General features: G+C 40.6%; 2 protein-coding genes and 2 long non-coding RNA genes across 11 annotated transcripts; 2 read left to right on the forward strand and 2 right to left on the reverse strand.

Annotated features, from left to right (window-relative positions):
• The first annotated feature begins 15,821 nt into the window (after positions 1–15,821).
• On the forward strand, positions 15,822–20,974 carry LOC308064193. Its single transcript, XR_013928285.1, has 2 exons — positions 15,822–15,944; positions 16,196–20,974. It is a non-coding gene; the product is annotated as an uncharacterized lncRNA (long non-coding RNA).
• Positions 19,840–38,573, reverse strand: AMD1 (adenosylmethionine decarboxylase 1). 2 transcript variants are annotated; one of them, XM_080388215.1, is made up of 9 exons: positions 38,042–38,573; positions 27,666–27,752; positions 26,013–26,139; positions 25,407–25,509; positions 24,539–24,581; positions 24,302–24,446; positions 23,190–23,282; positions 22,951–23,106; positions 19,840–21,997 (listed from the first exon to the last, which is right to left on the reverse strand). In XM_080388215.1, exons 1-9 carry the CDS (start codon positions 38,170–38,172, stop codon positions 21,857–21,859), a joined length of 1,026 nt encoding a protein of 341 aa, XP_080244341.1. In that variant the 5' UTR covers positions 38,173–38,573; the 3' UTR covers positions 19,840–21,856. The 2 variants fall into 2 exon arrangements, with proteins under 2 accessions (XP_080244341.1, XP_080244342.1); XM_080388216.1 differs by lacking the exon at positions 38,042–38,573 and adding an exon at positions 30,098–34,686.
• Positions 38,574–39,733: 1,160 nt separating this feature from the next.
• On the reverse strand, positions 39,734–81,370 carry LOC308064190. Of its 6 annotated transcripts, none has more exons than XR_013928275.1 (5): positions 67,998–81,370; positions 56,039–56,098; positions 54,804–55,026; positions 53,686–53,792; positions 39,734–49,298 (listed from the first exon to the last, which is right to left on the reverse strand). It is a non-coding gene; the product is annotated as an uncharacterized lncRNA (long non-coding RNA). The 6 variants fall into 6 exon arrangements; XR_013928276.1 differs by lacking the exon at positions 67,998–81,370 and adding an exon at positions 59,199–67,070; XR_013928277.1 differs by lacking the exon at positions 67,998–81,370 and adding an exon at positions 57,737–67,070.
• On the forward strand, positions 67,098–200,491 carry CDK19 (cyclin dependent kinase 19). Of its 2 annotated transcripts, XM_080388201.1 has the most exons (13): positions 67,257–67,522; positions 88,103–88,178; positions 118,327–118,437; positions 130,547–130,687; positions 160,955–161,012; positions 162,426–162,557; positions 180,727–180,870; positions 181,097–181,166; positions 182,374–182,446; positions 186,688–186,785; positions 188,312–188,390; positions 192,279–192,545; positions 196,203–200,491. In XM_080388201.1, exons 1-13 carry the CDS (start codon positions 67,395–67,397, stop codon positions 196,332–196,334), a joined length of 1,509 nt encoding a protein of 502 aa, XP_080244327.1. In that variant the 5' UTR covers positions 67,257–67,394; the 3' UTR covers positions 196,335–200,491. The 2 variants fall into 2 exon arrangements, with proteins under 2 accessions (XP_080244328.1, XP_080244327.1); XM_080388202.1 differs by lacking the exon at positions 88,103–88,178 and having other exon boundaries at positions 67,098–67,522.
• The last annotated feature ends 23,695 nt before the right edge of the window (positions 200,492–224,186 follow it).

A 224,186-nucleotide genomic window follows, 5' to 3' on the forward strand; every position in this document is an offset into this window, starting at 1 on the left:
TTCCTTCTGTATGCCTTTTGTACCAAAAGTGTCTTCCTACTCATTGTCAGTCATTACTGAATAACAATTCAGTTAAAATAAAAACTGATCCCAAAGGCGTTCACTGATTTTTTTTTTTTTTTTTCCCCCAGCCTCTGCTTAGCTCCATAAGGTAAACATAAATGTCAGCACAGCAGTATGTCAAGTTTAAACAATGTGCAGATATGTGTGATACAATGTGTTTCTCCTTTTCCTATAAAAATCCCTGACCTTAAATATATCAAGTAAGTTTAGCAGGATTCTTCTTTGGGAAACCAGCATTAAGTTTCATCTCATTTTCTGTTAAGGTTCAAGTTTTTGATTATTATTCTCTAAAAGCTTGTTTTAGAATGTTGCATGCTGCTGTGGTAAGAACAGCCCCGTACAGTTGGATTAGTTCTAAATACAGACAGAGATGCTGGAGCATGTTACCTTCTTGTCAGGCAAATCACAAAGGCTTGAATTTTGGCTGCAGGGGATAATACCTGTGCAACAAATGTTTGGTATATTACAAAAGTGTTAATTATCAGGTATTTTAAAATGATAGTTTGATCATCTGCTTAGTGTTGGCTGCTGTATTTAAGGGGTTTAGGAGATGACAAATAAGGCTTTGAGTATCTGATTTCATGTTCTGCCACTAGAAGGAGATAGATAAATAAAATCATGCCTCGAGAGCTTGTTCAACATTTCTGATGGAGGTTTTTAATAAGCTTCTAAACTTTTAAAGCTGTGTGTAAATGTGGGTAACTTTTTAGCTAGTTGATATTACTCTCTATACATGAGTGCCTGTGAGTAAACGCAGTCTTTTAATAGTTCTTAACTACTGATTTCTATTAATTAAATAGTTATATTTGGCGATTACATTTTTTCACTATGTCTTCCTGCCTTTAGCTGAAGTTTTTGTTGTTTTAAAAAAGTTCTAGCTGAATAAAGCAGAATAAATTCTTTGTTCTGAATATGTATTTCAAAATCAGTTGTCATAACTGCCAGTGCTTCTGCAACGTTACGTTAATACCATCATTCTCTTTTTTATAGGTGGGAGGAAGTTAAGTGACTTAGCTAAAACTACCAAAAGCCTTTACAAGAAGATAAATGTGTGCCAGATCAGCCTGTGTAAATCATAGACTGGCATGAAATGCTGATGAAGGAGCCGGTACATTTGTTTGCTTGAACACCAGCCTAAGTCTTATATAGTACCTGGGGTCACCTTAATCACCTACATTTTTGGTGCCTTAGTGCCAAATGTATTTTAAAAGAGAGTACCCCATTGTCAGGCTAAACTTGCCATAGGCATTAGTGGTTTGCCTTGGTCTTTAATGTCCTGGCAAGAGTATTTCAACAACTTATCTCTTAAAAGAGACTGTCCTCAGAGTCTGCCAGGGAGATTGAACTGCTTGATGAGATAAATATGGAAATAGGTGTTTTGAGAATCCGGGGTTTGTGTTTCTGAGGCCTCAGCTAACAATCCTGTCGGTGCTTGAACAGACTTAGGTGTGTGTGCTGCTAGAGGCAAGCACCTAGGTGTCACTTAAGCCACTTTGAGTCGGTGATGACCAAATGGTAAATTTAAAGTAAATGACCGTGATTGAGATCTATGTATGTAATACGTATGCACTAGTTTCAGTGGGTTCATTTGCAATTTAAGCATGTTAATACTTATTTTATTGTGGGCCCTGTAGTTTGCAGATTTTAGTTGTGGAAGTTCATAGACATTATTGCCATTAAGGTACATTACAGGAAATCAGAGAAAGTTCATGAAACACATAATGAATAAATTCTGGCTTCCTACTTTGTCTTATTTTTCCATTTTCTTCTGATTTTTATCTTCATGCTTGGAATTCCTTCTCAATCCTTTTGCAGAATGCAATTGCCCTTTCTCCATTCCCTCCTGAACACTTTCTTTGTGAGGTCCTGGCACGAGTCTATCACAGTAAAATGTTAAACGTTTTGTAAAAACAGGGTAAGATAGAGTAATCGTTAAAGTTCTTGAGTTTTGTCTGTCTGTTTAGACAGTGAGTGCCTCTGGTTGAAAGCTTTTTGTATTATGTAGTGAAAAACTACAGAATTTAGTATTTAAAGAATTATAACGGAGCATATGTATGCATGTATACACACACTATATAGTCTGTGTATCTGTACTATTTGCTGAATTGACTGCCTCAGGAGAGAGCTCTTACAGTTTCTAGGCTTATTTTAAATTGGAAGTGTAGCTAAAATTGATGATGTGACAAAAGGTGATTGCCTGTGAATGTCAGAAGAGACTCCTCAGTAAAATGTTGCCATGTGAAATGCTAAATGTAATAATACGGTGTTGTAAGGTGTGGAGGGATGCAGAAGAAAGCTTGTAAGAGACTAGTGTGTATTTTTGGCTCTAGTCAAGGTTATAAAAGGTAAATCAGCCCTGGGACAAGGGTAATTTGCTGATAGTATTGCAGAGGATGATTTCCATTTCCCTGCAGCTATATTGCTGAGTCTCTTCGACTCTTCAGTTAGGAATTTGCAAGCCAAGCCAGCTCATAGGTGTCACCAAAAAAAAAAACCAACCACCCCAAAAAACCCGAACCCTGCTGGATTCCTTTGCATCTGTGCCTTTGTCTTTTCAAAAAGCTCCTTAAAGATTGTGTAAGGAAATCCTAGCAACCCTATTATACAAGGCACAGTCAGAGTAGGGTGAAGCGAGGAGTGCTTTATTTCCACAATCCTTACTCTGTTTACTTTGTCTAGTCTAACACTACGGAGTGAAATGCAGTACAGGAGGAGGGAAGCGAAGGAGACCTTTCCACCAGTTCTTCATCTACATGATCTCACTCCAGTTGTCTTGGAATGAGCACAGTGAGAGCACAGTAAGGGGTGGGAGAAGAGGGGCTGGGAGGGAGTCTCATCCTACGGTGGTTTGTGGGGCTTCCGCTTTATTTTTAGCGGCCAGATGCCGGTGTAATAGGAGATAAAAGAAGGGGTTAGATGTTCCCTGGGTTCTGTGTCCAGGAGTCCGGAGGCTTCATGCCAGTCTAGTGTTATACAAGGCATTAGCCCTGCTACCTGGCCTGAGGCAGCAGATGACAGGAGTTAAGAGCAGGAGAAATTTAGGAGAAATTGTTTTACTATTCTTTTTAAAAAATAGATGACAAACCATGCATATCTCGGCCTCCCAAATTGTGCTTCTGGGACAGATTCTATTAACTTGTTCCCTGTGTACTCCCTTTAAAACTTCTTCGAAGTTTCATGCTGTGTACCTGTTCTGCAGCTGAATAGTGGATTTCACCGAGCTGGTCTTTGTGTTACTGGACTAGGTGGCTTTGAGCTAAAGCTGGTGTGCTCAGAAATGGAAAGGGACATCTTTGAGGCCCAGCTGTTTCAGCTGAACATGCTGCTGTCTCCAGCTTCTGCCACTGTCAGACAACAGGAAGGTATCGCTCCTAATCTGGTAGTCCATCTTAAACCACACATTTAGTTTTTTTAAGCCAATAGCCTGTGAGATTACAGAATGGTTGAGGTTGGAAGGGACCTCTGGAGGACATCTGGTACAACCTGCCTGCTCAAACAAGGCCACCTACAGATGGTTGCCCAGGAACCAAATGGCTTTTGAATATCTCCGAGGATGGAGACTCCATAAGCTCCCAAGGCAACCTGTGCCAGTGCTTTGTCACCCTCATGGTGAAAAAGTGTTTCCTGATGTTCAGATGGAACCTCCTGTGTTTCGGTTTGTCCCTATTACCTCTGGGCCTGTCACTGAGCACCACTGAAAAGAGCCTGGCTCCGTCCTCTTTGCATTCTCCCTTCAGGTATTTATGTACATTGGTGAGATCCCTCTTGAGCTTTCTCAACAGCCCCAGCTCTCTAAGGCCTTTCCTCATATGTCAGATGCTCCAGTCCCTTAATCATCTTCATGGCCCTTCACTGGCCTCTCTCCAGCACATCCATACCTCTCTTGTACTGGGGAGCTCTGAAGCAGTCTCAGCACTGGTGTGGCCTCGCCACATCATGGAGCATATAAGGGGAAGAGCAGTGGGAACATCCTGAGGGGACTTGTGCTGTATCCACACACGGGACGGATGCGTCTTTGTGTCTATGAGTGATGGGGGCAGGAGGAGAGTGGCATGGAAGACATGAGAAGTGCTGCAGCGTCCTGCATGGTGTCCTAAAACTGGAATACCTCCCAGAAAAACTTGGCAGGTGACAATCTTCTGAAGCAGGTGATAACAATTAGAGAGTAAATTATGTTACTTGTTATCCAGCTGGATCAGAGGGGGATGTCTATCTGTAGAATTGACTTGCTAATATATGAAATGTTAATGTTCGGAATTTTCTACATGACCTCAGATCTTTTGGCATCGGTTACCTGAGATACAAAGATGCAAATTCTTACCCCTGTTGGGCTGAAAGCAGTTGAATGTCCTTGACTTCAAAGGTCACTGGAACACTCATTATTTTTCAGGACCAAGCTCTTATTTAATCTCAGCTGGCTTGTCTGTATTTGTTTAAAATATGTTTAAAACAAACTGATATAAAAGGCGTTTGGAATTTTCTTTGCATACAGTTATGTAATAGCAGGTTATTTCTGTTTCATATCTATTTACTGATTTTGATCAGTGCTCCTGGGGCTTACTTTTTATTAAAGTGAAGTATTTTTATTGAATTGTGTTTTGTTTTCCTTGTACATGAACACAGCTTTGCTCATTAGTGAAGTGCTGTTAAAAGCATTTTTTTACACGCCTCAAGAACTGCCAAAGTGTTTTGCAGTGCAGGAAGTAAAACCACCTTATTAGTCAATCTGCATCAGAAACATCAGAGTCTTAATTCAGTAGGCTTTTATTGAGGTGCAGCTTGGCAGCAATTCGGAATTTCTGGTAGCTTAGTGCTTTTGTAGGTATGACCGCTGACCTACAGAAAGTGTTTCTCAGCCAGTATGAAAAGAATCATATTGCTGAAGCCTGAGGGTAAATGCTATATGAATTTGTTTTTACTGTGATATTACTACAAAGTGTTAGAATGTTGCTTTTTCAATATTAGTTCATAGTATGTGGGTGAAATCATAAATGCATTCTATATCTTCAAAGAACAGGGCAGAACTGACAAAAGTGACATAGGAAATCATGAAAAGTAGTCGAACAATTAAGTCCAGTTGTACAACCAACAGCAGGATGCAATGACTCAGTTATCTGTGTGTGCATCCCTAGGTACTAAAACTCTGTTGCTCGATGAACACTGAAACCCCCAAATCCAGAACAGGAGAATCAGAATAGCTAGTTTAAATTGGGACAGTACGATACTGTGCATGTTAGACATTTGAGAGAAGGAGGATAACCACTGCAACACCAGGCATGAATTATGAAGGGAAGGTGAAAACAGCCTTTTGCACTGCTAAAGGATGTTGACTCAAATCAGAGTTAAAATATATCTTTAAAACCAAGTAATATACAACTTATATGAGTTCTAAATCAGAAATGCATCTTGTTAGGACTGTAGTGTCTAGATGGTAGCAATCACTTCCTGATAAGGAAAATCAGACACTGTAAAAGCAGAAAACAAAAGAGAAAAGACTAAGTACTCTTGAGTGTTATAGGTAAATATCATATTGATTGGAGCCATGAGACCACAATTCTTGGTGCCATAAATTTTAGGCTTTTTGGAGTGACTAGTGAAGGAACTTACAGGATAGAAACTCTGGACTTGACTCTTGATCACCAGTGGTGCATGATCTGCTTCCAACTTTTTTTGGAAGAGCCATTCAGAAATGTCGATCTTCATGTACTTGCAGTTGATGCTCTTGCACCAAAATGTGCATGTTTGCGTTACAAAGTGCTGCAGACTGTGTCTCCTAAAAGAAAGTAAACTGCCAAGGAGTAAGTAGGTGTTCTTATGGATTGTTAATGGTTAAAAGGTGGGAAACAAAGGGTAGGAGAAAATGGCTTGTTTTCAAAATGAAGTGAGATCATTAGCAGATGTCCACGGGAACTTGTAGTGTTAAACATATGGCTAAATTATTTGTTTGAAAAGAATAAAAAAGCAGTGGAAAGTGAGGTACTGCAATTTGATGATAACATTGTTTTCAGCCTGCTGAAAGCCTGCTGTGAAGATTAGCACATGAATGATTGGATGGTAAAATGGCAGGTGAATTGCAACATTCTTTGGCCAAGGAACTCCTGAGCCAAAGATTGCTGAAGACTGAGGAGACTGACAAGGTGAAACACCTTTGCACGCCGGTCCTGCCTGCTCTTCTGCTCTTTTCCAGGTGTTCACTATGGACTGATTTAGGCGAGGAGAGTACTGGCCAGGTGGATCTTTGATCTAGCTCAGTGCCTGGCTGTTTTGGGTGCTTAGATTTGGTTCAGAATGACAAACCAAACAGGTAGCAAACCTGCTAGATTCCTTCCCAAAGTTTGTAAAGGCAAAAATTTACATGAAATCAATGGGAGACTGGACAAGTACTTGAAGGAGCGATCCACTGGGGATAATAAAATGGCCAAATCATATCAGGCTGAGGATATCAACTGAGCTGACAACAGTCAGGAGTACACCACAGATACCTGTGTTCTTCACCAGGTCACCACTGCTGCAAGCAGCATGCTGAGCGAGCTAGACCCAAAAGATGAATGCTTGTATGAACACTACATTCTGTTTAGTGGCTTCGTTTTCCATTCCAGCTATTCAACTGAACTGTCTCTTGTACAGAAGCAGAGGCACGTAACGCAGTAGATAAATCACAGATGACAGAACAAGAGGTGTAAATCCCTGTGAAGATACCATTGTCAGTAAACGTACCATGATGTCTGGTATGCTTATAATTACTGCTTTTACTCACAAAGGCATCAGAACCTGAAAAAGGCTGTTATTGAGCTCTTTGGGAATTCTGTGTTGGAAGACTGTGGAAAGTACTGCTGTGAATGACTTTTAAGCCTTTAAAGCTATTGGAAAAGTAATTTTAAGTTGTGTTGGCTTGGTCTGATGCAAAACCACTGCACTGACCCACTGACAGCATGTCTTGCCTGTTTTCAAGAGGAAGGGAGGGTAATGAATGGGGGGAAAGGACCTGAATCTATAGCAAAGCACACACACCATTTTGACTGCTTGAGGAATACTGTTCAGAAATGCCAAGCAGAAAGCGGAAAGAAGGGAATTGTGGTTGGCCACATTCATTTAGTAGTTCTTACCTTTCTGATTCACCTCTTTGATAGATGGTATGTTTGGAAAGCAAGACAACCAATGCAACGTGGTAATCTTTCCCATGACAGCTGGTTCTTTTTAAATCTTTTACATGTATTGCTGTTTTAAGAGGAGAGTAATGCTTTAGCTACAACAATGGAAGTGACACGGTCACAAATATTAGACCGCAATGTAGAAGCATTCTATAGACCATCAGTTTGCTTTATTATCCCCAGTGGATCCCTCCTTCAAGTACTTGTCCAGTCTCCCATTGAATCCATGTAAATTTTTGCCTTTACAAACTTTGGGAAGGAATCTAGCAGGTTTGCTACCTGTTTGGTTTGTCATTCTGAACCAAATCTAAGCACCCAAAACAGCCAGGCACTGAGCTAGATCAAAGATCCACCTGGCCAGTACTCTCCTCGCCTAAATCAGTCCATAGTGAACACCTGGAAAAGAGCAGAAGAGCAGGCAGGACCGGCGTGCAAAGGTGTTTCACCTTGTCAGTCTCCTCAGTCTTCAGCAATCTTTGGCTCAGGAGTTCCTTGGCCAAAGCAAACTGCACTCGTCCTGCTACAGGACAAGGTGTAAACTTTTGGATGTATTTTCCATAATAATGACAAAATATAAAATAAAGCAAGTTGACGGATCTGTTCGGTTTTATGCAGTTGATTCATAGACATGCTTGGGTGCCACACTCTTGTGGCTACGTTGACACAAACTCACACCACCATACCCTGTCAGATTTTGCTGCTTCACTTCCAATATGGCTTGTATTACGTAATTAAAGTGCAGTTATTCGGAGAACCCATTCCTAAAGCCAGCTTTTGTTACAGCGCACAATGCCTAGCGTCATTTGAGGGTGTACCTACAGGGACGGGTGTGGGCAGTGGCAAGTTCACGCTGCCTGTGCCCTGAGCCAGCCAGCGGGGAGTCAGCTCCAGCGCAGCAGCTGCATAGCTGTGACTCCCGCGCTGCTGAGCCTGAGCTAATGAGGCTGGCTGTGAGGCAGGGTATGTTAGCTTGGGCTCAGAACTGTGCTAATGTGGCCACATGATTTCTGGAAAGAAGCTGGTCGTATGCCCAGCTGGCTCAAAGCGTGAACAGAGCAAAGACATGACTGTGTCTGTTTGTGAGCTAGTCAGAAATGCAGGTCAGGAGATGAAGTTTGAAAGAATTTGTCTACATTTCTATAGCTGCTGTCAATGAGATTTTTGCATTTATTAAAAAAAAAAAGTCAATGCTGACAATTGCCTCATTTTGTTTACAATAAGCTCATGATGTTTTCAATACCTAGGAATGTACACTTTTGATTTCTAAACAAGACCAGAGCAGATTTTTTTTAAAAAAACCAGTAACTTTAGTGTTTCCCCCCCCTCCAGAAAAGAAGAGTAGCAACATTATTTTTTTTAAAAAAAAAGGTCTATTAGCTTAGAGGCTTAAAGACCTTACCATCCTTTATTAGTTACATTTGCAGAGAAGCATAGCTGGTTTTCCCAGCAAGCAAGTGAAAGATGGAGATACAATTGTCAGCTCAGATTCCAAATTAGACCTAGGCAGCTCTGGAGGGAGTTACTAGCTGTCTGAAAATGCCTCAGCAGTACTTAATGCTAATTTATAAAAATTTTTTCTGTTCTTTTTTTTCCTGTAAAGATCTGCTCTGAAAAGAATTTATACCTTCTCTTGCAGACTTCCAAATGGTGGAAAGACTTGAGCCATTCTGTACAAGTCTATAATGAAAATTGAGAATATTGAAATTTGTTGGCTTTGGCCTTTTTAACTCTCTTTATTTGCCCTCTTGGAGATTCTGAAGGCACGTTGTTTACACTTAAGAACATCTTGTACAGTCAGCAGCAATACATGTATAAAATATCCTCCACACATAATTAATTCAGGATTTTCTTTTCCTGTTGCTGTTCTTACAGGCATGTGTTGTATTTGTACTAGGTCTCTAGTGGGTGAGCTTCTAATACCTTCTTTTGTAACTAATTTAATAACTTTATTGCAGTTCTTGCATTCTGAGTAGTTTATACTGAATAAAACATTATTCACTGAATGGTGACTGATGCTAAAGTACATTCATCTGAACATGTGTTACATGAATTTTAAAGAACAGAATGTTTGCTTTTAACTGCTGCTTTATCTGCCAGGGCCTTCTCATTGTAATTGAGCCACAGAATTAAGAGCGGATGAGAAAAGATGCCTATAAGTTTATACTGTCATATCTGTATTTTCATCTGATACTGTTTTATCCTCCTTAAGGACTGAATATGACATTGCAAATGTCAGACTTGAACATCTTACCCATAAGGTCCATCATTATTTTCTATTGTGGGCTCAGGATTCCCCTGCAAAGAAGTAGATTTCTGTTTTAACAAATCGAAGTTTATGTTGGCATTTAGATATGTATGTTCTTACGAAAAAAACACCAGGTACCGATTTTAAGATACCAAAATACTTCATTTTTGAAAAGGAGTTTTGTGAAAGATGCTATGGTAAACCCCAAGACATTCTGTCTTTAGGTAATCATTATATAACAAAGCACACTTGCACTGTGCATGAAAACATGCCCAGTCACTTGGAAGCAGAGAAGTTTTTCCCCGTTGTAGAAGCTACAGAGTAGCACCTTAAGACTTGCTCTCCCTATGTTCAGCGTTAAAATACATAATGATGTGTAACTGGCACCATCTCAGTTTCTTTAAGCTCACTCGGCCATAGCTGTTCTGGAAACCAGAAAAGTCAAAGCAAAGCATTACAACCATTACAAATACCCTTCTGTCATCAGTTTGGGAGCATCCAGATGGAAAGATTCTGCTGGAAAGACCAGCCTCGCACTGGTCTGGGCAAGGGATTGTGTGTTTGGCAAGAGCTACAGAATGGCCAGATCTGGCATTGCTAGCAAGAACAGTGGTCACTGCCAACATCTCTCTTTTGCTTCAGTTTCCCTAATCAGGTCAGAATTAGCAGGCAACAGCCCTGAATTTGTGACTAGAAGCAACAAGTAATTTTCTCTCTTGCCTTCTTCTGTGCTATCCCAGTTAGCTCTTCCTCCCGTATTAGCAGACACACACAGTGAGCAGCAGTAAATGATCCATTAATTAGCTTTGCTACTTCTCTGGAATTCCCCAACTGCATCCTTTTTTTCAGGAAGTGTTCTCAAGCATTTTAGAAACCATAAAACTAATCCTCGTACAGCACTGAAACAGATATAATGTGTATTTTTACTGCTGGAGAAAGCAAAAAACTTCAACAAACCCCATTTAATCTCTACATCTTTAGGCTGGTGACTTTAATCGATGCCATTTTGGTTACTCAGAAGAGGGTGAGTAGTACAGATCCCTTGACCCAATTTAGGATACATACATTCTTATGTAGCCTTAAGATTGTCTTATCTAAAGAATCCTCATGATATTGGGGAGTCAGGGTAATTACCAATTTCATTCAGCCTCTGCATGTTGCCACCTTTTCTAACATTCTAGCTGCCGCCGGTGCTTCTGCCCAGTGAAGCAGAATATCCTTAATTCCACACCGTATAACTGGTTTACAAGACTGTGAAAAAAAGTAAGGAGTTCCACTCCTGCAGGCAGTCCTACTGACTCACTAGAAGTCCAAGTTTCAAGACGGAGGCCTATAGGTCGTATTTCATTCCCATTTGGTCCTAAGAGAGTTTAAACGGACCGCTGTCTCCCTAGGTGGTTTCCAATGATGTCAGCTGTAACTGTATTCCAGGATGCTTATCGGTACAGTAAAATCCTGCACGTCTCCTTTGGATTGCATGGCAACTTGTACTTACGCGCTGCGCTGTGCTGTTCCTTGGGAGCTTGGCTGCACTCAAGGGTATTCTTTGAGGGGGAGACGCACGTGGTATTTGTATTCTCATCTGCATACAAGCAACCGTTCCTCAGATTACCATAGGGTCCCCTGCGGTGGGGGAAGGAATGATCCAGCATCTGCAAAAAGGCCTAACTTTGGATCTTCCCATTCCATCCGAGGATGCATAAAAATACATCTTTCTGCAAAAGGATAGAGGTCCATTAAGAAACTGTATGGGATGTATGGTTCCTGGAATAACAGAAACTTCACGCTACACTGTGTCAGAGCTCAGACTCTGACATAGTTATAAATCCCCTCTTTTTATATATATATATATATACAAAAACACCTATATATAACTATGTATATTTTTATATAGTTGTAAAAACTCTCATTGGTAGAGTGCAATTTGGTTAATTTGCAGATAGATTGATCAAAATAATCTAAAGTGCCTTCAGAGTCTTGAGCATTCTTGAAAATTAAAGATTCCACAATAAAAATCTCGAGGAACTGTTACAAAAAATGGTATTCTAGAATAATTTATATTTTGTGTGTCTGTTTATAGTTTGAGTATTTATAAATATATAGAGGTGTGTATTTATTTTGTATCTGAAGTATTACATGTAGAATACAGAGATTGTAGTAATTTCTTGAGTCACCATCGCATAAACTGAAAAATTAAACAGTATTTTGAGACATTCAGTATGGACTGTCTGTTTCTGTAACCATCTTTTTTTTTTTGTGATATAATTATCCTTTTCCCCCATATCTTCTGAATTCCCCAGGGATTTGTACACAGTAGTGCAAGAAATAGTATAGAGTCCTGCTGCTCTGAACACAGAAGGAATCAAGTGGGGACTTAACCTTGCTCAGAGCTCCCGCTCTTTTTCAGCTAGCACTCAACCTCATAGTTTTATCAATATACTTTTAAAAGTCATGCTCTTAGCTCTTCTGTGACTGGCTCTGTTCCTTCTGTATATATTCCTGTGTTAGTTCTTCTAACAAACACATGCACACATAAAAAACAGAATCATACCAGGCAGTACCCTCCACTTACACCCTTCTCATTTCTGAACAGATCCATACATGTGTTTATTATTTTAGACAACTACGTATTTTGAGAACTCCTGACCTGGACAAGCAGTGGTTGTAATTACACATAGGTTTCAACAAATTTTAACCAAATATGTACTAATGTGCTTTGCATAAAAATACTAGCATATTTCTCTAGCATATAAAAAAGTGTATTTATGTTATGTAAGATGAACTCTCCTGCCTTTGCTTGAGATCTGTAAGATTAGAAAACAGATGTAATCTATACATCACCTTTTACACTAAAATCCTATAGTGAATCTTTATCACTGTAAGAAACTGAGAAGTGGTTCAATTAGATGGCAGCTGTCCCAATTTAGTAAGAATAGCACGGATTACAATTCTTTAAAAAGGAGTCAGGACAGTTTTATGAAAGCTGGTTTAAACATGTGATTTCTGTGTGTGTCTCTAGTATTTTATGAACAATAAAACCAGCTTTTTCCAGTAGCTGGTTCACTTCTTGCCTACTGCTTGACACAGTAACATGAGGAGTTGAAGAGAAAATTACTGGTTTGTAACTGTCTGCTGAGCCCTTCTGGGTGGTCTGCATAGCTCAAATATTTCAGGAATGAAGTATTTATGAGATTACAATGTTAAGAGAGTAGGTAATCGGAAAATGTATCTTCTTGTTATGTAGCAGCAGAGTAAATGGAAGAGTTGAAAGGCACAAATACAAACTGTTCAGCTTTTCCATGTCCTGGCACTGCACAACAGAGTAGAGCTGCAAATAAAATTTTTACCAAGCTTAAAACTAGAATATTAAAAACTATGCATTTACTGTTGATTATCTGCCTAAAAACAACGAAAGCACAGCTGAACAAGTTATATACTAACATTAAAAGCACAGAGGAGTACAGACAATGGCAATGGCTGCCTGTTTGTTTGCTTTACTGTTTTCATGAGTCCTGTCACAGCTTCATGCTCAGTATTCTTCAGCTGTAGGTACTGTAGCTTCAGCAATTACACCCTGAAGCCTTTGTAGCTTTGTCTTGTTCTTATATATACCAGCTTTCACTACAGCACACTAGGTAAAAATATACCTTCTGTAATGGGAATGAGTAATTATCTTATTTTTCTGGGGGGTGTATGTGTCCATCCCATAGTATTGTATTTCACAACAGTTTGGAGGAATAAATAAATTAGGTCTCAATTTAAGTCAGCAACTCTTATCAACACTGTTTTATATTGGGGTTTCATTCTAGACAGAGTTTGAGCATTAGAAGCTATAAAATGTTAGATCTTCAAATGAGAAAAAAACCCCCAACTTCTGCACTAGCTGAATGTGTAAAAACCGTGTCTGTAAGAACTCTTAAAACTGGCAAGTTTAGGCTATGAGAGATGGTTTGGACAGAGCAGCCGATCTATAACCCAGCTAATAATGTGGTTTTAGGCAATATGCAGCATACAAAGAACACAAATCTCAAAGTCTAAGCGAAGGAACATACAATGAGTACTCCTTACGATACATGCACTGCAGCATACTGTATCAGTACCGGGAATGCTGTAATAATCAAATGACAGCATATTCTTCCCTCTCAGATAATGCAGCAGCACTATCTTCGCTTTAGAACAGCACCATGGAAGAAAAACAGGAGGCAGCCACCTTTAACGAAGAGAGCGCAGCAAGTCTGGAGGGGGTTACTATTGGAGAAGCACAGCTCAAGGGCTTAGGTCCTCTGGTTAGTTTTAAGTTTCATCCTGAAACAGTGTGGAAAATGTGTATTACTGCTGCCTAGGCTGTCAGGGGTCCTGGCTGCAGGATACCAGAGCAGCTAAGAAGCGATCTTGCAGCTGAGTCATTTTATCTACCTTTTTATAGTCTGGATTGTAACTTTGCAATTGCTAATCTGACCTTGTGTTTGGCTAAACATTTTCTAACCCTTAAGATCATCTGCTGTTAAAGGCAAGTCTGGTGAAGCTGACAGATGCACAGTAAGCTCCTCTTTGAAAGAAACGAGTCCGAATTGAGGGACTGGAGATGGCTGCAGACCTACTGTGGCTGGTATGCTGATGGAGCTGTCACACCATCTGTTTGAAGAATAACCTCTGGCAGGCACAGGAGGCCAATGCCTCTTCTGGAAGAAGCAGATGAGGTGGCACCACATTGCTCCAAGTTTATGAGCAAGAAAAATGGACTTGGAACATTTTGTCTTGTTCCATTACAAGGGCTGGAATTTAGCCCTGTAACTGCAAAGAGCAACTCTGTTCAATCCTGTGCTGGTTTCCTAGTCTTTTTATAGCTTTGTTGGTGCAGAATTTTGAACACTGTTAAACAAGTACCAAATCCTTACTTTCGCCCATAAAGTAAGACCATGAAATGTAACAGATGGGAATTAGACCGGTGGAGTCAGAACTTCCCATTTCTATGGCTACTCTGCAAACTCAGACCAGAACTTTGCACCTTTCTAATGCAGAGGCAGGTATCAACATACCTGCAGTTACAAAGCAGCAATCCTACAGTGACTCATTCGCACAATAATTTCCTTTTAATTGTGAAACAAGAACACAATCACATTTTAACCAAATACAAAAAATGCTCTCAGAAAGAGGAGATACAATACACAACTGCTAAAAGCTATGTAGCCTGTAACAGTTGTGTTAGCGGCTCAATAGTTGGGAGTTGGACTTGATGATCCTTACGGGTCCCTCCCAGCTAGACATAGTCCGTTCTATGATTCAATAGACATTTAAGTGGCAAAACAGATACAACAGTTAAGCTATCAGTTTATTCACTCTCAAACTTAAAAAGCTGTTTATTTTTAGGGAAATTTGTTTTAAAGTCCACTTCCATTTCTGAATTATGGCTGCTAAGGATCATCTTACTCAAAATGCACCATTACTTTTGACAGCAATATTAAATTTTAAAGATGTTCTTGAGGACTGCAGCACTTAATTACAATTCCATTATGGAACATGTTCCCATATAAGTCATTCCACTGAGTTCCCTGGGACTGAATTTACAAGAGTAAATACTACAGTTCACTGCTCAGTGCTCCATCCCTTCCATTTTAATCAACAGCAGTATGAGTTAAATGAGTACATGGTTTCATGGAGTACTCAAGCTATCAGAGACTCTTAAATTCAACTTTTCAAAAGAGGTTTTGCAAAATACATGTCTAATTTTTTGCCAGTGTTAATAATCAGAAAGGCATCTGTTTAAAAGAGAGAACAGGGCTTGGCTTCATGAAGTTTACACATAGCTGTCTGCAAGTTCTGATCGTGGAATTAACTAGTATTTAATTATCTATTATAAAAGTGGTTTGGAAGGAGTATTACGTTGTTTTCTACCTCCACGTGCTTGTTCTCAAGAGCACAAGAAACTGAGCAGCAAATTGACAGCAGCAGTATTTTCCTAATGTTTGGGTACAGCTGGAATTCGAATTTTTTTCAGTCTGCTGTGTCTTGTTTTTCTAAGTAGGCACGTTGTATAAGCAGGCTCCCAGCAGCTCAGGTACCTTGCCGTTTTTCACTGGCAATACCCAAATCAAATACTGCAAACCAGATCACTGAGAACAAACACCATATGCATAGCTAAAGCTTTACTCTGGAGCAAACCGTTTAAGAAGCCATAAACGGGAAGTAGCTGCTTTTGTAAATTCACCTTCAAGAACGGACTCATTTTTGGCCAGTGAGGCCTTCAGAAGGTCCAGCACTATGGGGCTCATCGCGAGTAGCCTGTTCAATGAGCTGTTGCTTCTGCTCAAATGGATGCAGAAAATCAGAAAGCATAGTATGTCTGTGGATGTGGTTTGTCTGTTGTGCGTATGCCTTACGGTTTTGCGTCAAAGCAATCTTCTCACTACCCTAGTAAAAACACTACCTTAACTAACCCATGGCGCTGCTTACAAGTTCACAGTAATTGATGCGCCAGCAACCACGTATTTACACAAAATATATTTAACAGGTGATATTTGAGTCTGTTACATTGCATGTGACAGTTAATCAAGCAACATGGGTACTACAGGAATATTTTGAAGATCAGATGGATTTCTAATTTAGGCTTTCTGAGCTCAAATACTTGGCATATCATAGATCAGTGGTTGGGATGGTGGTTTTTTGTGTTTGTTTTCTAAGTATATAAATCTTCAAATGCTGCTAAAGAAATGAAAAACTAAACATCACAAGTCAGCCAATATTAGGTTACATATTGCAGATAATCTTACAGTTGCACTTTAGCTCCCATCTTCTGTGATTAAGTTTCTTTCAAAAGCAAGCAAAATACAATTTAGCTGATAGCATGGTAGGAGGGGAGGAAGAAAGTTGCACTTTTTGCATCTTGGGTTGCATTTCAGATGGCTATCAAGCCTTAGTACATGTTGCTCCCCACTTAGCAAGTCTGGAAAGTCACCAAGGATCCAGTTTGACTTCTCTCAGGGATAACTGGATTTTTTCTGGGTTTGCATCAAGCACCAGAAACCTTGCACTGGCAGTTACTTAAAAAGCTGTAACTCAGGTACATGTCTTCAAATGAGCAGATGCAGTGTATGCTAAAGTCTTAGCATTTTAAGACAAATTTAGAGCAAGGGAGGAAAAGGATCAATATAATCTAGACAAAGCTATGTGGGGAAAATACAAGAATGCTATAAATTACGTAATTTAAAGTTAGGGATTAGGTAAAGCATGCACATTAGGAACTATGCAACTGCAAAAATGTGGTTTCATGTTCTGGATAATCCAGTAATGAAAAATGCTGAGATTATGGTATTTGTATGTCTGAATTTACTCCTAAATGTGACTTCACATGTTGCACTTGTGTGTGTATATGTATAATTTAGAATCAACAGCAGTTGCCAAAGGCTGAACTAAGCATGTTACAGAGAATGTAGAATTTGTATCAAGATATGACTCTCAGGCAGCTGCAAATGCAAGACTCTCTAGGGCCTGCTTCATTTTATTATTGAATACAACAGCAGCTCTGGTATTGTTAGTACAGTATATAACAAGAAATAGAAGAGAAATTCTACAGTTAACTTGAAACTTGGCTAGGTTTCCAACAGTGCTTCCTTGTGGGCATGAAGTCTAAAGAAGCATTTTCTACCCCAATCCAGTCTCCCCCGAACAGTAGAGGCCTGCCTGAACCATAAGCAATGTGCAGAACACCCCATGGAGTACACCACCAGCAATGTCACAGTATGAAATGAAGCAGGACAAAAAAGCACAAGTGTAACTTAACCTGAAGTTAAACACTTAATTGAAAGTAAAATTGAACCCACTGCCAGGAAATGCCTGTCTCTGTAGCATTCCCTTCCAAGTGCTTGTCTGTAGGTACATTCACAGCGTGGCTGTGCAAGCATTTGAAATCGGGAGAATTTTTTGAGTGTATTTAAGAACACTGAGGTGATTCTTTGCATTCCTTTACATGTGAATCCTGTCTGCTTAGCTCCATGTAGCTGAGTCACAGCAGTATTTCAGTTCATTAACTTTTCTACTTAATTGTCACCACTGTGGTCACATGGGGGCTTTTAAGGTCAGCACTGAACTACCCTGTTCTTTCTAGGCTCTGGCCACAGGCTCTGCTTTAACACTTCAACAGGCTTGAAACTACACATTATGTGTTTGGAAGCCATTTCCCTCCACCTCTCATGTAGTTTTGGCTGTACAGCCTGGGAGAACTCCCCACTTCTGGAGCACATCCTCAGCATTGTTTCCAAGCCTTGTGCCTTCAGGTACTGGAGCCATTGCTTGTAGGATTATCGCTAGGGAAATCAGAGTTTATACCAGCCCAGCTGTGAACCTTCAACATTTTCCTGCCAACACATAAACCTGCACTACTAGAGCAGCCAGACTGACAGCCAGTACTGCTCCTAGAGCCATCCTGCACTCTGACCAGGGTACCAGGGCAGATTCATCTCTCTGGCATCAACATACTACAGCAAAGGCCTAGGACTGACACCCAGTGGCTTTTAAGGCCCACTGAAATGGCTCAAAATAGCACTGGTGGCAGCAACGCTATCCCAACCCTGTGTTGGGATTACAGCAGGCAGACACAAAGAACTGCCTTGCCCTCTTTGCCCAGACTGATAAATGCTGTCTGCAGTGTGCCCATACCCCTCCATCCCCACATAGTCTAATACCCTTCAGCTTTGCAACAACCAGTATCATCTTCATTCCTCAGACTTTCAATTGCTTTTCTTAGTTTTGAAGCTCATCCTTTTCATGGGACACTGCGACCCCCAGCACTCATCACTCCGGACTGATCTCAAATGCAGCAAGTCCACAAAACAGACCAGGCTACCAAGGGGAAACAGAAAACCTTTCCTAGGCATACAGGGATAAACCAGAATTCAGTTTTATAACTGCTGAACCAAACAGGTGACCTAGCACCACAGGAAAAAAAAAACAAAAAAAACCCCAAACAACATAACCCTGATACATTCAGTGCATTCTCCTGAAACTCAGTCTTCACCAAGACAGTCTCCTCTCAGTCAGCACAGGTCTTCGTTGATAGCAGTAAAGCTTGTGGAATGAGATATGCTCCCTGTACTACAGGTGGCATCAAAATACAGACTATTAAAGCTGGACCTCAAACACCTAAAAGACCAGATCTACTGTCAGATTAACCCCATCCGGAAAAAGCCCTTCCTACCCCTTTACAGCAGTTACTTCCACTGATTTATTCACAGGAATTAAGTGGACATGTGAACCTGCAGACAGTTACATTTCCTTCACAAGTTTATGAAAAAATATTTAACACAGCTGATGATTACAGCAAGCTTTGCATTTCTCTTGCTATAATTGATAGAATTATGTAGATAGCATCTAATTTCTCATGTCAGTATCAGCACCATTTGCAAGAGAAGGGCTAGTGTAAAGGAGTGTTACTGACGAATACTCCTGAGGTGAAAAGCATGAAGATGACAAGTAATCTTACAAGAAACCTGCTAACTTCAGGCAAACTGGGTTAAAATAGAAGATTAAGATGAATCTTCAGTTTTGTGGAGGTCAGTCTAGAAAGCAGTTCTTCAGAGGCAGGTTACTGCTAACTTGTTATATCCGAGATTGTCAGACAGGATCTCTTGATGCTGTAAGCTGAAATTTCTTCTTTTCATGGAAGACTGGTGTTTTCAGTGTTGAAGTACTTCACGTAACTAAAAGATCCTATTTAATATCCAAAACACAATCAGAAGGGTCTAGCATCACATAATAGGTTCTGGGTGACTAACAAAACCTTTATGTAGACATGTACGATTTAAAGGTATTAGGCCTTCAACACTAAACACAAGTTTTTCCTACTTTGGTGACATCACCATTATTACTAGGGCTTTGGAGGTATGGTGAAACTGCAGCCATTATTCCTGTAGGACTGATCACATGGAATTGTGGAAGTTCCAATTATGTTGGTTACAATTATGTTGGCATCCACTTAGCACTGACATTCCTAGCCACTAACTTTTGGTCTAGTTCACTATCCAGATTAGGTACATGCCTACTTTATCTTAAGAGACAAACTTCACCCTGAAGCCTCAGTCTAAGCTTAAGTAGCATAAATGTATGCTAGGAGCAGAAGAAGTAGGAATTGTTTTACTTCAGGGAAATATTTGAGATATTTAATACTGAAATAAAAATACAGGTTAAGATGACAGCAAATCTCTGATTGTTAGCTGTTAAGAACAGCTAATATTTTCATTTTGCTTCCTTTAACATGCTGTCTCATTTTAAACTAGCAACACATTAACAGTTGAGATGGACCCCCTACAAGGACAAAGTAAATTTCAGAAGTAAACCAGCTGGTACCAAAAGCATGAAGGGTAGAATTGCTGCATCATCACTACAAACAATTTAAGCGAACTTTTATTGAAGCATTAAGTTGTGGTACAGATATTTTTAAATGATCAAAGTCTAACACCACAGAAATTATTATAAACACCATACTCCCCCCCATCCTGATCACCCTAGATAGTTCAGTAATCCATTCAAAACCTTTCATTTTTATAGCCAAGGCTTATGCTTCTGCTTGTAAGATGTGTATTTCAGTACTACTTGAAAAGGGATCTTCAGTCTACTTTAAGGACCTCAAGCCAACAAACATCAGGTCAGCTGGGACAATGTTTAAGCACAAAAAAACCCCACTGGAATATTGGTCCTCAATATTAACACCAAAAAGCATTAGTGCCATTTACAGCATGTAATTGGTAACACTGGTAAAGAACATCAACAATATGCTTAAAAGAAAAAAAAAAACAAATCAAAGTGTTGCAACCACTTGATTTCTAACCAAGCAGACTTTAGTTTAGAAGCACTGAAAAAGTGCTTCATTTATAAATACGGAAGGAACAAAAAAACACTGTGTCAAACCAGTAAGTCAAAACATTGCAAGGACAAAGGAGGGGGGAAGATAATCTCTATTTTATAGTTAACATGCTGGTCTCACAGCTGTTAGAACCCCAGTATTTGCAAACATAGCGGAAAGTGTGCCAGCTCTGTAAAGCCTGCATTTTAGTCAATACCCATTAAAGCGACTTTGATTAACACACTTATTCATGCTCTATGAATAGCATTCTACTTCACTTCTGCCCAGGTGTCCCAGACAGTTCTTGTTCTATGCCTTCACTTAATGCCCTCAAGTCACAGTAAGAGGAACCACCTTAGTAATTAGGAGGAAAAAACAGATGAAGTCACAACACTCAAATACAACATAAGTCACATGCACAACAATGTCACAGGACTGTCACAAGATAGAGGCATTAACTTTGCTTGGAACAACAAAATGAAGCGACACTGGATCAATTTAGAAGCATTCTTTACAGTTAAGAAGTGGTAGGTCATCGGTTTTACTGAGAGTAATCCAAACCAATCACACTCAGACTGGCAAATTCCACTCCTTCACTAGATCTACCTGCCAGTGCTCCAGAGCACCAGCTTCTTAGTCTGACATAATTGGTGATTAGGAAGATGTTTGGTGCCAATATGAACTTGCACTTTGCAAGGCTGTCACATACCTATGCCAAAGCACTTGCATCCTGACTCAGCTTTTCCCTGTCAAGTCTTGGACCTTCTTCAAATTCTGCCATTGTGTAGCAGTGTGACAGCTTAGGGATGCAAACAGATAAATGAGCACTAAGGCAAGATGAAACTTAACCTGTTAGTACCAATACCAAAGTTTCTAGAGGTGAAAGACCAATGCATCAGCCCAGTCCTACAGTATAACTGAGCAAATATCTGTAAGATTTATTAGAGCATGAAACGTCAGTCTGATTTAAAAATAAATCAACCACCACCTGTAGTAGCAAAATAATTTGTAACTGTTGTAAGAACTTTCTCCAAACATGAAAGTGTTAATTAGAAATGTTTTCATTAGAAATCATAAAAGTCTGTCAGAAACTGTTTTAGACTGAAATCACAACATAGATGAAAAAATGAGCAACAATTTAAAAAGAGAACTGTCCCCAGCAAGTAGGTTGAGGGCTCAAGTCTAATGAGGACGAAAGCCCTGTCTGTGGGGAATTTTTGGTGATACCTGGAGAAAAACTATACTGTGTGTAATTCTACCTGAATCATTTTTACAAGTGTTGTAAAGTTTCATACAGTAAGATTTTTCTACATGCACTTCAATTTCACAGCAAGAGTGGCATAGAGTACCTAAACACAGAAGAGAGCATTCATGCAAGATATCTAACTCCTTGATATAATAATGCATACAATTCAAAATGGTTATACTATGATTACACCTAGGGCTTTCCACAACTATAAGGTGGTGGGAGTGGAAAGCATGGCCCCCTGAATCATTAACTAAAAAGCAACCACCACCTTCTATATGGCATTTCTTTTTGCGTTTTTTCTTCATGCTTAATCAACTGTGCTGTTGCTGGCGATTTTTTGTAAAACTGGTAAATACAAAATTATAATCACTGAATTGGGCAATCTGGTGGTCAAGACGTTTAAACCCTTCTATCTTCTGGGCAGAAGAAAACACTGTACGACATTTAGAGCTCTAGAAAACAAAAAAGTGAAAGTTATTTTTAAACTCAGCATTTAGAGATGGAGTAGCACAATACTTATGTGTGGTTCTTGCGATACTGTTACCAACATGCTTCAAACCCATGCCTGACAGTGCTGCAGGAAGTTTCAATCCCAAGCAACAATTCTGCTCCCTATGTACGGTATACTGCTTTTCTATGCAACATTATGGGTGACTGAGCACCTTTCCTATGAGGACAGGCTGGCAAGTTTGAGGGTTGTTCAGCCTGGAGAAGGCTCCCAGGGAGACCTTACTGCAGCCTTTCAATACTTAAAGGGGGCCTATAAGAAAGATGAGGACAAACTTTTTAGCAGGGTCTGTTGCGATAGGAAGAGGTAATTGTTTTAAACTAAAAGAGGGTACATTCAGGCTGGATAGAAGGAAGTTGTTGGTTTTTTCTTACAAGGGTGATCAAACACTAGAACAGGTTCCCCAGAGGTGGTACATGCCCCATCCGTGAAACATTCATGGTCAGGTTGGACAGGGCTCTAAGCAAACTGACCTAAGTGAGGATGTCCCCTGCTCATTGCAGGGGGGCTGGACTAGATGACCTTTTAAAAGGTCCCTTCCAACTTAAACCGTTCTATGATTTGCTGGCAGCACCACCATTAACCGCAGCACTTCAACTAACAGCTGCAGCCAAATCCAGAAAAATGCAAAAGCAAGTTATGCCTACACTGCAGTGCAGAGGAAGCTGGTAGAATACTGAGACTGGGCTGCCTTACCACAGTATTTCCTAAGTTTTCTGGAGATCAAGATTTAGTACAAGCCAAGGTAATACTGAGGAATATTTTACTTCCAAAGCAACTACCATCCAAACAAGAGGCAGTCATGAAACCACTGCTCCAGTAAAAAAATTCTAGCCTTGCTTTTGATTGCATCTACATGCATTTCAGAGGCTAACAAGCTAATGAAAGAAAACTCACCTGATTAACAAAGAGGGTTGTCACAAATTTTCCTGGCTTGAAAACCTCTACAACTTTTCTAATCAGGTCATCATAAGAAGTCTGACTTATGTTTGTTTCAAAACTAACATAAGAAAACTCTGGTTCTGGAGTGATGTGAATAGTCCAGTAAGTTCCCTGAAAAAAAATTAAGTTTATTACTACCACCAAATAATTACTATTTTATTTTAACATTAATTAGTAGCAAGTGTAAAACTTACATCCGATTTCATCCCATTCATTGAATACCCACAAGGATTGAACATTGTAGCATCAATAACAGAACCTGGTATCAGGTCACGAATTCCACTCATCTGAAATTAAAATAGAAAAAGTTAAAATTACACCACTCAGTTTATCATGCATCCTTACACTTGTTTACATTTAACTCTGGCAGAATGAACACCAATTTAGGTGACAACAACAAAATTATCCCTATAATAAGTCAGTTTGATAATCTGTACCACTGTAGATGAGCTTGCTTTTGCAACCTCTCACTTATGCAGTCACTAAGCACTAAGTTGCCATGTAGATACACCGCCGCTTACAGAACCCAGTTGCATACCTCCAAGACAAAGGAACAGCTAAAAATCTAAAACAATTTTTTTCTGCAACCAAAATGTAAAACGGAGCTCCTGTTCAACCAGTATCTACAAAGTGAAGGCTGTTTACATTTACTCAAGTGAGAATACACTTCTTTGTACTCAAGAATGAAGTGCAATCCCAAGCACTCTCATTTCCCACATGGTACTTGAGCTACAGTCAAATCTCAATAGCAAATACAGTATGCTAATCAAGCCAGATGAAGTCACTGTACTTGCCAGAGAAACATGGTCATGTCACAGGACTTCCCCATTTGTAAAAAGGAGGCAAAGCCATCAAGTTATACTTACACATAAAATCTCACCCCCACCCCTCCCAACTATCCAAATGGCTCCGTGATTTAACCTTAATTTTGGTACCTAGATTCCCTTGGCATTCATTATCTTCACTGTAAGTCTTACTCCTCACAATCTCCATCCTTTATTGGAAGTTTCTGAATTGTGGGTTTATTCCTATTCCTCAAATTTTCAGAGGATAAGCTTCCAATCACTCAGAACAATGCAAACTGCTCCTTTCAACAGATTAAAGCAGGAGCACTGAAAATGTGAAGTTACATTCCTGAAAACATTCTGGAGTGAAATCCATTTTACCCCCCAAACATTAACTTGACGTTTTCTATGAGATCTTTCCTACCACAAAATAAACCTTGTTGTATTAAGAGGTAGAGTGAAGAATTTTGTTGCCCAATTTCCACCATTCCCCAGAATGCTTAGTTCTCAAGCAAACATACACGAGTGACATCATTTGCAGTAACACCATCTTTCATGTAGAACTGGTCCATAACTACTGGGTCAAGCTCACTCATCAGAATTTCCAGTGTCTGATCAGGCTGATTGGATATCCGACTCTCTGGGAAATCCAGGGTGTACAGGTACCTATATAAGATACAAATAAGTAATAAATATTAGTAGCACCAAGTTCAGTTCTACTGCAAGCCCCAAAGACTTCTAAGTCTTCACATACATACCAGCAATCAGAATTCATACGCCCCATGCAATAAGCTGCTCCATCTAGACAACACAGAAAGTCTCCAGTTAATGTAAAAAATTAGCTTCATCCTATAATTTTACGATAGCAGAAGTCTTTCAAAGAATACTAAAAGGTTCACTGATGCAAATCAGCATCTGTATCAAATAACCAGACATTTAACTTCAGGAACGTAAAACAAATAATGAGAAAAACCAGCTCCTTCAGACTGTGGACTAGACACTCCAGTTCAGAGCCTACTAACAAGCAATTCAGATTACAGCTTTACCTATGCACGGACAGAAGCCCTGGTACTCTTAAGCATCTACTTAATAAATTAATGATTAGCCTTTATTTTCAAATAACTTGGGTAAGTACTACAGCTTCATGCTCCTTCAAAAAACTTTTCTGCCAGCCATTAAAAGTTCAAGGTTATTCTTGTAAGTTTTAGACTTCGAGATGCTTAAAATAGATCTTTAGTGGAGGGACTTTTCCAAGAACGCTTATGTTCAGTGTGTTAGTTACCTTAATTACTATTCTACCTTTCTAATAAGGCTTTTAGGGTTAAGAGCTGGATTCTGCAGACTGACTTACTACACTCCATTTGTAAGTCTGAAGATGACCACAGTTAAGACAAGGTGCTAAAGTATGATTTAAAATTTAATTTTGGCAAGTCAGTGTTAGAAATCAAGGTAAGTATCTGTAGCTTTTGGTTTTTACACAGTCAAGAGCTTGTGCTGGCTGCAGAACTGCAAAGACTGCTGAATGAATGGCCTGGCAGCCTGTCTGTACTGTACTTCTTGTCTCTTCTCACTTCACATCAATGCTTCACAGAAGCTATGCAACTTTGTTCAAGTTCATGAACTTACTTGGAAAAATTTCATTAAGAAACTCTACTTCTTCCTGGAAATTCCTATGTGGGTACTCCTGGTGGGAAGGCTTCATGAAATTCTTACGTGAATAAAAGAAGCTCTGAAAAAAAAAAAAAAGAAGATGCATCTTAGATATTGGATATATCCATCCATCTTGAATCAAAAAAATCTAGTTAAATGGAAGTATTATTATAGGCTTTCACAGGACCCAAGTTGTCATTGTCAAGTCACTGCTACCTGTACTTCCATTTCAGAGGCATATGGTTATTCTTATCTTAATTTGTAAGCTACAGGATACAGCTCACTTCAAATTTGTTTTCCACAAGAAAACATCAGTGACTTCAGCACTGACAACACAGGCATGAAGGTCTTTCACCCTTCAAGAACCTTAACTCAAGACAAAAGCACTTTCAAGTTGGCATCCTTTAAGAGGCAAATAGAAGGCTAACTCCTACAGCAGAGCAAGGTATCTTGTATTACAGTTTTCCCATTACGGGAAGTTTATGTAAATAGAAAAGATGTTTCAGAATATTTAATAAAATCAGTGAGTTTGAAATATCAGTAAAAAGCTTTTTGTACGTTCTAAGGAAGATATTATCTTACCTGAATTGAGTCAAACCCACTGTACTCCCTAGCAAGCTCCAACAGGGGAACCAGTGCTTGCAGTAAGAGGGTGGTACCACACGTCTTCAAAATGAAACGTCTCTTGGAGACAAACATGCTACTCTCACTGAAAAAAAAAAAAAAAAAGATGTGTTAAAAATATATTAAGTGCTTTATATGAAACAAGCCAGAACAGAACTGTTAGATCTTGGTTCTTATCCCAACCAAACAGCATTACTGTGAGTGAACATCCAGCATATGATACATAAACATGCTTGACAAATGGGTCAAAACCAGTAAGTTTCAGTTAACATTTGAGAGCTGTTATGACCTCCCAAACCAAATATCTGCTGGAAGCATGATATTACACAGCTACCACACTACAGAGAAAGAGGTACTACATGCATTACATATCCTCAGTCTTAGAGAAATACAAACATGCTGTGAAGTGGGTACACAACATAGACATACAATTTCTTAACCCAGACACAGGACAGGGTCAAACTTGAAATCTGACTCTCAGCTGAAATGAAGTCTATGAGGAAGTGAACTCAAAAAAGGCAAAAGCTTTAGCTAAATTGGCTGGGTGTATATTCTAGGAAAACTGGCTACTAGGACGTGGTAAATCAGCACCTGTCCACAGGAACAGGAAGCCTCATGAGGAGAGTACACACACAGCTATACACTATGCCTTACACAAGACGCAGAAATTAACTATACATAAACTGTGAAGTCAGATACTTAACTACAATCCCACTGAACTGGAGAAAAGCATGGATACTACATCCAGAACACTTCAAACATGCATCACAAGTATCTTCTCACCAAGTAACTGAATAATGAGAATAAAAGTCTAACTTAATTCACTCACTCTGTCTGGAATGCTGTTTAAGAATTCAAAGTCAAGGTTAGACTTCATCCAGTATAGTTGTAACTAGTTAAATTCTCTTCAGGATTTTGTTTTACATATACTAAGCTCGTGGAAACAAGACTTCAGCACCATTTGACTAGCTTGCTCTTAGCCCAACCTTGCCCTCAAGGCAGCCTTTAAGAGCACAAATGCTTCAGGTTTTGTAATCTGAAGTAAGGCAGAGAATGTCAATGTGTCTGTAAAGTTCATGTAGAAAAAGCAGGAAACTATTTTGCAAGATGAAAACCATGGCAAAAGTAGCATCCTTATAGCTGCTGTGCAACAAAAATTCCAAGATGTCAGGGAAGCTGCACTTTTGCAGCCAAGCTAAGGACATCTGAAAGAGTTGTTCCACTTGATTGCATTAACTGGAGTTAAAGCCGATCTACTGATAAAGTTTTTACTAATCTAGAAGTGACACCTACATGGACTATTTTGCTGAAGTAATCCTAAACCTCTTAACTGGTGAGACATTTACTGCCGAAAAAATCTGTGATCAGGTGCAGAAACACCACAGCTCCTTTATCATTTTAGTTGAAGAAAAAAGGCAAACACTGATAACTACAAAGACAGACATTGCCACTACTGAAGAGAAACATGGCATTACTGTAATTAGTAAACCTCTGCAAGTTTTAGTCAGATCCACAGCAGGATCCTAAACCAAGATCTCAGCCAAGTGGATCCCTGATAACAGCTTGAACTTTTGACCTCCTGGAGACTGAAATAATAAGCTAGTGGCTTACCTGAGTACATAAGCTTCCTGCTTGTCAGTTTTTGTCACACTTATGATCAAACAATGCACATTCTCCAGAAGTTTGTCCCACTCAATCCTGTGAAGAAATTATAAAAGAGCACAAACAACATGTTAAACTGAAGCTTTCTGGAACCCTGGGTAAAAAGTACAGCCCAAACAAGACCATAGCTCTTGCCTTCAGTTGCTGGATCTGAGCGCACAAAAGGAGAAGACTTTAATATAGGAACCATCTCCCACAATACTGTAATATCCAATTCTTAGCTCTTAATAGCTAAGCATTCCTCAAGATCTGTTTGTGTAATCTTCTGCACGAGGACAATTGTCAAGCAGCAACCCCAAGCTTCTAAAGCTTCTAACTAGGCAGATAAAGATAACCTTAAGTCCTGCATCCCACATGCACCAATATAAAATTTATTATGACTGAAGGTATGATTTAGGTTGACTCTCTATTTGCTTCAGTCACAGTAGTTATTGGCAACTACAAGAGTAATAAACCAGCAAGTTAACATGTTTTATTTGTCCAGATTAGAGTCAAATTCGTAATTTAATTGAAAACCTGTCCTAAAAACTAATACATCTCAATGACCCGAATTCCTCATTTTTCCATCAGGATCGCAGGATTCCTTCTACCTCTAGAAGATACAGAAGACTTGTTACAAGTACTTTGGAATACTACACTTACAAAAGATAAACTAAACTATTTGCATATACACTGCTAGATTTCAGTATAGTGGTAAAGTCTAGCATTTCAATTCTTTACTGTCATTATTCATCCTACAAGGGATTTTATTAAGAAACTAGAAGAGCTTATATTAATCCCCAAAACTTCCAAGCACTCGTAAGAAATGGCAGACTTTACTTTCATTGTCACTTCAGTCTTTTGTCTACATCAGATTAGTAGAACACAGCAGTCAAATTTGTTAGAGCAGGCAGAAACAGACAGCTTCCTCAAGCTGCAAAATCACAAGACTGCCAGCTGCTCTACTTCTCTCACCCCTGCCTTCCCACAACATACCCCACCTGCAGGTTTGTGCTGGCTCTTGTGCTCAGATCTGTCAAACTAAGAAATTTACTAAGCCAGCATAAAACTAACCTGCCCATCAGTAGAGCTGGAACAACCAGTTGCAGCTAGAAGCATGAAAAAAGCCATTTTTTCATCCCCAAGCAAGGAATTAGATTGGCTCAGCTGCCTATGTAACTGTCAGCCTAATCCATCCTCAGGAGTCTGACCTCTCTCCCTTTATTGACACTGCAAAAGCTCTACAGCTCTATGTCAGGGCAGAGCACTCACTGTAACTCTACCGGCAGGGCTACTCCAGCAGCCACCAACCCCTCCCCTTAGAAAACTGGTTGGTTTGCAAAGTTGGAAGTTTTTAGATTCTGCTGTACATCCAACTAGAACACTGAGATGTCCTTTGCCTCCAAACACCCAGCAAATAAATGCCTTCATTTCTCTCACCTGAGAATGCCTCCTTGAAACTCCACTCTATCTTTCCTATTAAACACTGAGTATTTTCCCTTTTAAAGCATGTATTACACTAAAGCAGTGTATTTATACAGGAGTCAACCAGAATATACTTAAGACACATGCCATAGCCTCCTTTTAGATGAGACTAAAGCTATTAAAAACAAGCTTAATAGAATCCTATGTATCTTGAAATCCCTCATAATTAAGTACCCATCTGAACAAGTTTATGAACTCTTTGATATAACTGGAAACTTAAAAATCAAAGTGAGGTTTTCCCTACCGACCATTAGTGAATCTTGATGAAATACATTTCTGCAACTACAGACATGACAGCACAGACGACTCAAATCTGCATGTCAAATTAAAGAAGTTTGGTTTACTGCTCAGATAGAGTCCCACACATTTATTCAGCTCTAAACTTACATCATTGACTAGGTTTAGCTCTGTTCCCAATACTCAGGTTTACATGAAAATGCAAGTGTCTGCTCATCTTTGAAAAACCTGGTAAATGCAGAGAGCATAACCGTGTATCCTGTATTTTAGATAACGTTTTAAACACTCCTAGACAATCACAGTTTTGCTGAGAAGGGGACTGAAGGATTTAGTTTTCTCTGGAAGCTACAGCACACCTGCAAAAATTTGCCAGCCTTACTATCTTCCCTCTAATATCCTATTACACTCTTCCTGTAAATTGAACCAGGTAATGTGTTAACTTGTTCAAATCACTCTGGTACCACTACTGATTTTGTCTGCCATTGAAGAAACAACCAGCATCTGACACAGCACTTATGAAAGCAGAGGTGAAATTCCCTTATGCTGCCTGATGCTGAGCTGCAGTAACCCCATTTGCACATTACTACAAATCTCATTTTGCACTTGTCTAAGTATTAAAGGGTATGTAACTATCTTAGGATTCACAAGAGCATAGGTCTCAGCCTTCACAAGCTTCTTACCTGGTCAGACAGTCAAAACCTCAACTTTACGTAGACAAGTGAGAACTTTCTTTGGTAGTACAGTTCTGTGCAGGCATTTCAGGAAAACTGCTCATTTTCTTTTCAATCACATAGAGGAAGATGTAACAATTTTGGTGTTCAAGCAGTCTAACAATGAAGGTTAAAACTTTGCTCAATTCTTCACTATTCCACTGCAGAAACGTAGCCAAGCATATGCTAAGTGTTCACGCATTCAACCTTTACAGGAACAAAGGGTAAGTTCACCATTTCATCTGAATACAGTAGCACTAAGGAAAAAAACCTACATGTTGAGAAATATGCAAGATGTCAGGCTTGATCCAGAAGCATACGTAAACCAGACTAACATAAGGTTGCAACATCCAGGATCAGACTTTGCCACATTAGGGAGAAGGTTTGGACAGATACTGGCCTGTATCTACATGCATTTTTAAGTAGCACAGAAAACTACAGAAAGGCTGCTAACATGCTGGATTTAGTCTCTATATATTAAGCAAGATGACCTTAGTATTTGACATTTTCCATTGTTTAAAGCACAGCTAAGGAGGAACATCTGGGACTACTTTGTACCAAGCAGACTGAGTTCACTAGAAGTCTAGTTCTTGCATTTCTTCCTTTAATCTGTGTAATCATTTAAGTGTTACTAGTTAAGAGTCAAGCAATGTCCACCCACATTTACTGTGAAAACAAAAATTCACCTTAAAAAAGTATTTCAGTGGTTGTCAGTACATGTTTTGCAGCTAATCCCATTTTGGTTTTGGCAAGTAAAAATCCTCAAAGTCTGTAACCATGAAATACCGGAAAACATTATTTCATAACTGAGTGAAGTTTTAACTGGGAAGTAAAGCCTCCAACTGAAAAGGCAAAATCCAAGACACCAGTTCTCAATAAAACAACTACTTCCTAAATTATTTCCTGTAGCCAGATATCAGGACAATCCCAAACTCTTTGCAAACAGCTTTCCTATACTCAAGCCAAGCATACTAGAATATGATGCATGAGAATCATTGGTAGCCAAGTTAGTTCTGTAGCAGACATGCATCCATTGGAACTCCAGACTGAAAAAGCATGAGACCAACTCCTTGCTGTTACGTAGGCTTATTGCCCGCTTCACTCCAAAGCTGTAAGTTCCTGTTTCTGAAATTTCAAGTAACTGCCACCTAATGAAAAATTACATTTCTCCAATGGGCAAGCACCATGCCCATCTTAAATGGTTACACATGCTCAGAGAACACCAAATGAAAACAGAATAAATCTATGCAAGTGTGAAAAACTGTCCGTGTTTGAATGGTAGAAAGCTACTTGTTCTATACTTGACTAGGAGAACACGCAAAAAGAAAATACCAAGTTTAGCAATCTACTCCTACACTGCAATGTTTAGTGCCTTATGAACTCCGACTTGTTACCAGAGTGCAAGTGACTTCCATTCAAACTGCCACCCAGCTATGTCAGTATGGTAAACCTATCAGAACTGAGAGGCATTTTAATTTATTTTCAGGAAGTACACTTACACTGTGTAATGAAACGAACAGTCAACAGTTCTCAACCAAGTTCCAGACCATCACATTTGCTCCTCTATTTCCTACTTCTGAAAGAGTAAGCAATGAATCAAGTTTTCCTTGCCAATTAAAACTACATTTCTGAATGCAAGTTATTGCTCTGTTCTGAGCCTTTACCTTCAGGGGTAAACCAAGTTCTTAACACAGGAGTCAAGCACCCCGAGCAGTAGCACAACACTGCTGCTTCAGGCCCACTGGGAAGGGGTAATAAGAATTTAGAGACTGGGAACTACATCAACAACTCAGTTCCTACTGGCAATTAACAGCCTCCAGAAGCATCCCATCCCACCATCCCAGTAACTGTACCTTGCTAATACCACCACCACTGGGAGGAAGAGATGTTTTGCAGTGGGGCTGCAACTCTTAAGAAATACACCCTATGGAACTTCTAAAGACAGCTTAAACTGTATACATACTCTTGCACAGCTCTTCATTAAAACAGAAGAGCCGACAAGTCTGTAGTGAAGTAGTAACAATCCTTATCTTGTACTTTCTGTAAGACCTTGTTTTAAAAAATCAAGCATTCAACTGCAGAACACTTATTCCTTCACCTGTTACCTACCAGGTGCTTTTTTTAGGAGCCAATAGATACAACAGTTACCTCATCAGCAAGCTACAGTTAAGTAGGTACATTCCTGCCAATACCATGATCCAGTATGGTCAAACTTATGTCTTGTCTAAACTGCCAACACCAAGACGTAGCCGAGGGGCACCAAAGCTGGTGAAATACCAGTGTCTGCAGCACTGCAACAGTAGTTTCAAGCATCCTGAAACAGGCAGATGCAGTACAGACCAAATACACAGAAATCACAAGCTTTTTAAAGCATCTACTAGCAGTTAGGCTATTTCTCTACAGACAGCTGCATGTGAATTATTTATTAGAGTTCTAACTTGGTTTATAAATTGCTATTTAAGATTGATTATCTTTAACTATGTTCACACCCTGAGTTCAGGTACTGGCAACTCGGTATTTTTACTTCAGCAGTATCTGTGGAGTGCACAAACCCCACACACCCTCTATATGCTCTCAACATAGATATACAGAAAGACTGCCTGCCATCTCCCTTATCTTAAACTTAAGAAACTCTCCAGGGACATGAACTTAATCTTGAATTAAAGACAGGCACCGGAATAGAAAATTGCAGCCACATAAAGTGATCCTGAACAGTACTCCTCACAAAATACTTCTTACCTAGAAAGTGTTTAGCCAGCTACTAAAGAAAAACACACCAAAATATTCCAGCAACAGCACAAAGATAGCCACTGACAGTGCTTTAAAGGTTGCATATTTCTCCCGGGGCAGGCCTTTATCATTATTGCAGTTACAACAGTATACATGCACTGGCAACTCCATCCTTTACATCCAAAGCTATTCAGTGTCTCAAAGGAGAACACATACCTGCCACCCAAGGTGTTTAAGAAAACATGAGCCCCAGATAGGTACATCATGGCTTCAACAAGACTTACAGGCAACATTCAGGGCAAGTCTGAGTGTAACCTTCTCCAAAAGGAACATGCTGTAAGGCAGAAATTATCTACCATAAGCCTCAAATCTTCCTCTTCTCCTGGGTGAGTCAACAGTCACTAATAAAGCCCTTTTTGGAATATACCAGTAGCTAGTTTTTTTTTTTTTTTTAATCGGATGCTCTATCGAGTCTCATGCTAAGTGACCAGATCTTTGACAGGACGTGACTAATCAAATTCTTTAGCAGTTTCAGTGGTAAGGCAGGAAGATATCAAGAAGCTTTCAACACATATTAACTTCCTGCAAGCAGTATCACAACCAGGAACAGTGTGTAGAAGGGCTTGCTTCCTTTGTGTGAAGCCATTCTTTACAGTTCAGAGGTACAAGCAAACATTTTACCTGTCATTTTGAACTTGCTAAAATCTAGTTTATGAATACCACTTCTGAAGAGGGAAGACTGCATTCTTGCATAAAGTTCTCCAGATTACATTTCTTCTCCATGTAACACTCAGCAAGTACCAAGCGACAGAAGCCCCTATCCTGGCACAGTCCTGCCTACCCTGCCTTCTCCCCAGTCTCCACACAGAGTAATGTTTGTGAACTCTACGCTGTTGTTCCAGAGCACTGCAGGAGCAAGAGTAGAATGGGGCTCACTGACCAGCCTCCCTGTACCTTCACTGTTCTGATAAAACAGTCAGGTAACACTGCCACAATCCTAAGGACTGGGGGAAGGGGTAGAGGTGCAACAGTACTGCAGCAGTGAGTTGAGTCAGGCTATAGGGTGCAGCACAACACAAGTATTTACAGGACTCCCATCAGATGCATGACTGTATTGGTGCTTAGAAGTTTTCATGTAGCACAGGATGAGAACCTCAGTTCACCCCGTACTGCTTACTACAGCACTGGTTTTTCTCTAGTTTCTTGCTTGCCCACATGGTTTAGACAAGTAGGAAGCACATTAAAGGTCCATAAACAAGCTTATTTCAGACCTTTCTTCAGGGTTCAATGCTTGAGATAGACTCTTTAATATTTGCATCATTAGCCCGCATTTCAAACTCCTGTACATTCAGCATCATAAGCCTTGAGATGTGAAATGCATAGCTGCACATCTGAAGGAATAACCAGCTTATTTTACTGTGGGGACACCAAATATGCTACTCATCACCACAACCCTAGGGCTGGCAGCATGTTCATCATGTTTGCAGCAAACCTGCCTTTTTTACACATCGTTTAAGGCTATTTTTTATAAAGTTTGCTTTACAAAGCATAGTGAGAACAAGTACTACAGTTAAAGCCAATTATTTCAAGACCACAAAAATGTTCATTCCACTTTAGAATACGAGTAAGGTAGGCACCTTCAGATGCTTGCCACTATGTCAACCACAAGACCTGTTCCCCCCCATATCTTAAAAGCAAAGTAAAGCCCATGTGCAATACTTGAAGCTTTTAGTTGGGACCTTTACTGAATGTCTTAGAACAGTAAGTATAGATACCTTCTGTACTATTTCAGACCTATCTGAATTCTCTAAAAAGCAGGCTTGCCCATAGGAGGAAAAAATGGAAAAAGTTTAATTGCATTAGTTGACTTTTTTTTTGGTCGTGATCTCCAGCAAAGACTTTAAAACATCTAATCCCTAGCAAGCACATGCAACATGCAAATTTTTAGCTCTGAACACCAGCTTAGTCATTCAGTAGATGAATGGCTCACATTTCACTACTAAGCAGGTGTTACAATACAAGAGGCAAGCTCAACTGGTTTGCAACTTGATTCTAATTTAGCTATTGTTCTACAGTTTCAGCTTTGATTTCAAATTCTGTTCAACACAAACTAGTTTATTAGATTACCTTTATAAAATTAGCATAATAGGATATATTCTGTTTCATTTGCATCCATCAACTGTAATAATTTAGTTCCAACAGTTTTCTAAAATGAATGTTCATAATACTTAATTTCATGCTAGCAACACACCAACACTGATAATTACTCCCGGACACAGGTTAACTGCAATTTTCAGTCACATCACAGCTTCCTACTGGAGAAGTACATAGCTTCAACTAGCATCTTGTATTAAGAGCCAATTAACACAAAGGCCTTCAAAGCTTGCTCACAGCTTCAAAACAGTGTTAAAGACCACATGTTCAACAGTTAACAGTTTTATCTACTCTATTAAAACTTTACAGCCATATCTAAACCTTACAAAGGAACTGTCACAGTACCTGCCTTAACTGCATTAAATGCTTTTGAGCAGTTTTAAGAATTAAGTTTGCACTTTTGTAAACACAAATCTGAGCTAACAGAACAATGAAGACCATGAATGTGTCAGTGAGGAAAACATCTGCAGAATGCTTTTTAAAACTAGATCTGTATATTCCAACAGCAGCATATTAGCAGTCAAGTGTTTTTGGAATCTTTCCATTTGAAGACAAACACAACAGGAATCCTGAAGTGGCCTCATAACTCAGATCACGCGCACATATCTCAACTAGGATTTGCAGTAAGTCTTCCAGGATTGCCTGGATATTACCTATACAAATTGATACCTTGTGGTATCTGCTACAGCATTAAACCTCAAAGAAATGTATAACCACATCTGATGATTTCCATGTTAAGCACATTATTCAAAAAGGTCTAAATAGCTTCAAGTCAAACACTTTCATGAGCAAATCACCTCATTACACCAACAGGTCAAAGGTAAACATGCATTCTGTAATACTTCTGGCATGGCAGAAACAAAGCTTCCACTACCCATGAGCTAGTGGTGTATACATATACACACATGCACACAGCACGGGCTACTTGTTACTTCAGGAAAGGCATTTACCGGCCCATTGGCAATTCAGATCTTTGCATAGCTAACTCTTCCAATATATACACACAGGAAACACCAAAAGAAAAGACTAATAGCATATGCTAAGTATGCCTTTGAACAGAAACACTACCGTTATTAACATATTCCAAACACTCAATACATCATGACAACCTCCCTGACCTAAGACCACTGGGTAACAGTGATACAAAAAGTAGATCTGGATACTCTGAAAACACCGGATCCTCCAGCTACCATAAAAGCTACTGAAAAGTTAAAGTTCACCATATTGGTATTTAACTACCAACATAAGTATAACCTTCAGATCTGCACTGTATAGTTGAAAAAAAGGCTTGCCTCAACTATGTCGGCTGATTACACCTACATATCAATCTTGTCATCTTTACCAACCCATATACGGTCCTGGGTCCATAAGCTGATCCTGCTTTGTGCTTCAAGCTCACAGCTACCGTTTCCCGACACTTCCAGGGCACTTGTGCCAGGACATAATTTTCTGGAGATGTACAGTTGGACCCACTATTGCAAATCACAAGTTCGGGCATTCCAGTCTTCCCAGACCACCTCCCTATAAAATACTGCACTGGCAATCGCCAGGAAAGACATTTCACACCCGCCTTGCCCTGCACGGTTTCAGAGACGACCGGCGTGCCGGCAGGTGGCCATCAGCTACCGTGCCGCCTAACAAAGGGCGAGCAGGCACACCTCCGCGGCAGGAGGGGAGCTGCCCTCTCCCAGCGAGGCCCGGGCGCGGAACACGTGTGCGCAGGCGGCCGCGCAGGCCCCGGGCCCGCCCGCCTCCCGCCCCGGGTGGCAGCGAAAGAAGCGCCAGCACATTCCTCACATGCCCATTGGGTGACAGGCGCGGGCCCACCCCTCCGCGGCGCCCGGCGCTCATTGGCCTGAACTTGTCAATGGGGTGGGGGGTGGGGGGGGAGAAAAAAAAAAAAAAAGAAAAAGAAAAGAGGCAGCGCGAGCTGGGAGCCGAGCCAAGAGACTCACGTGTAAATCGTGGCTCCAGCCACACTTGTGGGGGAGGAGGGACACACCCCCCCCCCCCGCCTCGCCACCGGCGGCCACCGGGTGGGTTCCCGCGCACCGCTCGCTGCCGTCCCCGAGCGCCGCTGCGTGAGCCTGCCCAGCCACACGGTACCGGAGGTGGCGGCGAAACCGGCCATGTGAGGGAACCATCAATCCTCGTCGCGACAGCGAGAGGGATCTCCCCTGTCCTTCATGAACCGGGGATGCGATTCCTATAGCCCCACTCCCGGCAGCGCGGCACAGCCGGTCCCAACGGGCAGGTTCTCCGAGCCTTCCCACCCCGAGGCTGCCGGGGTCAGGAAGCCCCGCCGTGAAGGGACTTACCGCGGCTCCCCCCGCGAGCGGGGCCAGCCGCCACCGGCAGCCGCAGCGTGCGCGGAGCCTTGGTGCAGAGGGGTGGGCGCCGCTGCCATGCCCCCGGCCGCCAGCGGCACTGCGACACTCCACCAGCCGCCTCCAGCCGCAGGCACTCCCGGCCGGCGCGGCACACGCCCGGCTCCCCCCGCCGCCACATGTTGCCAGCACGGACCGCACGGGGCTGCACGCGGTGGCGGCACGGAATGGCTTCCGCCCCCCCGGCACCGCCACCCGCCACCCCGCCCGCCCGGGACCAGGGGAAGCTCCCTGCCTCCGCGGGCCGCCGCCGCAGCCTTGCAGGGCGGGGGGTCTCTGGAGGGCGGCGGAAGGTCACCCCCTGCCCTCCCGCGGGTGCGGGGACGCTGCGCCGGCTGACGGGAGAGGCCGGTGCTGTCACCGAGGGAGGGGGGAAGGAGGCCGCCTGCCCGCCGCGCGCGGCCGTTGCCACCAACCGCTCTCCCGAGCCACCCCGGAACCAGCCCCCATCAGCGCTGCCGCCAGCCCGCGCACGGCCATGCCCCCGGCCCCCGCCCCGCCCGCACTCTCGCCCGCCGCCTCCCACCCAGCGCCGCCACCGCCGCCACCACGCCCGGGCCCCGCGCGCGCCGGCCATCCACCGGCCCCTCCCGCCCGCTCAGGGCAGCGCTCCCGCCCGCCGCCTCCCCGGCCGTTAACGGACCTGGGGATGGTGCGAAGATCGCCGGACCCCTTGCTCTGGTGCGGCTCCTGCTGCGCGGGCTGCTGCCGGGCGAACCACACCTCCAGCAGCTTCTCGGTCCCTTCGAAGAAGTGTGCACCGTTCTCCTTCATGGTGAGACAACTCGGCAACCAACAACCACAGAAATTAACGACAACCAAACTACCGCCCCCGGCCGCTACCGTTCGCTGCTGCACGGGCCGCGCTGCCGCCGCCGGGTCCTAGTCCGTCCGGGCGCGTTTCACCTTCTAGGGAATTTGTTTAATATTAATTTACAGAAGAAAAAAAAAAAAAAAAAAGATTTTTTTTTCAAACCAGCGAAAACCACCCGGAGTGCGCGGCGGCAAATACGGCGTGAGCGTGTGTGAGAAGATTACAGTCCGAGCGGGGGTGCGGGCGGGCAGGCGATGCGGTTCAGTTCCTTGTAGTCCGTGTGTTCCCCTGTTACAGAGAAGAGCGTTGAGCGAGCGCTAGCTAATGTCGCCGGCCATACTGTGTAAGCGAGCGGTTAGTGCGCACGCAGCCCCTTTTATACCTCGCAGGTAACCGCATCACGTAGGATTGCGCTCGCCATTGGGTGGCCGCCGCTCGGGCCCGCCCTTCTCTGCTTCCTATAGGACGGCAGTGACGCCTGTCAAGGCATATGCCGGTTCCTCTGGCCTACGCCCGCTGCAGCCCGTCCGCCCGCCCGCCGGGAGCGGGAGTGGGGATCGGGGAGCGCGGGCGGTGGCAGGGCTGGGGCAGCGCCCGGGGTCGGGTCGGGCCGTGCCGTGCCGTGCCGTGCTGTGCCGCCCCGCCCCCGGGGGTCGCGGGGAAGCGCGGCCTGTGGTCGGTAGTGAGCGATTCGGCGGGTGGGGGGGGGCTGGGGGGTGCGAGAGGGAGCTGGGCTGAACATGGCCGAGAGACCACGGGGGAGCGAACTCCGACACAAGTACGCGCGCAGTAAAGAGCAAGCTCGGAGTAAAGCCCCTTCCCAGGCCCGCGCTGCAGCGCTCCCTCTGCCCCTAACGCTGCTTCCCCTCTGCGACTCCTCAAACGTGCATCGCTGCCTGGCAAAGAGGAGGCTTAGCCAGGCGTTCCAACGCAATTCTCGCTCCCCCCTTCCCTTCGAGGATCTGTGTGTGTGTGACCGAGGAGTAAGAAGTTAGTTACACGTGTGTGGCAGGAGAAGAGAGTGCCTGGGGAGGGCGTGTGTCTGCGGGCACCATACAGAAGGGGAGGCGACTGCCTGCTGGGAGGAGGGTGTGTATGTATGTGTGTAAATATGCGACTACCAGCAGTCTTTTTTATCATATTTAGAACAAATTGTTGCAGACTAACCAGCTTTCTGGTCGTTGAAAACATCTTTCATCGATACTATTCTATGTTATGGCCCAGAATTGCTATATTCTTCATAGTAAGGAAACCCTCACTGCAGACCAAATGAAGACCAGAGAATCCTGTCTGCCCCAACGAGCTTACAGTACAAACCAGAGGACAAGCAGCAGCAGATGGCTGAGGACAGATGAATAGGTCCCTACCAGGAGACAGTGAGAGATAGTATCGGCCCGACATAAGAGGCGGTGGGCCTGAGTGACTCATTGAGCAAGTGAGTCATTCCTGAGGCAGCTGGAAGTGAATCATTCTTTAGGTGGCTATTGCCACTGTATGCAGCCTTACTGCAGCCATACAGAGGGAAAAGAGATATAACGCAGCCTTATTGAGGGAACCGGAAACAGTTCTCCAGTGCTGTGGTTTCAATGTGTCTTAACTAAACTTTGTGCAAGTTCTTACTACCATGGAAAGGCAGTCTTCCTTTCTCAACTGCTTATTTCTGCCTACGCGCTGCCTCTTTGTGCCGGTACAAGCACTTGCATGGCTATATAGTGGACTGCATCAGGTTTAATGCTAAGTACTTAGTTTTAATCATGGTTAATAGTTTTTAATTTGTGATCATCAGTTTCCCAAGCTAGTTCACATCTAGCTACATAAATGCTTGTGTTGGTGTAAGTAAGTGGTTGTGCTTGGGCATGCACAAGAAATTACACACAGGGAGTGCAGGACCACATGTTTCAGTAGCCACGATGGATTTTATCAGCTTGAAGTGCTTGTGACTACAGCTGAGTGTTTTTGGACTGTGCCCACCATTTACTTTTAAGACCAGTCCCCCATCCTTTTTTCTGGGTCCATAATACTAGTTCCTAGTCCTGTCTTCTGATGATTTAATTGAGTCTCAGTTAGGTACTAGATCCTACTTTCTGTTTGCAAGTGATCTGTGTGACATGGTCTCAGCCAGATGTGTCTTTTACTTGTCTTGAATCCTGCCTCTTATGGACTCTGACTTCCTGAACTTTGACTGTAGTGTGGTCTCACCACATGTCTCGGACCATGTGCACACAAACTCCAGCATTTCCTGGTCTGCCTGTGCTCATCTGCCCCCTTCAGCTAGTGCTTTCTCTGCCTTTCCCAATTCAGGACTTCAATGTCTTCTCACCTGCTACCAGGCACTAGTACGAGTGGGCCTAATCCACTAGCTGTGACTGTTGTCTCTGGGGTTTAAGGCACACCAATCACCCATAAGAGTGTTTCTAAGACACTTCAGAGGAGGACAAGATTCCAAAAGATGAAGTCAATTATTTTTTATTTTTAGGAAACTTCTCAGTGTGAAGGATAACCTACAAAGCAATGTGAGGTACTTGCTTCAGAGTTTAACAAGGGACAGTACAGCCCAGCATCACCAGCTGGCACGAGGAGGGAAGTGATCTCAGCACTAATACGAAACAGTGGAAGAATTTGAGTACAAAGACAAGTACTTTCCCTGATGTGATAGAAGATTAGCAGGGTGATGTAGTATATTTGAAGCCAGAGAATATGGGTATGAACACATAAAAAGAAATTTATATTAACGCTGAAGGCCTGCCTTCACAAGAGATTGGATCGCTGACAGATACGCATAAAACAGGTGGAGAAGGGAAAGGAAAGAAACACTGAAAGCTCTTTTTTGAACTTGACTGACAGCCAGACATGAACAAAGTATTGTCTGAAAGACAGGCTGAGATTTCAGGAAGGACAGAAGGAGATTGTTGTGGATTAGAGGGAGGTTCTGTGAGTCATCGTGGAAAGATGGTTGCTGAATTCATGTTTACAACTGTGATTACGCAGAGATAAAGGGCAGAACAGGAGCTGAAGGACTAGCAGGTTTGAAAGTGTCCATTCAAAGAGGTTACGCTAATTTATCTAGAGCAGTTTAAATGATTTAATAACGTTAATCAGACATTTGAATCTGGAGGAAGGAAGGCTTGGGAAGACAGGAAGGCTCAGATATCATCATATGATTGTGAGATGCAGGACCAAAAATTGTTTATGATCGGTTCCTTTGTAGTAATTTTCTGGCACAACAGGCTGTAACTGGCCAGGTACATTACCCTGTGCACAGGAGGAAATTCTATTTCGTAAAAAATTCCTGTAACTATATCAACTCTGTTTGCATTTCTTTATGTTAGGTGTGTAACCAAGCCCAAGTCAGAGTGGTTCAGGGTTCCTGCATGCCAAAACAATGTTTTGGGGCAGTCAGAAACGGGATGCAAGCCTGTATGGTGCCAAAGCTGCTCCCTATTTTCATTGCTAAACCAGCTGCAGCTCACAGAGCTTACAGAGTTAGCATGAAGCAATCTTTGCTCTTACCCACGTTCTTGAATAGGACAAGCTTGGTGTCAACAAATAATCAAGTCCAGAAAGAAAGATGAGGAAGTATGAATGTTTTATTGTATGGAAAGGACAATGATGAATTCTGTATTCTTACACAGTCTCTTTACACTTTCCCAGTAGCACAAAGGGGCTGTAGAGTTCTTGAAATGTCTCCCTAGGGAAAATTCCTTGTGTAGAGGTTTCCTCACTTTGAACAGCTATTTCGAGCTGCTGCAATGATCCATAGGGGGCTGTGGCAGCAAAGTAATTTAGGGCTGCCAACTTACATGAGAGGCATTGCCAACACAAATGAAGACTCAAAGATGGGATAAAGCTGCCCTTACCAGCCCTCCACCCAATGGGCAGCAAAGAATCGTGCTTGCTCTGTGTGGAGGAGAACATTCATTGCTAATATTTATGTAAAGGTTATGTTAGGCTAATTCTATGCAAACCTGGTATGTGACTGTGAGAAGCAAAAACTAGTGTGCTGTGAGGAAGAGCACTTTTGCTGTCTTGTTTTGATGGTTATTACAAGAACAGAAAAGCAAGTTGCTACAGAGCCAGTGTAGGCACAGAGAATGCACAACTTTCAAGGCATTTTTTCCCTTCTTTTAAAAACAAAAGCACTCATCTCTAATATTGCCAAGCTGGCTCTGCTCCTCCATTCCCATTCTGATTTGCTTGCCCCACTTCTCAGATTTCTGCTTACAGAGAGGACAGCAACCACAGCCAACTTCACAGTTCAGTGAGTCAAAACTCATGGAACAGAATTTCTCAGCAAATCTGGGCTATTATACATGATAGAAATTCTAAATTGTGTCATTGTAGTAACAAGCAGCAATGATCTTTTAGTAACTTGAGCTATTTTTAGCTGAGAAAACTGATTGCAAGCACCTCATGATTAGTTCCTACTGAATAAATTAATTTCTTGACTACAATGAGCAAATACCCTTCTAAATTGCATGAGGAAAGTAAATACAAAGAACTGTCCTCATGTGAAATCATTTTCAGGAGGCCATTATGGTTTCCTCTGCAGTCAGTTCAGATCTGACTGATAGTTGTAAGTATAGTACTGCCATGCAGTTAATCTCTTGAAAAATGACAACTGCTGACAAAAAAAAAAAAAAAGAAAAAAAAAAGGACATTTTGACAATTAAGTAAGTCTTGTAGAATTCTGTGTATGTTAAATCATAATAGTAGAAGTAGCATACATTTAATACTTGGACAGTGCTTATTATGTCTTATTAAAAACATGAAATTACTGAAGCTTCTTAAAGTTTAGCTTACATACCCAGCAGGAAATACTTGGCAAATAGAAATGTCACTCAGTTACATTTGGAAAAGGTGAATGACATAAAAAGGCTGTGAATTTCAGTTTTGGCCTAAATTGTAATTACTACTAGTTTATGTGTGTTCTACATACCTGGATGTCATGGTGATGGGCTATAAAACCACCACTGCTGGAATTAACCACCTTTTTTTTCAGTGATAGGTGTGAAATTTGCTCCTCTTCATCCACCTGGCAGTGGACCCATGAGCTCACAGTTCTTTTCAGGAACAGGGTAGAGAAGAGTTCTGCTCTAACTTTGTTCTGAACGATGCTTTTCCATACACTCCTGCCATTATCTAAATTGCCTTTGCTCCCATGATCAATCATTGTAGTCATTAAAAACTGAGGAAAAGTATTCATTTCAAATCAATAGCAAAGTGCAATTTATCTTTTGCCAAGATTATCTTCCATCTCTCTCTATTTCATATTCCATAACACTACAGTCCTTTCTTTATTGTCTTTTGTTTATGGGGATGAAGAATCTTTTTTATTGTTTGTTTTTCATATCTTTCTGGAAGTCTAACTCAGCTTGATTTTTGGCAATTCTCACTTTGTCCTTCCTTTTCTTGATCCCTCAGATAAAATTTCCTTTGTGCTTAATCCTCTTTGCCATTTTGTAAATGTTTTGCTTTTTGCTTGTGGTTATTTATTCAACTAGCTCTCTTCAGTAGAACTTTTTCTGCTTTCTTGAGACACAAAGTTCACCTAGTTTTATCCTCTTCACTTAAAATAATTCTATTATCCTCAGTTCCTTTGTTTATCAAAACTTGTCTTTTTGAAATTGAGAATACTGCTTACTTTTGGAGTAGAAGCTCTTACCATCTTTCCCCAAATCAATTTTGACCCAGTGAAATTGTGTTATAACTGTTGTAGCCCTCTGAATACAGTAGCTCACTGAATACAGTAATGAATGTAATTCACAATATAAGGATTACAACATAAATGTTTTCGTTTTATCTGTGAAGATTACTTTTAAATGCTTTTAGCTCAGTTGTAGTTACCTTTAGTTTCTGTTTGTACCTAATTTACTAAACATATGGTATTATTCAATCATATTCTAAACTAGTTACAGGTGACCTTCAAAGGGGGGCTGAAGAAAGACAATTGGGTAATCTTGCTTGTTTCTTATTGTTGTTTTTTTTCCAGTGTTCTAAAAACTTCTGTCAATTCCTGCATTTGGATAATTAAAAAGTACATGGAAACTGCTGCTTGAGATCTTTTGCAGTTGTGTTCCTGAAAATGAAGAGACTCACTTAAACTTCCCTTATTCTGCCCTATGGCATCGGCTGTATCTGTAGTTAAATATTGAGTGAACACAGAAGAGGTCTTTATTAAAGTTTCTGTGTCTCATTTCCTTCGTGTAGATCGTTGAGAGTTCACATCTCCCCATTATCTTCTGATAAGCAACTAAACCAAGAAAGGTGCAGTAGGCAAAACACATTATTTGCTTCAGAAAAAAATGCAAAGTTTTCTTATACTTTAAGGAAAAGCAAAAGCTCCATCTTTTTACATACCCAAACTAGACAGTATAAAAAAAAATAAATTGAAGGAACCTACCTGGGAAGGGTAGGATGTCAACCTCACAGAGGAGTTTTATTTACATGGTTAACAAAGATGCACCCCTTTTTTTATGACCCTATATACAAAGCTTATGATCAAAGCTAAAAGGATTCTCATGGACTCTCTCCCAAGAGTGCATAGGTATAGCCAATGTTCAGTTTGGAGTGATACTCATTTTATTTTCATTTAGTCTGTCGTGGAGGTAGGGCATGTTCATTCCTTATTGACATGATTGAAGAAAGCCAGGCTGTTTCCTCTGTATAATGGTCACTTCTGCAGAGACATCTGATTGTGACTGATTTATAATCAAGCTTCTGCAGGGAAAAATTAATCATATTTATCACAAAAATAATTAAAATATTTATATAGCTTGTAATTGCTTACATTGTTTCTAATTGCTCATTTATATAAAGAAGGGATTTACATTGGTTATATTATTATCGATTTTAATAAGCCTAAGCATAAAAAATCATCAGTTAGGTCTTAAACTAATGAGATTTGTTTAAAAATAATGAGATTTCAGACATTAATAAATTGGGATTTGACCTCTGGGCTATTTGTCAATGTGCACATAAGAAATTTAAAAAGCGCAAAACTGAAGCCAAAAGAAAACATGAGGCTATCACATGAATAGAAACACAAATCTTAAAATGAGACACTAAGCAATACTGATAAAAACAAAATGGCTCTTTATAGCGCTTTATGCACAGTGCTGGATTTCATCCATAGCAGGAAAAAGCTTTCTTGTAACAAAGAGGAGGAGATACCAGATTTAATGTGTAATTAGCTGGTTTACAATTGAAATAATTTATTCTACTCTACGTGACAGCATCATTTAAGTCTCTGTAGTAGCATTCCCTGTTGACAGTGCTACAGCTAAGCTGGTGTCAGCATTTCAAAAATAAAACCTTTAAACAAAGGTTGTGACTCATTTCTGAAAGTTGCTCTAGGATAAACTGTGACAGAGGGCATATTTTTGGATGATGCAAAAAGTAATGTAGCTATTTTGGAGATTGGAAGGCAAAGATTTTACACAGGGTTGTACATAAGTGGAACTGATCATAACATCCAACAAGGTCTGGCAAAAAATATTAGTTCTTCATGACTGCACTCCTTTTTTTTTTTGCTATGGATCGGTAGTCCTCAATTAAACCAGAGTGTACTTTGTGCCCTTACTTTTCATAAATATTTCTTCAGTAGTTTAATTCTACCACTCTCTCCATGTTTTCAAAATACTAAAATCTAAATTGCACAACTGTCTTTGATTGCAGCTTTGAAGTCATGGACCAGCTAGGCCAACTGTTGTCGAAGACACACATTGAACTTTTATTACTAACTGCAAGTGCAGAAGCGTTTTTGTCATTTGATCAACAGAGTATCTCATACTAGTGGTTTCATTCGGTGTGCAATTACAGAATACATGCTGCCTGGTTATGAAAAAAGGCACACATCTTAAGCAATACCATCAGGTTAACCATAATATTGTTTTGGGGTTTTTTAACTTAGTACTTGCAACATATAACTTCTCCCACCTACCTCTTTCTGGCCTATTTAATTCATATTTCAGCAAGGTGTTCAAGGCTTTTCTTGAAGAACTCTTTTGGTCTGGATACTCTATATCCAAACTTGCCTCCAACAAGGAAACGTGTTCCTTGTAGTAAGGGTGACATACATTGGCAATGGTAGGAGATAGTAGCAATTTTCTTGACTCATAGTCACCCAACATAGTTGGGGATACAAGAGGTTAATAACTTCAAATTAGTTCTTCAAATTGTAGAGCATGACATACAAACATTACTTTGGATTTCTTTTCTGTGCTTTAGAGCAAGAAGTTAACTCAGACTATCTCTTCAATCTCTAGTTTTTAAGGGAAATAGCAAGATTTAGACATGTAATTTAAGAATTTATTTATCTGTATCCAGGTCTTTTTATGTCAGGAAAATAATGTAATGCAGCATGCTAACACAATGTCATTTGACATGACTATTAGAGTGATAAAGTTTTACTGTTTTCTCAGTTTAATTTTTTAGTCTAGAATAGGATATATTTCAGTTTGAGAAGCTTTCCATATTTAATTTTACAGAGAAAACTAGAAAATATTCTTTATATAGAACCTCAGTAAGTTCTGTCCAGGTTTTGCCTACTTCCTCTGCTTAAGATTATCTGCTCCAGATCCTGCACCTTTCCCTCTTGGTGTATTCTTCTCAACTGTGTCTGTGTGCATTTGCTTTGTGGACAGTTTTAAGACGTTAATCGCTCTGTGGCAAAAAGATTCATGAAAAGGCTGATCAATATTTTCCTTTGGTCAAAGTTCTTTCTTGGCTTTCAGAAAATATGTATTTGAGCTCTTTGGAAGGTGTCATATGTTTCATTTTTGCTACGAAATGTCTGAAGCCATTACAGACACCACCAGAGAAATGAAACCCATTTAACTTTTACATATACAGTGCAGGTGTTGATAACTAAGATGTGTCAGCCAGGGCTTCCCTTGGTGGTCAATGTAGAAGAACAGGTAGGTTTAGGGCATGAATCACCCGACTTACTTTAGACAAGGATTCATTAAATTTTCTAGGTGCACCAAAGGATCTACTTGTTCTATTGGAAGAGTAAGCATAAGGGTGACAGTGAAACTCTATGGTCAGTCTGGGAAGAGCGAGCAGAGAAACTACTTGCCTGTGCAGCAACGCCAACAATTTTATTATGTAGTTTCAGGAACACTACGAACTATGTTATAATAAATCATAATATATGGAATAATTTATTCTATAAATATAATTTATTTATTTAAACTGCTAAGATTTTTGCATGAACGCTGCATGAAACAGCTGCATAAAAGCATGCCTTTGTTTCAGGGACTGAAAGATTGATGCATCCTTACTGGAGAGAAAATATTTGTAGGTTTCTTAAAGTATTTTTTTAAAGTGGCAACAAAGACCCCTGCTGAACTTTGATCTGAAAGCACTTTCTTCCATCTTTACAGCATTAGCACTGGAATTCATATTATCTAACTTTAGATGCCTGCAATACTGATGTCTGCATCTAGGCTGGTTCTCTAGACCTTGAGTCAAAGCACAGTTAACTGACAAACCCAAGGTTTAAAGATATGACTACACGAGAAAGTATGCTGTCAGCCTACAGCAGCTGACACTGCAACACCAGAGTACATTCACAGCAAGCTGCTCAGCCCGACACAACCCATCTTCACCAAGTGTGGTTGTACTGGTTGGAGCCAAGCCACACCAAAATGTGAGGAGGTCTCCCAGTGCTAACTTGCACTGCACTCCTCTGTGCAGAATTTATCCAGTGTCAAGATATTAGAATCAGTTTCCCACTGTTCTCCTTGCACTGTGTTCTCTAAAATACGGTTTGGGTTTTTTTTTTAAATAAAAGTCCATACTTCACGATTTCCTCTCTGCCATCAGCATGAGATCTGTAAAAGGTAATGTACTGTACATTTATGGTTTGCATATCTTTCACATATATGAAACTTAAGCAAGTCCTTCGAAAATGATGATTAATGATGGGACAAGAATGATGACATTTTGGAGAGGAGGAAAAAATAATGCTATGGAATAATGATTCTGGGCCTAAAAAAGCATATCAGAAGGTAAAATTGTGTGTTGCAGGTTCTGGGTAACTAGCAGTGGATGAAGAAATTCAGAGTGAAGAAAGCCACATAAATGAAATTGTATGCCGAAGAGGAAATGGCCCTGGCCTTCATTAAGAGACACCAGAGTGAGAGCCTCTCTGATGGCAGATAAGCAAATAGCATTCATACTGCAGAAGTTAGCAACACCAGCCTGCTTAGCAGATAGTGGGCAGTCAATTGGGCTGGAAAATCCACGCTGAAAACAGTTGTTGTGCAGGTCTGCAAGATCATCAAGCATCTCTTACTTTCTTGAGATTATGAATCAGGGTGGTGCCTGGGGAACAGAGGAACCTGAAGTGGGGGATGATGAGGTTGTGGTAGGGAAATAGGTTGGACGCATCCCGAGTCTGCATCCTCTGCATACAAATGTGCATATTTGTCCATGATGTAAACCTTGGCTGATCAAGGAAGATAGGCAGCACTTACAGGAAACACTGTTTTTTATTGAAGCATGGATAGTGAAACTTAGCCTGTGCTTTCCAAGTACAGAAACCAAACAGAAGAGATTGAACATTTTTTTTTTTCAGCAAATGCAAGGAGAATTTGGATGATTTACTTAAAAATTCACAAGTAACACATCCTATTAAGCCTATTCTGAGTGAAATAAGCATGCTGTAGTAACTGTTGCATACTTTTAGTGCAGGTTTTGTGAGGCCTGCTTTAAGCAACAGGGAAAGCATGGCAGTAGATTGGCAGGTTGTGTAGGCAAACATCCCGTGAGTTACTATGGCATTGTTTGGTTAAGGGAAACGTATCCCTGCAGAGTTGTGTTCTCAGGAGGGCTGCGTGCTCATAGTTTTCCCATTATTGACCTTAGAAACAATAATCAGTTTCAAATTAACTACATTCATTACTGAATTCTCCTCAGTTTGAGGTCGGAGTCCAGATGCTGAGGGAGGGTTTGGAAATATCCAAGAGTACAAGAACACGCTTTGGAAGTGAAGAGAACATACAGCACCGATGCAGGGTTCTTCTGGGGGGTCTGCCTCTTGCTGCCACACACATGGTGACAACCCACTCCTCTAGGAAAGGACCTGCAGAACAAAAGATCATCCAAACCAACATACTAATGTGGATGCACTCTCGATACAGCCAGAACATGCTCCTTGAGGTTGCCTCCCCCTCTCTCCCTGCCCCCAGGAGTTCATTGCTTCAGGCCCCACTCTCCTTGCAAGAACTGCCAGGGAGCCCAGTGCTGGAGCGGCAAGTGGCAGGAACCGCTTTGCCTGCAATAAGTCAGGAAGGGCAAATAAAGGGCAAGGCAGATCTGGCTGCCTGGAGTTAAAGACGAGGTGCATGGATACCTGGGACAGCTAGGAATGAGGAGGGAGCTGGGAGCCAGAACTGAGGGCCCTAAGGACAAGGGAGTTATACAAGGACATGAGTTCAAGCTTTAAATACCAGTGTTTTTACAGAAACTTTTGCTATTCAGTCAGCATTGTCATTACAAAACAAACTGCTTTTAACATTAGTATATGAGCACTCAGTGTAATGTACTCTGCAGTTTCCACTCAGGGAGAAAAGCTGAATTGGTACTATAGACAACTTCACAGGAAGTTAATTTTGTAATTTAAATATCCTTACTGAAAGCAAACAAATAAAAAATCCGTGATTTAGTACGTATGTGATCAGGTATTGATCAGCACTTTGTTGGATTGTTAATTAATGGCCTAAACCTCTTAATGTACTGCTAAAGCAACCGTGCCTTTTCCCAGCTAGCCGGTATGGTCTCCGGACAGGTAGTCAACATTTTGCTTGTTTCCCCGGCTGGGTGGTCAGGCTGGTAAGGAGGCATGGGGCAGACTGGGAACTACAGCTCTGCAGCCATGGACATCTGAGAAATTCCAAGGAGGAATTTGAGCCCTAGGGAAGGCTTGTTTCTTTTGCTCCACGACTCCTAAACTTGTTGTCTGAAGAGCTGATTGATAACAGATGCACCTATCTGCCTTTCTGTTTTTCTTGAAGCATATTGTTTTTATGCAACAGGATTTTTTCTGTGATCTCCCCAGGATATTTCGCCCTCCACTGTGTATGCTCCTGGTCAGCATTGTCTATGGAATAAAGAGGTTCTGGAAATGTATTAACCCATGTTTTTTCCCCTTAATCTGCATCAGTCCTTCAGCAATTACGGAGACTGTGTTTTTCTAGGAGCCTCTGTCAAAGGAGAGACTGTTAGATTTGCTGGGTAACAGGAAGGAGAAGGAATTTGGAAATTCCTGAGACAAACTTCTCTGCAGGAAGGTCTGTCTCCTTCCAGACAGCATGCTCTGGGAAAAGGCATGACTGTAGGGGTGCAAAATTGCTGGGGGTTGCCTATGAGTCCTATGAAGGGGGGAACTGATATCAGGGATCTTAAAAGTATGAGCACTGGAACAGTGTAGTCAGTACAGGAAGCAGTGGTTATGACCACTACAATGTCCCCAGCAGTGACAATGGCCCTGGTACACAAAGTTGCAGGTTCCCAACCATATGTACTGGGAAGATCCAAGGGCATATCTTCATGGAGTGAAGATAAAAGCATGGAAACCTAAGAAAATTATGCAGAGGGATCAAAAAGGATACAGGAGGATAAAAAAGCCCATTTTTCTATGGGTAAAATATATATTCTGAGGATATTGGAACGTTCCCCTTGTCTGAAAGCCAAAGAAAAGCAAGCTACCATTCAAAAGCTTGTTCCTTTGTTACGCTAAGCCACAAAAAAAAAGAAAAGGCTGTTCCTTTTAAGAGAAAAAAGTCAAGTTCAAGCACTGCCACAAAGGAAAAAGCATACCTTTTAAAGTAAAATGCGGTAGGACATCCTTGAGCTCCTGTCCCCTCTTCTTGCTGTACTCACCTTGACTCCCTGGGAGTCTGTCTCTAATCCCACCCCATCTCAAGGAACCCCCGGCCCTCCACACCAATGCCTGCTCTCTGCTTGCGCTTTGGAGGTGGGGGTTTTGTTCCATTTCAAGTGTGAGTTGTTTGGGGGAATTCTGTTATTCAGGCAACACAAAAGCTGAGTTTTTGCATCGGTTTGGTCGTGGAAATTTGGCTAACTATGACAAAGGTTAACCCTTTAATTGTGGTAGAGTATGCACCTTTTCATTACAGGTTCAAGAGAATAAATAAAGAGTGACTCAGTGCTATGGCATCACTGTGGAGGTCAACCAGCAGAGCGTACTCTCTGCAGTCTCCTCTCATATGCTTTTCCTGATGCTGTATTAATTAAAAGCAAATACATTTATGATCAATAGTCTGTCTGCAGGTCATAGAAAAATAAGTGGTAGGCCCTTCCAAGACCTGCTGTACCAGAGAAATGCGAGGTACAAAACATGCTTAAACAAGAACAGGGCCTTTGGCTTCTAGAATTACATCCAGCTTTAATAGAAACTGCAGCTATTAATGGGCTCTCACATAATACAACAGAGTTACTTAAGCAGGATTGTTTATTCCCACTCCTACCAAAAGCTCTGGTTGAGCCCAGTTCAGTTAGGTGCTAAATATGATTAACTGCAGTGGCTTTGGGTGGCTTAACATTGTATTTCCAACACCTGGTTTCTTACAGTGCTGCAATACATGAGGCAATCTGAAGATAATACAGGTATTGATTTTTTTAAATGACACGAGTGCATTTACTGGAAAACACCAGTATAAAAAAAGCAAGACCATGTATGATTATTATCAGCATGTAAGATAATGTAATCAACATAATACAAAAGCAGCATTCTTAGCATGAGACTAAAGCGGTTAATTTTGCCATGCAATTGCAACTGATAAGGGGACTATACAAAGGCTGAAACCATTCTGAAAACATGCCAGCACGCAGCTTAGGTGCTACATTGTTTCAAAAATCAATAGAGACAACAAATCCATTGTTCTCTGGATTTTATGCTAAATTTCTGGAAGGCACAACTGGCTCTCACACACCTTCAGCCTGTCAATTGAACCAGAGACTGTCTTCCTGTCAAACCCTACCTCCAATGGGACTGTTTGCAAGGAATGGCAAAGCTCGCGCACAAATTTGGCGTGCTGAGCATTGGGTTTCTGTAGCTCTTCTGGGGCAGGTTGCTCCCTGGACTGATTTAACACGGTATGTGAGACTTCATACAGATGGTTACCAGGTATTTCTGTCTGTCAGGGACACACCTTGGACCAGCTGCTGAACTATCCTGAATTTTCTACATAATTGCGGTAGCGGTAGCAGATGGGCATCTCACTGAGGTAACGTGGAGGTGCAGGGTCTGCAGTCCCTGCAGCACAGCCACAGGGGTGAGCTGCTTGAACGCAGGGCAGTGAGAAACACAGGTCAAATGCTCGGTGCCAGGAGTTGAGATCATCTGTTTTGAAAAACAGGGATATGCCACTCCCTTTTATTCTGTCAACAAGGGCGGTGGTGCAAGGTGGCCTCTACTATGCAAGAGAGTGCGGTGACAATGGGACCCACCGTAGCCTGCCCATCCACAGCACCAAATGGCCCAGTCGTTTTGAGCTGCTGAACACTACGGAGCCATGTTTTGTCAAACCCTTCCTGAGACAAGGTGTACGTCAAGTTTTTTTGTGTCTTGACTTTTAACAGGAAGCACTGTTTTTTTGCTTAAGGTGTAGTTCGTCTTCAGGGTCCTTCTCATGGGTTTCTGGTGCCTGAGCTGGGAAGATATGTACATTTTCCACCAAACTCTCTCTGTTATGCAAGGTTATTCTAATGGAAAAACAGGAAAGGGTAGCAGTAATCCCATTAACTCCAGCAGTATTAAATAATTATTATGGCTGTCAGTGTGCAGTCCCAGAATTTACCTCTGCTCTGGGATACCCTTACACAGTATACCATCATTATCAGGATATCAGCTCCTGCCACCTCTTTTTGGTACCTGTCAAAATGTTTTTATTCCAGTAAACTAAGCCTTGGCTAGAAAAAGTAGATAGATTCATGTCTTAATGTATGATCTTTCTTATGTCTCATCTAAATTTTTTTTAATGCTGCCTCTAAATTATTTAAATCAAAAAATTACGCTTCTTGCATGCATATGCTGGGCTTGCTAATTTTTATATTAGCAGGCTCTTTCTTTTTTTCATATTAATTACAGTATAGCTTTCAGAATGACTTAAGCTTCAAATCCTCTGACTAAGAAAGATATCTGAATTTGCTATTTTCATGCAGAAATTGCCCCACAGGATAAAATGATTGGATTTGTTATAAGATTACAAAGAAGGAACCTCCTACCAGGATCAGAGTGCTGTAAAATATTTGCATTCCTAAGGCATGTAGAGTGCCTAGGTGGAGCTTTTACCAAGTATTAAGCCAATACTGAAGTCTCTGATGCTGCTTTTGGCAAGACTGTCATTCAGTTCTTATTATGTTACGGGCTGACAAACACAGTATGGGATTATTTGCCTACCATGTGTCTGCAGGCACCGGCAAGGGCTCAAATCTGCATTACTTGCCTGCAAGTATTGGTTCTCCAGGTCAGTTGTGCATGTATGTATATAGCTTTACAACTCAGTTCAGTCAGCAGGATGGTAAGTTCTGAGGACTTCACGATTCAGTTGAACTGAAAAGAAAGAGCAGACACATACAACAATATGTAAACATGCAGAAAGCATGGTACTAAACTGCACCTGAAGGTTACAATTCAGGAAATAATTCATCGGTTATAAAACTGGTAACATGCAATGCTGCTATAAAGCACACCCACAAAATGAATATGCACATGGAAGAATCAAGGCAGGTAAGCACCTTTACCCATGTTACTGCAATCTTAACGATTAGAAAAATATAATAATTTTATATGTTATAAATTTATGCATTCAATATATATTTACATATAGTAATGACTTCTGGGTAGGTTTTTCAAGGAAGAAATTTTTTAGGTTAGGAGCATAATTTAGAAATATATTGTGTAACACATACAATGTTGGGACTGAAGGATTTTAATATCAGAAGTTATCTGTTTATTCTGCTGTTTCATTTGGTTTCAAGTTGTACCCTTTCGAATGCCACAGAAGGGCATTCAGGAGACCTGGCTACAGTTGGAGACTATTAGCACCCCTCTCATAGCACCGGAACAACATAAAGCACTTTACAGCCTGTCCCTCCCAGCTATGTTGCAGCTTCATTTGGCCCTGCTCAGTAGTTATTTTGGTGTTCCTTTTGCTGCATTAGGCTAATAAAGGCCTCCCAGAACTACTTAAAAATTGCATTATTTTACATTGCAGTATCGTTAGTTAAGATTAAATTAAAATTGTCTTGTGAGATGCCAGATAAAGAAAATATGTAGATAAAGATAAGAGAAGAGAACTCATCTTGTTTAATGCTTATATGTTGGCTCAGGATGCTACACAACTTCCTGCTGTGGATTACGATAAAGTAACTTCCTGTATTAAAGTTAAGTTTATAGGAATATCACATCAGTGAAAAAAAAACCCCACCTTTAGAATGCTATAAATATGTTTGTACAACAGGGTTACCAGGTTAGCAGTGTTGATTTACAAATCAAAATAGCAAGTCTAGTACACAAGGCTGTGTGCAGTCAAGGTTTTAGCATGGTTTAGATCTGTTTTACCGGTTTAGCCATCAGCCAGGCAGTGGACTGCCGTCTCCTTCCCTACATAGGTGGAACAGTTGAAGATACAGCATCTCGTTGCTTGTCACCATCCAGCAGCAGGTTACTGTTCCCACATGTGTTGTGCAGGTGCTCCTTTAGCTCATTCCCTTGGACACTTCACTGGAGGTTGTTCGTCAGCCTTGCTGGCACTGAGGGACCCATTTGGGGGCAGGTGGCAGAACTGTGAGTGGAAAAACAAAAGGGCCTTTGCAAAAGGTCAGTGACCATTTGCAGACTTAATCTGTGATTATGGTCTAAATGCATAGTAATTTAGATATAACAAACAGATAATAGTTTTAAGTCAATATAAGAGAAACTGCACAGAAAATTTGAACTTCTTTAGTTAATATCACTTGAATTAAGACCATATAGCTTCTATATGTAGGAAAGAGCTCCTGAAGAGGATTTTATGGGATCTGGCCTGCTGAAAGCTCTGCAGTGGTCATGGCACAGCACTTTGATGTGCTTTTTATACATGAGCTAGGAAATCAAATTTCTTATATTCTGGGGCTTTCCTCCATCTTTTATCTTTAATTTCAATATTGTTTCTCATAAAGATGTGCAGAACTTCTCTACTGTCTCCTTTCTCTGTGAAAATGTATCACCTGCTGTGCTGCCTGACCAATACAAGCTATAGTCACTGCATATTGTTTGCTCATCAATATTTACGAAGTTTACTCCTTTATTTTCAGTTAATCCAGAATTGGCATAACCACTGGATTGCTTTCAGGCGTTAAGTTCTTCTTAAACATCTTTTTGACACTAGATGGCTTTTTGTACCATTTCAGTGACCTGACATACTTTCAATGTGAAATCTGAATTATTGACAGACAGAAATAAATTCATTTGTAATGCCACTGAGTTCAGCTCATGCCTTTGTCTTCCTTCCATTGAAGTCATATCAAGGTGAATTTGATGTTTGACTTCTCCACACCACCCCACTCCCCACCCCCAACTTTTAATGTGCTCTAGGAGGGATAAAGATGACATGCAATATCAATATTTAAGTGATATCAAGGAAAAGAGATTACACACAAAAGAAAGCATGCAATTTTAGAACGGGTATCATATTACCTGTACTATGTCAAAACCAGTTCTTTTTGTATCTGAATTTAAGTCAGATACAGTCTAGAATGTTGTAAATGTGAAAAAAGAATGCACTTAATAAAGGCAGAAAATACACTCATACATACACAGCATATGATTCTCATCTGTGGATGTTCAAGTAGAAGATCTTTAATATGCAGGAAGTCCTAAAGGTAGTGAAAATCTTTCATTCAGTAGGGTTGTATAGTATGGACCTATGAATACTTTTTTCTTTTTTTCTTTTTTTTTTTTTTTAATATACAAATCACCACCACCACCACCACCCCCCCCCAGGTTCTGATAATGAATTACAATTTTGTATATTTGGGAAATGAGGCCTAACCACAGGAGCAAAGACATTTAATATAGAGTCATGTTCCAGCTCCTGACATGTGATCCCAGTGTCTACTAATTTCTGTATTAATCCTAATAGATCAAAACAACTGTAGTTTTTCTGCTGTGATGCCACTAAGTGGCTTTGGAGATTTCCCTTGAATGTTGTAAATGGTAAGGAAAATCCTGAGATCGGTATTTTGCATATTGTCCAGATGTTCCTTTCTCAAACCTTATTTATAAACTCCTGGGAATTGTATCTATTATATTGTCAAAGGGAATTTCTCTGTGATTGTAAGCCTCAGGAAACAGGGCTTAGGTGATGTGCTCTTTGCCTACCCATCTTGCCAGACTCTCTCCTATAACTGTTGAACCCATAATTTCATTTCAGTTACATGTGATGCAGAAATAGAAAACTTCAGACTATGAGATTCCTCCAAGTTTCATAAAACATAACAGCTTAGTAAAGGAAAGACTACTTCCTTCAAATTGTTACCATGACCGAAAGGCTGCTGCCTGAACTCAAAGTTTATTCATCGTGTTTAGTTTGCTGGCAGCCAGCACACGCCTAACTCAAAAGCAGCCACATCCCCTTGGTTCTCACCCAGCTGGTAGCTGGGAGGCAGGAGGAGGGAGCTGTGGACACTGGGGGAAGGGAAGATTGATGACGGGCAAGGAGCCTGAGCTGTGGACACTGGGAAGGAGGAAGAATGGGATGCGGATCCAAAAAAGCCAGGGCTTCACTTCTGCCACTCCTTAACTGCACAACTTGATCTCTGCCTGGGAATGACTTCAATCAAAAGCAACACATCATAATTAGGCAGACCGAAGTGAGCTCAGCACCTAAAATGGATTCTTAGTCTTATCAGCACAAAGTCACCATTTAAACAAATTTTCTTTATTTTGGTTTATCTTCTTTTCTGGAAGCATCCACTTCACTACATACAGTGTTCAGGGTTTCACTACTGATAACAGTTTGGTAATCTGCTGCTAGTCTACTGCTATTTTTTTGTTACCATTGATATCACAATTATTTCTATTTCAAGCATGCTTACTTCTACAAGCATGCTAAAGTTACAGCTCCTTGTGTTTCATCTTATACCAAATAATCCATTGCAAGTGATGGACTCAATAGGTTATATGAAGCAAGTTTTGTTTACACTAGCAACTATCACTTTGCAATAGTAAAGTAATAACAATAAATAATGGCTAATACTCAGTGTCCAAAGTTACCAATTAGATTTGAGATAGTCCTATTAAGGATGTCTAAATATTACTGTTCCTACTTCACTGACACAAGAACTGAAACACCTATGATGTAGTTTTTCTAATGGTAACAATGAAGTTTAGAACAGACTCCGGGGTAAACATGGTTCCATTAAATTCCTATTGGAGCTCCATTTGATTTAGAGTGAATTTCACTCCCTAAAATTTAAGTCTCCTTACTCTGAGATAAAAAACAAAAAAAACACCTCTCCATGTTTTTTGCCTTCAGACAGTCCTGAAAAGCTCAGGCACCCATAGAATCCAAATTCCTGCAGTTCCTCAGAAGTCACAGGGTTAGTGGAGGAGCCTGCTTTGCCATAGGTTTACCCAATAGTAGGAAAACTTCATTCAGAGGAAGATTGTGGTTTGGCAGTCATGATATCAGACTGTGGCTATGCAGAACAGTTTCAGTCTGAGGAAGATGAGAGATGCAAGCTCAAATTCATGCGACAAACAAAACATGAGGGCAAACTATAAAATGACATTATAGGCTGTTGGTAAGCATTCTGCTGGAGGGTAGAGCTGGGTTCAAGGTGACAAGATAATTCTGGCTTCGGGAGCTTCAGTTTGTTTGTTTTTACTGACAGCTGGACATACAGAATGTGCAGGAACTGTATTTGCACTCCCTGCTATTTGTCATATGCTGTAGCCCTTGCAGAAGCCACACACAAGCTTAATGGAGTTTAAGAGCTATAGGTTGCCTATGCCTGCATTAGAGAAGCAGCAGCACATTTTATTTGGTTGGTTCACGCTGCAGGAACTGCTATTAGTTTGTTAAACTTTCTGAGATCCATAACTGCCTTCTTGCTGACAACAGTAGATGGGAAAGAGAAAACAAACTGTGACTTCTTCCACCCAGTCCTAACAATAGGCATCTGGTAGTTCCCACACAGGGAGTAAAAGACGAGAGCCATGGCAAAACAAGTAGCCCAGTAAGATGCATCCCAACTCCTTCTCATTCTTTCCTCAGAGTTTTCCTATGGGTTGGTGGGCTGACCCTTGCCAGCAGCTGAACGCTCACCCAGCTGCTCACTTACTCCACCCAGAAGTGGGATGGGGGAGAGAACTGAAAGGGCAAAAGGGAGAAAAACGCATGGGTCAAGATAAAGAGTTTCATAAGTCAAGGAAAGAAAAAAAAAAGGGGGGGAAGAAAAAGAAACAAGTGATGGAAAGGCACTCACTCACCACCTCCTGCAAGAAGACTGATGCCCAGCCAGTCTGCAAGCCACAGCAACTTTGCAAAAACTCCCCCCTGCCCCAAATTTTATCACTGAGCATGATGTTATACAGCATGCAGTATCTCTTTGGTCAGCTTGTGTCAGCCTGCTTGCTGCAGAGGCAGAGTGAGAAACAGAGGCAGCCTTGGTGCTATGCAAGCGCTGCTCAGCAACAGCTAAACCACTGGTGTGTTATCAACACTGTTTTGGTCACAAATTTAAAACACAACACAATATGGCCTGTTCTGAAGAAAATGAACCCCAACTAGACACAATATACTATCAGAGGCTACAGAACACTTTATCCTTCAAAGAAACATTAACATGGCAGTTGAAAGTACTTCAGCTTAGGTGCACTGATTTAATACTTTTGATTGCCTTAATTTTGCTGAATGTCTGTGTGTAAAATTGGAGTGAGGGTAAGACAGAAGCTAGTGATAAGAAGTCTTACTCATCAGCAAGGACATTGACGTTCTGTAGTAAGAGCAGTAATTGTCTATGGATGCACCACCCCCATAGTTCCCTTGCATCAACTCTTGTTTCTGCATCTTCTGTGAGGCCAAAGTCACAGTCACCTTCTTGATACTTCGTCCAGCCAGAAGCTCTGTAGAGGTCTGACAGTAAAATTTTTGAGGTCTGGTGGCAAGGGTTTGAAAAGTGTTTTTTTACAACAGTCAGTGTTCTGTGTCTTCTACATATGGTATTAACAGTAGGTGTTAGTCTCAGATTATTCTCTTTTCTGAATTGCACTGTCAAGATCATAGCCTGAAGTATAAAAAAATTTTGGTCAGTCCTTTTTTTCAGGCTGACTGAAATTTGACTGACTGCAAACTGTTTACTGGTTGATGGACGTAGCTAGTAAAGCTAACTGATAGTTTCAGTACTATTTTAATCTGAAAGATTTCCTAAAGATGGGGAAATATTCTGCCTTGCATTACAGATAGAAAATCTGGTCCCCAAAGAAATAAAACCTTGCAGGACAATGGAACTCGTGGCTCCTGCTTGCATTCGACCATCTGGCTTTCCTTTAAAATTCAGAGTTGCTCAACTTCAGTGTTGTGAGCCAGCAGCTGATCCTGTCATTTCCTATTTGGCTGTAAATACAGTTCGGGAATCTAGATAATTTAGGATTTTGCCACTGAGGCATGGATGGAGTTAGGAAATAATAAAATTAGGGTGGAAATAAGAAAAGCAGAACTTCAGTAACATATCGAGGCTCTCAGTGTAGGAGTTCTTAGGTTTTCCTGAATCTAATTCCACTGTAGTTTCACAAAGCTCAAAAACTTTCACAGGTAGGAGGGATCCAGCTCTCGGTTAACTCATTTATTTTGTTAGCACATCTCCTCAGATTCTAACAAATTGTGTTCTAGAGAATTCCCGAGCTGGAATTTTCCTCTGGACCATAGTACACAATGGCCACAAATGACACAGTATTAATTAAATATGCCTTTTGGCTCAATCTATTTTATTAACATCACTCTCCCAATCATTTATTTTCCCAGCTAACAAACCCAAATGTATTTAGTCTCTCCTTATAGCATCACAAGAACGGCTGTAGTAGATGAGACCAGAGGCCCATCTAGCACACAATGAAAGAGTATATGAAAAGGGCAAGCAGATAGCAATAACCCCTTCTGTACGCCAGCTTCCAGTAACCTGAGTCCTGCAGACTTGCTAAAACAGAGGCAGCATTTTGTATTTAAAAGCTGCTAATGTATTCGTATCCCATGATTTTGCCATTTCATATTTCTGAGTTTTAGTTATCCAGGGTTGCATGTTACTGTAATCCTACTATATGGATTTTGAGATGGGGTTACTAGAACTGAAAGCAATACGCAAGTAGTGCATCACAGTTATATGCAGTACTAAAAATGTTTTTATACTATGTTCTGTTTTCTTACCCTTTCCCTAAAAAAGTTTACCTTTCTTGTACTACTAGCTACTTCTGAGCACTGAATCTTTGTTCAGAAAACTGCTCCACACTGACTTCAAGACTTGTCCTGACTGGTACTAGCTTTTAGAGTTCACTGTGATGTCTGTATATTTCTACCACTATTGGCATTACAGTGCACTTTGGAATACTGCTTTTCAATTACCACTACTCACACAGTGTCATGGAAGCCTCTTGCAGTACTTTTCAATCAGCTTTAGATCTTAATTACTAGATACGTTCCTCAAATGTTGTCATATCACCATTCATTCCTTTTCCCAGTTCACTTATGAATTGTGAAAGCTCAGCTTTAAGCACAAACTCTCCTTAAGTAAGAACCCTTCTGTCATGAAAATTCATGGTTTACTTCTGTCTTTTGGGTTCTGTCTTTCAGTGGGTTAGTCCATGAAATGAGGCTCATTCTTATGTCATGTAGAATAAGAGAGTCATAGAAAAATAGGGCTGGAAAGAAAACCAAGAAATCTAATTTTTAGCCACTCTCCTCATCATGTTAACGTTACCTTAACTACAAAATTTCTGACCGAGGTTTACCTAACCTTTTCTTAGAAATATCCAATGACTTTAATTTTAGCCTAACAATCACACATTACCTCCAAACAATTTCATTATATAACTGTCTTTGTTACTCAGAGGTTTTCTTATATATAAATTTTGCTTGGTACAGCTGAAGTTTGTTATATCTCCTATCCAAAGATGACTTATTAAAGCCCTTTTAAACATTTGCTGTTGAAAACACTTGTAATAGGGCATCACAATCTATTTGGCTAGGAGGAACACCAAAGTATGTAGTTATATATATCTAATAAATTACATATGTTCTATAGACTTGTCATGAAATACTGTTCTATAGCCATAGGTTTTCTTCAGGATGGATTCCACCAGTACAGTGGTATAAAACCTATTATATCCAATGGAAAAAGTTGAAAACATAACAGTAGAACTTGATACGGTTCAGGTTATCTGTTTAGTCTGTTTCTACTGTGGGAATGGATTTAACTTCAGAAAGCTATCAGCCAGTGCAGGTTTGCTGTATTCTCTTTTATATGCTTCAAAGATAATTAAAGCAACGTCTTTCCTTTTTCATTACATGCCACTGTCTTTCCCATTTCATGGATAAAGATCAGTGGATTCTACAGGGAAGTTTTCAATATATTTAGATTCTGAAAACTTTAATGACTGGCAAGGAAATAGAGTAGGTGGAATATGGTGGTGCTGGACTGAGGATGCCAACAATGCAGGTAGACTGAAACCATGTATACTGACAAACCCAAGGAAACTCAGTTACACTGAATGTGCAGCTCCAAAATATGAAATTTTGGGCTGCTATATTCAGAATTAAGAGTTTATGCTTTCTCCATAATGGGCAACTTCTACGTTTTTAGGATTCATGGCTTTCCCTAAATCTCTGCCTTGGGGTTATTGGCTGGCCCTCTAAACCAGCTGTCATGCTGATACTCAAATGTGATACACAATGACATTAGTTAATTGTATCCTCTGGCTTTTTGGTTTTTTTTTTATGACAAACTGAAGCAAGCCTGCTATACTGCGTGCTGTACCCCAAATGAAATAAGCACACGCATCTTGCTTCACAATTCACAGGGAACAAGTGGATATGCTAAGAAAGATATAAATGTGGTTACACTAGTTGGCCAGAGATAAGGTTGAGTCATAGTTGTGCAATGATGAACTGTGGCACACTGTGCACTGCAGAATTATTTCACTTTTCCTTTGCTGTCTCCCACTGTTTTTTAGTTGCTGAACATTGAATTCCCTTGCTTCTGTCAGGTAACTGTTCAATCTTGCCCATCTGTAAGGAGAAGGTAAGGAACAGCTTTCATGATTTTGTGAGGGTTTTCTATTTCTCAGGAAAAAAACATGGTGAAAAGCAGTACAGCCTATTTTGAGACCAGGTTTTTGGATTACACTCAAGAAAAGAAGCACAAGGTTTCTATTTTAGTACTATGGGGATTATAGTACTATAAAAATGAATTAAAAAACACCCAGAGCTAGCCAAACAATTATACCATGAGACCAGAAGTCAGGACTCCCATCTTCCATTCCAAGCATGCTCTCTAGATTTACTGTAAAATTTTGATAGAGCCTCTTAGTTATGTACTTTATTTTCTAAACCTATAAAATAATGTTAATAGTTCTATTATAGGTGTTTAGAAGTTAATTGACATAAAAGATTCCCAAAGTCGGAGTTTTACTGGGAATGATAATGTATGAACTTACAGCTAGTTGAAGACTTTCTAATCTATATTTATTAGAAATCCTCTGACATGCTGTCCTACTTTCATTAGGCTCTTCACACTCTCACACTAACATGTCCAAAATTTGCAAGTGTATTTCTACATTTTTTGGAATAGAACTGTTAGTTTATCTCTGCTTCTGTAGAGATGATAATACAGTTCATGTGAGACCTCTGTTCATTCTGAACTTTCTCTGCTCTTACTCTTCAGACTTCTGAGATGCATCCTTGCACTCTTTAAGTGAAACAACATCAGCTTAAATGTGACTGACAAGTAAACATTGTTTGTATATGTTTGTTAATGCCCCGCTCAAGATCTACAGGAAAAATGCTGTCTTGATCCCTGAGAATCCAAAATTTCCCTTTGGATTAACAAGTAAAAGCTTACAAAGACAGTAAGTTAAGAAAAGGTGCAACTACTTCCAGATGTGGCCTAGAAAAATTAAAAATAAACACCACATATTTTTTGGTCTCACTAATACACAAAGAGAGAGCTGTAAGAGATTGCCTACGACAGAAAATGCAACTTTCCAAGCCAGGGAATGAAGTTAAGAAAAGCTGGAAAGAAAATAAACCAGTGTATTTTATGCACAAGGCAATCTGCAAAGGAGAAGAATAGTCTGTATGTGTCACTTCCTTGATGGTGAAGTGTTAAAAGACCAAATTCTTCCTTTTTATGTTAGAAATTAATGTCTTACTTGTCTTGGATAATTGCTTAGGGAACTGGTAAGAATACTCAGTTCCTCAACTTTCAGTCTTTCTTGACACACCTTTCCAACAGTCTGGGCACTTATTTAACCACGTGACTTGAGATTTGGAGGAAATGGTGATTTTAACAAGCAACAACCTGGCATCTTCAGTTAGGCTGGCAGGCTGAAAAAAATAATGCTTGCAATCTGCAAGCCTGCCATTTTCTATTTTCTTTGGTGGGGCTACTCAGACCTTCTGCATCAGCAAAATTAGAGAATGATAAGGCATTACATATTAAAAAAGTTAGTCATCTCTCTTCTGACTAGAAAGGAATAATGCCATGAATAAAAACCTTTCAAAAATGTTAATGTTATTAAATCCATACTACTAGTATCACAACCATTCTACTAACATGCAAGAGCAATGGAAATGTCACAGTACTGTTCTGCCTCTTGGCCTGTTTGCCAGCTCAAAGACTCATCTCTGCTCTGCAATGGCCTCCTGCCGCTGTTCCTCCTTGGGGAACCACCTGCAGAGATGTTCTCCAGCAGGCCTGACAGCATGCCCACATAAACCATTGTCTCCACCTTTATGAACTTGAAGTGGAATTCTGCCATGTGCTCCAATCTCAAGAAGAAACAACCATGCCCATTTCCATCTTTTAACCATGAATCAGTAAAACTTTTGCATCAAATGAGAAGGTAGCTTCATTCTTAACCAGCCTCTGAGCTGGCCTACACTTGGAGCTGCCTAGTTGAATCTGTGCTTTTAATGGCTTTTAAATGGCCAACATAACGATTCAGAAACTAGCAGCAAGGCTGTGTCACCAGAGAAGGAACAAGGGTGCAGATCACGTTCTGCATTTTCCATAACCAGCTTTGTACTAGTCCAGCTTCTACCGGAGGGGCTCGTGAGGGGAATGAGAAGAGCACAGTTTGTTTAGTCCAGCAAAATAAAAGCTGTGTAGGGGTGAGATTGCTGTCTATAAATACTTTTGGCAGTGGATACACACAGGGGAGCAGGAAGGGCTACTTCAGGACAGTATTTGCATGGGAAGAAAAGATGGATATGGACTGGTCACAGGGAAATGTAGGTTTGAAATTTTAAAAAGTCTGCCAGCTGCTTAGAGAGGTTTCTCTCAGACAGCCTCCCAGTAAGCTGCAGCAAGGGCCAAAACATTTCCTAGCAAAGCATGAACAGTTTATGGAAGAAAGGATAAAATGGCTGCTCGCAACACTAGGGAGCTGGGTACAGTAGAAGGGAATTAAGCTGCCTTGGCTTACAAATGCCAACCTAGCCAGGCTTCTGTAATAGGGAATGCCATTAACCCTCTCACCAGCGCTGTGGACATACAATGAATTATAGTAAAAGACAGTCTTGTCATTACATGGTAGAATAAAAACTGTAGAAAACAAAAGCTTTGGTAATGAAAATGAGCAGTAACAGCTTTTTTTTTTTTTTTTTTTTTTTTTTTTTTTTCTCCCCGAAGAAAGCAACGGGAACTACTTGTAGCATTTATTGTTACCAACAGCAAGATAATCCTTATTCCTAGTGTCTTTAAGACTGAATGAATGTATCTGGGTGGCATTATCTCCTACAGCTACAGGCTTCCCTTCTAAGTCTGTGTCCCTTTCTTTCAGCGTTGGCTTTGATTACTAGGTGACCAAAGATGTGAACACTTTGCAACATTTAAACAGCTCTAATTTTAGCAAATGTCTTTAATGTTGACACTGAAAGATCAATGGTCCCCTCTCTCCTGTGTTTAGGAAATTTGCCAGCTCATGATTGGTTCAGAAAGATCTGTATCTGCAACTGCAGAGAAAAGCACTTACAGTTCTCTGGAAAATATTACTTTGGTAAAGGAGTGATGAAGTTTTCTGAGAATTTCGCTTGCTAGCTACCTGGCACAAGAGAAATTCTGAATCATCTATTGCCTTCTGGAAGAAATAATCACTTCAGAATGGTTATGCTCCTTCTGCCGTTGCTTCAGAAGCAAACTTCTGGTTAGGACCTCATAACTTAGCTATGTGCTAATCATATATAGCCCCATACCTTATAGTGCAGTTGACCCTTCACTTTGTCAGCAGTGGCAGCTTCACATCAGCTGATCTGCCCCTCCCATCCAGTGTGTTAGGTTGTGCAAAAACCTTCCATTTTGGTAACTAATGCTGGCTGGGCAGGTGATGAACCGAGATGGTTTCTGTACATGGACATCCTCCATTTTTACACTTCCCTTCTCTAATTTCACTCTGTTTCATTCACTTGCTACTGACTGTTATAAACTAAGCTTCAATATGCAAGGTGGAGTTTATTATCTGCTTGTATGACAGGATATATATATATATATATATATATATGGTTAGCTCTGCTTGGTGCTTCCATAATGCAAGTATGCTTATGGAGAATGTTTCTCACAAAATCGCCGAATGAGATATAGACATCATCTTAAAAGGCCTAAATACTTCTGTGATCTCAAAATACGTAGCATGAAACCTGAACGTGCAAGTAGCACCACTTTTGTCTAAAATCTCTGTGCTTGGGGCTGAAGGGGATTTGCTTTGCTACGATACCATATCAGAAAGCCTCATGGGTTCGTATCTGAATGCAAAGGCTGCAACCTCCCCAGCGGTTCCCACTCCGAACAAGCGGTTTATTCTGCAGCGCCCGGCCACGTCGAGCCACCTGCTGCGGATCCGCGCTCCCCACGCGGGTCGCCCCCCCCCAGCTTCCCACGCCTCCGCCCCTTCCCCGCCCGGCCCAGCGGCCGCGGCCCCGCCGGCCCGGCACACCCGCGGCCCAGAGGCGGCCGAGGCCTCCGCGCTGCTGCCGAGCCCTTCGCGCTGGGCGGGCCCGGGCCCCAGCGCCGCCGGCACGGGACGCGACCCAACGGCCGCTCCTGCGCGCCGCTTGTCACCGGGCCGAGCGAACCGCCGCTCCCGGAACCGCGCTCCCGCTCTTCAGGAGAGCAGCGGCTCCTCTGCAACACCGTAACCCCACCGCGCTCCGGCCGCTGCCTCGAAACAGTCCCCGGGCCCTGCCCCCGCCCCTGTCGGCGTCGGGCGGGGCTGCTGCGACGTCCCCCCCCGCGGCCGCCCGGAGACCGCCGGCGGCGACTCACGGCCGAGCCACCGGGGGGGCGGGGCGAGGCCGGCCAATCAGAGGGCAGAATCCAGCAGGGAGGCGGGGTCGGGCCTTGAGTGGCAGCTCGCGAGATAAACAAGTTGCCGCACTATTCGGCACCCTGCCGTCCGGTGCGCGCTATGAGGCGCGGCGGGCGCCCGCTCTCCCTTCCCACCGCGAGCGGCGCCGAGCCCGGCCGCGCTGGCCGCTCCCGTCTCCGCCCGCAATGTGAAGAGTCAGCAAGTTCCCAGCGGCGGCTGAAACGCTCGGTGTCTCCGGGGAGCGGAGTGCGCCGACGCCGCCTGGCTGGGGCGGCCCGGGGCACGCCGGGAGTTGTAGTTCTGCCGCCAGCGCGTCCCGCCCGCCGCACCGGGGCCGGCGCCCGCAGCCGCACTACGACTCCCGGCATCCCCCGCGCCGCGCCGCGAGGAGCCCAGTTGAAGCGGGTGGCGGCGGAGCGCACCCCCTCCCCCGCCAAAAAGCCCCAAACCAAAACAAAAACAAACCGCCGCCCCGGCCCCCCGCCCGCCCGCCGAGCCCCGGAAATGGCGGCGCCGGGAGGGGGCTCCGCCAGCCGCGGGTGCTGATCCGGCCGCCGCGTCCCCTGCCCGTCCCTCCCCGCCCATGGGCAAGACATGGACTACGAGTTCAAGTCGAAGCTGGCGGCCGAGCGCGAGCGGGTGGAGGACCTGTTCGAGTACGAGGGCTGCAAAGTGGGCAGAGGCACCTACGGGCACGTCTACAAGGCCCGCCGCAAGGACGGGTAAGGGCCGCGCCGCCGGCGGGGCCGCCTCCCCTCCCCCCGCGCCCCCCCCCGCGCCGCCGCCTCCGCTCCGCTCCCCGGAAAGTTTCTGGCAGCGCCCGGGGCCCGGAGCTGGGAGGCCGCACGGGCAGCCCCGGCCCTGCGCCCGGAGCGGGCCCCGGCGCCCCGGCCCCGCGGCGGGGGCGGCCCACGGCCCTGCGGCGCCGTGCCCGTGCGGCCGCGCGTCGGTGCCCGGCCGTCCGCCGAGCCCTGGCGTCGCCTGAGGGGCGGGCGGGCCCGCCTCTGCCCGGCGGCTGCGCCCGCCGCAGCCCCCCGCCCGTGTCCCCCGCCCCGGCGGCCGCGGGACGCGGCAGCACTCCCGCCGGCGGTGGCCGAGGCTGCGGTACCGCGTCCCGCTCTGTCCCCCCGCCGGCGGCCCGGCGGGCCGGGGTGCTGTGTCAGCAGGCAGTGCCGCTGGGATCGCCAGCTCGCATACCGGGTTTCGGGTCATCGCTTTCGTCTGCTCTGCCACCGCGTTCGTGCTGTGACATCCCGCTCTGAGAACTTGCAGGGGGCTGGAAAAGGAGCAAGTTTGATGCGAGGAGCACCTGGCCACTGGCTGCCCCGCCCCGGGCTCTCCCGTTCCGGCCGGCGCGGCCGAGTGGCCCGGGGAGCCCCCGGGGAGCGTGTGGGCCCTGGCCCGGCCCCGGGTACCCTGCAGCGCCCAGCGCCGCGCAGGCTCGGCTCGGCTCGGCGGCCCCTTGCAGGCAGAGCTGGTGGCTTCGGCTGGTACCCGCACACAGGTGTGCCTCCACCGCTGCCTGTTTCCCGTGCGAGAGCACGATACCTGTCCTCGTCTCCAAATACCTGGCTGCTGGCTACACCCAGAGAGGGCATTTAGTTGTTACGTCCGTGTATGTTGGCTAAGCGGGGACTCCTTCTTTTCCCTTGGCAGAAGACAGCAGGCACCACGGGACAGGTGTCCTGTGGATGCCATTTTCACTGTACTGTGGTTAAGAGAGTGATAGGGAGCTCTGACTGCAGGTTGGGATTACTTGGCTGGTGTGTGGTTGGGGAAGAGGAGCAGTCGTGAGGCCTTCAGTAAGGCTTTCATGCAGGTGCAGGTTCTGAATGCAGAATCGCAGAACAGTCAGGGCTGGAAGGGACCTCTGGAGATCATCTCGTCCAGCCCCCTGCTAAAGCAGGTTCTCCCAGAGCAGGTTGTACAGGATCATGTCCAGGCCGGTTTTGCATGTCTCTAGAGAGGGAGACTCCACAGACTCCTGGGCAGCCTGTCCCATAGTCTGTCACCCTCAAAGTAAAGAAGTTCTTCCTCATATTCAGATGGAACTGATACAATCTTTTTCTTTCAGAAGAGCCGTTAAGCACTTTTTCACTGTGGTGTGTGAATAGCGTACAAGTACGGACTGTGTTTACAGAAGTATTCTAAGCATACTGTGAAGTTTGATAAAATATACTTGCAAATTAGAGGTCATGCCTTTCTACAGAAAGCCAAAATGTAATAGCTTTCCATTATGGGCAACTGAAACTTTGAAAAGACTGAATATGGAAAAAAGCAATTTTAAAAATAAAGTTCTGGAGGTGGTTAATGGAATGCTTTAGATTAATAAAGAAGGTCCACGTTTTCTTCTGTAGGAATAAATTGCATTCATGTGTGTCTTGATGATTTAAGCTCCAAGTTAAGAGGATGTAGTATCAAAGTGAATAATAACTGAAAGGTAGCACACTAATTCAGGTGTATGATTAAATGATGGGAAATGAGCTCTGATTCTGACTAGCTTGCTCTGCAATCTTAATACTAGAGCATAGCTAACTTGAAAAGGAAATGTTAAAGCTTTTCTGGGTATTACAGCTGCCACCTAGCTCTTCCAGTATTTGTGGGTTTAGTAGTCATGTAATTTTTTTTAAGTTTTATTTGTATTATATATATGAGAGGATGTGGTAAGAAAACACCCAAAATACTCCTTAAGTATTTTTTGCTGTTCTTTGCTATAGTAATCCTAAAATTACTGCTTGTAAGAACAACATAAAAAAGGCAGTGTTTTGGGTTTACTGTTTTATGAAAAAAAAATAAAAATCGTGTCTGTTTCTAACTTTCCATTGCCAATGACAGAAATGACACAGGTAAGTTGCTGCAATAATTACCCTGATGCTACAAAGCACCATAAAGGACATGTCTTCAAAATCCCTACGATAGAACAGTATTATAAATGCAAATGGGCAGTAAAGCAAAAGTAAACATGATAAAAAGATAGCTAATGTGTCAGGGCTGGGAATAATCAAAGGGAGACCTTGAGCTGTAAGAAGACTAACTGGTAAAAGGAAGTACAAAGTTTCAGTAGGCAGTCAGATTGGTATGTAATATAATATGTCACAAATTCAACTGTGCCATATATACTCAGAGGTTTTACTTAATGAAGCTTGGGAACTGGGTTATTCTCCCTGGTTTTCGTTTTCCCTTTTTATGGCATTGGTGAGTTCACTCTTGGTTGCTTTTGTGTAACTTCAGGACCTTGGGTGAAAGTAAGGTGCAAACAAGTTAGAAAAAAATATTAGAAAACAACCTAAATCATTAAGTTAAGGTGATTTCTTTATGAACATATCTAGCTACAATATCTCTATGGGGTGGAGGATATTTAGCATTGGTTCTTAACTTAAAGGGGTCTTGAATGACAGAAACTTTTTCTAGTGCTGGCAACAGAAACCTTGCAGTGATGCATATTTATAGTGAGCTGATCACTGGAGGATTTTGAGTCTTGTGTAAAGGGATTCTCTTTGGCTGATCATAGAGTCTGTTTCAGTATTTCAAAGACATTGCAAGACATTCCTGTATAAAAAAGAAAGGTTCTGGCTACTTGCTGCCTATAGTGAATTTACATCCTCAGGAGGCTGAGGGCACTAAGAACTTCGTAGCTCTGCATAAATTCCACTGAGAGCCTGTCACTTCATGTTTCAAAAACTTGATGTATAAACTTTATGAAATAGTAAAATGTGTTTATATGGAGCTTGGGAAGCTGTTCAATAAAATACTTGTAAAAAAAGTGGTTGCATTGCTTAGGTCTCCCTGAACGGCTTGGGCATAAAAGCAGTTTTTTGACAAAGTAACAGCTTAGTTCGGCTTTTTCAGCCTAGAGTAGAGTATTGTTTGGGCATGTTTCTAGTGAGCCGATTAATTATTGAAAGTTATTATTTTATTATTTTTTTAAAATAGGCAGTCCGAGTTGAACAATGTTGGTGTGACATTTGCATGCACTGCACGAACATATTTTTAAAAATGCCGGGCACCTGCAGCTTCTGTTTATTCCAGTAGTATTTGTGTAGTCTAATGAGGTCTAGAGGTATTACTTGCATTATGCATTTAGCTAAATTAGGCATCTGGGTTTAACTTTCATTAATATTTTTGTAGTCCAGGAGGGCTAGAAAATAGGTCTTTTCTATAAGCTTTAATGGTTTCAGTGTACACAAAAACTGGACCAGTGACTTTGAGGGGGAGAAATGGAGATTCAAGCCTCATGATTGCAATTCAGTTGTCAGTGTTGAGTTTTTAGTTTTTTATGTAGCTGGAAAATCTATTACAGTTTTTGTGTGTGTGTACTACCTCCAAATGTTGTGTTGACTATTGCTAACATTTTTTGGACGCTTGTTCACATTTGTGTGGTAAAACAAAGGACACAGTTTTTCTGGTCATGATTAGAAAAGTGATATCATTTCATGCTTTACTTCTCCTTGTTATATTCCGTGCTGCTTTGATCACAGTTTAAGCCACTACGTTGTGCTTAGTTGTTTCACTTCCTATATCTCCTTATCATATGGGAAGCAATTTTTAGGGTAAAGCAAGGGTTGGGAATTCTGTTTATTTGTTGCATATGCCTCAACTATTTCCCTTTACTCTTTGGGAAAGATCAGTCTGTCAGCCCAGGCCACTACAAAGTATTTCTGTTCCTTCACCAGGATGTCAGGAGGGTGTTTGGAACGAGTCAGCAAGCTTAAAAATATACTGCTGTTGGTTGGTCAGGAGTATGCAAGGAATAATGGGATGCACGAGTCAAGCAGAAAATAGGCCGCTCTGTTCTCTGTTCTGTAGCAGCGACAGCAGATGTAACACTTCCAAAAGCTGCAATTTTTGTGTGAATAAGACCTTTCTAGTTATTGCTGCTTCTGCTTACATTTAAACAAAAACCTGACCTGCCCGCTTTCTCTCACTCTACAACTATGGTATTTTTCTTTGACTCACTACCTGGGTTTGGGCAACAGAAGTTATTCTAACAAAATAGCTAACATTTTTTTTTCTTTCCAAGTAACTATGTAGGTAATATTTTTAATCTGTATGTTTCAAAGCACCTTTTAAAAAGCAGGTGTGTATCTTGTTATAAAGAGAACAACAGAAATACAGAGTGATCAGCTTCCAAGACAACGGCAACAGAAGGGCCAGGAGTCGTACCCTGGGCAGCTCCTAGGCTTGCTGCTGGCTCAGGAGCTGGCGCTGCCCTGGCAGACCCTCCTGCTGTGTTGTCCTTTGGCAAGTATAAAAGGTTTGGTGCTGCCCTGTGCTGTACAATGTATCAGCTGAATGAAGCTTGTCGATTTATATGCTAATATAGTAATGTCCTTTTTTTTTTTTTTAATAAAAGGAAGTCACCATATGTAATTTATCAGATTGTTGTTAATGTATCTGTAACTTTCTAATGAGAATAGCTATGAAGTGGGCTTCCCCTTGGCTGCCAAATATGGAATTCCCTTTTGGAAGCTGGGCAACAGTGATGCAAGTCCGAAAACATCACTGTAAAGTACAGGCATAGGAAAATGAAATCTTCTCTCCCCCTTCTCTCCACCCCATTTTTGAGTACTGTAAGCCTGTAACTAAAGAGGAGACTCCTTTGGACTGATGCTAGTGTGCAGAAGTATTAATGTAAAGCTTTGGGTGTGAATCTGAAGTACTTGGAGCGTCCAAGTCGATACATGAGTTGCATGAAAGTTAGGGCATGGGAAGAGAAAGGAAGATCAAATACATATCCAAGGCAAATGTATGATCTAACTTAGGAATACTGGATGTGGTCTTAGCCATGTAACCTTTTGTTTGTTTTAGTTTCTTTATTTGATGAATCTTATTTGTTTGAAGCAGAAGTGGAAAAATAGTAAGAGAGAAAAAATAGCGTGCTGTGAGCCATGACTCTATTGGGAAAACAAGTTTTTTTTCCTGGGGGGCGACTTGCTGTGGTTGGAGTTTCTGCTAATACCATTATGTTGTTCAGAGGTTGTATCTAGTCATACTTATGACTAAGACCATTGTGGTGGTAGAAGGCTTAGGTGTAGAAGAGGCAAGGGTAGTCTGCTTATTCTTTTAAATCAGTATTTGTATAGCAATAATTCGTGTACTGTTCTCCCCTTATTGTTGTTCAGCAGAACTTAAATTACTGATGTTGTGTAGTATGAGTATGTCGGGAAATGAAACTTGCACTTCAAGTTGACTAAATGCTACAGATGAACAACGTTGGTGGTAAAATTACAGGGGAATGGGTACATGTGTACTGCAGTTACATTTACTGTTAAGAGAGACAACTCATTGATGTGGCAAGGATTATAGTCTCTTCAATGTGAAACTGGAGTGTTATATACCAATGCAAGTTCATACTTGTAAGATATTTGAGAGTCTATAATAATTTATGTATTTACATCTTATTATTTCCTCTACTTGACATTGTCTTGAATATAAGTAATTTGAATTTTCAGCTGTAGTTGCTCTTTACTAATGTAATCCTGTGACAGGCTAAATCACAGAAATACTGACCCAAGTCAGAAAGCAATGTATTTAATCCTGAGCAATTACCTTTCTCTGCAGCAAAATATCTACAAATGATGGTATCTGAAAAGCTGTGTTTTGCTCCTCACTTCCATAACTTTTTTTTCTTGATGAAATTTATTTTCTTGAGGAAGATAGAATGGCTGAAGGTTTTCATGCCTTGCTATAATAGCTCAATAGCTAAGTAAGTCTAAATACTTTATTTACCTGTGAATCCTGAAAATCCTCATTACCACTGAGTGCTCTTAATATGTGTGAGAAGGAGCAGCAGAACTAAACCAAACCTGTCTAACTAGTTGCCTGCAATGCATTCTAATAAAAAAAACCCAGTCCAGGAAGGTATCGTTGGTATTTCATAACTGTGCCTGGCTGAGAGCTGCTAGTGCAACTATACTGTGGCTTTGCTTCCTGCCCAAGAGGATAGTGCAAGTGGTGATGAGTAACGTTTAGTACTTACCTCAGGCTCTTGCATACAGTCTCTCCCATGGCTGTTTTATCCTTTCTTCTGTTATTCTCCCTGAAAACAAGTGCAGAAATGAGCTGTGCAGCCCATAGCCTTTCAGAAAGCAAACAGCATGCAGCTGGTGTTTCATTTGCTGCTACGGCAAGCACAAAGGTATTGTGGTGGTGGTGGTGGTGGGAGCTTGAGGGAGAAAGGACAGTGCAGGTGTTGAAATGTGGAAGAGGTTGTGTTTACTAGAGAAACAGATGAAGATTTTTGCCAGGCTTGAAGAGGAAGACCTGTGCATGAATTAGTCCATAATGAGCTGTAAAGGAAAACCTATCAAGATTTAGTGGGGTTTTTTTAGAGATGAAGAGGATAAGAAAGTTCCTGTTAGAGTGAGGGGGTTAAGAGTTTTCCAGTAGTGCTGCAGGAAAAGAAAGTGAGAGCTTGAGCAGGAAGAAGAGATGGCTTTCTGCCCCCCACTCGGCAAAAGGGTGTAAAGCACGGTAGAACAGGGGGCTAGGTCAGAAGCTAAATCCTTCTCATGTGAACTACTTGACAGAGAAATTTAATACGTTGATGTATTTCTGGGTCATGCAATGTAATTTGTTGTATTGTGGATAGAACAGTTGTACAGTTTCTTTCGTGAATTTGCTTTCAAGATGAGTATTTTCACATCATGCATGATTTAAAAACAGAACAAAAAAAAAAAAATCAACAAAAACCCCCAAGCCCCATAAATGGCCATGATTCAGAACACTACAGACGTGTTTGCACAAGTAACCAGGGTTTCTGTGGAATGTTCTAAGTAAATTTCCCTAGAGATTTGTTAGCAACATTAAATTTTCCTGTATCTTTTGAAAATATCTCCTGAAAGGGTGTGTTTGCCTCTTCTGTGGTCCTTATCAAGCTCATTATTTGCATAGATGCCTTCTGACCCAAGTCTTCCTCCTCTATTTTTAACTGCTGAGTTCTGCATTGTGAAATGAGGTTCTGTTTGCCTGTGCTCACTGCTGCTTAGCGTACAGTCCAGGAGATGATATAGTGACCTGCTGCTAACAGTCCCTTCCTTGATCATGGAAGGGATTGACAGCTCTTACATTCTGCTTCCAGAGATACATTGATTCTTGAGCTACTTTGCTGGCATTTGAGAACTGGCACAGGCTGTGATTTTTTTTATTCTCTTTTACTGAAACGAAGTATTAAAACTTAAAAAAGATTTGTTTCAATAACAGTGTGTTTGCCTGAAGGAATGCTGAAACTGCTCCAGGACAACTGCTTTTAGAATAAATTGGCGAACTCGGCAAGTGACTTTAGAAATGAACAGTTTCTACTTGTATATCAAATACAAAAACTTTACTGTTTTGACTTGACTTAAGAGTGTCATATGTATAATTAATTTAGATTTATAGAAGGCCTCCCAGCTCTAGGGACTTGGTTTACATGGATCACTTAACTATAGGTTAGATGACTAACAGGTAAAAATGGTAGTTGTGATGAAATTAGAAATTGTTAGACCTCCTGTGAGCTTCATCTATCTTAACAGATTGAACAAGAAAAAAACCAAACAAACCAGAAACCTTTTAAATCAAAATTAGTTGTTACCCAAATCCTGTGAAAGTATTTAAATCGACTGACACTTCTGTATCTGAATTTCTTGTTAATATTTTCTTAGACTTTTTGGTGGGAGTGCAATTCTTTCATTCAGCAGTGTTTTGGGTATTTTTTTTTTTTTGAGAATTTATGAAATATTAGTGTATATAATCAGACTGTCTGAAAGGGAAGGAATGTTGTAGAGATTGTGTTAACTGACCTTCGCAAAATTGGTGTCCCTGAGTGTGGGTTGGGTTTTTTGGTTGGTGCTTTTTATTTTTATTAAGTTTTTCTTTTTTTTTAAGCAGAACTGACTTTTCTGGTTGTGAGGAAGATTGAAGGAGCCGATTTTACTGGAATAGTGGGTCTCATGTTTGCTTCTGTCTTTCCTGGCATTAGCAGTTTTAAAATAAATATTTTCAGATGAGGCTACTGCATAACTGCTTGTTTCTCCCTCAGTTGTCATCTGTTTTCTACAGAGTTCGTGATCTTGAAATATTCTAGGCTTGTTCATGTTGTAGATGAAACCACACTGAGGTCAGGCTATCCAACAGGCAAAACAACAGCTCAACAGCTACAGCTTCCTGTGTGTGTTGGGAGTGTCACATCGCTCACTTTAAGGATAGGGGCTCTGGGCTAAATAAGAGCACAGGTATGAACTGGGGACGGTCTCAGATGGTGTGGCTGTAAACATGTTCCCATAAACTGGGCCTCAGATGTGGCATGATTTTTTGTTTGTTTGTTCTTTTGCTCATTCCCTGCTGACTTAAGTAGACCATGCTATTGATTTCTTTTTACAGTCAAGTGAAAATAAATGTTATAGGCAATTGACTTGGAGGCAGAAGCTAGATCTGCTGGAAAGGAAACTACATCTGGAGGTACACTTCGCTGTTTTGAAGCAATGTATCTGGTTTCCTCTTAGGTTAATTGCAGGGAGAGTGAGTCCTTTTTACATGGCCAGAAGGTTTTCTGCCTCTTCTGTCCCTCCTTTCTTTACCTGTTTTACTAGAGCACTTGGAAGCATTCACGCAGGGTAACGATGGGGACTGCTGCAGCTGCGACTGTCCTTGACTGTCCAACCTCTTTGGTGTGTCAGTGGGATCCTGAAGAGATTTGATGGTACAAAGGCCACTCATGTATGAAATTCTAGCAGCATGAGATTAACTGTTTGACTCCGAAGTAAATTGTTTAGAGAGAGACAGTTCTTATCTTAGACTCATGAATTCTGCAGATTCAAAGGTGCTTAGAGAAAATTCTCACCTGTATTAATACTTCTGTGGATTATCACAGATTCATGCTAAGATTTAACATCTTCCTCATCCAAAAATGCCATGTTCCTTGCTTTGGTTCATTATCATTAGTGAAGCTGACAGTGGGTTACAGCCTGTGTCTTTGAACGTGTCTATCACTGTAACAGAGTTCCTGTATGAGTTGTTGCCATGTTCTCAAGGGCACTATAGATGTCAAAGTTGGCTTTATGTTCATACCTTTTGATTAAAACCAGTCATTGTACAGGATAACCAGTTGTTCCTTTGCCCAGTTCTGTCATGCTCCAAATGACAAATAGGTAGACAAATTACCAAATTTAATTTGACCTTCAGTTCAGGACAACCAAAAGACCATTACAAGATAAATGACATATATTCTGCCTTTAACGTGATTTCAGTGGTGGGGAAAAAAATGTCAGTGTAAAACTGTGTCAAAGTGGTGCTCTTAAGCTGTAGAAAAAACATGGGAGAAACCTGTTCTGACTATGGGACATGCCGTGTTCTGCCTCCTTTGAGCTTCAAAATTGCTTATGTTCCCCAGGAACAGGTATGACAATTGCTGACTAAAGACCTTGTTTGTTGTTGGGAAGTAGTAAGACTGTCTCAGTGGCTCGAATAAAATCACCTGTAACTTTGAAATCCAAATCACCTGACATCAAAGTGAGGGAAAAAATGGAGATGCTCCATAACCAATTAAGATATTTTTCCATTTTATACTGAATTAAATTAAACCTCGTGGTGACTTCATAGAATTTCATTCTGGTCCTTATACTTTCTTGTGAGGGTGTTTTTTCAACTCCACAACTCTCCAGCTGTAGCAAACGTGCTCTGTCTCACTCTGCCCATGCAGAATGTTGGATCTTGCTTCTTAACTTGCAGTTTGGGTGGCAGCTTTTGTACCTAAAGGCTGGTTTACTAAGAATTACATCCATGTTGTGTTAATAAGCTTTCATGGAGGTCTGCTTGTGACAATCAAAGATTTCATACTAGATAATTTGAGTTGGGAAGTCTGAAGGAACAGAAGAACAGAAATTGTGTGACAGGTTTCTGATAAACCTGGGCTTTCTGTATGCTTTAAAGAAAGCATTTGGTTGTGTCATGAGCTGGAAAAGGCAACCCGAGTAACTGTGGGTTTTAGGCCATTGTCCTTCTGATAGGTCTTTACATTGAGTCAGTTTTTTTTTTTTTCTTCTTCTGTAGGTGGACCTAATGCATTCTAGTGATGTAGAAAAAAAAATCTGCATTCAGTGTTTCAAATAGGTTTTCGCCAAAAAGACCCAAAATAAATACAGGCTTCCTCATATTTAGTGGTTTAATAGTAATTTCCCACCTATCAAAGTTGCAGTATTTAGCCACATTTATAACACTACAGAGAAAGAAGTGATGCACGTTAAGCTGGATCGTGTATTTACAATATGTTTTTATACTATGGCTTTAGGACCTACGTTTAAAAAGTTACTGAAGCCTGACAGCTAATGTTAGTGACGTTTATCGTTAGGCACAAACATTCTTCTTATAAATGATTTTATGAAATAAGCGGCAGATTCTCTTTTGGCATAGTCTAAAGGACCCTGTGTCTGTGGCCTTGGTACATAGTTGAGTGATAAATAAAAGCATGTTTCCTCTTTGTTTCTGAGGTGTTTTTCTCTTTGGTGCTGCTGCTTTTCCTTATTTTAAGGTAACAAATCCCCACATGCAGTATCCTTTCTGGAAGGGAGGTATTTCCTAAATCTATTCATTATCTGTAATCAAGCCTGTCTATAAAGTAATAAGATCAGGTACAGCTCTGTCCCCTGCTTTACTATAGCAAATGCTGGAAGAAATTACTTGGAACAGTAGAATAATTTTACAGCTTTTAAGATTTAATGTGAACACTTCAGGTTTTACCTTTGTAAACAGGCTGTTAAGTTTGCTTATGCCAATCTGTTATAAAATAAACCTACTTGTATGAAATTCAGAGTTCTCAGTCAGTCAAGCTATTTTGGAGCCAGTGTAGTTTTAGCAATGGCAACAGCCCTGTAGCTGGTTGAGGTCTGTGTGAACCTTTATCAATAGGTTTGGAGTGAGCATGGCAGTGACCGAAGTTGTGCTCTCTTTCCTTACAAAACCAAAGATTTATTATTATAGCATAAAGGCTAAACTTTAACAAGATTAAGGTTAGAAAGATTCCCAGTGGTCTGTTATTACAGAGGTCTTAAAAATCTGTCTGTGGTTGTGATTGTGAAATAGTCTGAAACTGTTATTAACAGTTAGAAGGTACCTGTGCTACAAAGATTTGCTTTTAATTTGCTGAATTAGAAACTACTGGGAAAAAAGGGAGAGGATGTAGTTATGTGTAGCGGTGCTGAAATAGTTCCAGTCTCCTTATGTTGATATTCAGATACCTCTACGCCACACTCTTAGTCTAGTGAAATTGTAGCTGGGTAAAGGAATTTTATTTTTTATAACAGAAAATCTTATCAGTGCTCAGGTTCACTGTTTAGTCTTTTTAATCAGCTGTCATCTCCTACATAAAGAACACATGACCTATGGTAGGTGAAGATTGGGGGATGGTTAATAAGTATTTAGCATCTTTTGTGAGACTGTATGGAAGCACACAATGTAAGGGTGTTGTATTTAATGGCAAGTAGCTTAACATCCCTTTTCTTAACTTGCCTTGTTCTTTAACATGCACATTTCCTTCTGAGTTCATAGACTGGTTTACAGAGGAATAAACAAACAGAAGGGTAGTCATATCAACAGTGGTTTTTAGAGGTACAGCTAGAGATACTCTGTAGATAATACAACAAAATCTGCATATAGTTCAATTTCTAATAGGGTATGGTGATAACACTATTCATAATCTGATGCCAGTGGTGCTTTTAATATGGTCTTTTTTGTATGGTTGGAACATGCCAGATTTTCCAGCAGGCCATGTTCTGTGTAACTGTTCTGCTGCATGTCTCTCATAATATATGTAATGAAGTCAGGTATTTTTAAAAAAAGGCTAACTGTTGTAATCAGTTGCCTTTGAATGTCTCTGCTAATTTATAAACATTTATAGTAGACTTAATTTTAGAATGCTAATTTCAACAAACAAAATAAAAAATTCTTCTTTTGTGTTGGAAGGTGGTTTATTTGTTCTTTTTTAAAAAAAAACAACCAACCAAAAAAAAAAAAATCACTGGTTTAAAAAACCAGCAGATTGTATTATGAGTCCTGAGTTAGCCTTCTTTTAGGCATGCGTTTATGCAATACCTGACATTGGCAAGTCTTACAAAATCATCGGAAAATGGAGTAGGAAACTGTTTAGTGTACAGAAATCTGGTATTATTTAATTTTGAGAAGAGTAACATTTAAAATGACATGAATTTCTGCCTTTTATTTCTGTTGTGTTCATAGATTCCAGAAAGGCTTCATGTATAGACTTCAAGTCTTGGAGGTAGCAGAAGAGAAAGAAAAGTCCTGCCTTCTGGTGTTACTGTATGTGCATGCGTATATGCTGAGGTACCTGCCATTGTCTGGGGCGTTTGGAGGGAGATCTACCAGAGTTTAGTGGGTACATCATCAGTCAGTGACACCAATGAGTGTGTAGCATTCAGGACCCTTTTTGAAAATTGAGATTATAAGGACCTTGTGAAACAAAAGATTCAGAAATGCAGTGTAAAATGTAGCATATTGTTTCCATTGTGGAAAGCATTTTCCTTGTGTGTCCCTGGATCAGCCTTGGGAGATGCTCTTTTCTTTCTACCTCTTTTTATATGGCATAATAAAGACTGTCCTGTTTGGTGTAGGTTTGTTGCCTTGCTGCCACTCCCCAAGTTTACTTTCAGATACTGTTCCAGATAAGATGCAAGCTCGGCTTTTTAAGATTTTTATAGTAGTTGCCTGCTGGGCGTGGGTGACTTCCCACCTTGCCACTGAGAGGAAGTCCGGGCCCTCAGGTTTGAGCAGATGAGGTGACGTACATGTCTCCTCTTTCTGTATGAGAAGTCCTTTCCTGTACCCTACACACATATGCTCTGCTTGCAACAGCACGAAGGTTCCCACCAAACCTCTGCATCAGCAGGCCAGTTAAGCAGACGTTACTGAAATGGTAAACTTTTCACCGTAGTGGAATGAGGTAAAGGTCTGCTGGTTTCATCTGTTCTCGCAGCCAGAACCAGCCAAATGTAACTCACGTTGTACTGAACTTGTCTGGGGCTGGGCTGTAAGAACAACCTGTGGCTGCTGTGAAGTTTTTTAGCAGAGCAGCAGACAGCTGCCCTTGGAGGTGAAGACAGATAAACCTTTTAAAGGACTTAGATGGTCATAGATTTCTTTTGAATTTCTGCTTACTGTCCTAACTGTTTCACATTTTGAGTTTCTTATGTAGCTCTCAAAGTGAACTAATATATATGCATTGAAATTCAGCATGTATACTGTTCTCTAGAATTAAGATCAACCTGTAGATTCCCAGCTTCTGAAATTTGTAGCTGGTTGCCATGTGAATGAAGAGGAGCTGGCTGAGCTGCTGACTGGATAAGGCTTGATATGGTTTGAGAATAATGATAAAAGAAAATTACTTTCCTAGTCTGTTGAAGAGCATGTACCCTAGTGACACCATGTGTGGATTTTTTTGATCATGTATTTCTCTTGGCTTAGTGGTTATTTTTCTGTGCATAAAAAACACTAAAGTGTAAGAACTTACCATGTTTTGGGAAGAATGAATTTTCCTGTCAATCATAGACACTTCTACTGGTGCTATTACCTTTGTAAAAGGCTGTGGCCATGTGCTATGTATAGAGTTAAATCTGTGAGTAGCTTGCGTAAGGGAACCAGTGCTGAATGTGACTGATTTAGTGGCTTTGCTGCAGTGTTCCAGATACCACAGAGGGTTCTTCAGTTAACTTCTAGGTGGGCTTCAGTGTTACGGTTTTGCCTTACCTCGAGGGGGAGGGGGGGAGTTTGTGACTCTTCTTGGTGATGTCCTACTGAGTGATTAACTTTACACTGTATGGCAGCAATTAAACCAAGTGATTATAGCATAACAAGGTATCTGTATCAATGTTGTGTTCTGGGCAGTACTATGCCTGAAGGACATTGAGGTCTGTAGTGTTCCCAGGCTTTGTCCTACAAATACTTAAATGCGTTAGTGTCACTTACAAGAGTGAGTTGTTGGGTTTTGTTAGGTTTTTCTGGCTAGATCTTTGAATGGTTTTTATGGTGCACTTCATTTGTTTAAGAAAATGTGCACTTCATTTATTTTTACTTATGATATTGTGCACTTAAATTAAGAAAGTTGTTATTATTAGTATATACTGTAATGTTGATTTCTGTATTAACTGATGTGATAGTCACAGTTGTAGCTTCAGCATGACTGCAGTCTTTCAAGCCAGTTCCTTGATGTGGATAATTAATTCTGAAGTTGAGGTGTTTGTTAAATTATCTGTGAATTCAAGAGGGACCATCATTAAAAGTTTTAAAATTTGAATGATAGGGATGAAACAATAGTTTGAGCCACGCACTACTTTCAAATCCTCTTATTTTTCTTACCATCTTGGGCAAGTTGTTTCTAGTTTTCCATTGTCTTGTTTGTAAAGTAGTTTCTTATATGATGGGAGCACTCTGAAGTACAATTGCAACAGTTAAGACAGTTTAACTCCTTTGAAATTTTTTAATTATTCTAAGTCTTCTGAACTTCATCCTTCCAAAGTGAATTTGATACTTTGTTCTTTTTCAAAGCATTTGGAAATGGAAACTGAAAGTGTTACCCAGAAGCAGTGGTAATCATATTTTCATTTTCTTTGTTGAATACTGCAGGTTGAACATAAGCCAGCTGAGTAAAAGTTTTTGGAGCCAGAGGACAGAATTTTCCTTTGCTCTGTACAAATTAAAATGTTAACATTAACTTTAAGGATTGCAGAATGAGATATTTATTGGTGAGGGAGAAAAGCTTGGTCTCGAAGACGAAGTTCCAGCCTTATACTGCTATGGATTTTTGTAAGAGGGATGTTCTCAATTATTGCTGGTAGGTGTGAGGACCCTTGCATTTGGATTGCTGTCTATGGCAGGCAATCTGAAATACAGTCAGGATGTTTTCAGGATGGGGGTACCTCATATCAGCAGTGTCATTTTTGTAAAAAATTAATAACTCTTAAAATAGCATGAATAGTAACACTTCTGGAACTAGAAACAATGTTGATTTTAATCTTTACCCCTAGTTTTGGATATGGGAACTTGAAGCATGGAAAAGCCTGGTGGTGGTGTGATGTGGTACTTGTTTTGTCAGGCAAATTGTTCTGCATCAATTTTGAAAGAGCCTCTTAAGGAATAGAGTTTCCTTTTAGTTCTGTTTCACTGTTTTTCACTCTGATTCAGTGACCACATTAGCACTGTTAGCTTGGGGCAGCTGTCCAATAGAACCTGCTTGATTAAACCTTGATCTGTGCCACTTGCTCCCTGCCCTCTGACAGATTCACACACAGCAGGACCTTCAAGTTAGTTGGCCTGCTCCCAAGCTAATATTTCTGTGGATCAGATGAAAATGATGATGGATAAAGACCTTGCTTCTGCTTGGCTGTTGCTAGCATGGGTGCCTTTTGCCTCATACCAGAGCTGTGTAGTTTGTTGTTATTTGCGTTTGGTTTTTAGACTTAATCATGCTTGCTCCACTCTCCAGTGAAAAATGTACTGATATAGGATCTGTCAGAAAAGGTTTTATGAAAACTTCTCTACTGTATAATTTTGTACAAGTTCTCAAAATGTGTTCAGAGTTCACTAGAGTTTTTCTGTATCTTAAACACGAAATAGAAATACTTCCCCCTGCCTCAAGTGTTTCGTAAGAGCATAGGTCTTCAGGGAGTTGAACATTACAGTTACCTATCACACACACCATTTGACGTTATTTATTGAATTCTTACAAGTGCGGAAATAGCTAATAAAGTACCTTTTTTTTTTTTCTTTGGCCATTGAATACCATTTTATTAAGTAGGTAGAATTGTGTCTTTCATCAGATTGCATTGGCTGACTTGGTATTGAAGTTTTAAATATATGTCTGTCTTTCTCAAATTATCTTGAGATGACTATTAAATGGAAAATATTATTAGTTAAAATAATACTTGATGCAGATCTTTTGGAAAGTGCTTTAAACAGCTATTATGTTTGCATAATTAGAACAGTTAACTTTGGAAAAGTATTCATACAGACTTGCATATCTGCCAAAGCAAGTAAATGGTGTTTATGTATTTAAAGGAGGCTAGGTTTATGATTCCAAAGCTGTTGGTAAAAAAAAAATCTATGTGAGATCTAGAATATGGTATATTTGGACGACTTAATCCTTGATGCCCATTTATTTTAGATAGGCATTTTGTTATCCCCATTTTTGCTCATTGTTCACAAACCCAGTGTCCTAGAAGTATCTTGTTTGCAGCTCAGTAAGTCTGCTGCCTTTTCCTGCAGGACAGATTATCTTAAGTTGTTGGATTGTTTAATTTGTTTTAAATCTTTCATAAGATTTTTCATTTGTATCTTAAAATCCTACGTAGAGTGGCTGGCTGTTAAGTGATGACAGACTCACAGTGGTGTTAAGCAATGCTGTTGAAGGCAGTGTGTGCCAAATGGCTTGCCTGGTCTCTGCAGTGACCTTCAGTCTGTGAAGGTCTGAGTGAATGCAATGCTAGTGGAACTAGTTCAGGGGTAGCTGTATCGGTGGGGTGGGGTGCCTGGTTAAGCAGACGTGCCAAAAGAAGGGTATACTGCAGTGCTATAGTGACTGCATTGTTTTGGGATTCAAGCTGATACGTGTGCGTGGGATTGTTCTGTACCACATAGTTTAACCATGACCACAGTTTAAAGGCCATGACCAATTTTAAATGTCCAGAGTTGGCTTTGGTTCTGAAGACCATATCATTATGTCTTTACAGTCTCAGTAAGTGATCTGAGTTACGGAGTTAATACTCTGCAGTTCAAGTAAATCTTCTACATTTGATAGCAGAACCGTATATGAAAGGGGATGGAATTTATTATTTACTTTTTAAAATTCAGACTAGTTAATGAAATCAAAAACAATTTCTGTGAGACAAGGTGCAAATTTATTACCTGTAAAGTTACATGTTACATGGTTCTGCGTCTGCACCTTGAACCAAGTTGTTGTAAAGTACTAACTCATGAAAATAAAGGGCTTCTCAGTGAGTAGCAAAGAAGGAATCTGAGTTGCCATGTCAGTAGATCCTGGTGAATCCTTCTGCTTAGGAAGCAGTCACGTCCACTTCTGAAGTTACTTCTGAAAGCATACTTGGTGAACAGCTCTTACAAGCTGTTAATGTAGTATTTGGCCTAAATTTAGTAATGGTAACTTCTTTTGCCCTTGAAAAGTTTTGGGTGGTTCCCCTCAAGTACAGATTCAGAAGTTATACGTTAAAATACTGTGATATGAGGCTATTTATATGAGGTCCATCTGTCAGATCCATATTTCTGCAGTTCAGAGACAAGGATGTTGTACGGCACAGTGCAAATGCTTTGCGCAAGTCCAGGTAGATGACATCCTTGTCTCTAAAGTGGAGAGACATGGGTTTGATGGATGGACTGCTTGCTGGATAAGGAGTTGACTGGATAGTCATACTCAAAGAGTTGCAGTCAATAGCTCAATGTCCCAAGCAGAGACCAGTGATGAGTGATGTTCCTGAGGAGTCAATACTGGGACTGGTGCTGTTTAATATCTTTGTATGTAACATGGACAGTGGGATCGAGTGCACCATCAGCAAGTTTGCTGTCAACACCAGGCTGTGTGGTGTGGTCAACACACTGGAGGGAAGGGATGCCATCCAGAGGGACCTTGACAAGCTTAGGAGGTGTGCCTGAGTGAACTTCATGAAGCTCAACAAGGCCAAGTGCAAGGTCCTGCACGTGGGTCAGAGCAATCCCAAGCACAGATACAGGCGGGGTGGAGAATGGATTGAGAGCAGCCCTGGGGAGAAGGACTTTGGGGTGTTGGTTAAAGGGAAGCTCAACATGACCCAGCAATGTGCACTTGCAGCCCAGAAAGCCAACCGTATCCTGGGCTGTGCCAAAAGAAGTGTGGCCACCAGGTCGAGGGAGGTGATTCTTCCCCTCTACTCAGGTCTCCTGAGACCCCACCTGGAGCCCTGCATTCAGCTCTGGGGCCCCCAATGGAAGAAGGACAGGGACCTGTTGGGGCAACTCCAGAAGAGGGCCGTGAAGATGATCAGAGGGCTGGGGCACCTCTCCTGTGAAGACAGGCTGAGGGAGCTGGGGTTGTTCAGCGTGGAGAAGGGAAGGCTCCAGGGAGACCTTACTGCAGCCTCCCAGTATGTAAAGGGGGCCTGTAAGAAAGCTGGAGAATGACTTTTTACAAGGGCAGGTAGCGTTACGACAAGGGGCAATGGCTTTAAACTGAGAGAGGGCAGATTTAGATTAGATATTAGGAAGAAATTCTTTACTGTGAGGGTGGTGAGACACTGGAACAGGTTGCCCAGAGAAGCTGTGGATGCCCCGTCCCTGGAAGTGTTCCAGGCCAGGCTGGATGGGGCTGTGAGCAGCCTGGTCTAGTGGAAGGTGTCCCTGCCCATAGCAGATGATCTTTAAGGTCTCTTGGAACCCAAACCATTCTATGCTTTTATTTAATTTTAATTAGCATAGAGGAATAAAAGTTTGGTTTAGAAGAGGAGGATCCAATCCTGTTAGGTTTGTTTGTCATGTGTGTCGGTTGTTAGGATTTGCATTTAAGTATCTGAATGAGTGAATATTTTGGAGGTAGTTGCAAGGCATGTTGTAAGGTGCTGTCCTTCCCATTTCTTCACAGAAAATCTGTGCAGAGTGAGAATGTATTTCTTTTTGGAAGTTCCAAAATAATTTAGGTGACCTCAAAATAACCCATTCCTTTAGTTTAAGCTGCAGAAGGATCTTCTGTTGCTCCAATCCTATCAGGAGCAAGAGGCCCTTCAAGCCTGTAGCCTTACACGCCTGGTCTTGCTTCCTTAGAAATCAGTGTTGCACAGTTTCCCAAACCCACTGAAACACCCTGATTGAAATAAAGTAGATTGTACTTCTATTACAACTGAATTTCTGTGATTTTTGATTTGGAAGGAATATCTATTCAAAGATTTCCAAAGATTTCATGTTAAGTGCTTGTTTGAGAGAGGAATAACAACTATTTCTGAGTAAGGGGCGGCACCAGAACTGAAGTTTCCCAGTTGGGACAGCTGCTGAGTGACTCGTACTTCAAAGGTGACAAGTCCTACTTTTTGCAGAACTTGCAGCAGACTGTGTTTTCATGTGTAGTCTGAATACGTTCTTGTCATATTTTTACTTCAAAAAAATCTAGTACAAAATGGAATCCAAGCACTATGTTAACTAATATGCATTGTGGATTTAGCTGCTAATGAAAATTACTGAGAATAATGATCACCTAGTTACTTATACGTGTAGGCAGTTACAGTTTCTGGTTGATCTCATCTTCTCCCCACATTCCTTCACTTAGGCACTTCTCCCATGAAATTCAAACATGGGGGTCTGGAGGAGCATGGGGAGGAGGCTGGGGTTGGGCAGGACACAGGCTTGGAGTTAAAAGCCAGAGAAGCTGAAATGAATTTAAGTTGTTTTTTCAAGGTAGCAAAATGCAGTGGTTTGGGACTGGAAGAAGGGGAAACTGACATCTACCAGAATGCCATAAGGGATTTGGATGGGAGCTTGTGGGTTCTTTAATCATAACTGATGAGTCTGCAGAAGTGCATCAGCACTGTGGGTATTGGTGCGTATCAACACCTATTGATGATAGCAGAATCCTGCAAAACCTTACCCTAGGCAGTAAGCTGGTTGTATTAAATTGCAAGGGCTTCAAAATACTACTTAATTTTCTTGTTTTGTTGGTCTTTCCTCTAAATCACTTCAAACTGTGATTATTTAAAAGGATAGCATTGTGTTTGGGCTGAACATTTTCATGTTTTCCGGTTTTGTACTTCAGAGCACCCAGTTTCATATGCTGTGTAGGGGTCTGTCAGTATCCAGCACTTAAATAAGAAGTAGGATTGGTTTAAAATAATAGTATTTCAGAAGTAAAAGTGGATTGACAGTGGCTCATAAGACCAAGTAAAAACTTTACAGTTTGTAGATATTTCTAGGAGAGTTTCCCAGGCACGGAATATGACACTGGCTTTTTCATAGTAGTAGACAGTATCCTGGAATTTCAGGAAAAGTGTCCTCCAAAAGTCTCTGTAGGCATATTTGCAGTTATCTATATGGTTTCAGAGAGAAATGGATATACATTAACAGAGTGTCTTTATGCGGGAGTTTTTGTTTGGAGTTTTTGAAGTCTGTGTTAGAAGAAAACTTGCTTCCAAATGTAATTTATGCATAAAACCAGATTGGCTTTTCAGCTTCTTGATCCAGACCAAATTAAAATAATCATCAAACTTGTTAGTGATTGGTGTAATATAAATCAGAGCTAAAAATATTCCTCTTTTTTTTTTTCCTGTTTGTTTTTTTTGTGTGTACAGAAAAGACGAAAAGGAGTATGCACTGAAGCAAATTGAAGGTACAGGGATATCCATGTCGGCCTGTAGAGAGATTGCAGTAAGTGTACATACATAAAAGTATTTTTACTGACACTATTGTTCAACAGATATTTTAATTTTTCTGAATTAAGTAATGTAAAGATCATCTAAATGTTTTCTTTAATGTATGCAAGCATGAAAGTTATTCAGACATGACCTTTTCTTAAAATGCTTTCTAAATTATTTTTTTTTTAAACTGGAAAGAGTTGTTCTTGCTAGATGATAGTAATGCCTCTTGCTGGTATAAATCTGTTCTATCTGCTTGTATGTGTTGAGAGGGAGATACCTTTTAATGAAGATTTATTTTAAAAAGGGATGACCTGAAGGAAAAAAGTTCTGAAAGATTACAACTGCCATTTCAAGTCCACATGCTAATGATGGATTTTATTTCTAATATGGCAGACTAATGGTACCTTACTCTTTACCTGAGAACAATTTGTTCTCCTCGTTCATTTTGCTAAGTACAGAGAAATTTCATAGCAAAATAAAAACCAGCTTCAACTGTATTTTTTTAACATGTGTCTTAGGAGAAAAAATGGATTCAGAAGTTGCATGCTTTGAGCACAGTAATGCCCATCATTCCTTCAAAGCTTGTAAAAATTAGGTGTTTGTATATGAAGGTAGAATTTGATCTTTAATATTTATTTTATGACTGAAAATGTGCATTACTGTCAAAGTGCTGGATAGTGAGTAAAATTGTAAAAATTTCTTGTAATGCAAGAAATTCTTGCATTGCGGAGAAGAGCACTTGATTAAATATTTACCTTCTTTTAACGCTGTCACTATGCTGAGGGCTGTTGAAACGTATGTTAGGGTTGTGCCTAAAGCTTTTTATGATCTAAGAGTGTTGCATTGAAATACAGCGTTTAAATGTGCAATTCAGTGTGAGACATTAGAAACTCATGAACTGAGCAAACCACTGTACTGTGTTTAGTATAGTGCCCATGGTAATTCTGTACGAAGAGACTTAGCAGATAAAACTACTGTCCCTTTTAAAGTGTTTGTCGCTGTAAGGTCAAGGTCAGCCATGGATTTGAGAGGTGGCTGTGTTGCTGTCAGTCCGCTTACACAGAACTTACCCAGTGACCTTTTTGCTAATATTTCTGCCTTTGGAGGAAATAAGAAATCCTCTTTCAACATCAGTATTAGATTATATTCTTGTTACTATCAAGCTGGTTTTGACAGTGTTGGTTTGGTTTTTTTTTTGTTTTGTTTGTTTCTTGGATTCTTGTCCTTTGTCCGTTTTAAATTGTACTACCGTGGAGATGATGTGTGGAATAGTCTGAAGGGGATGTTCCTGTTGTCATGATAGCACTGTGGTATGGAGCTGGTTCTGTCATACCTGGACACAACAGTGTCCTTACACACCTTGAAAAAAGCAGAGAGTGTAAAATCATTTTTTTTAAACTCTGATGTATCAGCATTTCAGTCTTGATGTTTAAAAAAAAAATTTAAAACTTTTTTATTGACTTAGCTTTGTGCAAAGCTCAGTACAGTCTCCTTTCAATGGTTCTACCTGTAATTCTTCCTTGAATGATATTTTGCTCTTCTTTAGACTGTGTTGTAAAACTCTATAACCTGAGATAATGTAGTAAATCACTGTTTGCATCAGTGAAATTCAGGTTGGTCAAATATTAGAAATATGAAAAAGGTGAAGGTGAAACAGTTGAAAGAGAAATACCAACTTCTTGTCATTCAGAAACAAGCAGAATCAAGCTCATTTTCTATAAAGAGAAGCAGAATTATGATTAATGTAGTTAATCTTGTATTTAAAGGCTTAGAGAGGTAACAAAGAGGGTAAAGTTTACTGCTTAAATAAAGATTATCAGCCTGGAAAGAGGCCATGTTAAAATGTCATTAATAGTTCTTTTGACGTTTAAACTCCACTCTACAACCACCACCCCCATTCCACCCCCCAACACCAAAAAAAAACCCCAAACTCCACTCATATTCTGTGGAAGCTGAGAAAATGAAATAAGTGCCAGTGTATGTAGTTCTGTGTGTTCAGAATATTCTAATAATTCTATAACCTGAAGACGCTTGACAATGAGCTCAAGAAATATATTGCTGAACTAAAAGACACTCAGTTTTGCAGTCCAAGACCATTTTGTGTGCAGTATTGCTGAGACACTTAGAATAAGATACACTGGCTAACTTTCTCTAAGTGGAAAGGCAGATGATGCCTCTCTTCTGACATTACAGATCAAGCTGGTCTGTCTTTGCTTGGGACTTTGGAAAAGATAAAGCCTCTTTTACCATTCTTAATATGAGCTCCTCCTGGAAGAAGGCTTACGTCGGTGAAAATATCATATAGGCGGTGATTCCTGGGGTAGTGACTATTACTTTCTTTCAGCTGTAGGGTGATGCCTGCTGAAGGAATCCATATTTCAGCCGATTCTGTTGTATTGAATACAAAAGTACTAGAGGGGATCCTTATATGTTAAAGACAGGGTGGAGGGAAGAAGGCTGCTGGAGAGAAGAATTTCTTCCCTGTAACTCAAGACTATGCTGAAGATAACACAGAAATAGTTGGCATTTCTTTTCTTGTTAGAAGGCAGATGATTGCTTGGCTTAAGCAACAGCATTTTTGAAGAGTAGAGCTGTAAATTATGAATGAGAGTTATGAAATACAGAGTTTTCATTTTTACATTATTATTTAGTTAACAAACCTTTCAGCTCAAGACTTGTATTACCTTATTTTGGAACCAGTGATGGATGAAATATTTTCCTTACTGCTTGAACATCAGGGTGGATTTTGGAGAAAAACTAATTCAGAGAAAAGAAAAATATAAGCCTTTTCTTAATCGGTGCCATGGACTGGCTAATTCAAAAATATCTGGATATGTTGCCTGTCCCTCAGTGTGGCAGAACTTCAGGGCAATTGTTTGTGATAGGTAAGGTTTGCTAACAGTGTAAGAAAAGTAGTCTTGCTGTATTAATAAAAGGAGAGCAGGAGAAAGCAGTAAAATGTCTCAGCTTGAATTTTATTTTTTTTTTTTTGTTCTGAGAAAGAAATAAATTTGGGGACTGATTTGGACAGTGGATTTTGGGCTTATGCTGCTAGACTGCAAACGGTTTACAGCTATCTCCATTGGAGCTTATTTTAGTGGCTAAGTCACTTCCAAAATTTGTGGTTGTCTGTTGCTTTTTGCATGAGGAATTGCAGAAACCAAAGGCTGAATGGTAGTAGAGGTTAATCTGAATATCCTCAGAAAAACTGCAGTCTTGAACAAATTGGGGAGCTACAATATGATGACTGTTACTGGCTTATTTAGCTGAGATAGTGGAGTCTAGGATCTTGAGTGAAGGGAGCATGTCAGAACTCTGGTCTTTAGGAGAGCATACTTCAACCTCTTCAGATACCTGCTTGGAAGAATTCTATAAGATAAAGCCCTGGGGAGAAGAGGGATCCAGGAGAGCTTGTTGATAGTCAAGGAGCACCTTGTCCAAGGCCAAGGAAGTTCCATCCCAACAAGGAGGAAAGCAAGCAAGGGCACCAGGATACCTGCATGGATGAGCAAGGAGTTCCCTATTGAACCCAGGCATAACAACATGTGAGGTGGAAATAGGAATTGGTAATGCGAGAGAGGCATAGAGTTGCTGTTTGATCTTGCAAGGATGGGCGTTAGGAAAGCCAAGGCTGAGCTGGAGTTGAGTCTGGCAAGGGACCTGAAGGGCAACAAGAAAGGATTCTACAAGTACATAAACAGAAAAAGTAAGACTGAAGAAAATGTGAGCCTGCTGCTGGATGGGAACAAATGATACGGAAAAGGCAGAGGTACTTGGGTAAGACCAGCCTTCAGGAATCTCGTGCTTCGGAGACCAGAGGGAAGGTCAAGCAAGGAAGACTTACCTTTGGTGGAGAAGGACCAAATTAGGGAGCACTCCGACTGGACATATGTAAGTCTGTGACTTCTGATGGGTTGTCCCAGAAATGCTGAGGGAGCCGCTTGTATGTCATTGAGACCACTCTCAATTATCTTTGAAAGATCATGGTGATTGGAAGAGGTTCCTGAGGAACGGAAGAGAGAAAATGCTACTCCTGTTTCCAGGAAGGAGGATCCAGGGGGATTACAGGTTGGTCAGCCACACCTCAGTTGCTTGGAAGGGTGATGAAGAAAATCCTCCTGGAAATATTTCCAAACACTTGAAGGACAGGAAGGTGATTGGGAGTAGTCAGTATGGATTTGTAAAGGAGAAATCATCCTTAACCAACCTGGTAGCCTTCTATGATGAGATGACTGGCTTGAGGAATGAGTAAGCTTTTAATGCTTTCTCCAGTAATATTCTCACAGACAAGCTAAAAAATTGCAGGTTAGTTAAGTGGAAAGTGAGGTGGATTGAAAACCAGCTGAACAGCTGGGCCCAGAGGATTGTGGTCAGTGGTGCGCAGTCCAGTTAGAGACAAGTCACTAGTGGTGTACCCCAGAGGCTGATAGTGGGGCTGATACTGTCCAGCATCTTCACTGATGAACTGGGTGCTGTGGCAGAGCCCATCCTCAACAAGTTTGCAGTCAATACAAAACTGTGAGACATGGCCAATACACCAGATGGTTGTGCTGCCATGGAGAGAGGCCTCAGCAGGCTGGAGAAATGGGCATAGAGGAGTCTTGTGAAGTTCACCAAAGGGAAATGCGAAGTCCTGTATCTGGGATGGAATAACTCCAAGTACCAGTACCTGCTGGGAGCTGACTGGCTGGAAGGAAGCTCTGCAGAGAAGGCCCTGGGGGCCCTTGTGGACAGCAAGTTGACTGAGCCAGCAATGCACCCTCAGAGCAAAGACAGTCAACAGCATCCTGGGCTGTGTTAGGCAGAGCACTGCCAGCGAGTCAAGGGGGATGGTCCTTCCCCTCTAACTTGGTACTGGTGGGGCCATACCTGGAGCGTTGGGTCAAGTCCTGGACTCCTCAGTACTTGAAGGAGAACAGAGCAATTGGAGTGAGCCCAGCGCAGTGCCACAGAGATGATGGACTGGAGCATTTGACATATGAGGAGAGGCTAAGAGAGCTGGGACCGTATAGCCTAGAGAAGAGAAGGCTTGGGGGATCTTTTCAATGTATGTAAATACCTGATGGGAGAGAATGAGGATGTGGGAACCAGACTCTTCTCGGTGGTGCCCAGTGACAAGCAAAAGGCGATGGGCATGTGTTGGAATACATGAAATTCCATCTAAGTATGAAAAGATGCTTCTTCCTGTGAGGGTGACTGAGTGCTGGAACAGATTACCCAGAGCGGTTGTGAAGTCTCCATCTGTGGAGATGCTCAGAGCTTGACTGGATGCAGTCACGGGCAGGTTGCTCTACCTGGACTGTGCTTGAGGAGGGAGGCTGGGCTAGATCTCAAGAGGTCCCTTCCAACTGGAAAGATTCTGTGATTCTGTAAAACAATCTTTTAGTATTTCTGTGCATTTAGTAGGAATAGAACCATGCTCTTCAGGTGTATTTCTAGTAAGAAGATAAACATTTTGTACTAACAAAATAGTATTCTGTACTACTTGGCAGTGAAGTACAATCAAGAAACATTGGCTTGCTACGTTCCAGTAAAAGCTGCAAGTCCCTCTTGTATCCTGAGTTGCTCTTCTGAGGTTCCTGACTGGTTGCTGAAATCAGGTATCTTATGCGAGGTTCTTGGAAAATTTTTGAAGGGTCCGAACTTTATTCCCAAATTCTTTCTTTAGGTCTGTTTTTCACCAAAACACACATTTAATTTAGTACTTATAACAGTTCCCTGGTATGAGTTGCGCATCTTCTCAAAAAGTCCAATAATAAATGAAAAGTGCAGTTTTCCTCTGAAAAAGTGTTTTTGATGTATTCTGGCTTTTCTCTCACTGAGACTGTTCCATGTGAGTAAATTAAGTATAGTGGTAAAAATGTCCTGGAAACCAATGAAGTATTTGTAACAGTCACTTGTACTGCAGAGAATAGTCTTGCTCTGAAATTATTCTTAACCCAGAAGAGGATAGTTTTAAGAAAGTCTTTTTATAAGATCACTTTTTTCTCCTAAAGCATAGATTGCAGGCAAGGATGACTACTACCAAAGGTTTCATGCGAATCAGTAGCTTGTTAGATCTTAGGGGCTCCTCTGTCAACTCCTGGTCCTTTCCAGCTTTTCTCCCCACCCCAAACACTGAGAACTTTCCCTCTTCGAAGGATAAATTACCAACTCTAGCCATCTTCTCTGTAAATGGTGGTCTTAATTCTAAACTTCATAGGATTTTTCTGTCAGGGTTTGTTTTTATAGCTCAGTAGCCTTTTTTCTGTGGGGAAAAATAATTAGACTAGGCTGTTACAGATTATTTAAATGGGAGAAGTAATGCTGCAAACAAACAGCATTTCTGTCCTAGCCTTGCTTAAGAGTGCCCTCAATTGCTGCAGTTTTGCCCTCTGTGAATGTTGGGTCTGGGACGCGTAAGGGTTTTAGTTGCTACACCCTGTGCCTGTGTGTGCTAGTTGTTAGTGAAGCTGCTAGAGGCTGCTCCTTCTGGGAGACCTTGAAACGGTGCCAGCACACTGTGGGACACTAGTGGGAACATTAGTTGTCCTTTGTGTTCATACTTGCATTTATGGGTACAGGCTAAAATAATTCAGACTGTAATGTTAAATGAGTTACTGAAAGCTCGTTCAAACAATTTGGCATGCACAAATTACTTTCAAGCCTTTTGCCTATTGATGCAATGTATGCTACAAAGTGCTAGGGGGTACCAGTATTTTGGCATCCTCAGTTTCTGAGGGTGGGCAAAGTTTTAGAAGCCTTACAGGTTAAACGATAGGGTTTTGTAACCTTTTTGTACTTGTCAGCTCTCTTGAGCAAGGCTCTGCCTTGCTGTATTTCTGTTCTTTTCCACCTCCCTGCTGTCTGTGGCCTTCCTGTGTGGGTAGGCAGCTCTTCTGGGGCTGCCTCTTCCTCCTCTTGGCGTTGGGGGTCTGTGGGGGTGTGGAGCTGTAGCTGAGCCAGGGAGGTCCAGCTAGACTTACTGTTCCCATCTTGAAGCACTTTGTGCCTTTGCTCTGTGTTTCTCAGCAGTGCTGCTGGCAGCATGGCACAGGGACACTCCAGGGGACGTGTCGTGCCTTGCTGGGTTGAGCTAGTAAAGCTTATTTGCTTTCAGTTCTGTCAGGTGCTGCATGTCGCTTACAAGCTGCTCTTACCTCCCTGGTTGGAAACTTAGTCAAATGAACTAAATGTGAAGCTACTTAATTTGAGACTCTGGACTGGGCTGGCCTTGACCTGTTTGATGTGTGTCTGCATCTCTTGGGAATGCAGAAAAGATCAGCTGTACAGGAATAATATCTTTTCAGTATTAATAAAACACTTTGAAGATTTGTAATGCCATTGGCTATCTTCAAATACAGCTACATAGAATTTCATAATAAGTACAAGTCCTCTGCTTTGGCTGTGTTGACCTTTTCTGTGGCTTTGACTATCACAGCAGCTCGCAGTATTTACTGTTATGTAGAAAAATAGGTCTCTAACCTTGGTCCCTGGCTTTGTTTAAGGCAAGGTTAGGTGAAAAAAGGCCTTAAAAAAGCTTGCGTCCCCAAGTACATTTGCTGTAGGAGATTCCTTTTGAATGTCAGAACTTCTTTTTCCTTGCCAAGATAAATATATAGAATATTTGGCAATGTAAAATCTTCCCATAAATTCTCTACTACCTAATTAGAAAAGATTGTTAGATTTGTTTGTGGAAACTTTGAAACTCCACTCCCTCTTTCAATAGCTGGAGGTAGTGAAAGTTTGAAAAAATATTTTGAAAGGATTTTTATTTAAGAGTTAAGGCATGTGTTGGCTAGAAGCGTCTGTGCATTATGATTTTGTAAGTATGAATCAGCTGGAAGGAGGTTTTCGCTTCGTCTGCATGAAAACTCATGTTTTGCATGCCATAGGAAGAATAAGAGTTCTCTCTGTTACATGGCCTAATCTTGTATAATCTCTGTAATGTAAATAGTTCTTGTGTAAGGCAGTACTTAAATTCCTGCTTTGGTTATTCTTCAGAAGGGTTCTGCGGACATTTTTTTGTCTTTTTATTTTATTGCATCTGAAAGAACAATTAACTTCACTAAATAAAAAAGTACACAGGTAGTAAATCTGTAAAATAAAAAAGATTTTTGTTTCAGTCAGTTAAGGTGACTTTTTTATTGGCTCATAAATGCACTGTAACATTTATGAAAATAAGTTTTGCAGCTTGGAGTATAATGTTTTTGTTAAGTAATAGTAACAGAAACAGAGCATCATCTGAAGCAGCTGGTCAGCCCCATTGTCTGACTACATCCACCTCATTCAGCAGTTTAACAACAAAAAAGAGCATGCAGAGGAGAAGGGAAAAGGGAAACTGCTTTTAGTGCACCGTTGGTTTCTAAATACAAAATTTGAAAGTTTTCTCTTTTCATACAGCATTTACTTTGCTGTTCTTGAAGTTGTGTCTCTGCTGAAAGCAGGACAGCAATATCAACAAATCTATGGCAAGTATGTTAAAAAAAAAGCTTTAACCCTATTCTAACACACTGTGAGCCAGAGAAGCTTCTTTACACATTTGGTACTTGACATCACTTAGGATATAATCCAAATTTCCAGTGCAGCTGACTAGGAAAAATGAATGTTCAGTGCTTTTCAGGCTCAGTTGTTTCCACTTTTAATTTGCTGTTCACTTCAGAACCTGAATATTCTCAGAGCACATATGCAAAACCAACGGATTGTGCCTTCAACAGAAATGAACAAAAAAGGAAAGCCAAGCCTCTTCAGGTTGAGCTGTAGGCAGCAATGCACTGAAAGCAAATAGCTACTTTATCACTCAGATAAGGAAGAACAGAATTGCAGATAATACAGGAAAGACATTTTTAAATAATTATTTGCCAAACTTAAATACTCCCTGCAAGACTGCATGTGTGCACACGTGAAGACACATGTTTTAAAGCTTCAGGTGGAATGTTTGGTGAATTTTAGGTTCTTTTCGGAATGCATCATAAACCTTTCTTTTTCTCTTCTGTTTCTCATTCTCTCTTTCCCATTATGTGTTTTCCTTATGTTCCTCCATTTGTACTTTCCCTGTAGTCCAGTGAAATTAGTTTATACATGTTTTCAGTTTATTCTGTGTGGAGGTGTTTGAATGTTTGTTGTTGAAATGTTTGAATGGTATATTGACTTCGTGTAACTCTAGAACATACCCTTCTCTAATTTAACAATATATGTGACTGGTTTTGATGCCTCAGACTGAGGTGATGGCATGGGTTTTCAGATGGATTCTTTTTAAGTTGGGACTTCCACTTTTACTAAATTGGCCACTTCATTCAGCAAGTGTCTCACATTTTCTTGTGCATCCTTTCACAACTAATGTAGTAGCAGAAGCTCTTGTTGTTGCCCTCGACATTCCTTGCAAATGTCAATTCAAGATGAGCTTCAGCCTTCCTGACACCATCCCTACATGCCTGGGCAGTGTTTCTAAACTCCTCCTACATAGCCTGTCCCTGTTTGCACCGCTCTGTATACTACCCATCTTGCATCGGAGCTCTGACAATTTGCTTAACTGAACTGGTCTCCTGATACTTGTATTTTTTAGTAGACCTGCCAGCTTTCTTGAACTCCTTTGCCCTTCAGAGCTGCTTCCCATAGCTGCCTGCCAGTCCTTTCAATAAGCTGAAATCTGTTCTGAAGCTCTGGGTCTGTGCTCTGCTACTTGCCTTCTTCACTCCACTCAGGATCTTGAACTGTACTAGTAGATGGTTGCTACAGCCAAAGCTGCCTTTGGTTGTCACATCTCCTGGTTCTTCGTTGTTGGAAAACAGCTGTGTGCCACCTTTGTTGGCCCATCCAGTATGTGTATCAAGAAATTTTCCCTGATAGCCTCCAAAAATTATCTGGGTTGCTGCTGCCCTGCTGTCTGCCCTTCCAGTATCAGGGAGGTTAAGGTCTCCGGTAAGAACAAGGGTTTGTAGTTCAGGAGTCTTTGAGTTGTAGAGAAGACTTCATCCAATTCCCCATCCTGATCAGGTGGTTCTCTGATGTACTCCCAACACAGTGTCATCCTTACTGGTCTTTGTGCTGATCCAGACCTGCAAGCTGTCTGATGCTTCTCTGTGCCCATGGGGTCTGTGAGGCAGAAATAAAACGTTACTAATAGTGCCTAAACTGGATGAATTAATACAGAACAAAGGTGGCTGGATTGAAAATGGAATAACAGTGGAAAAATCCGTAAGGCTTGATCAAATGCTAATTAAAAAGTTGCTTTTTTTCAATACATTGTATGGCATTGGTTTTAGCCTGTGTATGGCAAAGTGGATAGTGGTTTTAGTCTACAGTCATATTTTACTCTGCAGGCTTTTATATTTAAGTTGTAGTTAGCTTTGTTACTGAAGGCAAAATGTTGTGTTACATTCTACTAAAGCTTTATTCACCTCATTGAGTTTCATTATGTTAAAAACTTCAGTGTGGTGTTTGTTTCCTTGTGAACCTCTGTGTATATTTCTGTGGTAAGCTGAAAAATAGCTTTGTTTAAATACAGCATTCTGCCGAGTTTATGAGATTTGACTTGTGTTTATGATGACTTGGTACATTATTGTATGGGGTTTTTGAGAGACAGGGAGGTTTTCCTGTTTCCAAACTGTAGTTAACAGTACAGTAGTCAATAAATGGATAGCCTGGGTGTCTTGAATTCTGTGATGCATCTTGTCGACAGGCTTACAGTGTGAGGTTGTAAGTGTGTAGAATTTGCCTAGTTTGCATTTTCATAAGAAAGGTGGTTCTCTGGTCTATTTGGCCTTCTGACTGGCAAAATAGTTCTGCCTTGTAGAAAGAGCGTCATACTCATACTTCCTATCTCATTAGTAGTGTCAGGATGCTTACCCAAACCTGCTTGTTGCCTGTATGTAGCACATGTACTAAATTGGGGGTATACATAGATTCTCAATAGACTTGGCCTTGAGCTCTTTCATATGCAGCCACCCAAGGATACTGGAGTTAAGGTAGTCTGGACCGCCTATACTATTGGAAAAAGTAATAACTTTTTTGAAGATGTGAACAGAATACTGAAAGAAGCTATCAGTAGAATAATTTTGATTGTAGACAGTTACGAAATATGAGATCTGCTGCCAGTTCTTGAAGACATTTGTGGAAGCCTCTGCCTTTTTTTTTTTTCTGTGCTAACAAGCTTATCCTATCCCACGGCCCTATGGAGTCTGTTTCTCAACTCTCAGTATCTTTCCGTATTTTCACTTGCTTACCTCAGTTGCCTTTGGTACGATTTACCTTGCTTTCTTCTCTCTTTATTTCTGGATGCCTTTAATACTTACAAGCAATACAATGGTTTCCTGTCCACTAGGTCTGTTTTGGATCCATTTTGGTTTGATTTCTTTAAGCTTCTACTCTAAAAAAGTTATTACTGTTATTTATGTTCTGTTTCTGACCAAACTCCAAGGTTTGTTCAGTACCCTCATCTGCCTTAGTATCTTTATACTTTGGACTAATTCCTTATTCCTTGACATGTTATTTTTGTTATGTATTGGTGATCTTTTTTCTTGCCTAGGTTTTATCTAGTCTGTTTTAGGTTTGTGAGTATGGGTGATTCTTGCAGCTTTACATTCTGTCTCTAAGCATTTATTATACTTGTGGCCTAAAAAATAATTTACCGCTACTAAATTGCCTTTTGTGCTGTTCCACATCTGAAATTCACCAAATTTGCTTGAAGCTTTGAAGTCTAAATAAGGAATTTTATTGTGATTTTAAGTTTTAATCATTTTCAGCTATCTCCATTGTTCAGATTTTAAGTCTGAGCCCAGATGGATTATTTTATTTTTCCTTCTTCTGGGCATCTCAAATCAAGACTATTTTCAAGCTCTTATTTTCTTTCTTCAGTACTTCCAGAACTCACGGGTTTTTTTCAACACAGATGGGCCTGAAAAACACATCTATATTCTTACCCAGCTGGGATTATTTAAAATCTTATCTTTGTCCTATGAAATGCTCTGTATATGGTGCTGCTGTAGAATCCTTCCTTTAAACCATTCCATTTCTGTCTTATCAAATTAAGTGTCCTTGAAGTCCCCTCTAAAAATGCAGAATCTGCAAAACAAATCAAAACCATGTCTGTCTTCTGTGGTTAAACTTAATGCTCCTTGTTACTCTAGCCAATGCTCAAAATGCCATCTACTTGCTTGTCAGATGTTCACGTAATCATTTCTGTGGTGTTCTGCATACTAGTGGAAATAAAACTTGTCAAAGGGTTCCCATCAAGGTACCAGTCATGTTTGCATTAGTGAAGTCTGAAAGTGTTTAGTTCTCCTGTGGTCTGTGGTGAACTGATTGCTTGTATTTTGGTTTAATAGCCTTTTCTTTTTCTCTTGCATGGCATTTTCTGGTGCTATTAACTTGTACTGACTGACTTGAAACTTTACACACCCAGGGCATAATTGCTGTTGCATGTGCAGAATGAAATGCATAAAATCTATAGGGGTTTTCCTACAGATGCTTCCCCCGCAACAGGGACATCTACAGCATATGCTTTTGAGGATAGACAGTACTGCTCCTCTTTTCCCAGCCAAGAAGAGGGTAAGAAGGTAAAGGAGGAGGGAAAGTTAGTTTAGGGTGTTGTCAAAAGGAGACTAAGTGAGATTAATTTAGGGTGATCGTTGAGTGGTAGTGATTGTTTTACAGGTTGTTCTGTCCCAGTGAGCTCTCTTCATTTCTGAGTGCTTAATCTTTAGGTTTCACACATCATTTGAGCTTCTGTGTTCATTGGTCCTCCATCACACACACGCAGGGAAAAAATAAATAAATCCATCTGTGTAAAGCATACTGAGGATTTTGTTAGCTGGTGCACTTCATTATTGTAAATATTTCATCAATATTTATGAAATTGTGGTGAGTTTGCTAAGGCAACAAAAGGCATCTTCCAAAGGTTAATCTACTGCTACTTTCCCGAATTTGGCTGGAGGACAGTAGTGAGTGCTAGTGTGGGATGAGTTCGTGTAGCACTTGAGTATCTCCAGTAATCCAGGGGCATGGCAGTGAAGGTGACCACTTCTGCATCATGTTCAAGGGGACTGAGCGGAGATTTCTAGATTTGATAGGACTTGCTCTCAGAGTACTCATAAGCTGCAGCATTTTCAGCTTGACAATTTGGCAGTCACGGTGGTGGAAGCTGGCTGGATACAAAGCATCAAAGTGACTGTTGCTTGGCCAAAGGACAGTAACACAGCTGTTACTTTTAATGCATGTCAAAGTGGACCTGAGGTTTTGTGATCTGATAAATAATGGGCTTAATATTAAAAAGCCACAGCATTCAGTTGCTTAACGGTGATAAGGGAGCGGTAGGGCAAATGAATATGCAGTGTGACTTAGGTTGGTATCGCCCTTTTATAGTGTGTGATGCTCAGAAGGATTCTGTTGTCTAGGTAACAGGGTCTGTACCTCATTTCTTAAGAAGGTGGAACAGATGTTCTTGCGAGAAGCAACCAATTATCACCAGTGAGAATATTGGCAGTATTTAAACTAATTGCTCTGTTGTTGCATGCAGTCCAATTCATATGCTATGAATAGTAAAGAAAATTTAAAGGAAGGAATCTTCCTGGTATGGCTTTTCTGGAATGAAGTTCTTAAAGTATTTGTGGCTTATAAAACAGCACTCATCGGTGCGTGTTTTCACACTTCCATTTATTGTTGTATTTTCTTCAGTCCCATTCAGTCTTTTTGTTTGGTATTTGTAATGTCTTTTCCATGATTGTTGAGTTCCATTGCTCGATCAAATCTCTGTCATATCACATTAATTTCGTTCATTTGAAATATGTAAAAATCTGAAGGCAGTGGGGTAAAAGGATGCTTAGAGTGGCATAAGACACTGAGGGGCTTTTCTAAGTCATGTAAATCTGTTCTGAGGTTTCAGTTTTGTGCCAAAATTCAGGCACGGCTACTTGAATAGGGACTGTGCCATAAAAAGCTGGAGCAAAGGGAGGAAGCTATATAGACACATATATACATGAAACCCCGCTGTATGCTGCTTAGGTGGGGACATAGGTTGTGTGTGGTGGAATAAGCAGGTGGTAACAGTGTCAAGGAAGAGAGGACAGCTGAAAGGGACAGTATGAAACAAGGAGTGCCTGAGCACTCTCACTGTAGCACTCAGCAGTGTGCCTTGTTTTTATGAAAGATTGTGCTAAAGTAACTTCATGTATGAAATAAAATACTTACGTTGCTTATGAATGTAGTTTTGTCTTCCTGGAAGACTGTTGTAGTCTTTACAGCATAGGATATACTTTTGCCTTTTATAAGAGATTTGGTGGAAGGTGTGCATATAAGTAAGTTTTTATACCTTTGGGATAAACTCTGATGTTGGGTATTAAATAAGAAAAAGAGGCATTGGGACCAGATTTGTGTGGGTCCTCAGCAAAGCTAAGCCACACCGTTATGCTTTTAAACAAAACATCTGGCCTCTTGCCTGAACTTTTCCTGAGCATCTTGCCAAATACAAAAGGTCTATTCTATGTTTGTTAGGTAGGGCATTGCAAAAACATGTTTTCTGTCTTGGCAATAATAGGATGAAGGAAGAATCCTTGACCTACTCTCTTTTTATTGTCTCCGATAAAAGATGTGCTGTTTTGATTTTTATCGAACTGTGGAAAATGTCATAATGAGTGGAAACAAAGTGCATGTGGCACTTCTTAGATTATTTGGCTGAGTTATCCTATTGTATTGTAGTGACATGTTAATTGGGGCAAAATGTCTTATTACATTCAGTTATTTCAATAACCACTGTAAAACATTTGCAGTCTGAGTAGGAAAAAAATAACGTTTTGTAGAGGTTTTTTTAATCCTTTTTACCAGGCTACTTGCATGTAACTTATAATCTTTTGCTTGTTGTCCTTCTGATCTGGCTTCTGGCTCTCATTCTGTGAAGTCTTCTGCGTTCACCCTTTGTGATTTAATGCAGATGATGCATCTGGTCTCTTAGCTGTATGTATTAGCTTGTCTTTGCCTCTTCAGTCAAGAGCAATACTGCTTAAATGTTTGTCTTGATTAGCAGAGATGCTCTCTTCTTGTCCTTTTCAAATGCTGTTGTCTCTAACTCCTATTCTAAACCTCTTCTTTGTTGTATAGGGTTTTTTTTAATAGTATCCTTCATATTTTGTTGCTTAGACTTCCTTATGATATCTGGTGTGTAAGTATTCATGACTTCTCATATCCTCTTGTTCCCGCTTGCTTTTCTTCTGTTGATACACTTTTTGATTCTCCTTGCATTTACCTACTGGTGTGTAAGTATTCATGACTTCTCATATCCTCTTGTTCCCGCTTGCTTTTCTTCTGTTGATACACTTTTTGATTCTCCTTGCATTTACCTAATCTATCACAGGGTCTGTCAGCAGCAATATTTACTACTTTTGCAGCTTCTTCTGTATGGTAGAGTGCTAATAATGAAATCTTACAATCAGCTTCTGCATATCTTTCACCTGTTTTCAGGAGAGTTTTCTTCATTTTTACAGTTCAATTGTATCACATATCGCTAGTCCCACATTCTTTCTACCACCCTTGACATACTCTTTGAGCCCAACTCTTTTTCTGCTTTCCCTTTTCATACAAGAATTTGACAGGTACTATACATTTTCCCGTTTTCTGTCTTTGGAAATAGAAGCTTCTTCCTTATGTGCCTTCTTTTCTCTGCAACGGTTCCATGCTTCGCTTTTTCTTCTTTCCAACCTTCTGCTCCAATGCAGACATTAGCCTGCTGTCTTAAGTAACCTCGCTTTCATGGGAACTAATGCTTAAAAGGGCATTGGTGGGCCTCTGGACTTTGTGCCAAGTTTAGGAGGGGTGTTTGCTGTGCTGGATGCTTTTCTGTGTGTGTCTCACCCCTTGACATTTTCTATACTTGCCCGTTGCTTTCCCCTCCACTAGTCTTTTTGCCTCAGTCTTGATTTTCCTGCCTAGTTCATTCCTTTTTGTACTCTTTGTCCCATTTCCCACTCCTTGCCTCACAAATGCTGTTTTTCCTGCTTCAGCTTTGCTAGTGTCCCTACTTTTTTTTTTTCTCTCTTCACTTTTGTTTCCATGGCCAGTTGTGATCCTCACCATTGTAGCCCATGTATCCTTCCCTTGGTCTGTTGTGTTGTTTGGTTTTTTTTTTTCCCTAGCATCTTTTTCCAAGGTCTCGTGTGTCTCCTTGCTGCTGATCGCATCTCTGCCGTTCCTCCTGCTCCTGGTGTTCCTGAGCGGAGCAGCCAGTAAGCTGCAGCCTGTGTCCCTCTCCTCCTGCTGGCTGTCATGCTGGTTTCCTTCTCCCTGGAGTGGTTTTCTGGACAGAGACTGTCCCTTCACTTTCTTCCTACCTCCCCTCTTTCTGGGGCGAGTTTCATGTCCCTTGCCCCAGAAGAAGTCAGCCGCCTTCTCAGGGACTGAATTAAGCAGCAGAAAAATTGGAGGAACTTTCTCCTTTGTTTTAGTGCCAGAGCTGTATCTGTTGTGTGTCATTTCACAGTTCTAAAGGTCTTAAAAGTCCATTTCTACAGAGTATGCACAAATAACATTTCCCCCTCCAAGGGAAAATGAAGCATCAGATAACAGTTTGGTGATACAAAATTGCTTAGCCTAGTTTGGTTTCTTTGCTAACCTGTGCAAAAGTGTAAAATATCTCATAATACTGAGCAGCTTGTGGGATAAAATTATGTTTGTGTCTATTAGTGTTGATTTTTAATGGGAGAGAAACAGCCCTAGCTATTTACAGGCAGCAGTGACTTACTGAATGATCGTTACTCTGGTACAGGTTGAGGATATGGGGAGAATCTTGGAATCTTCATCACTGTTCTGGAAACAGCTCCCAGGTTTAGGAGTAGTCAAAAAGGCAAATTCAAAGTCACTAGAATGTCTTAAAAATGAATTACAGAAGTCAAGAGCTGAGAGCAAACCAGATGCTGCCAACCTCATAAATCCCTGGTGCATTCAGTTGTTGAGTGTCTGTGTGCCATCCGGATCCCCTTCCGCCTCCGAGAGAGCACCGTAGCTCTAGAGAAGGTAAAGAGAAGGGGAGTCAAGAAAGCAGGTGATACAAAACTGCGTCTGTACAAAACAGACTGGGAATCTGTGAGTTGGAAGTGGGTAAAGTGAAGGAATATGCGTGAGGTCTAAAATCAGGGTTGTATGGAAAACTTAGGGAACTGTTAGTGTTCCTGAGAAGGGAAGAACTAGGGCAACTGCAGGAAGATAGCCAATCTCTCGCCGATACGACTTGATTTTGAAACACAGCTCTCCATCTTGTAGAGACCCGGTGTAGGACTAATTTGTGGAGGAGGAATGTGGCTGGGATCTAATTGAGCAAATGCACAAAACCAGTGAAGGACCTTGGTTTAAACTGGTTCTCAATCCCTGATCTGGTGGCTTGCTGGAAGCTGAGAGCTCATATCACGAAAGAGCTGTACTGCCTGTGTGCTGCTTGCGTTCTTTCCTTTGGCGTTTGCCTCTGCCACATCAGGGGCAGGGTAGTAAGCAGGCTTGAAATGCGTTGAGTCTGGATCAAGTACAGCAGCTCTTACTTCTCTGAGTAGGAACACACATATATTAAACATTTTGACCTCAGTGGTGGTCTTGTAAATGGCTAAATGGTTTATATGAACAATCGGATGTTCACAAGTGCCCAGACTGGAAAATCTCAGCCCAAACAACTAGTTTGGCAAAGTCAGGAGGCGCAAACATGCAGGAGGCTTGCTGTAATCTTTGGAATTCTCCATACTGGGTGACAGCATAATTGTGTAGGAGAGTTTCCTAACTTCTGAAACATGGATTTCTCTTTCTTCAGGCAGTGTGAAATTGTTATTCCAGAAGGAAGATGCACATAAATGAACTCTGACATTTTGGCTGGGATTATTAAAATGTTATTTGCTACTGCTAATTGCATGCTTAATGAGATACACCAGATCTGGAAGAGTTCTGTTGCAGGTCTTGAGAGTGACTTCCAATTACTCATTTCTGCATAATATCAGGGACAGTATCTGCATTCAGTTCTTGGGAAGAAAGTCTAACATGAGTGTTCATGGTGTGTTGTTTTCAGGGCCCCATGGCTTTTGCTGCCTTGGGCAAAAAGTCAGTTCAGTTCCCATTTGCTTGCAGTAAAACTTACTTTAGAGAAAGTTTATATTCAGTAGAAGATTAAATACAGAATGCCACATGCCTAACTTCTCGTGGTGGTAAATATTAACCAGTTACTAGTTTCTACTAGTTAGTTTGTTCTTCTTATTATCTACAGGTTTCAAAACCTCTCTTACAGAACCTTTGTTGTTCTGAGTACTTATGGATTGCCATAAGACCCTATTTACCATATCTTGTTTGTATTTTTATCTCTTTGCTCACCAAATTGTATATTACATTAAGCCACCTTTTGAGCCTTCCTGAACCATATCAGTTCTTATTGGGGGAAATACTGGTTTTGCTGCATTCATTGCCTCATTGAAGAGTTTTTCGTATTTAGTAGAAGAATGAGGAAATAGCAGGCTTTAGGTTTGAAACTGATTTTTATTTTTTTTATCCAGTTGCAGTCTGATCTTGTGAGTATGAGAGGAATTTTGTGGTAGGCGTTTAATGACTTGGGAGACCGCCAATGAACATCTTGTTTTAGCTTGCTTCACACATTAGATTTGTGGCTAAAAAGATTGCAGAAAATTTGGGTAAAAAGTGAAAACCAATGAGCAAAAGCAGAAAAATTTAATAGCTAATTGTATTAATAAACACTGAGAAGATCCTAGCTGTGTACTTCCAGAGTGAAATGCTGGATTTGTTGTAAATAACTGTCAACAGACTAATTATTTCTATAGTTCTCGAGCAGAAGCTCTGAAAGAGTAATACTCTTAAATGAATCTTAAACAGTATAAAAGAAACCTGATCATAAAACTACGTGCAAAACTTTTGCTACTTTAAACAGACCCAAGTTAATGAAAGGAAGTTAATGACCAGAAAAATACTCATTTTCTCTCCTCCAGTCTGCAGGCGCATTTCTCGCTTGGAGCATAGTGTTAGACTCAGTTTATACTTGCAACTATAGGCTTGTCTATTAGCTTGCTTAACTAGAGGTAAGACATAAAAGCAAATCAGTTGAAGTACATCAAACTTTAATGGATGCTGTCATTCAGAACTGAAGCAGCTTTAACTTGATTCCTGTAAGGAACAGAGTTTTAATGTGCTTAATATGTTTTGAATTCATAGCTCTGATTTGATATAATTTTCCATTTAAAGAAGACTTAAACTATAAATTATATATCTAAACTCCTGCTTCCCATTCAGGAGTAAGTAGAATGAGTATATATGAAGACTAATCATTAGTTTCCTTTTTTTTTTTTTTTTCTTTCTGTTCTTCTCTCTTTAACTGTGCAAAGGTAATTCTTTGTTTGCGTCCTGAAATGCTAAAATACATACCATTTATGTCATGAAATACTGCCACTGAAAACATAGTAGATTTTTCAGGAAGGAATAATAAAATATTCTAGATCACACTGTTTCTGTGATCCAGCATTATGGAAACATGACCTAACAGAATTGTATCCTGACTGGAGGCTGCTGTTGCATTGCTGGATCAGCCATCAGTATTTGGTCCAGATTAGGGCATAGGCACTTGATTTTCATTTCTTTAGAGGTTCTCAGAGCATGGACTTAATGCTGGTTTAGGCTGACTGCAGGACAGCTGGTATGTGATCTAGCATACAACCAGTGGCTACAAAGTTAAGCCACCACTGATTCTTTTCAAACAGTTTTGAGTCACAGGGGAGTGTTGGATTAATACTTTGTATTATAGGAAGACTGCCTTTTTAATATGCTATTGGAAATTCTAAATTATTGTTAGACTGTTGCCTAATTATGAGACTTGATTTATATTCCTGTATGTTTTTGTATTGGAGAAATAATTGTATGCAGGCTGAGGACTTAGGTGTGACAGTACTCAGCAGCATACTCTTTGACCTTCAATAATACACCAAGTCCTTTACAAAGCAGGGGCAGAGTTAAAATCTGGAGTTGGATTTGTATCATTCAGCATGCACACTTGAGAAGCTGTGTGGGATTTCAGTTACTTGATGTATGCAACATTTCTTGGTTCCATCCAGGGCTGGGATACCTTCCTTCAGGCTGCAGGGAGTCACGTCTATTTACTCGGTGTGTTGTCCCGAAGTCATACTTGCACTGTGCCCCTTCCATTCAGCGGGTCAGAGCAATGGGGAAGACTGGAGCCAGGTTTGCCACTCGGTGGGAGTGCTTTCATTATTGAGCTGTCAGATTAAGAGGAGATGCTGGCAGTCTCCCAGCCAATTTATTACAGAGCCAAATCTGTTAGCTATTGTCTGGGAGAACCCCACACAGATTGAATTTTACAGGTGGTTTTGGCAGATGTTTTGGGTCTTGGGTATAGGTGTGAGCGGGATTTTAAGCAGCTCAGCATTGTCACGCTTGATGTGCTCTGGGTCTGTATAGAAAAAAATCCAGGAAAATTTTGTATCATGTAATAGCAATAATTCAGGATTTAAAGCAGAGGCACAGAATTGCACTTTTCTCTGAGTCCAAAAGACGTATTCTGGAATTCTGTTTATCACTGGTGGGATACAAGAAGTTATTGGATGGAAGTTTTTGTCAAGATCTAGATTTTATTTTCATGAACCTGTCAAATAACTGATGTTATTTGTTATAAGTTGTGTAGCTTGTGATTTTAAACTGTGGAAAATGGAAGAGTATCACAAAATGAAAATTTCAATTTAATAATAAGAATCAAGAAGTTAAATAGGAGATAATGAACTTTAGGAATCAAGGGGACACATAGGTTGTAAAAATAATTTCTATGGGAATTCTTTTCAGGATAGCGTTGCAATAACTGTCCAGTCCTTTGCATAGGTTAGAAATCCATTACCTCTTGAGAGATGGATTACAATGGTGCCATAAATAATCATCTTGAGGTTGGAAAAATACACTTTTTGGCCATTCTTTGCTAAAACACTATTCCTTTTATTCTGGTTTATATAATATTTCTTTCTGAACTTTTTGAGAGGAAAAATTACTTTGAAAAATGGATGACTGATCAGAACTGATGTCTAGTCTTGTTAGTTGCCTTTCTACAAGGGTTTTGAAAAACCTAAGTTGCTGTTGCTGTTTATTCTCTGTGAGATGCAGTGCAAGAGTAAGATTGTAACTGGTTGTGAGGAAAAGTGCAGAAATGTTAGAATAAGATTGCAAGAGAAAACCATTTGCACTTTTGAACCCCAGACTGAATGTGTAGGTTTGTGGAATTATGTGATGCTGCTTCTGAATTTTAAAGCTATGTTAGTGAAGTGGTGTGTTGTATCCTCCTGCCCCATTGTAAAGACTGTTCTAATATAGCTTTAAGTTTAAAAGTATTTTTTAGTTCCATGGGAAAATTTCTTCTCAGTAGCAGAAAATGTCTTTTTTGTCAACCAAAAAGCAAATTTGGAATATGCTCATAGATGTTTTCGATTTAGTTGTTGGTGTTATCTGTGTGGATTAATGTTCTTTTATTGTAGGCCAAATAAGGAGAAAAAACTCTGTGGAGAGATACAGAGCTTAAACTTCTCTATACCTTCCAATTGGGAGGAAAATGGTTATTGTTAAATCTCTGTCAAACTGACTACATTTGGCTACAGAGCTGCTTTTAATAGAAGAGAAAGCTTAGAATTTGATTGTCTGAAAGGAAACAAGGAAGATGCAGAAATTAATAATTCAGATGTATTTTCTAGAAAATATATGAAAATAAATTATATATTTAATATGGGCACTGGAGCTTAGCTGACATTTTATGATCTTAATCTTGGCATTTCCTTACTTAGTTGTATAAAAAAATAACAATTTTCTTGTTTTGGAAGTAATTTTACAATAGTTCTTTTTTTCCATGTAGAAAGAAGTCTGTGCCATGGTATGCCATGTGGGTAACTAAGAAATGGAAAGAGTTGTCGTACTTGTATTTCTGCCTCTGTTTTCCAAGAAAAGCTAAAGTTACTCAATTTTATTTTGCTGAGAACCTCAAGAAATAAAAATGCAGTTACCCTAGTTTTTGTTCCTTTATTTTAGTTAAAATGTAATACTTATGAAGTCTTTTGCCAAGCTTTTGTTTCAGAATAATAATATTATTTAGCAATGCCAGACCATTTTCAGCTCCTGAAATGAAAATATTTATAGAATAAATACTTTCTTAATCCTTGTCATAGGAGGAGGGTGGAGCACATTTTTGTCCTCTTCCTGTCCTGGCATTTGGCAATTTACTGGCTAATTTCTGTTAAGTGTCTTTTTACTTATTTATTTTTTTAAACATAGTTTATCGTTCTGCTGTGGGAGTTTAGAGCCCTCACAGTTTGGTGTGTGGTTGCATGCTTCAGAGGGATGGAACTGTGAAGAAAGGAGAAGGCTGAAGGACGTGTAGAGCAGGCTTAGAGGGACATTTCAATATGAAGGACTACTTGAGATAAAACTGATGAAAATCGGGTGCTTGTATAGGAGGAGGGTTAGAGGGAAGAAGAGAGTCTGTTTGGACTCATGCTTTAAAATATTTCAGCTTGTTAATTTTAATTTGGAGCGTGCTTTGTAAACTCCTCAGTTTATGTTCATGTAAGTTCATTAGCAGTTCATGCAAGAGTGGCACTTGCTAATTTTTGGCATTTCAGTCTGCCTCCTGCACTTGGTTTTGTGTGCCAAAGACTGTCCAAGGGCAGGGCTTGACCAGACGAGTATGCAAAGAATATGTACTCTCTGAAGCAGAGTTTAAGCTACCATTTCAACTTTTACCTTTCTTCTCAGGTTCCTTCAACAGTGCTGGGGTTTTTTTTTTGTTGGGTTTTTTTATATTTATTTATTTATTTATTTATTATATATTTCCATGTCTTTTTTTGTTGCCCACATCTTTTTGAGACCTCTTACACATGTGCTAGCCACAGTCATCTTACAGCTGAAAGGACTGATAAACAGACCCTTCATACCTGCTCAGCTTGAAGCTATTACAAAGTAAAGACTTTATTACTATTTCTTTTTTTTTTTTACACATCAGTTATGTGGCAACTCTGTAAGTTGCGTTTCTCCAACTAGAAAAGGGAATCCAAACTGGAAAATCTCAAACCTGAGAATCAATTTGGATCACTGAACAAAGCTGATTTTTGAGTACTTTTTTTAATGTGGTACACTTTCAGTTTCCCTCTCTTTTCTTCTTTCTGATAACTTTGAAGCCTGTAGCACAGTTAGAAAAGGATTGTTCTTACAAGTTTAATAAAATTAATAGCTGCCTTTTTTTATTTTGAGAAGCCCATATACCTCCCTGAGGTAAAAGCTGCAGCATGAGCTCAGTATGATATTAGGCATCAGAGGGTCTACATGGAAGGGATGATACTAATAACACGGAGGAGAGGATCTAGTCTTGATTAATAACATCTAAATAAGTTGGAAGTTTTAAAGAGCTTCTGAGAAAGTAAAATGATGATCTTTAGGTTCCTTTGAAAACCCCAGCTTCAATTTAAAACCAACTTCATTGACCCTAGAGGCTTTGAATAGATTTATCACACAAGAGGCAGCTTTAAAATTCTACACTGTACAATTGCTTTTATGAGGAATCAGGCTCGTGCTTTGGTCTTTCCTATGACTTCTTGTGATGCACATCTCCATCTGTTAAATGTTTTGATTCTAGCCTTGAAGATGGTTGGGGTAGCAGAGTGCATTTCTGTCAAAGAAACTACCAAGGGTGTTCCAGATCAGTTTAACTGTGTAGATCAAAAGATTGGAGTAAACTGTGTGAAAGATAGGAATACTTCTTAGATGATATTGACCTCAGAATAAATTTCTGAAGATGATTGCGGGTTTTGTCATTGCTGACACAGAAATACATGTTTACTGCAAGTTTTACTAGTGTCAGTAGTGAGAGTGATGTTTGTCTTCCTGTTTTCCCTAATTTTTCTTAGGTTTCCTTCGCAGTGAGATGAAAGTGTCTTCACCCTGCTTTTGTAGGTTTTAGCTAGAAAGTATTATGAATCCTGTGGTGTAAAAGTATTTCTGTGCAACAGTTAGTTCTTTGAGGAATGTGCTGCCTTGGCTATTTTTAAATGTGCTAAACGCCTTTGTAATTGATCATGATGGTTATACTAGTAACAGCGTAACTCTCCTTCTGTCTCACAGAAGTTGTCTTTTTCTTTGTGGGGAGAGAGGCTGAACTTTCTGTACCGCAAAAGAGCAATTCATAATTGCTGGTCTACTTCATCTAAAAGTTACTTGCATTATATGGTGATAATTTGTAGGCTAAGGTTAAACCAAATTACTGTAGAAGGTGGCTGCCAATCAGTACATGAATTTTTTCATCTGCTGGAAATGATCAGTCCTCACCAAACCCACCTTTCATGAAGGCTTCTATAAAAGCACATACTACACAGACATATTGCATCACTGAATCTAGTGCCTGACTGTTATATCAAATTCAGCTAGTAACTTTTTTTCCCCCCAAATTACGATCAAGCTGCAAATGAGAGATGCTGTTTTCCCTGTTATTGAGGCACATTCTTGAACCTTTCTGTTCATGAGATCATGCTGCAGGGTAAATTTATCTCTTATCAGTTGTATCTGCCTGTTCTTGAACCACGATTGTCATTTAGCGTAATTATGTCTTTCATTTTCGGTGCTCATGCCTTTGTTTTTTAGTGGATATCAATCTAATTTCCTTTCAATATTTTATTGGCTACATAACTGAGTAAGCTTTTTCTTCCCTGTTGAGGGAGAGACTGCTCTTGTGGACACCCTTTGCCTCTTTCAGGGTGAGTTCATCTTCGTGTATGCGTGTGTGTGTGTGTAAGGGGAGATGTTTGAGCATAGGTGAAGAAAACCACATGTAATATTTAAAAGTACATCACAGAAGTCTTTTATGTATTGCTATCAATACACCCCTTTTCTCCTGTAAATACCTCAACTAGTATATCTAGTATCAGACTTAAGCTCTCAGTTTTCTTTGTTCTATAGTAATCCGGTTCTACCTTTTTGTCACTTGTACCTGATGCCTTCTTAGTCTTTAGTAGAAATTCTTGGTTAGTTTCTAAGTGCATGAATTCAGAATTTTGTGCAGTTAATTTCATCTAGTTTCTGTTACCCTTTGAAGAAATTACTGCAATTCTGTATATAGTGTGTAGGTGCCTGGAATCGTACAAGCTATTTCATGCCATTCGGGCTATCCAAATGCAGCATTTTAAGATTTGAGACTGTGGCATCAACTAAGAGAAGTGGCGAGCAAAGACATTTGTACGATTCACTTGACCAGAAGAATAATTAAAAAATCTAATAGGTTTACAAGAAAGCAATTGAAGTTGCACAGATGTTGACAATTCAGAATGATGTCCTTCTGAATGACTTCCTACCTAAACTGCTTTGTATGCTGTTACCAAGACAGATACATACTGTTACTCACCTGAGACAGGTTTTTATTAGCATTTTACTGCAACTTGTGTATGATGGAACTTGAAATTTTAGAGGAACAGTAAGCTACAGTACCATTAAAATAGGATGTTGTGTTCACTTAGTAATAGATTTTAGCAGTTGCAGATCCTTTTTACATTTGGGTTGTTACCTTGTAATAAAATGTTGTCAGGTAGAATGCAATCTTTCAATTACTAGGACAGTTTATTAACAACTTCTTTCTAACTTTAGACTTGAATTAACCAAGTCTCCAAACTGATTTACTTTTGTGAAAGACCTAAGAAAAATAGTATTGGTATTATGTCTCATCTATCCATTTTGTATGTTTAAAGTTTATACAGCAATCTGTGGTGCAGAAAAGCTGTAGACAATTATGTACCGTGTCTCTGAAGTTGTCGTTGGGATTCTAGATATGGCTAAAATGCACATTTGTGAAATGTGTTTGTGGTGATGAACAAAAATACAACCATTTCAGGAAAAGGTGCATGACTTAACTGTTAGATATATGTGGCACGTGACCGCTAATAAAGGGAGTAGTGAAAGGGTGACATGGCAAGGTGAAACATATACCAAGCTAAAGTCTAACTCTAGTCTTAAGACACTCTTCCCCTGCCACCCCCCCACCCCACCCACCCCCAATTTGGGCAATATATTTAACAATTAGGTTTTCTGCTCCCTTATTCAGAGAATTTGAAGTCAGGTTCGTTCTTAGTCTGCACAAAGATGATAGGAACCCACAACCCTTCATAGCAGAAGCTGGCAGAAAATCTAAAGTGGCAAATCTAACATGAGTTAGGTCTTTGTTTCAAGAGTAGAGTTAGCTGGGCAACTGGGGACTACCCTGGCATCCTTTAAAGCAGTACATAATTTTGAAGCTATTTAGACAAATATTAATGACAGTACTGTTAGGTCGTTGGTGTGGAGGTTAAATATTGACAAAATTCTAGTCATGCGTAAAAGTCATTAGGGTACGTAGTTGATACAACCACGATGCAAGTAGCTTTAAATATGACCCCGTGTTTTCACATTATTGGCTTCCCCCTGTCTGCTTTAATGAAAATACTGTTTTTGAAATCTCAGGTTTCTTTTTAGCTAAACGGCAGATCAATAATTATCTTTGAAACATCTCAAATTTGCACTCTCTTGATTTCCATAGCTGTGTATTTAGTTCTGCCCTGTATTCCTTTCTGATCCCACCTTTCCAGTGCTTTTTGAATGACTCCCCTCATCTCCGCTCTTTGTGGACCTGTTCAGTCCTTGTGGGTCACTCTCTTCTGCTTGTCTTTGTCTCTAGATGAGGTTATTTTCAGCTGTAAATCTGACCAACATTTCTGTTGGTGACTCATGCTAGCCAATTGTACCCTGAGCTATAGTTTCTCATGTCATCTAGTTGGTGCCTAGCACCATTGCAAGCCCAGCATGGCTAGAGCAGATCTTCCATTCTTGACGCAGTGCGTTGGACTCTAGAGCCAGCATTTTCTTGGTATGGCTCCCAGCTGCTGTGCAGCATTCACAGTCTTGACAGCCAGAATGTCATAAAGCCTTTAAAACTGTGCTGGTTTGGATGTGTACCACTTCCGTCCACTTGCAGGTTTCTATTGTACGTGAAATTTTTTGTGGCCTCCTGTTATATTAGTGTTAGAAGTGCTATTATATATATTTATCTATATATAGTACTATTATATAGTAGAAGAAGGTGGTATACAGGTCTGTTGTTTGCTGAAACTACAAAAGCACTTCCAAAATTACTAGCTGTGCTAAGTGCTAAAGCATTCACTTAAGACAGGTGACAAGAAAATAAAATTTGAGTTGCCTTCCACCTTATTTATTGACTTAATGAATTAAAAGAAAAATGAATTAACAAATTAATTAATCTGTTGGAGTACAGAATCAATAACACAAAAGCTTATTTTAATATTTTTAGTAATAACTTACCAGTATTTTCTGTTACATGTTCCATCTAACATAGTCTAATAATCTAACAAGATTATTTGACAAGTTTTCAGTCTAGTTTTTAATATTGGTTGGTGTCTAAATAACTACAGAATGAGTTTAAGTCAGAGAATCAAGTCCATATATGTTCTTTATAAATAATGAATATCCCATTAAATATAACTATTAGAGAAGATGTCTTTTGGTAAGCATTCATATCTCTGAAATATTTTGCTGTGTAACTACTTCTCATGAGAGAAAAACATAACATTTTTATTTATAAGGCTGCAGTAGCCCCCATGATTAAGGTGTCAGGAGCATCCCAGCATCTTCTAGATTGCACCTTTAAAAACAATCTTACTGCTTTTAACATGTTCATTGACAGTACAATTTAGAAAAATTGCTAGCTTTTATGGGCAGGCCAGGCTGGAGAAGCAGGCAGGTAGAGACTGTGTCTGTAACCTGCGTAAACAGGCTTTATTAGTTTGGTGGGAGCTCTTACCATCTATGTCTGCAACTGTAACCAGTCATCCAGTAGCTGAAAAATCGTGTCAGAACTTTTTTGCAGACACTGTTGGCCTTAGAGTACTGTATTCTTCACCTTCAGCTCAGATACAGACATTCTCTGTTAGAAACTCAACATGTGTAGTATAAAACTAACTTGATTTCTTCCCACGTTCCCTTACTTGTAATGGTAATCAGTGTTTAAGATCATACCAGTAACTCATGTGAAAAATGCTGGGTGTGGATAGGGATGCTTATTGTGTCATCTAAGTTGAATCAAAAGAGAAGAATGATGCGTTAGAAGTAACTTACTCATTGTAAATGAGTGTATGTTATTGTTCTGGGTAAGAAATTTACACTTTCTTTCATATTTAAGTATCCTTTTTTGTGACTTGCATAAAAAGGAGAGGTTTCAGGTTCATTTATTAATCAGGCTGTTCTAATAGCCCACTGCTATGTACGTTTTCTCTCTGGACTGGTGTGAGCCAGAAGTGTTTGAGAACTTAAATACACACATTCCTGTCTCGTTTTCATATAGTACCTTTCTGTTAATGCACAATGCTTTAGGCAGTCTTCCCATTCTTAATGCTTTACGTAACATTTCTGTTAGTGTTTATTATATGCTAGCATTTGATATGGAAATATATTCTCTATGGCTGTTTCTTACTGCAAAGTTTTACATATTTTGAGATAATGGTTTATTTAATCTCATTTTTTTAAGGAAGAAAAATCTGGAGTTATTTTATACTGCTATTGCAGCCAACACTATCTTTAAGAAAAATCTAATAGCAAATAAAAAAAAAGTGCCTACTATATTTTTTTTTTCTTCTCATAGTGTAAAAATTATCATAAAATAGAAAGAACTCCTTATTGAGAAAGAAAAGAGAAGAGGCAAAGGCATTACATGAAGTCCCTACTGGAAAACAGTTTTTAATATTGCTAAAGACAAAGTATACAGCAACATCTCTTGATGCATGTCGAAGAGACTTATTTTAATCTCTAGAGTATTGTTAGGTTATAATTCTGCAAGTTGTTACTATTTACGTGATAAAATGATATCTGCTGGTATCTTGTAAGTGATACCTGGGTGTGACTATTGATCAGTTCATTAGGGAGGAATTTCTTTTACAGCTAGAAGTTCTTAGTGCTTAGAGAGAGAAAGAAACAAAAAGAAAATGCTTCCTGCTTAGTAGAAAAGGCATTTAAATTATTTCATTTGCTGGAAAACAGGAATAGATCTAAGCAGTTGTAATATTCCTTAGAACATATCTTGTCTTGACAGATATCTGTATAGCCAAAGGATAATATAAATTAAAATTAATAATTTTCCATATTCCCCTATCCCCCCCGCCCCCATATTGCATCTTTCTCTGTAAGGTGAAAAAAGGGACGATTCATTTCTCTCAAATGTGCCTTGGAACCTACTCCATTTACTATTTCGCCATTATAAATTGATTGTTGGCAATTTATATACTAGTGCTGCAGATGAAAGCAATTTTCAGATAAAACAGAAGTGATCAATCATTCTTGTGACTGCAGTATGGAAGAGGGGAAAAAAAAAAAAGTGATTCCATGGAAATGATGTTTTTGGGAGTACTGCTTCCCAACTCCTCCTGAGACTGATTTAATCTGGCAGAAGGATGACTTCAGCAGTGGTGCCTGTTCTAATGTGCTGTCTAATTAGTCATGAGACTTCGTTTTCTTTCTGGCAAGCCATAAATAAGCCTGGGTTTATTTGTGCATTATGGGATAGTAGTTGAAACAATGATTAGAAAAATGGTTTTGGTAAACTTCTTTTTGAAAACAGCCTTATATTCTGAGAAGATCCACCCTGTGGACTTCTAGGCAAGTGAGACAGGGATCCAATGCAAAAGAAATCATTGTACTACCAATAATTTATGTGGTGATCAAGGACTGCGTTGTCCACATAAAGAGCTGGACCAGCAATACAGACTTCATTCTGGCATTCTCAAATCCTGATGTTCACCTTTAACAGAACAGTTGTGTTTGTGTGTAATAACATCTTTTACTTTAGGATAGAGGCTGAGGGTGAGTGGGATGAGTAGGTGGGATGGGCAGCTGTGTGCTGACTGTGGGGCAGAGAAGGGTAGCTGGCGATGGCCAGCTGTGTTGGCAGAACAGTAACCCATGCCACGGAGGCTGTGTATATACTGATTTTGACATTTTGAAGATTATGTGCTGAATCACTGGCATCTTTTCTTCTAGGGCCTCTTCTAGGATTAATTGCTCACTCTTTGTGCTAAGCCCTGTTTTGTTGTCTTGTGTCTTTCTTAAAAAAACACAGAAGTAACAAGAGCTTCTCTGTTTCTTTGCAGCTTTTACGAGAGCTGAAGCACCCTAATGTGATTGCATTGCAGAAGGTTTTCCTTTCTCACAGTGACAGAAAGGTTTGGCTGCTGTTTGATTATGCTGAACATGATTTGTGGGTAAGTACAGATTTCCCCGAGTGTCTGAGGTAGTATAATATGAGTGTGTGCGGTATACCTTCATATAGCACAGAGATGCATAAAATTTGTAATTAAGGGTCTAACTGACATCCTGTTATTTGTACACTTTAAAATCTCCAAAAAGCTATGTAGAATTTTTTGAAGTCATGTTGCATTTTGAAGTGAAAAGATTTTCCTACAAGCTCTAATTGGAGTTAAAGAAAGCTTTCATAAATGGAGGACTTGTAAAACAGTTTGCAACCAACCAACCAAACTCTCTCTCTGCTCTCCCTCTCTTTCTGCTCCCTTTCTCTCTGCACTTCACTGAGTCCTATCACTGAGATATAGTGGAAGTGACCAACATTCAATCATCTAATTCTAAACAGTGAATTTGTGACAGTATGAGCAGAAAGAAAATAAGAAGAAAAAGTAGTGCTGCTGATTGGGCCTACTGGTCGACTATAACTATATGGAAAAGGAGTAGAGGCTTAGATGTCTGTTTTTAAGTTCCCAGCAAAATATGATATGATTTGATTTAATCTATTGTAGAGATGGACATCAATGATGTGATGAGTTGAACTCATACAAATATCCAAGCTCCACACCTGTTCGTAAGGTGTGAGTTGCTTGGGCTTGGATTTGTGTTTAAACCCAAAATATATAAAACACTAAGAGTATTAATGAATATGTTTATAATTTCCTTGAAAATATTGGCAAGGAGAGGAAGCAGTAATATAAATTCCAATATTGCTTTTTAAGGCTCAATAATATAAAAGTTTCTATTACTAATGTTAGTGACAAATTGCTCAATTTCTTTGCACTTAGCTCTCAAGAGCTAATGAATATGTACTTGTAAGTGACACAAATTGTAATCTGGAAGGAACATAAAATTAGACCATGCAAAAAGGTGCTCCTGGCTCGGAACAAGTAAAGTCATAGTATTTCGTTCCCCTTCGTATGCTTAAAAAAATATCTAATTTGATTTCTCTTATGGAGTCACAGATTTGTATTTTAAAAGTTTTCTTCATCGAAGTTAAGTGTATACTTAGAGTTTGTGTATTTCTCATAACTGGTGACAGTGATGATGGATAGGAATACAGCAGCTAAACCCCTGTATGGTACAGAATTTATTTGTGCACCAAATGAGTTTACTCATTTTATAGAACAACCACAACAAACATATTTTACTGCTACATTGAATGGCATGTTTAAAATACCTTTTTTATAACCTTTTCCATTTGAATTTATTTTGGGCAACTGGTTATTACGCTATATGTGATTTTTCACATGGTTTAACAGGTTTAGATGAAGAATAACTGCAGTCTAATCATATTACCACTCTTCACATCTGGCTGGGTATTGGTCATAATCTCAGTGAACTTAATTCTTTTCTATTCCTTGAGACTGAAATGTTTGTTACACTACTTATTTGATGTGAACTGGTCTCCCACTTCCTAACTCTTACTTTTTGTTTCCCCCCCCCCCCTATGGGACATGCTACACGAATCATTTCTCTTTTGCTGTATAATTGCCCATGTTTCCTTGCTTCTTAAGCCTTTGCCAGGAATTTTTTTTCTTCCCTTGCATAAAGTTAGCCATGTTCAAGGCACTCTTGGTTCTGGCTTAACCTTGGTCCTCATTTCCTTTACCGTCAGCACTTCCCAAGCATCGCTCTTAATTCCCCTTTTGTCTCTTTTGCTCACTCCCAACTTTGTGTCTTTTTCCACGCTGCCTCCTACACATGGAACAGCCTCCCAATTAACGTACGTAAAGATCCTTCACTATCCTCCTTCAAAAAACTCCTGAAAATCCACTTATTTTGTAACGCATTTCAGTAATAACAACCACTTGTCATTCTGTCTGTGTTGTGTTGTGTTTTGCATTTCCTGTGCTTTACAGCTTGTGCCCTTTCAGCTCTTTGGGGTAGAAATTGTAGTAGGGGATTGGCACGTTTTGTTATTGCTTAGCACCTTGTGCTCCCCCAGCACTACACAAAAGCAAAAAAAGTCTATTCATTGTGGGTATCACTTTAGAAGGATTTAAATTTTGGAATTGTAGATGTGCTATCACTAGAGAGAGGTAGTTTCAATGGTTTCAAATATAGGTACCTTAGAGTTACTTACCAAAATTTGTCTGAAGTATGGGTATCGTCCTTCTGTTCAAAGCTGCCCAGCTGTATTAACTCCTACTGGCTGCAATGAGAAGAGTAAATGCTCATCACTTCCAAAACATCAGATTAATTAAAATCATTACATTTTTTCAGCTTCTGTACTGGAAACATTTGGCAAGAGATGAATAAACTGTATTAGATGCTATCTTATACTGTTAATTTTGTAATGCTGGAAAAAAAAGATTGTCCTGTTCTAATGAGGAAAAGTGATGGTGCCAATTAAGCTTATTAAAAAGTTCTTTTATGGTGAGCAAGAACTTTTTTTTTAACTTTGCATTTAATTCCCAATGATTAGACTGCTGAAATATGACATGTGAGTATAGATAGCACCATACTTTATAATTTGCTGTAACTTCTGTTGATACCGTTACTAAGGGATGAAGAAAGCTATTCTAATTTGAACTACTTTTGACAGGTAATGCTGATGACTTACTATGTTGTCTTTGCCTACAAACTTAAACAGTCTAGAAAAGATTTTTCCTTCGTTACCTCTCATGTTGCATTATACAAAAAAATGCAAAGCCATTCATGAGGTTACAACAAAGAATATCTAAGAGTATAGGAATTCTTCTGATGAATTGATTTATAACCCTTGTTTGGTTTAATTACCATAACTCTTAATGTAATCCACAGATGATTTCCTTATGATTTTTCTTGGCTGTTAGTGTCTGTCAACTGGTAAAGTTCTTAGACTGTTGGATGTGCCACATATGTTTATAGTGTATTGTCTACACTGTCATCGCATTATATATGCTCATGCTATGAAGTAAATGCAAGATTCATTAGCTTGTAGCTCAGTATAAAAGGAATATCTGATGGAAGGTTAAAAATGTGTCTGTCCAGAGATGGTATTGAGTATCTCATACATTACAAGCCACATCCTTTCTAAATCCCTGGCAACCTGCTTCGGTGTCACACCTTTATATTCTATATGTCTGAGACTTTAAACTTCAGATATTCATAACCACAGAACCAACCTTCTCTTGTTCTGTCTCCTGTGAGGGACTTTTCTTTTTCAATATCTACTCATAAGGTCGTGAGTGCTTTAAATCCAAATTGTATCCAGGTTTTCTGCCTTGATTAATGTATGTTAAGATCAAAAATGTAACTATGTTAACACGTAGCTGAGTTACTCTTAAGTCCATGAGTGGAACTCATACTATTTTAAAGTTACTTTTTCCAGTACACAGTTAAAACTTTAGTCTTATAAAACTATGCATGGATGAAATCTTTCCAAGAAAAAGTGTAATTCCTTCAACTGATATGTGTATTTTTCTGTTAATTTTTGACCTTTTTTTTTTTTTAAAAAAAAGGTTGTTTTAAATCCATAGGTTTTTGCTGTTTTATCACTAAGGAGTAACTTATTTTCCTATTCAACTTCAATGTGTGTTCTTATTTTACCTTAGTCTTAAGTTGTGTACTGCTGTCCAGAACTTCCTATGTAAAACTCATGCACTTGAAGACATTATTCAAATTTATATTAAATGCATGATGGTTACTTCACTGGACTTTTAGAAAAGTTGAAATCTGCTCTGAAGGTGAATTCTATTTGTTGTCAGTGTAGTTACTTTTAGTCATTGAAGAGTTATAATACTTTAGAGCTTTTTTTTGTTCCTAGCTGCTCTCCTATATTTCTATAGCATCTTATTTTTAGTATTGAAAATGCTTTCTAAAGCATGTATTTTTGGTTTTGGTACTGCCGATAAGCACATGTTCAATGTCTTCAATTCCATAGTGTCTATATTGTTAAATAGGAGTTTTGTTCCTAAGCAACGTTTATGTAACTCTTTTTTTGTATGTGCTGAATTGATAGGGTATCCACATTTTTAGCTATGGTACAGAGTTAGTTTCCAGACTCATTTAATATATGCATGTAACTTGAAAGCCTTAAGATCCCCTTTTCTGGAAATCTATGTTGTAACTTAAATCAGAAGCTTCTGATTATTTTTTTTTTTAAAATATCATTCTGAAAAACAGTGGCGTTTTTATCACAGTAAAATGTTTTGAATGTGTTTTATGGCCATAAAAACCATTGTTGATTCTTAATAAATGGGTTCTTAAGTAAATTATTAACTATGATTTGATAATATTGAATGTGATAATACATTCACTGTCCAAGACCAGTTGAACCATGATGGGTATTTTTTAGGTTTGGTTGAATGTTTCTCTCATTATTAAAATCTGGTGACCTCTAACAACTAACTGCTTAGCAGTAAATACTACTGAGAAATATGAAATAAAATGAATCTTGAAAATATTATTGATAATAATGAAAATATATGCATAGAATGGCTTTGTATTATATTAAATACTTGTTACTTATGTATATTGTGCTCTTTAAAAGTGTAGGATAGAGATTATAAGCATGGTCATGTGTACCTAAAAATAATCATCAAATAATGGAAAGGAGAAAAATATTTTTCCTAAAAATAATCATCAAATAATGGAAAGGAGAAAAATATTTTTTCTACTTGTAAATTATGTAACACTAGCTGACTCTCTCAATATACATATAAATATACTTAATTTCAGCAAACAATATTTTGAATAATATTCTTATATGCTAAATGAAATTGTGAGGGTTTTGCAAACTGATTTGTGCAACAAAACTGCACATTTGCATAATCACACGAATGTTTTCTGATATATCTGAGTTTTAAAGTATTCCACAAATATGGTGTAATCGATTATAACTCTTTCTTCCACTAGGCTTCAGTTTAGTTCTAAATCTTGAGGATAATTCAGACAGCAGTTGATCACAAATATTTTTATATAGATGAAAATACTTTTCTCAGTGTAGTGGTTTTATTTTTTTCTCTTTTGATTTGCTGCAGTCATGTATATGTTTTTGTTTTAATTCAGTCCTGCTCCACTGCGTGACTCTTTGTTCTGTCTCCTCTATTGTGTGCGTAGTTACCGATACAGGATTCTGCTAGCTGGCAGAGGCATGTAAGATTTGTTGGGGAAGAAGGGAGTGGGCTGGTATAGGTTTTGATGGCTTTAACATTCCAATTTTTATCATCGGCCATGGTTATGGAAAGTCTTTATGACATGATTTAGCCCTTTGAAATATAATGGATGGGGTGTTTTTGATACCAAAGTGATGCTTGGATATCTTGTGGAGAGCAGCGCCATTTCTTGTTGATATCGATAGTTGTCTGTTCCGAGAACGCGCTTGTCACTCACAAAACTTGCTTTTTCTGCTGGGGTTGTGGGGGTTAGAGGGTACTTTATGTGAGTTCATTTTCCGTACCATGAAGTGTGAGAAATGGGGGAAACAACAGGTAGGAACAGACCCCAAAGACAGAGGCAAGGGTGCAAAAGCATGACGTGTGAGGAATTACTGTGAATGGAATGGCCTGGATACTGAGTGTTTCAGGGGTAGCTGAATTCTGATGTTTTTATTATCATATAGAGTTATTTTGACATATTTAGGTCTGAAAGATGTAGAAGACCTAAAAAGACCCCAGCAAAACCTAAGAAAATTACATTGAATCTGTTGTCTGCTTTGTTTCAAAGCTTAGGTATTTAAAGCGAGTTGGCATTAGCAAATGTTACTGTATCAAAGCTTCTTTCACTGTTACTTAAATTGTTGACCTCTTGTCACTTGGAAATGGATTTTTCATTAGGCAGTTTGGTTAATGACTTTCTGGAGAAAATACTTGATAATGGCCATGTGCTGGCATCATTTAGAAGGGAGCATGTTGAGGTGAAGTTTTACACCACCCCCACCACCCCCTTCTGAAGGACTGTTGCATTGATGGCTGTAATGATTCCAAAATTGGAAACTTAGGTGATTGCTGTAGAAATACTTTTATCCACTTTTGTTTTGATTTTATTTTATTGTGATAACATGCTTGACAACGTTTAATTTTTTTTTAGTGTCTAAAACCTTAGTGTCTGAAATGACTCCTAAGGGTAGGCTTCTGAAGCTGTGATTTATTTTTGGAACAGCAAATATTACTCAGGTTAGTTGGGTCTATGCTTCTTTTAAAAAAAAAATAAATAAATTGTGCAAACAATGCATGGTTGATTGTTTTACCACCTTTGGATTTTGATTTATTCTTCCATAGACTTTTAAGTGCTTTGCAACTAATGCTCAATATTAGTTAACTTTGATTGCTGGGTATTGATTGCTGAGGAGAGAAGATGGAAATATTCTATGTTTAAAATGAGACTTGAAGTCATATAATCTGCATTTTCCTCTTGACCTTGGCACAGATTTAATGTGTATCCAAGCTTCCATGTCTTTAAACTTCCATCTCTTTAATACTAAAACGTAACTTTACTGACACATTGACGTAATTCTGTTTTATTCTCAAAGGCTGTATTAGGGATTGGATAGAGCAAAGGGTTTGTGCTAAATTGTTGGAACAGACAACTTCAGTGGGAAGAAGCATCTGTGTTGACATCATATTTCAGTTTGATGGAGATGCATGTAATTTTGAAATAAGCATTGGCTTAAGCAGTAGAACTCAAACTAGTCAGGTATCTTAGGGGGTTGTGTCTTGAGGTCTGTGGATCATCTCATGTCTGTTGAGGTGGGAGCTCACACTGTAACTTCATTTAGTCAGACGTGCATAAAATCTCTCCTTTAGCTGTCTTCTTTCTTCCATGAAAACTTCCCAGGTCTTGTTTGTTTGTTTGTTTTAACCTCTGTCATACTGAACAACAATTCTTAGAATTGGGAATGAGATGACACAAACACAGAGAGAGTACGTTTGCATCAACTTGGCTTCTTTGGAATCAGGCTAAAATTAGGATCTTTTTAAATGTTCATTTAACTGCTGAGTAAATACCAGGGATTTTCTTAAAACAAGTTAAATGGGTTTGCGGTATGTTGTCATGCATTATGTTTACTTGGTTTATGGTGGAGGATTTAGAAAATGTGTCTAGTTCTTCATCAGCCAATTTTCAAACTAATTTCAACACACTAGTCTGTAGAAGGCAGACGAACTACTAGACTGAACATAGTTCAGTGAGTCACCATTGTATGTTTTGTCCAAATGCTTAGCTCTTTTGCACTTCTTTATCTCTTATCATTTATATAGTCTTGCCTTTGCAAAAGCTAAAATAGTCTTACTGAAATAAGCCAGTTCATCCATTTCTCCTCTCAATTTTATTACATTTTTTGAAGCTGATAATTGGGAATAAGCAGTTAGTAAATAAAACCAGTAGTCCCAGAGATTGCAAACAGCAAATTATAGCAAGCCTCTGGAAGCTTCATTGCTTGTCTAGAATGTTAATAAACATGCACTTTAGTGTTGGTCAGTGAAGTATTAATTTAATTTAGAGTATAGACTTAAAGTCTGCCACAAAGTCAAGGCCTTGTTTAAATTTAAAACAAAATATGTAGAAGTGATAGAAATACTTTCACTTTATCTTTATTTTCAAAAGTGAATACCCAGTTGACTCACAACATTTTTGGAATCCAATCAGTGGAAGCATGTTTTTAAGATTTAGGAATCTGAAAATACAGATGCACAGAAAGGGAAAGTAACTTGGCTACTTATGCTGAATAGATTTAAATGTTGCCTGGAGCTTCATTTACCTCATATGTCATGTGTTCTTTTGTTTTGAAGCATTTTAGATATATCAGTTGGAGGGTTTGCATCTGCAATGTGCTGATGAACTAATTAAAATGAAATTGTGGATGGCTTTCTGTTCTGCAGCATGCAACTGGCAGTGCACACTGACAATTAAGGCTTTCCGAAACTTTTGCTGAATGTGTCTGGGTATTTTCCAGCTTTTGTGGTCTTACCAGAATATGGGAATTAAGTTATCTTTGAGGAGTGACAGTGAAAAAAGATGTGGAAAATGCTGAAGCTGTTTGACCCTCTCTCTGCTTGTTGTCTTGCTGCAAACATGCCTCTGATGTGACCGGATTGCGGAAGTTCTCATGTTTTGTTCTTAGTGATTATCCATTAGGGGTAGGCTTCAGCAAAGAACTTGAGTGTACCTAAAGGTTAGAACCTGTAGTGTCTGAACACACCTTTTGGTTCCTGGTGACAAATGCAGAATGTCCTTTGTACCTGTCAGGATTCAAATCTGTACTCATAGCTCATGGGACAGTCTTGATGCCGTGTTATTCTGCAAAAAGATTTATTGAATGAGAGCAAGGAGGAGTGTGGTTTTGAAGCCTAGTGGTTAGGGCAGTCATCTGGGGAATGTGAAATGCAGGTTACAATTCCTATAATTTCTGTAGATTATTCCATACCTTTGTTAGTTCTAAGATTACAGCTGTTATATGATGTACTTGAGGCTGCACTTTTGGACTGTTGAGGAGGTGAAGCTAGTGGAGAATGCCTCATCCACTTGAATGGTGCAGTTATGTATAAAGAACATCCTGGTTTGTGCTGGTACCTGCACCCGTTTCTACACCTGAGGTCTTGGAAATCAAACTATTAAGTCTTAAACGAAGAGAGCGCATCTCCCTGCCATAGCTGAAGTTTGCAGAATTGCTCAAGTGAAAAAAATCTTTTAGCATCATTATATTGTTATGACATCCTTTGGTTTGGAGCTTACTGTACACCTGATATGCCTGCTGTCCGAAACTTTTGTCAAATTATAGCCATTCATTTAACTCTGTTCTGATGCTCTTATTTATTTATTTTTTTTTTAAATTGAGGGATATTTTCCCACAACGGTGGCTGGGCCATATAGATCTATTTCTGAAAATAGAAAGAAATAAGAAAAAGCTTGGGCTTGCTGCCTCCAGTAGAAGAGATGCAGTTCAGCAATGGCATTTACTTGCCCTTCTGTTTCTTAGATGGACACTGCCATTAAAATTGCTGTTTAGTGTTGGGTTTATGTGTTGGTCTTTCTTCATATGGCTAGTTGCATACAAGAAATTGAATTAACTACTTTTTTTACAAAACTGTTGAGTAGGGCTTGGTCAGAAGCACTGTGGATTCATTTCAGTGGCTTGGGGCAAATTCAGCTTTTCAGTTCCCTGTAATATTTGTCCCTGCAGTATGTTTTGAGTTTAATTTTTGTTCAGTTCTCTAATCTAAACTGTGATGGGGTGATAGTTGCAATTTGATAGTTATAAACTTCTGTAGAGTAAGTTGGCAACAATAATTATTTTTTTTGCTTTTGTAGGAAATTGAATTTTATCTAATCGTGATATTTCTTGCTTAAAGTAAAACTACCAGTTTTTATTCACTTCAGCAATTCAATAACTCTTTCAAGAAAGGAGCTTGCTCTCTTAGCCTTTCTGACTGGGACAAGCAAGCATCAGAGAAAGGTGATTTAGAATGTGTCTAAGTGGTATTTCAGAGGCAGATAAGAGCAAGCTCTGACATCTTTTGGAGTGTGCACCAACTTTGGTAAGTGTGGTGGTGAGCCCTCAGCTGGCAAGTCTGGCTGGGTGACTTAGCTTAGCATTGCACTTAGTTACGCTAGCTCTGGTCTAGAGGTAACTTGCGTACCTAAAGCTCAGTGTGGGGGGAGATTATCTGCCTCAAAAGTTCACCTTAGGGTTCCTGTGGAACAAGAGGAAGGAATAGGGATGCTGCTGCTTTGAATCACCGCAGGAAAAAGCCTTCCTCTCCTCTACCCTTGTGTGGGCTTTGCTTTGCCAGTCTAGTGGATGGCCCGGCCGTACTAGTAGCTGCCTGATTGCTAGTGTCTTGTTCCCAAGTAGATTCTCATGCTGCCTCAAATGTCTGCTTGGATCTGTAGTTTCTCATGGGACAAAACCTTCAGCAGGATTCCCAATCTGTTGGAAGGAACCAGGGAGCCACAAATGAGTGCAGGGGCAGAAATCAGATGGTACGAGCCTGGTGCTGTCGCAGTCCCTTCCTCCAGGGCACCAGAGGGGCTGTGGCAGGGCCGGAGGCAGAGCGTTCCTCCTCAATGCATCCATACTAAGTTGTGTCTCATGCTGTCTCATGGGACCCTATTTTGGTTTCGTTTTCTGTATGCCTTTATTATAAGGAATAATGTTTTGTGTGGATACTGGTCAGTTTTTGAACGGGTATTGAAATCCCCTTTAGTGATTACATGCACCTTGAAAAAGGGCTGGGCTGGGCTTGTATTGTGACCTTGGCCTGTTGGTGCTCCTGTATTTTTTCATACCATGTATTGATAAAGACAATCATTTGGGAGTTTATGGAATCATTACTGTTTTAAAAATCATATCGTAATTACACATGAAGGTCATTATCCAGTGAGCATTGTGTAGTACTGGAAAGTAGGGACTCCCAGTTGAAGTTTTGACACAGAATCTTGCCACATGACAAGAAAAACCTTTGGTAAGGAAATGAACCCTTAAGGCTTTCCATTATAGTTTTCATATCAGGTACTAAGGATCGAAGGATCAGGTACTAAGAGTTTGTTTTGTTTACTGATCCTCATTTGTATATTAAAACCCAATAATCCTGTAGGTTTCTTTTACACTGTTTTTTAATATACAGCCATCACTGTTGTAGTGAAAGGCTCCGTGGGAACATTGCTGTCGGAGTAAGCAAGCAGCTGTTCTGCTTTTTTTGGGATGTTTTCTTTTTTTTTTTTTTTTTAAATTTCTCTTTAAACTATATTGTCTACACTTTTGCTAAGCACAGTTTGACAGTGGCTAAGTATTGGTGACAGCCAGAGGTAGCACTTACCATGAGGAAACATTAATCCATTATCATTTTCACTGGGAGCAGTAGTGACAGACTTGGCAGGGGGTGGTGGTGGAGGGAGAAGAGGTCTAATGAAAGCACAGCCGTTGGCTACCTTTTTAACCTGGGAAGGGAGATGATCTTGAACTAAACAAATCCTATTTAAAGAATTGGGTAATTAGTAGTCTTGTCACCCTATGGATTAGCATTTTGAATTGCTCTCAGTAAAAATGCAAACTGCCTTTATTATTTCTGTCTCTCCAAAGAGCACATAATTGAAAACTATTTAATTTGAGATGCTTCTTTGAATAGCGTTCAAAAAGATTTCTCCCCCCCACCCCCCCCCCCCGCGCGAATAAATGGATTTAGTTGTTTGCTGAATGGCAATATGTTAAGATTGTGTTTGTGTCTTGCAAGGCACCTTGTCTGAGGATTGAAAATGTAGAACAGCCTCACCCCACTTTTTTTCTTGTACAGGGTAGCAAAACCAAACCTAACCCTCATTGATCTTATAATAAATAGTAATTAGTTTATGAATATTTCATGATCTCTCAGCAATCTTTTCATGATCTTTTTTTTCATTCCTTCAATTGACTAATGCTGGGGTCCCTTTCTGCATTCCATGTTTTTATGCGGTATTTGTCCTCTAGTGGGCTGACTGACTTCTGTAATGTAAGAGCCACTAGCTTGTCATCATCAGCGAAGTATGCAGCCAAAACTTGGAAGCGAGAATATAACCATTTTTAGGTGTTTGAACATGATCTCACCCTTATGTGATGATGTGAGGTTTTCAGGAGTTGTGTCTTGCTTGCTCACCTCCAGCCTAGCTCCCGTGGCCCCATTTCTTTATTTAAATATTTATTTAAACTCTCTTTACTGGTATTCTAATTTAGGGGGGAAACACTAAAGTAGTTGCAGGCACTCTGGCCTGGGTGGTTTTGGAGAGGAAGAGTGAAGGTGTGTGAAAGCATAGAGTGCAGTCGTCTTTCTGGTAGATACTGCTGGTTTGGGCTTCTGCTGTAGCAGCTGAGGGTAAGAGGATCTCAGATGGGGAGGAGGGTGGAAGGAGAATGTCTAAGACACCTTACTCAAGGTAAGTAGCCAGTCTTTAAATATTAACAGAAGCTTGACAGTTGTTTTTTAAAGCAACTCAGAGAACAAAAACAATTCAAGGAAATTGTGAGCACATCACTATTACTTTTAATTGCGAAGTTCAATGAACTTTTGTATTTCATTCCATTATTTAGTGTTAATAGTTTAACAAAAAACACCACAACAGAAAAACCTTTCCACTTACCTAACATGCTTATGATTCTACTTGTTTTGTTTCTAGCATATTATCAAGTTTCACCGTGCCTCAAAAGCAAATAAAAAGCCCATGCAGTTGCCAAGATCAATGGTTAAATCCCTACTCTACCAGATCCTTGATGGAATCCATTACCTCCATGCAAACTGGGTGCTCCACAGAGATCTGGTAAGTGTTGCTTCTTACCTGGTTAAGAAAGTTTTACGTGCATGTTGTTGGTAGGAGAAGAAAAACCCCTATTGGTAATCTTGCATATCGATCCGTACAGTTCTTCCTGTTATTGTTGCAGGAGACCAATGGAGGCTTTTTAAACATGAAAACAAGCTATGTTTTCACATTGTTCATGTCTGAGTCATCTGAGCTCAGACAATGATGCTAGATCCGGTAAAAGCATTGTAGATATCAATATCCGAAAACAGTGCATGAGCCAGCTGATACATGTTGGTTGAACATTCTTATGTTTGTGCATGACTCTGAAAAGGCGTTTAAGTTGGAAAGTGATTGATACCCTTGTACATTGTTTGGCTTACGTGCAAGTTACCATAAAAGCTTGTGAAAGAGTAGTTTTTTCATGGAGTATTTCTTTTCCATGTGATATTTTTTCTGACCGTGGGAAGAGAACTATGAAAGAGTTGTCATCTTGAAATTTCTCATGACCTGTAGTGGCTCTTTAAGTTGACTGCAGATTACAAGGGCAGCCAGTTGCTTTGTCTTAGTTATTATCCTTTTCCCCTTAAAGTTTCCCACCACTCCTCATGAAGTGCAGTGCTGTCAAGGGTTGCAAAAAGAATACTGCTAATAGGGATATAATGCTTGCTGCCACTTGCATTGTAACTAGACCTTTTGGCCTGAGATGAACGATGTGCTGGTTAATATGCCAAATCTCTTCTAATAGTTATGCTATTGCAACATCAGTAGTAGGTATGGTAGGAAATGTAGTGTAGCTTCTGCATAAAGCCACTGCTTTTATTTGGTTATATTTCATAGTTGCCCCAGTATGTCAAAATAGGGAGGTATGTCCAGTACCTTACAATCACTGATTAAGTTTTCTGAGACATAGATTGGTTTTGAGTCTGTAATATTAAATAGGGGCTTGAATTAATTGCTGGATGTAGAGCAAATGTTTTCTTAAAAAATATGAATAAACTAAGGTGGGCCTGGAATAGAAATCACAGACATCTCCTAAAATAAATTGTATTTAATTTGTCATAATACTTAATAACAGTGGCCAGAAATGGGGTTTCAGGTTTTGGTATGGATTTTTTTTTTAACCTTGTTCCTTGGTATTTTTTGTCAGTTTTTCTGTTAAATTCCAGATTGGGGGTGGGGGCAGATGAGTGTGGGGCATGTTTGCCTTTGGAATAGTAGCTATGAGAAAAAGCAGGAAGCAAGTACAACTCCGATTTTCATGCTACAGTTACTACTTGCCTAGGGAGACAGCAGTTGCTTTGGCAGAGTGCTGAGATGTCATTAGATACAGCTTGAAAAGGAACACCTGAAAAGTCTATATTCAGCTATGTTTAAGGGAAGCATATGTGTTCATGGAACTATTAAATATATATACGCTCAAATGCCATATGTGAACTTGATGTCTTGATAGGAAATACAAGGTGGTACCTAAGATGATAATAATGAATACCCTAGAGAATTTTCTTGCTGGTTTTGCTATTTCCAGCCTGCAGCACCAGGTGTTTTGTGTGACTAGTGCTGCTATGATCTTATCTATTGTTGATGAGTTGCAGCAAAGCTGGTGCCTAATGTCTCCATTTTTTCTCTTGGAACTTTGGGAGGTGATGGTTGCTGTTAAAAAAAAGACTACTATTTTTCATGGCTCTGGAATAGTAACGCTTGACTGATGTTGGCATAATTGAAAAGGGCGAAGAACAGAAATTTGTGAAGTCTTAATGTGTTCTTGGTATGCGAATAAATTTAAGTTAATGGATTCTGGGATACCTCAGTGAGAGAAAAGCCATGTAAAAAATTGCTTTGGTACACTGCTGATTTAAAGGTCTGTTCAGAATCTTTTGCCTTTTTAAAAATTATTGTGGATTTTGGAAGAATTCAGGTATTTCAAAAAATTTTTTCTTGAACAGACTAAGAACAAACTCATGTAATTCTGGGTGTGTCCTGTCTGCTCTTGAATTTAGGAGTTAATGTAATCATTAAGTAACCAATTTAAATTTTCAGTTAACCAAAAATCTTGTGTATCTCTAATTCTTATTCATATGCGCATACCTGTGATTTTTTGCTTCTAAGAACAGTACCTGGGATCAGTTGCTTGCGTAATACATAAATAACAATCTTCAGTGTCATCTTAAGATAGGGAGTAGTTTGCGTGGTGTTTTTCTCTTAGCTGTTTTAATGTACATCTCTGGAAAAACTTGTGTTCTATGTAAACCAAATTTTGCATCAAGACACCTTGTACTTTCCTGTATTAATATAACTGTTCTTACTATTTTTAGCATGCATTTGGATGTAGACCAAAGATGGTGACATCCATAAAAGTCATGTTATGCTTATTTCGTTCTTTTTTTTCTTAAAAAAAAAAAAAAAAAAGGTTCTCCAGGAATATGTATCATAATATTAGTCACATTCTCCTGAGCCATGGAAATGACCTTTAGGATTTATTTACCAAATGTTGCAATGAAAAAACAGAAACATTGGAGGTTAAGTATTTGAGAGATTACTTGCTTGGAAGTATTTGAAAAATAGTGTTTAAATCTTAATTTGGTACTGTCTTAAAGAGTTTTTAAAGAAGCTAGAATACCAAATGTGCGTTTAGAAAAAAGCCTGGTTCTCAGTGGATCTGTATTTTTAGATACCTTAAAATTGTTACTTTTAAATTATTCTTAAGAACAGCAGTAGCCAGCAAAAGCATGACAGTAATAAAACTGGGGAACAATGTTAACTTGCAGACTTGCAATACACGACGTGTCCTTGGGCTGAGCTAATGGATAGTTTCTACCACAAGGAGACAGTCTCCTTCCCCTCTTCACTGCCACTAGGCATTGCCACCCATTTTAATGGTCTAGCAGATGACACCTGACTCATGGTGAACTCATTCAGGGAGTTAAAATCACAGAAAGTATTCACTTTTCTCCTGTAGAGCTTGTTTTCTGCAGGATTAGCTCCCTGACGGATCTCGCTGGGAGCTTATGTGTGTGCAGGAGCTGGCAGAGAAGTGTGAGGCTGGAGGTGGTGGAACAGAAAGTTCAACAGGTTGTTCCAGCATTGTCTGCTGTTAGATAAAGTTATTTTATTGTTAAGATGCCCTTTTTTAGTTCTTAGATGAAAGTGAAAGTGGTTTTAGAAGATTAAATGAAATTGTGGTTCTAAATCAGTACAACACTTTTGTTTACTGTGTTTACTGTGAGTCTCTTCTGATGTAAGACTTATGTCAGATTAAACTCTCGAAAAAAACCAAGCCCAAATTTAGGAAAGTGCCTTAACTGAGGCAAATTACATATATTACAAAAATACACACTCATACTTCTAGAAATGTGAAAACGATTTAGTGTAGTGTATCTTTCAATTTCTAGTAATATTGGGGTATTTTGTTACTGGCTTCCTTTACCTTGAAGGTAGCTGAAAGGTGCTAAGGACATTTTAGGTATATTTTTTCGGCTAAGCTGTTTATTTCTGTCAGTTAAAAAATATTCAGCAGTAACTTTCTTTATGGCAAGTTGCAAACCAGTACAGAATATGAGACAGGAGCATTAAAGTTTTGATTTCTTTAAGTAGCATTGTGTCAGTTTATACACCTTGGAGTTGATTTAAGTCTATGAAAATCCATACATTTGTTCTCCTACCAAGCAATTTGGAGTGGAATTTTGTTGTTGGATTTCAACATTAAAAAAAAAAAAAAAAGGCAATGATAATTTTGCCTTTCCCACACAGCAGCATTCCTGAAAGCCATGAGTGAGAAGGAAGGAGACTTTGCTGGCTTTACTAGTTGCTGGGGCATTTCATTGTGAACAAGAGGTTAATACAGATAGTTATTAAAGAACCTTTTAGTACTAAGCTTTTGTTTTTCAAAGTGCTCTGTGTAAACTGTGGGCTGTCACTTGAAGGAGATCTAAAATTATGCTCCGTACCTTGAGTCAATAGCGAGTTAGAAGATGCAGCATGTGGAGTGCAGTATTTCTGGGTATTATGTCTTTGTCCCCTCCTCCCCAAATGTGAGTTATTTAGATTTTACAGGAATGTTCAGCAAAGGCCTTACTTTGCAGAGACATCTGAAAATGGAGATCTTCCATACAGTGTGCACAGTGTGTGTTCATGCTAGCAATAGAAAGGATTTGTGCACTTTTTCTTGTGCTAATAACCCTTCTGTAGTTGATGCTAGTTGCTTAAGGACAAAAGCAGGCAGGGACCATTTCCTTTAGAACTTGATAAAAGCAATTTCTATTCGTAATAAGATGTATTTTCCTGGAGGGAGGTATTATCTGTGAGAATGTTTTAAGTGCACAGAAACCATATTGAGGAATTCATTTAAGATTCCACTTATGTCCTTGAGCATTGCTGTAGAATGCTGCTTAATGTTACTAAAGCTACTGGTTGAAAAATGAATGTTGGAAATCAAACTCACCAGAAAAATGTAGATTTCTTTTGGTTTTGTTTTGTTGTTTGGGTTTTTTTTTCCTTCCCCCTAAGATTGTGTTAAATGCTTGCTTTCTGCATTCTGAAATTGGAAACTTGCTCATTGCAATAGTCGTATAAACTAACCTTTTTAGATGAGCCCAGTTCCTAAAGTGGTTTTATTGAAATTTTAAATACTGGTTGAATAAGAATTTCTCAGCTTCTCTTGTATCGCCCCTCTACAGATTTAGAACGTTTAAATTTACTATGTGTGTCATTTTACAAATTAAAGAGATTAGTTTATAGCAGAATTCTTCTAGATGGAGCAACAGTGATATAGGTGAAAATATGCAATGTTTGACGCACCTGAGAACTCAGTTTTGACTTAAATACAGAGGGTAGAGTTAACATGTTCTGATGGAACAAAAGGTGTCCATGAGTCTTAAATTGCAGAGATTTAAATAAATTCCTTTTCACTCTAATAATTAATATGTATTATTCTGTTTAGAAAGAGATTTAGGTGTCTTCATGTGTAAGTGACACAGAGGGTAGGTCTAGATGAGGTGTTTCTCTGGGCAGATTTGGATGTATAACTTACTGTTGTTACAGAAGGAGGGATGCTACTTCTGCTCCTCTCTGCTCCACTGTGTTCCTCCTCCAAGCTGGGGATTGGCAAACTAACATGAGTTAAAATTAGACTCATGAAGAAAAGGTTGATCTGTATGCAAATTCATCTCCCTGATCTGGTTCAGCATGCAATTACACAAATGCTTATGTGACATGGATGTATAGGCAAGATGGATACATGCATGGGAGCCAAGTGGACAAGGATGGGATATAAGGGAAGGGCAGACTTCCATTTTCAGTGACATTGTCCTGTTTGGCTGGCAGTATTAAATATATGATCTGTAGTCCTCCTCCTTAACCATTTTCATACCTGTAAATTTGTTGGTGCCTAGCTTTTGGCCAGTAAAACGAGCACCTGAAATTTCTCAATGTAAGCAATCTAAGATTTGGTGGTTTGAGTTGTTTTTTGAAGAATCTAGTTACAGTTGTTTGAATTAAGGTTTTTGCCAGTGGCAGAAAGCAGAGCGAGCCTGTTTCTTGGGTTCTCCAGTTTACAGTCTATGATGTCAGTATAAATACACCTTTGGCATTTAAAGCAAATGTGAATAGCAGTTGCCAGGAAAGGGTACTTTTCCTGCTTCGGCTGTGGAACGGAATAGGTTGTAGTGTGCCAGACCTCTGCAACCAAGTGACTGAATCCTGAAGCAAATTCTGGATGTAGGGTCCTTGTGTACTGCAGGACAGCTCTTATGGTGGTATTCAGTGAAGGAAGTGGTTACAGTGAAAACTTAAGGATTTTTTTTTTCATGTAGAAAGACAGCAAACACTTAGCATTTTGAAGACAACAGAATGGAGACAGTACTTGAATTTGTGGCTTACATTACTAAGGTACTGGATAGATGATGGGGAAGAAAAACAAGTAAAAGGAATCTCAGTGGGAAACTGAAGCAAAGATGGATTCTTCTTTTTTTTCAGAAGACACAGCTGATGGAGAGAGCAAGAAGAGCCAACAAAAGTCTTCCTGCAGTTCTGTCTTTTAGCCATCTCTGTGTACATGCCCTGCAATACCATGCATCACTTTTCCTCACTGGTAGCCAAGACTTGCTTTTCTCAGGATTTTTGTGATGCCCCTCATGTGACACCTCATCATTCCAGTCAGGCCCAAGTCTTACTTGACCTGGCCTTTCCTTGACGCTTCAGCTGCCGAGTGGGCTAAGCTGGTGATGTTCCATATCCATGTGTGAAGTGTCACCTGTTCTCTCCAAATCAACCTTCTCACGCTAATTTCACTAAGTGGGGGAGGAAGGAAGAATCCACATGTGGTGAAGACTTTGCCACTGGTTTCCCATCTCCAGCTCTTCTATTACCATTGTCTTGTTCCTTAAAGCAGGGGATGATCATGTATGTGTTTCGTAGTTTGCTTTGCTATGTCATCTGTATTAGCAGAAGCTATTTTTATTGTGTGCTTAAGCTAATCAGTTTTTCTTTCTTCCCAGAGTGGATTATGGAGTGTCCATGCACTTCTACCACCCGCAGAATTTATGGAGTGCTAATCTGGGCATTTTTGGTGGAAGGACATAGCAGACGGCTGAGGTCTGATATAATCTGGACCCTGTGTGTCTGTTTATATAGCAAATGTCTATAAGACAGCCTTCAGGGTGATGAGATATGTGAGCTCCCAGAGTCAGGCTTCTTAACAGGTCCCCTGAATATCCAGTGGCTGCAGTAACAGTAAACCCGGTATCTTCCCAAGTGTAAATCTGTAGTAGAGCCAAGAGTTGCCCATGTGGTAATGGCTGTTAGCTCTGACTGGCCGTAATTGCACTCAGGGCAAGCTGTCTTCTCTGGTGCTGCAGCTCTGCATCTCCTGTGGACCAGTATGTAGTGGGCAATGCAGTAGTCCTGTCTGAGGGCTGTCTGGAAACCGCAGCCATCTGAAGACTGGGTTTTCTGCTGTCAGAAGTAAAGCAGAAAGGGAAAGCCCAGAGCGAAGGGGCCAGGCAGATGTCTTTCTGTGGGAATCAGCAACTTCTGTCTCCCTCAAAGGCACAACCTATTCAGAAATGATTAAACTAATTAGTGTTTCATTGTCTAACTCTGATAATTTGTGATTTTTTAAAAAATATTACTGATTTATCTGGGATTGGTATTTTGAATGATCTGTGATGATGTTTCTATAAATACCAACATTTGAATAAATTTTCAGTAATTCAGTTATATTAAATGCAATAAAGTTTCAACAGTTTTCAGATTTTTAGTTGACTGGTTGACTTTTAGTTTAGAGATTAATTAAAAAAAAAAAAATTCTCACAGTCATTCTCCTGTAGCCAGTATGTAAATCTGCAGTCTCTTACCATGGACCTGTACCTGGACTACGCTCTGGAACTTTGCTGCCACATTACACAACTTACTTAACCTGTCTTTGCCTTTGTTTTTCAGTCTGTTAGCTATTTATGGGTCAAATTAGTAGCTTACTGTTCTATGTGCTCTGAAATCTTTGAGTGAAAACATATAATATGTGTGGTTTATGTAGTTAACTGTTATTTTTGTTGTTGGATTCCTTTCTTCTAATGAGCTTGGAAGTATTAACAAAGACTCTGAATTAAAATAAATTGCATGTTGTATGAAGACACCAGAAAACTTCTTAAAATTTTCTTAAGTGGATACTGACTCTTTATTCCAGCTTTCATGTTGAAGCCTTTGAGAAATGAAAAAAGTGTCTTGGTGCTTACTTATTATTACTAGTTTATAGTATCCAACTACTCCCTCCTCTTCCTCCCTGTGCCCCTCCCAAGATGATTTTTCTAGGCCAATAAATAATTTTGAAAGTTACCTAAAAAGCAGCAGAACTGAAGTGCTTTTTAAGTGTCCCACTTGCATTCTGCTAAGGAAGTGAACTGTGGGTTTGAAAGATAAAATGTAAAATGACAAGTGTGGGAAACTCCCCTTTTAACCAGCAATTCTAAAAAAGGATTTTTATGTGCTGATATCGAACGTAAATTTAGACGTAGGTTCATGCATCCCTCTCTTGACAAGCAGCTGCTGTGGAGGAATGAAGAACTGTTGGGTCCTGCCTTCTGTCAGTAATTCTGCACTGGCTTGAAAAGCTTCTTGGCCCTGTTGCACCCATTTGGGCACGCACATGCCTCCTATAAATAAATAATGAGTCAACCTGTCTGCCAGTTTCTTTAAACTTTTTAAAAACACTGTAATTGTAATCCCCACCATTCTCTGTCATTGAGTGTGTGTGTATGAGAAGGGTGCACGAATGTGTACAGACACGCACTCCTGACTCACATTCTTCTCTAGCTGTGTATGGGTCCAGGCCTCTTAATGCTGTATTACTCCATCTGCGTGATCTCTTTGGGGTGAAGGGGGACTTTCCACAGTGTCAAAGAACCTTATGAATGATCATACTCAATTTGCAGGTTTCCCAAAAGAAAGGAAATGCAAGCTAAACCTGTGTATTTTGAGATATTAGACTCCCTGACAACTTCAGAAAGTGATTTGAATTTAAGGTTAACACATTTTTCCTCTTTTATATCTGGTTAGAGAGAAGATATACTTTTTTATTTATGGCTGAGGAACAGCAATATGTGGGTGCTTAGATGTGTATCTATATGGATACATGCTTCTAGATAGGTAAATGAACTGGAAATTTTGCATGCTGAATAGCAAAGGGAATTTTATCAGCATATGCTTTTCTCCCCCCCACCCCTTCCCTGTTTAAATATTAAGCATATATTGAGGGACACCTACTAAAACTGGTGTATTTCTTATTGCTTAGAACTTTGCTTTTCTCTCTGTTGTAAAACCTAATCTTCACGATTTAGAAAGGTGTATGGATATGTGGGCAGAGTATTACCTCTATTGAGTACATGGAAACAGCAATTTTTCCAAGACTGACTAATGCATACCTTTTGGTTTGTGGCAAGAGTGTTGAGAAGATGCTTGTGAATTAATTTTTGCTAATAAAAATAATTATAGTTGAAGAAAAATGTTTTACCTCAGGTTCTGAAACAAACTTATACCCATAAAACCCTGACTGGATATGAATTCAGGTGAGTCAGAAGAAACAAAGGGACTGATTTAATGTTCTGTTGGCTGCATTTTGCTGCTAAAGTCAACAGATGACATGGCTCCTGTAAGCTTCATATCTCTTTTCCTGAGGTGGAAAAAGGGCAAGAAGGAAGCAAAAGTATTAAAATAATTCTAGAGTTTGTTTGGCTTTTCCTGATACAGAAAAAAACAGAAGGAAAATGTAATTTTTCTGATAGCCCCAATTCAGATACCATCTGTTGTATGATGGTTTCTAGTAAGTACATGATGTATCTAGCTTACTGGTGCAACTGACCATTTGGAGTGAGCAAACTGGGTTTTGCGTTCTAAATGAAAAATGCAAAGCTTAGAAGAAGCTTTTAAAAGCTTTTCTTTTGTAAAAAGACTTAGCACTTTTTTCTGTTGGAGAAAGTGCCCTTGGATTATAGGATTGGCAACAAGTGCATCTATCAGATTATTTTTGTTTGGACTCACTGCCCCTTCTAAATAAGGCAGCAAAGGTTGGCACATTGTTGACATGTCCATATTGCAGTAATAGAAATTAATGAAGCTTAAAAGAAGTTAATGAAGACAACTAATATAACATATAATCAAGAAAAAAAAAATACTGCATTTGTTCTTTGTTGCTTGCCATGTTGTACTCTCTCTTGTTTTGCAAGCATACTGTAGTTATTACTGCTCTACTAAAATATTGCAATAACGTTGCAGATTGTCTTGCATTTAAATTAAGCATCTTTGACAGTGATGCAGGAAGCTGCAGTGACTAGCAAAGGATGTTAGTTTATTCCTCAGATTTGTTATGTGTGAACATCGTCAAAGAAAATGACTGTGCTGCAGAAAATGATTATCAGATGATGTTTTACTGATGGCTTATCTCGGGGCCTCTCTGTCTCCTCCAGCCTCCGGCCTTTTTGTGTTGTAGCTCGTGTTTCAGAAACCATTGGCCTTACAGTAGCTGTAAGACCAAATACCACAGTTATGTCAGTTAAAGAAGTCTAAGGATATTCCTTATACAGGCTGTGAAATGACCAAATATGTCAAGTGTTTCTCTCAGAAATGGGGCATTAAGTTTTCAAATTCATCTTTAGGGAGGGTTATAGAATTGTTTAGGTTGGAAAAGACCTTTAAGATCACTGAGTCCAACCGTTAACCTAACCCTGCCAAGTCCACCAGTAAACCATGTCCCTACGCACCGCACCTATGCGTCTTTTAACAACCTTCAGGGATGGTGGCTTAACCAGTTCCCTGGGCAGCCTGTTCCAATGCTTGACAACCCTTTTGGTGAGGAAAATTTCCCTACTACCCTATCTAAACCTCCCCTGGTGTAACTTGAGGCCGTTTCCTCTTGTCCTATCACTTCTTACCTGGGAGGAGAGACCTACCCCCACCTCACAACCACCTTTCAGGTAGTTGTAGAGAGTGACAAGGTCCCCTCATTTTGTCCAACCCCAGTTCCCTCAGCCGCTTCTCTTAAGACTTGTTCACTAGACCCTTCACCAATTTTGTTGCCCTTCTCTGGACATGCTCCAGCACCCCAGTGTCTTCCTTGTAGTGGGGGGCCCAAAACTGAACATGGCAAGTCTTATACTTGTTTTTTCTGAATTTCCTGTAAAACCAGCTCGGAATTAAATTTTCAAGATATTTTAATAAATACAGGAACAAACCTTCAGTATATCTGGACTATTAGTAAAACTATAATGATTTTTCGCCTATTAACAGTGAAGCAGCGAAGATAATGAGACAAGAAAGGCTTGTCATAGTGCAAGTAGTTAGTCTTAAACACATACCGTGCTCTGTGTACCAAACCTCAGTGCTAACAGGATTGTAACTGTTGTTTCTCTTTGTGATTTTCCTGCCCTCTGGAAGCTAAAGTCCATGTGAATATATAACAGGCGTTTTGGTGGACCCCCATTTTGCTCTGTTCAGCACCGCAGTGGTGTTGGAGCACAACTCACTATTGCCTTCTGGTTTCCAGACCGTGCCTTGTAGCAGCAGTTCCCCACCAGTTCAGTAACTTTCCTATGCTACTTTGTAAAGTAGTGAAAAACCAGTGTGGAAGTGCTTTTACTCCATTTCAGAAGCTAATGGCATCTGAAAAATGTTTTTTATATTGGGATTATGGTTTTGCATTCTTAATCAACCCCTCCCTCCCACCCAGCCCCACTAGCCCATTTCTGTGATGCTTTGGTTCCTAGGGGTATAATAAACTTTGAATTTAAGTTTTGGGTGGTTTTGTATTAGTTTATTTCTGTTATTCACTTCTGAGTTGTTTATTTGTTTTTTTCTGAAGAGTTTTGCCTAAAAAAAATAATCAAAAGAGTAATAAAAATGAAATAAGGTAGTGCTAAGAGTTTACACTGGCTTATTCCGCTAGCTTAAATATTGAGCCCAAATCCAAAAAACTTAGCATGGTAATGTTCTATGTAGCTGGTGTTCTCAAATATAACTCAAGTCTAAGAAAATACTTTGGAGGAGAATGTTTTGCATTCCTGAAGTTCCCATTGGAAATGGGGAATTTCAGCTACTTGAGTCATTTTGTCTTATGCTGTAATTGTTGCCAAAGAGTGGGTTTTTCACAAATATCATCTGTTACAAATTTTTCTTTAATCATTGAAACACGCTTGTACATTTTTATTTTGATTTGCCTTTCATATAGTTACTTTTGATGTACAGATGTGGATGATGAGTGTTAGAATTACAAAGTAAGTGCAAACTCCAGTAGGTTACATTTTAATGAGCTGATACTGACTTCTAATACCATGAAAATTGTTTTTGTGGCTCTTAAACTTTATGATTAGCTGTTTTCCAGCTCAGCTGAAACTAAGTCTCTTAAAAGGGATGTTAAAGTTGTTTCTATTTCTTGAAATTCAGGATGTGAATTCCAGTTGCAACCCTAAAACTGATTGCTTATCAAGTAAATATTAATTTGAATTCTTGATAGTTAAAACCAAGAACTGTAGACCTATTTAGGTTTTGGGTAACGTGTGCGCTTGAAATTCTGGATGTCTGGATAGTATAATAATCTTGCAGTAGCCTCTACCTAATTTTACTGTCAGCAAATACGTATGCTATGGCTGGCTGACTCCTGTTGTTTGCTAGGATGCAGGATTTACTTAGAAAGCTATTTCTCTGTGAGTGTCTCTGTGCTCTGGTGGGGAGCTGCTGTTCTTCTTTGGTGCCAGCTTCTGTAGTAGGTTGGGAAGGGCTTGCAGTAGCAGTGAACCTTTTAGAGGACCTAAAAGCCATCTTTTCCTATGTAACATAAAAACACCAGAGTGTATATTGCAAGTGGTGTGTTTAAGTTGGAAAAAATGTTAATTAAGTTGTTTTCTAGTTATCTTATTTTCAAGCTATTTCTCCTCCTACAGTGTGGGAATTTTGATGCTTATTTTATCCCTGTCTATAGGGTTATATATACCTTATAACCTGTAGTTTACTGAGGTGCTGTTCCCCACGGTTCTGCTCACTTAGGACTTCTCTTTTTGCTTCATTGGAAAAATTAACTACATGCTTATCTCTCGCTTTCTGTGGGGTTGTGTACATGGGAACACTCAGGAAAGTCTGTACAAACTGTTGAAATAGATTAGCTAAATTGTGTTAAACTTTTTTGTGGTTATTCTGGGTGATCTGAAAACAGTTGTCCTCAATTCAGCTGTGCCAGTGCGATGAGGTGGTGCTGTCTCAGATTGCCCTGCCCTCTGCCACACTGGAGGTGATGCTGGGTACCATGCAGCCAGTGATGCAGGTGTGCTTCTCCGCTGTGGCTGTCCCAGCTTGCAGTCCCAGTGCTAACTTTTGCCCTCAACAAAGGTATATTTATTCCTGCCGAGATGCTGAAGTGGGCTGGAGGGCCGTGGCAGAGGAGCTCGTTCTCTGGAACAGTCTGCTGTCTGGGTGATTATCTCCAGTGGAGAGGCAGCGTGGACTGCTAGAGGCAGTAACGTTTGAAACTGTACAGCTGTTTTTCTTGGTACACACAACTTGGAACCCTTCTTCAGTATTTAGGTAGTTTTAATTTAATTTAGTTGAAAAACTTAAACTGAAGTGGAGGGTATGGCTTCATGAACAAGTTACAGCAAGGCAGTCTAGGGTGTGGATTTACTGTGCGTTAGTTGCTCTGTAGTAACTGCTCACCTGCATGTTTTTATCCTGCAGAAAATACATAGTCCTTTAATATCTCACTCCTTAATGAGAATGAGATAAAATTGCCTAATGTACCATCATTAAAACTGGACAGCTGCTATGTTAATATGCAAGTGCCTTACATTGTTCCTGAGGATGATTTCATTAAGATGCTGGTAACTACAATGTTGATATAATAATGACTATATGGTTTGTGGGTTTTTTCCCAACTGGTACCCGTAAGTTGAGCTTGTAGAACAGTTCAACTTTTTGGGTACAGTCCTCCTACAGTTCATGTCTAGTTTAGCCTTTAGTATGCAAGAACCACTTCAGTCTTGCAAAAACTTGTGTTGAGAATTGGGGTGGGGTGGGTAGAGTGTAAAGTATCCCTTTTCATCTTGGTAATATCAGATTTCAAGTTGTTAAATGAGTTGATGGCTTTTGGATTTTTAATAGCAGGGACATTACAGCCATTAAATCTATATTAAAGCTATTATTGCCTCTAATAAAGCTCCCCTAGACTTTCATCCTGGTTCTAAGTTTGTAATGTGACTATTTTCAAAAAGAATGTTCCAAGAGAGTTTCAACTGATGAGCATGGCATATACAAAACATGGGACAGAGTAACTGGGAGTAGGAACGCTCTTACAGTATGTTCTGAAGGCTAGGGGTTTTCTCAAAGGCATTTTGTTGCACAGTAGGCTTTTCAAAAGTCATAATCTGGCTTTGAGGAACAGGAGTTGAGCTCCTAGCTTATGTATGAGTTTGAAAAAAGAAAAAAAAAAAATCCCACAGGGAGTTTATTTGCATTTTAAGCACTTGATGTTTTGTGAGACTGTCCAAGGACTTACTGGTAACATCAACAGTGAGGTAAATCATAAACTTTGAGCACTAAGAACATATATATTTTTCCTAGTAAATTTGGGCACATTTGCTGCAGCAAGGACAGTCATGTCTTTCTTTGAAAGTGTAATATGTGTTTGGAGTAGTTTAAAAAAATAAAAGAAAATTAGGACAGCTTGACCTGCCACACGTTAACATGCTCATGTTTTTGGCATAAATCACAGAATGTTTCTCAGGATTTGGCGGTGTCTCACAGCAGTCACTGCATGTCTATGCAGGTTGTTTTTCATTTTTTAAAAAGGGCATAATTGTTGAATGGAAAAATATTATAATTAGTTCTGAACTATTTCAGATTTTGTTTTCGGCACGTAGAGCCTTCTTCACAACTCTTCTTCTCTGTTTTCTTTGTTGACGCAAATCTTTCATTTGCTTCCAACTTCCTGCTCCTCTACCCACATTCCTGTATCTGTTGATCTGCCTTTTGCCACCTCTTTAACATTACTCATATAACCTTGACTCAGCTTTGACTTTCCTGAAATACTCCTCTTTCTTCATCTTCACAACCTTAATTATTGCACCTACTTTTGGCCTTCACAACTTTGAGCTCTGCAGTGGTTGGTACAGGTAGAACACTGTTTCATACTTTGACCAACATGGGGGAAATGCTCACGCAGTCCAGGTGGGGTGACCCTCCTTTATTTTAGGTTATTGTTAACAAGTACCATACTAATTCGAAAACTTCATAGACTCATTAAAACCCAAGGGTCTCTAGACTGAAGTTGGTAGTGGTCCCTACTGTGGTGGTTCTGCCTCAGAAAAAAATGTTGAGACCAGCTTTCTTAAGGCTTTTACCTCCCAAAACAGCTTTTCTGTGTTTCCCCACTCAAAATTATATGTACCCCAAACCTTCTTTCCCTATGCCTTCTAGCTTTTAACCTCCATTAGTAACTTCAAGAATGAGTAGTGCTATCATGGGCATGTATGTTTAAGCTGCTACAGCCTATAGTTCTGAGGTTGCTTTTTTTAGTTTTTATCTAATTCTTGTAAAGCATTTGGAGATTACAGGGAAAATCCTTCGCAAAATAAAAAAGGGAGGTTATCCGTTTGAGGTTTGGCAGGCCTTTTTTTTTTTTTTTTTTAATAGCATATAACTTTTTGTCTTCACACTTTAAAAATAAGAAAACAACCAACAAAAAAAATAAACTTTCCAAAAATGTTTGTGCTATTTATGTTATTGGAAGTGTATGTATTACTGACTACGGGTTTTTTGAGGTTTCAAGTTGATCCTGTATCACAATTAATTAACTTACTGTTATTTTGGACAGCAAGTTTGTAAATTGTGTCTGAAAATCTTCAACCACAGACTTCAGTCCAGAGTTGGTCTCTCAATCAAACCGGCGATTGATTGAAAAACCTTTTAATACTTGGTACTGAAAACTGGCTGCAGATGTTCCAAATCAATAACTAATTAGTTCTTCCACATGGTATTAGATACAGTACAGCAATTTCAATTCAGTGTGTAAGCAGGGCCTTGATGCTTACTACAGAACTATTATTAAAGTGTTGCAAATAACTCCAGAGACACAAACAAGTTAATAAATAAATAAATAATTGACAACATGTTAGGTTAAATTTTTCTAAGATGACTTAACGATTTTTTGGTTTTGTGCTGCATATTTCATTTGGAAAAACCCTAACCTTCAAAAGTGGTTAAAGAACAGACTCCCACACCTTGTCTTGTGTTGGCTGCTTAAAACATTGAAGCACCACCTGTCTGTATCCTGCTGAGAACTGCTTTTTGGTTTGCATTCATGAGGACAAGTAATACTAATACCTAATGTATTTATTCATGAAGACATCTGTTAACATAATTGTCTTTTGATGCATTTTTATTAGGTAGTAAAATAAAACTGAAGATACTAGCAATATACTACAGAAATGAACTTTTAGAATCTGAAATACCATGTTGTAGCAGTACATTACATTGGAATATTGTAAAGTAAACATATTTATAATGTACTTATTTTCCTTCCACAATTCTTGTGTATATTACTCTGGCCTGGTTGCCTTCATTGCTTGTTCCAACATTTTTTTTCTTTTGTTTACATTCACAAATCAAGACAGTTTTAGGACAGAAGGTTCACATTTTACTAGCTACTGTGCAGCTTTTAATAAACTGAAGTAATTTCTATGAACACTTCAACTCACTATATCAAAAATGCTCAATACAAACACTCTTCTTTACCTTGCCTGAATTATTTTAAATTGGGCGGCTGGAAAGCTACTATAGATATTAGGGAAGCCTTAATGGAATAATCATGTGTGACAAAATGTTGTTGCCTTAATCTTACGTTGACTTGTAAACACAGTAAGAAAAAAAGGCAGACTGATAAACTCATCGTTAATCTAGAGAGATTTCCTTACTGCTCTGCTGCAGCTCAGTTATCATACGCGTAGTCTCTAAACTGAGGAACCTCTTCATCTGAGACTTGTAGTTCAGCATATAAGAATGTTTTCTGGATGGAGATAACTTTATTGTGGGTATAAGTGGCAATATGAACTCAAAACCCTTTAGGTACTCAACCTGCCTGTGGGCACGCTTTTACCAGTGGTATCCTGCGGTAAATAAGAGATATCTTTATTCTTTCATGAAAAGGAGCAAGTTGCTTAGTGCTTACTGCAAGATGCCACATGATAAGAGTGTGCCCGTGGCAGTTACCTCCATGTCAGCAGGGTGCTGACAACTCACACTTTCATTTAGCCTGATTAATTTGTTCATCTAGCTGCACAAACTTCTAAGGCTATTCTAAATGTGTTCTTCTGCGTGTGAAAATGCCTGTAGAAAATACTGACTGTAACTATGACTACTGTGTAACAGATGTATATATAAACAATTTTTAAAGTGGGATCTCATACCTCATTTATGCTGTTGAGAAGTACTAAGCCTGCTGCATTTGGTTATTCAAGCAAACGTCTGAGGGGTCCAGGCATTTTCCACTAGCACCAAAGTGCCATGTGAGCTCTTTGTGGGCAGGATTTTTAGCTTCAAGGATAGGATGCCTGAACTCCTGTGAAATATTTACCCTATTCATAGATGGAAAAGAGGGGAGCAGTGTCACAGCTCTAAAGGAATGGCGTTGTGGAGTTACAAATCTTCCTTAGTGGTGTCCAGCACGCTTTCCCTTGGTATCTGCAGAAGCTTTATTTTGAAATTTTGGAGGTATTGGTTTGAAATGAATGACTGCAGAGTTTCTGCAGAAAGACAGACTCTTCTGCGTAAGGAAGTGATATTTTCTGAGTGAGAACCTGGAAATGTAGAAGCAGTTATGGGTAGGGAAAATATACTTCTTGTGTACAGGGTGGCATGGTACGTAACAGCACTTACAACCTTTGCTTCCAGCTTGTCTCGGACTGTAACTGTTGATACTAAAACACAAATTACAAATGCCGTTCTACAAACTGAAACTGTTTCATGTTAAAAAAAAAAAAAAGAAAAAATCAGTATTTATCGATCTCTATAAATACTATGGTGTCTGAGAGGAAAATATTTTTCTTTTCCAAGACAAGAAAACTATTTTGGACTATACTTACAGCAGCTAAGTAACTGGGATAAATGCTTGAGACTCTTAAAAGATAATTTGTGGTCTCCATTAACTTTTTAATTGGCATATTAAATCTTAACTTTAAATAGTTTCTCTTTTCTGGAACCAAATTCAGGCTTTCAATCTCTGTGTTCTGAGCCAATTTTCCCCCTGTTGCTCATATACTTTTCCTAGCCTCCACCAGCTATGCCTGTGGCTGCAGATGCTTTCCTTGGTCTCTGTCCCTTGCTCCTACCAGCTCGGTTGTTTTACAGGTCAGTCTTTGCTTGAAAGAAGCTCTCTGATTACCGTTCTGCAAGTTCTTTCCCTCCCTGACACCAAACCCAAGCAGCAGTTGCCGTTTCTTCCCGAAGCACCATGTGCTGCTCCCTGTTCGCTCCTGTGCCCTGTTGCTGTACTTGGCCTCTCTCATGCTTGAGCTTTCCAAAGCTGGAGCTGTTTGTTCAACATTTTACCCGTTGTGCTCTTTGTGTTCATGAAGGGTTGCATAAATAATGAAATGCTTGAATTCGGTTGTTGTATAGGCAGTGTTCACTCATGTTTGGAATAGCAGTATTCTGCAACTTTCAGTTGTTTATGCTTGTTAACAAAATTACAGTCTGGATTGAAATGGTTTATGCGTGTTCCTGTCTGCCTGTTAAAAAATTCATTTAGATTGGTGGAAAACCTGCTTAAGCACATATGACGTGTAATATATCTGAAGAATTGTCTTAATGAGAAGGTTTCAAAATGTTTTGAGATGCTGGTAATTCTGAATTAGTGTTGATTTAAGCATTAGGTCTTCAATTCTTCTGTCGCGTCCAGACTGTGTAGACCTTTATTGTTAGACTGGGCTTATACTGCAGTAAGGATTGGAGATGATACTGCAGAAGGAATACCATAAAAATTTGAATGCCAGCTGAACATTAGGCTCTTTTCCATAGTGTTTACTGATAAAATGAGCAGAAAGGGAATGCAGTATTCTAGATTTTACAGAGGGTGCATACATTAAAAATACTTTATATTGAGAAACATTGTTAAGTCATCATTAACGTAAACATTTGCAGATGTGCTACTTAGTAGCTTTTAATCTCATTTGGATGTGTGAGTATCTAAAACTGGCAGGTAATGAATAAATCTCTTTCAGGCGACAGAAAACAGGTAGAAAGATTGAGTATCTGTAAACATATCCTTTGTTACCTCTGCCTAACTTTTTTTTTTTTTTTCTACATGAAAATAGCCTAAAAAGACTTAGGCTCATCATATTGTGTTAGTCTTTTACTAACTGCAATATTGAAGTTTGGTACTGAATGCTGGGATGGCAGTAAATGTTTTGCCATGTCTCCTGTTAGGTTCACTGCCTCATCAAGTCTCATTAGTGCCTTTTAATCCAAAGGAACCATTGCAGCCTGGGCCACCGTGGAGCACCTTGAGCAGAGGAGTGGGCTGTTGGTGCAGGGGCAGAGCACGCCAGCCCCCCGGCAGCCCTGCGCTAGTGGCACGGCTGTGGAGCCGCGGGCTGCGCGGTGCAGAGCTGCTCTTAAGCTGGTGTGGGGATTCTGCTCTCCTATAAACTCTGCTTAATGTTGTGAAACAATTACTCTTCTGAAGAACAGTGGAAATAAAATCAAGCGTGTGTAACCATAGTTGTAGCATGCCTTAGGCAGACTGCATTTACTGGTTACTTTAAAAACTCCGTAGCTGCTTGTTCAGATGGAGACAGTTTGAGACAACCTCCATGGGGAAGCTAGGAGAATCAATTTTCTGCAACTTTGTTACCAGACTGGGTCTGAAATACAACTCTTGCTGAAGAATCTGGCCATTGGTGCTCAGCTGCTTAAAAATCAGAGCCCAAATGAGCCTGAGGATCCCCTAAATGTCAGGAAACTGAGAAATGAGGGAAGAGCTTCAGTGTGAACTGACTGAGAGATGGGGAGAGATTTAATTTCGGGCCTGGGATGAACAGAGTGATGGTGATAAACTAGGGAAAGAGCATCTATTAGGGTGTATTTTAAGGGGTATGTTTTGCTCAGCTTTGCAATGAACCTGTCAGCTGAGCAGTGGTACTTTGTCCATCTGCTTGCTTTGCAGTCCATAGTTGTGTTGTTGCACTGCAAGCCACGAGAGGTTGTGCTGCCTCAACTGATACATTAGTAGGTTGTCTAGAACATCATCACTGGATGGTGAGTCTGAGACCTTACGGTCCAGCAGACTGTTAAATCCCAATTAGTATTGCTGTAGGCATCAAGGCTTGTATTAGGGGGATAAAATTTCTTCCTGGAGCCTGAAAACTGATCTGCTGGACAAACCATGATGAGAAAGGGACATATAACTTAGCCCTGCAAATAGTGGAAACTGAGAGCTTGCTTCAAGAAGGTACTCTGAAAAAGGCTATAGAAAGACTGGCATTATGTTGTAAATCACTGATCTAGGCTATTTCCACACAAAGGAGAAGTTGGTGCTCTAATATAACAGGCATTTAAATTGATCATGTGGGCAAGGGTGAGAATTTTTAGTCTTTAGACTTAGCGTGAAAGAAACAAGGGAGAAGAGATGGAATTTCACCTTTTTTTCCTTGAGCATAGAAAAACAGCCTGTATGAAAAGTGGATAAAAAAAAAGTAGCTTGATGCTACAAAATAATGTATGTGATAAACTGACAAGAACTGGTTAGACTATACGAATTATTAGACATAAACCTTTGGATGTTGAAATTCTATAAAATTTAATGTATGCGTTGCTTTTCTAAATCCTGCCAAAATTTTACACCCTAAAATAATAACAAAAGAAATGTATTCCGTAGTTCTGGGTCCCTTCAACTGTATTCCTGTGTCCATGTGCAGACAAAACAGACTCCCAAGACCCACTCAGCGTGGAATTAACCTCTCTAAGTAACCATACTACTTTTTTCTTATTCTTTTCTTCCTTTGAAATTTCCATTAAAGGACATTTAATAGTTCAAGCTAATTCACTCAATCTAAGCTATCCAACAGAAGCTGGTTTGTAATGAAAATGGGTTACGTTTATACCTATATGTTTGGTACTGTATTATTTATTGCAGTCAGAAAAGCTTTGTTAATTCTTTGACTCCACCACGCTCTCGGGGGAGGGGAAGTATTGGAGTTTTACTGCCAGATACTTTGTGAAAGGCAGTTAACAAAATGTTTTATGACAGTGTCAGGAGTCTCACTTTCAGTCATTTGTCTTTTGATTGGGTAGAGGCTTCATCCTTCTGTCTTAATAACCCTACTAAACTGAGAGGAGCAGTCAGAATATTGGATAAAAAAAATACCAGGATTTGGCAATGGTGGAATTTAGTGCTGCAGCTGAAATTACAGATACAGCAATTATGGTATTTGATCTTCATGCTGCTGTAACAGAAAGTAATGCAAGCAAGCACAGAGTTCCAATAGCAGGAACAGATGAGAAACACATATAATCTCATTTCCTCCTCCTCTCAAATTCTTGTCGTAAACTTAGTACAGTTGTAGGCTTTATGTTAGCGTTCTGTCAGACTTACCGTCTTTCAGCTTTTGCCTTTAAAAAGGTGAGGAAAGTAGCAGTGTTTGTAATGTTTCACACGTGCAAATATCTTCTCTATTCATTTGCCTTTGGGTACTTTGAATAAAGATCATGTGTGAAGAATATCTAATAAGGACTTCATGGCAGAGATGTGTAGACTTGGCTTGACTGCAGTATCTTGGGGCATTCAGGATGTCTCTTGAAGCCCCAACAGAGAAAGAGGTTGACTGTGCTTTTAATGGAATGAAAATTATTCCTCTGTTTTTCCTCCTTGTAATATATTAAAAGGCAGAACACTCTTCCAAATTATTTCTGAGGTGAGTCTTTCTTCTGTTCCCGTGCATGATGGACCTGCACATCTGTACTGCCCAGAAATGGGGTAGTGGAGGCTGAGCAGTCTGTCTTGTCCCATGCTATGCTTGATGCTCCCAAAGAGCCCAGACGAGGTCTAAAGACAAGGCCCTAGATGATTGCTGAGTAGCTTCATGGGAATTTTGCTGGACTGTGTACTGTGATGTGTTGAAAATCCCAGGGACAATGTGAATTCAGTGTATTATTTAAACATTTCCTTTATGATATTTTGTTTTTCATTCATAATTTATGATCATATTTTTCTCTTTGTTTCCATCTTCCCCATTCTTTGTCCTTCTCAAGGTTGAATGTAACATTTTAAGTTCAAGTATGCTATTCCAGCACTAGCAACAGCAGAATGCTTTGGATAATGTTGCATAGCAACATAAAATTTAATTTGTGTCAAATGTTTTGGTGTGGTGTGATTTATTTTTTTTTCTTTTTTTTCATTCTTTTCTTTTTCACTTGAACTGCATTGTCACTGATGGGGGTGAAACCACTGGTACACTAGTACATTGTGAAGATTGTAACAAAAGCAATGCCCAACATCCAGAGTTGCCTGGAGTTTTTATTTTTGTTGTGCAGTAATTTAATGCTCTATCAGCTGTAAGGAACCTGAAAGAAATGGCTTGTGAAAGGAAGATTGTTTCATTTCTGAAGTTTCATGTAGCCCAGAATTATACTCTCCTCTTGTGATTACTGTTATTTCATATTCCCCTTGTTTGCAGTCCATTTTCCAGTGCTATAACTGCAACGGTATTATCCATTGATTAACTAGGGAATAGAGTTTGGTGAGTAGTCTTTTCCTGTTTCAACAACAATCAAACACCTCTAATTTATAAATTAAATATATTTTTTAGCAATTGCCTAAGAAACCATTGTTTCAAATTGTTTTTGAAGCAGAGCATTGTTATAAGAAATACGGGGGGTTTGGCCATTTCTGGGGAGTGCCTGGATAGGACTGAGGGGAGTGAATTTAAAGAACTAATGTCAGTTGAGGTGTGTGTTTAATTACCTCTCAAGAGAACATCCAACCTATGAAAAATGAAGTGAAACAGAGAAATGAATACCGTACCTGGCCACTGATTTAATTATCGTTAAGGGTGGCTCTATATGAGTAACTGAAGGTGTAGCAGCTTGAATAGCATGTACTGGATAGTTTGTCTGTATGCGATTGCATGTGATTTGGTTAAAATGAAGAGGGGCGGGGGAAGGTCATCTTTTCCTCATGGTAAAATACATTTGTAGTGTGTGTTGTAGAGTCTGGACTTCCAGGCTGACGCTGTCATCTCAAATACATGTTTCCAATATTAAACATACAGCGATGTTACTGGTCAGCCTGAGGTACAAGGGGGGTATAACAGGGCGATGGAGATAGCTTTGCGTGTGTTGGCTTTACTGCCACGGCACTCGGCAGCGTGCAGTGTTTTCAGAGTGTACTCTTAGCTACCTAATGGGGGCTGTAGAGGAGATGAAGCAGTCTTAAGAGCTATTCAGAGGAAGGAGGGTTTACAGACATGTTTCACCAAGAGACATTTTGATTAGGTGATGGGAAGCAATTTTTTTGTCAGACAGCACCCACCAGAAGGGCTCAGAAACCTCTCCATCCTTGGAAAAATGCAGCTCCCTTGGTTATGGCGGTCAGCAACCTGATGCAGCTTCAAAGTTGGCTATAACTTTGGAGTTGGCTCTGTTTTGAGCAGGGTTGGCATCAGGTGACCTCCAGAGGTCCAGTCCAGCCCAAAGCATTGTATGATTTTGATTGATCCTCCAGATAAGTATCCAGATTTATGGGCTGGTGTACATCAATCTGTAATAAAGCCTATGTAGTCACGTCTTTGCTGTTGTTGTAGGCTAGATAACCTTAAATTTATTTCAGGGACTTTTTTCTTTAAATATGTGCAGATCTATGGTTGCATTATGGGCATTGTCTTGGTATTTCTGCTTTCATTTTCTTTCTGCACAGGGAAAAGTTTTTTAAGAATATATAAACATTAAAAGATTTCTTTGATGGCTAGCTTCAGTATGAAAACAGTACCTTTCCCCTCTCAACACGTAATGGATACAGGCAAGGAATGTGTTTAACCAAAATCTTTATCTAAGACATTCCAAAGAAATATTTCTGATACCTCCTGGACAGTTTGTTCCTATTTCTAGCTAGTAACATATTTTACCATTGATCTCGGAGCTTGAGGTAAATTCTGCACTTCTAGTTGCTATTAGAACTTCTGATATCTGGAATTAATGGCTATTTTGACCCTGTCAGTTCAGCAGCTATGAAATACAGAAGTCCCTGACATAATTGGACATCATGGTTTGTGATTGGTTTCCATTTCTCAGAATTATGCAAAAGGGTTTTTTTCCTTTCCAATTGTGGCACATGCTTCCATGTCTTTATCCGTTCTATATATATTTCATTTAAAAATTATTTTTATAAGAAGCAAGAGTGGAGCTAGAAATAATTGTTACCATATCTATATTACCACCATATTGATAAATAGGTTAATATCTATTCAGTTAGATTCCTGTGTGCTATGAATACATTTTCAATGTTTTTGTTTTCACAAATTTTCCTCCAATGCTAATCAAGCACATTTTTAAAACTTTTTAAAGATAAGTCTGGTGACAGCTGTGAAATTTTATGTGTACACACTTGTTTGTATTTTAATTTTTTATTGCATAGTAACTTTTGGACTTTTTTTTTTAATGGAGCTATAAAAGCCCTCTGTGCTACTCTTTGCTTCCTGTGTTGTCATATATTTACTTAATGTGTTTGCCTCTGATTTTTCCCCTTCTTTTTAGATTTAAATGAGTTTTGAGTTCAGTTGAATGATCTACTCTTTCAAAGCATTTTGCATTCCTTGTGATTTTACTAGCTTTTTAGATTATGTGCTGTAGTGATCATTATATTTGGCCTCGCTCAATTTGATAATATCTGTAGAAACATCATTGATCTAAATGAAATGATGGAATACCTTGATGGGATTTGTTAATGATGTTGCTTTGCAATGTCAGTCATTTCAAGAGAGCAGAGAAACACTGGAAGAAAAATGTATGGATTACAAATCTAGGCAAAAAATATAATGAAATAGGGTGGGGTTTTTTGTAAAGTTAAGGGTAATAGCTGACAAAAACCAAGTCGAAAGTGATACTGTGTCATCAGAGCAGTGATTCTAATATGAGTTAGTAGCCTGTAAGGCTTGTAAAGGGAAGCAGATGGAAGATATTTTACTCTATATGGTATACTTTTGTCTAGTGCTTCAGTATCAGAAAAATGTTGACCCAACAATTTTCTAAAAAAGGAGAGGAAAGTGGCGATAACATTTTTTTCTATATGTATTTCAATATATGGAAGTAATTCAAATAGAAGTGATAATGGGTTTTAGGTTTGCAGTGCATAACAAAATCTTCTAAGAAATTTCTTTTTTAAAATGCTGCATTAATTAGATGAGTTGTTATCAAAAGCGCTAGTACTGGTGTGCCGGTGTGTTGACCTGAAGGCAATGTCTGGGTTTGAACAGCATTGGCTTAAGTCAGGGAAGTACCTACATTTCCTTGCAGATGAGAAGAACAAAAGCTTTGTTTGCAAAATTTCTGTGGGCAGTCTGCAGCTCCCTCTTAATCTTGAACTTAAAGGCTCAGTGGTCTTCTGAGTAGTGCCTGCAGTGTGGAATGCTGTCATCTCACTTAGGACCTTTGTCGTTTGTGGAGCAGCATGCTAAAAGCTAAGATGAAATACAACTGCGGTTGTTTTGGCTTTTGAAATGAAAGTGAATCTGTGTATCAACATTGTGCTGTTTAAAATTTTTTTTTTTTTTTTAAATAATTGAGACCTGAAAAGACCTCGTCACAAGCCAGTTTCTCCCCAAATTGTGGGGAGAGCTTTTATCTGGAAGACATGCAATCTCTTTTACAATAGAAGCCTATCATTTCAGATTATTCTTTGTCCAGTGACACATTCCAAAAGGGAAACACATATTTTGTGGATATAAACAATGAAGAATGGTGTATGGAAAGTGGTATGTCCCTATGGAGCTTTTCTCACAGGACTGTAATTCTGCACCACATCTCTTAAGAGTTGTCACTGCTATACTTTACAACTGAAATATTGCTGTCTATTGTTAAGTTGTTGTTCCTGTTTTGACCCGTTATGCTTTCAGGACCACAGATGGTTTCTTTTCCTTTAACCTTTCTTCTAATCTATTTATTTATTTAGTATTTGTATAGGAAGCATATTGATTAAGATACATGGATGTCCATATGAGTCCCATTCATGACCCTTCTATTATTTATGAAAACATACCTTTTAGTCCAACATCTTTTCTCTCCCACCCAGATCTGTTAATTGCTTTATTCCCACTCTCCTGCTGATGTAGAAAAATAAATACTATGTATTTATGTATATTTATGGATATTTATATATGGATACAAATATATGGGTATTTAATATATTAAAATTCATGCTTATTACTTGCAAAGAGCCAATTAATTTATCATCATCTGCATCCCTGTTTGCAGGTATTTCACATTTTTTTTCTCCAGTTGTTTGTTGCTGTTGACCCTGCTCTTTCTGCAAATGTTCTTTAGACAGTCAAACCTCAACTGCATTTCTCAGCAGGGATTTGTCAGTTCGTTTTTATAGCTGATTTTAAATGCGAGGCTCCTAACTCTTACTGTTTCTGTTGTTTCTATAGCAACTAGATAGGTGGAGACACAGCAGCATCGCTTTGCTTCCCAGCTGGTGTTTTGTGTTCTCAGCAAGGGGAGAGTTTGAGGAAAATGGAGGGGATATTAATTGGGATGTAACTGGTTCAGAAGTATAGTCCTTGTTAAGTTACCTCAGCTTTTACTAAAGAGTTATTTAATGATTTTAAGCAGGGCTTCTCAAACTTTCTTGAGTAAAATTCTGTTCTCTGGGAAAGAGACGTGATTTACTCTAAGTATGTGTCAGGTTTTGGTTTCTTAGCTGCTTGGGCGTTCATGTTTTCTTCTGCCTAAACACAGTTTTCTTCATCACGTGGATAGCAGTAGGATTTGTTTTGAGAATTAGACTGGTGCTTGTAACTTATATTTAGCCTGAACATACGGAGATATGGTGCTTTTTAATTTCTCCACTTCCCACTTTTTAATCTGATTTTTGCAGCTGTCCAGTGGCTGTATTATACTAGACTGTAGTGCCATAGCAGACTGTGAAGTGACCATCTCTGAGTAAAATGTTTTGATACTTAAATTGCTATATACCCACAGATTAGACTAACACATTCTTCCTTCTCTAAGAAGCAGAAGTTGTTTGCATTCCCTTCAGCAGTCCTCTCTCCTACCTCATGATGGAAACATTCATTACCTATTTTCCTGAGGATCTCTGATGCCCAGTTAATTCCTCTGAAATAACACAAAGCCTTTCCTCCATACCTGAGCCCCTGAATTCTGCTACTCTGCCTTGGTGCTGTTTGTTTAGCCGAGCACCCTTGTTCCATGAGGGGTGGGTTGCTCTCAGCATGGCTTGTGTATCGTGAAGACTCTAGGGAGGCGAGGAGTTTTACTTTACGGTGTTTAAGCCATATTTATATATAACTACTGCAAAACACATGACCTATGTTTTAAGCTCCTCTGAGGCTGTTTATTTTCATTAAATAAAAATTCATGGGGACAGGAGATGAGTTTGTCTCATCTCAGAAAGATGTGTCCTCTCAGGTTAGTGTTACTCTTTGACTGGTTCAGCATACATAGAGTTGAAAATGCTTTCCTAACCAGAACAGCTCTAATTAGCATAAGGAACTTGGAAAATTCTTACCTTTTTATTAGTTGATAGCCAAGTGGTTAATTTGCTCATGTGGGAAATAAGAAGTTCAGATGTGTTCTCCTTCTGACTTAAGGCACTGGTTTGAACCAAGACTTCTCACCTCAAGAAGCTGCCACGACACAAGCTGTTACTGAGACAGTGGTCTACAAATCAGTGGGGCTCCTGCAGACATCAGGGTGCCATCCATGAAATGCCTGTCATCTCCGCATTGGTGGTGGTGCCTCAGGAGAAGCACTTGCTCTTTTGGAAATAAGACTACATTTTCAATTGTTTCCCACTTTATTTCTTCTCTGTTTTCCTTCTCCCTCCCTCCTGTGATTCCTACCTGAGAGAGAGAGAGAGAGATTTACAAGAGCTAATGAACATGAAATCTGGTAAGTTTATAAATTGGCATGCTTTGCTTCTCTGCTGGCTACCTAAGCAGGGTTCTGATCCTCAGTGGATTACATATTGACACAGATTTAAATTTTAAATGGAACAACATCTCTTCAAAATGTTCTGGCTTAAAAATCCATAAATGGACAAGCCCCTTGCTTTCATAGAATCTTACCTAGTGTATCCCCTGTATGTACAGGGCCACTGAGTTGCTTAGGGATTTGGGGTGTCTTTCTGAGGCTGAGGGAGCTGGGACCATTCATCCTCAAGAAAGCTCTGGCAGGATCATACCAATGTGTATACATACCTCATAAGTGGGAGTAAAGAAAACTGAGCCAGGCTCCTCTCAGTGCTGTAGAAGCAGTGGGCATAAATTAAATGTACAAAGAAACCTTTTTTTACTGTGAGAGCAGTCAAACACTGGAAGAGGTTTTGCAGAAAGGATGTGGAGTCTGCATCCCTGGAGATGCTGAAAACCCAATTGGACTCAGGCCTGAGCAACCTGCTGTAGCTGACCCTGCTTTGAGCAGGGGGGGTGGACTTGGTCTCCAGAGGTCTTTTCTAACCTGAACTATTCTATGAATATTGTGGTTTATGTCAGCAGATAAAATAGTCCTTTTTCTATGAAGAAATTGTTGCTTGAAGAACCTTATATTATTACAGATAAAATATGATTCTTAGGAGATGTTTTGAGAATCTTCTTGTATCTGCTTAGATTTTAAATTTAATCTTAATACATCTACTGGTGTTACACAGTTTATTTCTTACAACATAATTCTTCTGTAGAAAAAAATAACGTAAAAATGTAGTTACTGCACTGATTTCTATCAGCTCTCTTCACTTGACAAATAAATGCATTTTATAGTACCTAAAATCCAATTCTGAATATAAAGGTCTGTTGAAGTATTTTGGTTCGTACTCAACGATAGCAATCAAGGTTGCTAGGTAGGAGCTTGGGGAAGAATTCCAACCAGGAAACTGGAATATTTCTGTCTTGGTTGGGACAATTTTAGCTATGTGATATCTAGCAGAGGTAAAATGTAGTGTGAACTTGCATGCTTTCCTTGCTCCCTGGTTTCTGAATATGCAGAAAGAGATTGTTCTCCAGAATATTCAGTTCAGTCCAGAGTAATATGCAAATGTAAAAGCAGAGTTTGACCCGTTTCCTTGAGGTGTTGATTTCATTATCACTGAGTATTAGCTAAAAGCAAGCATCATCTTTATCTTTCCTAGATTTGCTGGTGAGTGTTTACTCAAGTACAATTAAAATAGCTATTGTGTTCTCCAAGAAGGGAGTGCATATTCCCTCTTGGAGGGCTCCAGAAATATGTTGGGAAATGAGAAGTCAGGGATGGTGTTGAGAATTATCCTGAGATTATAATAAGAGGAGTAAAAGCGGCAATGGCATCTGGAAAGAGAGACTGTGGCTGGAGCCAAGGAAGAAGCAGTGTCTGGTACTGTGGGTGAGGTGGGAAAGGAGAACAGCTTCCTGGGGGGAAGAAGAAAGAATAGATGAAGTAGTGCTTTTGGGGGGGGTTGGTTTGCTTTTTCAAAAAAGCTAAGAATTTGCAATTTCGAGCCACATTAGTAACCCTAGTTTGAGTGTCTCATTTCAGGTAAACAGCGGCAAGTGTTAGGAACTGAGAAATTGAGATACTGGTGTTGGCTTTCTGGACAGCTCTTTCAGATTCTTGAACAAAGCCTGCTTAAGCAGACCTCTTCAGGCATTATTAGGGATTTTAAATATAATTAATGTTTGGATGAACCTTCCAAAAATCCTGCTTTGAAACTTTGTTATGCATCTCTTAATTGAAATCACTTAATGTTTTCAGTCTTGTTTACTTTTTTACAACTGTTAACACAATAGGGAAAAAGTTTCCAAGGGGTGACTATTGATGTCTCAGGGAACCTAGATCCTAATTGCAAAACAATTGCTGTGATGTCACATGCAGATTTTTATATGGTGTTCACAAGCAGCTGGTTGTGAACAACTGCAGATTGCATAAAATGCCTATAAAGGTTTTGTTCTACTTGTAAAGCTGCTGTCTACGCTGTCAAAAGCTTGTGGATGTAGCAGTCTGTTTTGAGTGAATTCTCATAGCATGAAATCAACTTACTTTTTGGAAAAAAATGCTTTTGCTAATGTGATTTTTATCATTCATACATTAAAACCAAGCACAGCTCTAAAAACAGTTATGTATGATGAGAACAGAAGCAACTCTCATCCATGCATTTGAATACCAAGTTTTGGCATAATTTTCGGTAAGTTATACTAGTAAATGGTAGTTCTTGCCAGATTATTGATATGTAGCATAAACATTAGCCTGCTGTAAAATTTTCCTGTAGAAGAAAATCTCACCAATGAACATGATCATTCTGGTAAAAATGGAAATGCAAATTTAATTGAAGATTATGTTGCTTATTGTGAAATGTCAAAGTACTATTTTTCTAATTGTGAAATTGGTATCTAAGGATAAAAACTAAATGGCAGTGAAACATAAAGGTATGGTAATTTTAGACTTCTAAGGGTATTTATAGAAATGTTTTCATTATAAAATAAAGGTACATAATTTTATTATTCTTGAAGATAATCATCAAAGGTTGTTCAGCTAAAGATTCTGCTTTTTGTTTTCCAGAAACCAGCAAACATTCTGGTAATGGGTGAAGGTCCTGAAAGAGGAAGAGTCAAAATAGGTAAATATCTTGAGAAAGTTTCATTCCACAGCTAAGGAATTACTTTAAAAATTGTATCTTTGTTGTAAGATAGAAACAAATTTCATTATTCTTTTGAGTGTATGTATGCAGAACATCTAGTTTGATTTTAAATCTCATTCACTGAGCTTAAAAGCATAAGAAATTCCAGACGGTAGATATTTATAAAGCTTGCTGAGGATATTTAGTGAGATAAAAGCATCTGTAAGAACCTAGTAAGAACATAGAACAGTGCCCACAGTTCTTTTGACTTCTACTATCATGTTCTAATGTAACATTGTTACTTACAAATTGTGTTTGTTCTTAATTATTTTCATATAAATAACATCAATGCATATGTTTGTAGAGGTCAAAAGGTTTGCTGTGCAAAAGGGTATTATTCAGCATCAAGGTGAGAAATACATCTAACTGTGATAGTCTTTATCCAAAATCTGATTACCTGTGCAGATCGTAAGCCTTAGTCATGTGGATATAATTTTTTTTAATAAAGCATGTGGCAATCATCAAGAAAGAAGTAATACACTGGTACCTCTTTGCTATTCATCAACTTTTGTTCTACTTGCTAATGTTCAGCTAATTTTGATTCATTTGCTTGTATTGGTATGGGTAACTGCAAGAAAATTATACTTGGCATTTCACAACTTTTGAAGCAGAAAGATTTAGGTGAATTTGTGTAAAAGATGACGTTTCAGACTTGGTTTAAAATGTGTGGGTTTGGGTATACACCCAAATTTTGTGCTTTCCCATCTAGCATTTCTTAATGTTACTTACCAGGTTGTTTCTAGAGAGAATTTTTGAGTTCTGTAAAATGAATGCTTACATTTAAAATACACCTCTGTAACAGTGTACACTCACTGGTTTCATTAATTCCTAGTTAAAAACTTTTTCCTGATTCTGGAGTTCATTCCTCCAAATCAAGTAGGAAGCATACCCTGAAAAATAGTGCAAAGCAATCTACACTGCAGTTGTTTTGGTTTTGCTCTTTGGGTAAATACATAGCAGTCACAAGGGCTCACAGTTTTGTAAACATACGCAAAAATAAAAGAGAAAATGTACATTAGAGACCTTAAACCATTGACTTCAGTTAACCAAGTTTCTGTTACAGTTCTATTTAAATAAACAGACATCCGTTATGTAAAGTTTTATAATACTATGATGAAAACATGTAAAGTCAAACATCAAACTTCATAGTCTTATGAATGAAGTAAATAGAATTTAGCCTTAGATAAATTTGGCCCTATATTGTTACAAATAACTTGTTGCTTTCTTAGAAACCTTGATTTCTAAGTTTTAACATTTTTGAGCTTTTGTTGTAATTGCTTTTTGGCAATACTGTTAAATTCTGATTTGTATTAAGATTCTAAATGTTCTTTTCTTCTTCCCCTCCTCCCCCAGCTGATATGGGTTTTGCAAGATTGTTCAACTCACCTTTGAAGCCATTGGCAGACTTGGATCCAGTTGTGGTGACGTTCTGGTATAGAGCTCCAGAGCTGTTGCTTGGAGCCAGACATTATACAAAGGCCATTGGTAAGTTCCTACATAAGAAACAGGTTTACCTTTAAGTTTTGTAAATGAGGGTAGCCTTGCAATAGATACGATGATCGACTGACCAGCTAGGGTTTTTTTCCCTGAAGTAGCAGTAGGTGGAGTGTGGTCCAATCCATGAAAGACTAATTCAGATTGAAGCTTTGAGGACAGTACTTTTATTTTTTTTTGTATGAGTTAAAGTTAATGTTAGACATCTTAAATGTGGGTTTGTTTTGTTCTTAAAACAAAAATATTCTTTGCATCAATTTATATGGTTTTCTGATACGGGCTCAGTAATCTTGTAATCTTGTAAACCTTCAAAAGGGAAAAAGCTATGGCTGTTAAAGTGGCATTCTTTGAGGGTGCTTCATGTCCAGATGCCTGTATCAAGCGTGTGGCTTGATAAGGAGAAGGGCAGTCTCCTGCGCTGTGTGCAATCTGTAGATTGATCACTCCTGACAACTTATGAAGCTCCATGTTCAGGAAATGCTGGTGGCCAGGCTCTTGTCTTCCTTCCCCCTTGGTAAGTTCCATAAGCACAACTAGCCTTGGCTCCTAGCTGTTCACAGGATAACAACACTGAGGTGCACAGGAGAGATCCTGTCTGCCTGATTAGGTTATATATTGAAGAGAACTGCAAAGAAAATGGTGTCCCTCTGCTAACAGAGTTAAACCATTCTTATGTGTACAGAGGTAGCTTGCTTGGCAGTTGCAGGCATTTTCCTGTTACAGAAGTTTTTGGAGATGCTGTGTAGGCCTTTAGAGAATTACAAAACACCGTGTTATACTAGCATCTCAGTTGGGTTCGTGTTCTGTTGGGCGAACCAACACTTTGAATTGTCTCACACTGTAGCTCAGGGGTCCTCAAACATTTTAACCAGGGGGCCAGCGCGGATGCAGTGGCAGGCAGTCATCTGCGGCTGCTTGGTTTCCCCCCAACCCCCGGCGGGGAGGGGGTGTCTGTAAATACCAGGAGGCCAGATTGAGGACCCTGGGGGACTGTATCTGGCCCACGGGCCGTAGTTTGAGGACCTGTGCTCTAGCTTTTTGAAATAACTCCTGTTTATGAAACATATACAGCAAAAGGTTTGAAAAAATTATGAACTGTCAGCTGACTTCTTTGATGTGGACTTGCACTTCACAGTTCTGTATTGCTTTCCTCTCCCATTTGGAATCCTCCAGTGCAGGAAGACCAGAGTTGGGCAAAATGCTGCTTGATTTTTTGATCTTGCCTTGAATGTGCAGGAACTGTTAACAAGGGCAAAAAGACTTCTGCATAGCTCTAGTGAGGATATATACGTTCAGTCTTTCGGGCAGGTAACTTGCATTTCTATCCTTGGACAAAGGTTGTCAACATCAAAAAGCCAAAAAGTTGGGGTTTATGTGCCAGTGTTCCTTTTCATCTGCTGAAATGGAAAAACATAACTCTTCAGATGTCAGTGTCTACATTAGCAAGTAGTGTGACACAATAGAACTGTATCTGTAAAGCACAAAGGTACTGAGTAGCTAGCATCCACATTATCAGTGTTTTGGAGAAAGGGGAGTACTTTGGGCGTACTCTGACCTGGTCCAGTGGACTACTGCTCAGGAGTGGCTGGTGCACACCTTTTGGTTCAATTTCATCCCAAAATAATTTCTAAGCGCACTTTTAATTGTTATAGGTGTGAACAATCAGATTCATTTCAAAAGCAAACTCCTGGTCCAAAGTAAAATACTAATTGATGATAGATTCAACTGGGTTGAAAGGGACCTTAGGAGACCTCTTATCCATCTGCCTGTTCAAAGCATGGTCCACTCTGAATTCAGACGGGGTATGCTGAGGGATGTGTCCGGCCAGGTCTTTGGAAACCTCTAAGAACAAAGATTCCATATCCTCTCTGGATGACCTGCTCCAGTGCTAAATCATCCTCACAGTGAAGAATTTTTTCCTTATACCTAGTCAGAAATCCTTGTTTCAGTTTATACTTTCAATCTATCATTCTCCTGTCACATACCACTGTAAAGAGTCTGGCTCCATCATCTCTTGTCACCTCTCTGTAGTACTGGAAGTGCTGCTTATAGATTCCTCTTCAATCTGAACAAGCATATGTGCCTCAGACAGCTCTCCCAGAGCAGGTTCTCCAGCCTCTGGCCATCTTGGGGGCTCTTGAATGAACTTACTCCAGGTTGTCAAAGTCTGTCTTGTATTTAGGTCCCCAAAGTGGCCCAAATGTGGTCCAACAGGTGCTGAGTAAAGGGGAGTAATCACTTTTTTTTCAGTCTGCGGGCTGTGCTGCTGTTGATAGAACCAATACATCCTGTTGATACTGTTAGTAGTCATCACTACCAGGGTATGCTGGTGGCTTGCGTTTCCCCTGATGTCCAGCAAACCCCCATCTGTTTCTGCAGAGACGTTCTCCAGCTAGTCAGTACCCCACCTGAACTACTGCAGGAGGTTAGTTCATCATGGGTGCCGGACTTCATATTTGTCCTCACGGAATTTCATGGGTTTCCTGTGGCCTGTTCCTTCTGCCTGTCTAGTTCCCTCTGAATGGCAGCTCTACCGTTTCCCCAGTTTTCCCTCATCCACAGCTTGGCAGGGGCATGTTCCATCTCCTTCTCCTTGGCATTGGTAAAGATACCGGAAAGGTCTCATAGGCCTCTGTGGTGCTTCACTTGTACTCAGCTTCCAGTTACCACCGTCCTCGGACCCTGATGATCCAGCCAGTTTTTCCTGAAACCTGAGGCCTGTATTCTGCCGCTTGCCTTCACTACTCCACCTCTTCATGGTTGTTACAGCCAAGGCTGCCGTTGATTATCATATCCCCAGCCAGATCTTCCTTCTTCCTGAGTAGCAGATCCGAGATGACACATGTAGTATCTGCATGAAGAAATTTACCTCAGTGTCCTCCAGAAATCTTTGCAAGGTCCCTGAGGCAACCCCGTTTGTGTCCTGTTTGTGCTCTGGGATGCTACAGAGCCTGTTCACCTCCTGCCACAGCTCCTTTTGCTGGTGGCTCGCTGTTTGGGGCACTGTCTCCCACCATGAGCCAGTGTCACCCTGCAGATTGAGTCCTGGGTGGCAGTCCCCCCTGTGGAGCTCTCTTGGTTGAGGCCTCTGATTTCTTGGGGTGTCCCCTCCGGTGGGTGCTGGGGATGGAGTTTTGTCGTGCCCCCTGCATCGCTGTGGCACAGTCCCACACTGTCTGAAGGAGACTCTTAGAGCCTGCTTTGCAGATCTGTCACCGTGTAAGCTGGGCTGCTGACTCCTGCAGTCTCAGCCTGCTGTAGCCTGTAGTGGGTGAAAAGAGTTACTGGAAGTGTTTCAAGAACATACCAAGAGGATCACCTTAAACGCCTGTAAATTAAATGCTTAGACTGCCCTGACTGTGTTGATTTTGTGAAACACTGATGTGAATGGACCAGCTGAGTGACCTGCATGTGTGGTACTGGGAAGTTACTTTACGTGACAGTTACCTGTTTTTGATAGATAGCATATTGTTTGCAGATGTAGGTGAGTGATAATATACCGTTATCTCAGGATATCTTTTTGAAGAGTGAATTAGTATAATGCTGTTGTTTTTCTTAATTATGTCATAAATTACTTGTTTCTTGCCCTGAGGGATCTGTAGTCTATACTAAAACACAGACAAGGAGTCCCTGTGAAACTTCAGAGGATGATGCTACTTCAGAGAGATCTGGTTTTGCTTGCAGTTTATTATTTCTGAGGCTTTTATTTCTCGTATCAGACCCTTACCAGTGAATCCCCAGGAGGGGCATGAATGGGTCGTGTAGTAAGTACCTGGTGTGCAGCGTGAGTGCTGAGGGCACTCAAAACAGTTTAAGCAACAAAGTAAAAGATATGGAAATGAAAACAAGAAAAGTTGCAAGGTGAGATTTGTAGGCTGACTAAAGGATTAAAGCAGCATGTGACTGAAGGGAAGATAAAAGAATAAAGGTACATGGAGGTGATCTATGTGCAGCTTTAAGGCAAAGGGAAGAAGTGGGTAACAGAATGACAGCAGTGATGTTCATGCAATTTATGAGTCCAGACTTGTGTTTTGCTTCTAGCATTATGTGCACTTAAAAAAAGGCAATCTTAATGAGCGAAGCACGCTAGTGAGACTTTAACTTGAATACTAATGTTTTTGGCAAAGGATGCAACTCTTAAAACTCTCTTGGATGTCTGTGCAAGAAATATAATTTTAACATCTCTTAATATCACATAATTCTCAGGAGCCCTAACATATCACTTTTATTAATAAAACTCTTAAATTATATAAGATTTTCATTTAACTGCTCTTCAGTTGGAAATAATAATTTAGAAAGGTGAATATAGCAATTGTATATATTGCAATATATGCATATAATTGCATATAGCAATTTATGAAAAAGGAAATGACAGGTTATTTGTTGTAACTGCTTATTTTCCATAGTTATTTTCTTATGCCTTTTATGTGATATATAATTTTGTGTAATTAGTAAATAGCAATAAAATCAAGCTAAAAGCATGTCATGCCAGCTTTAGTCTATTTGTTTCCAATTTTTTCATTGTGAGAGAGATTTTTTGTTAGAATTTACTAGGAATGCATTGTCATCAGTTCTCCACTGCAGCATGCTGAATATTGTCCAATAATTGCTACATAATTCAAATGTTTGCTTAGGTTTTTACTGGCTTAGTCTTGACTTTAAGTATTTTTTCTGTATTCAGTATTTCATACTCTCTTCCTTATCTTATCTTCACATACAAGTTTATTAGCTATGTATTCATAATATTCTGGGCACTGTCTAGTATAGTGTCCAATTTGTTTTTGCTCTTGCAGTGAAGCCTTTAGGTATGCTTGCTTAAGTGGAAATAATTCTCATACATGATCAAAGAGTTAAATTAGGATTTTACTTTTGTATCATTCAGGATTTTTGTCTTTGTTTTCTGGACCTGGTTTTAGTTACAGTTGGTGGGATTAAGTTTGGGGAAAAATTGGACTAAATACAGTCTGTTTAGAAAGGACTATGTATTACACAAAGGAATATATAAGCATATTTTATTATTTTAGAGGTAGTTTTTCAGTGACATTTCCCCCTTTCGTTTAATTTGTCCCTTCATACTAATAAAATTTTCTACATTTCATGTATTTTCTTGCAGAACAAGTATATACAAGTTCATCATGTATATAACATCATGTTTTAAGGAAATACAAGAGTCAGAAAAACACTGTTGCTGCAAAACAGAAACAGCTTTTGCTTTCTGCATGTTAAAAGGATAGTAAAAAGCTCATGTTAGGGTTTCCCAAATATTATTGGGAAATAATATTTAGTTTCTTTAACTGTGAAAATTTATAATCTAAGCCCTACTTGTTAATAAAGTTTTCTATACAATCTGCTACCATAGTTACAAGCAACTTAATTACCAGATGAATACACGTTGGGAAGATGGTGTTGTAGAAGCCAAAGGCCACTCTCTATTCTGTTACTACAATATAAACCTGTGCTAAATTCATTGTAGCCTGTGGAAGTTGGTCTGCATTTCCAGCACCATAATTTAAAAACAGAATCTGTTTCCCTGTGTTCATCAGATCCTAAATACTCTAGCAAAGAATTAAAACATACAACTAAAAGTATCCTGAACAAGCTTCAGGTGAAACCAAGTAACTGCAAAAATGTAAAGTGCTTGCAATCATGGAAATGTTAATAAAATTACTGAGTTTGTAGAGTTACTGAACAACAGAAAATGCTGTTTTCTAACAGCAACCTAAAGACCCAACTATCTGACAGGTAGTTTAGGTTGTTTTTCTAACAACCTGAAGAAACAAGGTTGAAGTAAGTGGCAAGGTACAGTGCTGCTTGCATTTGTGGGCAAAGCCTGCTGCACTGTAATTTTAAGGAAAGTAAAGGAAATGACTGCTGTAAAATGAAGGAAAAGGTAAGCAGGCCTTCAGCTTGAAAGGAGACATTAATTAGATTTTATTTTTTTTCCACTCTGGGAACATCAAAATAGAAAATAATATTCTAGTAAGTACATTGTAGGAACTCTTTTTCATCATAGTTTTTTAAGAAAACATGGCAGTCTGCTATGATTCATTCTGGGGCATCTTTTAGCATAGTATCAAGAAAATAGTATGATTAAGGCATTTTTATCAAGTTGCAGCTTGTATAGTTAGCAGTGCTATCAAATAAGAACATGTTATCTTACCTCTCTCTACCACTTGCCTTAATTAAAGAAATAATATATTTGATAAGTACTATCAGATGGCTTATAGTATTTTAGAGGATTTGGATTTTGTTGGCAAGAAAGTTCTGCAGAATGATCATTCAACCACCAGGCTAAAACACTGTCCTGCACTGCAAAAGGATGCGATTATTTATTGTGGAAAAATAAATCCGAGAACCTGAGGAATTGCTATTGCTTAGTTACCTTTCCTCACTTGTCTAGATTATAGTCAGCAGGAATGTCAGAAATGGCCATGTGGCAACTGCATTTACCAGCACGAACAAGTTTTAGGTACAGAGAAACTGTAATTCAAAGCTTGGGCAGTGCGCTGTCTCCTCATTCTATTTCCAGACTAGCATGTGGTTATGGAAGCTGAAAATGTGTGAAAGGTATAAGCAGATATCAAAATGCCTTTGAAAGCAAATGTCACAGGAAAATACTAGGTGTATCAGAGGAAATTAATTTATAATGAATGCTGGGATCCATCAGAGTTCCAACAACTCCATTGGACTTCAGGCATGAAAAAAAGAGAGGGGGAAATATCTGGGGTGTATTAGGTAGGATTTAGGATGGAAATATGTGCATATGTGTTCCATATTGCCTCTGCAGCAAGTCCCACACGTTCCGAGTGCATCAGATGTCATTACTGTGCGCGCACAGATTGTTGGCACACTGGCTGCGCTGTGGGGCCTCTGGAAATCTTGGACCGATGCCTAAAGCTCTTCTTGTCTCTTGTTCTGGGAGTGCTGGGGGGGAAGGAGGCAAAAAATAAGACCTATCTGGAAAATATGGTAAACCAGAAATTACAAATGGGGCCAACCAGAAGACTGAAAAGTCTTCAGCAAAAATGCACAGAGGAGGTTCCCACCTGTGGTTTGTGGAGCCATGGGAGTATGGGGACAGCTTTTAAACATCCATGAGAGAGAATTAGGAGGAGCAAATCTATAGTCAATCAGCTTCTGTTTGCTGCTCAGGGATCCACATTCCTGTTTGTGAGAGGTTATGATTTGGGAGGAAGGGATTGTGGAAAAATTAGAAGAGAAATGTAGAGGAGTTTGAAAAATACTCATTTATGTGCTCCGAAAAGAAAAACTCAGGCTACACCAGGAAAGGAGCCTTGTTCGTGCCCTGGGCAATGTTATATGACATGGGAAGTAATTGGATTCAGATGATATTTTGTGGTAAACTTGTTTTGGCATGCGGTAAACTTTCTTTATGTTGATTATCACAGTTGTTCTCATGCTTTTTCTGAGAGGCAAAATACTTTAATACCAAAGTTTAGTTGTTGCTCTCTTATCTAGTTATTGCAGGTGCTGCATGATTTACTGCTGTTTTTCCTATTGCTTGACAGTGATCTCTAAAATACTATACAAGTGGTGGGTGGTTTATATATTAAAAAAAAAAAAAAAGGCACTTGCTACAGTCCACAATCTTGTATAACTACAGTCAGCTAGGAATTATAAAGTTATAGAAAGGAGTATTAAGTCACTTAAATAGAACATTTTAAAGCTACATTAGTAAGTATTTTGGGAAGTTTGAGATGCTAACAGCAGCTCGAGGCATATTGTCTGCAGGATTGTTACATGCTGACATGTTAACTGTTTTGAGATCTAGCACACTAGTTCCTGCTGCCTTCTAATGGCTGTGTCACTCTTGCTTCTCAAGTATGTTTGATGCCTGGAAATTAGCTAGTATATGTGGAGGCCACTGTAAATTCTGAAGTGCCTAAGAGGTGTGAATGCATACTAGCTTAATAGTCAGGAGAACGAGAACAGGGCAGTGGGTTAGATCTGTCTCTGCTGTTGTAAAACTAATGGAGGCACTCTAATGTGGGGCAGACAGTAAAGTTTCATCTCTTAGGACAGTAAGCTGGGTCTCAGGAGACTCGGATTTAAGTACTGATTCAGTCCCAGGTGTTGTATGTGGCCTACAGCATGTTATTTAATCCATCTCACGTGGTTTCATTATTGATAAAGTAGGGATGCTACTTAATGGTATTGTCCTGAAGATAAAATCAGTCAATGATAACAAGGAGCTCCCATACAAGTGTTTTATCAATTATTTTTAACTCAGTGAGTTGATTATTTGTCTGAAAACCTGGGATGTCATGTAGAATCTGCAGTTAGCTTGAGAAATACAAACATTCTGGACGTTAAAAAAAGTAAAGAAATGGAAAACAAAACCCACTGAATCATCAATCACAACTAGAATCTGCTGATTGTTCTTATTTAGATTGCTCTGTAAATTAACCTGTAAACTTCTGCCTGTGGTCACCCAATACTACTTCATATGTTTATGGTTCTTTCCTCTTGCAAAACATATGAAGGAAAGAACCAGGTGCTTTTACCTTTTTATTCAGTATTTTGGCAGATTTACTATTGCGTGATGTTTACTGTGACTTAACTGTATGTGGATTATTTTAGAGCAGGAAAATATAACATAAAAATACTTAGAAGGCAGAATATCCTCTACAGTAATTTGTGATTAAAAACAACTTTGGAGTGAGAGATGCCTTCAAAAGTCTGTCTATGCTTAGTCCTGTGTACATCAAAAATAATCAGTTATTTGTGGGCCAAAAAAACCCTCCCTGATGGTAATAGTCTCATTTCCATGTCTTCTTCCTTCTAATTATTTTTCCCTCAGAGTATCAGCTTCATGTTCTTCCCAACTGTTAGTAACCATAGGGCCTCTTATATGAGCAAGCTTTTCCTTCCCTAGTATCTCACTGGCTTTGCCCTTTACCAGTCAGATGAGCTTTGCAGGAGCAGGACTGATTCTCTAACCACTCTAAGCAACCTACACTGTGAGCTCAGTTAAAAAAAAGTTAGGGGAGTAGTTCTTGTGATGTCTGTCATAGCCCAGAGCAAATAATGGATTATAATGTGGAAATGGAACATGAGTGATGACATGAGAAAAGCAAGAATCGGCATTTGGAGAAGGTTAGGAGATGCATTTTGCCCACTTACTCTTCATACTCAGTTCCATTCTGTGCATGTCAGTTGGAATATATTGTGATTCTTCAGAACGTACTGCAAATATGTTGTTCCTTTTATATATGAGCAGGTGAATGGGTTGGTGCAGGGTTGAACTTGCATCACAGAGATATTCTATTTTTTAAGGCTTCCTTTACAAAACAATGGACTAAAGGCTTTCTTAAATGAAACATAAGATTGCCATTTAAAGATCCAAAAGGTTGTCTGTTGTAAAATCTGGTTCCACAAGCATTTTACCCTAGCTAATTAGTGCAGTAGTGAAGGCTTTTAATGTGCTCTATTTACTACTGTATATGAAAAGTTCACTCACAGAAGTTGATTTGGCTGGAAACCAAGTACCTAATATCATAACGAGATGCACACTTATGGTGCAGAGGAATTTTTTTATTTTTTTTTTTAGCTAATCTGTCAGTTTGATCTTCAGGCACAATTATTTCAGCAATATCAACTGAAACTTTCAACACTACAGCACTGATTGAGTAGAATGACTTGTTCTCAGGACAGGTGGGATTGCTTCACAAGCAGACTTCTTAGGAATAGCTGTGACTGACATCAGAATTGCATTTCACAGCAGGTTATTTTGTTGCTTATCCAATGGAATCACAATTATATCAGAGTTATTGTCAGTGCCTTATTAGAAAGAGGTGTAAGGCTGAACCCCTTAGTAACAGAAATGTTAAGATATTGTAAAGTAAAGCAATCTGTTTAGAAGAACAAATAAGCTTCTCTGTGCTATCTTAAAGGCAAGATTTCTTCATGTGCATCCCTCGCTGTTGACTGAAATAAGGTAGACATCAAAAGCTTTAATAACTCCCAGAAAAGACTGTCATGGCTTGTGAAGTGGAGCAGACCAGGAAAGTGCTTTTCATATGTTTCATGTTAAAACTCCATCTACCAGATAGCAGGTCTTTTGCTCATGTTACCTTTTGAAGGTGTTTACATGTTGGACCTAGTAAAAAGTTGCAATAGCTAATGACACAAGCCAAGTGAGAGCACACAACAGATTATAAACTCACTGTCCCTGTTCATTTAGCATGGAGCTAACCTCCAAGAGCTCCACTCTTGTTAATATAGTCTGCATTTAATCAGAAAAAAAGTGTATTTTGCTTTCAAAGAATATGTACTACTATTTTCTCATTCGCTACAGCTCAGAAGAGCAGAGAAAATGGCAACAATTTGCTAATTTGCTATGCTATTTGTACAATATAGATATTGGACACTTACCTGCAGTGATGGAATAAAATGGGGAAAAAAATGGAGGAGCAGGGCAGGGAAGTCAATGCTAAAGCACTATAGTTGGGAATCATGAGTTCCTGGCTTTCCAGTCCTATGATCAGATGATACTGTCAGTCTTTTTTTTTTAATTTTATTTTATTTATTTTATTCCATATGATAAATTGCAAATGCAAAGCTATGGATGTTCCTGAAAAGCTTTGTAAATGCTTTTTTACCAAACAGCAGCATATCTTGCCTGTTCTCCGTTCTTTCATCATTACAGGAGGAAAGGATAACAAGTTCAGTATTAGACCTGCTAATACTTTGCTGTATAAAAGAGACTTGTGACCTTTGCGATGAGAAGCTTTCATATTTCCTTTACTTGCTGCAGTTGTTTGATATTTGGTAGGGGAAAGTAGCCCTGAGGCGACAAAGCTGCCTTTTGTGTCACTCATTACATTCCTTGTACTTCTGATGAGTTGTCACTGAATGAACATTTTTTTCTTTCCACTTTTGTTCTGGTGAAAAATACTTTGGCAGCCCATCACAGTATCTCTTGGACCTTCTGAGGCATAAGCACTGCTGTTGCTGGAACAAAAGTAGCGGTACATTCTTTACTACGTCTTGGAGATACTGGCATTGGCATAAAAATATTAGCCCTCTGCAGTCTCTGATGTATCTGAGGGTTTAGGATTAGGGAGAAAACAAGGCTGTAACATGCTTTCCTTGCCAGAACTCAGAAGTTGTCTCAGTGACCTAATTCCCTGCCCTGAAGCTATGTCACCTGAGGCTGGAGTCCACCCCAGCTTCTGGAAGAAGAACTGAGAAGAGAAAAAAGAAGATGCAACCATCAATCTATTCTGCATTCATACAAGCACCACTCTGTGCTGGCTCGCAAGGATGTTAGCTGCTCAACTGCTAGCTAATGTAGTTAGTCTGTAGTTTATACAGTAGTAGTCTTGGTTAGTGAAGAGTTAAAAAATTGCTGATGAAAATGTGGTATCTAGGATTTGGGATGGGGGAGGAGTATTTGGGAGGGCAGGCACTGAAAATCGTTACAAAAGCAGTGTAATTTTGGTAAAAGTTTAATTCTCAAGCTATGGATGTTGGGAACAGTTGAATTCTCATGCTCTATGGTACAGTTCTTAATAGGATGGCATTTTCCCTTCCATGAGGTTCCTGTTTTCTTCAGTACATAGGCTGCATAAGTTAAATACAAGGTTGCATATAGAACTGTAAACCTGGAATTTCCAAATTCTTGCATATGAAGTTCTGTAAATTAAAGATTTAAGTTCTTCAACAGGATTTCTTCATTTGCAGTTGTATTTTTGCTGCATGAGAGGACTACTTAGGGACTCTGGTCCTGTTGCCTCTCCCAGTATTAAATCTATTGTACCTGTGTTGTCAACCTTACCATAGTAATTGAACTGTATTGTTGCAAGCTAGATAATGTGTCTAATGCACAGCAGAAATTTGAAATCATATGATCCAGGATCTTCATTTAATGATGGTATGCTGAGGGATAGGAGTTTAAATAGAAAATAATTATTTTGACAACCTAAAATAACTCTTTAGGGAGAATGGAGAAATCCTGGCCCACTAAAGCCTGTAGAAAATTACAGTTGATTTCAGTGAACTCAGAATTTCAGTCAAGATGCTTCAAAATTTTAAAGGTTGTATTAATTGAAATTAATTTAGTTCTTAGTACAAACATGAGAAGAGGGCAACTTAGTTTAAAAAGCTAGTATGGAGCCATACTGTTAAAAAAAGTGAGGATAATAGATTTCATGACTACTTTGAATTAATACAGTTTTGCCTTTAAAAGTTTTGAATTCTCTCGACTCTGTATCGAGATTACACACTCTTGAAATAAAGCATTGCTCTTAGATACACATTTGGCTGGCTGTGAGTGTATCCTGAGAGGTATTCTGTCTGTCTGCAGAGGAGTCATCTTTGGCTTTACAGCATACACTTGTGTTCTTCAGTCAAGTTCTGTTGAGATGCTGTTTGTTAAAGATCAGTAAACATCACCTAAGTTAGCAATGAGTGATAGCAAATTTCTGACCTTTAGCCTAATGACACCATTTTTTGCTTCCCCTTGAAAAGCCTGTCACATGTAAATGTTTGACCCCATTCTCAGTTCTCCCTAGAAGGTGTCAAATTTAAAAGGCTAGTAACCACTTCTTCCTCAACTTCCTGTTTTACTGATGTCGTGGTTTAACCCTGGCCAGCAGCTAAGCCCCACACAGCTGCTTGCTTGCTCACTCCCCCCTGCTGGGATGGGGGAGAGAATCAGAAGAGTAAAAGTGAGCCAACTTGTGGGTTGAGATAATGACAGTTTAATGCATAAGGCGAATGCTGTGCACGCAAGCAAAGCAAAACAAGGAATTCCTTCATCACTTCCCATGGGCAGGCAGGCGTGCAGCCATCCCCAGGACAGCAGGGCTTCATCACGCATAACGGTTACTGGGGAAGACAAACACCATCGCTCTGAAAGTCTCCCCCTTCTTCCCCCAGCTTTGTGCTGACATGATGTCACATGGCATGGAGTATCCCTTCGGTCAGCTGGGGTCAGCTGTCCTGGCTGTGTCCCCTCCCAGCTTCTTGTGCCCCCCCAGCCCCCTCACTGGTGGGGTGGGGTGAGAGGCAGAAAAGGCCTTGGCTCTGTGTCATGCTCGGCAATAACTAAAATATCCCTGTAACAGCCAGCACTGTTTCCAGCACAAATCCAAAAAACAGCCCCATACTAGCTACTGTGAAGAAAATTTATTCCAGCCAAAAGTAGCAAGGCTGACTAAAGTTTAAATGAAGCATATAAAAATCGAGACCTTAGTGTATGAATGGGAGGATCTTTCCCTTGTGTCTGTGATAGCAACAAGTATGTAACAGGTATGTTCTGTACACCTCATCAGGCCGAATAAATGAGAATTTTCCCTTTAGAGGTATATTTTTCTCTTAAACCTAATCTCTAGGTATTTGAAACAGTGTAAAAATTAATAAACTTTTTTTGACGTTATCTCTGTGCTCCTAGTTGGCTGTGTGTACAGATTCCAGGTAAGTTTAGAACCTGCTGCTGTGCTCAGCGTAACAGATGCAAGATCTTTTTTTAATGTATCACACCTTTTCATTAGACCAGTTAATATTTATTTGAAATAATTAGAAACATTTGCCTGCACAGCCCCCTTTCAGGTTTTCAGTATGTTGATGTATTTGTTGTCCTTGCCTTGATTGGAAAGTTTTGGTGAATCTTAAATGTTTTAGCTCTTACAGGTGTCCTGGATTGCCTTGTTTGGACTAAGGCCTTGCTAACTAGCTTTTGGTCACCCTGGCTGTTGCTTTAGTCCTTGGTGGATGTAGAGAAACTGTATTCTGGTGTCTCCCTCCGCTCTTCACTTTTTACCAGCATTCAGATGTGTCCTAGAATCGACTTTGTGTTCAAAACAAACAAACAAACAAACAAAAAAGGCAGGTTGGTTGAAGTACTGATACTACTAAACCAAACCTCACTAATGGTGAATTTCTCAGATTGATTGCAGCAAAATAGATATTTTCCAATTCTTGACTGAGTTACTTTAACAGAATCTTATTAAAGAATTACATGAGACTAAGCGTTTGTTGATGTATTTCTTTTCTTGGATATAGTTAAGAACCATTTAGTATTCAATCTTGGACTCTGTCCTGTGTTCATGAAACATTTTAGTTAATATGCATAGGAAAAGATGTTTCATTTTGAGAATCAAGTATTGCTCAATACATTGTCTTACTGTCTTAAATGGTGATAATATCCTTAAAGAATGTTTTCAAAATATTGAAAGAAATGCAGAAATTAGTTTATTGTGCTAGAGACAGGAAAGAAGGCATGAGCATTTCTCTGCTTAATCAGCCCTGTCATTAAAATAGCTATGTCAGCATCCTTTTGTACTGGCTCCTTGAGTACAGTGCTGAAGTAGAGTGGGACATGCAGGATTTTCTCAGCTTTAGTAGCTGACCTATAAAGCTATTAGTCACAGGTTGTAAAACTGGGACATGGGCAGCCATTCAGATATTCAAATAATCTGTGCACTCAGGCATACGTGCAGAAAGTCTGTTTAGCGGCCACAAGTGACGTACTTTGAAAGGCTGGCATTTTTTCCTTTTATAAAATCACGTGGAACTTGAGAATATCGTTACAGTGGAAGGATACTTAGTAGAGAATAGATTTGAATGGGACCTGAGCAAGCTGTTTGGTGAGGAGTCTGGGGAAAGGAGTATGCTATGGAGGCCTCACTCCCACCCCTCTTTCCAGAGCCAGAGAGAAAAATTAGCTTGCATTCAGGTTCAGTGTGAACTTGAGGAAAGTGGCAGTCTGGAAGTCTTGGAGAGCAAAGTGTAAAACCAAACAGAAATGTAAAAAAAAACCCCAAACAACCCAACAATAACAACAACAAAAAATCCCAAACAAACAGTAAAAACCTTTTACCAGAGATAATTCCTGAAACCTAATGATAGTAGAAGAGACTGTAGGAAACAGAGCCATCCTTACAGGAATGGTTGTGTTACCCTGATAAATTTATTGGGATTCTTCCAGGACATAAGATGGGAAAACGGTATCTGGTGCAACTTTGTCGGACCTATGTGTCCCAGTTTTCAGTGGGTCTGGGACATAACAGGTTAAAGTGGATACTCTCTGTAGTTTAGCTTTGACTTGGGAGCAATGCGACAACTTGCCCTCTTTGATCACTAGTAGAGGGGGGAGCAGAGAACCAACTGTTGGATAATTTTTGCCACTAATTTTTGGTGGTTGCCTTTAAAAAGGAAATTTATTTATAATGAAATTGTTATAGAGCATTATAAGAAGATTCTCTTGTGCTAGAGGTAAATGATGTTCACTCGACTAATAATGCACTGTACTTGAAAAATACTGCTTATTTGTTTTAAGCTTTGCACCTGTAAATGCCCACTTCTGAGGGGTAGCACATCTTATTTGGAATAGATTTGGAGTACATAACCATTAATCTTTTTTTAATGACCACAAACTGGAGACATATGAAATGGCACTGGATAGGGAAATTGCCAATTATTGATAAATCTTTTCCATAGTTAGAGCTGAAGTTTGTATTTTCTTCACTAATACGGACAATGTAGGAGATAAATACCTTTTCAGACTGCTTGTATTGATGAAGTTTTTAAACTTGCCAGAACTTAATGAGGCGTCCCTGCTAGAAAAAATGCCGCATGTGGTAAATACTTGCTGTAAATTATGAATGTTATTTTAAAGAAAAGGGCCCAGCCAAACCTGGCCAAAAATTATGCACTGAGAATGGTTTCAGTATGTGCCAAGGATGCATTCGAGATCAGGTTCCATACAAGTTTCACAAAGGGAAGACCCTGACTTGCTTGAGCTGTGTGGTTGTGAGGCCTTTTCCAGCTGTTTAATCTTCACTAACAGAAAATTAAGCTTCAATTTTTCTGTACTACGTATTTTGGGTTACTCTGTATTAGTTCTTTGAAGCTGATGAGTATCTGGCAAGAAACCTAAAGGGCTGAACCCCAGCACTGTGAACTATTAGAGAATATAATGACTAATAAGAGTTAAATTATTTTCTTACTTGGCTTGTCCAGTAATGCCACTCCATAGAAAATCAACACCAGCTTGGGAGTTTATTCAGATGTAATATCCAGTTGGTACAATGTCTGTCTTTCTGAATCCTCAAGGGGTTTAAAATGCGCTCTTGGTGTCAGTCACAGAGCCAGGAAGGGGGAGTGTGTTGCCACAGCGGCTCTGTTCTCTCACGCTTCAGCTGATGGAGGAACAGAGTTCTGAAGTTTGCTATGTTACACCAGGGAGATTTCCCAGTTCAGCTTTGTTGTCGACAAGAATACTAGATTTTTTTCTTTAAAAGGAAAAGGTCAGTCTGGATAGAGCAGTGATGAATAGAATAATGAGCAGCAGCCCAGCCTCTCCCTCACTGTGTGATGGGCAGTGAGCACTGCAGAATGCCATGAAAACCAAGAGGGCTGCAACTCCTTTGGCCTCTAGGTAAAGAGTCTCCAAAAAAATTTTCTATCTAGTGAAAACAAGTGAACAGATACTGTTAAATGAAGATCCTCTTCTTCAAATAATCAGTAAGTTCCATTCTGGAGTAGATAATTTATGCCTACTACTCAGGCAGGGATTGTGATTAATATGCTGCATTAGCTGCTTGAGCAGATAAAATCTCAAGAGCTAAAGGTCTTGTTTTCGTGCAGGTAGGCTAATAAGAAAATCAAAGGAAGACAGAACCCTGAGAAAGTGATGTAATGCACAGAGAGCAAGTTATACCCTGTCAAAACAATGAATGAAATGTTATCAGACTTCCCTGTAAGTAGGGAGAAAGGCTTATGAATTGGGACACCCCAAGCTCCGCACCTGCAGCATGATGGAAATGGAACTGACCTGTTTTGGCAAAGAGAGTATGGTCATTCTTTTTTCATTCCCTACATAGAGAGCAGTGTGTTTTTGTTTTCAGGATACCATGTGTCTCACAGGCAGCATGGGCCAAACACCACCGTTGACAGCAGGTGGGGTTTTGAGTCTTAGGTTAGTTGCAACAAACAAGAGACTTCGCTTGGTGTTCTCTTTAGTCTGAATCTAATAAACCGAACTCTAGTTAGGTTTGTTGTTTGGGTGTTTTTATCTAGTAGCCCTATAAATTCAGGCTAAATTGTTTTCTATATTTATGCTATTAAATATGATAAAATCTAAAAGGTTTCCCAGGGTCATCTAGTTTAACCTCAACTACTAAGCAAGTCTCTACGCTCTTGTATTTAGCAATCTACGCTCAGTATTCATATGATCTCAACATCTTTTTGCAGATTTAGATCCCAGATGCGTATGTGTCAATGTAGCAATCCATTTCTTTTCTGCTAGTAACCTTCTTCTCACTGGCAATTTCATACTTTCATTTTAAGGTGCATAATAAAGCGTTGGATCATACAGAACACTAAGATGGGTGGTGATAGTAACTGGAACAAATACATGTAATCTAGACATTTCTTCTCCTGCAAATGAAACTAATGTTCTTGTCCACAATAGATTTAATTTTGAAAAGCATATTAATAAGGAATTTATAAAACAGAGGTTGTTTTCTTTCATTAAAATGTTAGTATATCATGCTGCTGTTTTCTGTATGTACATGAGATGTAGATGAGACAGTTCCAGTATTCTAGTGGGCGTTAGTTGTCAAGTAGGGGGTTTGTTAGTTTTTTTTAAGTTTGGTAATCACTTTCCTACTCTTCATTGAAAATAGGATCTTGTTTCTCTATTTTAACTAGCTTGCACTATTTGGCTAAACATATGAGTCATTAGTCATTTCCTTCTTAGTATTTATTAGGTTATCAATTATTTGTTTGGAATTGTTCTGAAACGTGTGATAGAACCTTTGTTTCAATGTATCTTTATGGGGGGGCGGGGTTTATGGTTTGGTTTGAATGGTCAGTTGAATGCCCTTTAAGCTATGTCATCAGCAAATGCTGTGTAGGTTTCTACCATAACTGTGAATATATTAAGTGCTGGACTGCCAGTGTACAACTTGAAACAGAATGTGGAGATTCTCATTTTGATCAAAAAATCCCTGTATCTCCAGATTTGACCCTTTTTCTGTATTATATGAATGCTTTATTTTTAAAGTACTGTATGTAATTATACTGTGAGATATTTTATCTTACCGTGGTTATACAGGTTGTTGAGAAATTGTACAGAAACAAAAAACAGAGTGATGAAGTACAATTTGCATGCATTATTCTCCTTTTTTAGATATTTGGGCAATTGGCTGCATATTTGCTGAACTGTTGACTTCGGAACCTATATTTCACTGTCGTCAGGAGGACATCAAAACAAGTAATCCTTTTCATCATGATCAGCTAGATCGCATTTTCAGCGTAATGGGATTCCCTGCAGGTAATTTATTTTCATTAAAGCATCGGGCATAATGCTACTGAGTTGTTGTTGGGGTTTTTTTTATATATAAAGGAAATGACGTCGTTTGTATAGGTACAAGCTGTCAATCTGATGGATTTGGAAATGCTGTATATAATAATAACTACTGTAGTTATTTCTTCATGTGTATTACTTTAACCTACGCTTTCAGAATTGTAAATGCTTCTCCTTTTCCCTTCTACCAAAGATAAAGATTGGGAAGACATAAGGAAGATGCCAGAATATCCAACTCTTCAGAAAGATTTTAGGAGAACAACGTAAGTGATGATAACGCAACAATAATTCAGTGAATGTGGCAGATAGGCAGTAACTGGCTCCTATCCTCTGACTTCTTGGGGAGAGGATTTTGGAGTGTTTGGGTTCCAACAGTGCGGCAGCTGTCCTGTTTGACTTAGCTGTTTTGCTTGAATGATGTTCTCTTCCTCAGCTGCTTGTTAAAAGCATCAGCTGAGTAGCCTCCTCATTGCTCTAGAAGGGGTCATCGTAAGTGCCATTTAATCTGTGGGAGGCACAGACAAATGAGCTTGCTTAAACCACTTGTATAAGCTGTTCCAGATAATTCATTTTGTGTGAGAAAGAATAGGGAAGCACTTCCCTGGTCTTTTTGACCAGCAGATATATAGAGACAGTAAAGTTGTGGGAAGAATTTTATATATGGAAGGTAACATGTTTGAGGGTCGTGATACAAAGCCTACCTGGGATCTGAGAATTTTCCACTTTTAGTGTTTCCTGGTGCTTTGGCTAAATTAGTCTAGTGGTGGTGGTAGATCAGAGGGTCTAAGTAGCAACACAGACTCAGTTGTAAGGCAGAGGACATGGATTCGGGAGTTTTGGATGCTGTTACCAGCTCTGCTGTGGATTCTTTACGCTGGCTTTAGACAGGATAGGAAGCTTATCTGTGCACAAAGCTTCTTAATTTTGAAAATAGCTATAGATAACCTCTGGATTTGTAGATTAAAGGCAAGGCACAGGTCATATTTATCTGGGACATTTTTGAGCTTGGGAACTGTAAGGGCTATATGGTTTGCTGCAGGTTGGGGTTGGTAAGACAGAACGCTAAATGAAATGCTCTACTAAATTGCAGCTGGAAACAACTTGATAGCTATTGTGCTGTTACAATCTGCTGTATGCTTTCTGTGGCAGAGTTGCTTCAGAAAGGTAGCCTATAAACCTCAGGTTGAGTTTCTTTCTGTCATATGCCCATGTGAACAGCTTATCTATACACTGCAAAAGTTGCATGTTCCATGGAAATAATCTGTACACAGTTGATACTACTCCTGTTAGTGAAAAACACACTGTATATGTGCAACTGCTAGAGAGATATCTGACATGTTTTCTGATAGCAGGGTTTTTTAGAGTTTGCCTATTAAGGGCTGGTAAATGTTCTTGTGATCACTTGGTATGGTTGCATAGTCTTAATGCTTTATTATTTCAGAAATGTCTTTGTTTAACTGTATTTTTCAGATATGCCAATAGTAGCCTCATAAAATACATGGAGAAACACAAAGTCAAGCCTGACAGCAAAGTTTTTCTTTTGGTAGGTACAACTTGAAAAATCACTGATGATAGGAATGAAATGCATTTATTATGGTAATACATATGTCTGTTCTTCTATCTCATTCTAATGAATGCTGATGTTAAAAGAAAGCTATTTATCACTAACTGGACATTTTTGAGATGTGTTTTCTTCATATACCTTCATGCTGAGGGTGTGCTTAAACTGCTTGTATTGAAGATCTGAAGGTCTTACCTAATTAAGATCAGGAAGGTACTTGGTATACCCAGCCTTACCCTTAGTTCTGCTGTACAAATAGGATAGTGAGTATTGTATATCCCTTGATTCTGTGTTGTTTCAGAGAGCTAAAGGGCTCCCAAGAGCTAAAGAGTTTTGTGAAGAAAGGTTAGAGGAAAGGCGAAATTTAATTACTTCCTTTAGTAATTTTTCCCCCCCTCTTTTTCTTCCCTCTGATAACAGTCACCTCTGTTCTGTGGGTGATGCCAAACAGTATCCCTAAACACGTATTTGCTGGTTACCTAGTTGAGTCGTTCATTGTAGGTGAATAAAGGATTGCTCTGTCTAGTATGGCATCGTTTCTGGATGCCTCTGCGATGACACAGTGCTGTCTGAATTTAGGAATGAAGTTCAGAGTGATTTTGCTACTCCTGTGAACAAGGGGTCTCTGTAATGAGGCTCTTAGTGCAGCTTGAGTTCTAGTGGTCTGTTTTCAGTTATGGATTCAGCATAGCAGTCCTCTCTTTAGGTCCTGGCAAACGCTTGCTCTTTGACTTGTTAGTAGCTGCTGGCTGATGACACAAATAGAGGTGGAAACAGGACAGGCTGGTCCCAAGTGGGTGGAAGGGAAGCATTCACATAGGAAGTGTGAGACCTCAAGAAAAAGTAATTAAAATTTCTTAAACTCAGCTTACTGGGCAGACATCGGAGTCATCTGGAGGAAGAATCTAACTGAAAAGATGACAATTGTAGTAGAGACATTGTTAGTTAGCACCTGAATTTCCCTGTTTTTCTACTAAAGGTGGGGCCCACCAGAAAGCGTGGTGGAATGGCAAAGCAGCACATGGGTTGCTGTCAGTTATGTGGCTAATTCATCAAGGCTATGAACACTTAGGTTGAGAGTCATCTTAGGAGGGTAGGCTACTTTTCAGGGGGGAAATATTAAGCAGATCTCTAAAGAACACAAAACTAACCATATTTTGCCACTCCTATGGCATATTATATATGGGGGTTTATATATATAAACAAAGAAGCTTGTCATGATAGAGTGAGACAAGGTTATTAAAAGGTAACCATACAAATAGATTGGTGTCTGCCTACGTATTCCCCTATGATTTCCAGAAGTCAAAGGGCTCTTTCTGAACATCATGAAGACTTAGCAAGTTGAGTTCTCTTAGTCAAATCTTTCTCACTGTTCATAATCAGGGATGAATAAGGACAGCTTAGTCATCAGCCACAGAGATGGAGGCTGGTCTCAAACAGATCAGTCTCCCAGAACTCTGGATAACAATGCCCAGGAACATGGACAACCTTCTTGATACCTCATTGCTGCACTGAGGAGGTCCATGTACCTAAATTGCCACAGCCATGCTACAGCAAAGAGGTTCGATACCTGCCTGCCTTGTCTTATGAAAGATCCTGAAAAACAGCAGATCTTGAAGGAATGGTGTGCATTGCTCTCCCAAATCAAGAGATTAGAGATGTGTTTGCTAATGAGCTTGGAGATACATGTATTCTGAAGGAGACTCCCTAAAACTCCTTGTTCATATCCAAAGTAGTTATGTTTTATTTTTTGAGGTAACATCTGTCTTGCAAGGTGACCTCTGAAGACATCTACTTTGTAACCTTCATTGGTCAAGAATTTGTGCTGAGTACAGAAAGTGTGGCGGATAGGGAAAATATGGCACCAAGTAGACCGGTGCAAGATAGCAAGTGACTTGTGACAGAGGATAATATTGTGCCACTCTGCTGATTGACATTGCGTGATAATGTCTACATGAAGGGCAGAATGGTTTTCATCCAGGAAAAGGCTTCTGTTCTTGCTGTCCTGGAAAGGTTACAAGAATAGTATTTATAGCTGTTGTGTCAGGCCCGTAGAGCCTGAGAGCAAGCAATCTCGAGAGCTGCTGAGAAGTATGAGACTGGTGATGAAGTCCAGTCTCACAGGCTTTCTAGTTTCTGTTAGCAGCTGCTGCCCTGAAGGCAAATTGTGCCCAGGCATTTTTTATTCACTTTCCTAGAAGCATCAGAAGCTACAGAAAACTAGACTTTGTCAACAAAAGTTGTTTTAGAGTAGTATCAGTGATAGGCAGGATATCTCGTTTGGAGTCATGTCTGTGGTATCACCTGGAATGGGCAAACTGATGATGTCCTCAGCAGTGGAGTGGGATTACTGAGGGAATGAGCAGATCATTAAAAAGTCCAAGGTATCTTTAGATCTGCTGCAGTTCATTAGCTCTATCTTTGAATGACAAAGAATACAGGTCATGTTCGGAGGCAGTTTGTGATGACAGTGCTGTATGGCAGGAAGCTGGAGGAGCTTTCTTTTGAGCAGTACTGCAGCAACCAGTTCAGAGGAAGGAGGCCAGCGGGCAGAGCCTGATGTCCTGTACTCTTCTGTCAATGACGTCATCTGGTGCTGAAGACCAGGAGTGGCTTTATACAGAACATTAGTGTTTGTCCCTGTCCACTGTAGAGGAACTGGGGGGAAGAAATTTGCATCACCTGAAATGGTGTCACAAGCCACTAAAACTGACAAAAATTTTGCATGTAGGAGAAATGGTGACATGAAATAAAGATACTGAATACCAAAACCGTTGTCTATATTTATTGTAGCGTGTGAGGCCACTGTGTAGAGAGCCAACAGCACGTTAGAAGTTGAATTTCTTAAGGTATGCAGGAAACGTAGGGTTAAGGGTTATCTGATAACACAAAACATGGTTAAATTAGTGTGCCATGCAAACTTTCCAGGTGTGTGCAATGCAGGACCATCTTGAGGTGTATTTCTGGACAAGCGGCAGGAATCTGTTCAGGAGCTGGTTACAAATGAACTGATAGATAGAGAGACAGCCCAAATGGCCCTTTGTTGTGTTGTCAGTCTGTTGAGGTCCACAGCCCATAAAGTATTGGAGTAAGGAGAGATGGGAAGGAAGTGGCAGGAGTACAGACAATTTTATGAGACCTCATCTACAAGGTAGGGTTAACTACAACTATTGAGAAAGGAAATACAAGGAATCATCTTTCTTGATGAGGATGAGTGCTTTTCCTGAGGCTTTTTACAGTACCCCATATATATAGAATATAGAGTTGTATATCAGATTTTTTATTTATTGGAAAAAAAAGCCCCAAACACCCACACCAAAATCATACTCTTTTGTTGACTATCCAGGGAATATTTGTTGGAGGCCTGGAAGCTAGTGTTTGAACTAAGATGCCCTTTGTAGAAGAAATTTTATTTTCACTGTTGAATTAAGAGAGGATTTTGTGAGAGCAGGATACTGTATGATGTAATTTGAGCACCCAAATTTCTTACTGTGAGTTTATCAGAATGTGATAAATAACTATTTAAAATGTATGTTATGCCTATAATTCCTGTTTTATACTACTAATGTATTGTAATCCTCTTTTATAGCCTGCTGCAGTCAACAGCATTTTAGCTAATAAATTTATTATTGCTTTCCTCCTGGCAAGGAAGAAAGGTTACTAGGAAGGGTCTTCTCCTCCTCTTTCTCATTTCAATACCAATTAGAGTGGGATTGGGAGTTGCATGAGCGGCTGAGTGCTCTGGCTCTGGAATGCCGCCAGTGTGAGAAATGAAGATTTATTGTTTCCCTCCCTAAAGCGATATGGAGAGTCCTGGTCGTGTTCAGTCTCTTCTGACACCTTTTTCCTGTTGTGTCAGCAGTACAGAACAGTATAAAAGCTATACATGTGCCACAACAAAACACCATTATTTAGAAATGATGCTTTATGAACCTTAATAGCTGGATTTAGTGTTGCTTTAGCACAGTGGTCCAGCCTTAGCAGTTAATATTGCCTGATACACTTTAATGTATTTCTTACATGAGAAGTGCTTCACAGCCATAGTGCTTTGATGGATGTGCATTCTAGTTCTTGGGAACTTCACTGAACAAGCAATGCTAACTTAGGCTTGTCTGGGCAAGGCACAAATAATTTAACAGTCCACAATCCAAGATATTTAACTCATAGTTGGAAAAATGATAGTTTGATAAGCTTTTTGTTATTCTTAATGTTATGCTTTGCAGCTTCAGAAGCTTCTCACTATGGACCCTACAAAGCGAATTACCTCAGAGCAGGCTTTGCAGGACCCCTACTTTCAAGAGGATCCTCTGCCTACATCAGAGTATGTATTCCCTCTTCCGCACTCTTCAGGGGTATCTTCCTTCTGCTAAGTGCTAATCCCTGAAATGAGAGGACAGCTGAAAAATTCACAGCTTTCTGCCTGTATCCATAAGAAGTAGTGGCTCAGGCACGCTCAGCAGAAATTATTAACGTAGTACTGAAATGTCTGTATCTACTGGTGCCAGAACTGAGTGGTCGTGGACAATAACCCAGCACCACACTAGTGCTGTAATTCTGAACGTACTACCAAAGCTAGTGTGATAATATTATTGCAGTATGTGGATAATCAATCTGTGCCCTGTTCTGTTCTGCCTTACACAGCCTCACAGAGCTCTGTTCTCCATTGCCTGGCTTCATTGTGCCTCTTCCTAGGACTAGGACACTTCTCTGGCCTACAGCCCCTTCCTGTGCCTTCTTGCACAGAGCAACAGTATGAGGAGAGATCCATGACTGCCTAAAATCCCACAGGTCCCTTGTTCAGAAGGCTTGAGAGTACAGATTTTATATATATATAAATTATTGTAATGAAAAAATCAAATACTCAGTTCCTAATGGCAGACTTTCCTCTTCCAGTTTCTGATCCCAGTTTCCAGAAGCATGGTCGTTCGTAGCACTATGATTTGTGGGAGCTGGATGCAGAGACACTTCCACCTTTGCTTTCACTGCTTCCTCAGCTAGCAGGCAACACTAAAAGGAGGGAACAGCCACTGGAGTGCGAAAGAGTCTAGTTGAGACTAGTTGGGGTTTTTTTGTTTCTTTTTCTGTTTGGATAGGCCAAACATTACATAGTAGCTAGGTTAGGAACTGTTTACACACTTTAAAAAAAATCACATCACATTGATTGTATTCTGAATGCTGACACAGAAATCTGAAGAAATGGATACTGGTCAAGATCTACCAGTAATCTTCTATTTAGTGTTTATCTGATACTATCCTGTGTATACCTGTAGCTCCCCACGGATTACAGGATAACATTATGGTAAAGTCTCTGCCATAAACGTTAAGGAATGTTCCAGGTCCCATTAACCAGCTGAATTTGAAAGCTATCTTTTTTTCTCTAAACAAGACCTGAGAAGCTAATTGAAAGTAACTGCAGTTGTGATTGGCAAATACGTTGAAGGCTGCTGTAAGCCAACATGGGCTCATAAGACTTTAATACTCTTCGGATCAGGCCCTTTATTCAGTGAGCCACGCATGTTCCAACTAGGCGTTGTGGAACCTCTGACACTGTATTTGTTCATTTTGCCATCTGGATCAACAAGTGGTCGTTCTGGCATTTGGGCATGTTCAACCACGCCATGATTTCTAAATAATGACCTCGTGCCAACAGCAAAGAGGTCTGATGTGATCAGCACCTAGCTGCTGGTATCTGCTGCTGTCTTGGGTGCTCACACTGACACTCACTTATGGAAACGGGGGTCATGAAATACAAGAAATTAAATTGTGTTATATTCCCTTGTTTTTAATATAGCATTAAGTAACTGTATGTCATATGTACATATCTGTGGACTGTTTACTGTGTTTCAGTGTATTTGCTGGCTGTCAGATTCCATATCCTAAAAGAGAATTCCTCAATGAAGATGAACCTGAAGAGAAAGGGGATAAGGTATAACAAACACGTTTTTCTTTCTTTCTTTTAAGTATGCAGTAAGATAGAGTCATGGTGCTACCAAATGAAAACTAATGAAAGGTGAAGAGTTAACTGAAAACATGTTTTCCGGCAACGCTCTCTTAAAACTGCTTCCCAGACAGGTTAGAAGTATCAGATGACTTTGGGGTCTCTCAGGTGGTATCACCAGCAGTTTGCCCTAACCTGTGGGCAATGAGCTGGATGGATTGTTTAGCTTGCTTTCAGCTGCCATCATTCCAAGGGGACCTTGCTACCTCCTCCTGCACCGCATGATGAAAACACATTATGACCACGTGAAAGGAGTGGCATTTCTATTGTGTGGCTGGCATACACCCAGCCATTTGAAAGCAGACGGCTGTCAGGGTCTCAAATAAATAGTGGCAGCTTACTTCTGGCACTACATCAGAACATTTCATCCATCTGCACACAATTTCCTGATCATGTTTTAAGGGCACTCAGAAAAAGGAGTAATAAGGAGCATGAACTTTTCTGGTAGTGACAATCTGCTCTGAGTACGCTCTTTCCCATAGCCCCATACACATGGGCAAGAACTTGTTTGTGTGCACAGTAAGTTTTGGTGTGTTTGTAACATAATCTGACCTGCTTTGTGTGTGTAGCTTAACTTTGCTGTGTGACCACAGTGATTGTCCCATCACGGTGTGAAGTCTGGACAATGGCGCTATAGTGTATGAAACAGCTTGTTATTTTTGCTTGGAAGTGTACAGTGAGACACCAACAGTAATGTATAGCTAGCAAAATGTGAAGAAAACAGATTTTCTGTATAACACGAGAAGCTAGCTGAGTTTAAAAGTATGCCTATCACGACACATTTCAGACCACAAATTTTGGTTTCAGAACAGATACTGTTGATTATTCTGTGCTGAGAACAAGTGGAAACATCCTGGACTTTTGCGTCCAGATATTTTTATCAAAAAGAGGAAACAGACACCTAAGCAAAAATACAATTGAAGTCCTGGTACTGATTTGGTTGTAATTTAGTTACTAGCATTGCTTCAGCTCTCACAGCTTCAAAAACAAGAACAAACCTTATGAATTAAAATGACTTTGGCTTTTGTTAAGTCAGTGCATTTAAAAGTAAATATCTGTCTTTTTCCTGGGAGTGTTGGGGGGGAAACACTGGCATGTTTATATTCAAAATAGCCATTATTTAAATAGTCTTTGAGGTTGTTGGGGACAGTCACGTATTTATGCACGCTCCAAATTATTCTTTTTTTTTTTTTAGCCCATTTAGGTAACATAAGTCACACATTACTCATTGAATGTGTTCCCACAGTGTAGGAAATGTGAAGGTAAAGCACGTCTCTGAAATTTGGATCTGTGCCATGTTTTGTTTCTTTATGATGTTGTTGCAAGTGAAAGGATTTTTTTTTAAAAAAAGTGTTAGTTTCTGGTTTGTTTATAAAACCGTATATATCTGTATAGTCCTTTGGAAACCCAGAGGAGTTCTCAGTGTTTGTTTATTTGGATCTTGCATCTGAGTTGAATAACCTCTAACATAAGCATCCGTTCTTTGAAATTGTTAGTTGTTAGTCAGCAAAGCTAAAATGAGCATTTGTAAAACAAAATAAGAAGATTCTTTTCTCCTTCAGATTTTGTTAGGCAAGTTTCTGCTGGGGATTCATTTCTAGGTAGTACTGGAATTTAATTTTGGTAATTTGTGCCTGAGAGATGACACATGATAATATGTTCCTAACTGTAGACCTTCAACAAGTTTATTCATTTAGGAATCACCATGAACTAGACCTGAGGACAATTTTTTGCTGATGTAAGCTGGTTCTGTGCACTAAGGTGGTACAGCTAGACCCCAGCCACAGTCTGACAGGGGGGATCTCAGTCTCTGCCCAGGCAGTAGCAGTAGTAGCTGCACAGAAGAGCAAGTTCAGAGTAATCAGGTACATTTTGTGCTAATATCCAAAGTGTGAAACACGGGACCTAGGATAAACTGTTGTCTTTATTTGTGAGATTTCCTGCAAGATTTGTTTACACATAACAAAATTTCAGGTTTTCAGCTCTCACAGTAGCAACCACTTCATTGCATCCAAACACCTCTGTAAAAACACAAATTTCAGAATTCTAGCACAAATACCGCCTTAGTTATTGGTGTTTGTTTTCATAAGTGAAGCTCAAACCATTACGAAAAGATAAATTGCTTCTTAACAATTCGTTTTTACAAGCTAGTAACTTCTAAAATTTTTGAAGTTTAAATCTCCTGGGAAAGAGAATCTGACTGAGATGGGATTTGAGGACTACAAGCAGGAGGATACATCGTTGGTTTTGCTAAATGTGAAATGGAAATGCAAGCCACTTCTAAGTCCTTGAAGATGCAACACTTCTTTGTAATCTTAAATGAAGACATCATTGCAGATTTCCTCTGACTTTATCTTAGGAGGCCGTTGTGATGAATAGCATAGATACAGATCTTTCATGTCATTTATCTGAGGTAACTAAATGCCTTTTAGTGATTGGGGGCATCAAGAATTTTCTGCTAGCGGCAACTGGTTGTCATGATTTCTGAGAAACTATTAAAATGTTTTTTATAAAAGGCTACCATACTAAAGCTTTGATAATTATATAAGCAGATATTCTAGAAAAAAAAGACTATCCTGAAATGTTCCCTACAGTATACTGGGGGAGAGGGTAGTAAGGTTTTTTAATTCAAGCCATGACAATTGTAGTTTGGTTTTTTTCATGATGAACAAGGGACATACCTCAGATTTAGAGTGAAATCACTTTTCTTTGCAATTCTTTTATGTGCTTTAGTGCTCTGATGGAGGAGCCATCCCTGGTACTCAAAAGCAGACAAATGAGTGGGCTTTCCATGTGGTTCTCTTAACTAGAGAGGGCAGAGCTGCACTCTGCTGTTTTCTAACGTTCCTTCCAGTTCCCTCATACTCTCTTTAGTCTGTAGCCCGCTGAAGCCATAAGAGTACAATGTCTTTTGCTCTCGTGTTCTCCTTAATTTTTTTCTTCCTTTTGTGGCACTTCTCTCTCTTTGTCTCTCTTCCTGCTGCGTCCCAGTGTCATCTTAATTGTTTGGCTTCTCTTCCTGTGCTGGTTTTCTCCTTCCCTTGCCAGATTCTTCCTTCAGCTGTTCGCTCCTCTTTTGTCTTCAACTGTTTGTCTCTGGTCAATTTCCACTTTTCTGCTATTTCAGTAAGATTTTCTGACCCTATACATAGCACACCGTGCTGGCCCATATTCCCAGTATACTGGTCTTTACAAGGTACTTAAAAGCACAGGAGAGCAAAACAGTAATGAAACCTGTTCCTGGTTCTGCCACAGAATTTCCTCACAACCTGGAAGAAATTACATCATTTCTCTGGTCTTAATTTGCTTACTTTTCTGGTAGTAATGCTGCCAGCCTCCTTCAGGTTACTGTAATGTCACTTGTGAAAGTTTGAAAAGTGGGTTTGATTCTGAGTGAACAAGGTTGTTGAAGCACTTAAAATAATTTACTGTGGTTAACGTCTGCTGCTGAGCACTAGTGAAATTCTGGAGGGTTTGATTCAGTTCATCTGGTGATTACTGTTTTATAAACGGTTCCTTCCATAGCCCTCTTGGAGCGCTTGGCTAGCTGTAGGAGGCACTAGACTGTCCTTCCAGCTTTAGTCTAGCTTGCTTTGTTAAAAAAGCAAAACGACCACAAATGAGATACCCCCACAAAGCATGCAGGCGTGTACTGAGGACACATTTCTCCTGACACACAGCTTTGCTGTGTTTTCCCATCAAGCTGGTGGGCCTGCCCCCTTCTCCACAGGCACCACGGTGCCGGGGCTGACAGCTCCACAAAGCTCACAAACTAGTTCAGAGCAAGTGACCGTGTTGTGTTGCTTCTTCCCCTAGAATCAACAGCAGCAGAACCAACATCAGCAGCAAACAGCACCTCAGCAGCAGCCACAGGCAGCGCCGCCGCAGCCACAGCCGCAGCAGCAGAACAGCGCCCAGACCAACGGGACAGCCGGGGGTGCTGGCGCGGGAGGAGGGGGCGCGGGCGCAGGGCTCCAGCACAGCCAGGACTCCAGCCTCAACCAGGTGCCTCCAAACAAGAAACCACGCATAGGGCCTTCAGGCGCTAACTCAGGCGGGCCTGTCATGCCTTCAGATTATCAGGTATCTCTTGAGTTTTTGCTGCTTCTGATACGCTAGGGCCAAAATATCATTTCCCCCCTTCCCCGCTGCAAGAGCAGATCATGTTTTAATGAATTTCTCATGTAACCTGAGCAGGCATGCTATGGTATATTAGATAAAAATGTGGGGTTAAAGGTTTAAACTAAAAAAGTTTTATTCTGTGATTAGTAGTTTTCAGCAGAGTACCGGTACCTGTTGTATCTGCTGCACCCTGTGAAGTGTTGAGGACTAGTACACTCCAGGAAAGCACATAAATATATGCTTAACTGTGTGTTTGAGAGTAATCTTACTGAAGCCAGTGGAACTATTTCATGCATGTAAATGCTCCATTAGATCAGTTTCAGGATACTTGGCTCTTGACAGTATTAAATCCCATGTGAGAAGCAGAAGTTAGAACAGGCACTCTCATTTGGTTCCTGCTTCATTTTACCCCATGTCATCACATGCACGGAGTGATTCTGTAGTTTATTCTAGTATCTTGCTAAGTCTACTTCTAATGTTAAAGAACAAATGCACGTTAGCACAGGAATGATACTTCAGTTCCATCGGTATGATTCATGCTGAAGTAGGGCACAGAGAGACGCATTGTGTTGTGACCGGAGTTGAATAGATTTCATGTTTTCCAGTACAGTAGCATTCATAAGTAAAAGCAGTATCACTGAATTATTTTTGGATTTGCATACTTGTTTTGCTTACTAGAATTACATTTTCCACTGAAAAACGTGGCTTACACTAAATATAGAAAGCATTGAATTTACCAGGATCTTCAGTACTTGTGAGCTTATACTTGCTGGGACAGTAATAAGTTGAAAGCAGAATAAAAAAAAGGTATCTATTAAAGGTAGATTTTAAAAGATGTTAGAGATTCTGTGTGCTGCTAGCATTTGAGAGGCTCCCACCTTAGCAAATGGTCATTTCAGGCTGCTTTAAACTTAAATTAACTAACTTTTTAAAAACCCAGCTCTGGAGTTGCCTTGACTTATCCCTCCAGACCTTCTCCATAGACAATTGATTTCTCAGTGCCAGACATTTTTCTCCCGTTTCTGTTTTACTCTTAATTACAAATGATCATGAAGGCATTGAGGGCAATTTAAGGGTAAAGACAACTAGGTTTCTTTTTTGAAAAGTTCCAGACAGGCTTGAGGCCTGGACAGATCACTGTAGCTGTCTTGACTACACAGTATTTATGGCTGCCCTGTTTTGGTCTGTATTTTGAGGACTGGTGTGCTGCATTTGATGATATCCACTATAGAATCCATATACAACTCTCCAAATTGTTGGCAAAATTCCTCCTTACAAGTCGCTAGCAGTTTAAATATAAGTTTTTTTCACATTGTTAGATTATTATTTTTTTTTCCGCCCCCTATGGCTCTTTCCTTCTAAATTTTAACAGCACAGGCATCAAAGCGATGATCTGTTTCCCTTATGTCACTCACTAAGTTGTATGGTCTGATTATCCGTTTTTACACTTGCCTTTGGCTATCTGCCCTTAAATTCTAGCTGACTGTCTTCTGTTCCAGAAAGGAATGTCTGCAATTTGTCCAAGTCTGACTTCATTAAAAACAAATTCTCTTCTGTGGAACAAAAATAAGCATGGGCAAGTTAATGCATTCTTGTAGTCTTATGGCATTAATTTTAATCCATTATATCTTATTCAGAAGTAAAAGGAAGATTCCCTTTGCTTTGAGTTTCATTTAGCTTGTGATCTAAAGTCTCAGTTGAAATTTTTTTACAGTTCACCAACCTCAACATACATTGCTTCCACAAATGTCAGCCTGAATTCCTTGTTGAATTTTACTGAGCATTCCTTAAGTGACCTTGGGTGTTTGGCTTAGCATGGTGAGCTGATGGTTTTCATCCAGAACAAGTTCCTGTAAAGTCATGGTATTTATCACAATTCTTGTTCTTTTCTGTTAGAAGTTGCAAAAACTTGCAGAATTTTGAGACAAATTCCAGGTTTCAGATGCTCTGTTAACAATCTAACCATGCAGGCCAAGCATAATCTGGTTACATACCGTAACAGCATACGTACCGCTGGGAGACATCTCTTCCAAAGCCAGCGTGCTGAGCTGTTATCTTCCAAACTGACCCTCACAAACAGGTGAAGTTACTACGTGCAACTATTAGTTATATTGTTATTATACTGATACACAGAGGTCTGCAAGACTGGATCGCTATCTCTCTCTCTCTCTTCAGCCTCACTCTGCTTCACCTTGAAAACAACTTCCATATTCCTACTTTAGACAGAACACAGAAAAAGTAATGGGATAGTTTTAGGGTTTAGTGTTACACAATTTATTTAAAATTGTAAAGCTATGTACAGAAAGAAAGGGCAGAAGTGTTTTATGCTGCCTGAACTTTAGGTTCCTGCTCTTCACCATACCAGTGAAAAGCTGTCAGGAGGTTTTCATAGCTCTCCTGGTTGGGATCCAGTGGCTAGATGAGACCCCTGACTGGGGTATTGCCTCCGCTGAGCAGGTTCTTCATCTGCGGAGGATGTGGTATTCTTACAGACCCACTGTCTCCACGTGATTTCCATTCAGAACTCAAACTTCTTCAGAGTCTTTCTGTACTCATAATCCTGATATTTAATCAGGATGTAGGTTCTTAACACTTTTCCTAGATGATTGCTGTTGGCCACAGTCTTGCTGATGACCCTTTGACGCAGCCAAGTAGAACCATCAACTAGACAGTGAACAGAACTCTATTGAATGGCTGCCTGACCCTGCATTTAACTTGACTGGAAACAAACTGTTTGCTGACTGCAAATAGTTTTGGGGTGGTTTTTTTGTAGACTTTCCTTTCTTGTGGGCTGGGGTGGGGTTTACCTTGCTAGAGAGTCTCCTGTCTGTTGAGCAGTACTTTTCATGCAAAATGATTTTGCAGCTTGCATTATTATGCAGCTTTACATTATTGCAGCTCATTGTTAATTCTGGACAGGGAATGGATATGGTAATAAAAGGGCAAATTCAGCCGGATGGAGGTCACAAGTGATCTGTGAATTTGGCTTGCTGAGCTAACATCCCAGACACTGGAGGGGGAAAGAAAACATTCGGGAAAAGGTGTTAGGTTATTGCGCGCACACACATGCCCATCTTTAAGCAATTGTCCAGTAGTAAGGCAGCAGGTTGAAAGGCTTACCTGAAATTAAATTATTTTATCCTACTGGACATTTTTTCATTTAGATAAATCGAGTAACTCTTAGGTTTTGGTTGGTTTTTTTCTCAGGAACAGAATAATTTGTTTCTCTGTAACGTAGTATTATCTATCTCAAAAAGGGTTTGTGGCCTCAGCCGTTTGGTTTTGCATTAATAGCACCTAGAATAATGATAGCCATAAGTTTAAAGAAACAGTTGAATTTGAAATGGAATTGCTCTTTCTTGTTATTTTCCTTCAAAAAGTGGGTGTGTAAATGCTGTATTTCTAGGTGTCTGCCAGTGACCTTGTGTATTTTGTGTGCTGTGGTAAGTGATTGCATATCAGGTTGATTACTTGGTTTATGGGAGCTTAAACAGTAACACTGTCAGCTTCTCCAGCAGTCAGATTTTAATGAGCTTCAGAGAGATTCGAAGTTTCCTGAGCTGCATAGTACTGACAGGCTGGTTTTCATTCCTCTGATCCCGCTCTCTTTTCCTGCAGCACTCCAGCTCACGCCTGAGTTACCAAAGCAACATTCAGGGATCTTCTCAGTCCCAGAGTACAATGGGCTATTCCACGTCATCTCAGCAGAGCTCCCAGTATCACCAATCTCATCAGTCTCACAGGTACTGAGAGGGCTAACAGGCTGCACTCGGAAAGGAACACACTAAAAGCCAGAAGACTCCAGCAATATGAAGTTCATAATGATGAGAACCAAAAATACAAACTGTGATGCAGAATCAAAGTTCATGATGACAAAAGGAAAACTTCACTCACTGAAGACTTTCCCCTCCTCCCCCGCCCCCCATCCCTTTATCGCCATAAAGGAGATTCTCGTGAAGTTTTCCTTCCTCCCTGCCCTTGCATGTGCTCCATTGTGGTTACTCTAATGACCCTTCTGATCTGAACCCAGCACTTAACTTCTTTAACCTTTGGAATTTTGAAGGATTCCTGGTGCACCTTCCTTATGCTGTAGTGATTGCCATAAATCTGTCTTTTCAATCTCTTTGATGGGATTTTAAAGTTTTAAAATCTTGAACTCCCAGGCTTTCAAGCTTGTATATAGTTAGTTTTATACTAGGCAAACCAGTTTAGCTATACAGGTATATTGCACCTTTTTAAAGCACTATGTTATTTTCACAGGATATTACTGTTTTGCTCATGGATGTCAAGAACAGCAAAATTTTACTGTTCCAGAGTATTTTACTATTCTGTTTTTATTAGTCTAGTTTTCAGGCGAGCTCTTAAAAATAAAAAATTTAAAAAAGAAAGAAAATTTAAAAAAGAAAAAGGAAAAAAAGAAAAAAACCCACCCAAGTCTCTGCAGCAACAAATATGCTTCATGCTACTGGACTGAATGCCAAACAGAAGATTGCTGATATTTCTTAACTCATTCACATTGAATTCTTGAAATCACAGTGATCATGCTCTGACTAGTTTTAAATTAAGCATTATTTTAAATGAAACCAGGACAGTCACATAAAAAAAGAGATGGTTTCAGGATCTGCTGGAACAGAAGAATGGAATGTCTTCCCAGGCTGGACACCAAAATAGTCAGGAAAATGTATTTACTGCCCTCGAGTCTCAGTAGGATTGTGGATGATGGGCTTGTTTTTCTGTTAAGCAGCTGATTAATGTATGTGAGAGTTCTATAAATTTAGCTTTCTTTCACATTCCTGAGTCAGTTTTCTAAATATAAAGGTGACAGAAGTACTACGACTTGCGAAAACAAATGCATTTAATCATTTTTTTATGTTAGAATTAATAATTAAGAGAAATTATTGTGCAGTTTGAAAAGCATGTTGAAGACTTTTCCTTTTTCATGTTTATAATACATATTCTGTGTCCCTCACATTGCTGTGATTAACCCAGATTAGTTACACCAGATGGGCTTGATTGCACTGAAATGTTTCTTTTTCCCTAGAGCAAACATGTTTTGATTGTGCCTAAGGACTGTAAGTGGATGGGTAGCTGGCAGAAAATCCCCAGTAATTAAGCAAGAGTTCAGAAGCATAATCAGAGGATTATTGTCCAACTTCTGCAACCACAGTTATTCAGAGAGACACAACATGTAATTTGGGACAGCTTCGTTTTTCCTTCAGCCTTCAGAAATAAGGCTGGCTCTTGTTGCAGAAAACCTGGAAAAATGCATTTAGAAAACTATTAGCAATGTAACATCAGTGAGCTTCTACAACTGGTGTCCAGAGAAGAGGTGAAGTGAGAAGAGTTTATATGTAAGTGGCTAATGTTACAGGCTTTTAAACTGCAGCGTGTTCTCTTTTGTCCTGTGTCTGTACAGAAAGATTGTATATACCTGTACACATTCATCCTGAAGTTGTGATCAGACCTAGCAAGGCGAGTAAATCTGTTTGCTCTGAGGAGAATGCTTTTCATCACAGCTAGACACATAGGTCTTTCTACTGGATTTGATCTCCCAATCACCTTTAGTGTCCCCTTAGTCCTCAAACATTTGTTTTCATACCTTTGGGGAGCAGTTGGCTTGCTTTGGCCATATCTACCATCATGTGGGTTTGACAACACCCATCTTCTCTGGAAAGGCAACTACAACCTGCTTTTGGCATCAAATGGGTGAGAAGGTGGTGAAAATGAAATGAAGCAATCTGAAGGAGAAAATTATTCCTGGGGAAAAATAATCTCCCAAAGGATGCTTTCAACGTGTAACCCTTGAAATGCTAAATATTATGCATACCCTGGTAGCCTCTTTGAAAGAACATATTTTAATTGTTCCTTTATTTTATTTCATTGAGTCTGGGGTTACTTCTTTCCATAATGTCTCACCTCTTACTGGTTAGGATGAGGTACCTTTGAGCTAATGGATATTTGGCCAATGCCGTAAAGTAACATATTCTGTATTTTGGTGACTTGAATGTCACATTTCTGGAAATTAACCTTTGGTAGAGTAATTTTTGTCCCCTCCTGTTCTTGTCACCCTTCTGTTCACTCAAAATCTTTTTGTCTTTTCCATTATAGTTACCTAACGTTTCTTCTCCCTGCTGTGACCTGCAGCTGATCATCAAAATTCATGTAATGTCGGGAGGTGGCAGAAAGACCTATTACCGTATGGTTAATTAAGGTGGACTCTTGTGCCAATAAGGCAAAATCGTGGTGTAGGTTAATCTGTATTTTGAGTATGAAACTTCACAGCAATGTAGGGTGCTTTAATTGAGTGAGCTTCCAGCTTCTAGCGCAACTGCCATGACCTCTCTCTAAGCTGAACTGGTGTTTCTGCCTTGGTTGGGTCTGCTGGATGACCACGCACTGCTCCTCTCTAGCTTTTGTGTGCACAAGAAGCCAAGCTGACTTACTTGGCTGCCTTCAAACTCACAACTGGGAGGAGAGCAAATGAAAGCAAAAGTGTTTGCTGCAAAATGTAGGCTGTGCACACTCTTCTAGTTCCTTCCTGATGGTGAAATAGTTCACCTTTTCTTGGGAGCGTGACGCACGTTGCTGGGGTGGGTGGCAGTCGTAGTGGAAGAAGCCTTGCTTTCCAGGGCTCATCGCGGGAGGTACAAACGCTCTGCTTTCGGAATTGGATCATGCAGTGTGTCGTGGGAAGCCAGGACCATGTCATTTTTATGTTCTTTTTTGCCTGTACAGTTTCATTCGTACTCATAGCTCTGTCTCTGCCCATAACCTTTACACCCTCACCAAAGTGTTTCACACCCCCACCAAGAGAGGCAGGTGACACCGGCAGAGTTCTCCATCCCACCCGCCTGGTGGGAGAGCGGGCCACCGAGTACAGCTTTTCCTATCGTGGCTCAGAGGAAACAAAACACGTGGGGAGTGAATGGGATGAGCAGCCTGGCCCACATCGGTGAAGTTTATGTAGCACAAACTGCACAATGAAGGAAAAATATAGGGGAAGCTGCGAGTCCTGCACTGTATCTGTGACACTGTATCTGGGGAGGGGGAGGGAAGAGCATTCATAGCGGGGGGGTGGTGGGAAGCTAGAAGTGTTGTTCAAATATGTATAATATTTTATATAAACATAATAAGCTTAGTTCCCCTTCATAATCTTCAGGAATGGTACTTTAACATCATTAAGCAAAGAATTGTTTTAGGATTAAATAAATGTATTGTACATAAGGCCATACGTAATCTTCTAAAAATGTCGCCAGACAGGAGCGATGTGTATTACTATATGAAAAAAAAAGTCCTTAATGCACTGTTATCTCCTAAATATTTAGTAGTAAATTAATACTATTTAATTTTTTTAAAAATTTGTCTTGTGTAGACACTAAAAAGTATTACACAAAATCTGGACAGAACATGTCCTTTTTAACAGCAATTTAAAGAACTTTTTATATATGTAAGGTAGTAACTTTTCAAATTGTTCTAGTTGTATTTTCCCATGTTTACTATTTGTGGAAGTGTGCCTGTCTCTATTCAGTTATTTTTTTTCTAATAATTTCATGCACGCATCTTTCATTTTTGTAGTTTTCATTAGAAGTTACTGTGTATGCGCCTCATGCTGCCACAAAACTTTGCCGCTCTAGATCAGTGGTGGCCACATTTGGCAGTGCCTCTGCCAATGGGCTAGCAAAACCACAAAGCAAAATACTTGTTTTTCATTCTAGAGTTGAGAGTTTACTGCTTTTAAGTTGTCCTGATGTCACCCTTGAAATGACTGTTAAAACTAAACTATGAGTTCATTGCATTTATTTTATATTCTTGGTTGTAATGAAATGGAATTGACTTTGCTTCAGTGTGAATTTTTTTAATAAAATAATATACATTTGTAATAATAATAAAAAGTTCAAATCAAATAAGCGTGCTGAAAAGTTTTTGTAAACATTGGCTTTGGGCTACCAAGAGGGAAAACATAGCCCACAAAATTGCAGTTGTAATTATATTCAGGATGTTTATGATATACACCACACAAAACAAAGCTTGCAAAACCTCAGAGTTGAAATTACAGCTTTTAAAATGCCCACGAGGATATTCATGGGTATGTGTCTATCAAAATAGAATGGAGCCTTATGGAAAACAGAATCAGTGGAGTGGTTCTCTTAGGTTTTGCCCTCTGCTTAAAAGTACTCTGGCATGCCACACTGATGCCCTTCTTGAGATTCATTATTACTTGTGTGACAATCCTATAGATGTGTCTGCTGGGGGGGGGGGGGGGGGGGGGGAAAGCAAGCTGGTTTACTGCATTTTAAAACTAAACATCCTCTTTTTCCTCCTGCTGGACCTTAGCGGATTTCAAGTGTTTTGGGTGGCAACATGGAAAACATGAGCTAGAGCATATCGGTGAGTTTTCAAAGTGGGGTTTTGTGTGCCTTGCTAGTTTGTGTGTTTCTGTTCCATCTAACCGTTGTTTCACAGATGGACGGTTAACTTCTTCCAAAAATGTCACTTGTCTTCTCCGTAACAGTTGCATGGGTAAGAATGGTTGGGATTTGCACTACCAATCACATTAAGAAAGAGGTTTCCATTTCTGTTGTGCCTTTTGCACAAGGGGGAGAACAGAGTAGCCTTTTGCCAAAAAACTTAGTCTGCATCTCGATACCTCATGGATAGAGAGCTGTTGCTTCAGTCTCAGCACAAACAGCATCCCCAGCTCTATAACCCTCATAGTTTCCTTTTTGCTTCTGCTGTCCTGTTTGTTGGTGGGATTCGGCTTAGTCAGCAGCCTTGACTCGGATGTCCTTCTGAAAACGTCCTATGTTGGTTCTGTCCCAGTCTTCATTCTTCTGCAGCATCTCTCACTGTTCTTCTTACCTGGTCCTAAAATTTACAGTCCAATCCATACAGCCTCATCATACTGACCTGAATTATGGTGTCATCTCTCTTTCTGTCCTTGACAGCCAGACAGCTTGCATTTCACAGCCATTCAGAAAGTTGCAGAGTAGGTTGTTTATTAGTCTCTTGCTTTGACTTGTAAAGCTGCTCTCCTCACTCGCACATCACGAGCCTGCTGTTACCCCATCTCTCTTATTCAGGTTATCTAAGTTAACTCCGTCTGATCATCCCACCAGGTCAACCTCTAAACCGCCCATTTTTAGATTTCAAAAAAACCTTTTTTATGCTCTCTTTCCAATTGTTTCAAATTCCTGAAGACCTGTTGCATAAATCTCTGAAAAATTCCCTCCTAGGTGCCTTCTGCATCCTTCATTAAAACCCTTTGGCTTTGATGTCTGCAGAAGTTTAATGTTTTAAGCTACTGGTGTGCTCTAAGTCATACCTACTGCGAAAACTCCCAGTGTTTCCTTACGCCCTGCAGTCTATCTGCATCCATCACCTTCTTGTACGCCCGTTGTAAGCTGCCTGAGAGGGGAACAGTCATTTTGTCCTGATACAGTAGCTTTGTGACTGGCACTTGCAGGCACTCTGTGATGCAGGTAATAATCACTGTAATATCATCGTTTCTTACTCCTGGATGATACGCAGTGGAGGTGTGAGGAGTAATTGCAATTTTCTGTTTGAACACAAAAAGCATCGTATCGGTGCCAAGTACTGATTTAATCTAGCTAAAGATGGAACTTGAGCAAGCATTATTCCAATAGCCAGCAAAGGTTGATGATGGTTTACCTGTAATATTTTTTTAAGAAGTAGGTAATGCTTTTTTACATTCCAGACAACTTCATGCCCTTGTTTAAGATTGCAGAAAAAACAGAAACTTTGGTTTTATTTTGGTATTTTTATAGTAATACAGAAAATATTATTGCATGATAACTACAATGATTTTTTCATTTGCCAGCAACGTTTATTAGAACAGTAGTTGTTCAAGCTAGATTAAAACCACCAGCAAAGTTATGAAAGATGGGTGCACAGTCATAGCTGAGCTGATGAAATTGCTGTGGGAGTACCACAGTTGTTATGTAACAGATATCCAAGATAATCTGGAGTAGGTGTTTAAAAACATAATAATTACTGTTATTTGAAGTCTGAAAGTAATGCCAACCTACCTAATATTTTTTATATAATGTACTTCCCTTGGAATACTGCTATAGGATCAGTTTTTCTAGCTTTTTATTATTGTATGGACTGTAACAGGCCGTTTCTGTGATTATTTTGTAGCATGTTCTTCGAAGTATCTTGAAGAGGACAGCAAACGTGAGAGTATGTAATTTTTATGTGTACATCGCAGACGCTGAACACATGGCTGAATAAAGTATTCAGCAATACATTCCTTTAGCTAAAATGTCTTTTCATGATGCTTAGTAAGAAGTTACGTGAAACTTCCAACCGGTGTTTGAAGTCATTGAAGAAAGGATACCTTTGCCCCAGTCCATCATCAGAATGGAGTTTTGCTTTGCTTGCACTAGCAGTAAATGTTATGAATAAGTTAGTAAAGGAGAATCTGTATTATTTTTTAAACATGGCTTTTTAAAATAAGGAACAAAAAAATCAGGTAGTTGTTACTGAGTCTTGGATGTGATGTGGTAGCCAGCAATAACGCATTTTATGCAATCTCCATTCCACAGACTGATCATGTGGCCTAAGTAATAAGAACCCCAATATGTGAAGCACTGAAGAAAGGAACTCTTCATACCTTTCATCAGCAGATGAATTTTTAATTATGGGCCAGATCCTACCTAATGATGTATGGCTCAGACGTCCTTTCCGTGGCCTGCATTTGAGCCTGCATTGGTAAGATTCTTCCCTACATCCACAAATAGCAAATCCTTGGGATGCTGGGGGGGAGCGGGGGGAGGAGTTGAAATGCACAGCCTTTTGATTTTGTAATTATTTTAGTGCTAGCAAGTTTAGGTGTCTGAAGAACATAAAGAACTTTTAAATACATTTAAACGTGGTTTTCTGAACATTTACATGGTTCAAAATACTTTCTACCCTAATGTGGGCAAGGCAGCGCAGCCCTGCTCGGGGAAGATGACCTCTAACTCTGTGTGCTTGACCTGGTCAGGGGCACCACTGTCAATTTGGAGTCTTGCAGACAATTTACACAAGTGGACACTGAACTTTAAGCTTAGGTCACACAGATCTGTTGAGAAGCAATCAGCTTTTAAAAAGAAACTTTCTTGGCTGAAAGGTGAGCCAGAGAACTGCAAAATTAAGCTTAAAGGTTTACTGCAAAAGGTTTCTGTAGTCCTCCAGTTTGACAGATAGTGCTATGAGATTATTGTAAATAGTCAGATCATACTATTATTGCTAGGCTTCACAGTTCAGAAACATCTGTTGTTGGTCTTGCCATTATCTAATATGGTGTAGAATGAATAGTTTGCGAAATTATGATTTTCTGTTTTCAACCTATTTTAATTGTATGACTTGTTCAGGCAGTGGTACAGAAGAAAGGAGGACGGTTTCCAAGAGCTTGGTTTTGGCAGTAAAACTCAGAATGTTGACTTGCTAACAAAGAGGGACCAGAGGAGCTCAGGCTTCTCCCTTGCTGATGTCCTCCTTTCACTGTAGCAGAGGAGATCCAAGCAGGCAGATCGTATCATGGTTTTGTGTGGTAACTGCAGTTCTTGGGGAAACATTTGAGTTTGAAAGAGAAATGCTCGCGTGGCATCGCACCTGTAGAAGGTACACCTAGTGAGGTTGACAGGAGTGAGTTGCCTTTATAAAATTCCCTGCACGCAGCAAGCAGACTCACTCAATCATATCAAGAAGTTCATAGACTTTGGTCTTACCCACCCATAAACGCATGAAAATGTGCATAGTTTATGGTTTCAAAATACTCCCCCTGGTAATAATGGAGCTTTTGTTTAAACATTTAGAAGTTTCTTGTAGCTTGCAGTATCCCACAAGCATAGAAATAAATCCCTACCCATTTAAGAAACAATGGGGACATCTACTAACACGCCCTGGTGGGTATGTCCCAACGGGGATTATCAAGAGTTGCTTCTACATCATGCTGCTGCTGGATGAAAGCTGGAAGTCCTCTGTGACTTTGAGACAGTCAGTTCTGGGAAACAGGAATGAGTAACTCCTGTTATCATCCAGAGCAATATTAGAGCTGTTTAAGTGTATTTGAGTCGTCTGAGATTGTGGTGTGTATCACATTTGCACAGTAGCCGCATGCTTTCATCTCCAAGAACTCAGTCTCGTACGATAACATTTACATATATTGTCTGTGGAGAAATGCTCAGCTGTGGCTTGTTAATGTAAATCTTATAAAATACTTGTCAGTGGATCGTGTATGCTGGAGGATGTAAGAAACGACCTGCCAGCTAGATCAGAAGCAGGCATGTTCTTTCCCACCTAACGTGCCAGACTCGTATATCAGTCATAATGCGTCATGCTTTTATTAATACGCAGTGGTTGTGCTATTCCAAGGCTGCCTTATCGCTGCAGCTTCTCGTGTATCAGAGCTGAGGTAATCCATTTGTATTCTACCTAGCTCCCTCACGATGCTTTGCGTATGACTGTGGGGAGACCAGCAATTTACTGGTCTGTGATGCTGGGTAGCCTGTATGCTACCTTGAAAATGAAATCAAAAGAGCACCATAGCAGTGTTCAGTCTTGCCTTGGTGTGGACTGAGATCCCAGTGCATGCGACATGGCATACTACTGGAGGGGACGGGGCAAGAGAGCGACGGGGATCCCTGCTTCTGTGGGATCAGGGATGGTCTCTGGATATGCTGTGTGTGGATGTCAAAACAAAACACACTTTTGCTTTTGGATTTCAGGATCTTGCCGGGCAGGTGAACTCTTGCAGTATGCTCATTGAAATTATTAGGATATGTCCTAAGTTTGTTGAGGCCAGCATGGCTAATAAAACCATGGTGACGTTGATAGTTACGTCACCTATTAATTTTTTTTTTAAAAAAAAAGACTAACCAAGTTTCCTGTGTCTTGCTCCTGTCATGCACATATCCAAATGTGGAGCTAAGGAATAATTCATTTCCCAAACATGCAGTGAGAAAACAGGATACCCTGTGTACCCAGAATAGCTACGCATGCTAAACATAGCAGTGCTGAGCATTCATGGAGCAGGTTTCAGGTTCACACCACGTACCGCAGCTTAGGGTGTTCGGGGCCAGACGTCCCCACCATGTAACAGGATCGCTTCCTTCAGCTGGGTACGGGACCAGCTCCCAGCGCCACAGCTGCTGGCGGGGAGCGCGGTGCCCTGACCCAGACCTACCTCCTCCCGCCAGAACCATCCCTGCGATCTGTGCCCGGGGCGGCCCTGCGCGGGCCATGGCACCGGTCTGTTGCGGAGGGCTGCTGCTGTGGGTGTTGGCAAACTGCTGAGTGAGTCGGTCCTCTGAGAGGGTCTGGAAGCAGTGGGGTTAGCGCAGGCGTCCCCTCCTGCGTTGTGGCTGTGCTGATGAATGCAAGGTGGGAGGTGAATGCAACACGCCATCACGGGGCAGCTCCAGCTACGAGGCCCACATGTGGAGATGGGAAGGCAGATTATCCGTTCCCCAGGAGCAATGGGCCCACCTTACACAAGCTGTCAGCACACGTGGCAGGCAGTGGGCGTCTTGGGAAGGTGCCAGAAGTGCCTGGGGTGAGCTAGGAGAGGGCAGCGCTGCTGCTGTGCTGCTGTTCTGTCTGGGACAGAGAGGCTCTTACGGCGGGGTCTGCATTCTCAGGTGCTTTACAAACACTGTGGTGCTTCAGAAAAACTCTCTGGACAACCTCCGTCCGGAGCCTTACCGCAATTCTCACCCTTGCAAATTAGAGCACAAGCAGATGAAAGCGTGAAAAAGAGGAGCCAGAAAGGAGGTGCCAGCCAGTGCAGCGATGGGCATGTTGCACACTGCCTCTCCTCCCCACGCGCTGCTCCTGAAGGCTCCGGGCGGGAGAAGCAGAGGTGGAAGGTGCCACGTGAGGACCAGCTCACTCCTGACTGAAAAGGTGATGCAGTGAGTTGCCACAGCTGCACAGTCGTGGGCCCACGGTACCCGCCTTTCAGCACCTTTTAGGCCCTGATGTTTCTTGGAGGGGCTGATGAGTCCTGTGTGTGGCTGAGGGTAGGACTTTTGCAAGTTTTTTGAAGCTTGTCCTGTTTCTTCGGAGTGCCCTAGATCCAGACCTCATTTTGCTGGGTTTAAGGTCTGTCCTGCAGGAGGGTCACACAGTAGCTGACAGTTCAGTAGGTTTGGATGGATCTGGGGGAGGTCTGATTCCCTCTGATCTTTTCTTCCCCACTCTGTTCTCACCTGCTGGGGCTGCTGTAAGCTTTGGCTAAAATGCGTCTTCGTACCAAGGCTCTCACACACACGCTCTTCCCCAGATGCCTGGCAGCCTGTACCTAAGGATGCCATTTTATGGCTAATGGTAGATGCATTCAAAAAAAAGGAGGGTATTCAGAGAGCCCCCGGGTGGTTTGTTTCACTTTGCTTTTACTGCCAGGGAGGACATTCTGCTGCCAGTGCTGCCTGGGAGCTGTCTGGCAGCTCTGGTGTCTGTCCATCAGGACATCTAATGTTACAGCACATATTTGGGACCGCGGCCTGAGCCCTCTTGGGATTATTGTCTTCAAATTTTCTTACGTATTATACCATTGTGGATGGAAGCATTGTGTATCTCATGGGAGGGTACTGAAGAATCTAGAAAGAAAAGAAAAATCCTACATGGGAGCGAGCCAGCCAGTTCAGCAGTATGGCAGACGTCTCTGACGTGAAGCTGGATCTTCTGCTTGGAGGACGTGAGTCTTGCTGAGGAAATGTATCTCACTGACCTGCAAGTCAAATACAAATGGCTGAAAGAAACTCGGATTCCTTGGCCGTGACAAGCAAAAGAGAGTCTGCAAATGCTGTGCTCATGTGGGGCTCCTGCTGACCCCTCCAGATAAGGCGAGGCGTGGTCCGTGCGAGCCCCCTGCCAGCAGGAAGCCGCTGCCTCCGTAAATCATCCGCTGGGCCGGCAGCTTCATCCTGCTGGGGGCGGGAGGGGAGGCAGCAGAGGGGCTGAAGCAAGAAGGGTCTCCAGTATTGCATTGCAGGGCTGCAGGTTGACTCGCTGCCTCAAATGGCAAGGAGAGGCCTGGCTGCCCCTCGTGCGCTGCAGAGAGGGACCCTTGGCACCCCACTGGCATCATCATCCTGGCCTCCTCCCTCTGCAGCCCTGCCTGCCTGCCCCAGAGTCCCAGGTGGCAGCTGCTTTGGGGAAAGACTACCAGCAAAAGACCTACACTGACTCAAGTGACTTTCCTACTCTGGAAGTAGAGGACAAGAGCTGGACTTTTCTGGGAAAGCCCTTGAAAATGAACATTTTCGCTTCCCTGTGCAGATGCTGGCAGGCAATGAGCACAAGATCATTTAGGGAGGGTGTGAACAAACCCTGCCAGAGCCCATTGGAAGGACTGATGTCCTGGGAGGGGGAGAGAGGTGGAGGAGGCTGCCAGCCTCAGGGGCTGCTCTTTAATATTTCATTTATGATCTGTTGATTTGCATCTGGCTGGGGTTTGAGCCCACATGATTCACATTCACACGGGTAGGTGGGAGCGGTTCCATTATTTTCTTTTGAATCACCCTACATTTCTCTGTCACCAGAACATGCTTCAACAGCCACGTGTGCGTGTGCCTGTGCGTATGTGCGTGTGAGAGAACCAGAGAGCCTGGTGGGAACGGGCTAGGCTGGCTTTGTCTCAGCTTGGTGGACTTGGCAGTGTTAGGTTTACAGTTGGACTCAATGATCTTAAAGGTCTTTTCCAACCTAAATGATTCTGTGATTCTATCATAGAGCCATGAGCAAGTGCCATCTTGCAGCAGTGTCTCCCGACTCTACATTTTTTACATGAGGTTCTCCAGTGAGGTGTCAGGAACCACTCTGTGACTCCTCCACTGGGCTTTTGGAGCACCACCGTGCTTATTCTGCTTGCTGTGTAGCTGGGCAGTGTGGGCCTGCAGCAGTCACTGCTGTTGGACCTCAGTGGTGGTGGCGTCATCACAGGCCTGTGGTTCCCACCCACTGTCCAGAGACACGTAGACTACAGTATTCTCGCCTGTTGTATTATGAAGTGTAAAGGGTTAAGTCAGTTCTGACCTGTTTAATATAAAGAGTCTATCTAAATCTAGCTGTATGTGAGCAGGGCTGTGGTGGGCAGCAGCATCCTGGGAGGAGGATTTGGAGTCAGAAGGCAGGATTATCATCTCACATCACTGTGCTTAGGGGAGCGCAACTCCGAGGCAGCTGGGAGCACACCCGGGCCAAGAGACACATTCGTGGTGTGGCCCACAGCAGCAATATGACCGCATTCACCAGAAGCTGCTCTGTGAAGCTGCTTGTCATGAAGTGCAACCCTCCCTCTCGGGAGGGTTGTTGAAAGCTCCAGAAGCCACCTGAGCCTGGCAGCAAAGAGCCTGAAACCCCTCTGGGGCACTGCTAGCCTGAAGGTGTGGGACCATCCCGTGGAGACAAGGTGTAGGGCTGCCCAGGGCTGGGCTAGGCTGCAGCAAGCTCAGGCGTCAGGACAGTAGAGCTGCCACCGTCCTGACCCCCAGCTCTGCTTGGAGGAGTGCCCAGCAGGCCCCGCTGCAGGGGTGGTGGTTGTCCTGGCTCGTGGCCAGCGTGTAGGAGATGAGACGCGTGGGGTAGCACGCACCCCGCACGGACGGAGCTGGGCTCTCGAGGGCTGTGCCACAGCTCCCGTCACGGCTGGGGAGGCGAGCAGCACTACAGCTGCGCCGGGAGCGCACCAGCCTGCGTGATGGGGATGTGTGGGCAAGGCGGAGACAGCCAGGCTGGCGGATGCTGTGGTCGGCAGTGCCCCACGCACCAGCCAGCCCCTAGCAGTGCCGATGGGGGGGTGAAACCCCGCTGGTTGTGCTGGTTAACCGAAGCCTGGGCGAGATGTTTTAACTCCTCTGAGCTGCTACGCACGCATCTGCAAGAGGTGAGCCGCGGTGAGAAGCACCTGGGCTGCGAGCACCCAGGCCCTGTGGATCCAGGTGCCAGAGCATGAGTAACGTACAAGCTACGTACGCCGCCCTTTGGCAACTGGCGAGAGTATGTGCGAGCTGGAGGAAGGTGAAGAGCCGTGAAGCCCTGCTGCCCAGCACGCAGCCTGCAGAGCTGGGGCTGCTCCCTTGAGCTAAAATGGCCACAGAGCCAGTGCCACCCCACTGGTACCAGCCCATAGCTCCCGATGAGCCTGGGAGCACTGGCGGAGAGCCGGGGTTTGCAGCCCTGCCAACACAGGAGTTGCTCTTTAGGAAGCTGATGCTGGATCCAGAGCTATGGTGTTTTCTTGGTGAAGCAGGCGTTGTCAGTGTCCTCCTCCGGGGCTGGATGAGGAGGACAATTCCACAGCAAAGCGTTGGCTGTGGGGCTCGTGAGGCAAGGCCCCAAAGGGAAGCAGCCCCTGGGATGAGCCCCTCATCTGCCCACGCTGTGACCAACTCCAGAGCCGAGGCTGATCTCCCACAGGCTGGGAAGGAGCTGCCGAGCCACCTGTGGGGCAGGCAGAGCAGCAGGGTCTGTCTGGGCGAGGGGCGGCAGGCAGCCGGGCACTTCAGCAATGCAACGGGGCAGGTGTCAGTGAGTTCGGACTGGCCAGCTGGGAGTTTTGCACCTCTGGGCAGCAGAGCCTGAATCTGTTTACATACCAAAGTGCTCTTGTGGTCTGGGGCCCAGGCAAGCAGGCAGCGAGGATCTGTACGTGTTCCTGGTACAGGAAGACCACCACTGTGATTTACAACAAGTGCCTCCCTCCCCCTATCTCTACCATGGAGATAAGCAGTGCTTTGCCTGAGTCTTGCTGCTTGCACAGGGAACCTGTTTTCCAGATTACTGGGCACGTATTTTGGCTTCTTCATGTCTGAGTTGTCAGATAACACTGGGGACTAAGTTAACGAGCAGAGCAAAGGCACCCCAAGAGCCCAGCCTGCCGGGTCAAGCACCATTAGCACCATCAGCAAGCGCAGCAGATTTGTCCATGTGCCACAAGGCTGGTGGAGCAGAGCTGGGATGCTCCATGCTCCCCGCTGGTGGCTGGGGCTTCCCTCCTCAGCTGCCACACTCATCTCCTCTGCTGCAGAGGCTCCTCAGAGGACCCCACTGGCAGTGAGGACAGGGAGCAGCCCCAGGCAGCACAGGGGTGGCAGGAGGAACCAGCTTCTGCCCTAGAAAGCACTGCTGGTTGTGCCATTGGCTCAGTCTTGGTTTTTTCCTGCTCAGGATTTCTTCCATGAAAAACTGAGCTGGAATAAACTGCTCAGCACTGCCTACCATGGCCATGGGTCTGATGTTTATTGTCTGTTCCTTTCCTTTCTCCCCACTAGGACTGGACTAGGTTGAGTTTTGTGGCTGGGCAGTCTGGAGTAGTGCCAGACCCTGGTTGTGAGCAGTGGCAGTTGTGTGAGACAGAGGTTTTGGCGATTTTTTTTCTGGAAGTTTGTGGCATTCCAACACATGTGCCCATGCAAAACCAGGCAGTGTGTCTGCTCTGGCCCTTCTGAACATTTTGAACCATCTCTGAATTAAAGCTTTGTGTGGGCAGCTCAGAAATGAAGCCAGGAGTAGTTCTGGTACTGGGTGACGGACATCGCTGAGTATCAACTTGGGCTGCTGCAACAGTGAATTCTTTAGCCCTGAGAGTTAACAGGAGGCAGTACCTTCGATGCTTTTTGCTGCATCTTAACTTGGATTTTTTTATCCACAAATTGTCCCAGTCTGTTTCTCTCTCTTATTTTGCTCAGGTGTGCTAGCTATGCCTCTTTGGTAATAAACTTTTAAACACTTGCAAACACAATTGCATCCCTAACCTGGGGAGGGGGTTATTATCAGTCAAGTAGAGTTCCCATCTGGCAGCAGCAAACCCCACCACAATCATTTCATAACAGCTCCTGGAGGCAGATACGTGTGGCCTTGATGTAAAGCAGGTATTTGTAAGTGGGATGGGTACCATGACTGTAAAAAGAAAGAAGACCCTATTTAATGAGACATGCTGTGTATATGTGTGATGTTTGCTGTAAAGCTGTAAAAACTGTCCATCTTTCTCTCCAAGCTACTTTCTGGCTCTGTTTCTGTAACCCTCACAATTCAGAGCTGCTGAAATAGTTCTAAACATTAGGGGTATTGCACAACTTGAGATAATGCTGCCAGTCTTGCTCAATGGCAGAGTGATAATAACGGCAGGCTCTTACAAAAAATACCCGTGGGGAGAGATCCTGGTTTCATTTGCTTGTATGTTTTAAGCTGAACTGCCATATTTGCATTTGTTGATGCCAAATTCTTTTGCTCTCTATGCCATATAACTGAATGCTGGTTTAGTTACCTTAAAATGCAGCCTGAAACAATCTTCATCCACTGCTGGAAATCGCACAGCTGAGAAGAGAATTCAGGAGTTTTCAGGAAGCATGTCAGCAGTGAAAAGGGAAGGTGGTGCACTGAGGGTTGGCACCTCACATGCAGCTCTCCAAGGAAACTCAGTGTGGGGGGGGAAGGAGTAACAGCACTTCTTTGCTTTGCTTGCAGAGCTGCAGCCTTTTACTCTGCCTTCCCTGAGCCACCTCTTGTACTCTGCCTTCCCTGAGCCACCTCTCCACCTAACTACCATTAGCATCCCTATCAATCTCTGTCATTAAAAATAGAGGGTTTTCTGTTCTCTGCCAATGGAGAAGGTATCAGCCCCTGAGTCCTTCAGCAGCAGTGCAAGGGCTTCCGTCAACTCTGGCGGGTGCTGGCTCCCAGCCCAGGACAGCCGTCACTGCCAAGACCTGTGCTGCTGCCCTCTCTCCAAGTGAGAATCTGATACCAGGGCAAAACCCGAGACAGCTGCAGCAGTCACACACCAGTGCGCCATTTGGAGACTTACACAGGGGCACAAAAATGAGCTACGCCTTAGTATAACTTATTACAGCCAGCTAAGCCACGCTTTGCAAAAGAAAATTACGTCCTCCACCATATATCCTAAATACGTTGCTGCATCGAGGCATTCAAAGGCACAGCAAGATCTTGAGAATGCATTGGACAAAATGAAATGGTTTTCTTATAGCGTCACAGTAATCCTGATTAGGGCTATAACGCACGAATATGTGAGATGCACGGTTTCTTAAACAGGGGCTGTTTATGCAAGCGTTTCCTTGCCGTGCGTGCTGGGAATACAGCCTCGACAGGAAAACGGCATTTGCAAACAAATGAGCAGAGAGACACCAGTAAGTTCTCATCTTGGAGGGAAATTAGCATTTTAATATTCTGTGCGGGGCTTTGCTAGACGGCCAGGGCTCATAGGTGCTGTGTAATAATGGCGCCAATAATTAATAATAAATCTGATGCTGAAATGCCTTGGAGTCAGGGCTGTTTGCATCCCTGGTGTGTGGGAAGGGCTCAGGGTGGGAGCTGCTGTCATGACAGGTACCTCCCTGAGAGTATTTTACAAGTGGGAATAGGAGGCTTATAGCTAAAATTAAGGGATAAGGAGTGTGGCTGGTAAGAGAGCTGAGCAGTATGGAAGTCATGAAAAAACTTTGGTGCTGAGAGAAGGGAGGATGAAGGTATTACAGGCCTGATGCCGCTCCTGATGTCGTACCGGGACCAAGAATCCTTCAGCAGTGCTGGCCCAGGCTTTCCACCCCTTGTGAACAGCTGGTCCCCTCTGAGCAGAGACATCAGGGACATGCGGCTTGTGGGATGGGGAGCAGGATGAGCAAGGATGAAGGCAGGGGGCAATGGGGTCCCTGCGGTTCACAGGTGGTGGTGACTCGGTGGGGCAGGGGGAAGGCAGAGGGGATGGAGCCTGAACCAGGGGACAGGTCTGAGGCTTCACCCAGCGGAAGGGTGGGCTGAGCCTGCTGAAGGCAGGCTGGGAGGCAGCATGAAGGGAAGGCAGGAGCTTTTGGCTAGCAGGGGGAACCCCTGTGTGCCTGCAAGGAAGTGGATGCTGCTGGTCTGGGGCCTCATGTTTCTCTTCTACAGCTTTGCACAGAGCTGAGAGGAGACGCTGCTGCAGCTCCCGACTGGCCCAGTCCTGCCATCCATCACAGCATCGCATGATAGATCTTTTGAAGAAGGGGTGCAGAAATTACCAAAACCATGTGGAGCAGTTTGCATGGGGAACATCTCCCATGAGCAGCTCCTCCTGTGCTGGGGTCAAGACCACTGACTTAAGATGATGAAGGTTTGGAGTCTCCCTGGCACAGGCCTCCACCTGTGCCAATCCCATCCCGGGACTGCGGGATCCAGGCTGTCTGGGAGTGTTTATCCTGCCAGACGGCTTGAGGGGTTTTATTCCCCCACAAGCTGCTTGGGGGGATGCACCGAGTGGAAGTTTTTCACAGGCAAGGCACATCTTGTAACATTACGGTACGTTGCATAGCCACAGTAAGGCGTTTCTGGCAGCATGTGACGCCGTGGCAATTAATTAACACTGGGCACAGCAGGTGCCTCTTTAGCCTGAAGCTGCAATTTCACCACAGGCATTTCCCCATAACCTGCTTCTGATGTGATTTTTCTGTCAAATGTATCTGTTGCTCTCACTCTTTTTTTTTTTCCGTTTTAATGATGGCTTTTACTGTTCTCACCAGAGCCATTTGCCAGCTGCCGCAGTCAGCTATTCCCCACACATGCAGGAAAGGCTCGAAGCGGGACTTCATTTCACAGAAGGTGAGAAACACGCAGGCTGGGGCTGCTGGCTGGCACTGCTCCCTCACCAGGGTGTGCTCAGAGCCCCGACTGCTCTTTTCTTTCCCTCCCGGGCCTGCCCAGCATGATCTCAGCCGTACCGCTCTGGGCGGGAGTTTCTGGGGACTGGTTGCACTTCATTGTTTTATCTCCTATTTCATGATGTGTATTTTGGAGGTCTTTCTCTGAGGTCTGCCTGGGTGGCTTTTGCCTCTTTTATGTGATTCTAAAATTATCATCTGATGCTTATTCTCTTCATTGAGTGAAATGTTTACAGCCTCTTGCTAAATCCAAACGGTTCCTCTCTAATTTGTGTTCCTGTCTTCTTCAAGCCAACCCTAAAGAGAGGGAGGTATTTTGAGCCCAAATTAGTTATCTGGAAGTTGTACTCTGAGGGAAAAACCATACTGCTAACTGCTGCTAACTGTGCAGTAGGTAAGGCTGGAACCCCACTGACAGCTACATCCTCTGGCTGGGGAGATTTAACCGAGGCCGCTTTCTTCTCAGACGCCCATTTCAGTGGGCTACGTGTACTGTTTGTGTAACAGGGAGAACTGATTTTAGATCCCTGTTTTCACAATAGAGTTAAGGGCTCTTACTGGCAGTCTCTTAATGCCCTAGGCAAACTACCGAATTGAGCCCAGCCTCCTGTGTTTTGTTGTGCCCTGCCCTCCCTACCACAAGGTATCTAGAGGTTTGGTGTCTGCTGATGCCCTTTGTAGGCCATGAGATGGACAAATCCCAAGCCGTGAAAATGCCTGTACAGGCTGGTGGCGCTGAAGTTACAACCTGGAGCACCTATGGAGTGGATCCAGGCAAAACAAGGATGAGCTGGTGAGTCTGTAAAGTTATTTATCCAGGCAAGGGAGATGGGAGCGTCTAAGAAATGCACCTGCCAAAAAATGCGTTCGAGCTGAATAGGTGAGAGTGCATTAGCAATGGTTTTAGGACAGACAAAATGATCACACATGTAACCTACAGAGCATCTGGAAGAGGAAGATCAGGCCTGTAATTGGAGCAACGACAGGGGAAAGATCTGCTGTGGTCCATATTTTTTCAGTCACTCCTAGCATGCCTGCGAGGTGGCCGGCCACGTGGCTTAGCGTTAGGCAGGGCTTTCTTATCCTTTGCCTGTGCTTAGGGCCACATTACTCATGACCACACCAGTCTTGTCCCAAAGTAAATGATATATCAATAAATCAGGAATGACAAAAATGTTGGCATTGCAATTTCAGGCAGGATTTAGCCAGCTCTGCTCTTATTTCTTATGATCAGGTCAGTTCTTGCACAAGCACAGCTCTGAAGGCAATCTTTAAGAGCTGGAAGTGTGAGAGTACATTTTCCACAGAGGACTGTGTAGATCAGTGATTTACACTGCTGTGCAGATCAGTGATTTACAATGTTTTTTGCTCACTGCAGGGAGAGAAGTCTGTAAAATAAAGGGAGATATTCAAGAAAATGTGACCACCAAAACACACCTGCGGGATTTTGCTTTGTTAGAGATGGTGAGGATGCTATTTGCAGTCTCACAATAAATAATTTTTCTTCATCTCTCTAGTGCCCAGACTGTGCAGCTTCCATGAAGAGCTGTGCCTTCAGGCCTTTTCTCATGTGCTCATTCAAACGTACACAAAGGATCACACCGGGAAGCAAGTGATATAGTTGAAGTTGCAGGTTTTGCAGCTCAGGAAATCTAGCCAGGATCCTTCAGTGAGGTTGGGATTAGCTAGACCTCCAAAATCGGTGTCTTCACAGTTGTCTGGAGGTTGTTGGGAGACTGACTTTTGGATTTATATGTATTTTATTATTTTCTATTCTCAAACGGGCAGTCATGCTGCGTCCCTGGCTCTCCAGTGTACACATGCATCTTGGACGGAGATAAAGTATCACCATCTACTGGCGGCTGAAAGGATAACGGCAGAAAATTTTGGGAGGTAATGGGATAGAGGAATTGGCTGTGCTTTTGCCAGCCAGGTACCCGTGTCAGATGCTGCAGAGAGCCCTGCTCCACGGGAGGGGAAGGTGGCTTGCTCCCAGGGCCGCTTTGCATTGCCTCACCCTGCCGGCCCCCCCTCCTGAAGCCTCCTTGGCTGCATTAGAGCAGCTGAAGCTTGGCAGGGTATTTGTGACTCACCCTTGCTGTGGTTGCACCTGTCCTTTGGTCTTGTGCTTGGGAAAGGGTGATGCTTCTGGCACTGTTTTCCCAGAGTGTGCATGACATATTGGGTGACACTTCAGTGGGCTGGAGCAGTTGTGGCTTTGTTGCCTGGAAATGGGAAACGAAGGTTGTGGCCATGAGACGTGTTACCCCAGGCAGCGGCCAGTCCTTCCCCACAGAAGCTGGGCTCGGGTCTCTGGGTCACGAAGGGCTCTGGCAGGGCAGCTTCCAGGCTGGCACAGCCAGGTGTTAAGTGCAGAAAAGATCCCACTGCGCCCTTTGCAGCAACGTGACCAGTGAACCCAGAGCAGGGGCGTGTGAAGATAGGAAGATGCTGTTTGCTGCTCTGATTCACACCTGTTCATGGGTTGTTGAGATCAGGCAAAGACATGACAAACTGAAGTGACCTGGAAGACAGGGAGGAGGGGGGGGGTCATCTCCAGGTGACAGGGAGGATGCTCCACAGCCCACAGCTTTGCTGCTGCTGTCCTTGTCTAAAGAGTGGGGTAAAGGACAGCCTTGGCTTGCAGTCTCCAGAAATGCCCCAGAGGAGATGTGGGATCCCACAGTCCACGCGCAGCCCTCAGTAGGTAAAGGCATGGGTAGGCGATGGAAGGAACAGTGCTGGGGATGAGATCTCTTTGCCCAAGGGCCCCCATAGCTATCAAGTCCCATCCGTTGAAGGCAGTGAGAGGCAATGGCATGTAGGCAGTGGTGCTGAGGGGGACCTGTGGCACAGGCATGCTTTTGTTGAGCTGAGAGGCAACGGACCACCCCCACCCACCTGGGATAACTTCCCCAGGGGGCTGCAGACAAGTCCTAGCCCATCTCTGGCCAGTGCACACCAGCACCTGTGGGGTCTGGGGGAGATGGAGCAGAGGAGCAAGGGAGATGATGGGAGGAAAGAGAGCGAAGTGGTATCAGAAAGAAGCTGGGAAACTGAGAGGAGAACAGCCAAGGACTTCATGGCAGTGGTGGGGGATCTCCTTCAATAACAGAAGTTCTTGCCCTGTTTCCCCAAGGTACTTGTGTGACGTGGCCTTCTAATAAAACCTTGCCTTTTGTTTCCATGCAGAGCGTGTCGAGGTGGCAGCCACCCTGGAGATTACGGTGCGACGCAGGCACACAGCTTTATTCCCTACATGGCCATTTCCCCTACTTGCTGCATGGGTTTTGAAGCCTGGGCTGAGCTTTGTGTTGCTGCAGCTGCCAGCATCCAGGTTTTAGCGTGGATGCAGTCTCTACCAAGACAGCAGGATAGGAACAGTCTGTGCAAACATTTGTGTCACTTGTCAGTAAATGTGCACAGGACATGCGTCTCTTCTTCCCAAGCTACTTAGACCTGTTGTGTTGAATACTTTTCAGGGGAATTCCTAGGAACACCAACACCCAGCAGATGGGGCATGTGGACTTCTAGGATAGACACCACCAGGCGGTACTAAATCTTGACTTTCCTTCTGATTGCCAGTTAAAAGGCAATCAGAAGGAAGAGGGAGTAAGAGTAACCCTATCTTTAGGTGTTCTATGCTTTTTCTTACTGAGGACATTAAGACTTCTCTTTAAGCACTGACTTTTCCCCCCTGTTTGCAAAATGCAAAGAGAAACACCTCTGGGTTTCATAAATATACGGTTCAGGGTGAGCCTCTCTGTCCATCCATCTCTGCTGTTTCCCTTTCTTCAATCTGCTGTTTGGGGCATTTGCAATGTGCCACAGCAATCACAGCCTGCATCCCTGCCCAAGCAATATCTGTTGCTCACACTAGATTGCAAGTGCCTGGCAGATGGTGGAGCAACTGCTGAGTTTAGGAGGAAGGAGGTTGCATTAGGGGCCTCCTCTGACACCGGCACAGGGCATTTTAATGTTTTGGGTTTGTTCCACCTAGCCACAAAACTCAAATATAGCAGATTTTTCATGAAAGGGACTGCAATGTTGGCTCTGGGGAAAGCAGCAAGTTTCAGACCATGGAAATCATAGGACTGGGCTCCTGAGGAATTGAAAATGCAGCGACTTGTGTTGCTGGGTGCATGACTACTTGTCAGGCCACCAGGGAATAGTGCTGAGGGACTGTTTAGGACATGTGTGGGTTCTGCTGGAACTCTGTCAAAGTCACAGTCTTTCCACAAAATGCTTCAACATCACTAAATTGGCAAAGTCTAATGAAAGAGATACTTCAACTGATTTTTCTTTGCCAGGAGAGGGACACAGTTTGTCGGAACAAGCACTTTGGTAGCATATCCAAAGCCACAAATTGGGTCTTTTTGTCCCCTCTCTCTTTTTCATGTGTGCTTCAAATAAATCATAGTTTGCTGTTTCTCACATAAATGCAAGAAAATCCAGAGCCTCATTATTTTATTTCTTTCATTTCACAACTCTCTGCTGTGTTCTCCATCTGAACTGAAGCAGTGATGGAGGATGGTAGACCTGATTTTTCTTTTTACCCAAGTTTATGTCAGGAGTAACTGTCTTGGGATGATTTGTGTTTGTATGTTGGGGAATCTCAGAGAAGCACGAGATGTATACTAGGCACAAAATTACTCCTTTAGGTTCCTGCGTTACTGATACTACAGCTGTCAAAATTCCAAGTGGTTTGGTTTGGTTTTGCAATCAAGTGCTTCTGTTAAGTCTTGCATGTTTTAGTGCTGTCCTTTGGAAAACTCAGATGTGTATCCTGTATGATTTGTTCTGGACAGAGACAGTATTTAGTACCTTAAGATAATTGTCTCGGGAGGACTGGAAGTCCTTGAGCATGTGCAGACTTAGTTCAGTTCCTCTCGAGTCAGCCAAGCAAATTCGAAAGTAACAGGAGCAGCATTCTGAGTAATCACTGCTTTCTGCTTGAAATCTCACATAGGCCAGCGTGACAGGGTGTAGGAGGAATACTAAATAAACTGTTAATCCCAAAGGCTTGGCAAGAACTCACTGAGCTATCTGCCTCGCTGTGGTGTTTTAGCATATAGCAGGCATCAGCACACCCAGTAAAAGACAAACTGGGTCAATTGGGAGAAAAGCAACTGCAAAAAGAAGTAAGTGTAATCCAGGTCATTTCCGCTGCAAGATTTAAGAGCCAACTGTATCAAAGGGAAAACAAAGCATCAGAAATGCTGTAAGGATTTTGGCTTTACTAGTGTGTCACCAAGGTTCATGCAACATTTGTCCAAAAAACAACGGGACTCTATAAATCTTGAAGAAGCTCACGTACCAATTTCAGAAGGGAAGAGGAGGGACAGCTTCAGCTGGCACCATGTTAAACTAGTGGTGGTTGCTGATAGCTCACTTAAGCGAAGGTCTACACGGGAAATGGGTAGGTTTTTCAGTGCAGGGTGTGTGCTATAGAGCGTGAAATGCAATCTGCTGTGGAACTCTCTACACAGACATGAATTACCCTGTACAGGAAACTGAAGGATTACAGTTAAGTTCATAATACTGAAAACTGTCAGCAAATTTTGCCAAAATGTGTAATCTTTCTTGGCTCTATTGTCTAGGAGTTGTGGTGTGCCTGCAAGGAGAGACAAGACCATTCTTGGTAGGACTTCTCCTGGAACGTCCTTGCTGTAGTGTTTGCCATCTGTTCTGCTCGGCTTTGGCATTATCTTTACCTACTCCTGCGTGGAAAAACCCATCTGGAGTATCGTTTGACGAGAGTGGCTGCTCCATACCTCTTAAGAGATGATGGACATGGCAACAGGACTTGGTACGAGGTTTTCTATGGGGTTAGCTTGGGCAAGGTTGTAGAATTAGAGTCTGGATTAACCTTCTAGCCATTTGTAGATTTCACTTGGCTCAGCTTTGCAGTAATCTTTAAAACTTTAAATTTTCTCTGTAGCCAACATCAGCCTGACATTGGACTTTCTGAGTGAGGGATGCTTGCCTGTGTCTTTGGAGATTCAGCTAAACAAGCCTCATTTTTTCTTTGGCTCTTCATAGTCTACATGCAATCAGTCCAGTGAATGCAAACTCACTTGTGGCGTTTTGTATCCCTAACCGCTATGCAGAATTGGAACGATTCTATAATTGTGTGTAGCAACAGTTTTTGAGTCTGTTGGCAAAGTTGCTTAAAATTTTTGCCTTGAAATGGGACTTTTTGATGAGAGTATCTGACGCTACCTGGCTGCATATCTGTGTATAGCCTCCATCTGATTTTTGCCATACACAAAACATGCCTCTCATTTTTAGTACATTTCTTACAAGAAGAAGTATTTTTCCTCAAAAAATTCAGTTACACTTCATTGCTCTTTACCCTATGTTAAATTCATCTTAGATTAAGAAATAAGTAGCTCCTAGTGACGTATGAAATGTACTTTCTGCTTGCCTGCTTTATTAGCCAGGGTGCTATTTTGCAGTGTACAGTACACTCAGTATGTATTCCAGATCCCTGAGGCGCTTGTTCTTGGTATCCTTCCTGCTCTGAAATCTGTGCTGCCACTTTCTTATTGCTGAGACCACCAACAGACAGGATTTGGGAGTCCAAAATGCAGTGGTTTAAGATACTACTGGCACTCAGGCCTAATCCACGTTTCTGCCAACACAGACAGGGCCAAATAATGTGAAATCTGTACCTCAGCCAGCCTGTTTCACAGACCATATATTTACTGAGGCATCAAGCAGAGGGCCACGGAGCAGACAGCTGGTATTGGTATCATCTTCAGTCACTTCATCTAAATCTGTCAGATCTCTCTTGACTGTGTCCTTGGTTATTCATGCTAAATAGCTTAAGCTAACATGATACGCTGCTGTTTTTTCTGCACTGTTAAGAAGCCACAATGCTTGTCTGTGAGGTCCCAAAGAAAGTCCATTTTTCAGGGAAAGCTCCGTACATTGGCACGCCAGTAGCGAAAGGAATTCAGTAATTGCCCACGTGGTTTAACTCATCAACTGCAACAGAAATTTCAGCTCATCAATTTTCTCTCTGAATACATTTATAAGCTAGAAGGCAGTACTTGCATGCCTGATGACTTGGATAGTGCAGGATATAGACTTTCAGGTTGCTTTAATATCTACCTCATTTGATAAATATATATATATGAGAATATCGCCATACAAGAGAATATCTATCTATCTATAAAAGAGGAAAACATCTAATTTGATGATATTTAGAAAACTTCCAGGGGTTAAGAATCGATCAGTTCCTTTGGTTGATGGTTCCAATGATAATTTACACTTTCTGCTATGGACATGGACCTTGTTTCTCATTTCAATGAATCTGGCTTTAGCTTTCAGCTTCTGGCTTATATTATCTCTGCCTTTGCTAGTGTATAAGCCGCTTAGAAATAGTATTTTTTCTTTATTCAGGTTCTAGTGCAGCATAAATTCTAGTAACTTCTTAATGATTACAAAACTGAACTGTGAGCTCCCTTCCCCCTCTTTAAAGCATTTTCTTACCAATATCTTCTATTTCTGTCATCCTGTATGTTTCGTCTGTACAAAACAGCAAAACATAACCAGGACAAAATGCAGTCTATACTGAATGATGCATATTCTGAAGATGCCCTCTCTGTTCCCCAATTAAATACAGAGGCAGAGAACAGGTTTGGAACCCTGCTAACACTGCTGTTGCAACCATTCGTGCTGCTGTTTTAGGAGGGCTGTGGGGAGTTCACAAGACTGCGCTGTCACTCTCCTGGTCACATTAACGGCGAGGAAGTTGTGCTAAATACTTTGGAGCACACAGAGCTTGAGAGAATATTGCCCAGACTTTGCCACTGAGCCCTGTGTCCCCTGGCTTGCTTTCTGATGCTGTGTCCTGGTTAATACATGATCACTGACCTTACAGGAAGGCAGGAAACATACTGAATGAATAATAATTGAAACAAAATTAAAGAGTGTACTGTGTTATGTTTAATTAGAGCGCTCTCTTTGAAATTTCTCTTTAGATGAAAATTTCACTAAGAGGTATTTTTAAGATGTCTATTAAGATTTCTTTGACTTTTATAAGGCATCCCTGAAGAACTTTCTTGTAAAGATGTCATAGAGTTTAGCTTCTGCTTTCCCTAGAAGACAAAGTATACATGTACACCCTATAGGTGTAGTCCAAGACTGAAACAATATTCAGATAAATTCTCATTGCTGTCTTATAGATGGGCTTCTGTTACCCCAAAGAGTTTAGATGGAGTAATGGCCTGTAAAGCTCTCATTGTTTACCTGCCCATTCAACTTGCTTTTCTGAATTTCTTAATTATTTTTAGATCATTCAAGAGGGTGATTATTCGTATTGGACTAGTAAAGTAAGTTTCCATGAAGTACTCTGTTCATACACATTCATCATCTGTATGGCTGGAATAACTCCAGACAGAAGGATACTGTGGAGGAAGAGCTCTTGAGAACATGAAACTGAAGTAGTCCGCACTGAAGTACCATGGTTAGTTGTCCACAGTACAGCTAGGAGATGCTTGCTAGGCTTCCAGAATCCTGTCTGGGCCTTTATTGCACTGAATAGAAATCCTGAGTGAGTTCTCTAGAGGAGTCTCTTGTGATTATTCCAGAGTCCCATCCAGGAAACAGTAGAAGAAAAAACATAGCCAAAGCCATAGAGAATGACTCTGGGCTCCTACGGCTGCTTTGTGCCTGCCTGGCCTGCTGTTTGGGTAGCAGCAAGGATGGAAAAGAAGATACATTGAGCATATTTGTCTTGTAGAAGCTGCTGACAAATCCCTCTCCCATCAACCTTGCTATGGCTCTGGTTCTTTAAGGTTGATGAGAAAATGCTTGGACTGTCATGAGAAAACAGGCGATTGCAGGGTTCCATCCTTGTAGTTCAGGACAATCCCAGAAGTTTGTGCATAGCTGGGTGCACATGCTGATGTGCTTCATCAACCTACTTGCTACACTACTGACCATGTTTTTAAGTCTGTTAAATGTATAATGACGCATAAGCTATTGCAATCTAATTGCAAAAACCCCAAACCACCAAAGTAAAACTCATAAAATGCCTTATTTTGTTTTCCAGCAGACAAAAGCAGTATCTGCGTTACTTCCCTACTTTTTATAAAGACAAGTGTTCTGCAAGCTTTTTTTGAACACTGGCAATTCAATGGCTGACAGACATTTGTGCGAGTAAGACCCATTTTGGGTTTACTCTCTAGAAGCTTCCATTGTGCTTTCATTGATAAATACATTTGCAATGGTCCAGCAGGTTTTCTCTGGAAGAGAAATTGGTAACTTCAGAACAGAAGGTGAGAGAAGGTTACATTCCAGCTATGTTGTGATTGATTTCAGTGAGGTTTTTTTCCACTAGTGTGATAAAAGCAGACACCTGAGACCACTCAGGGGTGGACTCTACCTGCATGCTTGATTTGAGTGCTGGTGGCAGTAGTTAGATCATCTGTGTTTCTTGCTTGACTTGCAATTCCTGCGCTCCCTGTAATACTGCTCCTCATCTGTGGGTTATAAGTCGTGTCAAAATCAGTAGGGAAACAGACGGGTCAGAAATTGGCTCCATTTAAGAAATCACTACCTGTGTCCACGGGAAGGTGCTGGCAACACTACTGGCTATCTGTCATCCACACCACTTTAGCGTTCAGGGTTCAGCTGTAATTTGAAGCTAAGTGTGCATGTATGAATGTATTAGAACTACACCACAGGCATATACCTCTCATATTGTGGTGGAACTGTAATTTGACTTAAAAAGGGGGAGACTAGGAACACCCCTTACCAGCAGATGTCAGATTTTTCCTAGTGGGAATTATAAATGGAAGGAGATTATTTTGTAAACCATCTCTTCTCCCATTATGAATTGTTAAGATCACTTCTTTCTCCAGGATTGTGCAATACTGAACAACAACCCTGCTGAACAGCAGCCTGCTTGTGAGTGCCAGAAATAAGATTAAAC

Source organism: Falco punctatus (assembly GCF_963210335.1).
Source record: "Falco punctatus genome assembly, chromosome: 5".
NCBI lineage: Eukaryota > Metazoa > Chordata > Aves > Falconiformes > Falconidae > Falco > Falco punctatus.

What these genes read in the sequence shown, in the direction of transcription:
- AMD1 (XM_080388215.1), bottom strand. Translation starts at nt 38,172, where the DNA reads ATGAAGGAGAACGGTGCACACTTCTTCGAAGGGACCGAGAAGCTGCTG. An exon ending in CAGGAAGCTTATGTACTCAG is followed by an intron (nt 26,140 to 27,665) that starts GTAAGCCACTAG and finishes TTTTTTTTTCAG; the next exon opens with TGAGAGTAGCATGTTTGTCT. An exon ending in CGTATGAATTCTGATTGCTG is followed by an intron (nt 24,447 to 24,538) that starts GTATGTATGTGA and finishes TATCTTATATAG; the next exon opens with GTACCTGTACACCCTGGATT.
- CDK19 (XM_080388201.1), top strand. Translation starts at nt 67,395, where the DNA reads ATGGACTACGAGTTCAAGTCGAAGCTGGCGGCCGAGCGCGAGCGGGTG. An exon ending in CTGAAGAGAAAGGGGATAAG is followed by an intron (nt 188,391 to 192,278) that starts GTATAACAAACA and finishes TTCTTCCCCTAG; the next exon opens with AATCAACAGCAGCAGAACCA. An exon ending in TCATGCCTTCAGATTATCAG is followed by an intron (nt 192,546 to 196,202) that starts GTATCTCTTGAG and finishes CTTTTCCTGCAG; the next exon opens with CACTCCAGCTCACGCCTGAG.